This window comes from Amblyomma maculatum, chromosome 10 (genome assembly GCF_055883805.1).
Source record: "Amblyomma maculatum isolate TAMU_Amacu chromosome 10, ASM5588380v1, whole genome shotgun sequence".
In the NCBI taxonomy this organism is placed as follows: Eukaryota; Metazoa; Arthropoda; class Arachnida; order Ixodida; family Ixodidae; genus Amblyomma; species Amblyomma maculatum.
In genome coordinates, this window is record NC_139353.1 from 157,688,863 (window position 1) to 157,965,192 (window position 276,330).

Here is a 276,330-nt window from a genome sequence, read left to right on the forward strand (position 1 = left end):
GGTCAATAATGTCCAACCAACTTTGGCGGCTTCCTAACATTGTAATATCTTGGTTTCTAGTGGTCGATATTGTCTAATGAACCTTGATGGCTGACCAGCATTGCACATATCATGGCATAGCTTGGCTAATATTGTCCGGCCATTATGGTTGCCTCGTCAACTTTGAATATATCTTGGCATACATCGGTCAATATTGCCCCACCAGCTTTGGTGGCATCCTAACATTGTATATATCTTGGATTATAACGGTCAATATTGCCCAATGAGGTCTGATGGCTGGCCAGCATTGCACATATAATGGCATAAATAGGTTAATATTGTCCGGCCATTATGGTTGTCTTGTCAGCAATAAATAAATCATGGCATATATTGGTCAATAGTGACCCGCCTGTCATGGCGGCCTGCCAACAATGTATACATATGCATTATATTGTTCAATATTGTTCGATGGACTGTGATGGCTAGCCAGCATTGTACCCTAATTGCATAGGTTGGGCAATAATGTTCAGCCAATATGGATGGCTTGTCAACATTGCATATATCTTGACATAGATTGGACAATATTGTCCCATCAGCTTTGATGGCATCCCAACATTGTATATATCATGGTTTCTAGTGGTCGATATTGTCTAACGAGCTTTGATGGCTGGCCACTTTTGCACATTTCAGGCTGCGGCAGCGCTAAAAAAACAGTAGAAGCAGCTCTGACCGACAGAGACATTTCTAATGTTTGCATCTCAATATGACAGTGTGTTGGGGCTAATTTCGTCGCAACTAAATTTTTCGCTGGCCCGGACGTCAGTTTACGTTCAAGTGTTGAAGATATTCATACGCCATACGTAATTAGGGCCACCATATATATAATGTTTATTGGGATTAATGTATAGATTGTGCTAAAATTGTTTGACTGAGCTGACCAGACAAAATGAACAGAAGTGCCCATCACGGAAAATGTAGAATATATTTTTCTGAATACATTTCTCGTGATTCGCTAATTGTTGTGGATGACCTGCGATTATACTTGACAATTTTGGTAGAGAACTCTTTTATTTACGACTTTAGGCACTAATAATTGTTATGTGAAATTCTGCATATCATATCTTCGAGACAATTCTTGCAGACTAGAGGCCCGGATGTCGATCACGCGTGGACGTAGCTAACACAGATAGTGTTCCAAACTTTAGCCAAGTGTTGAAAAAATTGTGACAGCACGTGGAATCTACACTGCAAAAATTAGCGAAGGCGAGATTAATGCTACTGCATACGGTGCATTACGTATCATTATCGTTATCAACTAAACACAGCGTCATTACCATTGATTCTGTCATCATTGTCATTATCACTAATTGCAGCGTCATTCTCGTCGCTATCCTCACGGTAGACAATGAGAATTACGTATGGTGCTAGTTTCGCGATCCAGGGTTTAGCGCAGTTGGTAAAAGCGTTAACTAGGCTAGGAATTCGATTCCCGGTGGAGACGATTTCTTTTTCTGATCTCGTCAAATCGGGATGATTGAAAGTGATTGACACATCAATGCACAGATCCGATGCACAGATATATGCATGCACAGATACCGAACACATCTCGCGCACAACTTTCGCGCACGGGATTTCGTTCCATGGGCCTATTTATACGCATACGAGTACAAGCATACGCGCACGCTCGAGCACACATCTGATTTGACAAGCAAATGTTTAATAGATGCGTGTCCGCGAAAAAAATCCTGCGCAGTCAAGAAACGCAAGGTACTCAAATGCAAAGAACGCAACAGAACGTGTGTGTCGCTTGAACAAACACCAGGGGTTACGTTTGGATAGTAAACGCAGAAACGATCGAATATATCCGGTGAATCCACATCCTGTAAAGGTTTGTTCATGATTGGAAACACGCACGCGTAGCATCATTATTTCCGCCTTTTTTTTACGTGATGGAAAGAAACCCAACATATTCAAGCTAATCAGAGGTGGGAGAGATCGATCGCGCTAGCCAATCAAACACTCACTGCATGCTTCGCCATTACGCTAGCTGTTTCCAGCATTCAGCATCAGCACCGACTATAGCACGCCTCAGTACTAGCTGTTCTTATAGACAGGGCTGCTTTCAGGGCCTTCGAGTTCTAATATCTACTAAACACAAATTTGTACTGTACTCTTTTGCGCTCTGCTGTGGGCTTCAGCAACAGACAAAGACTGAACGACTTTGGCCATCGGTGCAGCAGCGCATAAAATATTTCAGCTCAAAGAAAAAATACAAGCAACATATATTCTACGTTATGTCTAGCTAATTCACTTGACAAGAAAACAAATCTGAACTGTCCTGGAATGGTTCGTATTCTAATGCGACGTAAATCGCACACTGCCAAAAAGTAGTGTACATGTAAAAGATAATAAAAAAAAATCAACAGCACTGCATGGGGCAAGGCAAACGAAAAAAAAAATAAAAATTTAAAACAATTACCTACAGTGTAATGAATGCGCGCACATGTGTCGCCAGCATATATGGTAACAAAATTGAAATTGCATAATAACGATGTTCTTTACGGAAGTTATTTTTGTTCGAAAGCTGTATGTAATATATGGCTCATAATGACGCATTTGACCACAGCGTTTGACAGCGCTCTCCTAAGCATTGTTCAGAAACTATTCTTCAAACATTCATTGCCTTATTATCCAACCATATAATCACCGCACCGAAGGCATTTCCCTTCAGAAAACTAAATAATTCTATCCCATCGTGTCAACCAGGCAGCTAATTGCAATTCATATATATTAAAAGTAATGCGAGTGCGTTACTTTAGCAGTTTTGAAGCATTTTTAGAGAACACCACTCTCGAAGAATTTAACACATGATTGAGAATTAGGGTTCCTTTGTGAAATATTTTGCCGCTTTCACAAGCGCTGCTTCCGCGGGCTGAAAGATGATTATACCGCGCTTCTTTCTGAGGACAACCTTGTCCCAAGTTCGTAGATATAGTTTCAATGTTGACCCTTGCTTTCTTTCTATTTTTTCTTTACTGCAAATTTAGTTCTTCAGATCTTAGCTCGTCGAGTATTTTGTATTTCTTGATATGCCCACGCTTAGTTCTACGCGGATTTTTTCTTGCTCTAAATGTCCACCTGATTTGAAAAAATAAAAATAAAAATGAATAACATGGGAATTTTTAACCTTGAAGGACACGTAGTTATGGTCGTTTTCGCTTTTCTTTTCATTAATAGGAATACAGCAAGTATACGGGCTGTTGCATCGCTCAGTTGCGCGTGATGACGTTTCACGAGCACTCCGTCATGAACAGCGACCTGTGTGCCAGCTTTAATAAAAAAAAAATATGTCCATTTGTTCGAACCGAGGACGATTCCGTGAAAACTCAAGATTGTTTTACGTATGTGATTATTATTTGAAACTATAAGGCAAAACGTATTTTGCATTAAAAAAAATATATAGCGAAATTATCATTCCACTGAAAATGTTACCGAGCCAACAGTCGAGGCGACCAAAGAGCTCCGAACGCACTCCTCGTTGTTTTAGCGAAAGCAAGGGCAAAACTCTGCGCATTCCTCCTCACACGCTTGGCGCAAAGAACATATGGTTTCCATTCTCTCGTCCTTTTGTCGCCTCTCCGCCCGAGGGCCTTGACTAAAGCAATTCTCCAAACCGCTTTCAACTTCCGATCTTGTAGCCTTTTCTCCCCGTAAAGCAGTCATCGCGGAAGGGCAGCGACCTTCACTGCCCTCTCTTTCCTCCCGGCTACCCGGCTAGGCAGGCGTTGCTCACAATGCCCCCCACTCTACTCCCCCTCGCCCTTTCCTTCCTTCCCCCCAACTTTCCTGGCCGGCAGCCTTCTGGGCTCACGTGGTCCTGCGGGACCTCTTTCATTTCTCTCACCCCCTTTCGAGCTTTATGCCTACTCTTTCGACAGATCTCAAGCAAAAAAAAAAAAGAAGAGGGAGAGAAAACACAACCATCCTTCTGCCCCCTTCCAACCGTGCCTCAAAACTCGACACAAGCCGCTGATTCAGAGGCATCTGGTCGGCCACACAATCCCCACCCGCTCGAGCTGCTCGAGCTCCCGCAGCTTTGGACAGCAGAACCGAAAAACCAAGCCTTGTGAAAGTTCCGATTCGTTTTAATGGCCATGCCTGAAAGAGGATATTTGTGAGTACCACCAGCATTTTAAGTTGTTAGTTCATAACTGAGCTCTCTGAGATTATTTCTTGCTTTGTCTCCTTGTAAGATCGCTACTTTTTCTTACCAGGTGTATAAAGCATCAGATCCCTGGGATGTACTTTGCGTGACAGCATTCATTTTAAATTGTTGCAACTGAGGTCTGTAAGTCTGCGCTAGCCGTATGGTAAGATACTTTTTTTGCATTATTTGGTGCAGTATGTTGTCAGCCTTGATCATCATGTCAATAACCGATATGCTTGCGAGAACGCAAAGTGATTTATTTCGACCGCACCACGCCAGTCAGTTCTGAACTGTATTTTCAGCGCACTATTTTGTATGCATAAATTCTGGTCATAATGACAAAATTTACGGCGCAGAGGTGGCCAATTTGTATTGCAAAAGAAAAAAGTGGTCCTGTAAAACAAGACGCGTGCTTTGTGTGATTTTCAGGTTACAACTTCATCGCGCGTGTGTTGTGTGTCTGAAGTGGTCTGTTTCTTTTACAAACTATATTCAAAACTCAGAGTTAAGTCTAGCTTTCCGGGACATGATTTTTAGTTGCGAGCGAATATTTAATATTGTAATTTGCCGTTACGAATGCGCTATTGGAATGGTCTAAACGTCGCGTAGCTTATTCACGTGTTTGATCTTTCTCTTGCGCTAATTTCGAGTAGTAGAAGTGTCATAAAATAGCCGCTTAAAATAGGTTATTTACAGTTGCTACCATAGTTCTTATACTTTACCACACGTACAAACTTGTTCCCACAACAAACGTGATGCTAAGTTACGGATATTTTTATTTTTTCAGTTCGAGCGTATCATACAAACCCCAAAGCATCTGTGTCGTACGTTGTTTTGGCTGCAGCTTTGACAACTTTTAAAACGTTCTGTTTGCGGTAATGATGCGGTGCACACTAAATTTAGCAGCCGCGGTCGGAGTGCGACTGCCATTTTTTGTGTCTGTTTTTTCCTTTGTAGTTTCTTTTTAGTTCTTGCGGCAATCTATTCAAAGGAAAGCTATTGATTTGAAGCTTCCAGTTATGACGACGTCTTTCTTCTACAGGTGTTCGATCACAAAGGCACTACAAGTATAAGGGGGCAAGCACTGACTACCGTTTAACGAATAGATAACGGCAAATATCATTTTGTTTTATGTTTCCAGCGTCAACAACACATCCACATGGGAAGCCGTGCACTGCCAGATGTCGCAACCAATGTAACCAAGTTAATACGGCCGGCCTCACTGAGCATGCAGCTTATTTCAACCTGAGTAAATCAGACAAGAAAGTTGCCTGAGGGCCAGCAGGTAGTGCTTTATTCTGCATTTTTACTCCATGGTCTAGCTGCACTTCCACTTTCCAAAAGTTTTCTTTCTTAATGGGATTTATGAATGCTGCTTTTATTTCCAGGTGCTATCTGCGAAAGGAAATACATTGTTATGCACGCTGCTCAAGTCCATATCTTTAAAGGCTGCATGGAGCTGCTGCCCCTACAACAGACCACAAAAGAAGCTGCGATGAGCGCAGCGCCTTCCTCCAACCTGGGACCTGAGAACACCTTGCCAAGGGACGCAAAGACAGGAGGAGCACTGAAGTCTAAGAGTTCAGCCTAAATGTTTCCATGCCCTGTAACACGTGCACACCTAATAAATCACCATGCAGTGAACCTTTCAGCTGTATTATTTTCTGTGCATGGATATCCTCAGCATGCTTTATTTAAATAAAAAGCTGCATGAAAAATATCTGCACTGCATAAGTAGGGGATGGCTTTGCAGGTGCCTATTAGTCATAGCACGAAAAAGCAACTAGCCGGATTGCCAATTGCTCTGGCTGGATGCCAATAATGCAAAACCACTGGGCACGATTGGATTGGAAATATTGGGTAGTCGATAAATCTGGCTGGATGCCAGTTGTGAATATTCAGTGAATAAGCATGGATACAAGATATTGGATGGCCAGTGAGCTTGGCGGGATGGCCGTGATATAACAACCAGTGAGTGAGCTTGGGTGGAAGATATTGAGTAGCCATTGAGTGCCGTTGAATGCCAGTAAACAAGGTAGTATGCCAATACTGGTTTTGATAGGAGAGCCGATCAAATTGGTTGGCATATATCTTGGCTCTTTGTGCGCCCCAATCAGACGCCAATATTAACCAATATTGGGACCAATATATCCCAATATTGGACCATTGGCGGTCCATTGACGGCGTGCTGCTTGGGAGAAGGGCATGAGCTCTTTATTTTCGGACAGAACTTGCAAAGGCCATCAAAAACTCTGCTTTGAATGTCTCCCAATCGTTTAAAGAAGTCTCGTGATTTTCGAGCCAAACTGGGGCATGTCCTTGAAGAACAAAGTAGACTTGCCTGAGTTTCGCATCATCGTTCCAGCCGTTGAATTCTGCTGCACGGTTGAAAAGGTCCACCCAGTCTTCCGCATCTTCACTTGGCACTCCTTAAAGATGGGGGGCTCCCGAGGCTGCACCAAAACGACTGGTGCTGTTGACTGGGCCATTTCCAAAGTTGATGCCTTCCAACGTCGAACGGGGCCAGGCAGCAGACCGTTGTCTGGTTGTAGGCCTTGGAGTCGGCGGCTGGCTCGGTATCCTGTAGGTTTGTCCTCCAGGGTGACAGGAACAAGGCTGAGGTCCGCACTTGAAGGATCAAGGGCAGCACCTCCACCAGATGTCAAATAGTGGTGACAAGGCCGTAGACACCAAAAGAAGACACCGGCTTGATGGATATGAAATTCACTCTTTATTGGGCTAACTTGCGCCCAATAAACAACTAAGCAACTCGACGGCGGCGATAGTAACAAACGTGCTCGTCGATCGCCGAACAAAGATTGCCCGTTGCATTCGTCAGCGCTCAATTTAAAGGCTGCTCAGAACAATTTAGATTACGTCGCAAACTGCCACTAGCGCAGCCTGAACATTGTAGAAACATACGCGAGTGATCGGAATCTTCGAGACAGATCTCGGTGCATCGTTCGCGACAACGAGCATCAACAAACACAGGATACAGAGTTGATAAGCGCGCCAGAATCACAATGATAAGGCCGCATGCCAGCGGCTGTCGAACAGGAACAGATAAAGATTTAAACAGTTCGCGGCAATATTTCTATTGCCAAAGTTGCAATCTGTAAACAAATATCGGGCATTCAGTTTTGAGTCACAGTCGGGAAATTCATTTCGCACTTATATGCGTTAGCAAGAGGAGGCAATGCGGCGTTGGCAGATATCGCTTCAGCATATAGGCACGAAGAGCTGCACGTTAACGAAAAGTATTGCATCGGGTTGCTTTCTTTTGTTCTCTAGCCCGACGTGGCGTTACAATCGAAGACTACGAATGGCGGAGTAAACAACTCGAGTTTTTGATATCCATACCCTATCTCACTGTGCTAACATCACAAACTAGAGATAAGCAACTATATTTAAATCGTTCAAAATCAGGAGCTATGTACTGATATTAAATGCGCAACGCATTCTAACGAAGAGTGCAGCTTCACGGCACAAAATTAAGCTAAATATGAGCGTTGAAAGATATTTGCTGTGCACAGCACCCTCCCTGACTTGCAGAGCACTTGAAAAGCATAACATTGGACGTCGAACATGATACCCGCTTATATTTTATCATCCCAAGAAAGATAGCGAGGGAGCAGCCTTGCGTCAGCAAGCTTACACTCGCAGCAGGCGAGCAGCGGCCATCGACGGCGACCGCCTCTATAGCCACTCCACAGTTTGGACCAGCGCGTGCTCAGCTGGCCGGCTGGGCTGCTTGGTTACTTTTGGCAAAAGCGGTACATAACTCACAGTGGTAATGCAAGGCGGACCTATTATGCTTTATAAATTTCTAACAATGATAAAGAAAAAATAATGACATTCCCAGTTATTAAACGCACCCAAGTTCGGTCCTGCTGGAATGCGTTAAATTTAATTACCTAACACATTTATTTTTGGTATGTACCTTCTGTTGCAGAAGTTTGCAGCCCAACGCGCAGGGCAGAGAAGCAGTATCGCTCCCGAGGGGCGGCGCTGCCTGGTGACGCAGCTATAAAGAGTGAGGAAGCTTGTTCTCTTTCCCTTGTCCCGCTGCTGAGAGCAAAGATGTGCGATATCAACCGCGAGATAAAGGGAAGAGAACAAGCCTCCTCACTCTTTATAGCTGCGTCACCAGGCAGCGCCGGCAGGCGCAGCGCCGCCTCTCGGGAGCGATACTGCTACTCCGCCCGGCGCGTTGGGCTGCAAACTTCTGCAACAGACGGTACCTTATACTGATATACGTGTATGTCTCTCACGCCGTGTCAAGTAATCCGGAAAACGTGGCTACGGCTCTGCTGCATGAATCTGCGTCACTCACTGAGGCTTTGAAGAGTAGTAGCCAACGTCACCGAGAATTCCATTTGTCTAAATAAAGTTTTTCTTTCATCCATTCGGGTACTGTGAAGGCTAACTACACTCGTTCTTGAACCTTAACACTTTTGAGTGTGCTTTGGCTTACTCGCTACAATATAATAGAGCCAAATGCACTGAAATGCCCTTCCAGCTTTAAACGAAGCACTCTGTCCTAGTCTCGCAAATTAAGGCAGCATTGTGCCACTAGCAAACTGCTCGAAGCCCGAGCACAGTAAATAGCAATAGCCTCATCTGGACTATTATTCCGTTGTCTCACACTTGTTTCATCTTGCAGTAGCTATTTTACGCTTCCTCTCGTGGTGCAGTGGAGGCTTCCACAGATTGAAAGACAGGATTGCGGCGCCTCTCCATCAAGTGAAAACTGATTTTCAACCTGTACTCTGCATTGTAGACGAAACGCAAAGGCGTCCGCGTAGCGTACGATGTGAGTGCACTTAAGATACCGAGGTGGGTCGAAATTATTGTGTAGCCCTCGATTACCCTACCTCCTTCTCTCTGTCTGCATTTACTCTCAACTTGGGCCAATCCTTGCGGTGTGGTTTGTGTGTACGCCGAGAAGTATGACTGATTCTGCGTCTTTAGGTTGCTATGAACTAATTTACATTTTGCAGGAAACATTCAGCAAGGAATTTTTGGGGCAATAAAAAAGGAGGCATAATTGAAGGCGTTAGCTGAGAGCGCACACGGCGATTTGAAAGCTGTGAAGGAAAAAAGTCTAGGAGGCACCTAAGAGCCCTTAATAAGATAAAACCTTTGGTGCTATATGTACTTTATTGTATACTTCCCTGAACGCCCGCCGGTGACAAAGAGAGGGACAGCGGCTGTTTCGATGCTGGAGTCGAGGTCAGCAGCTCTACTCGGCGCTATGGCACTCGCAAGTGGCGCTGCTTGGTCTTTAGAGCTGCCGGCAGATGACGTGTGGCGGTGTTTAATGCTAGGGAATCTACATGTTGCGCTGCTGGGAGCCACGGCGCAACATGTAGGCCCCTATTTAACTCTAGGGTCGAATGACTATACTCGACGCATGGTTGTGGCAGAGTACGCTCCCTTTAGTACACGGGGATCATTTCTTGCAGGATCGTACTGGTTAAACAGCTCATGAGCGTAGAAAAATGTCTTGTGCTATATTGGCTTTAAATTTGTCTAAGCGGACATGAGCGGAAAAATGCTTTTACCTTAATAGTATCCGTCAAAACTTCCCCACCGCCCCAAACGCCCGCCCTTAAGAAAAGTTTTCGCGAAGGCATGCGGAGGCACACACTGTTCCTTGGTTGATGACTGCCGTAAAAGTGCCTTCGGCTATAATCTTAGCAGCTGCACTTGGGCCTCCTGAGTCCAGTATGGGAACTTGATGTCTCATTAACACAAACCATCTGTACAAGAAATCAACGTTGTAAGCGGCCCGCAACTAGACTACGGACCATCCACAGATGCGCAATTGGACACCTGCATAGGAGCTAAAACCAACGTTAATATTTCCACTAAGATGTATTCGGGCATCAACGTCAACAGATATATAAAAATTGCAAGTTCGGTTTGTTTCTCGACTAACGTTGACAGAACTTCCGCCAGCGTCCGCTAGAACCGAAGGAACTATTTCATCAATATTCATCTGCCAGTTGCTGTTACAAAAGCTGCAAACGTACAGCAACTAGAGACAAGATTTTCGAGAAACTCCATGAACTCGTTCTGAAAATGGGCGTAGGTGCCTTTGAAGGAGACCGTGGTATCTGGAAAGAGGACTTATACTACTATGGAAACGCAAAGAGGATATGCAGAATAAAATAACAATGATGGCAACTTAAACGGGAGCTTACTGCCTAAAAAGCGCGAAATCTGACGTACTTCAATACGCAATAAAGTCGCCACCTGTGAAAGCAGAGCCCATATTTCAAGTGAATAATGATGTAGCTTAGAAGCCGACATCGGCAGGCTTATGCTTACTGAATATTCGGCAGGGAAGTAGGTTACGGCGTCATCTGAAGATCCTTCTCCATTCTACTCTAAAACTTAATATCGGACTGCGTTCTCCTAAAACTCGCATTCAAATTCGGTAATTCGTCCCACTGAACAATTCTTCACTTCTAGATTAACGACGAATGAGTGCACTTTTTCGGCCGCATTCTTATCCCACAAGCTTTATTGGTGCAAAACAATTCTGGGGATGAAATTTCCAGAGCAAGATCACGGCTAAGGACTTCCAGGCTGAATTAGGCTGTTTTAGGTGGTCGATACATTTAACCGCAATAAAGATATTATATTGGTACTGTATTATTATACTGCTACTGGGTTGGCAACCTTCGGCCCAAAATAGGACCAATGCATTGGCAATATAGTAGCGATATTGGCACAACGGTGTGTGCCGCCTAGGAGTATTTAGACGTGTACTGCAGCCAATTCGTTTTAAAGGCCATGCAAGAAAAGTTCGAAGGCGCTTTGAATAGTAACATCATATGTCTTGTAGGCAGAAGAAGCGGATATTCCTAAATCTTGCATCCTGCAAAAATATGGAGAGTTCAATGCAGGGGATTGGAATTTTATGTGACGAAATCAAGCCAATGCAACTGTATTCGCGCCAATAACAGGCCGATATTCAAGACACGTTTTCATTTGCTACTACTGGGAGAAATCCCAAATACCCAATTTTAAGCATCTGCATTTCACATGCTCCGATCCCGATAGCATCGAAGGCGAATCGAGCTCTGCGCACCTCACCGACAATAAAGCGGTGCTTTTTTCTTCTATCGGATTTTCAGAACGTATATGCTGAACATATTGAGTCATTCAAGGATATGCGATGGCAGTGAATTTGTGCAATGAGTTTGTAGAAAACTATGGATGCGCAAATGAGCAAAAAATATTTTGGTCTGCAAAGAAATGTTGGTCAAAGGAAACAGCATTGCGAAACTCTTCAAAAACCCAATAGATTAATCACTGTAGATTCCCAACTGAACGAGAAATTATTAACCACAAAAAAAGATCAAGAGAGTAATTCTTTGGCGTTTCAGATCAACTTTACTTCCCGTTTTCTAGTGAATGGCTGCTTCTTCACTTTATAGGCAACCTGCCATAAAGTTTGCTGTTCCGATCGTCGCGCCGTAACGCATATCCTAGCGAGAAGAGCAAACACTTCTGAGGCGGCTTTTTAGGGCGTTTACACGCCACCTGCATGAGCTTGCAGGGATCAGATTGCACGCTGTGTTGAAGCTTTGCATGGCATATGTCAGATAAACGGCCTTCATCGAGAGCGCCTGGGCAAGGACGTTATCTGTCACTCGCGTATCTATAATGCTGCTGAGTGTGCTCGGTCATTTATCACGAACAAGCGCCTAACAGCAGCATTTTTGAGTCACGCTGCGGTACAATTCCAGCCCCACCTATGCACTGCAGATTCCCTATAGCATCACCATTACTGATCACACGGATTTCTGTTTACCTATTGGCAGTACGACAAACAATCCTGCCTCAATTTATTTGTAGAAGCTTAACAAGAAAGCATTTATAAAAATTGCTTCAGTACAGTTCAGTCGTTCAGTCGTGTCCGCCTCTTCGTGACCCTATGGACCATATCACGCCATGCTTTCCGGTCTCTCGCTTTCTTCCTAACATCACATAACTTCATCTGCAGCGCCTCGAGGATGCCATCTAACCATCACATTCGCTGCCTACCCTTTCACCAGTGACCCTCAAACTTTTCCAACATCAAATATTTCTCCAGCGACTCCTGTCTTCTCGTCAGATGACCAAAAAAGCTGAGCTTTAACTTTAGAATTTGACACTCCAATGAGCAGTCAGGGTTTATGGTCGACAATATCGACTCATTTGATCTTCTGGCTGTCCACAGAACTCTCAAAAGTCTCCGCCAGCACCACAATTCAAACGCGTCAATTCTTCGGTGATCAGCCTTCTTCACAGTCCAACTTTCGCATTCATACATCACAACTGGAAAGACTATAGCACGAGTTATACGGATCTTGGTTGGCAGAGTAATATCTCTGCTCTTTACTAGGCGGTCAAGGCTAGCCATGGCTCTCTTTCCCAGAAGCAGGCATCCCCTAATTTCATGGCTGCAATCTCCTTCCGGGATAATCTTGGAGCCCAAGAATAAAAATCTGACACCGCTTCCACTTCTTGTCCCTTGATACTCTAGGACTTGATAGCGCAAGACGCCATGATCTTGCTTTTTTTAATGTTCAGTTTAAGCCCAAACTTCTCACTCTCTTCTTGTACGCGCATCAGAGGTCTCTTGAGTTCCACTTCACTTTCTGCCATTAAAGTGGTATCATCTGCATATTTAAGGCTGTTGATAAGTTTTCCAGCAATCTTCACTCCAGCTGAAGACTCGTCCAGACCGGCCTTCCTCATGATGCACTCAGCATATAGGTTAAATAGGCAGGGCGACAGTATGCAGCCTTGTCTCACTCCTTTCTCAATCAGAAACCAATCAGTAAGACCGTGCCCAGTTCTGACTGTGAGCCTCTTGCCCTTCATACAGGTTCCTGCGGAGACAGATGAAGTTAAGTGGAACTCCCATCTCTTGGAAAGCTTGCCACAATCTGCTGTGATCTACGCAGTCAAAAGATTTCGCATAATCAATAAAGCAGATGTAGATGGGTTTCTGGAACTGTCTTGCTTTTTCCATGATCCAGCAAAAGTTGGCAATTTGGTCTATAGTTCCTGTGCTCTTGCGAAACCCAGCTTGCACGTCCGGAAGCTCCCGATCCACATACTACTCCAGCCTACCTTGGAGGATTTTCAACATCACCTTGCTAGCATGCGAAATAAGCGCGATCATGCGGTAGTTGGAACAATCTTTGGCACTGTCGCCTTTCTTTGGAATGGGGATGTAAACTGACCTCCTCCAATCCTGTGGCCACTGCAGGGTTGTCCAAATTTGCTGACGTAATGTATACAGAACGTTAACAGCGTCATGGTTGAGGTTTTGAAGCAACTCAGCTGGAATGCCATAAATTCCGCTAGCTTTGTGCTTAGCAAGGCTGGCTAAAGCTCATTCAACTTTGCTCTTCAGGATGCCTGGCTCGAGATCAGTAATCACAACCATCTTATGTCGGGTTTCCACATTCGGGTCCTTCTTGTACAGTTTTCTGTATTCCTGCCACCTCTCCTTTATCTCTTAGGCTTCAGTGAGGTCCCTGCCTCGTTTGTCCTTTATCACGCCCGGTGCTAAGCTTCCTTGGATATTTTTGATTGTCTTATACAAAGGTTTTGTGCTCCTCCGTTGGCTGTTGTCTTCGACGGCTTGGCGCTGTATGTTCAGGAAGGCATTCTTATCTCTCCTTGCTGTTTTCTAAAAATCCGCATTGAGAACCTTGTATCTTTCTCTTTCCCCCATAACTTTTTCCATCCTCCTTTCTTCAGCTATTTGCAAAGCCTCTTCGGATAACCAGTTTGCTTTCTTGCATTTCTTTTGCTTTGGAACTACCTTAGTAGCAACTTCTTGTATTATATCACGAGAAAGAGAGAGAGAGAAATAACATTTATTGCACCCGTCAAAAGGTTGGTGAGGATCCGAGGCGAAGCTCTGTCCCAACCATGTCCTCCCCTTCAGCCGTCGACCTGGATCCCTTGGATCTGAGCAGCGGCCAGAGCAAGACGGATGACTTCTTGTTGCCCTTTTTCGTCCTGCTTGAGAAGTAGTGCCTCTCAGGACTCATCATTTCTGTCAGGTTCTCCAAATCTAGGACACGTCCACCATATCATATGGATCATGTCCGCTATGCCATCGCAGCGTTGCACCTGGGGCTAAAAATTTCCGAGTGCCACTTGCTGTAAAACTGGGGGTTCGGGAATACTCCAGCCTGCAGCTTACGCCACATAACCTCCTCGCTTTTGGTGAGTTGCTTACACGCTGTTGATAGTACTGATCTGCCTAATTTGTAATAATTTAGGATATCTTAGTAGGTGTTAAGGTCATCGTCGAACTGTAGGGGCTCCTCATCGCGCAAGGGGTACGGGGTTGCGCATAAGTCCCCACTGGGATCCCGGAATGTAGCTAATCCTCGGGCCAGTACGTGCGCTTTCTCGTTCTCCTCAACCCCTGGGGCGCCGGTGTCCAAATGAGCGCGACCTGCTCTGCCGGTGGCGGACCACTAGCCAACACTCTTGCTGCTATGGGTGCTGTAGCAAACTACCTGGGCCCCCGTCTTCTCTAGTTGCTACTGAAACACGTCCCCTACCGTTCGCGCATTGTGCGGCCTCTGTATATAAGACGTCCTGTCTTTCCTCAAAACGGGCTTGCAGCGCTGTTGCTCTATCACTCCTCCGGCTCTCATGGTAAACGGGGTGCATGTTTTTGGGGAGCGGAGGTATTTTTAATTTGTCCCTAACCTGTCTAGGTACTTTTTCTATACGTCTGGAGCATGCTTTCGGCTCATACCCCAGTTTTTCCAATATGCTCCGACCAGTACGACTGCGCAACAGTCTCTGGTATTGTGAAGTCCTTGCAGCTTCAATGAGCTCTTCGAGGGTATTGGAAACCCCTAGTCTCATAATCTTGTTTGTCAATGTATTGGGTGGTAAACCTAGTGCCGTTTTTATCCCTTTACGAATGAGAACGTCAAGGTTCTCCTTTTCTGCCTTGTGAAGCCGTAAATACGGTGCCACGTAGACTATCCTACTGATTATAAAAGACTGGACTAGCCTAAGGAGGTTAGCTTCTTTCATGCCCGCATGTTTGTTTGCGATCCGCTTCAGGAGTCTACAGGTTTGACTGGTGCTAGCGTCTAGCCTCTGTATCGTTTCCGAGTTCCTGCCGTTGGCCTGAATTCGTAATCCCAGAACTCTGATGGCATGCCACCGTTGGTATAACGTTACCGTTGACCCTGAGTGTTATTTCTGGGTTATTCTGCTTTATACGCCGACGATGGGGCGATCGCATTGACGTGAGAACGAGCGCTTCCGATTTCTCGGCCGAACATCTGAGCCCGATCGGTTCTAAGTATCTTTCTATAACTTCGATTGCCCGCTGGAGTGTCTGTTCAATTTCACCGTCACTGCCCCTGCACATTCACAGAGTCAGGTCATCTGCATATAATATACGGTGTAGCCCTTGGATTTCCTCTAGTTTTGCGCGGAGACCAATCATGGCGATATTAAACAGCGTCGGGGACAACACCGCTCCCTGTGGTGTGGCTTTGTTTCCCAGTCGAATACCTTCTACTGTGTGTTCCCCCATACTGATAGTTGCCGTTCTATCGCTGAGGAAGTCGCGTATGTAGTTGTACGGGCGAACTCCAACATCTAATGCACTGAGATTCTGCACAACAGCCGAGTGCTTCACGTTGTCAAAAGCTTTTGATACGTCTAGACCAACGATCACCCTCGTGTCTACTGTTGAATTGTGTATGATCTGTTCTTTTAGCTGCAGCATGACATCGCATACGGCCAAATGCGGTCTAAATCCTATCATGGTGTTCGGATAGATATCGTTGTCCTCCAAAAACCGGTTCAGCCGGGCCTGAACAACATGCTCCATTAGTTTCCCCATGCATGGCGTGAGCGAGATCGGACGCAAGTGTTCGAAACCCGGCCGCTTCTCTGGCTTCGGGAGGAATACGAGGTTTGAGGCCTTCCATGTCGCTGGCAGCCGACCGGCCTCCAAACACTCCTTTATGAATTCTGCGAGGTGTCGTCGGATCGACGCGTCGTCCAACTTTCTTAGCATTCGATTGTTGACTCTTTCCGGACCTGATGCAGTTTTTATTTTCAGTCTATTTATTTCTGCCCGGACTTCGGCAACCGTTATCGGGCTATCTAGCTCCGGGTTTTCCTGGCCCTTGTAATCAGGCATTTGTTGGCCTATACCCTCTGCACAGTTCATATACCGGTCTCGGACTTGGGCTATGAGAGTAGCCGCGGTCCCGTCAAAGGTATGTATTAGCCTGTGAATTTGCTGCCTGGCCTCCAGTTTAGATTTGTCGGGATCTAGAAGATGCCGAAGTGCCACGTACTTGCCTTCCCGATATTCCTGTTTAGTTTTTCACAAATGCTGCCTCAGTTTTGCCTCGTTAAAACGAGCGCTTATTCTTCAATTTCTTTGTTAAGCACTGCCAATTCTCTGCGCAAGTTCCTAGTCCCTCTTTTCTGTGTGAGTCTCGTTTCTAGATCCTTCTTCTTACGCCAGAGACTGACCATGTGACGGTCTACTCCTTCAATGTCTTCGTCAACCTCCACCTCCTCCGTTGCTTCGTTGACCGACTGAATGAACTTTTTATTCCAATCGTCAATGTTACTTATGCCTTCCTCGTCACCTGTGCGGCCAATTCGGAAAGCCTACCAGTTCACCAACGTTGCCTTTTTGGTGCGGACGACCAGTGGGCCGTTATCTACTACGATTTCTATAATTTTATGGTCGCTGCCTAAATTTTCACCTGTGTTGCACCACATGGCATAAATGCTGCCTCCGGTTAGAGTTAAGTCCGGAGATGTGTCTATCGAAACGCTGTTACCCTGGCGGGTTGGTTTCAGGGGATCCGTCAGAAGCAATAAGCCATTCTGCTGAATGCTGTTCCATAGTTCGCGTCCTTTTACCTGCGTGTATCTATACCCCCATGCCGTGGGATGAGCGTTAAAGTCCCCTACTATCAATAGGGGTCCTCCTTTCGCGATCATTCGCGCTTTGGCTAATAGCTCATTGAAGTTGCATTGACGTTTTTGTCGAGGCGGACTATATGCATTGATAATGAATAGACTTTTGAATTTTCTTTTTTGTGGGATTATCCGTTGTTGTCCCGGTATTGTGCTGCAGCACCGTTATATTCCTCTTGACAAGGGTGACCACTCGCGTGTTGTCATCTCGTCCCGCGTATAATTTGTAACTCGCTAGCTTAGCGTGCTTACTGCACTCCTGCAATGTGATTACTTCGGGTTTGTCAATGTTGGTGAAAAAAGTTTCCAGTACCGCGCGTTTGCGACTGAAGCCCCTACAGTTCCACTGCCAAATGGTATTTCTACGGTGATGCAGATCCATTTTTAATGTTATGAATCTCTTGGTAAACCAGCTGAATTCTCTCATCTCTCTTAGCCATTTCGACCCGCATCTCTGCCACAGCACTGTTCAGGCGTTCTAACGCGGTCATAACTTGTTGTTGGAAAATTGTGTCGTCGTCTTCTTTTTTAGCGAATCGTTTTTCCAATCCTTGGACGCGGGTTTTGAGATCCGGCTCGGGACCTCTTTTCTTTTTTGATGCACGAGGATTGTCCCTAGGGGTCTTTTCCTGTTCCTTCTGCGGTGCCTCCGCTACCGGCATTTGTGTCTCCATTGGCTGTGAAATTTTGCCTATCGCAATTAACATCAGTCCACATCTCTTCAGGCTCTCTGTCTTCTAGATGCAATCTTGAAATCGATTTCTCACTTCCACAGCTTATTCTGATGGAATTTTATCCAGATCATACCTGAAAGGCCTTGTAGTTGTCTGCATTTTCTTCAATCGAAGCTTAAACTTGCAACAAGAAGCTGATGCAATGCCTTTTAGACCGCACTCCATCATCAGACGTCCTTTTTCTAATAGGAGACTGGAATGCTAAGGGCTAAGAGGTGCCCAATCGGCCCCAGGCCTTGTTTTTACTGCTTGTATAGCGCTTCTCCATATCTGCCGGCAAAGAATATAATCAATCTGATTCCTGTAAAGACCGTCCGGTGAAGTCCATGTGTACAGACGCCTCTTGTGCTGTAGAAAATGAGTATTCGCTATGATCAGGTTGTTTTCTTGACAAACCTCTATTAGCCTCTGCCCAGCATTATTTGGCTCACCAAGAAAGAACTTGCTTGTAATTCCGGCTATATCTTCACTCCCCACCTTAGCATTCCAGTCTCCTATTAGAAAAAGGACGTCTGATGATGGAGTGCGGTCTAAAAGGCATTGCAGTCAGCATAAAATCTCTCAACGTCAGCTTCTTCAGCAGTAGTGGTTGGTGCATAGACTTGGATAACTTTTATGTTTCAAGGGTGACCTTGGATCCGAAGTGGAATCATTCGGTCATTTTTGGGGTTGTACCCTAGCACTGCTTTGCTCATTCTTCTGTTTACTACGAGAGCGACCCCATTCCTTCTCCTGGATTCGTGTCCACAAAAAAAAAACGTAATGGTAGCCGGAATTACTCTCCCTTTCCGGTCCACATAAGCTCGCTGATACCCAAGATATCAATGTTCAATCTGACCATTTCTCGCTTGACGACATCCACTTTACCTTGCGTCATAGATCTTGCATTCCATGTTGCTTTGTGATATATCTCCTTGCAACATCGGACTCTCTGGTCGCTTCCCGGCACATCCACAACTGAGCGTCCTTTTGGCTTTAGCCCAGCCGCTTCATTCATCCTGGAGCTAGTAGGAATCGCCCTTTCATGCCCAGTAACATGTGGGACGCCTTCCAACCTGGGTGGCTCATCTTCCGGCGCGATATCATTAATGCTGCTGTGACTGGCCATAGGGGTTTCTTGGCAGGAAATACTGGAGTGGGTTGCCATTACATTTACCAGTGAATCAAATTTTGCCCGAACTCTCTGCCGCGACCTGTCTATCTTTAGTTGCCCTACACAGCAGAGCTCACGACTTCATCGAGTTTCGCAAGCCCCTCCGCCACGAAAAGGCAGTGATCCATGAAGCGTTGTTAAAAATTGCTTACCGCATATATTAAATATAGCCTGGAGTTTTGCAGTTTTAAATTGTTGTTTACTGGCGCGCAGAATTTAGGGTGCGTTGCCACTCATATCCTCATTGCAAATTCCTTGAAACCTTGCCACCGGCAACGAACTGCTGGAGAACAGCGGCTGTCAAAAGGATTGAACAAATTCGTACACCTTAAGCACTGGCTTTTAATGTGAACGCATTGATTTTCTCATGAATCGAAAAAGTCCCGTCATCATAACGTGTCCCCACAAGCTTAGAATTGAGTGTGTGGACAGAAGGAGGGCACATTTTGCTGTCATTGATTAAAAAAAATCGTGTCCGCGCCAGGTTAGGAGTCACCATGCTTCCATGTCACTGCGGAGCGCGCTAACCGCTTCTCAGTGCCTAATTTCTCTGTTTATGCACTCAAGTATATATTATTTATACAAGAACCGTCACACGCATTCAACAGATAGTACATACGTGAAATTATTTTTATGCTTTTGAGCATTTAATGTGCGGGAGCCAGTCGGATGTTGGACAGAAAAAGTTGAGAACTTCGCAATGCTTTGGATTCCTTTAAATATATTCCCACAGACAGTGCTTCTAACTCTCCATGATGCACGGCCATATACTACGCAGGCCAGCGCCAATGAAACCTCATAAGGAATGCCGTACTCTTTTCTAACCGAAAGACACACGGTGTCGGCACAGTCAAGCCGAAAATCTTTCTCATGAGTCGATTGGAGGACGTTCCGGAAGAAACCTGCATCCCTGGAGTCCTAGAAAGCATATTGACAAGTCTCGATAGAAAGTCAAGGAGGGCCTAACGATACGAAGGTTTGAATGGTCATACAGAACGTGTTTTGCGTGTCCATTAGCCTCTGAATTGTTGCTGATGCCGAGCATAAACCCACCGGAAGACCTTAAACTCATACAATCTGTCGGGAGTGACGAATGCTGTTTATCCTGTTCCCTCTCATCTACTTCAACTTGCCAGTATCACCGTTTCAAGTCCATCGATGAGTAGTAGCCTGCATTTCGTAGGCGATCAAAGGAATCGTCGATGCGAGGTAGAGGGCACATGACTTCTTGGTCACTTGTTTGAGCTTTCCGTAGTCTGTACAAAATCGGAAGCTGCCGTCTTTCTTTTTCAACAATACCACGAGGGGGGGGGGGGGGGGGGCTCAGACTGTGATGGCTGGATAACGTCGTCTCTAAGCATGTAGGCCACCTGGCGCTGAATGGCTTCACGTCTTTTCGGAGCCACACGGTAAGGATTTTGTCGAATCGAGACAATCGAGTCATCTGGGATAATTCAATGTTTTGTCAAAGGCGTTTGACCGATCCGAGATTCTGAAGTAATATAGTCTCGAAATTTATTAGTGACATCCAAAAGGCGGTCCCGTTCTCAAGAAGACAAATTTAGACTAACATCGACAATGGTTACGGGCGTCTTGCACACTGATCTTTCCTGCTGCAGTACGAAGCAGTCCAGGCTGGCAATAGAAGTGTTGTTTGCACCAAGCCAAAAAAAACAATTTATGCCAGTGGTGCGAAGACGCTCACACATCCTTTGAACCAGCTACTTGTGCGGCGAAATGCATGCTCTGCAACGGCCCCATTTCACAAGATCTAAGGATTGCAAAGAATGCTACAACCGCCCGGACAACAAGAGACAACAGCCGCCCTTGCCGAAGGCGCAGCGGACCAGTCGACTGCCCGGAAGTGCCGGACTAGCCACCGGTCCAACTCTGCTAATCGCAGCCGCTCCCACAACCGCTCTGAATCGACGGCGAGGACAGAATCTAAACCACCCAAGTACCGGAACCGGTCGCCATCCTTCCCGCCTCTGACAGACCAGCCCGTTCTAGACAAACAGGTGAGCAGGGACCCGCGATCTTCCTGCCTCGTCCGTGAGAACGCCCTTCTTAAGGCCCGGTTAGAGAAACAGGACCAACAAATTCAACAACAGAGCGCGCAAATAGCCACGCTTAGCAATCAGCTACAGAGTGTACTGGAAACATTGTCCCCCACAGAGCGAATGGAAGTCCAACCCCTCACCCCTCATCCAGCACAGAACCTTCCACCCCCTTCCCCATCTCCTGTCCCCGCAGCAAGCCCTGCATCTTCCGCCTCCCACAATGCCCCAAAGGCTACGGAATAGACCCCACAGCAAACGACAAACCAAAATCAATCAGACCGCCTCACTTCTCTGGCTCTCCTCGAACAAAAGCTAGCCGAAAAGTTCGAAGCAATGCCCCAAAGCACAAATTCATGGGCCACTGACCACAGCACTCAGTTGACAGCGATCGAGCAGTAGCAATCTTCACAAGCGAAAATCGTACCCCAACTCCAGTCCAAGTTCAATCACATCATAGTCTCTCACCCCAAAACATCAACTATCCCAACTTGCATCCTACCTAACGATGGCAGGAAACCGCAAAGAAATTAGTGTGGGAGTGGAATTCCAGGAGTTTTCGCTCCAAGCGCAGCAACCTGCACCTCCACATTCAATCTTTGCCCGAAGCAGAAATACCTACAGTCATTGCACTACAAGAAACGTATGCTTCTGTTAAACTCCTCAACTACACCCTCCACGTACCAACAAACACAACCGTGCCTAAAGTAGCTGCGTGGGTGCACCGCAACTACACCGCTAAAGATCACCCGATGGAGTTAGGAGACATCGACTGTCACCTCATTGAACTCCTGCACCGAACAAGAATGAGTCCCAGTCTCTTTATCCTAAATATTTTGTCACCTTGAGGGTAAAGCAGCTCCTCTCATGGCAGCACTACGAATAACATTGCATATCAGCGCACGCCACCCGCTGGTTGTGGTAGGTGACTTCAACGCTCGACACGTCAGTTGGGGCTACACATTAATTTGCCACAAGGGATCCCAACTCTGGGCTCTCCTACAAAACGAGGGCTTTACACTGATGAACGAACTGCACCAGCATATGCGTATTGGCGACAGTGTGCAGCGAAACACTACACCTGATCTTACACTTACAAAAAAATCTCACACAATGCCAGTGGTCGAACACGCAGACATCATTAGGCAGCGACCACTACATTATCCAAACTTCCTTCTCTCTAAGCTCTATCACCACATATGTCAAAAAGCGCCTGAAAATAACACACTTGGGCAAGTTCCGAAATATCCAAAAAGATGCTCCCAATCAAATAGATCACCTCGTAAATTGGGTCAATGACCTAACCCGCGACATAGCCGCGGCCACGTCTCAGGTCCAGAACACCAGAATCGGACGTCACAGGTAGCCGCCTTCTACATATGTGGGAGGCACACAAGAGCTTGTAAAAACGATGGCTCAAAAACAGGCATAACCGATCCCTGAAAAGAAGGATCTCAGCCTTGATTAAGGACATAGAGTCACATGCAGCGCAACTAACCCGACAACAGTGGGGACAGGTGTGCGACCGCATGGAAGGCAACCTCGGACTTCGAGACTCACGAAAGCTACTGAGGTGCCTTCTAGAACCTAATCACACAAAAAGCTCTCAACAACGTAAAGTAACTCAGCTCATCCACAACTTCAATATTGATGATGACATTTTATTAAAAACCCTAAAAGCCAAGTACCTCACAACTACGCCACAAACTATGCTCCCTTCATACACGGGCAATTTATCAAGTTGACTAACCTTCAAGCTATAGAAATACTCCGTCTGACTAACAGGGTGATTGCCCGTTCGGCAATGCCATCGCCGGTATGCGCCACATCGCACTTCACTTCAACAAGGGAGCATGATCGCGGAGGTAATGTCACCGTCTTATTGGCGACGTCTAAGGGCATCAGTGGTAATTCCACATAACCAAGGTCTTCGCGATTTTTGTTGAAGGACGACGCTGTACGGAATGCTTATTATAGCCCCATGAAGACGCAGAAAGTCTATGCCCAAGACTAGGTTTTTTTAACAGTCAGGGAGAATAACCAAGCTGTTAAAGAACAGCGCGCTTCTTATTCCTATCCGGGCAGTGCACTTTGGTGCCAGTACTTGACCCCCCGCACTTATTACTGGCCCTGCCCATTCGGTTTTTACTCTACGCAGCGTATCAGCCTGTTTGTAGCTAATTGAAAAATTCTGCCCCGGTATTCACCAGAGCATTACCTCCAGCCCGTCAACAGAAACGGCGAGGCGAGTGCTAACAACGTTATTTGGGCTACTCGTCTCTTTCGGCATTTGCGGTGGAAGTGCAGCAATGTCGGCGCCGTCAGCTTCGCCGTCGGGGCTGCTCATTTGGTGCGCCATTTTTGGTGGTAATTTAGGGAGCATTTTTGGCAGTTGTGCAGCAATGTCAGTGTGAATGGCGGCGTTAGAAGCCCAGGTTGTTGGCAATTGCGGCAGTGGTGAGGGTTTTGAAACTTTTCGACTGGCTGCAACCTCCCCTCGCGAGGTTGCGGCTGCTAGTTTTCCTGATGAGGGCTCGGGGTTCGCCGTCCGCTAACGTCAGCAATGCTATGCCGCATCGGCGAAGAATAAAGATGTGGCGATGTGGAGGAGCGGCGGCGGAAGCCTGGGCATTCGATTCCCCTGCTTACCGGAGGGTCGCCCTCGATTTGGGCAGAGTCAGCGTTGAAGTGGTAGCGAGCAGAAGTAGGCGGAAAGGCCGGCCCCTCTTCGCGGTAGCCGCAGTACCGATACACATTGCCAGGTTGTCCGCAGCAGAAATAGAGTGGTCGGCTGTGATAAGAGTGCCACCTGTCAGTTCGGCGTGGTTTAGTGTGTCTCAAGGCACCCACTGAGGCCCCTGGAAGAATCGTGTCTGCTAACGGCTCGGTGAGCTGGACGGGACGTGGCATGGAGGCGGACGACTAAAGCACTGCGGCGTAGCTCGCGGGTTGCGGCTCGTCTTAAGGTGCAGGAATGTCGGCCGTGTAGCTGACTGGTTGTGGAGCGTGGTATGCGGACACTGCATGCATTGAACACCGAGAAGGCTACCGAACTCTAGACAGCATTCTATGGGCATCGCTGGAGCACCCGAAGCAGGCACACTCGATGCGACAACGGGGAAAACACCAAAACACCGTAACATCGCGCAAACCGCGGATCAGTAGCTCCCACAGCCAGCGAAAATGATCAAGGATAGGGGAATACTGCGCATGTGAGATCACGCGCACTGTTTCTCTTTGGGCATCACTACAACTCCATCAGCTAGCGAGACCACTGAAAGAAGGGAGAGGGCTTCGAATCTGGGATCACACACACAGCAGAGGGGGCGGCTTCGACTGCCTATGCAGCTCGAGCTGACGAACTAGAAATGGCTGACGTGTGCGTTCGCGGGAAGCCTGTTTTTTTGTTTGAAGTCCTTAGTAACCAGAGGCATAATATCTGAAATCGCCTAGCTTGTCGAATGTCAACACTGCCAACCCCACCGGATAGTGCGAGAGGCCTCGTGCTAAAGAACCCGGCCCTTGTAGTACTGAGGCAGGCGCGGTTCCTCTACACGGCGCTCTCTAAGACACCTGCTACATGAAGGGACGGGGCCTGCTTCGCTGATTTACGAGTCACAGGGCGCCGGCGCGGTCATAAGACAGCAGCGCACTGCGAACGTACCGGATGACCGTAACCAGGTGGCGGGCCAGCGGACGTCACCACATCATTCCCGTGACAGCAGCGGCGGGGATTTCAGAAGCACGAACATTTTGCGGTCGGCACGCAGCGTCGGGGCTGGACGTTGGGGCGACCGTCCTAGCTTTGGCCGCAGCGCCAGAAGTCAAGCCAACGAGCCCCGGGTCCCGACCCCTGTCCTGTGGCATGGGTCTGCTCAGCTACTAGCCGAGCTTCTTCAATGTTGAAAACGACCCAATGCAGAGGTCACTATTTAAGGAAGGGAGGGTGTCGGGGTTCGACAACTATTACTACTACGTTTTTTGGGATATTATTAGGGCAGGGATACTGGGCGCGGGTTATGCCGGCCTGTCTTGGCGGCACTCTTGGCGTCCAGGGGAAGGGGAGATGGGATGTGGGGAAGGGATGGGGGTGGTCATCATCATGGAGCCGCTCTGGCCGTCGTCTACTTCTAATATGTAATGGCAACCCACTCCAGTACTTCCTACCAAGAAAACCGTATGGCCAACTCGTGCTATGGTCTTTCCAGTTGTGATGTATGGATGCGAGAGTTGGACTGTGAAGAAGGCTGACTGCCGAGGAATTGACGGATTTGAATTGTGGTGCTGGCGAAGACTCTTGAGAGTTCCTTGAACTGCCAGAAGATCAAATCAGTCGATATTGTCGGCGATAAACCCTGACTGCTCATTGGAGGGTCAAATTTATAAGTTAAAGCTCAGCTACTTTGGTCATCTGATGAGAAGAGAGGAGTCGCCGGAGAAAGCTTTGATGTTCGGAAAGGTTGAGGGCCACCGGAGAAGGGGTAGGCAGCGAACGTGATGGTTAGACCTTAGATGGCATCCTCTTGGCACTACAGGTGAAGTTATGTGATGTTAGGAAGATAGTGAGAGACCGGAAAGCATGGCGTGATATCGTCCATAGAGTCACGAAGAGTCGGACACGAATTAACGACTAAACTGAACTGAACTTCTCTGCCAGCGCCATAGTCCGCAGGTCCGGTGGGAAAGTGGAGATGAGCAGCCAGGCTGGTCTCCTCCAGGAAGGCCAGCGGAAGCCGTTGGGCTGCCAGGGGGTTCCTGGCCGGGAAGAGCACCTGGTCCTCCGTGGCAGTAGGGAGTTCAAGAGCCCGGTAGCCTGCCTCTATCTTTCGACGGTGGTGGGCGTGTGCTGGGCACACACACAGGTGACCCAGCGTTCCCGCGTCGCCACAGGAGGGGCATGCAGGAGAGGGAGCCTGGCCACGGGCGCACATCTCCATGGGAGTCCAGGAACCTCCGGTACGGAGGCGTAGGAGGAGAGCTTGCTCCCTGCGGGCAAGCTTGTCGGAGAGGCGGTAGAAGGTCCTCCCTTCGGCGGTGCGCCTATTAGGGTGCAGGGCCTTCACTGCCTTCTTGAGGGGTTCGACATTCCCTTTTCCCGCACAACGTGGTGAACATCCTCCTCGTCCCCCTCCTAGGAGAGCTTCATTCTTTCCCTCCTGGACTGTTTCCGTTGCAGCTACCGCGTGCGGCCCCTCCTTTCTCTTCCCTTCTCGTTCTCGACAGGCATCTCTAGATCACGTCGGAGAGGACGCCGCGCCTTCGGAGTGTGCGGACATGCTGCCAAGACTAAAGAATAACATTGGGTACTCCCAATAGATAGCTTGACCCACTGGCTGTGCCTCGTTTGTCGTAGTTCCCTGACACGAACCTGGCCGAGCTAGCGGCGAGGGGTTTGGCTATGAGAGCTGAGCATCAGCCCCGTTAGGAAACTATACATTACTATTAAAGTGCGTGTACTATAAGTCTCCGAAGAAGGACCCGCAGACATGAGGCTGAAGAATATGCAAGCTATGGCGTCATAGGCTTCAGGACGGAGCTGAGGTGTTTCCGTTCCCCCCCCCCCCCTCCCAACATTTGACCTGTTTGTACCATGTTTTGTTTACAGTTGTATTGTATAATACATAAGATTACAATTTCGCATGAACGTTGATTATGACCAATAGCATTTTAGCACATCAATTTTACGACGGCGGTAAGCATTAACAAGATAGAGAAGCGGTCTATATCTCAAATCCGTCACTATCTTCCGGAGACATGGTAGGAATCGCATCGCTTCTCTCTAAACCCGATTCATAATTCTCACAACCTCTGTGAAATGACGATGGCAAGCTACTACAGCCTACTCAAACAACGGGCATACATTTTATGTGTAGGCTACAAGTTTTACTTTACTGGGCAAAAGTTTTAGCTTTGACATTATGTACCTAAACTGAAGGCTTAAAGTCAGATTATACCTAATCATTGTACCCAAATTGTCTATTGAGTTGATTGCGCTAATAATATTGTAAGAACAAAAGGAGTTTCATTTTATTAATGTTAAAACATTTCTAGCCACATTGATAAAAAATCCATCCTCGACGCTGCCACTCTTCTGATCCTAAAACGTAAGTGTCGTTGGCAGCAGTACACAACGAAAGGCATGCGATGCGACCAGTGTCGATGGGCCCCTCATCTGGTGTTCACGCCAACGATACGATCTGTTTGCATGAGCCTGCCTTCCTACTCTAATGCACCGTCTTTGCCAAAAGTAACCAGGCTGCTCCGAAGGCTGCCGGAGCAAGCCTGCGGCCGTGTGGCGGCGCTGCGCTCGCTGTGGGTTATCGGTGCTCGTCAGCTCCGAGGGTACAACAGCTGACGTAACTTCGCACCCTCGCCCTCACCCGTCGTATGATAAAAACTAGGCGCGTATGATGTGCGGGCTGCAGTTTTACGTGTGCGAAGCGCGGTTGTGCCCAGCGAGGGCGCTCAGTATAGCGACCGGGCTATTCGATCTTTTCGGCAACTGCCCTGAAGCAGATATTACGAGTCGTGTTTCTCGCTACATAATTATACGTGCTTGTGTTCTGTAATCCGCTGCTGAAATGCACCAGCACAATTGCACTTTCTTGCATGTGAGATGCGCCTGTACATTAAAGAATGATAACGCACTTCAAAATTTTAATATGCTTTCTCCGAGGTGCGTTGCGTACTGCCACTTTACGGGCCGCGACTCCGGTACAAAGATATGGGAAAGCTTGTGAACCCTTTCAAGCCACCTTATCTCTCTTTTAGGCCTGGAAAATTATGTTAGCCCCTTGGGGCCGGTGGCTGAGTATAAATAACTGCACTGATTGATTAACAAGTTCTTGCATTTGCTTGTAGGTAAGTTTTGGTATAAGTAACGAACTATAATGAAACCTTCCTCACGCTTAGCCATTAGATGCACATGATTACTTTCTCGTTCGCGGAATCCTTGTTTCAGGGCAACACTGTCTGGCAAACCTAGTACATATTCGTCCTAGAAACGAACAACCAGAGCTCACTGTTTCTACTATCCCCTGTTTTTCTATTTTCCGCAGTTGCCGAGAAAAACGAATAGCCCGGTCGCTATACTGAGCGCCCTCGCTGGGCACAACGAGGCTTCCCACATGTGCAACCGCAGCCTGCACATCATACGCGCCTAGTGTTTATCATCCGACGGGTGAGAGTGAGGGTGCGAAGTTACGTCAGCGATTGTACCCTCGGAGCTGACGAGCACCGATAAGCCACAGCAGGCGCAACGCCGCCACACGGCCGCGCGGTTGCTCCGACAGCCTTCGGAGCAGCCTGGTTACTTTTGGCAAAGACGGTACTGGTCAATGCACACATCAAAAGCTGCCGGGCGTGTTCGCGAGTACACAGAAAATGCCCAGGAGCGCGGAAGGAAGAATGAGGCTCGGCATGCGAAAAGAGCTTCGCTGGGTGGGACGAAGAACGCGCGAGTAGGACACAAAGACGTGCAAGGACAGGCAGAGGAGAGCACTGTCACAAAGTAAAGGATAAAGATTTGGGACAATGAGACGCAGATGTAATATTTTATCACTATCATAAATACGCAGTTTTAAGAGTCACAGCAATTCTATCTTTTTTTTTTGGTTCAGTGTTTTCACTTGTATGTATGTCATGACATATATTTGCATTATCCAGTTTTGACGTACAACTTCTCGCTCTATATATTCGCCATTGATAATTTTTGTTTACATCTTGCTAGCACTGCATGCAACAGAAATATAAACCACTGCATGCATTTCTCGGTACAGGCAAATCAATCACATATACATTGATGCTTTGGAAACCTGCTGTCAAATGTTTTGTCCTTACTTTTACAAACGAAATAGGTAAGGCATGTTTTCCTGCTACTTTTAGCTAACCAAGTTGTCTATTGGAGAAGGATAAAACCTCCAAACTAGCCGTTTGCGAATTGAATTTTTCGTTCTAGGAATACTTCATCATGGCAATTTAAAGTAATTCGTAGTCTCAAATAGAGGTGTGTATTGGAGAAGAGAGGCCGTCCGAGAAAAAACAAGTTACTGCGATTCTGTATCGGCCCGACACATACGCACTCCAAGCCTATTCCTTACGTGCCACTTCATGATGAGCGGCCCTGTATATGATGCGGGTGGTCAGTTAGTTGTTGGGCTACTGCTTTTTGTTTTGACCAAGCACTTATCTGGTTGTACGTTTCATGCCGGCAACAATGCTAAGAGATGACACACAAAAATATCCATGTACTTTTAAGATGTTTGGCGTGGTGTAGCGGTTAATTGGCTGCAATGCTTTTAGAGATTAGTGCTGTTCTTCATACTCAGCCGCCTATCCGCGTGTAGCCATCACCACTGAGGGTTTAAGAAGATATCGTGGCGAGGGCCTAGCGTCAGTGTAGTGTCTACGTCACTATCTGGTTCTTCGCCTTCCTCCTCCACAGCGCTGCCCAATACCACCGAGCGGTTATCCCGATTGTGGACGCGGAGTCTCCCCGCACTGGAGTAGCCGGAAATTTTGTTCGGGGGTTGGCTCATGTTGCAGCGCGGCATCCTCCATATAGAATGGGCCGAGGGATCAAATATATGTATAATACTAGCGCTGTAATTGCCTATAGCCATTGTGTATTAGGTGCTGCCAACGAATTCTTGAACGCTACGCACTGTCAAGAAAAGTAAAATATTTATTTTATGTAAAACCAAATATATGTAGTGCCACAATGTGTGGCAGAAATAACCGAAATCAATGCTTCCGTGAATCTGCATGTTTAATAAGTACAGAAAATAGTAAAACGAACTTTAGAAATATCAGTTCGAAACCAGCAAAGCAATGCATGTCGCGGATATGAAACCGTAATTCGCCGTTCATTTTTCGAATTTATTAAACAAGAACAGCGGTCACCGGTCAGCAGTGTAATATCACCGAAAGTATAGTCGCAACAGAGAGCGCAGATCAAAACCAGGAGTTGCGAAGCATATAAATATAGAAATGCGAAAATACAAATGAATATTACAAATGTGAAGATACAGTTGATAAGGGCGAAAAATAACCACTGGAAACAAACATAACTACATGTATGCACAAAACCTCGCAACACGATATTTAAATATACGTATAAGCCTCCAATAAATCTATGCAACTGAGTAAAGTCACTGCATATAATGCGTCAAACAAGGCAACTAAGCATGTTGCGCAATCACAGATAGTAAACTGTACGCAAAGACAGAAGATCTGACGAGTACTAAGCGCGACAGAGGGCTTACTCACGCATTCATCTCCTGCCTGTTTTATATAGAGGGCCTCAAGGAGTTCCCTACTCTCCCTGGTAATCATCATCTCCATGGCGGCGGTCTCCTCCCATTTTGGAGAACAGTCCGGTTGGTGAAGGCACTTTTTGCAATGTTCGGCTCAATCAATCTCTTCTCAGGTTCTCTCTGCTCATTCAATGTTTGGGTATGAGGTGTGAATGCAATAGGTAAATGAAAAGCTACGTTTATAAAATTTCTCATTCATTCAATCATTTCTTAATTTATTATCACATATCCCACTGATGCCCTGAGACAATGAATTTCGTTACAAAAAAAAAATGTCCGTCTACTCCCGCGAAATTCAAAGTTGTGCGCGTGGGGGTTCCGTCTCGAGCGGCGCGCACTTCGCGGTGACGTCGACACCGTTCACGTTTTAAGCATGACCATTCTTGAACAGGCGGTATCCTTTTGCCAGTATTGGTTTTCGGAAGTAGCTCTGAAGACATTCGATTTCCTTAAAACCGCATAAAATTAGAGCCGAGATGCTTCCCACTGTACAACGCGAACGCAACCCGACCGCGTCGGCTGCCTCAGATTACTCTGCGCCGCCGTTGGCGGCTTGTTGGCGGCGCTGAACGCTGCACTCCACTAGAGTCACTGGAAAATTCCAGTGACTCTACACTCCACTAGCGCCACCTGGCCACTTCAGGTAGCCTATTCCCCATGGCGGCGGCGGCGGCGGCGGTGCGCACGTGCGTGGTTTGGAGTCGAGGCTTGTGTTCGTCCTTGGTTCTGTGCAAGCGAAAACGCAAGCCACATCTTCTGACACCTTACGACAGCTGTTGAGTAGTTCAGAAGCCGGTCAACAACGTCCTATTTATGAGTACCACACTTTGTTTACTTTCAGACAATTTCGGAAATGAATAATGATCTGGGCGGCTTGTTTATTTCTCGATGTGATGTTTCATTTCAAAATTTTTGAGAGGATGAAAAGCGATGCGGATACCGATTTTTAGGACAACTGTCAATGGAGAAATATATAAGTTACGTAGCTCAGGAAGTAATCCTTCTGGAATAGTAAGAACATTATTATTATTTGTTTTCTTTTAAGATGCATTTAGGGGACGTTGTCAACTTTGTCAATTAGCGGGATTAGGTGCAACGTGGTATCGCATTTTATGCGATGGTAGAAATATAGGTCATCTATCATTTGTGCAAGACAAGAATCTTACACTCTCACTTTTGCAGTTCAGCGGGGCACTAAAGGCTTGTTCACATGCAAGCGATTGAGCGAATGCAGCCAGAAGGAGATGACGATGCAACTAAAATTTTAATTTTGCAGGGTAAGCGTTTCGAATACCCGATCGTACCTACAGTTGCGTGTGCCTACCCGTAGCGATATAGGCATACTATTTGAGTTCGTTTTTTTATAAAAGTGGCTTCCGATTCCTGTATTCAGTGTATTTCACTTCATTATGCTGGCATACCGGATAGACAATTGTTATCTCATGTAAAAATAAAGCATCGTTCAAAATTGACATACAGCTTTTACATATGGGGAGTAGGTGCAGGAATTGAAGGAGATTGAAATGAATGAGCGGGGGAGGGGGGGGGGATGGCTTCACCGTGTCTACGGGAGAATATGAAATAAGGCCTTGAAGCTGTGCAAGGCACAGCAGGCAAATTTCAATCTAAACATAATATTCGATTTAAGTACTTCTAAACACGTAACATAGGCACAATTTCGTCTGGTGTACTTACACTCCGACTGCCAGTATTGCCAGACTAAAGAGCACCTTTTGCCAGACAAGACTCGGTACAGTCCGCTGCTGATCAGTGTGGCCAGACAACGTCTCTTTCTTTCATGCTCTCTTATTTTTTTTTTATTTCTCCTTCTTTATATTGCACGGCCCGCCACACCTCTGTCACCAGCGGATACGCGTTGTTCAGAGCGGCGCCTCCTAGCCAGGGAAGCGGCATCGCCTCTTTCTCCCTCTCTTACTTCTTTTCACTTCTCCTTCCAGCGCGCGGTGTGCTCTCGCCAGCGGAGATGCACGCTGCTTGGAGCGACCGTCGCCTTTTAAGCGGTGCATGTCGCCAGAGTGCGCGCGTGGAGTGTTCAAATGCTCTAGCAGTGAGCGCTCGCGTGTTTCGTCCCAGTGTGTCCTGCCGCAAATACATGACTGATATTTTGACCATACATTTTCTCGATCACTTATGTCGAATGCGGTGCCTACGCGCTCTACCATGCAGTATTCGTGAAAAAAAAAAGGACAGCGACAGCGTGGTTGTTTCGAGCCAGCGCGGCCTTCTGTTCACGGATTAAAAGCTGCAGCTATTTCGACCGCCACATAAACGTGTTCCTACGTCTTCCCAGCGTCTTCCACGTCTAAAAATGTGAAACGACCAGCACTGTGTTGTGTACATTAAGCCCCGGAACACGTGGGTACGGCTGCCGTAATACGAAGCCAACAGCGACAAAGGCGGCCCACTACAGCAAACACAAGTGTGCAGAATTACGACCGGACACTTTTCTTGCTCACATATGTTGAATGCAATGTCTACGCGCTGTACCGTGCAGTATTCGTGAAAAAATAAAAAATGACTGCGACAGCGCGCTTGTTTCGCGGCCTTCTGTTCACAGATTAAAAGCTACATCTATTCAACCGCCACATAAACGTGTTCCTTCGTCTTCCCAGCGTTTTCCACGTCTAAAAAAGTGAAACGAACAGCGCTATATAGCGTATATTAAGCCCCGGAGCACGTCGGTATGCCTGTCGTCATATGAGGCGAACGCCGACATGGGGCTGCAACTATTTTCAAATTGGAACTAATGGGGTACCAGACACGTGCACATGCGCATTTGTTTTGACTGCAACACGGAGCAGCCGGCGAAACAACTATAGCGCTTGTATATTGCTCCGGAACCTTTCCATGTAAAACGTCCCAAGCGTGGCGCGTCGACCAGCTCAGCTTTCAGTAAACACAAATTCATGGTTTTGGGTAGAGAATAGTCTTCGCATTACCTATCTCACTTCTAGGTGGACACATGCACCTACAATTAATGGCACACAGTTGCAGGTACAATGTGGCGAAACTTTGTCGACGAAGAAACACCCTCTGATTCACCGTACAAATATCGCATGTGTCTTTATTTTTGAGTTGATGCATGGTCCCCGTTCTTTCTTGCCGCTTTAAACTCTGAGCGGAACCAATATTCGCATTGGAAAAACTGTGACTAAAGCTAGGACAGTTTCCAGACCGTAGTTTTGCTGTGAGAAGCCTGACTGATGTAAGTTGCGAACCATCCGTGCTGGCAGTACTTCACAGCATGCACGTTATTAGAAATGAAGGACGTTTGTTTCCTGTCCGAATAAATTAATGCAGTGCTTGCAGTCAGCAGCTGCCAGATGAACTCTAAATTGGGAGCTTGTACTGAACTTTGTGGAGAATACAGGAACAGTCCACGGAGCGTTTGGAAAACTCTAGACGTCAGCTTCTCTGCATCGGAAAAACCCCTTCACCATGGCGGCCAAGGTTGTTTTGGGGCAGAAATCGGGTGCAGTGCAGGAGACGCCTATAGTGACAATTGATAATGGACGCGTAAATTTCAAGATGGCCTCTTTCTGCCTTGTGTTGCTGTTGGCTCTGGGAAGCCAGGTCCTCACAGGTGTCATTCTTACTCCTGTGTCCGGTCTGGTCGTAAGTGTCCGGTCGTAATTCTGCACACTTCTGTTTGCTGTATTGGACCACCAATGTCGCTGTTGGCTTCGTATTACGGCAGGCGTACCTACGTGTTCAGGGGCTTAATGTACGCAACACAGCCCTGGTCGTTTCACTTTTTTAGACGGGGAAGACGCTGCGAAGACGTAGGAACACGTTTATGTGGCGGTCGAAATAGCTGCAGCTTTTAATCCGTGAACAGAAGGCCGCGCTGGCTCGAAACAACCACGCTGTCGCTGTCCTTTTTTTTTTCACGAATACTGCATGGTAGAGCGCGTAGGCACCGCATTCGACATAAGTGATCGAGAAAATGTATGGTCAAAATATCAGTCATGTATTTGCGGCAGGACACACTGGGACGAAACACGCGAGCGCTCACTGCTAGAGCATTTGAACACTCCACGCGCGCACTCTGGCGACATGCACCGCTTAAAAGGCGACGGTCGCTCCAAGCAGCGTGCATCTCCGCTGGCGAGAGCACACCGCGCGCTGGAAGGAGAAGTGAAAAGAAGTAAGAGAGGGAGAAAGAGGCGATGCCGCTTCCCTGGCTAGGAGGCGCCGCTCTGAACAACGCGTATCCGCTGGTGACAGAGGTGTGGCGGGCCGTGCAATATAAAGAAGGAGAAATAAAAAAAAAATAAGAGAGCATGAAAGAAAGAGACGTTGTCTGGCCACACTGATCAGCAGCGGACTGTACTGAGCTTGGCCTGGCAACAGGTGCTGTTTAGTCTGGTAACACTGGCAGTCGGAGTGTATTTACACCAGACAAAATTGTGCCCACAAAATACTTTTCTACACTGCTTTGTGCATTGCTTGTCAAAGAGTGCACATACGATGAATATGCTATGTAGTTGTTTATGAGCTTAGTTTAATGTATTCCAGTCTGATAAACTCAAGAAAGCGCACATCCACGGAAGAAGCCTCGCATCAATGGTTGCCGCTTCTCGATAATAGTTACTTGTAGTAGATGTCAATCACCAATAAAATAGTAGGTGACCTTTCATAAAGTATAGTTTGCTGTAACATCTTGGCAATATGTCAGGAGCGTTTCAGAACGCTAGGTACATAAATGGGTAAATATTGTATACAATATTTGACTACGTGACATCCTCTGTTTATTAACCTGCGCTCCTTCTTTTTTCTTTTTGTCCAATAAGGAACTCAATTTTTTCTGCCTGCAGAGTGTGCTGTTGTGAAATTTATCTTTGCCTTAAGAGCACAATTACTTTGTGCATATGCTATATGCGAAAAGCCAGCTGTGGACATGGCGATAACGAGTTATGCAAGGGTGGTTGCCAGGAGCCTGCTATCCTGGGCCCGCTGAGGACGATACGTTCTTCCAGCCAGCCGGTCTCTCGCTTCTCGGCGCTAACAGCGAATGCTTGTGATGGGTCAGCCGCTGCGTAGAGCCTCGCATCCATGGCTCGCACCCCCTTCCTACAGTCCCACCCATCTGCTGTCTGTGCTACCCATTGAGCCTGCAAAGAGCGGTGGTGGTGGTGGTGGTTTGTGGGGTTTAACATCCCAAAGCAACTCAGGCTGAGAGACGCCGTAGTAGAGGACTCGAGAGTTTTCGACCACCTGGGGTTCTTTAACGTGCGCTGACATCGCACAGCACAGAAGCGCCTTGCTTTTCGCCTCCATCGAAAAGTGGCCGCCGAGGCCGGGATTCGATCCCGCATACTTGGGAACAGTATAGTCGAGCGCCGTAACCTCTGCGCCACCCCGGCGGAGCGCCTATGTTCATCCCAACCACCTTCCGCAAGCCTGCCTTGTACGTCCCTAGCTGTTTCTTGACTTGCCACGTGTTCTCGGGACACTTGAAATAACATAAAGTTTGTTTCTTCGATCATTTGGCTTTCTTTTTTATGACCGGTGGACACTCATATGCAAAAGGTTTCATTGAAGCCCCGTTAAGTAGGAGAACCAGCAGTGTAAGTCCGAATTCTTGAAAGTCATCATTGTGTATTGAACTATTGCCTACAGCTTTTCTTGTCTATTAGACAAAAAAAAACAGATTGCAAAATATACGAGAGGATATGGTAAACATCTAGGGTGGAGGGGGGGGGGGGAACGCCAATCGTTGGATTTCCCACTGGCCCACAATTCAACGGTCCTCTTGAAATTGCAGCATTCTGAGCCAGCTGCACATATGTCTTGCCTTGACACGAATGTCGGGTTATCAGTATTCCGACTGAATGTGGGTGCAGTCACGGGCAAATGCGGGAAAAGAATGGATGGATATGGGATGTGGGATTCCAGTGGAAATTGAGAAGAAGAAATGGGCATGGGCAGGACGTGTAGTTCGAAGGGAGAATAACCGATGGTCGCTTAAGGTAACAAACTAGATTCCAAGGGAAGGAAAGCGTAGCAGAGGTTGGCAGAAAGTTAGGGGTGCGGATGAGGTTAAGAAGTTCGCAGAGGTCAAGTGGATGCAGCTAGCACAGAACCGGATTAAGTGGAGAAATATGGGAGAGGCCTTCGCCCTGCAGTGGGTATAGTCCGGCTAATGATGATGGTGATGATGATGATGATGATGTGGACGCAATCATGGCGCAAAGGGAGGGGGAAGGGGGTAGGATGGCTGGATATAGGCATAGTCGTAGCACTAAAGTTGGGGTTATAATGGCTGCATCTGGGCAAAGTCTCAGGAGGAGCGTGGCGACAGGTAGGTTCTACGTAGGTGTACTCTTGGTGCTAGCGAGGGGGGGAGGGACGGGAGGGCTGGTTGGCAGCACGCGCGCATACTTGGCGCGAATGTTGCGACAGCTTGGCTTTACGCTCGCATACCGTTGGCGACGGACTGACTGTATGCAGGCGTACTCAGGCGTTATAATGGGCACGGGTTGGCATACTACTGGCATGAATGGTATGGCTATTTTCCAGAAAAAGTCACAAATTGCCCAATTGCGAATGAAAAACCTAGATTCATGTGAACTTTTGCCACCAGAATGCCAATGAAGGACCATTGCTTTTGTGCTACATAGGTGGTGAGCACCAGAAATAAATTTAGCATGATTTCCTTTTTTTGTGTGTGTCTGTTATGTTCTCTGACATGTATATTATATGCCAGTGCCTGCTTTCCTACCATTGTTTTCTTCTTATTTCACAGACTCGGATGCAGCAGTTCTCATGTCTTAGGTGACACAAAACATGCACACAGCACCTCTTTTCACCGTTCTGTCACGCCACATGACGTCGCAGATAATGGGGGTTCTATGTTCGTTGCTATGTAAAGATAAACACTTGTTAATATGCTCAGCAATAGATTCAATCCAAGATAAAAAGACCAAAACTTTAATTTTGCACAGTTAACTCCTTTGCTCAATTGCTAGGCCACTGAACGCGACATCTGCAGGTGGCGCGCTCAATGTCACGCGGCTCTGCATTATAGCCCAAGTGAAAATAACCGTATGAGTCACATTAACCTCATACAGATTTCTCATACTAAACTCATACAAATCTCATTAATCCTCATATATTTCTCATATGATGAACGAGCTTAGTAGGATATTATATGAGATTTGTATGGGTTTAATGCGAGTTTAATATGACAATTTGTATGAGCGATTTTTTTTTAATAGGGAGGCAACATTTGGATAGTTTTCTGGGTTTCGGGCATCGGCATTCTTAGAGAAAAATTACAATCATGTACAGCAGTTTGTAGACGACGGCTTACATGGACAGCCCTGATTGGCGGCAGGTGTAGTCAACTAGACGCCGCATGTGAGAGCACATAACGCAATCCCAGGAAATTGTTGAGGTCAAAAAACTTACCAGGAGTAGTATGTAGCTAAGCGTGAGTGCAAAGTGAGCCGGGCCGCTGTGGTGGCGTTTTTATGTATGCGGAACACGAGGAACCCCAGTTTTAAGCTTTGCAAGCGGCTTCCTCGGCTTATGCTTCCGACGAGTTTCGTTTTTTATCGTTTCCATCGCTGAATTTAGCCCAGTCTATTCTACCCAGCACACCATCTTCATGTTGCACCGTGATTCACGCATGCTATCTTGAATAGCGTGTTACCGTCACTTTTACGTGTGAGGTATCCTGGAGCGCCACAATACGGCATCAAGAATGAGGAGCCATGTTAGAATCAGCACGAAGGAGATGTGGAACCAAGCGAAAATTGAACTTAATACGCGCCCCACGCGCTGTTGGCATAGAAGAAGGGGGCCGGAGGAAAGAACCCAATATGCAAGAAAGAAGCACGTGAAAAGACATGACGGCCTTCGGCCAATGGGAGTATCGATGGTGCAGGGGAGGAAGCAGGCGGCATACTTCACGGGATGGCCTAATGTTTATTTTACTGAGGGGTGTTAGCCATACCGTAGCGCCGGCGACGCCGTCTGCTCGTAGCTGATGTATTTCTAGAGATATTCTCTTCTTTATCTTTTTTTTTTGTTGATTATGCTGCCCAATTATTACTTTGAGCAAAACATTTGTATTTATTTATTTATGCATTTATTCATTACAAATATACACAGCGACCGTTAGGCATTACTGGATAATAATTAAATCACAAATGGTCAAGGTGAAAACAGTCAAACAGCGGCAGCCATACCACTGAAACACAATTAACGCCTTTTTAGATTAAAAGGGTGACAACAAATTTAGTACACAGGGCGAAATACCTAATTAGAAGAAACATGTTACACATGTACTGAGCAGTACATCGGAAGTATTGTGCAAAAAGAGCTTATGTAAAGTCCTGTATGGCAAATGGAAAATCGGGTGCACACACAATCAGTGTTATTCAGTTTTATAACACTCATAATCCTTCATTAAACTTGCAAGGAAGTTTTACAAATTGACATTGTAGAGATATAAATCAATTTCTGGTAATCCTATAACATTGTTCGGAAATATCAGAGGCTTCCCGCACATGTGGCAGACTTCATGCGTTACTTGAGACAGAGTGAGGTAGGCGGCAAGAGAAATGCATTTCCAGAAAAGGTGAATACCTGGGCATTAGGGAGTAATGATGTACAACAAATTAAGCTCCTGTGGTAGTGGCCACCAAGAATGCCTGAAAACGCGCATTGTTTTATGGTTTCACGGCACACACAGCCCATACAAAAATTGTCTATGTACTTCAATGGAAAAGTTTATGGTCAGCTATGTCTATCTATGGACTTTTATAGTCGGCTATAAAGTACCTTTGAAATATTTATAGGCGGCTATAGAAAATTCTATACCACTTTGTCTATAGCTTCTGGTCCATACAAAATCTCTTTAGCTAACTATAGAAAACCATATGTCCATGAAGCTATAGACTATTAGTCATACAGTAATCTTTAGCTGTCTATAGAAATTTGAATGGCTCAATAGCTACAGACTGCAACCCATAGAGTCAGTTTTAGCAAGCTATAGAAAAGTTTATGCTCCTGGAGCTATAGAGTATTAGTCATTCAGTTATCTTTAGCTGTCTATAGAAATTTGAATGCCTCTAAAGCTACAGACTGCAAGCCATAGAATCAGTTTTAGCAAGCTATAGAAAATGTTATGCTCCTGGGGCTATAGAATATTAGTAATACCGAAATCTTTAGCTGTCTATAGCAATTTGAATGCCTCTAAAGCTACAGACTGCAAGCCATAGAATCAGTTTTAGCAAGCTATAGAAAAGTTTATGCTCCTGAAGCTATAGAATATTAGTAATACCAATATCTTTATTTGTCTATAGAAATTTAAGTGCCTCTAAAGCTACAGACTGCAAGTCATATAAGCTTATTTAGCTGGTTATACAAAAGTGTATGTTCCTGAAGCTATAGACTACGAGTCATACAGTTACCTTTAGCTGTCTATAGAAATGTGAATGTCTCTAAAGCTAAAGACTGCAAGCCATATAAGCTGCTTATCTGGCTATGGAACAGCGTATGCTCCTAAAGCTATATACTATTAGTCATACAGTTATCTTTAGCTGTCTATAGAAATTTAAATGGCTCTAAAGCTACAGACTGATAGCCATATAAGCTGCTTTAGCTGGCTATAGAAAAGTGCATGCTCTTGAAGCTATAGACTAGTAGCCATACAGTTATCTTTAGCCGTCTATAGAAATGTCAATGCCTCTAAAGCTACAGACTGCAAGTCATATAACCTGTTTTAGCTGGCTATAGAATATTGTATATACCAAACGCTATAGACCAGTAGGCGTACATCCTCATATGAAAGCACATAAATCGTCGGTTCGAATCCCACGTGCGACTTGTACTCTAGCGTGATTAAGAGTTGTGTGCTGTATGCAACGAGAAACCGTATGTCATCAACTACAACGCTGTACGACAAATGAATTACGTCACAATCTTGGTATAACTGGTGGGAGCACTGTCGCCGCATTGAAGTACGCCTGCAGCGAGTACCTCCGACCAATGACGGTTTTAGTCGTGGGGACTGCTGGCCAATTTTCAGTTATTTATTCATCGAATTAAAAATAAACGTCCGAAGATATAGAGCATGACACACATGCACATACACAATTGCGAATGCACAAACACGCACGCACATACACACACGTGCGCGCGCTCGCTCGCGCCAATATTCTATAGCTGACCATAGAAAATGCTAAAGACTGCAAATACTTATATTAGGGCATCCAGAATTAGTCCATAGGTTATAGACTTCTATAGCAGCCTATAGCTTTTTGGGCCAATTATCTATAGTCGACGATACACGAGATTTTCTATAGCTGGCCATAAACGTTTGTATGCGACCATAGAAAATGCTAAAGACTGCAATACATAGGGAGCCATAAGTCTATAGAACAGGTTAAAGACTTCTATAGACTATAGAAAAACCTAAAGACTACCATAGGAACGGCTATAGCCTTTGGGCCAAATATCTGTAGCCGACCATACAAAGGATTTTCTATAGCTGACCATAAAAGTTTATACCTGGCCATGAAAAATGCTAAAGACTGCAGTAAATAGGCAGCCATAAGTCCATAGAACAGGTTAAAGACTTCTATAGAACAGACTATAGAAAAACCTAAAGACAGCCATAGAGGCGGCTACAGATATTTGGGCCAAATTTCTATAGCCGACCATACAAAGGATTTTCTATAGCTGACCATAGGAAATTTTTGTATGGGAATAATAATAATAATAATAATAATAATAATAATAATAATAATAATAATAATAATAATAATAATAATAATAATAATAATAATAATAATAATAATAATAATAATAACAATAATATTAATAGGCCGTTCATGTTACCCAGACTAGCCTCTGAACTAGACCATAACTATTACCAAAGATATTTATCAAAGTCTGACCGCTTTTGTATTTCCGCGTGCGATTGATACAGCACCGTAGAACACGTGTTTAAAAAGGACATTTCTAATAAAATTAAAAGGGGGCACTATTGGTTCAATTACTTACGCACTGTATCAGACCTGACTAATGTTGAGCATCTCTTAGAGTCTCTCAGCCGTTTTAGTGGTATGACTCACAAGTTTGCCCTAATGCAGCAGCAGGATTCAGCAAAATGGAGTAAATAATACATGCGTAATACGTATGCGTTTGCTATTGCGATACACGCGAAATATGTCTACAGCGTGCTGTACTAGAAGGGCGGCCGCGGAAAAATTGGCCACCTTGGCTGTTGTGTGGCTTTGCTTCTACGCCAGGCAAGCTTAGGCGACAGGCAAGCTTAGGCGACAGGCAAGCTTAGGCGACAGGCAAGCTTAGGCGACAGGCAAGCTTAGGCGACAGGCAAGCTTAGGCGACAGGCAGATGTCAATGAACAAGTAGCGATTTTTAAATGCACAAACGCTGCAGCAGCAGGTGCTAGAAGCTTCCCAGTACGGTTGCTAAGGCGTAGGAAAGTTGATGTTCTTAAGTATTGACAGTGCCACAATAAAAGGTCTGGATTAGCTGTTGTGCAAATCTGGAGCAACTATAATAATAACAATAATTTGTTCACAGGAAAGGAAAGACGAAATATCGGTCACACTTGCTCTGTGGACACCTGAACCGCGCCGTAAGAGAAGGGAGGAAGGTGGGAGTGAAAGTGGAAAGGGAGAAAGGGGAGCCGTAGTGGAGAGCTGCAGGTAATTTCAACCACCTGGGGATCTTTAACGTGCGCTGACATCGCCCAGTACACGGACGCCACTTCGTTTCGCCTCCATCGAAACGCAGCCGCCGTAGTCGGGTTCGTACCCGGGAACTCCGGCACAGTAGTCGGGTGTCTTACCACTGCACCACCCCGGCGGGGCAATGTCGAATAACTTTTGGTTTAGTTTGGTTTATGGGGCTTAACGTCCTAAGCGACTTAGGCTATGGGAGACTCCGTAGTGTAGAGTTCTTAAAATTTCCACCGCTTCGGATTCTTTAACGTGCACTGACATCGTACAGCACACGGTCGTTTTGCGTTTCGCCTCCATCGAGAAGCGGCCGCCGCGGCCGGGATTCGATCCCGCATCCTTGGGCACAGTAGTCGAGCGCCCTAACCACTGCACCACCAAGGCAAAACACCGACTTTTGTGAAACACGTTTTGAGTCAAATTTCCGCAATATGCACAGCCACAGGTATGATCTGGCCCAAGAAATTATTTTGTGGTCAGTGATCAGTTTGTACTGTTCAGTAGGTTTATTAATATACCTACTATGTGAACTTGCAAACAGCGTTAGCATCCGTTGCCTTTTTGAGACGATCTAGTTAGGTTATGAATGGCAGTAACAAAGTCAGTCCCAGCTTATAACTCAAAAGTGCCTTCTCTTTCCAGGCCAAACAAGATGTGAATTGCACCAATGGGCGGAAAAAGCTCGTAAAAGGCGTAAACATGCTGAGACGGAAAATCGCTATCATCCATGTGAAAAACAGTTCCACCATTATTGCAAGAGCCAGTATCCCCCGCCAGTACTTGTATATCATCGTAGGGTGTGTAAAAATAAATTTCCACCCCCCTCTTAAGTTAACGGACCTTGGAAGTATTACAGAAGTGGTTTGTTTAGTCATACATAAGTTAAAGAATGCAATTAGTGTAGGGGAAAGCTGGATACGAGATTGGTCAACAATGTTCTCTATTTGCAGAAGGGAACTAATGCGGCAGGCAAACAAGGTGACAAACTGTGGATTCAGAGAAACAGATTTTCATCGAAGCCATACATAAAAATTGGCTGTGATTTAGCTCTGGTTAAACCTAGTCGAATAGTGATAGCTACAGACCCCCGGCCAAGCGTAGGCTTCGCTTGAGTCTCTTTAGCGCACTTTCTCCTCTTCAATTCTACGGCGATCCCAGGGCTAATTGAGGCTGGTCGACTTCTCAACATCCATACTGCAGCCTCAACTATGGCTACGGTGACGCAAGCCCTCCCGTTCTGTGCTCCCGATTATCACAGTTGTGGAGCTCCGGGTGTGACGTCATACAAAGGGTGCAGTGAGCGCCCAACGGCAGGAGCAACACTACTAGAACAAACTCAGTTTAACAGTTCCGCCCGGAGAAGTGTACCGGTGGCTTTCACGTGAACTAACGGCGCTGCAGTCGACTCTTGCTCAGTGCCGGGCGCGTCGTCTGCTACACGACGCGGAAGCAAGGAGAGAGAGAGATACCCTTTATTGAAGAACAGAGATTTTAGCCACAGTTTAAATTCCGCTGCTATGCCACTCTGTGTAGGAAGGGGGATTGGGGAGGGAAAGATTGAAAAATAATAGTGAGGATATTAAAAGAAATTAAAAGGGAGATAAAATGCGGCCATTAAATGCGTTGTAAGGTGCATCGTGGAGTAATAGTATTAAATGAAAGTATGAAATGCATAGGCCGATAAATGTGCTTGTAGAGTTCACAGCGTTATAAAATGCCTGAGTGTAGCATTCAAGGGGAAATTAAAGTTTGTCTAAAAGTACAATTTCTTTTAGATACGTAAATAAAAATTTTAAAAAGTCAATTGCGAGTCTCTGTTGCTAGGGCAGGCTAAGGGACATAAAGCAATATCCATTGTTAAAAGCACTGGCGAACCATGGAGCGGCCGGCACACACGTAACTTCTACGTGCTGCCGTTGGACTCTACATGGCTGCAGTGCAGTTATTACTACATTACGACAGTTTCGGCTTCAAAGGCATGCATTAGCTCAGAGAACGCGTTTGTGTGATGCAAAAGTTATGCCGTGAAGCAAGTGTGACAGCGCTGTCGACTTGCTCGCCAGAGCCAAAGTTCTAGTAAAGTTTTCTGCTCTTCGGTGTCATTGCTTTTACGCGATATCGTACGTAGCTCGAACAGACGAAAGGGCTTCACGATTGCCGTGACCAAAAATTGAGAAAAACGTATCCGAAGAATACGCACGTCATTTAGTATCAAATTGTGCCGTAGCCTTTCACTGCGCAACGCTCAGTGTGGTGCCATGCAATTTCGCTTCTTTTTAGCACCCACATTCTTGGGATTTTTTGTCAACCGCTTCGGCGTTAATTTCTTGTGGCGACCGTGTTATCCATATGACAGACAGCGATTTCTCATCTGAAGTTTCTGAACGACATCATCCCCTCGTTGCCGCCGCTGATACTGTTTTGCCTTCTCAGTGTGAAAAACTGCTTACCGTTGTTTCTGACCACATCACTGACGGGGACGTACTCATCGCACCATCTTATCGTCATCTTGCACGCGGTATCGCCTTCCCGTCTAGTCTTGTGAGGTTCTGCAACGGCTCAGCGACAGTAGCGGCCGCTAACACTTCACGTGAATCCCTCGTGCTCCCAAAAGGAACTTCTCTCCCCTGCATGGTGGATGTTCAACGTTTGTCCTTGATGGTGCTCACCGCCCCTCTGCCTCAGCGCCGTGTTTCGCCAGACGTCTCTCTTTGTGTTCTCACAAAGACTAATAATCCTAACCTCACGCCGAACCAACGCCAAGAACTGCTGACATTGCTTCGACACCACCAAGCCATTTTTGATGCCACTTCCCCACCACTGGGACGGACTAGTGTTGCGCACCATCGCATCATTACTGAAGGTAACTCTATCGTTCGCCGACGGCCTTATCGGGTTTCCCTCTCTGAACGAAAAGTAATTGAAGAAAATGTAAATGACATGCTCCATCGCAATATTATTCGTCCCTCGACAAGCCCATGGTCCTCCCGAGTAGTGTTAGTTAAAAAAAGGGCGGCTCGGTCCGCTTTTGTGTTGATTACCGGGCACTCAACAAAATTACCCGCAAAGATGTATACCCAATGCCAAGAATTGATGACACCCTTGACTCTCTCCAAGGCGCCGAATATTTCTCGACTTTGGACCTCCGCTCAGGTTATTGGCAAATACCTGTGCCCGAGGACGATAAAGAAAAAACCGCTTTCTCAACTCCCGATGGCCTTTACGAATTTAATGTTATGCCTTTCGGACTTTGTAACGCACCCGCGACATTTGAAATAATGATCGATACTGTGCTTCGTGGCCTAAAATGGAGAACCTGTTTATGTTATGCCTTTCGGACTTTGTAACGCACCCGCGACATTTGAAATAATGATCGACCATCTCACGCGCCTGAATGAGGTCCTCACGCGTCTCGCTTCAGCGGGCCTTCAGCTCAACACCAAGAAGTGCCACTTTGCACAGAAGGAAATTAAAATATTGGGACATCTAGTCAGCCATGACGGCATTCGTCCAGACACTTAAAAAATCATCGCGGTCTTGAACTTTGCTCGTCCACAACGGATTACAGAATTGCGCAGTTTTCTCGGCCTGGCGTCTTATTTTCGGCGTTTTACAAGACATTTTGCAAGTATTGCTGCTCCACTTCATGAACTACTTAAAACACGCAGCCCTTTCGTGTGGACTGAACAGTGCGAAGCCGCTTTTAATAATCTGAAGCACGCCCTCACAGCAGAACCTGTTCTTGGCCACTTCAGTGATAGCGCTCCAACCATCCTGCACACTGATACCAGTGGTCTCGGTCTTGAAGCTTGTGGTTTCTTACGTGGTCATAGGCCAGCAACCACCGCGGGTTCGAGCGTAGCGCGAGCCGAAGCCCCGATCAGCCGTCACCACGCGCAAACTGAAACACCGCAGCACGCACTCAACCTCCACCGGGAGGAGAGCACTTCGCTGCAAGGACACAAGCCTCCAAGTTCACAAAGGAGACGTTTATTGAAACGCCATCATCCAGCGGCACACACACATACACACACGCACGCACACATACACATATATACAAACGCACATACACACACATACTCAGTCACCGTGTCCCGGGAGCGAGCGAGGAGCAAGGCTCCCCTGCGCGCACGAAGTGACACAGAGTGCGCGCCGCAAGCACGCAAGGGCGTGCTGTGATCTCTCTCTCTCGCAGTGACCAAAGGGTTCCTTTGAGAGAGAGTGGGCAACCACCGCAAGATACGCCTGTCGCGGATCGTTGGATCACGATCGACAGGCTCGAGCTCCGCTCTCAGGTACGACCCGGAGCAGACGAACTCGAGTACACACTGGTCTGCGCGGACAAAGGCCGACAGACAAGAACAGTTGCGTACGCACCTTGCGATGTCTCGGAGGGGTCTCTCTCTGAGCTCCGCTCAGACAGTCGCGCGAGCGCGGCCGTCGAAGCGGTGCCATGTTCCCGCCAAAAGGCGCCAATGGGAACAGCCAATGGGACACCAGGGTGGAGCTGTGGCCCGAACGACAGTGACAAGTCGTCCGAGCCTCTCTCCGCCGCCTCAGGCGGGAGAAAGGGAACGAGGAGAACAACTGGGAAGCGGGCGGCGGCCGCGCAAAGGGCAGCCGCAGCAAGCCCGAATCCCACATCCTCCTCTCCTTAATTGCCCTCCTACCCATCAGCGAAAGCACGCGGCAGGTCCCCAGCATGAAGAAAAGAATGCTATCCTCACGCAACAAGTCAACTACGCTTCAGCTCCAGCCATAAAGACGTCGAAAAGACAGACACTCCTTAAAGACAAACACCAGCAAGGCGCGCAAACAAAAAAAAACAAAAAGAACGAGATGGCATGAAGAATAATGTACAAAGTTCCGGAGGCTAAGTAACAACGACTATGTACAAAACACAATCATGTACAGAACACAACTATGTACAGAAGTTCCCAAGTTCGTCGGTGCACCTCAGGGAGCCTGCGGTGACTCACCGCTCGTTGACTTCTGGGTGGCCAACGTTCATCGTTGGCTGCAAATGATTTCCGTCGGTAGTGGCGCAGGTGAAGTGCAGGAACAGCGAACACGCCGAAGGGGCCGCAGGCGTGGAAAGTCCGTGACTCCGTGGCGATCCAAGGCGCACATGGAAAGACCGCGCGGGGCTTCCTTTCCACCGCGCTCCGCACACGCCGGCAAACACACATGGCGCGACGTCGTCGCCTCCTCGCCCAGGCACGCACACGCACAGCCACTCACACACCAAACAAAGGGTGATGCCGACCTTCAGCGGCGAACCTGTCCCGAGCACCTTCGCAACCGCGGCGGCCTTGTGTGAAAATTAGCATCGTCCATGCTCCCCGTCCCCAAACGGCCCCAACTTCCTTTCCACACATACCGGAAAAGCCGCGAGTCGGGCTGCCTCATGAGCAACCCTCACAATTTCAAGGAGAAAGAGGAGAGAAGACGCGCTGTACAAAAGAAGGCACTGACTGTACAATATTTACAAGATAGGAAGCAAGAACGAAAAAAGAACAAAACGAAAAATGGAAAAAGAGACACAAAAACAAAATAAAATATAAAGGCTGGAACTGAGTGAGCTAGAAAAGGAAGAGACCAACCTTGCTTCCGGGTAGGGTTCGACGAGCAAGCTCGCTCGGTGAGGCGGTATGCCTTCGGTTGCGGAAAAGGCCCGTCGTCCGGCATCAATCACACAGGTGAACGTCGCCTCACCTTGTACCGGTGCGGTGCACGGCTGCGTTCCACCGCATCGGTTGTGCCTTGGCACTTGCCTGTGGTGACAATGGGCACCACCGCAAGCTTTCAGACCGTTACGCATGGGCCTTCAGGTCTGCGATGTAGGCACGGCTGGCTTTCCCCATAGGGGGATTCTCCAGGAATGAGCCCCTGCTTGTTACTGGGGAAATGCCCCATGAAATCGCAGGTGGCCATCTGCCACGGACGCACGCTGTCAGTTGGTTTCGTCATGCCCGGTGGCTTCCCACCCCTCGACATCCCCATTTGACAGACATGGCAGGAACGGCAACAGCGGAAAATGTCGCGCTTCATGCCGGGCTGCAGTCCCCCATTGACTCAGTTTCTTAAAACCTTGGAGCCACTCAGATGACCAGCCAATGGTTTGTCGTGAGAGAAACGCAACAGAGCGCAGCTCAGACATTGAGGAATAGCCACTTTAAATGATTCATGGACTCATCATCCGTGACTATGTATTTCAGCGCGAGCCCGTCATGGCCCAGCAAACATGAATCCCCTAGGCACGCCGCGACGCACGCTGGCTCGTGCCCCCCTGCGCCCGCTCAATACAAGTAGCGTAACGGCGCTGCGAACGCTGCAATACAAGCAGCGTAACGGCGCTTCGTCTCCCAGAGACCGTCGCTGACATCGCGACAAAACGGGTCATTCTGCTGGACCGTCGTAGCTCTTCACGGCTGAAAACGATCCCAGTCATCCCAAAGGAGATCCTGCTTTCGTCCCCCCGCAGGTTCGCAGCAAAACTTCCGCTGGCATCGGCGTCTCAGATGTGCTCACAAAGAGCTTTCACCCTCGCCTGCTTTGCGAAGCGCTGCTTACCTGGATAGCGGAATGGGGAACCCGTCTGCGGGCGTCCCCTTCGTGCCGATCTGCGGCTCGTCCGCTGTTTCGCCCCCTTCGCCTGCCGGCGTAAAGATGCCGCCGCGGGCGAGTGGGGCACGGGATAGCGCGTCAGCTATCACGTTCGTTCTCCCCTTAAGATACTGCACAGAAAAGTCGAAATGCTGTACCAGGAGAGAATGGCGCGCCAGCCGGCTCGCAAGTTCACGGAGCCGCATCAGCCAACTGAGCGCCCTGTCGACGCGGTTTCCGGAGGGAGCCCGGCCGACACCTCGCCGTTCCCCAAACAGAAATGACTGCTAGCGGGGTACGGGTGCTGTTGTGCGGAGATGCCAGCAGCGGCGGCGTCGCGCACATTGCTTCCGCAACGGCGTAAAGCTGAAACAACGGAGGCATATGGCCAACAGTCGCACCGCAGGGCGGTCCGAAGAACCATGTAGCGTGTTTCAGTACCTTTGCCGAGTGCCGCGCGGGGGGCGGCAGGCATGGTGCATGAGCTTGATCGTCAAGGCGACCGGCTCGGCCGATGTGCTGTCCAACGACTCATGGAGCCAAGGACAATTCACGTTGGGCGCCAGTTGTGGTTTATTACGTGGTCATAGGCCAGCAACCACCGCGGGTTGGAGCGTCGCGCGAGCCGAAGCCCCGATCAGCCGTCACTACGCGCACACTGAAACACCACAGCGCGCACTCAACCTCCACCGGGAGGAGAGCAGTTCGCTGCAAGGACACAAGCCTCCAAGTTCACAAAGGAGACGTTTATTGAAACGCAATCCTCCAGCGGCACACACACATACACACACACACGCACACATACACATATATACAAACGCACATACACACACATACTCAGTCACCGTGTCCCGGGAGCGCGCGAGGAGCAAGGCTCCCCTGCGCGCACGAAGTGATACGGAGTGCGCGCCGCAAGCACGCAAGGGCGTGCTGTGATCTCTCTCTCTCGCAGTGACCAAAGGGTTCCTTTGAGAGAGAGTGGGCAACCACCGCAAGGTACGCCTGTCGCGGATCGTTGGATCACGATCGAAAGGCTCGAGCTTCGCTCTCAGGTACGACCCGGAGCAGACGAACTCGCGTACACACTGGTCTGCGCGGACAAAGGCCGACAGACAAGAACAGTTGCGTACGCACCTTGCGATGTCTCGGAGGGGTCTCTCTCTGAGCTCCGCTCGGACGGTCGCGCGAGCGCGGCCGTCGAAGCGGTGCCATGTTGCCGCCAAAAGGCGCCAATGGGAACAGCCACTGGGACACCAGGACGGAGCTGTGGCCCGAACGACACTGACAAGTCGTGCGAGCCTCTCTCCGCCGCCTCAGGCGGGAGAAAGGGAACGAGGAGAACAACTGGGATGCGGGCGGCGGCCGCGCAAAGGGCAGCGGCAGCAAGCCCGAATCCCACAAGCTGTACTTCTGCAGCGCGATGCAACTTCGCGTGAGAAAGTGATTGCCTTCGCCAGTCGGACTATGACTCCAGCTGAGAAAAACTACACCATTACCGAGCAGGAGTGCCTTGCCGTCGTCTGGGCTGTCCAAAAATTTCGCCCTTACCTATATGGTCGGCATTTCACAGTTGTGACCGATCACCATGCTCTTTGCTGGTTGTCTTCGCTCAAAAATGACAGGCCGACTTGGCCGTTGGATTCTACGCCTGCAAGAATACAATTTCGACGTCACTTATAAATTGGGTCTCCAGCACCAAGACGCCGACGGTCTTTCTCGCTGTCCACTTTCGGAATCGGCTTGCTGTTTTTCTCCCCAACGCATTTCCACCTATGACCACAGCCGACCATCTCTTTCCCCGACGTATATCACAACAGTTTCATTTGACGACTCTGAGAACAAACACGCTCTCCGCTCACAGCAATTAGCCGATGCCTACTGCCGACATATCATCGACCGCCTTATTGGCGCTTCGGACCCATCCAATGCTCGGCTTCCCCGACAACTTCGCAAATTTAAGCTCGAAGATGGCATCCTACTCCGCTTCGTATATTGCCCTGATGGAACTCGCTGGATCCCAGTCGTGCCGCGTGTGCTTCGCCCACGTATACTGGCCGCTCTCCACGATTACGCTACTGCAGGTCACCTTGGTGTCGACAAAAGCTACGACCGCGTGAAAAAACGATTCTTTTGGCCTGGCCTATCTTCCTGCGTTGCCAAATACGTCGCATCCTGCCCTCTGTGCCAACGTCGCAAACGGCCGACGTCTTCGCCCGCTGGCCTTCTACAACCTGTTCCCGATCCCGCCACGCCATTCGACGTAGTCGGCATCGACTTATATGGTCCCCTACCTTTCTCCGATGGGGGTAACCATTGGGTTATAACAGCTGTCGACCACCTTACACGCTACGCTGAGACAGCACCTGTACCGACCGGTTCCGCTCAAGAAGTAGCAAATTTCTTTTTGCGATCAATTGCATTGCGTCATGGCGCTCCTCGGGTGCTCTTAAGTGACCGCGGGACGGCCTTCTTATCGGCAGTCGTTGCCGAAGTTCTTCACGCGTCATCCACCCTTCATAAGACAACCTCAAGCTACCATCCCCAAACTAACGGGCTGACTGAGCGATTTCACCGCACCTTATCGGATATGATCTCCATGTACATCACACCGGATCATCGAAATTGGGACACTATTCTACCATTCGTCACTTTCGCCTTTAATACAGCAGTACAGCGAACTACCGGTTACTCTCGATTTTTCCTTGTTTATGGCCGTCCTCCCTCTACAATTCTCAACGCTTCCTTCTTCTCTACGCCCGACTACTCCACATCAGTACCTACCCAGTTCTTATCTCGTGTGGCCAGATGCCGTCATCTTGCCCGCCTAAACACAGCAGCGTGCCAGGAAGACCGCAAGTGTCGCTACGATTCTACGCATCGCGTGGTCTCTTATCGTCCCGGTGACGAAGTACTGCTTTATACACCACTGCGCACCCCTGGCCTTAGTGACAAATTCCACCACCGCTACCTTGGTCCCTACGAGACCATCTGCCAAACTTCTCCAGTTAACTACAAAGTCACGCCTGTTGATCCCCCAGCCGATCGGCGCCACCGTGGAACTGAAATTGTTCATGTTTCTCGCTTGAAACCGTTTGTGCGCCGCGGTACATCGGTTAATTAGGAGCGGCCAGGCAGGCCGCTTCCGACCCCCCGGGCAGATTGTGTGAGCCTTCTGTAGACCTTTCATTTGTACATGCCATGATCTTCTTTCATTTGTACATACCATCATCATCGTTCCGCGGCGCCGGCTCCGGCGCGCGCATGGGTTCGTGATCGGATTAAAACGCTAGACAAGGCTTCGCTGTCCTTGCCGTCACGACCTCGCCGTCTCGACCTAGCCTTCTTTTACAATATATATATATTGTAAAACAATACATATATATATATATATGTATATATATTTTACAATATATATATATATATATATATATATATATATATATATATATATATATATATATATATATATATATATATATATATATATATATATATATATGTATATATATATACTCGGGCACGGCACCGTGAACGCCATGGAAATCTTACCACTGCGGATTTTGCAGGCCGCATTCCTATGTGGTTCCTGCTGTTTCCCGGATCCCGCTGCTTCATCGCCATCCGCTGCCGCTGAGCGACCTTCGCTCTCGCCTGCTTTTTGGCCATACGTAGTTGGCGACCGATTTTTCATCTGGCAACATGGATCTTCAGCTACTATCTCCGACATCGACGACGCATATAAGAGCAAGCCCGGAAACACCCACCTCGGGCACGGCACCGTGAACGCCATGGAAATCTTACCGCTGCGGATTTTGCAGGCCGCGTTCCTATGTGGTTCCTGCTGTTTCCCGGATCCCGCTGCTTCATCGCAATCCGCTGCCGCTGAGCGACCTTCGCTCTCGCCTGCTTTTTGGCCATACGTAGTTGGCGACCGATTTTTCATCTGGCAACATGGATCTTCGGCTACTATCTCCGACATCGACGACGCATATAAGAGCAAGCCCGGAAACACCCACCTCGGGCACGGCACCGTGAACGCCATGGAAATCTTACCGCTGCGGATTTTGCAGGTTAGTTATTTGGAAGGCGCTGCCTGTGTGAAGAGCAGTGATTACTGTCTATTTACGGTGTCGTGCCCTGGAGAGTGTATTGATGTACTGAAGCGTGTATTGTCTTTGCCTTCTCACCTTTACCTATTTTTTTATGGTATGCTGCTCTCACTGTCGGGTGACATCGAAAGCAATCCTGGGCCTATGAGTGCAACTGAAAAAGAAACATTGGAAGCCCTCTTGCTGACTATCCAAAGAATTGAAGCTGGCCAAGCTGTAATACTTAATGAAATCAAAGGTGTTAAAGAAAGGCAGGATGCTACCGATAAAGAAGTCAAGCAGCTGACGTTGAGAGTGGCAGCTCTCGAGGCAACGGCAACCTCACTTGATAGGCCTGATTCTCTTGAAACTGACAATGCCATACAAGCCATTTCTTCCCAGCTTTCTAGTATTTACTCAAGGTGTGATGATGCTGAAAATAAATTGCGCCGAAATAACTTGCTTTTCTTTGGCATCGACGATGTGGAAGACGAAAGCTGGGCAGATTCTGAAGGGAAAGCCATTGCATTTTGTTCAGAGCACCTAGATTTATCTATGACTGCTTTACAGTTTGAAAGGGTTCATAGTATAGGCAAATTCAAAACTGATAGGCACAGACCAATCATTGGCAAGATGACCTTCTTTAAAGACAAGCAGAACATTCTTTCAAATGGCCACAAATTGAAGGACTCCAGTTTTGCAATCCGTGAGGATTTTTCCGCTACAACTCGTGAGGCTAGAAGCAAGTTGACCAAATTTGCAAAGTCACAATCCAAGTCTTATAAACTGGCATTTGATAAACTTAGAATGGACAAACAAACATATGCGTATGACCGAGCCACTTATTCGGTCATATTAGTATCACCATAGCTAGGCAATGCACCTAGATTGCGTGATTGTCCTCAGTCCACGTCATGCCCCCAGGCTCCGACGCTGTCCCTTTCATTTTCTAATATCCGAAGCTTGATGCCTAAACGTGATCATCTCTGCTCTTTTTTGCAAGACAGTGAATCTGATATAGTTGCTTTAACTGAAACTTGGTTGCACACCGGTATCAAAGACAATGAAATCTTTCCAGACGCCCATGCTTACAATATCTACAGACATGACCGTGCAGATAAAAGAGGGGCTGGGGTGCTTCTTGGTATAAAAAAAACGTTACCATCCACTGCTATCAATTCTAACTCAGACCTCGAAATAGTTTGGGTTGCCTGCAAAACTTTACCTTCGAATTTACTTTTTGGAGTGTGTTACCGTCCGCCCGATTGTGTGACTTCTTTCATCCATGATCTTCGGTCTAGCATTGCTGCCGCTGTCGAACACAGTTCACCTAGCAACATCTACTTGTTGGGTGATTTTAATTTTCCTGAAATAGATTGGCCTTCTTTGTCTTCAACTAGTCATGCTGTAACCGAATTCATCAACCTAACACTAGATTTCAATTTATTTCAAGTGATTAGCCAGAATACGCGTGGTTCTAACATTCTTGATTTAGCTCTATCCACTGCTCCCGATACCATAGGGCCGGTTATGTATCTTGACGGATTTAGCGATCATAAGATGTTGCAGTTTGATATTCTAGTTCCGAGCTTGTTTGCAGGTATTACAACTAAAAAAAGTTAGAGATTATAGTAAAGCACGATATGATGAAATTAACACGGAACTTGCCTCATTTTTCAATGAGGTGTTTTTCCTGCTAAGGAACGAACGATCTACCGAAGAAAACTGGTTGCTCTTCAAACACAAACTATCTGCACTGATAGAGAAACATGTTCTTCTGATTACAATAGCTAATGACATAAAAAATCCATGGTTCAACAAGACCCTCCGTCGATTACGGAATAAAAAGACGCGCCTATACAGAATAGCTAGATCTGCTCCTTCTTCAACCTCGTTGGAAAGATATAAACTGTGTTTGAAGGCGTACTGTTCTGCTGTTACCGCTGCCAAAAACAAATACTTCACTCATGATCTGCCGTCACTTTTGCAGACTAATCCTAAGAAGTTTTGGCAGACTATATCTCCCGAATGTAAACATGACCTCATACAACTACACAATACTGATGGCTTGCCGCTAGTTGACACTGAATGTCCAACCGCGTTCAACAGATTTTTTGCATCAGTGTTTACTAAGGAAGATTATTCCAGTATGCCAATTGTTCTCGAGTCTGACTACCCATTCATGGAGCCCATCACCATTAGTGCTGAGGGTATCGCATCACTAATTAAAAATCTAAAGTTATCGTCATCTGCCGGAGTGGACAACATTAACTCGAAGATACTTAAAAACACCATTTCAATTTCCAGCCAGCTTTTGTGTCATATATTTCAGCAATCACTATCCTCCGGAGAACTGCCCACTGACTGGAAAAAAGCCAAAGTCATCCCTGTCTTCAAAACGGGTAACAAAACTTCTCCTGATAACTATCGGCCTATTTCGTTAACATGCAAATGCTGTAAATTACTTGAGCATATTATCGCTTCTCACATTTACAACCATCTTGAACGAAATGACTTCTTCTTTTCAAATCAGCATGGTTTTAGGAAAGGCTACTCATGTGATACCCAGATATTTGAATTTACTACTGACCTGCATTTCAACATGGATGATAACCAGCAAACAGATTGCATTTTTTTAGATTTCTCAAAAGCATTTGACAGAGTTGCACATGGCCGGCTTTTTACAAAATTATCTACCCTTTCCCTTGATTCCCTCACATTATCTTGGCTTCGAAACTTTCTTTCATTACGTCAGCAATTCACAGTTGTCAACGGCTCTTCCTCATCCCTATGTGACGTAACCTCAGGCGTACCACAGGGAAGCGTACTTGGACCCTTACTTTTTCTAATCTACATTAACGACCTTCCCACTAACATTTCATCCCGTTTACGCCTTTTCGCAGACGACTGCGTTGTTTACCGTAAGATCGCTTCTGAGACTGATCACCTGACCCTTCAAAATGACCTTGACACTATTGTTGATTGGTGTCAAAACTGGCAAATGATTCTTAACCCTAATAAATGTAAATCAATGACTTTTAGCCGCAAGCATGTTGTTTCTAACTTCATATACTCTATAAATAATACCTCTCTATCAAGGGTTACGTCGTACAAATACCTTGGAATTCAGTGCACACCAAATCTTTCATGGTCTTCTCATATTTCTGCAGTCTGCAACAAAGCGTCGAGGACATTGGGTTTCATACGCCGGAACCTTCGAAACTCACCTAGCTCCGTTCGAAAACTTGCATATTTTACATTTGTTCGCCCCCAGCTGGAATTTATCTCACCTATATGGTCTCCCCATCAGAAATATCTCATAGATATGCTCGAGTCCATTCAAAGCAGAGCTGCCCGGTACATTTTTAGCAATTATAGTCCCCTCGCAAGTGTATCCCAGCTTAAAAACCTTAATGACATACAGATACTTGAAATTCGTCGCTCCATTTCACTTCTGTGTTTATTCCATAAATATGTTCACACCCGTCCTTCGTTGTTACCTCTGGCATCACCTTTCCGCTCTTCACAACGCTTACACAATCAACTCAGCTTCAACCGGATATATGGGAAGACCCTGTCGTTTAATTCCTCTGCATTACCTAGAGCAATAAAACTCTGGAATGATCTTCCTGACAACATAATCTCTTTCATTGATCCTGGTGAGTTTAAAAAACATCTATGTATACATCTATTGCCATAGTGATGTTCGAAATGTACAACAGTTTCATTTGTTCTTAACGTTGTTTTTCGTGTCTCGTGTCTGATGCTATTTTAACTCGGTTTTGTATAAATTTCTTGTTCCTTTCTTGTATTTGACTTGTACCGCGTTCTTGTACGATATTCTTGTACCGATTTGCCCCCCTCACCCAATGCTCTTCGGGGCCTGTGAGGTACTAATAAATAAAATAATATCAAGCTTCTTCATGCTGACCAGCATGTTTTTGTACCGGGGGCAACGAAGCCTTCTTATTTTCTGAAGCATGTCAATGAAGCTAAATTGTGCACGGTGCTTCCAAATCAAAGCCCATGCGAAGAGAGGAGACATCATAATAAGCTAACAAATTGAACAAGTCACAAAAATTAAAATATCTTCTAAATACTAACTGAGCATGCGACGTAGGAAATCATTCTGTGAGCTTTGGCAGCTGAGAAGAAAAAGAAGAAAGACAATGAATGAATAAAATTTTTATTTGATTGAAGGTATGACTCTCGGCCGCTGTTTGGATAATAAGGGAGTCAGGATGGATGGCTAGTGTAGCTTCTCACTTTTCCACTGTTTTTCAAGCTGTTTCTCGTTGTTAAAAAATATGCAACAAAAAGCTCAGAAGAGGATATAGATCGCCATCTACAAGGTAGGCTGGCAAGAACAAGAAAGCGTATAAGCTTCTGAATGAGCTCAAGATATGCTACCGACAAAGCTTATGAGCTCCTTAATTCACTCATTGCAGTGCGTTCACTGCAATTATGGTTTTTGCTGTGAAAGCAAAACAAAAGCACATGCAAATAAAATATGACAAGGGGAAGTTAATAACGGTTGTTGCAGATTGGGCAAGAATCTGCAAGCGGAACGACGAGGAAGATGAAGAGGTTTTGGACTGAGAGCGCGAGAGAGACTGAGCGCCATGTTGGTAGATCGAGAATCGTAGGGACAGTCGGGTATTAAAAGCAGTGTTAGAGGCGTCCTAGTTTCTTGCCCTGCTTGTATAATTTTTGGGCTGAAACCCGGGCCCGCTTGCACAAACGATATTAAGACTGTCTTAGCTAAGTCCAGACTTAACTGGAGTCTTAAGGATAGGCCGCTAGCATGGCTGCTTAATACTGGAGCCAAGACTCGGCTTCAGTCTTGACTTGAATAAGTCGCTTGCAAGATTACGACTCTAGTGCCGTCTTAGTTAAGACACAAGGACGGAGGGTACCTAAGTAGCGAAATAGGGGAAAGCAGGGACGTGCTAGCCCTGTCCCAGCTTTGAGATGTAAACATTGTCATTCTTGCGCTGTGCTAGATCCGTGCCGTTGCTTTTTTGCGGCTAAAGATTGTGTCATGAGGTAAAATGACTAACGTGGTTGCTGAGGGTGTTCATGGAAGCCACTCTGGTGAACACGGGCCGAGCCGAAGTGAGCAACGAAGATTGCAGTCGGGTGTTTTGCTGTTTGGCCTGTGCGCTCAATAGTTCGTTTTTTCCTCTGTCAGCATTCGTTCTCCAGCAGTCTATTTCTCTGCAACTGTTGAAATCACTGGTTCTGCGTTTCGGCACCCGGCTGCTGGCGTACGAAGCATTTGGGCCCCTTTCGCGGCGCAGTAAGGCAGCCAAGCACATCGTGAATCAGTGAGCGTTCAGTGAAAAGAAAAAAAAAATAGAACGTGCGATAAAATCGTCCTTGTGACTAAATGCGTCTCCGGTGATGGCCGAAGAGCTTCCGCGTCCAACGCGTATGCTGTCATGTATAATTTTATTCGACGAATGTGTGTGTGTGCGTGTGTGTGTGTGTGTGCGCGCGCTTATGTGTGCGCGCTGTGCACCGTGTGCATACGTCTCGTGGCGAAGTTATGAGTTGTGCGCGCGATCACGCCTGTGTCACGTCTGTGGTCGTCGGTGGCTTTAATGCAATGCTGTGCTCTCTACATGCCTCCATTTTACTGTCTCCGTACTGTAAATGACCCGTGATCAGCACAAACTTTCGTCCTTGGGTCGTGTTTGTGTTCACAAAGCATTTGGGCTGCGATTGGCGTGAATTGCAGTAACATTCGCGCTGCAATTAACGCACAAATGGCAAGAAAGGTTTTATGAAGTTGGATGCGAGGAAAAATCGGAAAGAGACACGCACAGACCACGTTTTCAGTAGTTGCTGCTATTGCAGCATTTTATTTTATTCCTTTATTTTTGCAATGTGCGCCACAGATGTGCTACCATTTTTTCCCCCGCTTTAGTACAGATATGTTCTTTGTATGAAGATTGGGAAAGACTCAACCTTGCTATTATCTTTGTTTTTGCTGGCCGTATTTTTACCTTTTGACATTAGGAATTGCGGTATGGTGTGTTGCACTGCAGAAAACAGTCTAGTTTGATAGCTAACAAGGGGTATATTCATTACCTGTGTTGCTTGATGTTGATTAAATATAGTAAGCTTGACGGACAGGACCTTTTGTGCGGCACATGTCTTCAAAAATCGGAACAGCTGTCAGACGATTTGGTGGTGCTCCCCATTTGTGAACAGGGCATACACATGCGTACACATAACAGCGCATACACATAAAACATCAAGTGCTTAAGCAACTCTTACTGAGCGGTGTCAATGACAGGACTTGTTGCCGCTTGGCTGGAATACCAAGCACTCATGGATCAATTGTAGTCGTAACAAGTCATTGCTAGACATTTGGTCATTACAAATCATTTTATTCATTTCTAATCAATTGCAATTACAGGTCGTCGGTACACATGTGGGTCATCACAAGTCATAACCTCTAATAATCAATACCACTATCATTTTTCCTTTCACCTGTTCTCATATGACAGACACTTCCCGGTGACCGGTCCGCCGCTCACCTACTGAAAATTAACAAATCGACTATGTCTTCATTCAAGCACCCATTTAGTGCTCTCTGTACATCCTCTGCACATACGTTTTGAGAACCTGATTTTTTTTGTTTACAGGATTTAGCATGTCAATTTTTAAGCAATGTCATAGTCGGGATGTGCACAAGCTTACTGCGCCTTTTTTTTAACATACACTGAGATTGCCCAGTGCACGGCCAGCTTTGTGTTTAGTCACCATCTAAACGCAGATAGCAAGGCAGAATCGAAGTAGGGTTCTCCAAATCTAAGTCAAGTTTCATTAACTGGGCCACTGTATTGTGCTCAGACAACATGAGTACCCATAGGCCGCCGAGCTGCAAGCTGTGATGTGAATTATGTAATTTAGGGCCTAGGAACAACACAAAGGCTTGGTAATGAGAAATTATTGAGGCTGAAAACAAGGCAACTAACGAAGGAAACAGTTTATTTTGCAAGAGGAAATTAATGGGGAAATTTATTCTTGAAAAAAAAAACACAAGCAACAGGCATGCAAATGCTTGCTGGGCACTGGCCTTATTAGTGACCAACTAGCATGAGCCCCTTGCTGCTGGCTTAAAACATTTTGCATGCACTTGCACAATGACATGGGCAAAGATGTTTATAGAATGGCTGAAAAAAGGAAACATGCAGTAGACTGAAATCAGGGAACCCCTCCCAAAGAGTCTTAATAATAACTATCAGCATTTCCAAACAAGGACCACTGAATAGGAATGTTGCATGTTTATGTAATTTTATTTAATATTTATTGTATTTAATAAAAATTGCATTGTAATATTCTAAATGTTACACAGGTACCTCTTGAAAGATTCAGTGCACTATGCATCACATTGTGAAATACAAAACAGCAATTTAATAATAATAATAATAATAATATAATATACTTTATTTTTCCTTTAATACAGGAAAAGGAGCAGCCGCTAAAAAGCTGCTTCGAAGAGCAGCTTGACGGGGCGGCTGCCCCTGTATGTGATGGCATTTAACAGTAGAGAAGTCATGGTTACACAATGAATAAATAATGAATGGAGAAATAATTAAATTACAAAAAAGCACAAGGTAAATTAGGAAAAATACATGAAAATAATACAGAGACATGCTGCAAGATAGAACACTTATTTAAAAATATGTATTCATAGAAACATTTTACGGATTAATTTAATGGGAGGAAAAGAGAAATCTGGACCATTATAAGGAAATTATTGATTTAATATGGTAGGAAGCCTGAAGCGAAGCATCTGCTTGACATAGTTTGTCCGGCATGCTGTAACGTGCCAATGATCCGGGTTACGGGTGTCGTATGTGTTTGTTGTCTTGAAGCGCTGCTATGAGTGTTAGTGTGTTGTCCTTTTTATTGATGTCTTGTTCATAATCACAAAAGCCTGTAGGTATACAAAGATGTTACTTTACCCATTTTTAGCTGCTTAAATATTGGTCCTGTATGTTCGAGGTAAGACGCTTTAGCAATATTTCTTTTTGTACATTTTTCTGCTGTTGTTGTTGCCCATACTAGCAAGGAGTAGTTCAGAACTGACGAAAAGAGTGAATTATAAAGCATAATGTTAATGGTAAGTGGAAATACTGGGAAATGTCGGCGTAGAGAACCTATTGTGTGTGTTAGTTTGTTGACTAAATATTCTATATGTGCCCTGAGAAGTACACGCCTAACGTTTTCACAGAGTGAGAAATTTCTATTTTAGTGCCACTGAGTGTATTGATAAAGCTCGATTGCTTTATTTCTGGGATGGAAGAGAATGCTTTTGTTTTATTGTCAGTGAGTTTTAGATTGTTTTGACACGCCCAGTGTTCAGTTTTTTTCATAGGTTATGTTAGCCCGACTGGATAGCTCTATGCCCGAGTGACAGAGAAAAACAGACGTATTATCAGCGTAAATAATGTGTTCTGCAGATGAATCTATGGAAACAAGATCATTAATGTAGAGAATAAAAAGAAGGGGGCCTAAAAGACTGCTTTACGGTATTTCTCTGTATACCATATTGGTGGGCATGTTTCCCCCCCCCCCCCCCTTTTTTCCCTGAAGTTTCGTTTAAACCCAGCCAAACACCCCATTAAAATTGTAGCATCCCATCTACTTTCAAATAATAGGTTAACCATTGTCAATATGAGCTGCTAGTGCACATGCAGTTAAAGAATCACAGTGTTCGGATATTAGCAAGGACAAAGAACATACTTTCATTAACGGTATTTAACGTCCCTAATGAAATCAGGTACGAAGGAGAGTGCATAAATACGTCAACAACCATTTATTGGTGCTGGGTGTTGTGACCGTGACCTACTTTGTCTGCTGTAATCATTAAAGGTATTGAAAACCTCTGCCTGGAGGCTGAAAACTACTGAAAACCTCATGCCTGGAGGCTTTGTTGTAGGCTTTCATTTAACAGCAAAAGCAAAGATTAAGATGCTAGACAAGTGACGATACTGCACTTATAGAGCTGACGTGACGAACAGTATGCAATTTTGTTCTGCTGTACCACAATCGAGCTATTTCTCTGCTGAAATATTTAAATGTTTGTAAGCAGGAATGTGCTGGAACAAAATGCTGTCAAACTTGGCATATTGCAATCATTACACTCAATTGTTGGCCTTTTGTGATTCACACAAAGATTTCAATGATGACCATTTGGAAGTGAAGTGCGGCATAGCACAACCAGAAGGAAATGTGTACAACTAATTAATATATCATGATACAGAATCTTAGCAAAATAGCCTGCTGTGCACATTGTTTCCATGCACTTAGCCTGCTCAATAACCTAAAGAAAAACTAAGCAATTTAAAAAGATGATGAGCCTTAAAGGGTTGAATGTTGAAGGATTGTAGTTTGTCATGTAAAATATTGTGATGCTACTATCTGAAAAAGCCTGAGCCAACGGCAAATAAAGATGAGACTGTTTTCAGCGTTCTGTACGTCGTCGTGCAACCATGTTTCTGTGCCAGCAATAAAGTGCGGTTCGTGCAGCACTGACAAAAATTTGAATAGTTCAGGCTTATTAACAATACTGCGGGCATTCACATTTAGCAGATTGAGTTCGTTATTGAATATTTGTCAATGGTCTTTATCGCATGAGCTGCCGCGAGTGCTGCTCTGCTTAACACGACTGTTAGTTTCCATGTTCCAGGTATAGGCTACACCATTTACTGTTAGTTTGTCACGGATAAGTTTAACTTTTGTGCCTGCATCTTCAGTGTCGTTTGCTGATTGCCACAGTAGCTTTCACAGTAACATAATACATAAATAAATAATGCATAAAGGACAAGCCATGGTTCAGGGCTGGATTTTGCTACAGCACATTTTTATCGTGGTAATGCTGCCTGCGAAAAAGGTCTTCGAGACAGGGGACAGAATATTCAAGGGAGTTAGGAACATCTCTCACATTCTTGGCAAACACATAACGTACCTGCTTGCAGCAACAGGTAGTATCAGTATTCAAAACACATTGCTCACATTGGATACAAGAGTATGAGTATGTGAACTCTGTGGGATAATGAAAGGGTTCCAAAAGTTGCAAATGCAGTAATACATTTTAAACAGTGTATTGATACTTTGCTATAAATGAATGCAATTGCCTTTTTAATTGCATAAACAATTTGCATTGTGAATCACACTTTAAAAGCAGGCCGGTCAGGACTCCACCAATTGATACAGCAACCTTTAAGGTTTGCTAGATGTGTTAGAAGTCCAACATTGGCAGCTGCAGCTTCACAAGTGTTGACACTGATTATTTCGGCAGCACACAAAGCTGACAAGGCTGACACCAACAGCACAGGTGCAACGGGTCTCACTTCTCTAGCGGCACTGTGAACATCCAAGTTGCACACACTGAACACATAGTGCTGACACCAAGCACACATGAGCAATCAAAACAATCTGCAGCTAGTCTCACTTCTGGTGACGCTGTGAAGGTCTCCACACAATAAGCACACAGCGTTGACACCAAAAGCAGCGGGGACGTATAAACATCCAACCACCAACGGGCTACTTGCGAGCTGCTACCTGAGATGGCAGAACAAGCGCTGTTTGAACAGCGCAAAATCACTGAAGCACTAATGCGAAGACGATCAGTTGGTTTGTGCACGCTCTCGGATGCAGCCCAGCACTAGGATCTTGAAGAGAGTGCAATGGATGGCGCCCACGACGCGTTGGAAGCCTCCCAAAGCTTTGATGTATTCACGCCAGGCCCATCCTCCGGAGAATGACGGCTGGAAACAAGACGTACGTGTTTCACTTCTGACACACGTTTCAATTGCTCTTGATTTGGAACCTACATGTAGTGGTACGAACGTATGTTTGAGCTGCACGCCCCATTTTACACACTGAGCGGAAAGAAAGAGGCGATTAGCAAGCGAGACTCATGCGAGGTTTGAAACCGGCAGCTCGTGCCGCGTTTAGCCGTAGTCACACCACCAAAGGCCCCCGTGGGATTTACGGTGCCAGTACACACAACAGGGAAAACGAAAAAAAAAATATGTGTCGCAACAACTGCGACGACAAATACGGCAACAAATACGACAAATGGCTTCGTAAACGCACCATCAATTATTCTGCATCGCCCGGTACCATAGCACAAACAAAACGGTGATGAAGAGCATCACTACGTTCCGCGTACTATTATTATTTTTTTACTGCATTCACCGTTTAATACACGAGAGACATATCATAGCAAAGCACCCGCGCAAAAGAATGGCGAAAATGTTCAAGCTCACCTCAAGCCGACGAAGCCAGCGCGGCTCGCATGGCAGTCCAAAGAGCAACGGAAGAACGACGACACAAGTTTCCAGTCACTAAACAACTCCGAGAGGACACGTGTCACCTCTGCATCAACACGAAGGGGTACAGAAAAACTTAGTTGCACGTTTTCCACGCTCGAAGGGGTCTATCATGTGTATCCAGCCGTAGCAGCCGCACTGCAGCCATTTTGAATCTTAATAAAGTTCGCAATTAAGACTGCCTGAACGCTGTCTTTAAGTTCCGTCTTAACCGCAGTCTTAAACGCGCACTGAAAGTTTTGTGCAAGCGACTTAAACCGTAGGGAAAACTAAGCTAAGAACCTGGCCATAGGGACATACAGAGCCAACCGAGATAGACTTGATGCCTGCACAAAGCTTATGAACGAGCTGGACAGTCACGACGTTTGCCGCAATATTTCACCGAGAGGTGGCAACGCCATAGAAGTAGCGGCTTGGCTTGACGCTCGTATACGCGTTTTTGTTTTTGTTTTAACCCCTTGCCTTTCTTGCGTTGTTTTGTCAAATAAGGATGTGCGCGCCGCTTCTCGGCAGCTTTACAAAATAACTGAAACTGCACTAAATCCCGTCGTCATGTTTTGGGAGGCCGTAAAACTAAACAGATGGTCACTCGTTGTGTGTTGACCGGCATGGTGTGCGTTCGCTCACGTTTTCTCGTTCGTCGAATGCCTGCGGAGCGTAAGTATCGCGTGCTGCCCGTTGCAGATCTCCACTTGTGTTGTGAACGTGCTTTCAGGGACAGGAAATATCCCTGCGAGTTTGAGCTGCAGCTGCGATCTCGCTTCGGCAGGGTCAGCATCCCGTTAACCGAGCCCGACTCATCGCAGTCATGCGTTAACTTCACACTGCCTGGTGCTGCTGGCGTTGTTTTTGCTACCGGCGGTTTTCTCATAAAGGCTAGTGAACCGGTCGGCGTGGACGAGTCGAGGGCAAGCCGGGCAGTAAGAAGAGTCGTTGTCGCACTGAAACGGAACGCCGCCGCCTGGACACGGTAAGAGCCGCAGTTGTCATTTCACCCATTTTGCCTATTGTGATGTTTCTTGACCAGTAGGGTCAAGGTAGGAAGAAATAGAAGAAAGTGCTTAAATCGTATACCTTTATTTAGCGGTTGTTGTGATGTACAGGGCCCATAGCGGACGTTAGCGACAGCGAAGCAATATTTTCAGGAACGTTTATTTTTTTCACCTATTACGGTCATAAGCGTTTATTGCCTTAATCGAGCACAACGGTACCGATTGAGCACCTTGACGGGGTTTGCATCATACAGGGTCTACGGCAAGTTTTTTTTTTTTTTTTTTGAAGGCTTGCCATGTGGTATAGAATGAGGCTGTCTTTTAACTTAAATGGAATCATGCAGTCTATTTTCTTCAAGGAATCGGAGCAAGCTCCGGCTCCTAATTTGTCCATTAGCCACAAGTGTAAATGTTCCTCCTTTGTAGCCGACAGTCGATCCAGCTTCTTGTAGTCGTCTTATTCTTGACGGCTGCATTCCTGGGCATGTCCATAAAATGTGGCAAAGATCCATCTCGGCAGCTGGCCTTGGACACTTAGGGCATGTGCTCTGCACTGCATCCTCTTCAGAGCCCCATCGGCACGTCACCGATGGAGTAAGGGATGACAATTAAAAAAAAAAGAGTCTTGCTACGCAATAGCATCAGCGTGGAATTTAATCTCTGTTTTGTGCCGCCACATGATTACCTGCAACTGTAACCGATGAATATGCGCACCAGAAGTTATATAGGCTTCCTGCTTTGCAGCTGGCCATCCCAGGATGAGCTGCCGGGCTGCATGAGCGACTTCTGTGCTGCTGAGGTTTCCCCGGCAACGTGGGTGCCATCGATGCCACTCATGTCAAGATCCAGGCCCATGAGCTGTATGAGGGAGCGTACATATAAATAGGAATTTCTACCACTCCATCTTCGTGCACCTTGTGGTGGACAGCAAGTGCCAGATCCTCGATGTGGTCGCAAAGCGGCCCAGTGGCACATATGACACACGAGTGCTCACACACAGCGCCCTCGCTCAGCTCTTCAAACCGGGCACTTACACCGGCATCCTGCTGCAGTGGCTATCCATGCAGACTTTGGCTCCAGAATGCAGACATGTGCGGCTAAAAGCGATACAGCGCAGCTCACGGCACCACCAGAGCAGTAATTGAAAGGTAGGTGCACAGCACATTATAAATATTGGATTGCATGGTATCCCGGACACTGACCAGTTGTGGATGTCCGTGTTGTTCGAACAGCTTGGTACAGTTGTAAGTGTTGTTGAGCGAACAATGTATGCTGAAAGAAATTAACTTTGATGTCGCATTTGTTTACTAGTTAAATAACACTGCAGTCAAATAACTTTGGCCAAGCCTGGGGGGGGGGAGCTTTTCAGCAAACAAACAAATTATGGTTGGGTGTCAATCAAGTTACATTTGTTGAATGACATATATCAATATTTACTTAGCAATTAGATTTGTTCAAAAATCAGTGCATTATTTTGTCATTTAAGCATGATATATATTTCCTTAAATGGAGGTATCTAAATATTTCCATTCATTAATGGTGCAAGGGTATTTACTGCATTACGTTGCACCGGACACATTTACAGGTTGTGTGGTAGCCTGGAAGAACAAATGCTCAAAGCATGCATTTCATGTACAGCATATTACGAAGCTGTCAGTTCCATAAACCACAGGTTACTCAGAGCAGATGTGGCGTTATTTGAAATGCATCATGATGGAGAGAAAATTTTTTTTATTCTGCATATGCATTCACTTTTACTGCAGCAACTTGCGTTACGCACGTCACCAACTTTATAGTGGCATTGCATAGCCCACTCACGATGGTTTTTCTTTTTGTAGGACAATAGGGCAGCTGGAACGCTGCTTCCATTCCCTCCATGATCAGCAGCACATGTCACTGGACCATGTGTGGACCAGCATCATGACGAGGTGCTAACTCCACGTGTCCCAGGAGTATGCGTGCAGCATAGGCAAGCACATGGAAGTGCAAGATGAAGTGTTTGTACATGCTTATCCTCACTGGGGTTATAGATTTATGCTGCGCAAAGGCATGGTGCAGCAAGATTTCTCCTGCTTTAAGTACAGTTATTTGAAATAAATTATGCCTGTGCTAGTCACTGAGTTCAATGTTTTCACTGGGTGACTTTTCATGACCGGATAACTATACAAATGTGCTTATTTCATTATGTGCTGCGTCATTCTTGTATTGACATCCTGAAGCCTATGCAAGAGTGTGCATTGAAGTATTTGCTGTTGAGCTGTTTAACATTGCAGTACATATAGAGAATAACAGATGGAGCATAAACGTCTCCTTTTTACTTCATTTTGGCTGTAACATCCAATTCGAGACATGTAAACAGGAGATTATATTTGAGCACTAAGTTTAATGTCTACCTGCAGTGGAGTTACAGTGGTCAGGGTGCTCGACTACTGCACCCGAAGATGAAGGATTGAATCCTGGCCATGGTGGCCACATTTCGATGGAGGCAAAAACATGGGCGCCCGTCTGCTGTGCAATGTCAGTGATTGTTAAAAGATCCGAGGTGGTCGAAATTTCCCTACCTCTCCACTACTGCATCTCTCATAGCTTGAGTCACTGTGGGATGTTAAGCCCAATAAATGAAACCAAGCGTAACCTTAACATCGGTTACATCAAGAGTAGGTTCAATGTGGTAAAGTATGGTACTTAACAGATTACAGATATGTTTTTAAGCTGTGAATTTGTTATTTTAATACCTACAATATATATTTTGTTACAGTCTGTGCAGTAAATTGTTAAACATGCAATATGTTTTTCCATCACTCAACGATTGCCATTTTGTCAAATACTTGCATGGCATCAGAGTGCAATTGTAGACTCTGGGAGACTTGGTGAATGTATGCAAAAGTAGAAGCGCGGGCTACCATATTGTGGTAGGTGTTCACAGCCCCAGGTTTTGTATAAATTGTCTCGTATGGCATTCATGGCAGCAATGCTCGGACGAGCCATGTGGCATAAAAATGCGAACTACCTGCTCAAAGTGTAACGAGTAATTTTGCCATCAACTTTCAATGATCACACTTGTATCATTGACAGTGCTTACATTGCAATTACAGTTGCGACAACTGAAGAGTATATATAGGGCCACAGAAAACTGTCTTATTATTTGCAGGCACAATATTCAACAACATTTTGGTTAACCTTGTATTAGAATGTTTATAGCCTTTTGTAGCACTCCTCACCCTCCGTGATTCAAATCATGTGCATGTTTTGTTGTGTCAAGTTTTTATGTCAATTAAGCTTTTCTGCATTATATTCTTGCAAGTGCTTCAAAAGTATTAATTCCATCCTTTGAGACCAGTACCTGTAACCCTTACAAACTGTTGTTTGTTATTTATTCTCTGCTGCTCACTATGTAGCGTGACCTGCAGAACAAATATCAGCATGTCTGGTGTGTGTAAGGCATCTACAACTGTCATTTTGTACTTTTCTCAAGTATATGTTGTTTTGCTTGTATGATAATATTTCTTGCCAATGTGGGCCACCATTTCCTCAACTGTATGCTGCGAGAACAGTATGTGCAAATGATTTTGCTCAATGTCGTGCTGGTGCTGGTTACATGCTTGCATTAAATCACCTCGAGGGCTACTGATCTTGCATATCTGTATATGGTTGCAATACCACTCGTAACCTGTGCACATCCAACACCCAGAACAGCCAGAATTATATGACTGGAAGAAAAGTACCTGGTCGTTTTTGTTTATCTGCAGGAAAAAATGGTGAGAGCAAATGCTGTGGTTGCACAAGAATACCACATTACTGTCATGGTGGTAACTGCTGTAGTCATATGAACAGCTGTATTTTGTCAACAATACTGTAACATATTTGTGTTCATTTGTGTTTCAGAAATTGGGGTGTGGAGTACTGACATTTTGATATACAAATAGAGTAAATTTGTGGGTAATAATGCATTAGAATAAATATTCTACAAACTGGTGCAGAAATAATAAAAATTAATAAAAATAAAATTTTGTCATTTCTGCCTAACATTTGCACATGACTGATATTGTGCATAGGCATACACCAGAACTAAAAGTACATTACAAATGTTACACAGCTTTGGACATACAATTTTTTTTCAACAAGGCCCTGCATAAAACTAGTGGGAGCTGTCATATCGTGGCAGAATGCAGTAAACTTCCATATACCTATATCAGCCTTTAAGGATCCAGAAAAATCTGCGCTTTATAAGAAAGCATTGTTTATTTAAGGGGCCTGAATAAATTGACAGAAAGCATTTGTACCTGACGTGCACTTGCGCGATTTTGTCTGCTTTTTAAATGAAAGCGTATTGAGAACGACGTTATTATCGGTTTTCGTAAAGCGCTTTATTGGGCACACCGTCGCAAAGGCCCTCATTACGAAACGGCCCCGTCGCGTTTTGAGAATACTTCACTGCATGGTCCACGCGATCACGGTGAAGCGTGGAAGCATTCAAAGTAAGGTGATTGAGAAATTAACGGTATATTTGGTATTTTTACACTAGTCCCAAATTCAAATCAACTTTTCGGAAGACGGATAGATTAACAAGCATATTTCAATCGTATAGATTTTTTCGCGAAGCCCCTCTAAAACGAAAACCGCATATCTTGAAGTTCGTCAATACGTCCCCGTTTTCTATTCAGGGGTGTTGCAGGCATGTGTTCCAACCTGTGCCGCTGCTAAGCGCAAGTTATTCTTTTAGTGCTATTGCGGTCCGTTTCGTATACCGCTGGTAAATAGGTTTACAGGCAACGTTCCGAGCGACGAGCCTGTACCAGCAGTGGGTAAGGAAACCGTGTCGAAGAAAAGATGTGGTGACGGCTCCAAAAATTGGAATGCGTGAGCGTGGCAGCTAGTGAGGCGTTTTCTAAAAACGGAATGATATTGGATTGATATTGGTGAATGAGCGACCCGACAGTCTCGCGTCAAGATAAAATGCATGATTGGTGAATCTTGCGTCGAGATAAAACGCACGATCCGTGAATGAGCGACCTTTAGAGAAGAGGTCGAAATTTTGTGAGCCTTCCAATACGGCATCTTTTGTCACCACCTGATTTTAGGTCACATTTGCGGCGCACATAACCTCAATTGTAGCTGCAGTGCGTAGAGTGCTCTAAAATTGTGGGGGACAACTCTCAGCTTTTGATAGCTGTTAGGACAGCGTCTAAATGTAACTGGTCGATTCGTATAATATGCCTCAGTAGCGATTCAACCGGCACTGACATCAGCACAAGGACTGCAGTTAATAAAGCTCCCTAAAAGCACTGCTACGTACAAGTCTGATATCCGCGGCCTGTCTGCCCCCCTCCCCCCCTCCCCTCACACACCAGCACCAGTACGCGCACGTACTTACGCTGCTTACCCAAATGCATATAACCGCTGCCCTAGGAGGCTTTTTGAAGTCATCCGAAAACGTGTTGTGGAAGGACGTGGCGCGTTCCTGTAGGCATTTTATGAGAGGAAAAAAAATTGCCCAAGCAAAGACGTGGTAATTCAACAAATTGAGGCAAATGCTTGAGAAAAACTAGCGGCTTAACATATTAATTGTCATTGCTAGAATGAACATTCTGATTGCCAATGAAGCACGCACGACGGCTACGGTTTCTGCTGCTTAAGACGTGAACGTCGCGTCATATGCGTGCGAAGTTGAGCTCTGTTTTAGGCAGCAACGACTGCAGCACGCTTTAACGTGCGCTCGCATCATGCCCCCTAAGAAATTAGACATGCATGAAAATTCGACTTTGGAGGCGGCCTTGCTTAGCTGCTCATCGCTAGAGTCCCAACTGGCCCTGGCCAACGGGCAATGGTGATAGCTTTGTCCAGTGGCCTCCCATACTAGGCATTCCACTCATGCAAAGGACCCTTGACCTGCACTCTTTCTTTTTTTTTTTTCTTCAATAAAGTTTTTCACCCTCACCACCCCGTGATAGAATGAAAGCACCGTCAGGTGCCATGGCGCGTTCCCTAAGCAGGGGCCAAGATTTCCCGCGTATAGGTACCCGCTGTCCTCAAACTAGGTATCCACTGTCTCTATGGGTATGTTATGACAGCCCTGAATAACTCCGGTCTTGAAAAAGTCTGGTCTTACTAAAGACACTGTTTAAGTCTCGACTTAGCTCGGACTTTATCGTGCAAGCGGGCATAGCTTTTTCTGGCCAGGCTTAGAAGGGGACGTAACGCGACACCAGGACATGTCACAGCTATCAAGTCCGCTTTGACAGGCGAATTAAAGATAGGGTTCCCATCAACCTCTCACCAGACCCGACCATCCGTTTCAGGTCGTAAATGTCGATATAATCGGGCCGCTCGATGTTCCTTCGAGCAGGGGTCATAGGTACGCTCTCTGCCTCGTTGACTTGTGCACGCTGTAGCCGGAGGTAGTCTGTTTGCTATCCCTAACCGAAAGGGCAACATGCGACGCCTTGCTTACGATTTTCAGCCGCACGGGCATACCTGAGGTAGTCTGTTCAGATTAGGGAACGAACTTCACGGCGCAGCTGACGCGTGAGATGTTAGCAAGACTGGGATGCGCACCGCGTTTTTCGACTCCTGAGCATCCGGAGAGCAACGGGACAGTGGAAAGGTGGAACCGCGTTTTGAAGAACATGTTGTTCCATGTTACTGAGAAAGATCCCAAGAACTGGGATAGACTGGTCCCGTTCGTTCTCTGGGCGTACAGGGAAGTCCCCCATGACACTGCAGGCGTGGCGCCGTTCCGGCTCTTATTCGGTATAAACCCTATCGGACCGCTAGCAATTCTGCAGCGAACATGGACAGGCCAGCAACTCCTCCCGAACAAACTCAGGGAAGAACCCGCGAAGTATTTGCGACAGCTACGCGCGCAGCTAGAAGTAGCAGCAGAAGTAGATGGTTTGACGGCGAGCGCACGCCAGGGAAGTTACGCGTAGGCGCGCACGGAGCAAGACGTTTGTCGTCGGAGACCAGGTATTGCTCTTTGACACAGACCCTGGCAGTAAAATGGCCCCCAAATGGCTCGGTCCATTCGTCGTAACCGCGCAAGAGAGGCAGAACTCGTACAGAATCGACAAGGGAAAAAAAAAGGCTACAGCGATAGTGCATGCTAACAGGCTGCGACCCTACTACGCACGTGTCAGCCATGTTGGAGTAGTTTTCGGGGAAGACGAGGAGTTTGGTGAAATCGAGTACACCCCTCGGTCTGTGACTGAGAGATGTGGTGGCTGTCTGATAGATGCGGAGAAATTCGCACACCTACCTATTCAGGACCGCCTCGAGATCTCGGAGGTATTTGCCGCTTACGCCGATTTGTTCAGCGAAACGCCGGGAGTCGCACGAGTTGGGGCACATAAGATAGAGCTTCACGAAGGCCACAAGCTCAAACGCACTTTCCCATATCGCGTGCCGGAGTTATTAAGGAGTGAGGTGAGCCGCCAGGTAAACGAGTTGCTAGACCTCGGGCTGGTGTATCTGGTGGAAAGCGAGTGCGCCCATTCCGTTGTATGCGTGGGTAAGAAGGATGGATCGGTGCGCATGTGTGTTGACTATCGCGCTTTAAACGCAGCGACACGCACGGATGCCTTTCCAATGTCACCCCGTAAAGAGCTCATCATGAGGGTGGGCCGCGCTAGGTACATCACTCTTATCGACTTGTGACGCGGATACTGGCAAGTGCCGGTAGCTCCGGAGAGCCAACATCTGACCGCCTTCGTAACTCACGAGGGACAATATGCTTGGCGCGTCATGCCGTTCGGGCTAAAGAACGCCGCGGCCACCTTTCAGCGGATAATGAACACCCTCCTCTCGAAACATCAGGCTTATGCGGCCGCATACCTCGATGACATGGCCATTTTCTCTTCCTCGTGGACTGAACACTTGCGGCACTTAGAAATAATTTTTGATTTGTTGCGCGACGCCAAGCTTAAAGTGAGCCGGGAAAAGTGTCAGGTCGCCCAGGCCCACATTAAGTACCTAGGACACATAGTGGGAGGCGGAACCCATGGGCCCGACCCAGAAAAGATATCGTCCATTCGTGGGCTCGTGCCCCCCGCAACAAAGAGACAGCTACGGAGTCTGCTTAGGCTTATGTGGTTACTACCGCGATTATGTTGAAGGTTTCGCCGAGGTGGCCGCACCACTCACGTCATTGACGAGGCGAGGTGTACATAACACGATTCCGTGGAGCTAGAAAGCGCAAAACGCGCTCGACAGGCTCAAGTCAGCTTTGTGCGAAGCTGCATCGCTGAACACCCCCGACATTAAAAGGCCATATTGGCTGTTCACCGACGCGTCCGACGTTGCAGCGGGGGCTTGTTTGGCGCAGATGGGAGACGAGGGACGGGAAAGGCCGATAGCGTTTGCCAGCCACCGATTCACGCCAACGCAGACCCGCTGGTCTACGATCGAGCGGGAAGCATTCGCCATTATCCGGACACTAAAAAAATTTGATCATTGGGTGTATGGGGCAGAAATCCCTCTCCTATCTCACTACTAGTACGCCTCATGGGGCAAAGCTCGCGCGATGGGCGCTGGCCCTACAGCGCTACAATGTGACGGTGACCCACAGGAAAGGGTCAAGCAATGGTAACGCCGACGCGTTAACCCGTGTCCCCAATGTGACTTGGGGCGTAGAACAAGCACACGCTTGAGCCATGGCCTTTCGGCGACGCGTGAATGTTCTTGCGTACCCGGTGCAATGTGTGATGTGAACGGTGGAGTGCGCGTGAACTTGGCGTGAGGACATCCAATTGCTCGCGCGCGGGACTTTCACGAACACTGTCCGGTCCGCCGATGCGAATGTGTGATTTGTTTTGTGTTATACCCATCTTGTGTCGCGAGATTCGTTTGGTGTTCCATTCACGTGCGAAGTGTCTTACATGTTTTGTTTTCTTCGCGGGTTGTTGCGGCCTTCGTTGTATTAGGCTGAAATGACCGTATTCCAAGCTCATTTACCCTCTTAGGAAGGACGTGTAAGGCCGCAGTGAAAAGCGACTCGCACGTGGAGTCGAGCTGGCGGTCGAACCCCCCACGCGCCGAGGCCAAGGAGCGAGCGCTGTTGGTTTTTTTTCTCCTTTTCTCCCCTTTTCATGGGCGCGGGCGCGCGGGCGCGCGGGAGGCTTGGTTTGTTTCGCCCCTTCGCCCCGAGGCGTCGCCAAGAAGCGAACGGCAGACGCATCCTTATCAGCCGGGAACAACAGCAGCACGCTTCTGCGAACCACTTTACAGCGATGTCCCGTACAGCTCGTACAGCGATGTCCCGCCGTGGCGCTAAGCATGGGGGCAGGGAGACGCCGGTAATGAAGCTTTTTGCACTGCCACAAGCGCTCACTAAATGTCCTGCAGAAGGCGACAATAGGCGCGACCCTCGGCCCTCCCAAGTAGGCAATCAGTCCAGCGGCCTCCCGCTGTGTCGCGAGACAGTGGGTCCGAGCAACGGCGACTGTACACAGCTCTGGGACAGTGCCCCCCCCCCCCTTTTCCTCGAACGGGACGGCTGGGTGGCCTAGTCTCCAGATCCCCCGCGGCGTTTCTTTCACAAAGGCGCCAGGTGCAAGGTCGCGTCGCAAACACGCTGAGGAGGGGAGGCAAAGACAGGTGCCGTGTGAGAGGGTTTGGGGACCAGCGAGTGGAGAGAGCGTGTGTTTTCAATGTTGTATTTTTATTTGGCGTAATTAAGGACCTGGGTCCAAGATTATTCCCAACCCACGGGGGTTGTGGCATGTTTTTAAATAATTTGATTGGCTGCTTCATTTTCGGGGCGGATCCCCTAAGGTGACCGCCCTTGGATCTTTGTTGATGTCTGGTATCAAAAAGCGGTCCTCGGACCATGTTCGACAGTCAAGATTGAGGCTCCGTGATAAGCACGTATTTACACCCCCTAGGCTTTAACCGAAACGCTCGGTAGGAAAGTAAGGGCCTTGTCGTGGGGCTGGGGCTACGTCGACCCGGCCTTCACTTGGTAGCGTGCAGAGACTCGGGGTTGAAGTAGGATTGAATCTTCGAAGTTGGTGAAATATGTACAAGCAGGTTTAATGGCACTTTGAGAAACTTATTTACAAGATTATTTACACGAAAAAGAAGGGTACATCAGCAAAATGGCAAGCGTTAAGAGTTCATAGCGAGAAGCGACTGGATGAGCCGTTTACCCAGGGCTCAGAGCGACATTTCGTGCTCTGCAGCGTCCTTAAAACCCCCTATGTCCAGCCCCTCTCTGAAGATGCTGACCAACCAAATCCAGGGCACGCCCCTCAGGTATCGGCATCCAATCGAACACATCACTGCACTGATGGTCTGAAGCACTGACTGGTCCGGCATTCATTCGTTGGGCGTGATCACTTGTTGGCGGGAAAAGCTTGGGAACGGCGAGGAGAGGAGGTACTTTTCTATTCTTCAGCAAAGAAACCACAGGCTGGTTCTGACAAGTGGTTTTACTTCTCAGAAACCCGAGTGCACGTGGCGCCGCATCCGCTCCCAGCATTGTCCGTTTTCGACAATTGCAAATCTTTCCTGCATTCCTGGGAAATCACTTAATGGCTGTATGCGTCATGTTCCTTTCTTGTCCTGCACGTCAGCGGACATGTCACTCTGTCGTCTCCTTTGGATAGGAGGCATTCATCACTGGAGGATAGCACTTCTCGACTGGAAGGGTGAACAAAAGAAAGAAAGCACTTCCTGCTATTTCCCGCAGGGGGACGTTTCTTTGTGTTTTTCCAGACGTTCTCTTGACAGGGTCAATTTGGCATTTGCAGGGTGTCCACAAAGCAAAACAGGCTTACAAAACAGGATTCCTGGAAACAGGCTCACTTAGAGCCATTGGACCATCACCACATATCCACAACACTTATCCATGCCCACAGGCGAACAATAGAGCGCGCAAGTGCGGATAATGCACGGTCGTAACAGCCTCCTCCCCCGCCAGAAGAGTCTCGGAGGGCAGCAGTCGCAGCTGCTGCATGAAGAGACGACTTCATGGCCTGCACGTGAACGCTTGAAGCTCGCTGTTGCTTGTCGCGTTGTCTTGATTGTTGTAGGCCAAATTGCTTGAGCTGTCTCTGAAACTCAACCACATGTCTAAACAAGCACTCGGCCCCCGTCTGAAGAGACCAGGTTAAAAGAAAACTGCCATTGTTGTTCGAGAAAAGCCCACTCTCAAGACGTTCAGGACCCACGTATTCCTAGAAAACCAAACGTGCTGCTTTACATAGTCACACATATACAAGCGCACGGAAAAAAAAAAAACCTGATTATCAATTTGGATACATGGTGAGGAACATCTCGGACTGCTTAGAAACAGCGGCTAAGCGCGTCCGCATTCCCATTTAACTTCCCCTTTTTGTATCTTATTTCAAAATTGTATTGCTGTAAAATCAAGCTCCACCTAAGAAGGCGACTGTTCTTCGATGTCGCAGTTTGCAGCCAAGCCAGGGGACAATGGTCCGTCTCTACGGTGAATTTGGCCCCTCCAAGATAGCACTGCAATTTTTGAATGGCCCATACAATGCAAGCGCACTCTTTCTCTGACGCGCAATAAGCCCTCTCTCTAGAACTCAGTTTTCTGCTCAGGTAGAGCACCGGGTGCTCATTACCGTCGTCATCTCTCTGGCAGAGAACAGCACCTAGCCCTCGATCACTGGCATCACACTGGACCGTGAATTCTCGGTCATAGTCTGGAGCTCGCAATACCGGACGGCTAATCAGCACAGCCTTCAGGTTTACGAAGGAGGCTTCCTTTTGTTCGTCCCAGACTACATTTGTCGGTTCTGTCTTGCGGAGAGCGTCGGTCAGAGGGCTAGCCAAAGCTGAATAGTTAGGGATGTAGTGATTGTAGTACCCAGTCAGACCCAGGAATGCTCGAATTTCCGTCTTCGTGCTCGGCCGCGGGTAGTCTGCTACCGCAGAAATCTTAATCTCGCTGGGTTTCCTGAAACCTTGACCTACATTGTGACCCAAGTAGTCCACGGTCGCCCTTGCCAGGCAACATTTCTCGGCCTTTACGGTTAGTCCAGCTTGACGCAAAAGGCTCAGTACAGCTCTTAGATGTACCATATGGTCCGCCCATGAGTCGGAAAAAACCGCAATGTCATCTAAGTAAGGCACTGCGAATGTTTCACACCCCTTTAAAACCCTATCCATGAGTCGGGAAAAACAAAATGGAGCATTTTTGAGCCCGAAACTCATCATTGTTGGCTGGTAGCTGCCCGTCGGAGTGACGAAAGCCGCGTATCTGCTGGCGCGTTCAGTGAGCGGTACTTGCCAGTATCCTCGAGTAAGGTCCAGCGTAGTCACATATGCCGCTCTACTGACCTGTTCTACTCTCTCCTCAATATTCGGAATAGGATACACTTGATCCCTGGTGAGAGAATTTAGCTTTCGGTAGTCTACCACAGGCCTAGGGTCTTTACCTGGAGCTTCTACTAAGATCATAGGCGAAGCATAATCGCTTTCCGAGGGTTTTATTACTCCTAATTCCAGCATGCGAGTTACTTCCCTATCCAGAATTTCTCTTTGCCTTGGAGAAAATCGGTAGCACCTTGATCGCACTGGCACGTCTGAAGTCAGCTCAATATCGTGCTCAGTCAAATCAGTTCTGCCTGGCCTGTCCACGAAGCAGGCCTCAAACTCTGTTATTATCTCGCCCAGATCGGACAGCTGGGATTTCTTTAGTTCTCCTCTCTGCTCTGTCTTTTTGAGAAGCTCCTGAGCGTTGCTTCCTTTTCCGCTGAGGCAAATCAAGTCATCCCCCATCTCCTCGGGAAGGTTTAACGTTAGATTTACCACGGCTTCCCTCTGCACATAAGGCTTCATAAGATTGCAATGATAAATGCGCACTGCTTTACGCCTATCGGGGATTTTCGCTGCGTAGTTAGTGTCAGAAAGCTCTGCAACGACTTTAGCAGGTCCTTCCCACTGTACTTCGAGCTTATTCTTGGGATCATTGGCTTGCTCCATAGCTAAGTCCTCTCGGGTTACACTTAGAAGTCTCGTGAGATTACTAGACACCGGCGGCAAGAGGTTACTCTCTAGAACGTCCTCATTCCGTGTCTTATCAAGCTCACTTTCTAGTTGACTTATCTGAGATGCCTCGCTCTCAAAGTTTTCTGACCTGCTATCTTCCACATCGACCACTGTTTTAACTGCCGTTTCTTCCGCTGTGGAATTTTCTGGTATGAGCAGTGTAGCTAGTTCTCGCGCCCTTGAACGTGTTAAGGCTTGCACAACTCTGTCTCCGAACAGGATGCCCCTCTTTCGCAGTAGCATGTCCGATTTGTTGGAGAACAAATACGGATAGCACTTAGGAAGCTTTCCTGAAACGGCAGCCTCGGTTGTTAATTCGCCGAAAGGGCCCTCGATGACCACGTTCGCGATCGGCAAGCACACACTCTGTTCCTCAACTACCTGTCGGATCCATGCACACTGTCCTGTATAGTCGGAAGGCGATACATACGCCGGATGGACAACATCCATCGTTGCGGCCGAATCGCGCAGTACCTTGCAAGGCTTCCCGTTGACTACTAGGTCATGCAGGTAGGGTTCTAAAAGCTGCATATTTTCATCGCAGTCCCTGACATACGAGAAAGCAATCTTTTCTTTCCGGCAGTTGACGGCAATGTGACCCTGCTCATTACACCTAAAGCATGTGAGCGGCTTCCTAGCCTCAAGCTTATTCTTTGTGTTCTGCACGTTGGTCACTTCCCCACTTTTCTCACTGCCGTCCTTTCTAGGGAATTTGCCTGAAGAAACCTTCATTTCTTCGTTTCCAACTCTAGCAAAGTGCCTTTCCTGACGGTTTTTCACACTGAACTTGGGATTGCGGGGCCTATCCACTGCTGGGTTGCTGAATTGTCGGCGCGAAGCATACTCCTCAATAAGTTCGGCAGCTTCAGTTGCCGACTTAATTTCGCCTCTGTCCTGTAACCAATTTCTTTCTTTTTCTGGAAGGCAGTTATAAAACTGCTCCAAAAGAATTCGCTCGACTACAGCGTCCCTATCACTGTAGGAATCTGTGCTCTTTAGCCACTCGCCCAAATTTACTCTTAAATTGTACAGGAATTCAGGGTAACTCTCGTCCCTGGACTTAGTAGCGTTCCGAAAACGTTGTCTGAACGCCTCGGCGCTAAGCCTATACTTTCTCAGAAGGCAAGCTTTGACCTTCTCGTAGTTGTCCGCGTCCTCCTTGCTTAGCCGCGCGACAACCTCCGCTGCCTCGCAGGGCAGAACCGTCAATAATCTCTGAGACCACGTGTCTCGCTGGAAGGACAGTTCTTCGCAAGTTCGCTCAAAGTTACCCAGATACAGACCGATATCCCCTGATATCACATATGGCTGCATGTACTTTGACATCTTGAAATCTGCCTCCTTGTTGAGAAGAGGTACCGCTAGCTGGGGACAATTGCCCGACCTCTTGCTCAACTCTACTTCTAATTTCCGGAGCTCAATTTCTAGCTCCCGCTTTTTTGCTTCTCTCTCAATTTCACGCTCCCGCCTCTTTTCCTCTTTTTCTCGCTCTTTCTGCTGTATGAGCTGCTCCTCCTTTTTTTGTTCGATGAGGTTCCATGCTTCACTGAGCTCCTCATCATCGGCTCCCAAATCTGTGATTGCCTTTATAATCAAAGGTTTTCGTGCCAAACCACTTGTATCAATTCCCAATTCCTCACACAATTGCAACAGTTCCGGTTTCTGCAGCTTTTGTAGGTCCATGATCGCTCCGAGTGTCGGCTACTTCCAAAACAACAGTGCAAACTACCAAACCTAAAGGCGTTTCAACACTTTTTACCAGTTCTAAAATCTAACCCTGTTCTAGAACCTGGTCCACATCAGAAGAAAAGCCAAGCACTCACCCACACATGCGATCGATGTTCCGAGCTGCTCTCTTGTTGGCCGATTGTTGCGCCTGCTTGTTGCTTGAGATGCCACCTCCAATCACCAGATGTTGTGGCTTGTAGATTCAGATCCCACCGCTGGTCACCAGTTGTCGTGACGCTGGGGCTACGTCGACCCGGCCTTCACTTGGTAGCGTGCAGAGACTCGGGGTTGAAGTAGGATTGAATCTTCGAAGTTGGTGAAATATGTACAAGCAGGTTTAATGGCACTTTGAGAAACTTATTTACAAGATTATTTACACGAAAAAGAAGGGTACATCAGCAAAATGGCAAGCGTTAAGAGTTCATAGCGAGAAGCGACTGGATGAGCCGTTTACCCAGGGCTCAGAGCGACATTTCGTGCTCTGCAGCGTCCTTAAAACCCCCTATGTCCAGCCCCTCTCTGAAGATGCTGACCAACCAAATCCAGGGCACGCCCCTCAGGTATCGGCATCCAATCGAACACATCACTGCACTGATGGTCTGAAGCACTGACTGGTCCGGCATTCATTCGTTGGGCGTGATCACTTGTTGGCGGGAAAAGCTTGGGAACGGCGAGGAGAGGAGGTACTTTTCTATTCTTCAGCAAAGAAACCACAGGCTGGTTCTGACAAGTGGTTTTACTTCTCAGAAACCCGAGTGCACGTGGCGCCGCATCCGCTCCCAGCATTGTCCGTTTTCGACAATTGCAAATCTTTCCTGCATTCCTGGGAAATCACTTAATGGCTGTATGCGTCATGTTCCTTTCTTGTCCTGCACGTCAGCGGACATGTCACTCTGTCGTCTCCTTTGGATAGGAGGCATTCATCACTGGAGGATAGCACTTCTCGACTGGAAGGGTGAACAAAAGAAAGAAAGCACTTCCTGCTATTTCCCGCAGGGGGACGTTTCTTTGTGTTTTTCCAGACGTTCTCTTGACAGGGTCAATTTGGCATTTGCAGGGTGTCCACAAAGCAAAACAGGCTTACAAAACAGGATTCCTGGAAACAGGCTCACTTAGAGCCATTGGACCATCACCACATATCCACAACACTTATCCATGCCCACAGGCGAACAATAGAGCGCGCAAGTGCGGATAATGCACGGTCGTAACAGCCTGTAAAGTGACTTCTCTGTGTGAGAGTCTTCATTTTCTTTTAAGTTACAGTTGTCTGTGTGACTTGTTGCTGTAACTTTGCCTATGTATACTATTTTGCTTCTGTAAATATATATCTCCTCCTGACCATCATCAGATCATCGTCTTCTGCTTCTTCACTGCCGAATATATATACGTTTGGAGAGGCTTCAGCCCCTCCGAAGATTGGCAACGAACGATATAAACATCACTGTGAGTAACTAAGAAGAAGTAGAGATTAATGAGTGGTGTCAATCGATAAAGAGTGACGTAATCTTGTGTCGGAAATATGAGGCCAATAGGTTAATTAGGTAATTATTTGAGGCAGAACACGCAGAATCGTGTCCACAGCAGTTGTGAGCAATTCAGGAATGGTAAAGGTTAATGTGTGGTGTCAATCGATAGAAGGTGACGTAATGTTATATCCGAAACATAATTAAGCATATAAGTTAATTAGGTATTTAATTACAGGCTGAAAATATAGAGGTAAACGAGTAAAGGCCAAAATGGTGTGATTAGCCAACGGCTTGGCGCCACATTTGAATGTATTCAATACTAAAATAGTTAATTAAATCTGTTAATTAAGGATGTGAAGTCACGCAACCGGTAGTCGAGCCAAAAAGGGCATAGGAATGGATTGGCGCGCGATTTGAAGGTACCAAACACTAGAGTAGTTAATTAAGGCAGTCAATTAGGTTGACGTCAATGGTGTGACGTCACGCAGCCGAAAGTAAAGCAAAAAATAGGCATAAGAAAAGATTGATGCGTAATTTGAAATTACCAGACTAAAATGTGTAAACAAGAAGTGAATTAATGTGACGTATAGGATGCGACGTCACGCAACCGAAAGTAGAGCCGAAAAAGGGCATAGCAAGAGATTTGCGCGCAATTGGAAAGTACCAAAGACTAAAATGGGTAAACAAAAAGTGAAGTAAGCAACCAGAAGCAACCAACAGCAGCATCCGTGCTTTCGCATTACTCCAATGCAGATTATACTGTGCTCTTGAATTTTTCTGCCATTTGTTTATCTCTTTCTGCCCTTTCTGCTTTCGTGTGTAGGTTAGCAATGTGTATTGGTGGTTAGTTGGTATCTATGCTGTTCGTCTTTATTTTCTCTATTTCGGTATGTGTGGGAGACAAGTCATGATTGCTGTCGGAAACGTGGCCGCTCCTCAAACTTGGAAGCAGATAACATGAAACATATTTACGAAAAATAACGGCGATTCACATGTACCCAATTGTCTTGTGCGGCACAATCCTTCGGGAGTTACCAGGTAACGACAGCGTCCTGTTGCTACGATCATTATGTTCCATTGCACACTGTTTTGCAGTTGTCTGCCATTTCAAACAGCTTTCTGTTGGGTGTCGTCACATTGTTATGAGTTTGAAATATCTTAGTATTTTGACTGATATGCATGGGGCCGCATATAATGTAAAAGTGTACCCTCCAAAATCATGATAAAAAGGGGGTTTTCGTGAAGTGTTTCCTTCGTGCGAATAGTCATGAGAGTAACTGAAGAGTGGAAGCGAAACAAGGTATTAATAAGCTCTTTCTTTGGATTGCGGATAATTGTCCACTGCGTTTTTGTGGTAGGGGTTTCGTCAGGTGTAGGCATATCAAAAGGAGCATAAAAACATCCACTCATTGGGTGACTTGGTGAAGGAGGCTAGAAAGGGGTATCTTTGCTTAAAGTTTTTAGGCTCCACTGCTCCCATTTGTGAAAGCCATTTGATGCCGCAATTTGACCTTGGACTTCAGGTGTTACTAGGCGCGTGCACCGTGCCACATGCCAGCTGCTATAGGGAGCAAGAGAGGGGAGGTAGCCCAGGGAGCCTCCATACGGACAGCATTCTCAGGATGGAGCAAAGGAAAGACGCAGTATCTCTGACACTTTCTGGTGGAAACCTGAATCACATCAAAACGGAAGGAAGGAAGGAGCGAAAGAAAAAGAGATGAAGACCTGCCATAGTGGAAGGCGTCGGAATAATTTCGACCACCTTCGGATCCTTAACATGCAACGATATCACATCATCAGCACCTGCGTTCGAACTAGGGAGCCTCATAGGAATACCATTCATAGGGCGGCGCCAACTCAAATAAGAGTGGCGCGAGCGGATACCATATCTAAGTAAAGTGGATATTATTTGGTCACAGGGCATCTAAACGAGTATAAATGCAAAGGTTGCACAAAACCTGCACCTTTGTCTTTTCTCTCGTTTATGTGAGCTACTTCAAAATGCGCAAGATTAGTTTGCCAGACTGACTGTGAGGGCCGTGCTTGTTACATTGGCTGGCAGCTACCATTTTCCCGGGCCCTTGTTCTTTTTTGTAGCAATCGGATTTGTAACGAAGTTTAAGATATTGCCATTATCAACGGAAATATAAATAGTCTGTGGAAAAGTAAATCATTTTCATTCGCCTCTTACAGGGGGCACGACAATCTATTTGTAAAACGTTCTGTCCAGTGAATGTGTGCTGAGCAAAGGGAGAAGTGAGGTGTCTTGCATAAAAGTACCAGTGGGCTCTGCATACATCGATTGCCACCATTGCAGAGGACAAGTAAGCATTTATTGTGCTTTGCTAAATTTTTTTATTATTGAGTTAGCTTCGTCTGTACAACCCTACCTGTATCTGGAATCCCATTCGACTATAACGACCGTAACTAGCAGCAGGTAACCCCAGTGCGAGCATAGCTCCACGTTAACAAATCAGTAAATAAAAATAAAAATCAGAAACGATGTCCACTGAATGTTCTTTATAATAATATCAGAAGTGCAGTGTACTAGAATACTTTGGGTAGTGGAAAGAGCGGCGTTCAGTGCGTGAGGAACTTCATGATAACTCTACCAGGTGGCACTAGCGGCGCCTAACCAAAAGTGGAAACTGCAGATCAGGAAGGAAGATTTCTTTGATAACTCAAGAGGCAGTGCCCTACTTTTTGAAGCTAGATCAGGGTGCCTTAGAACGCGCAGCTACAAAAAGAAATTTACCAATGGAGATGACGCATGTGCTGTATGTGGTAACTCCAGTGAAACAATTGACCATATACTCGCATGTAATGGTATCCATCCGGAAGTTGATGCAGGCGCGATCACTGTTCCTGAAGCTCTGGGGTTTAGAGATACCAGTGGCCGGGTGAATAAACCGGCGGTGGAAACTAGCAAAAAACGACTGGAAGATTGGTGGCTTAAAAGCAGAGAAGTGACATAATGTTAGTAATGTAGGAACAAAATTTAATAAATAGAATGATGGTTTAGGTAACCATTCTAAATCATAATTAAGATATAGGGAGACAAATGAGCATGATAGCTACTGCTAGCCCCCCGTTTCAAAGGAGACGCTCCTATATTCCATCCATCCACTCATCCATCCACTCATCAATCTATCCATTAATCCATCCACTCATCCATCCATCCATCCATCATCCATCCGTCCGTCCGTCCGTCCGTCAACCCACCCACCCACTTACCCATCCATCCATCCATCCATCCATCCATCCATCCATCCATCCATCCATCCATCCATCCATCCAACCACCCACCCACCCACCCATCCACCCCCCACTCCAGCCCCACTGCTGTAGATGTTGACAGGAAGCCCCCTTGTCCCCCAGCATGAATCTCCCGCTCTGTGAGGTAGGCCAGGAAAGACAGCAACTAGTCCTCAGCAACAGATCCAGGCCGCAGGGCGTTAGCAGGGAACCGGGACGTCATAATGTCTATCAAGTCTCGAATCATTCTGCAGTACAGATTTATGACAAAAACATGTTTGATGGTTGGTTGGTGTGTGGGGTTTAACATCCCAAAGCGACTAAGGCTATGAAATACTAAAGATAATAAGTGGTTGTTACACTAAACAGCACTGTATCCTTTTTCGTTGCAGTCGACCAAAAAATAGCTGTCAAGCTTAGAAAACAAGTTCATTGAGAAAAGACTTGCCCAAATGTGAGCACTGGATCTAGGCTTCCCCAGTTTGCTTCAAGCACGGTCTTGTAGAGGCGGAGGTGATTGAGGAAAGTGTCGCCAAACAGCTGAAATGCATCAGTTGAGTCGTTCAGTCGTGTCCGACTCTTCGTGACCCTATGGACCATGTCACGCCACGCTTTACGGTCTCTCACTATCTTCCTAACATCACATAACTTCATCTGCAGTGCCTCGAGGATGCCATCTAACCATCGCGTTCGCTGCCTACCCCTTCTCCGGTGACCCGTCAACCTTTCCCAACATCAAATCTTTCTCCAGCGACTCCTCTCTTCTCATCAGATGACCAAAGTAGCTGAGCTTTACCTTTAGAATTTGACCATCCAATGAGCAGTCAGGGTTTATGGTCGACAATATCGACTGATTTGATCTTCTGGCAGTCCAAGGAACTCTCAAGAGCCTTCGCCAGCACCACAATTAAAACGCGTCAATTATTCGGCGGTCAGCCTTTTTCACAGTCCAACTCTCGCATCCATACATCACAACTGGAAAGACCACAGCACGAGTTATACGGATCTTGATTGGTTGACTAATGTCTCTGCTCTTTACTAGGCGGTCAAGGCTAACCATTGCTCTCTTTCCCAGAGGCAGGCATCTCCTAATTTCATGGCTGCAGTCTACTTCCGAGGTCTTGGAGCCCAAGAAGAGAAAATCTGTCACATCTTCCACTTCTTGTCCATTGATGCTCCAGGACTTGATAGGGCAAGACGCCATGATCTTTGTCTTTTTAATGTTCAGTTTAAGCCCAAACTTCTCACTCTCTTCTTGTACGCGCATCAGAAGTCTCTTGAGTTCCACTTCACTTTCTGCCATTAAAGTGGTATCATCCGCATATCTAAGGTTGTTGATACGTTTTCCAGCAATCTTCACTCCAGCTGAAGACTTGCCCCAAAAATGTGAGCACTGGATCTAGGCTTCTGACCCTCATTTCTTCAAGATAATTCGGGCTGAGTGGCAGCTTCTGATCCCGGAAATAGCTTGAAGTGTAACATTAGATTCATCGAGTTTCAGGGCCTCACGCACAGGCTGTAGTGACACCTGTAATACAGATAAAATATATATTGTAATAGGGCGTTTATTGACGCTCAGACGGAGAGCTGTGAGGAGAGGACCTTGCAATGGCGAGCCCAGCGTACTTCTTCTTTGTCTTCGTCGCACAACGCACTGGTGCATGTCGAAGGCTGAAGTGCTGACTATCACAGAACATTTTCCCCCCGGGTAAAAAAAAAGGAGCCATCCTGGCGACTTACGGCGCGGAAAGCACAGCGGGGTCATAGAATGACTTCAATCGGTTCACGTGAACTGTTTCACGACCACGGCGACGCAAGTCCGCAGAGGGCGTGACGGGCTCAACTACGTAGTTGACTGCAGATGTTTGCTGGAGGACCCTATATGGCCCGTGGTAGCGAGCAAGAAACTTCTTTGAAAGGCCAGGGGTTGTGAAGGGCACCCAGAGCCACACCAGAGTTCGGGAGATATGACGAAGCTTCGCCGGTATCACGGAGGTATTTTTGTTGGCACTGATTTTCTGTTGTGAGAGAGCGGGCGAGCTGACGGCATTCTTCTGCGTACGTGACGGCATCGGATAGCGGGGAAGATTTGGAAACGTCAGGGCGGTAGGGAAAAAGTGTGTCCATAGTACAGGGTGGCTCGCGCCCGTAAAGGAGAAAGAATGGAGAGAATCCAGTAGTGGTCTGTGTCGCGGTGTTATATGCGTAAGTTACAAACGGTAGAACTTGGTCCCAATTGGAGTGGTCGGTGTTCACGTACATAGCCAGCATGTCACCGAGAGTGCGGTTGAAACGTTCTGTCAGTCCATTCGTCTGAGGGTGGTACGAGGTAGCGGTGCGGTGTATGATGCGGCATTCTTTGTGGAGAGCCTCAAGAACGTCTGATAAGAAAACGCGTCCGCAGTCACTGAGCAGTTCGCGAGGGGCACCATTGCGAAGAAACAGGTTTTTCAGAATAAAGGCAGCCACGTCGTGTGCGGAAGCAGAGGGCAATGGTGATGTCTCAGTGTAGCGGGTCCGATGATCCACTGCCACGATAATCCAGCGGTTGCCACCTGAAGTTGTAAGAAGGGGACTGTATAGATCTATGCCGACACGATCAAACGGACGGGCAGGACAGGGCAACGGCTGCAACGAAGCAGGAGACTTGAGAGGAGTTCTTCGGCGTTGGCAAGACTGGCAAGAGCGGACAAAATGGCGGACAAAGCGGTACATTCCACGCCAGAAGAAGCGTAGACGCAAGCGCGTGTAGGTTTTCAACACTCCGCCGTGGGCGCACTCGGGATCAGTATGGAAAGCAGCACAAATTTCGGCGCGGAGATGACGGGGAATGACTAAAAGCCACTTCCTTCCGTCGTGAAGATAATTGCGGCGATAGAGCAGCCCGTCACGAATTTAAAAATGGTGAGCTTGGCGGGCAAGCGCCCTAGACAAACGACCTGGAGAGTGACTTGAAAGAAAGTCCAGAAGTGTAAATACCCATGGGTCGCGCCGCTGTTCCGTGGCCATGTCGATAGTGGCAAGCGAAGACAAATCGTAGGCGCACATCTCATCAGACAACAAAGAGGGAGCCAGCGGTGAGCGCGAAAGAGCGTCCGCGTCAGTATGCTTGAGGCCTGAGCGATATATGACACGAATGTCATACTCTTGGATGCGAAGAGCCCAGCGAGCAAGGCGGCCGGACGGGTCCTTGAGGGACGCCAGCCCGTACAGAGCGTGATGATCAGTGACCACATAAAATGGTAGGCCACATACATTCGGACGGAATTTGCCGATGGCCCAAATAATGGCCAAGCATTCTCTTTCCGTAACAGAATAATTGGACTTTGCCTTGGTCAAGGTGCGGCTTGCGTACGCCACCACATAGTCTCGGATACCAGGTTTGCGTTGGGTGAGAACGGCGCCTATCCCAATACCACTAGCGTCAGTGTGAATCTCAGTTGGCGCATTCGGGTCGAAGTGGCGGAGGATGGGAGGCGAAACCAAAAGACGGCGTAAAGTGTTGAAGGCGTCATCACAAGCAGGTGCCCATGCGGAGAGGTCGGAGCTGCCGGAGAGGAGCTGGATGAGAGGATCAATAATAGAGGCGAAATTTAAGATGAAGCGGCGAAAGTATGAGCGCAGGCCGATGAAACTTCGTAGCTGCTTCAGGTATTTTGGGCCTGGGAATTCGGCAACTGCACGAAGTTTGGTGGGATCGGGAAGAATGCCATCCTTAGAAACGATATGACCTAGAATAGTTAGTCGGCGAGCAGCAAAGCGGCACTTCTTCAGATTCATTTGGAGGCCGGCGGTAGCGAGACAAGTGAGAACGTCCTTCAGTCGGAGCAGGTGGGATTGAAAATCGGTAGAAAAGACTACGATATCATCGAGATAGCAAAGACAGGTTCGCCACTTGAATCCACGAAGCACAGTGTCCATGAGGCGTTCAAATGTGGCCGGGGCGTTGCAAAGCTCAAAGGGCATGACGTTAAATTCATATAATCGATCTGTTGTGATGAAGGCAGTTTTAGAGCGGTCAGCGTCATCTATTGGCACCTGCCAGTAGCCAGATCGTAAATCCAACGAGGAGAAAAACTCGGCGCCCTGCAAGCAGTCCAGTGCGTCATCGATGCGTGGCAGAGGATAGACGTCCTTGCGCGTGATCTTGTTGAGCCGGCGGTAGTCGACACAAAACCGGAAGGAGCCATCTGTCTTAGGTACAAACAAAACTGGAGACACCCAGGGACTGTGGGATGGCCGAATGACACCACGACGGAGCATGTCGTCCACATGATCAGCAATTACTTGGCACTCCGAAGCCGACACGCGATAGGGGCGCTGGCGCAAAGGTGCGGTTTTACCGGTGTCGATGGTGTGCTCTACGACAGACGTGCGGCCCAAGTCAGTTTGAGGAAGGTCGAATGAAGAAGCGAAGTTCTGCAAGAGGGCGACAAGTTGATCACGTTGCGCAAGTCGAAGATCAGCATCAATAGCATGTTCGAAAACGTCGGAGGGCGTCGAAACGGTCGCAACATCGCAAGAGTACAGACTAACGTCGAAGGAGGGGGTTGAGTCAGGAAGAGTGGTGATATGACCAGGATCAAGCTCTTCAAGACGTCCAATGCATTCGCCACGGAGCAGGACTGCTGGGCAAGAAAATGGGTTCGAGGCGTAAAGTGCACTCTTGCCGTCTTGAATTTCGAGAACTGCGAACGGAAAAACGAGGCAGGAATGACGGGAGGCGGCTTCGGAAGGTGTAAAAATCCCAGTCAAAGAAGTTACACACTCACAAGACAGTGGTACGAGGGCAGCAGAAAACGGAGGAATGTCGGTGTCATGGGCGACGAGAAGTTTTGCAGTGCGGGGAGGGGTATCACAGAAGGGGGCATCACAGAGGGAGGCGAGGCAATTTGCGCGCGAGCACTGTCAATAACGGCCTGATGAGTCGATAGAAAATCGTATCCGAGGATGACATCATGCGAGCACTTCGGCAGAACAATAAACTCGATGGGGTACAAGACGTCTTGAATGAGCACACGGGCTGTGCAAGATGCGGAGGGGTGAATGTGCTGTGCTGAAGCGGTGCGGAGCGAAAAGTCGGAAATCGGAGTGGTCACTTTGCGAATCCGACGGCAGAGCGCTTCACTGATGACGGAGACGGCTGCACCGGTATCGACGAGAGCGAGAACTGTGGCGCCTTCTACAGAAACTTTGATAACATTAGCGGGACGACACGGAGGACTTGAGGAATCCGAAACAAGCGCAGTTCTTGCCCCCGGAACTGCGACTGTTATTTTCCCTCAACGGTGCTGGTAGGACGTCGTAGCATTGGAGAAAGCGATCGGCGCCGAGGAGAATGTGATCGACGAGTGGCATAGGTTTGGCGATCTTGTGAGACAAATTGAGAACCAGGCGGAATCATTTGCTAGCGTGAGTCGGTATTGTACGGGTAAAGTCGAATGTCAGGCTGTGACGGTTGGAGGCGCTGGCGACAAATGCGTGCAACATGGCCCGGCCGACCGCAGGCATAGCAAATAGGAAGGTTGTCCGTAGTACGCCAAGGTTTCACAGGATGTGGGCGGAACCTTGAGGGTGGGGCTTGGAACGAAGGCTCAGCATGCGGCGGTGAACGGTAGGCAGGGACCTGCACATAGGAGCCAGACGTGGACGAAGTTGGTGGCCTAGCCGTTACTTGGGCATACGTGAGAGGTGCCGTCACAGGCGGCAGCACGGGGTTGGACGGCAAGACATCAGCGACGTGTTCCTGCACGACACGGCGTATAGTAGGGGCCAAAGATGGAGCCAGTTCAGGAATGAGGCAGCCCGAGTCTTGAAAATGAGGTAGGAGTGAGAGTTGACGTGCGACCTCTTCACGAATAAAATCTTTGATCTGTTGATTCAGCGGGCTCCTTTCAGAAGTTGGCGAACCACCCAGGACTAATGCGGATACGCCTTCGTCGCACACACTGGAGCGGCGCCTAGAAGCGCGCCGCTTGCGGAGCTCGTCATAGCTCTGGCAAAGCTTCACGATTTCACTAACGGTGATGGGATTTTTCGCTACCAGCATCTGGAAGGCGTCCTCAGTAGTGCCCTCGAGGATGTAGCGGATTTTGTTCGCTTCCGGCATGGCCGGGTCGACTCGTTTGTGGAGATCAACGATGTCTTCTATGTAGCTGGTAAAGGTCTCATCAGCGCGCTGAACACGATCGTGTAAACGTTGTTCGGCACGAAGCTTACGCATTGCCGGGCGGCCGAACACTTCCGCGAAATTCTTTTTAAATTCTGACCAAGATGACAGGTCAGCCTTATGGTTGCGAAACCAGAGGTTCGCCACGTCCGTCGGATAGAATATGACGTTACTGAGCTTGTATGAGTCATCCCACTTGTTGTAGCTGCTTACTCTTTCATACGATGACAGCCAGTCATCGACATCTTGATCGGCCGTGCCACTGAAGATGCAAGGGTCACGCTGGCGCACGACGCCAGAACACATGATCGTGGATGGAACGGCCGGCAGCGTCGAAGTGGACTCGTTTCGCATGGTGGTCGTAGAGGGCAGTGTACGGCTTCGCAGTTCCAGTTTGGATGGGATCGTTTCCGGCACCTCCACCAATTGTAATAGGGCGTTTATTGACGCTCAAACGGAGAGCTGTGAGGAGAGGACCTTGCAACGGCGAGCCCAGCGTACTTCTTTGTCTTCGTCGCACAAGGCACTGGTGCATGTCGATGGCTGAAGTGCTGACTATCCCAGTACAATATGTTTTCATAAGAAATTGCCCAAGACTGCACATATGGCTCAATGCTGCTTACTCCGAGTCCTTAGGAAAAGAACAAAATGGAAAGGTGCTATTACCTCGCCTGCTGGGGTGCTGAAGCTCGACTTCAGGAGTCCATTCCTAAGGCATTTTACCAGATGAGGGAAATTGGATACAAAAAGAAGTGAGCGGCTGGGATCCACTGGATGCTGCACCTTGTTCCTAGTGAAAGTTGGAGTTGCCCGAATACCCATGAGAAATGCTCCACTCTAATCACGAAAAATTTTGGAAATTGTTAACCCAAAATATTCGAAACCTTTGTCCCTGAATTGTAAACAGAACTGTCAAGTTCCTGACGAAAATGCTGCCGATTCATTACACAATACTTTTTCCGCCGTATTTACAAATAAGCCGGATAACGACGCACCTGAAGTTTGTTATCCCAGCCACCCCACGACGCCTGACATTACGTTTGACCCTCATGGTGTTATGAAACTCATTGAATCGCTCAAGCCCGCGTCATCTGCTGGCGTCCATAAATAAATTACAAAATGCTGCAGAACACTAAAAACGTCACGAGTGTGATTTTATCTCACATATTTCAGCAGTTCCTTTCATCTGTTTCTCGCCTGGACCCGACAACAACGGCGTCATTTACAGGAAAGCGCCCCACAGGGATTCCGGATCGGCCGAGGAATGTATACTGACGCACGAGAAAGTAGTAGCAGTGTGTGGTACTGTACTGCAGATATAATCCCTTTTTCTCCTGCAGTGCCCCGAATACGTTCATCCACCCTTAATTTCGGTTGTTGCGGCTAATCCCACTATGATCTACTCATGATCCCAGTTATTTAAAACACAAGGTACTTGAAACAAACCGATAGATATCCTTCGGAAAAGTTTAATGAAAGCAATTAGGAAATCAGGTGAAAATTTGAGACTCAAATTTGAGACTCATGGCGGATTAATCATGAACTGTTTATTGCCATACTGGAAATAGAAACAGCTTGCCGGTCTATTGTATTTCTTTGTGACATATTGTCACGACTCAAGCCATAGGGAGCCGTGAAGGTGCACGTAGACGAGGACCCGAGAATAAGGTCGGCTTCTAGTTCCGATGACAGAGTCCAGCACCAGCGCGCTTCTCGAGCCAACAACCGCTTAGTCGTCGTCGGCACCAAGCACGGCAGTCGCGCGGCGCTAGGCACGTGGCATTACTCCCGCCCCCCCCCCTCCGTAAAAGAAAAACATCGTTCAGATGACAAGGTGAGAGGATAAAAAAATTAGGTGTGAGGTGAACTGTACAGTAACTCAAGATCTCACTTGCAGGAAGCGTCAATGTTACGAAACGCGACGTTGACGCAGCACTCAGTCACGCGAAAATTACGGCTTTAAGCGCATCACATGTACAATTTCAGGCCGCTGACGCCGAACACTGACGGTCACAGTTCCATCTGGGATAACTTCGTAATTACCGCTGTTTAAGCGGCGCAGGACTTTATAGGGTCCGAAATACCGGTGGAGCAGTTTCTCGCACAAGCATTTGTGGCGCACGGGGGTCCACACACACACTTGATCCCCTGGTTGGTGGTGGACTTCCCTGTGCCGAAGGTTATAGTGTCAAGCGTCGGTGGCATGCTGCTCCTTGATGTGCAAGCGGGCCAGCTGACGGGCTTTCTCGGCCTGTTCCGTGAAACGGCCGCATCGGGTTCGACCGCTTCATCCCCGCACGGGGACATCGTGTCCAATATCGTGCGGGCCTTCCTGCCATAGACGGAAAGGCGTAAACTACGTGGTTTCCTGCGGCGCCGTATTGTAGGCGAAGGTGACATATGGCAGGATTTCGTCCCACATTTTATGCTCAACGTCGATGTACATTGAGATCATGTCCGCCAAAGTTTTGTTTAGTCGTTCCGTTAATTCATTTGTCTGAGAGTGATACGCTGTTGTTGTGCGATGCTCGGTATGGCTGAGAGTTAAGGTGTCCCGCATTAGCCGAGCTGTAAACGCCTTTCCTCGGTCAGTAATGATGGTCGACGGTGCATCGTGTCTGAGCACAATGTCGTTCATAAAGAATCGCGCAACTTCGCCGGCAGTACCTCGGGCAAGGGCCTTGGTTTCAGCGTAGCGTGTCTGTGGCCACTACGATCTACTTGTGTCCCTTCGAGGATAAAGGAAATAGCCTAAAAGGTCCATGCCCACTTGCTCGAAGGGTGTAAGGGGTGGTGCTATAGATTGTAAGCGGGTTTTTTTTCGCCGCTGGCATTGTCGACAAGTTAGTACATAACGTTTACCGCTCGGAGAAATATGTGGCCAGTAATAGTTTTGCCGCACTCGGTTTATGGTGCGTGCAAAGCCAAGATGACCGGAAGTTGGTTCGTCGTGGCAGACCAGGAGGATTTCGTGCCTTAGATCAGCTTGTATGACTGGCAGGTATGTTTTAGCACTCGAAGTAGAATTCTTCTTATAAAGCACCCCATTGCGGAGGCAATACGACGACAGCCCCCGAGCAAGATACCGGGGTATTGTAGGGTGCGCACCTTCAAGCTGGTCGATGATCAGTCGTAGCTCGGCGTCGGCACGCTGTTTGGAAACGAGGTCGGACGTAGTGACTGCTCCAAGGAAGCTATCGTCGTCGGTGGCATCTGACGAAGGAGGGCCGACGGGCGCGCGGGACAGGCTATCAGCATCGGTGTGTTTTCGGCCGGACTTATAAATAACATCGAAATCCAACTCCTGCAGGCGCAATGCCCTGCGTGCTAAGCAGCCACAAGGATCCTTTAGTTTTTCAGCCAACACAACGAGTGATGGTCACTAAGGACACAAAACAGTCGGCCATAAAGGTACGGGCGGAACTTGGCAGCGGCCAATACTACCGCCAAACATTCTTTTTTCTGTGCTGGAATAGTTGCACTCAGCACGGGAAAGTGCACGGCTGGCGTAGGCAATTAATTTCTCGACCCCGTCTTGGTGCTGAACTAGAACGGCACCAAGGCCGACGTTGCTCGCATCCGTGTGTAACTCTGTGTCGGCATCATCGTCGAAATGTGCCAGGATGGGGGTGACTGGAGCCGGCGTCGTAACTCGTCGAAAGCCATCTGCTGCTCGGCGCCCCAGGAAAATGATGCGTCATCTCGAGTCAGGAGTGTCACAGGGCTAGACACGTGGCAATATAATATCAATTATTTTGTATGTTTTCAGTGCGGAGAACAACTAAATATCGTAGCTACAAAATTTTCCACGTAACTCTTCAGTTATTCCTCTTATTTCATTAAAACGCAGTGTATACGTTTATCAAGAAACAAGTATTAATCTCTACTGCCTGCCCCCATCAAATGTTTTTGTTCAGGTCAGTCTGTTTGGAACTGATCATAATTATTTACATTTTGGTTTGGCAGGCCCATGATGACCTATTAGTTGCAGCAAGAATTTCCGGCTGGATATTTTTCCTATTTGGCCATTTCGGTGTAATAATGGGCAAATTGAATATTTCTCAATTGTGGGCGAAATCCAATTGGAACATTCAAATGCTTCCAATTCAACAATTTTCTAGTTTATTCAATTGCATTTTTGATGGGTTCGCATTGTTGTCAGCACTATGCAGCTTGATACCTGACTCATTTCTAGTATATAGCTTAGGCAAGAATAGTTTTTGATTGGCTGCGCCTGCGAGATACACTTTAGAAGTAGAAAAGGTATCATGAGCCAGAAAAGGTTACGCCAAGAATACGAAGCAATTTTTTTTTGCTTCAGGCAAGAGTAAGGTATTTATGCACGAGTGTTTCTTTTGTGGAGTGTCATGCATATCTCGGCTAGAAAAATGTATACTCTAGACAAAAACTTTAATGGCTAGCTGCGTTAATAATCTGGTCGTTCTTTAGAAGGTAATTTTATCTGCTTAATATACTCTTGTGTGGTTGGTTGTTGTGTGTGCTTAACACTTATCTCGGTAAAAGGTAAAGTGTTGAACGATATACAATATCTATGCGTACTTGTGGCTTCAAAATTTCGGTCGGCTTTGCTTTACCCATTATATCGGCATATGCTCTAGATGTATGGGCAGTGTAACGACCAGCGCCAGAGGGCTGGCCACTTCCAAAAGAGGGCGTGACGTTGAAAATAGGGGTGCCACTTTCGCCGCTATGCGCGGTGTAATTGCCAGATTGGTTATAGAAGGGGCTAGCTATTGCATGTGCTTAAATTTACCACTTCATTTCTTTGTCTCTGCAGACGCGGTGTACGCATGTGAATAAATCGCTATTTTGACGCTGGTTGAATGATTCGTCTTCCTGCAAGCAGCCAGAAAACGACCAGACGGGGTATTTGCGTGCATTGTCTTCAACAAGGCATGGTGTACTGCATTTCTTGTTGCATTAAAGAAATACAGGCAGTTTTAGAGAAGTGCAAATTTAATGGTATTCAAAGAATGACAAGCTAATGAAAGCCGTGTGCAGGTGAATAAAGACTTCAACAACACCTTATTCTTTTTACAGCTGGTGCCTATGAATGCATGAATGTATCTAAAACCTTTAGTATTCCATGATAAAACTAATATCCGATGTTCTTTCTATATCCAATCACTGTAAAGCTGAGTAAACCAATTTGTTAAACGAAATGCATTTATTTATGAGCGTACTGTTTTAAATCATTGCGGCAGCTAGCGAAAGAAAAAAAAAAATGAATTTCGTGAGTCAAGGACTTATTCCTGATAGGTGAGTATTAAATGCAGAAATCCCGGACAAATATTTTTATGCCGCACCCCCGAAGGGGCAACAAGCTGTAAAAATTGAAAAGGAAAGTGAAGTACACGGCAATCCTTCAATAAAATATGAAAAATAAACCAGTCACACAGACTTGCGGTTGAACACATTATGAAGTCAATTTCTTTTTTAGTCTCCCCGTTAGGACTTTTCAATCTCCATTCCCGGTTCTTACGTTTACTGAAGAAGATATTCATGATCCTCAAGTTATTGCGCACTGCAAACTCAACTAGTAACTCCCCCTGCTATTCCTAGAACCAATGCCATAGTCACCTACTGCCTGGTCTCCTGCCTGCTTTTTCCCTACCTTGGCATTGAAGTCGCCCATTAGTGCAGTATACTGAATCTTTACTTTGCGCATATATACTTCCCGCATATATAAGCCATATATACTGGGAGGAAAATATTTACTAATGTATGCCATGATTCGCGAAAAAAAGGCAGGACATTGCCGATGGCTGGATAATATTGGCTATAATATATCACGGAGGCGCACTTGGGTGCGGCCCGTCGCGTCGCCCAGAAGAGCCGTATTGCGCCTAGTTCTCATCGCCACCGCTGCGGCGCCACCGCTCCGGGACGAGTCCGGGCGGAGAGCTGCGCGCAGCGACCGTGTCTGTGCTTTCGTTTCGGCGTCCGCGTGGTCGGCGCTTGCTCAATTTAGGATTATGAGCGGCGTTTCACACAGTATGTGATGCTATGTGCAAGTTTGCTATTGATTAGGTGATAGCGGCAAGTCATCATCACTAGGCTTTTCGAAGTCATTCGTAGTCTTCCGTTTACTTACGAGAACGAGGCAGTCGTGTGCTTCGCTGAGTGCGCACCAATTTAGTTACGTCTCAACCACTGTAATTACGTATTAGATATTGCAATCTTGAAATCGGGACATGGGTTGGGGCCATTTATTCAGCGTGCACTTTTCTGGAAACAATTCAGGACGTCGCGTTCAACATTATTGTTCAGCCTGTTCCTCCGCTTTCACTGGAAATAATATTCAAGCGGGTACCACCACCAAAACATACTAGCGAACACAAACTGTTGCAAAAGAAACAACACAAGACAGCCAGTTCAACGACACGCCCGCAGGCTCAGGCAACTTGTTTCTCGTTTGATTATGAAGCCGCGTGATGCACAGAAGACACGCAAGCTTATTTTACAAGCGAAGAACTTTTCTCGAAATAGGTTTATGGGCAAGCGTGATTTTTTCCCCTGTCTGATTGATGTTGCCTGTCCAGTTGGTCAGCAGTGGTCGCCTTAGTTCGGTTAGGTTCTTAGTGCGACGGCGGTCTTTTCTCTCGCGAATCAACTCCGGAAATTGCACAAAATAGGGAAGAAGGGATGAAACTAACATGTTGCATAGCTTGCTGCTTCTTATGACCTGCGGGCACTTCATCACCTTGCTAACAAAGGTGCATGGTGATTTTCAAGTACCTTTGGCGTTCATCATCAAGAATTTTGATAAGTCCAGGGTTTTTCAGGCATCACAAGGCACAAAGTTAATAAATGGATGGGGACTAATAAAATAAAATTATTGACACTCTAAAGTAAGCACTAGAACATATTTAAACTTTGGTAATATATAAATAATGAAAACACGGGCAGGCACTGAAAACAGAATAAATAAAAATGTTTCATGAGATTCTGTAAAACAATTCACACTTTCTCTTCAAATGGACGTGCAAGATAACCAACCAAGAATGCAATCGGCGCTAACTCTATGTCAGCTGCTGGTTCACTCTCTCGCAGCAGACGTGATATGGCAGTTGGCAAGGTACGACTTTCATAATCACGGATTCTAAGTTTTATAGCTGCCTATTGTTGATAGGTGCATTTGCAGACTGATGCTTGCAAGATGCCAACCTGCACAAAGCATGGCAAAATGTGTATGATCTCAGTCGATATTTTTTTTTTTGCTAGTGGTACCTTTAGTATTTTCTCCGAGGTGAAAACTGCAGCCCTTGAGTCAACTCTGTCGCTCCCGCCTTTGAATTGCCTTAGGCTGCTAAAAAGCGATACTACAGGCCGCTGTTGAGGGCCTGTTTTAGGGTGTATCGGAAGCTGAAAATAAGATTCGGTTAAATGCAATGCACTAGTAAGGCACACAGAAGACATTTTTGTAAGATACTTGAAGGTACCTAATTTGCGCCACTGTGGATCTGGTTGTCATGATTGTTGCTTCGCACGTTTGTTTGGTTAGCCTTTGATTCGACGTGCCTCCTTGGACCTGAATGTCTTCGATATGGCAAAGTCCAACTCTAACCAAGAGAGTCGCTCGTCATCTGACAAATAGAGCGGCTCCTCTTGGTGTCTCCATGGCTTCACTTATTCGATATTGGGCAAAGCATACCATTTTGATATCATCGTCATAAAAGTGATCGTGGCGCAGCTATCTTGAAACACACATGCTTCAGGATGACACGGGGGGTTGTCCAGGAGAAAATGAAGTGTAGCTATAACAAGTGCGGAAAATAAAGCTATTGACCTACGCACATTAATTTTTTCAAGGTTGTTTGGCTCAACATGAGCCCGCGTGAGTAACTTAACTTGTAATGTGGGCAGTTCTCACATCGTCATCTCTGAAGTGCAGTGAGTATACCAGTGACTTGTCACTCGGCTCCCACCGGCTTCCTTTTCCGTTCTAGACCTCCCGAGATATGTTTTTCAGCCATGCTGCTCGACGTTGTGAATCGCACGGGAACTCATGGTAACCGATCTTTTCTTGCTTTCGTGGTGCACAGCGGCACAGAGCAGTTGCCTGGCATGGTGCTGCATACGCTTAGGACGCTGTTGACCCAGGCACTGATGACACGCATGCAGATCTATCAGAACCATGCGGTTATGATGTGTAGTCTAAACGATAACACGCGCCAACCCCGCCAGCGCTCCTTCCGCGTCGTCTGCTCGTCCGTGCCGGCGGCGCCTTGTCCTGGAGTGGTGGCGCCCCCGCGGAGAATGACGGCGGAAACTGTAACTTCTCCCAATACGCGCTTCCCCAGCCATTCAGGCGCGACGCGACGGGCCTAGGGTGCCTCGATGTAGCGCGCCGCTGGTATCGGGGCACCCTAGACGGGCCGCACCAAGTGCGCCTCCATTGAGCGGCCGCGATCTATCATTGCGTATACAATGTTGGCAAGCAATTCTATACGAAAGATCATTTATTACCCGTTGATAGCCCATGAATGCAAATCATGGGGGAACATGTAAATCACTGGTCCAAGAGTGGTCAATTTTATCTCATGGCTGTACCATTATTGGTAGCGCATTGGCTATACCGGGCCACTGGTGGTCCAGACGTCGCCAATCAATTTTCAATATCGGGCCGGTCGCATGTGCTACCTGGGCGGTATCCATTATTTCCTCGCGCACTGTAGTAGCTCCCATACCTCTAAAAACTTTCATTAATACATCGACCTTGCGAGTTAGCTCCTTACACTTCGCTCGCATAACTTCAAGCTCCCGCCTAAGACCTGCACTGTCATTGCACTTATATTGCCCAGTCTCCGTGTTTTTTGTGTTTGCAGGAGCAGAAGCCTTTACTGATATTGCTGGCCGGCTCACATTGCCGGCCTTCGTTTTGTTGTTTTCGCAGAGCTCCGGTGCTTGCCCTTCGGCTGGCGCCTCGATGCCGACACAGAACGGGACCGGCGACGGTTCACCGAGGTCGCCCCCTATGAGCTGAACCACTGTCTCCTGGCTCCTCCTATGCTGTTCCCCTAGTTGATCGCTTGGTTCTATTGGGCATGCTGGTTTTTTGTGTCGACTTGGAGGACCATATAGAAGGCTTGATGCCGTCTGTCTGAAGCTGAAGCTGGAGGTGTTTCATATCCCCGAAGGAAAGAGGGGCGGGAAGGGCTGTGACTGGTACCGCAAGAAGCTTCGCGATGTCTCTCCCTCGGAGCTGAGTGACTTGTTGTGCCGGCCTTGGGGCCGTTCGCGTTGGGCGCTCCTGCTCCTTCCTCGCACTCTAGCAGAAGCTCCGGCATTACTTCGTGCTGGATGTTGGCGAAGCTTCTTGACGCGGTTCTGGCACTCCTGTGCGCCAGTAAGGTGCGCCTCACCGCAGAGCACGCATTTAAGCAAGCAGATTTGTTCTTTGGGTGGGTGCAGGTTCCCGCACTGACAAGCAACACCCAGACATTCGGCATGGGGCACACATCCAATCGATGTCCTAGTTCTAGGCAGGCGTGGCAAATTAGCCTAGTGGGTCGGTAGGGGTAGCAGGCTACCCCACCACAATAGTAGTGAACGTGTCTCGTAACGACGAGCCCCTCGAAGAGCATGACAGCAATCTTAGGTTTGCCCAGCATTTTGTACTGCAGAATAGCGACCTCTTGGGATCGTACGCGCAGGTTGTTCTTCATTTGCTCGGGTGACGTGCCTGGGTCTATGCCATGTATGACCCCACGTAGGATGCCTTCCGGGACTGTCACGTAAGTGTTCAAGAAGTAGGACTGGCCTCGAAGGCTTATGCGCTGATATGCCGAATGAACTGTGCCGCATGTTCATGCTGCGAGCTCACGATAGTTGTGGTTGATCCGGTGCGGAGCCGCAGGATGAAATCTTCTCCCCGGCACTGTTGGTGGTCGCCGCATACCTCTACAATGGCGCGCGACACCTGGTGGATGGTAAGTGTCCGCACTGCCAGGCCTTTCTTTGATCGCATGATGATTTTGAAATCTTTTTTGGGGAGTGGCTGCGTGGCTTGGGGAGTGGCCTTTTTGTTTCCGAGAGGGCCGGACCCGGGGCCGGCGGTCGGTGGTGTCCTATTGATTTTGCAAGGTAGAGTCGCACCCGTATTTCCGCTAACCTTTTCAGCTCGCAATCTTGTCCTTTGAATCTTCCGCTGGTGTTCAGAAACAGCCAGCTCCAAGTTGTGCTCGTTGTGGGGTCGAACCGGTCCCTCGGACTACAATGATGGGGATGGATTGTCATCTAAGGTGTCATTCTTGTTGGCCTTTGCCTCTTCGATGTAGTTGTGGAGTACCCCGTCAGGGATAAAGAAATTATCGACGCCCGAAGCATCCTTCTCCATTTGATGTTGGTCTCTGCACGTGTCGAGTTTTATCCCCAAGTGCTCCGCTTCCGATTGAATTCTGCTGGCGACGGTGGACGATGTCTTACCACGAACACCTTCCGCCCCGTCACTGTCACCTTCATACATCACTTCATATTTCATCCACTTTCTTGTCACAGGGTGTTCCGAAATACATTAGCTTTTTGACTTCAATATGCGTCGTTTCGTTGTTCGCAGTTAAGTTAGCGAGCTTCGCCCAGAAACGAAGTGTTCATCGCGGGTATACTGTCGCGGGGGAGATTCTGAAGTGGCGACCAAGGTCAAGGGGCAGCTTGACAGTGGCTGATTTATGACGGTCGCGCAGGCGGCCGCTTTTCGGAAGGGGTGCCAGGAGCACATGGGAGTGGACGACGCCGCCGGGTCTGTCCGTTCTGATACTAGGAAAAGTCGCGCTTCAACCGTGCCGCCAGGGAGGCAAAACAGAGCAGTTAGAATGCACAGCGTACGCGCAGTGGTTGTGGGTTTGGCGCTAACTTCTCTGTCTCTCGGTTTGAGTGGAGAGGGCGCGGAGACCATAAATCTCGAAACGCGACGAAACACGGGCCTGGGAGAATTCGCTGCAGAGTGAGCCGCTGTTGACATGTCTTCTCGGGAAGACGCGTGGACGTCCCTTTGAATCAACCGCCCACGTACAACCGACCAAGGGCCGCGATCGGAATGTTAGGGCCTGAGGTTGGCGCTAGTGTGTTTATATGTGTGTGTTTTCGCAAGTGTAACCGTCGACGTCGTTTGTCTTTGTGACTGCTGGGAACCCCTTGCGTGGGAAGCTTTTGGAGAGGGCGTAAGTCGCAGATGTATGTGTTTGCGTGCGCAACTACTCGCTGCTGAGTGCGTGCTTTGTGTTTGTTTTACTTGACATGCGTAGGAGAGGGGTATATGTGGCACAGTGATTGGCCAGCTCATTTTGAAACACTGCTTGTTATTGGCCACAGAGCGACTAGTCGTTGATTGGTCAACGAACTAGACTCGAATTTTGGTAAGGCTAAGGAAAAGAGCATTGAACAGTGGGGCCCGGAGGAGAGTTGGGTCCTGACGGGAGTCACGGGCAGACGGGTTGTTCGAGGAGGGAGGCTAGGCTGACGGAGGTATCAAGGGACTCCGGCCTAAAGTGTAGCAGAAGGCCAAGGCTTGATTCTGCTAGCCTCTGACCTCCGATCGCTCACCCATTTGCAGTTAGCCCTCTAAGTTTTGATGTTCCATATGACGAAGTTGATGTAAACAAGTCGTAAAAAGTGCAAATAAATGTATACACTCTGAGAAGGGAGGTCCTCATCTCCGCACCACAATGTGACGCTGAGCCACGGACACAGTAGTGGTCACTAACACCACTCTGTACGAGCGAAGGCAGAAGAAGAAAACAGCAAGAAATATCGCCGTATAGGGAAGCCCATCCATTGCCACGCCTTTTTGTACCTTTGAAAAAAAAAAAAACTTTCACCCATGTATCTCAATTTTTAACGTGGTAGTCCACATGAAACTCGAGCTGAATGCCGACTTTTATTACGGATATAGGTTATGCAGTGTGGAAGCAATATTTTCTTGCGAAAAAACATTGTACCTATTGTCGTGTAGGGAAGATGGGGTATTGATGACCAGCTTTTGTCAACGCTTGAACGCACTTGTAGTATGAATGCTTTCACATCCTGTCTCCGCACTTCTCTCTTTTCAAAACGCCTCAAAATCTAAAAGTTGGGTTCTGGGAATTCGAAAGCAAGCTCTACATATAAAAATCGGCAAATGAAGCGTGCTGTGTGAGTCTGAATTTTTGCACTTCTCCAAGCTGTTTCTTTGGAGCCCACCTCCTCTCATGTTGATTTTCCCAGGTTCAGTGGCTTTTTGGGCGCGTTGGTTGAACATTTGTTTAAAACAGCGCTAGAATACGGACATATAGAAAGAGACAGCCCAATGTGTGTTTTTCTCTTTCTATCGTTCCGTGTTCTAGCGCTGCTTTAAAAAATACAATTTTGAGGGGTTGTCGACGGGACGGAATGAAAATTAAGTAATTGATTGGAAACAGAAATAAATCCTGTTAAGCGATATATTTATCCAACATTTATCAAAAGTTGTAGCTAACAACTAAAGACGAGGAACACGCCATATACCTCGTACGCACCAGAGAGAACGCGCATCACGCGCGGTATGCGCCGCACCGCACAGCGAGCATACGCCAACGTCCGTTCGGCTGGCACCCCAGTCGCTGGTAGCGCCCTCTGCAGTGTGCCTCCGTCATTGCAAAAGCGGCCCCCGCTTCCATGTATTCTCGCCGCGATGGTCATATAGCCCAATTTTCTAAAGAAGTATAACATCGGTGGCAGCATCCTAAGCAGCTTCATTTCTTCCTTTTGTTAGCCAATAAAAAGTAGCAGGTTGCATATTCTCAACTTTTCAGTCGACGTCTCTGACTTTCAATTGAATGAACACATCTATCTGTTTTGTTAGCCAAGATGACGCAAAAGCTTGCGGTACACGTGTGCGTACACTGAAAAACATCTCGATCATTGTACGAAGGAAGATAGTATGGCCGAAGAGATTATTGAAGCTGTCCTCATCCAGAGGAATGGACTGCTCCTGCAACCTATCTGTTGCACTGTCTACGAAAAAATATGTCAGGGGTTTAATCAAGGTTACGAGCAAAGGTCGAGTGACAGATGTGATTGTGCTGTATACCCGCTTATCAAGGTAGCCGAAGAACAGAACCGGCAAAAAGATTAAAGATTAACGTCTGTACTTAGAAAAGCCACCGATCTAGAAGATGAAGCTGGCAGACAGCTGGACAAGCGTGATAAAATATCGTCTTGAACTAGGGCTTATCTGACCAGATACAGTACGAAAAACGGTCAAGTTTATTGTGCAGCGATGAGAACGACAAAGGCGTTGCCTTATCAAAACACCGAAAGGTGGAGTAATATATAGTGATTCTCTTGGTATGCGGGCGTAGTAAAGTCACACAATTTTCAAGATTGCGGAGACACGGAAATCTACTTTTGCATCGAATAGACCTGTAGACATAAAGGAATTTCTGATGGTTCCTCCCTTACCAGTGCAGCCGCCTTCTTTTCGGCCTGTTTGTGATGTTTGTGATTTACCGTTGCCTGTCTTTAGCTTTGGTTTGTCGTGTTTCCATCGAACACATCGTTTACTTTATGACTCATTGACTTCTCTCTCATTTCAAGCCTTGGGATGAGGGATTCTTTTTTTTTTAAATTCTCTCTTGAGAAGTTGCTTTAATCTTTCATTTCAATTAGTTTTCTCTTATCCTTAATTTCTGTTGTCTGCCTTCGTTACATTTCATCTTTTGACGCGATTTCCTCCTCCTTCAGCCATGGGGCTTCATTTGGCCTCGGTGTAGTTTTTTTTTCTCTTCGACATTGAAAGATTTGGTTTTGATCATTGGTTGGTTTTTACCAGTAAGGTAGAAAGTTGGGCCAGTTGGTAACTAGACATGGTTGAAAAAATGCACTGCGCTAAAAAAGACGACGGCCAAACACTTAAAGAACAGGAGAAGCACAGACTTACAGCTAGGTTTACTCGAACAAACAGACGAGATTTATACAGAGAAACAAACAGGTGCAGCGGCGCGTATGCACCTGCGCGTATGTATGAAGATAGACAGAGCTGCTACCGGCTGTTTTCACAAACTAGAATTCTTTTCCGTCATAGAGATAAACTAACGCGAGAAGTTAAGGAGGCCTACTGTATCATGAAATAAAGTGATAGGTGCATCAGCCAGCCTTCTGTCTCCCTTGCAGAGTTTCAATATCAATACCTTGACAAAACTTGAAACCTAATGGGTTTTTTGACAATATAGCTGTTCCGCGCAGGGGCATCTGTTTGTTTCTCTGTATATATATTACGTCTGTTTGTTCGAATAAACTTAGTTGTGAGTCCGCGCTTGTCGAGTTCTTTAAGTGTTTTGGCGTCGTATTTCTTAGCGCAATGCCTTTTTCCAATCACTGTTTTTATCAGCTCGTGCGCCTTGATACCCGAGAAAGCCTTTGATGGATATTTTTTTTTTTCTGACTTTTCATGCTTGCTTTGACGCTTCTCTATTTTTCCAAGTTGTTTAATTACCCACATTTTCACTGCTCCCCCTGTCAAGCGTATAGTCCTCTCTTCCTTCTTACTCGTTGTTGATTTTGATTTATTGATTTATTGCAGTTTGTAGCACAATACAGTTTTTGCCAAAGGACCGAGGCTAAAGGTGACGTAGTATACACGTCACCTGACTGGGCCTTCGGCACCACAATTGACATGTGCAACACAACGCAGCAGGCGCAGAGCAGCACAAAATATTCAATCATATTTCAGAATGCAATACAAACACAAATTAGGAGCAAAACACATAAAATGCAATCTTTAACATGCATCAAGGTAACAGTGTCAACAGTAATTGGTATTACACAACGGAAATAGGAAACAAATAGTCACGTATGTTCCAAAAAGTACATCTAATTTTTATTTTTTTATGTTATCAACGAGGATGATTGTTCAAATATATAAAATATGTCACGATAACAGTTCAAGAGGTTAGGGATTTGCTAGTGAATTAACTGCATTCTATACCCGATTCTTATGCGAGGTTTTAGAAAGTTCACATTTCTAAAGACGCACATTTCTCTGTGCGCTTTATATTTATGCACCATTTAGTTCCGTTCAATAAATGTTTGTCAGACATGTGACTCGCTTTGCTCCGAAGGTGGCCCCCATATATTGATTCATGCTAAAAAGCAGAAAACTACATTCTGAGAAATAGTGATGTGTTCTGGATGCATTGTGTATGGATGTATATTCACCAAAACAACGGTACACAAGGCACACTTCAGGTGTAGAATTCCTCCCCTTAATTACAAGCTTTATAGACTTGACTGCTCGCCCTCAGCCATGTGTTCATTCTGCAATTACTCTAAGAAATTGAATAATTTCTTCCTGCCCTGTTGTCATCTCGATTCTTCCGAAAACGTTTCATCGAAATTGCAAGCCACAAATTGTCATGTCTTTGAACATTCTAATTTAACCTCGTTTGGCGCTACTCAGCGGGGGTCTGCAGCGGTACAGTTCGCTCCGCGGCTAGCAACTTTTGTAACGCCTCTGGAAGGATTCCCTCATAGGAGCACCGATTTTGTCCCTTTTATTCTATACTTGTGTCGAAATCTATTGGTATGACTTTCTTAATATCTCTGTAGTATTTATTAATTTTAATGATCCCCCTTTTCATGATTGCAATGTCGAAATTGAGGACGGTACTTAGATCCCAAAAATATAAAATACCCCTCCCCCCCCCCCCAATATTTTTTCCGAATTTCGCGTCGATATCTTTATGCAATGGGCGTGAAAGATGAATCAAACTCTTCGGAGTGAACGGCTCTGCTATTGCGGATACTGAGTGCCCTAAAGTACTAAATGAAACATTTTGCAGCAATCTTGTTTTTTCTTCATGCATCACGTTGCTCACAGGGGATCATTGCAAGTTTTCCAGTGATGGACTTAGTAACCATCGAGCCCGAAAGTATTGAACAATATTAGACAACCTTAAATTGTCTACAAGCCCTGATCCTGATTTGATTAACGCCAAGTTCTTGAAGAGCACAAAACTTTATTCTTCATTATTCACTATAAAATATTTCAGCAATCGATCGAGACGACTATACTTCCGCCTGACTGGACGGTCGGGAAGGCGGTTGCACTGCACAGGTCAGGTAGTAGAAACTCCCCTCTTAATTACCACCCGATATCTCTAACTGGCATTCCGTGCAAACTTTTAGAGCATATCTTGTATACTAATATAGTCAATTTTCTGGAAACCAATTCCTTCTTCACAGACGCCCAACATGGCTTTCGTAAATCATTCTGACGCGAGACACAACTGCTTACTTTCACGCAAAACTTTGATCGTCGCTCATACGCGGACTGCATCTTTTTAGACTTTGCTAAGGCGCTCGATAAAGTTTGTCAAAAGCTAGTCTTCTTTGAAGTCAGCAAGCGGAATATTAACTCAAGCATATTAACACGGCTGGAACATTTTCTTTGCAATCGCACAAAATTTATAGTAGCAAATAACCTTCATTCGCCACTGTCAGTTGCTCATTCCTGGGTTCCTCGGGGATCCGTCTTAGGCTCTCTTTTGTTCCTCATATATATAAATAATCTTCCTCTCTGCGTCACTTTTAAAATTCATTTATTTGCAGATCACTACGTAATTTGCCCTTACATTAACGACTTTAACGACGCTCAAGTCTTGAAAAAAAGATAATGAAATTTGTGACTGGTGTGCCCCATGGTATCTGAAACTAAACATCGCTAAATGTAAAGCGTTAAGTATTACGGGCGGTTCGACCCATCCCATCAATTACTACCTTGACGACATGGCACTGGAACAGGCGACATCATACCACTATCTAGGAATTCACATACCAAGTGATCTAACATGGTTTGTTCAAATCAATGCCATAATTAACAATGCCAATCGCGAGCTTGGTGATCTTCGTCGTAATTTCTCTGATTCCGTCTCACTGAAACTTCTTTATAAATCGTTAGTTCGCAGTAAACTAGAATATGCTCCGTCATGGATAACCTCATCACCGCCCTCAAATGCGTACAAAATAAATAAGCTCGCTTCATCCTTCATAATTATAACCGCACTGCTAGCTTAATATCTTTGAAAGGCACATTGCAATTAAAGTTGCTCGTTTCCCGTCGTAAGTACGCTCGCCTTGGCTTATTTCACAAAATTATGTACAATAACCCCATGCTACGTAGCGATCTTGTGCCCCTTTAATCCTATGTCTCATCCCGAAATGATCATTCCCATAAGGTTGGTATTCTTTCTTTAAACCAAAATGTGCAGCATGCTTTTTCATTTCACGAACAGCAGAGGACTGGAATCACCTTCCCGGGCTTACGGCCTCCATCACCGATAATCAAGACTTTTTTACTGCTAAAGCTACAATTGTGAGTAGCAATATCAGCACTCTGTAAAAAAGCTCCCTGTTTGTATCTGCTCCCCTCTTCAATGCCCTCGGCCTTGAGGGTGAAAATAAATCAATAAATAAACATTTTGTTTCCTAATGACACTTGGCGAACATCTAAACCCTTTTGGCAAACTCCATTACAATTGGCTTGAAGTTCAAGTCAGGGTAGCACTCTTAAACGTATTCCGACTTCCGTTACGGCGGCCGAACTGCTGGCACCAAACCAGGCAAAGCCCATACAAGATGCCTGCGAAGCCTATCAAGGTCCACCGTATGGCCACAAATTCTAGTTCTACGTAAAAACACGCTGATAGAGTTATCAGGGTCGCTTTTCGCCTGCTTTTGGCAACATGTACCGCCAGATATTGTGTTGTGTCGGGACGCAGCATTACAAGCTGGAGATCGGGCCACGGACGCCGTACCCCCTGAGGACTCCGACGGCTGGACGACTGAGTGAGCAAGCGCATCGGTCTCTAAGTGCTAGTCTTGTAGAATGTGTTTGCTTGGAATCGCATGCAAATTTCTTCGAGAATCTGTTCTCCGAAATTAGGGGCGAGGTGCTTGGCTGGCATATATATATATATATATATATATATATATATATATATATATATATATATATATATATATATATATGTATATATATATATATATATATATATATATATATATATATATATATATATATATATATATATATATATATATATATATATATATATATATATATATATGAAGGAAAGAAGCCAACAGTCGGCGAGGCCAAGGAAAGCGTTGGGGATAGTACTTTATGTCTTTTTTTTTTAATGTTTACTTGGATAATCACAGAAATTAGTAATGTAATCTGTTTAGGGGAGAGATAATTAGACACAAAGTAGAAGAAGAAACAACGTGCCGATGGTGGGATCCGAACCCACGACCTCCGAATAACGCGTCTGGTGCTCTTCTAACTGAGCTACATCGGCCGCTGTCCCCCCTGCTACTTTCTTGGGTATTTGTTGTCTGTATACGAACCTTGAGAGTGTATGTATATATATATATATATATATATATATATATATATATATATATATATGGAAAGAAGGCCAGGTCGATCGACGGCAAGGTCGCGAGGGCAAGGCAAAGTCTGCCGTGTCAGCGTTTAACCCGATGGAGAAAAACCCGAGCGCGTGCCAGCCGCGGGACGATGATGATGGTACGTACAAAACCAAGAAGATCATGGTATGTAGAAATGAAAGAAGATCCGTGGAGGGCTCCTACAATCTGACGGGGTGTCGGAAGCGGCCAGCCTGGCAGCTCCTAACCAACTAATGCACCGCGGCGCACAAACGGCTTCAAGCGAGATACATGAACAATTTCAGTTCCACGGTGGCGTCGGTCGGCTGGGGGATCAACAGGCATGACTTGGTAGTTCACAGGGGAAGTTTGGTTGATGACCTTGTAGGGACCAAGATATCGGCGCTGAAATTTATCACTAAGGCCAGGGGTGCGCAGTGGTGTATAGAGCTGAACTTCGTCACCAGGATGAAAAGAGACAGCACGATGCGTCGAATCGTTGCGACTCTTGCGGCCTTGCTGGCACGCTTCTGTGTTGAGGCGGGCAAGATGACGGCATCTGGCCACACGGGATAAGACCTCGGCTGGTAATGATGAGGAGTAGTCGGGCGTACAGAAGAAGGTAGTGTCGAGGATTATAGTGGGAGGACGGCCGAAAATAAGGAAAAATAGAGTGTAACCGGTAGTCCGCTGTACTGCAGTATTATAGCCGAATGTGACGAATGGTAGATTAGTATCCCAATTTTGATGATCCGGTGTGATATACAGGACATCATATCCGATAGGATGCGATGAAATCGCTCAGTCAGACCGTTAGTCTGGGGATGGTAGCTTGAGGTTGTCTTATGGAGGATGGATGACGCATGAAGAACTTCGGATGCGACTGCCGATAAGAATGCTGTCCCGCGGTCACTTAGGAGCACCCGAGGAGCGCCATTACGCAATACAATTGATTGCAAAAAGAAATTAGCTACCTCTTCAGCGGAACCAGTCGGTACAGGGGCTGTCTCAGCATAGCGTGTAAGGTGGTCGGCAGCTGTTATAATCCAATGGTTACCCCATCGGAGAGAGGTAGGGGCCATATAAGGGGCCTTATAAATCGCCGGAAATAGGACGCCAGGCCGAGGAAACTGCGCAAATCTGTAGTCCGCTGCGGACGAGGAAAGTTCAAGACCGCGATTATTTTCTCAGGGTCTGCATGAATGCCGTCATGGCTAACCAGATGTCCCAGTATTTTAATTTCCTTCTCTGCAAAGTGGCACTTCTTGGTGTTGATCTGAAAGCCCGCGGAAGCAAGACAAGTGAGGACTTCATTGAGGCGCGTGAGATAGTCGGTAAAAGTTGACGAAAAGATAAAAATGTCATCCCATTTGAGGCCACGAAGAACAGTATCGGTCATTCTTTCAAATGTTGCCGGTGCGCTACAAAGGCCGAAGGGCGTAACAATAAACTCGTAAAGCCCATCGGGAATTGGGAAAGCTGTTTTTTTCTTTGTCGTCTTCGTGCACAGGTATTTGCCAATAACCTGAGCGGAGGTCCAAGGTTGACAAATATTCATCGTCTTGAAGAGAGTCAAGGGCGTCATCAATACGCGGCATCGGGTAGACATCTTTGCGGGCAATTTGGTTGAGTGCGCGATAAACAACACAAAATCGTACCGATCCGTCCTATTTTTAAATAATACTACTGGGGAGGACCATGGGCTTGTTGATGGACGAATAATATCGGGACGGAGCATGTCATTTACATTTTCTTCAATTACATTTACAGAGATAAACCCGATAAGGTCGTCGGCCTACGATCGAGTTACCTTCAGTAATGATGCGGTGGTGTGCAACACTAGTCCGTCTCAGTCGTGGGGAAGTGGCATCAAAAATGGCTTGGTGGGCTTGAAGCAATTCCAGCAATTCTTGGCGTTGGTGCGGCATGAGGCCGGACTGATTATCTTCGACAGCGTGGGAAGAGAGACGTGCGATGAATCCGTTGATGAGGTATCGGGGCGGTGAGCACCATCATGGACATAGGGTGAGCATCCACTATGCATGGCAGGGAATATCCTTTAGTCAGCACGAGGGAGTCACGGGATGTGTTAGTGGCAGCTACTATCACTGAGCCGCTGCGGAATCGTACAAGACTTGATGGGAAGGCGATTCCACGTGCAAGATGACGACGAGGTGGTGCGATAAGTACATCCCCGTCAGTGATGTGTTCGGAAACAACGGTAAAACGTTTTTCGCACTGTGGAGGCACTACAGTATCAACTGCGGCAATGAGGGGTTGACGTCCATCAGAAATGTCAGATTAAAAATCACAGTCAGTCTCTCAAATAGATGACACGGTCGCCACAAAAATTAACGCTGGAGCGGTCGACAAAAAATCCCATCCAAAAATCATCTGATGCGAACACGGTGAAAGCACAGCAAACTGCACATGGCGGCGGACGCCGTCTATAACAATTCGAACTGTACATTTTGCTGAAGGATGTAGAGGGACGTCATTTGTTCCACTAAGTTCAGGTCCATCATATGGTGTCGCTACTTTCTGCAAACGGCGGCACAAATCAGCGCGAATGACAGAAATTGCAGCCCCTGTGTCAATCAAAGCTTCGCCCGGTAATCCTTCAGCTAAAACGGAAATCATATTGTACGGGCGATGAGGAGGACTTTTGTTAAGTTCGCAAAGTGCAGTTTCACCTCTGGAAACTGCATCGCTTAGTTTTCCGAATGACGGACAGGAACAGTTGAGTTGTTGCTGGTCGTAGTGGAGAAACAGAGCGGCGGTATGGGGAAAGGGATCGGCGTCGGGATACATGGGCCCCACTTGGTTCAGGCGAGGATACCGGCGGTGGAGAGGATCGACGAGGTGCGCTGGGAATTGGTCGTCGCTGATAATATGAGGGTATGTCACTTTCGAAGGCGTCGTAACCACGCCGCTCGTTCTGAATGCGTCGACGATAGAAGCGGGATATATGTCCTTGGATTCCACAGTAGTAGCACACTGGCGAGAGGGGCGCCAAGGTGCGTAATAGGGTGGCGTAGGATGAGCCGTCTTCACGGCATTGATGTGATTGTAGATCGGTGCTTGTCGGGGGGGGGGGGGGACAAAAGGAGCAGTGGATGCAGCAACGTGAGCATAGGTCGGCGCTGGGTGCGGTGCAGGAGGGTCAGGTGCGACAGGGTGGGTGATAGTTGCTAACTCTTTATTAATGATGGTGCGGAGGCTGGCGTCATTAGAAGAAGAGTGATCACACCCGTGCCGGCAGAAAGGGCTGAGGGCTTGAAGCTCCTCGCGGATTATCGCTCGAATTAGGGCTCGTAGATCGAGGTCAGTAGAGGGCGGGCCAGTAGAGAAGCCGGGCTGCAATCGGGAGGACTGCAGCTGTTCGAGACGTTGGCAGGTCGTAATAATGGAATCAACACTTGATGGATTCTGTGCAAGTAGGGTGTTATAAGCCACAGAATTGATTCCTTTCATGACATGGTGCACGCGTTCAGGTTCAGGCATGGTGGGACTAATACGCCGGCAAAGTGCAAGTATGGCCTCTATGTAAGACGCATACAACTCATCGGGACCTTGAAGACGGGAAGCGAGCTTGTTCTTCGCGATCTTTGTCCGAACTGCCGGGTCGGCGAAGTATTGGCGGAACTACTGTTTGAAGGTGGGCCAGTTAGTGGTGTGCGGCTCGCGGTTGATAAACCAATTCCTGGCGACCTCAATAAGGTAGAAGGAAATGTTGAGGAATTTTAAAGCATCATCCCACCGGTTGTAGGCACTGCAGCGTTCATAAGTGTCAAGCCAGTCATCCACGTCTTCGTCGCGATGACCGGCGAACAGCGGCGGGTCGCGTTGTCGTGTGTGGGCACAGTGGGAGGCGGTGGTGTTGACATAACGATGGTGGCTGTTGCCGAACGGCAACCGGAACGTAGCTCCAGTGAGAGGCAGGGCACAATGCAGCAAGGGGATCAAATTTCACCTCCACCACTTATGAAAGGAGGCCAGGTCGAGACGCCGAACTCGTGACGGCAAGGCAAGGTACGTCGTGTCAGCGTTTTAATCTGATGATGAACCCAGGCGCATGCTGGAGCCGGCGCCCCGCGACGATGACGATGGACAAAAGAAGAAGGTTATGGTATGTACAAATGAAAGAAGATCTGTGGAAGGCTCACAATATGTATGATGGGGCAGCGCAAAAGCTTAGCGCTTGCCGGATTCTCGTTTTCTTCATTGTTGGCGAATACGGGCACTTTCCTTTTTAAATAGGGTGATCACTTATGCCATACTATCACGCCTGCTCTTGAGGCGGCACGTCAGCGCCTTCCTGACGTTTGTTGCTATTGTTGGACTCCATATCGGACAAACAAACACCGAGTTGCGTGATGTGTTACTACGGGCAAGTGGAACTTGAAGAGCAGTGGGAAAGATTCTGAAGAAATATGAAAGGAATGCGTGGTAGCAATACAATCTTAAATACGACTTCAGGACAGAAATGGACCACCAACTCACACAAGCATCCACATTAAGAAGAAAGTGTTTCATTCCGCAGCGATGTTTGCATATATGTAAAAACACACGGTATGGAATGTGCAAAAAATTGCAAGGAATGCTAATAATGAACTGAGAACTAAAGACAGAAGACGATCGCATAGGCCGTATTTGAATTCTTTTGTCAGTATTCAAGATTAAAAACCTAGAGACAAAATGTGATTACTCCGGGGCCTATCCTTCAATGTAGTAAAAAAAAAAAAGAAAAGCAAATTTGTTCGCGAAAAGGTCGATGCTGCTGATATCCGTGCATGCCTCTGGGTTCGTATGCAGAAGTCAGATGTGCAAGCCATTACACTCTGACCAACCCACCTTTCCCGCGGTACCTCAGTGATTAGTGCGCTCGACTACTGTACCTAGGAACATGGCCTCAAATCCCACGAGTGGCTGCCGCTTGTCGATGGGGGCGAAAAACGAATCGCCCATGTACAGTGCGATGTCAATACCAAATTGTGTTGCCTGAGATGGCTGTTCTAATCACTAGTCACGTATGCTTACTCTAGAACACTACCATAACTAACAGCAGAGACATCAGGAGCCGTACCAGCCGACGTCATCCTAAGATGTTTAATAAGATAAGTACAGCGCCCAATAATGCAACAAACTGAACATATAAACATAGCATCTACTGCAGTATTCATGTGAACACAAAAGTACTGAACAGCGGGGCGACGTTTGGAGCAGTTTAATAGAAACCTCCAAATACAGGCATAACACCTAGGCCTTTTTCCCACCGTGGACTGCTGCTACTGAATGCGCACGTGTTTCTCCGGCTACGTTTCTCTCCACATGTTGCGTGAACAGAAGGGAAGAACATGAATTTCAGTGCATTTTAAGAAAACATTGATGCAGCATATTGCCAGTTGTGTAGCTTTTAAAATAGAAGCTGTCAGTATTGTTGCTTGCTTTTTCCATCTTAGGAAGGCTCTTCAGTCCATTGACATTGCAGTCATGCATAGTGCTAGACAAAAAGGCATTGTTTAGGGCCTACGTTTAAAGCAGTCTTTGGTAACTCCTCTCTGCCTGTCGCGTAAATTTCCTGAACAGCCACCGCACCATATGACCCCTAAGGTTGTACTCACGAACCGTCCAAACAGATAATTAGACAGCATCACGGTGCTCTGTGAAATGCCTCGTCTCGCGCAGATCAACCGCTTGAGTTGGCAGGCCGCCATTGCTGCGCTTGGCAACAACGTCGTGGATCTATGGTTTCTCTATGAGGGCAAAGTGTTTGCCACGAGAATAATAATGAAGACAGCCATACGAGGGTCCTAGCTGCTAGCAGCTAGGACCGTCGTACGGCTGTCTTCATTATTAATCGTCTAAAAGGTGGTACAGCTGAAAATTAATTTTATAACGTCTTTTCAGTGCTTTCTGCAAGTACAACAAGATGTCTCAGCTAACTTCACCACCCACCAAACTTTCTACCAAACTGCGGTGAGCCGCCTATATACCATATCGCATTCGCCATGTTTTTTAGGCGGCCGACTCAAATGGTACCAAATGTGGCCCCCAAAGTTGGTGATTTACAGCGATGGCAGCACATCCTTTAGGTAATGAAACGTCAATTTGACGTCATCCTATAATGTTTATGCATGACGTATTTCCCCCCACACAGCATCAACCAATCAGATTTCAGGAGGCGGCTCTTGACAGGGGGCAGTTCATTTCAGCCCACTTGTGATATAAGCGTGATTTCCTCTATATCATCTATACCTCCGTTTTTCCCCCACACAGTCACTTATAAATACCACCCATGCATCATGAATAGTGCTACTAAAAATCCGTGTTCACGCTCACGTAATTTTTACGTCACCGCAGAAAAGCCATTTCGACCGACTGCAATTTCGCGCTACCAAATTGACACACGTGGCTTTTTTACAACCAATCAGAGAAACAACACAGCACCGAATGGCGGCCATAATAGGGCCCTTGATTCTTTCTTTGTCATGTCCCAAAGAATACTATTGCATATTTTTTGGATAGCAACATTGAGGTATTTGAAAGAATTACGCAATCATTGCAATCGTCATCACCATTAACTGACCGTTAGGCCTATGGGCAGAATATTTCATAAGGGGAGGGGGGGGGGGTAAGCAGGAAATAATAATCATGGTCATATATTTTATACAGGGGAAAACAAACAAAAAGGCATGCTAAAGTCGGAGATTTCTGAGCAACCGCAACCATGGAACCATGCACAATGCAGAAGAGCACCAATGTATTCGGGTCGGTGTATGCTTATGCAATATTTAATGTGGTTTATCAAACACAATACGAGCAAAGCAGTATAAAGACACAGAACAAAAGGCAGTATGCTAGTAAATTTAGAGTACTAACAAAGCGAAAGTTCCGTTTAAGGCTGAAGCGAAATAGTGAATAAAAATTGAAAGCCAAGGCAGTTTACTTACATTTACCAAAATGAACCGATATTAACTGTACAAATTTTCAGCTGTCACGTGCGTGACAAAAGATTCGGTAATCGCATTCCATTCGTCAATAGCGAATGGCAAGAATGATCGATTGAAGGCGTTACTGGAGCCAGTTATACGGTCCAGACGAAGAAAATTAAAAAACCGACGTGATCGCGCGGGTGTAAAAGGTTGGCTCGGCGGTCGTGTGTTTATAATAGAGGTTATAAAACAAGCCCTGTAGTGTCACACCAACGCTCGGTGACTGTCGGCGGTGACAAAGACGACGAGCATATGTCGAAAGGCGCGTGCTACGAAGAAGACGGCAGACGAAGAAGACGCAAGAGACTGACGCTCTAGTTAAACGGGCGACCGCTACACCGACTTGAGCTTAAACGTACCCTTAGATTTGGTGGAGGCTGCTCTTCGTTCCCTACTCTCACGCTGCAGCTTCGCAGCCGCACACTCGCTCCGGCTCCGCTAGCCGTCATGCCTGAGGCAACAAGCCAGACCGCCACTCCATGCTCGACTGATCCCACTGATTCCCCTACCATCCTGTGCTCTGGTGGGCTTCGCCAGCGTGACCCCAGCTTCTTCAATGGTGCAGATGACCAGGATGTGCATGATTGGCTATCCTCATATGAACGTGTAAGCGCCTACAAGTGGGACGATACCACCAAGTTAGCCAACGTCCTCTTTTACCTGACCGATATAGCAAATTTATGGTTCCGCAACCAAGAACCCGACCGACCCATCTGGTCGGCCTTCAAAACGAGCTTTTCCGAGGTGTTCGGTCGCCCCGCTGTGCGCAGACTGCGCGCCGAACAACGCCTCGAAGCCCGCGCTCAGAATCCTGATGAAACGTTCACCAGCTGCATAGAGGACATTGTGACTGAAAAGTAATCTTATGACGTCTTTTCAGTGCTTTCTGCAAGTACAACAAGTTGTCTCAGCTAACTTCACCACCCACCAAACTGTCTACCAAACTGCGGTGAGCTAACAGCCGCCTAAACACCATATCGAATTCGCCATGTTTTTTAGGCGGCCGACTCAAATGGTTCGTCCAGATCCTGCGAAAATCCGTGCAGTAGCTGAGTTTCCACGCCCAACTTTTGTAAAGGAGCTGCGAGGTTTTATCGGGCTGTGCTTGTATTTTTGTCGCAGACGTTATACCGCCAAGCTCTTAAATTACGCCCGCGACAGCCCTGCTAACATACGCCGCTGTCGCCGCCAGACCACTACCCTGCCCTGTCGCGTATGCTGCGCCGTTACCACCGCCATCACCTCCGCCCCTCCCTTATCTGCCTCCTCGACGTCCGGTCAACAACCCATGACGGACCTCCGACAACTGCGCATTCATGTGGCGTTACTGGCCACGTAGCCCAGCTTTGTCGCAAGCGCGCAGTCGTACCGCAATGGACCCCGCCTGTACATTTACAACTACAGTTCGCACTATGAGCCTCTATGAGCCTTCCCCTCCCCCTGTCCCTGCTGGCACTTCTACGGACTCATATAATCCTGACCACGCTCCTCCCACTGCTCCCGCCGATCGTCGTCTCACCGCCGTCGTTCCCTTTCGCCGCTGCGCTGTCGCTCTCCTGCTGGCCCGGAGGAAAACTAACAGCCGCAGTTCCGGAGGCAAGGACTGCGTTTTCTTCTTGTGGAAGTCCTCTGTCTTCCCCGGCTAAAGTTATCGAAATGTTTGTTGATGGCGTCGCAGTTTTCGCGCTTGTGGACACTGGCGCCGCTGTGTCTGTTATAAGTGCCAACCTTTGCTGCCGACTTCGTAAAGTTACGACGCCTGTTTCGAAATTTTTTCTGCGAACTGCCAGCTCACATCGCATTGAACCGCTTGCAGCGTGCACAGCTCGAATTGTCATTCAGGGTGTTTAGTACGTCGCCGAATTTCTTGTGCTGTCTCACTGCTCTCACGAACTGACTGTGGGTTTTGACTTTCTCACCAGTCATCATGCGATTATTGATTGTGCCCGAGCCAGCATCGAATTATCTCCGCTTACACCTGCCGCCTCGTCTGACACACCGCTTCACGTCGATAAGATAACCGTGGCCGAAGATACTGACATCCTCGCCTGCTCTACCGTCCTCGTGCCCGTTTCCTGTGCCTGCTTTTCTGATTCGACAGTTCTTCTCACTCCGACTCATGCCGCTAATCGTCGCCATTGCTTAGTCTTGCCTTTCGCCCTTCTGACTTTCTGTGGCGGCTACAGCGCCATGTGCGTCTCTAACCCGTTGCCTTGTCCGTCAACGCTTCTTCGTGGAGAACGTCTTGATCATGTCGAGTCCTTTGATGACGCCATGGCATATGCCGTCTCAGAAGACCCACCCCCCTTTAGCTCGACACTATTGACTGGCCTGCTCCTGTACAGAACGACAACTCAACTGCAGCTTTTTCTGGCTGTCTTGATGCCAGCGTTTCCGCAGATCAACGCGACCAGCTCGTCAGCTTGCTTCGGCGCTTCCGTTCCTCATTCGATCTTTCTCGGACATCTTTGGGGCGCACATCCGTAGTCACTCACTGCATCGACACCGGTACGCACGCCCCGGTACGCCAGCGCCCTTATCAGGTATCGGCTGCAGAACGTCAAGTTATCACCGAGCACGTAAATGACATGCTTCAGCGTGGCGTCACCCCGCCTTCTCACAGCCATTTGGCTTTTCCAGTTGTTCTCGTGTGGAAAAACAATGGCTCTATACGGTTCTGCGTTTATTACAGGCGTTTGAACAAAATAACGCGAAAAGACGTATACCCGCGTCCACGTATTGATGACGCTCTCGATTGCCTTCAAGGCGCCGAATTCTTTTCATCTCTGGATCTTCGCTCGGGCTACTGGCAGGTACCCATGGCAGCTGACGATCGACCAAAACCCGCTTTTGTGACACCTGACGGTCTCTATGAATTTAACGTCATGCCATTTGATTATGCAACGCGCCGGCCACCTTCGAGCGCATGATGGACACAAATCTGTGCGGACTCAAGTGGCATGACTGTCTTCGTTACCTGGACGATGTTGTCGTGTTTGCAAAAGATTGTACGTCACATTTGGACCGTCTCGAGCGTGTTTGACTGATGCCGGCCTGCAACTAAATTTGAAAAAGTGCTGCTTCGGGGCTCGCCAGCTTCCTATATTGGGACACATAGTTTCGAAAGACGGTGTTCGTCCAGATCCTGCGAAACTCCGTGCAGTAGCTGAGTTTCCTCGGCCAACTTCTGTAAAGGAGCTGCGTAGTGTTATCGGGCTGTGCTCGTATTTTTGTCGCTTCGTCCGCAATTTCGCTTCGATCATCTCGCCGCTGACTGAGCTCTTTGCCGGTGACGCCATTCTTTGGTCTTGGACATCCTACTGTGATGAGACCTTTTCGATGCTTCGGCGCCTTCTAGCGTCGCCTTCGATTCTCCACCATTTTGTCCCTGCGGCGCCTACCGAAGTTCACACTGATGCCAGCGGTGCAGGTCTCGACGCTGTCCTCGCCCAAAGAAAGCCCGGCAACCCAGAGTACGTTGTTGCTTAGGTCAACCGCACCTTGAGTGAAATGCTGGCCATGTATGTCCGTCCGACCACTCAAACTAGGACCGGCTTCTCCCATTCGTCACGTACGCTTATAACACTGCCATAAAAAGCACGACCGGCTTCTCTTCTTTTTTCCTTCTATACGGCCGTGAACCCACCTCAACTATGGACACGATACTTCCTTATCGCCCTGACACCTCCGGAGCGACCACCGTCTCTCAAGCGGTAGCATATAAGAATGTCGCCAGTTGGCCCGATCATTTACAACCCAGAACCAAAGTCACCAGCAGTTCCTTCGCGCACCGTCTTGTCCAGCTCCTTCATACAGCACAGACTCCCTCGTGTGGCTTTGGGTTCCTGCCACCCCCTCCGGCCTCTCTACCAAACTTGCTTCAAAATACCATGGTCCATATCGGGTTATTTGCCAGACCTCTTCGGTGATCTACGTTATGGAACCGCTTGTACCGACACCGGATATGCGTCGCCGCGGGCGTGAAACGCCGCTTCGAGCTCTGTTACGACCCGCCTGTTTTGTCGATGCCATGAGTGGGCAGGATGCCTCCTTTTTCTCCCGGCGATAATTGTAGTGTCACACCAACGTTCGGTGACTGTCGACGGTGAATAAGACGACGAGCGTATGTCGAAAGGCGCGTGCTACAAAGAAGGCGACAGACAAAGAAGACGCAAGAGACTGACGCGCTAGTTAAACGGTCGACCGGAACACCGACCTGAGCTTCAACGTACCCTTACAGCCCAAAGAAGACGTTTTTTTTTCGTAGAGTTAATGAGTCGAGATCAATGGAAGATTTTATTGCACATGCGATGACTCGTGCATTATATATTATAAATTGAGCAAATGTAGGGAGCTTTTCCAATTCTGGATGATTTCAAGTAAATCAATTATTGGTAATGCTGATGAGGACACTATATTGCGCGGCCAAATTCTAGCTTAGGTCGAATGTACTCCTCACAGGCGAGTTTTAGGACGTAAATGGGAGATGAAGAAAGAAAACGTCTTATGATGCCATGTGTTTTGAAAGTGAAAGTTTCACCCACAACTTTCGTGATATGTCCAGACCAGTTCAGTGCGTTCGTGATAACACTTAAATATCGGTATGACTGAACACGCGAAACTGCCATGGAGGTTCACGTGACTGGCACGTGAATGGTGCTAATGTGCGTCACATGATATTTTATTTATTTATTTAACAATACTGCCGCTCTCAACCGAGAGCCTATCAGACGGGCAAAACCGTACATGTTATGTTACAAGCATACAATATAAAAGAAATGAAAGAATTCTAAACAGTTCCAATAAATGCGGACAACAAAGTACACAATTTTTGGGAAAAACAACTGAACAATAGTCGCAACAGTATAGCAGCATTTCATAAAAAAACAAACAAACAAAATAAAAAGATAACAATAGTCGGTGTACCCCATATTAATCCTATGAATTGTTAGTAACGTGTAGAGGGAACCGGGAATAAAAGTAAGAAGCATTAATGGTCTCTTGTGATTAAGTCTAGTTGGCTTACGAACTGCAGCAATGAATTTGTGTTTTTTAGAGATGAGCTTAGCTGATTCCATTCTCTTATCGCGCGAGGAAAGAAAGAGTACCTGAATGCATCGTTAGAAAAAGAGTATTCCGGTAGCGCATGCTCCTGGTGGTGCCGTGTTATTCTAGACAGTGAATGCGATATGTACGTAGTTGTATCAATTTTGTACTGGCTGTGTAGTAGTTGATAAAAAAATTTTAGTCGGGCTTGTTTTGCTCTAGTCGATAATGTGTTTAAATCTGAACGAGCTAAGAGAAGGGAGGGTCAGTCTGTACGCCTGTATTTGCTGTGAATAAACCTTGCTGGTTTTCTTTGCACGCGTTCGAGTTTAGCTATGTTAGTTGCTGTATAAGGAAACCAAATTGTGTTAGCGTATTATAAAATTGGTCTGACAAATGTTTTATAGGCCAGAAGCTCAATATTCATTGGTGTGGTCTTTAGGCGTCTTATTAAATACAATAATTTTTGTAGTACTCTAGTCGCAATAATATTTATGTGTGCCTCCCAATTAATATTTGATGTCAGTGTTATTCCCAAGTATTTATATTCATCAACCTTTAAAAGTGGTGTATCATTAACGCTGTAGGTGAAGAGAGAGGATTGCTTTTTTCTTGTAATTGTCATGGCTGCTGATTTTAAACATTAATAGACATTTGCCAGAGGGAGTACCACTCGGATACCCTGTTGAGTGATTCGGAAAGGATGAGATGGCCATTGTGGCTTTTAATTTCTTTGTATATAACGCAATCATCCACGAAGAGTTTAAATGTGTACCTTATATTATTCGTTATGTCATTGATATAGATCAAAAATAGAAGTGGGCCGAGAACTGAGCCTTGTGGAACCCCAGATGTGACAGAGACGTTATTAGATGGCGTATGATCGACTATAACGAATTGTGAACGATTTGTTAAAAAATTTGTTATCCAAGCAGAAACTTCTCCCTTTCCAATAATGTTCTCTAATTTTTCAGTTAACTTGTTATGACTCATGCAGTCAAAAGCTTTAGATAATTCAAGTAGAATCATGTCGACTTGTGAACGGTTGTTAATGCAAAGGGTAAGGTCATGAACTACTTCTGTTAGTTGTGTGATGCTTGATAACCCAGCCCGAAAACCATGTTGGTGAGGAGATAATATATTTTCACGTTCTAGAAATGTGGTTATATGTTTGAAAATGATATGCTCTAGTATTTTGCATGAAGTACTTGTCAATGATATTGGTCTGAAGTTATAACTATAGCAACATTCATTTTGTGTCCTGTCTTGTGAATCGGTATTATTTTAGCCATTTTCCAGTCATGCGGTACGTTACCAGTTGACAGCGACTTACGAAAGATCTGTCCCAGATATTTGCTACACCATTCATCATATCTTTTAAGGAATTCGTTCGAAATTCTATCAGGGCCGTTGGATTTTTTGGGGTTAATGTTGAGTAGAAGATTGAGGATTCCGGCATCTGTTATTATTAATGGATCAAGTACCGAGGTATGAAGCAGTGGGAGAGGAGGAAGTGTACCATTGTCTTTCGTAGAGACTGAAAAAATGTATTGTAGCTATTAGCCATTGTAGCTCTCTCTTCTTTTGTTAAGTTTGTTATAGGCTGGGTATTGCGTAGATGTTTCCAAAATCTTTGTGGGCTATTTTTAAGGAAGTTGGGAAATTTTACACTGTAGTAATGTTGTTTTGAGTGTTTTAGTTTTTCCTTGAATTCTTGTAATGCAGATTTCAACTTGGAAGTCGTAGAGGGTGTCGGGTTGTTTTTGTTGGCCTTGCAAAGCCGTTTTACACGTCGCTTAGCATGGATAACTTCGCGCGTGATCCAGGGATTTTTCAGGTGTTGTTTATTCTGTTTCATTGGAATGTAATTATTTGCACAGTTTAGCACAATGTTCTTAAAATGAAGCCACAATGAATTCACATCACTAAATACATGAGTGGCTTTTTCTTGGAAGGATGGAAATTCATGAGCTAGATAGTTTAGTTTCCTTACGTCATCTGCTTTATTAAAATTAATGAAACTTTTAACTGTAGGAGGGCTAGTAATGGAGTCACTGAGTGGGAATGTGCACATAGGTATACTGTGGTCAGATATGCCTTCGAGAATGTCCAATTCTGTTTGGTTGATTTGGAAATGGTTGCTGAGAAGTATGAGGTCGAGGATGTTTTTCGTTGTACCTTGAGTGCGAGTGGGATGAGAAACCACTTGATGTAGGTTAAAATTTGGCATCGTCTATTAGCGCATCTGAAGCTTCTGATGCGTGATGCATTGTGTCCCAGTCAATGTCGGCAAGGTTAAAGTCACCCGCAAGAATAACCCTGGGTTGATGGACGTGACTCTGCATGTACTCTTGAATGGCTGAAACGCATGTGCTGTCAGAAGATGGACTGCGATAAACGCAACCGGTAACAATGGTCATCCCGTCACATAATATTTTACAGAAAACGGCTTCAGCGTTAGCCACATCGGGAAGAAGGAAAAAGAGAAGGCATTTTTTTATCAGTAACGCTACTCCGCCACCCCGTGAAGGCCGGTCTTTCATTCGATTGCGTAGTTTGGTGGGGCAATTTCGTGATCGAATACAGAAGGTGATAACCATGTTTCCGTGATGGCCACTATATCTGGGTTATAGTCAACTAGTAGGTTTTCCAATTCCTCGGTTTTATTTAGAACACTGCGGGCGTTTATGTTTATCAAGGTTAGTCTTTTGATTGTGCGGCTCGGCGGGTTGTTCGACGGATTGTTGTGCTTTCTGCGTCGTTTTTCTGCATCGGCACTTTGTCGTTATTCTCTTCGTCCCAAATATATGCGCGTTTGTTAATGTATAATTTGTCGTAGGAAAGTGATACCTTTTCTTTTCTGTCGCGGTTTGGTTTCGCACTCTCCCAAAGTTTTTTCCGTATATCTCGCACTCTTTTTGGAGAAATCTTCCCCAACTGAGTAGTCGGTTCCTTTAAGTTTGTATCCTCTTCCTAATATTGCTACCTTTTGTCTGTAGTCCAATAATTTCATGATTACTGGCCTAACCTTACCGGTCGCGGGCTTCCCTAGCCTATGTATTCTTTCTATTGACATTTTTTCGAGGTGTAATGTGTTAACAATAATATCATTATTAACAGTTTCTTCGAGCGACTCGCTTGTTTCTTCGTCATTTTCTGGAAGACCATAATGATTAGGTTAGACCGCCTACTGCAATTTTCTAAATCGTCAATTTTCTTTTCAAGTGCTTCTATGACTTGATTCATGTCAGTCATTTGTTGCTGACAAGCCTCAACGTTACTTTCAACGGCAACAAGTTTGTCTAGTTTGGTTTCTATGTCGGTCAAACGTTTTTCTTTTATATCTTTTATGTCAGCTGCAATGTCCTTCAGTTATTTAGCAATTTGGTTTAGGTCGGGGCCAGGGTTAGTTTCAACATCTCCACTCAGCAGCAACAATTTTTTCAAGGCAAGGGCGACATCAACAACCTCTAACAAATAAGATGGGCACGGCAGCACTACCAGAAAAGGGTCACTTGAGCGGATGCAATATCCGAAATCTTTTCTTACCTGCACAATGAATGCATACGGGTTGTCAGCGTGCCGCATGCTATCAGTGCCACCGTGCCCAGTGGCCGAGTACGCCCACGGTTGGCTGTATATAGCTGCGGAGAGCGGTGGCGTTGATGGTTGACCACGTGCCAAGAGTTCCGAGCTTGTTGTCGCCCGGCGGTGAGGGTGCGGTTTCCATGATCCAGCACTTGGCTTGTGCTGGCGTAGAATGTATTTTGCGCACATTTTTTGGAGGTCGAAAAAAAGATACACGCGAGGTTTTCGTTATTGCAAATAAATGAAACATGTTCCTGAAGTTGATATCCTATTTTTCAAATCATATTTATTGTAAGAGTGGAGGCGTGGGCGAGTTGGTGATGGATAACGCTGTTTGATTGCTTCCTATATTTTAACGCTTTTATGTCTCCCCCTCTTCTTTGTCAAGAAATATTTATTGTCTCAATTCAATATTTAGAAATTTAGAATGAAACGCTTATTTAATTACTAATTATTTTGCGAAATAAAAAATTGCCTCTGGTGCGCAAGACGACTGGCAGCTCTATGCAACTGGTTTCCCTGGCCAATATCAAAGGATTTATGTTTAACCCTTAGCTAAACTTAGCTTGAAGAAACGCCAAAGTCTGAAAACTTGCAGCCCAACAGATGGGATAAAACTGGCAGAGATATCAAAGTTAAGTAACAAAAGTAAAGTGGCCGACATAAGGAAGCATAACATGGGCAAAATTAAGCATGCTCTAAAGAACGCGGACAGTCTTAAACCGTTAAAGAGAAAATTGGGCATATGCAAAAATCAGATGTATGCGTTGAGGGACACGGCGGGCAATGTCATCACAAATATGGGCAGAATTGTCATAGCAGCCAAGGAGTTCTATACTGATTTATGTAGTAGCCGTATTAGTCAGGACAATAATGAGATAGACAGTAGTGAAAAGCGGTTAGATTTTCCGCCAGTGACGAGGTACGAGGTTAAGAACGCTTTAGAAACTATGCAAAGTTTGAAAGCTCCTGGAGATGATCAAGTCAGTACAGATTGTGTGAGGGCCGTGCAAATAATATTGTGCTAGAATAACTGGCCACCCTTAATATGCAATAGCTGGTGTCATCGACGGTACTGGAGTCATTGAAGAACGCTAACATTATCCTAATGCATAATAAAGGAGACGCTAAGGACTTGAAAAACTACAGGTGAATCAGGTGACTATCAGTTACATATAAGGTGCGTACTAAGGTAATCGCTAACAAAAGAGAGGATAACCGATGGTCGCTTAGGGTAACAAACTGGATTCCAAGAGAAGGAAAGCGTAGCAGGGGCGGCAGAAAGTGAGGTGGGCGGATGAAGTTAAGAAGTTCGTAGGGGTCAAGTGGATGGAGTTAGCGCAGGACCGGGTTAATAAGAGGAGTATGGGAGAGGCCTTCGCCCTTCAGTGGGTGTAGCCCGGCTGATGATGATGATGATGATGCCATGAAACAATGCGCTGCATTTTTGCATTTTTTATAACATCACACCCTAGACAATGCTTCTTCAGATGAGACCGGTACTTTCCGTTATATAAATAATCCCTGTGTTCGTGTAAGTGCCTGTTCAGGCACCGGTCATCTGATCAATATAGCCGCAAGAAAGGGGGACACAATACCTGAGCTCCACTCCGCAAGCTTATCTCTCTGCGCGACACGACAGCCTTTTCTTTGTTTTCCTCCTTTTTTATATGAATAGCCGCACATATCTGTTTGAGCTTGGAAAGCGCTGAAAAAACATGGTGATACGGTATCGTTTTAAAACGTTCTTTTTTTAAGCATTGGGGAGGTAATGAGCACATGTTAAAACAGTGATATTTTTCATTTCAGCCTGACCACTCTTGCCCTGCTGAGTGGCCTGGCGCTTTAGATTGTTTATTACCCCAGAGAACTCATAGTTATCCCTTCGTTCTGATATCCAGCGTTCTTGACACTACAGAGTTTTACCAGAAATCTACATCGAATAGAGATACAGAATTTCGGAGGAAAGGACTGAAGATGCTGTTTCTTACAGTTTATGAATGGTCTCATTAAGGCTTCCTTTTAGGCGAGTTGGTAGTTCATTTTTATGTAGGAATTTATTACACACGAGCAAAAAATTAGTTGTTGCTGTATGACTCGGCGCACTCCAAGATCGTCAAAACAGGGATAGCGTTAATGTGCTTGGAATCTGCTCTCCGAAAGCCGTGCCCACATCAGATGTTTTGACCATCAGATAAGCCGACTTCTGGCTGCAGGGTTCTCCTGGTCGATTCTGACAGCTGTTGCCGAGGCCATGCTTCGCAAGTTCAAACGTGGAACGGAACAAACAACGGCTAGCGCCTAACAAAAGCGCCCTAGACCTGAGGGTATGCCCTACATTGAAAAACTCGCAAAACCTCAAAAAAGTCGCTTGCAGGCATGGTGTACGTGTTATGTTCTCGACACTCAAAAAGTTGGGAAAGCTCTATCCACGCATTTATAATGCGAAAACGTGTGATGGCGTGAAAAACCATGATAAGCCGTTCGTAAAATTTTTCATTGGAGGAGTTCACTCCATTCCCATGATCTGTGGAAAGTATTACATCGGCTAAAGCGGCCGTTGTGTCAATGACCGTCTGAGGGAGCACCCCCCCCCCCCCCCCCCCACAAAAAAAAAAATGACAATTACAAGCCCATAGCTCTTCACGTAAGTAAATGTCATGCATTCGTGGCTCGGGTTGACCAGACGGCACGGATTGGCGTAGAACCCTATCATAAGAAACTTAGCAACGAGTGCATCAGCGAACACTCTTTATCTCTGTTCGCGGCTGAGATTGATTTTTTCAACGCAACGTCCCGCTGATTGTCTGTCCGTGTGTTACACACGCCCACCCACGCATGTGCCTTGCTTTCTTGGCTTTTTACCTTTGATGCCTTTTTTGTTATCATTATTATTCCCTTTGGTTTCATTCCCTGCCACCCTTCGGCCTTTATTGCCAAAATATTGATTTGGAATGCGGAAATGTGTTTTTGCCTTCTGCCATTAAATTCATTTGATAGTTACGCATGTGTTTATGTGTTGCCTCTCTTGTCCTTGTCTTTGTTAGCGCTTAAAACCCTACATCAATATGCAAGGCCTCATTGTAAATTCAAAAGTGTGTCGATCTGCGGTTGTAGCTCCAACATACATGGATTTCCTCGAAGGGCAGCAGCAGATCCAAAAACTGCTACCTTAAAAACTGTTATCTTGAAACTCTGTACAACATAAAAGAAGAGCACAATACGTTGCGATTTCATATCTGCTTTACTAATGTATTTGGTTCCCTATATGAAGTGAAAAGAGGTTTTTTTCGTCGGTTGAAAGTTCGCACACTTCCACATATTCTTACATATTCTTGCTATATCAAGGAAACCTACTACATAATTTCATAATTTGAGGATGAATTGTCTGTTTAGCATAATTAGTCCGAGGTTTATCAACAACAATGAAAGTCTCCATCAAATTGTGACCAATATTTTTATTTAAATAATGACTAGAAAACCTTTTGTAATTACTCGACACTTCAGAAAATACATACATAGATAATTTCTGATTGTATATATCAGGGAAAGGTAGGCTAATATGTTTTGCCATGAATGTTACGGTGCCTAACTTTTCCTTATATAATGCTCTAATGACCTTCGCTGCAGTACGTATAGTCTATCATTATCAGTCTTAATTCCGGTTCCCTCTACTAAGGCGCTGTATTTAAAGTAAAAAAAAAAAGCTGCTTTTTGAGCCTGACAGGGATAAGATTTCGAAGGCGGCTTAAAATTCCAATACATCCCGCTAGTTTCATTCCTACATTTCCCACATGGTGGGACCATGTTAGGTTTGAGTGGAAAGTGACACCTAAGAATGTATGAAAATCTACATGCTCAGGCAATGCATCATTACAGCACAGGTTCATATTGTTGAGAATGGGCTTGTTTTTTGCAGAAAATATTCTATATTTTGTTTTGCTTCTATTTATTCAAAGCTTGTTTGTATGCACTGATAAAACGAGCTCATTCAGCCATGCGTTTGACGTGGCCTCAGGTTCTTCAAGGCTGCCCCAGAAAAAAAAAAGACTTGTGTCGTCAGTGTACAGCAACCCTTTACACAATGTTGAAATCTTAATGAGGTCATTTATATACAGTAGGAATAACAATAGGCCGAGGATAGGGCCCTGAGGAACGCCGTATATAATCTTATCTTTCCCTTATGTAATGACATGCATGGGAATTAACTGAGACCTCAACAGAAAATAACTGTGTATAAGTCTTTGTGCTGTGCCTCTAAAACCATATGCTTCAAATTTACTGAACAATATATAGTGTTCTTCAGAATCAAACTCCTTGCGAAAGTCTAGATAAATTTCAACTGTAAATAACTTGGCTTCGATGTTACGAATGATTTTATGTTTAATATGCAGCAGGGCTGTTTTGGTGAATTTCCCCTTTTGAAAACCGTACTGCTGTTCAACTGTCACTTTCCTTGACAATAAAGAGTAGCAAATCGTTTATATAAGATACGCTCTGCAACTCTGGAGTAATGTGACAACGCTGAGATTGACCTGTAATTGTTTAACTCATTGTATTTACCCGCTGTGTATTTGAGTAACACGACAAATTTTCAGTCGTTGTGGGAAAGTACCAAAGGCTAGTGTTGATTGAAAATATGAGGTAGGAATCTCGCTAAGTTATCTGCAACTGCCTTAATCAGTAGGGAAAAATATCATCTTTTAATTTCATAATTTATCACAATAATATATCATAATAATTTATTATCTTCTCCAGCAGCCGATTTGTTGTCAAGGGAATTCAAAAGAGAAATACCTTCATGCTCAGATGTAGGAGTAAGAAATATACTGTCCTTTATGACATCATTAATATAACATTAAGGATTGCACTCTGGTTGGTTATCTGGCACTGCCATTGGAGCTGCGATATTAATTAAATATTTTGTGAACAAACTAGCTAATCATTCGCGGAATATGTTCTTCCATTATTTCTAATTCTAAAGGCAAGAGAGTCGTGGGGGCGTCGGTGAACTTACTAAAAACCCTTCACATTCTGCTGCTATATTGGGTTGAGTTCTCAAACTTACGTTAGAAAAAAGCGAATTTGATTTATTAAGGTCTGAAGTTAACGTACTCCTGAAGCGTTGTAATTCGTGAAACAGTTCAACTTCACCTGTTTTTAAAATCAGACTGAACATTTTTTTAATTTCCCTTTTTTTTATTGAGCTTGTAAAGATCCTTAGTTATCCATGGTTTTCGGCTTTTTTGTGCTGCAGCATCGTTGATAAGAGAAAGGCAACATTATAGTGTTGTTGTAGTGTAGAAATGAATGATTTGTTGGGTTTAACGTCCCGAAGCGGCTCAGGCTATGAGAGACGCCGTAGTGTAGGCCTCCGGAAATTTCGACCACCTGGGGTTCTTTAACGTGCACTGACATCGCACAGCACACGGGCGCCTTGCTTTCCGCCTCCACCGAAAAGCAGCCGCCGAGGCCGGGATTCGATCCCGCATCCTTGGGCACACTAGTCGAGCGCCGTAATCACTGCACCACCCTGGCGGGGTGTAGAAATGAATGCATCATATGACTTAGCGAGATCACTTTCAGTGTACACGTTTGTCCATTTGGAGCTAGCTACCAAAGACGTGAGCAAAATAACACTATGGTGATTCATGTGTCTTTTAGTGTATTCTATACTTTGAGAATTGCTGTCTATGGGAAGTGCTGTAATATGAATAAATGATCGCTTATATCCGAACACAGGACACCGTAGAAAGTTGTCTCCTTAAGAATGTTTGTGAAAAAAAAAAATAAATGCGCGTGATTGAATGCATTGTTACCCTAGTGGCTTCGGTGATTATATTTTCACAATTTGAAAGCATGACTTCTAAAAGTTAGTATTTTGGTTGTTCAGATGAAAAAAATTAACATTGAAATCACCAATAACAAGAATATGCCATTTTTGGCATTAGAAACCTTCTACGAAGATGTAGAATCGGCAATGCGAAAAGCAAAGACGCAGTATACTGTACTAATGGGTGACTTAAATGCTAAGGAAAGGAAAAAGCAGACAGGAGACCAGCAAGTAGGTGACTACGGCATTGCCTTTAGGAATAGCAGGGGGGAGTTACTAGTTGAGTTTTCTGAGCGCAATAACTTAAGAAACATGAATACCTTCTTCAGCAAAGGGAAGAACCGGAAATGGAAATGGAAACGTCCTAACAGGGAGACTAAAAATGAAATTGACTTCATACTGTGTTCAACCCCCACCATTATGCAAAATGTAGAGGTAATCGGGAAAGTGCCATGCGGTGACCACAGTATGGTGAGGTCCCGAACTAGCCTAAATCTGAAGAAGGAACGCAACAGATTAGTAACAGTCCACCAATGAATTAGCTGTGTGAGGGAGGGCAGAAGAGTTAAGGATCTCGCTACAGAATAAATATTAGGCTCTAACCGACGATGGCGACATTACGCTAGAAGCAATAAACAATAATTTCCGAGATGTCATTACTGCGTTCGCTGTAGAAGTGGGCGGTAGGATAGTGAGAGAGGATACCGGTAAGCGGTGTGAGACGAAATATTTGATTAATAAACCCCAGAGTATGAAAGCTTCGAATCCAACAGACCAGATAAAACTGGCAGAGATACCAAAGCCAATCAATAAGAGCAAAGTGGCTGATATAAGGTAGTATAACGTAGAGAAAATTGATCGTGCTGTGAAGAACGAAGGGAGCCTAAAAGCGGTGAAGATGAAATTGGGCGTAGGCAAAAATTAGAAGCATGCGCTAAGGGACAAGGCGGGTAACGTCATCACGAATATGGACAAGATAGTCAAAGTGCCCGAGGTGTTCTATAGAGATCTGTGCAGTAGCCAATGTAGTCAGGACCGTAATGAGATTGGTGGAAGGTAAAAACAGTCAGGCGTTCCAACAGTGACGAAGGACGAGGTTAAGGAAGCAATAGAAACTATGAAAAGGGGAAAAGCAACTGGATACGATCAGATAACTATAGATTTGTTGAAGGACGGGGGGGGGGGGGAGAGGGGCGGGACTATCGTGGTAGAGAAACTGGACACCCTGTATACGCAGTGCCTGGTGTCATCGACGATACCAGAACAATAGAGGACTGCAAAACAGTATCCTCATTTATAAGAAAGGGGACGCTAAAGACCTTAAATATTACAGACTAATCAGCTTACTGCTGTTACGTATAAGTTATTTACTACGGTAATCACTAATAGAATTAGAACAACCTTAGTCTGCAATCAAGCAATTGATCATGCAGGTTTTCGGAAACGCTACTCTATTATCGATTATATCCATACTATCAACCAGGTAATAGAAAAATGCTCGGAATATAACCAGTCCTTATACATAGCTTTCATTGATTACGAAACAGGATTTCACTCAGTAGAAACCTCCGTAGTGGTGCAGGCATTCCCAAATCAGGGAGTAGACAAGCCGCACGTGAAAGTGCTGGAAGATATATATAGTGGCTGCACTACAACTATAGTTCTGCATAAAGAAAGTAACAACATTTCCATAAAGAAAGGTGTTAGGCAAGGAGACCCAATCTCCCCAATACTATTCACAGCTTGCTTAGAGGAAGTATTCAGAGACTTTGAGTGGGAGCAGTTAGAGATAAGGGTCGATGGAGAATACCTCTGTAATCTGCGAGTTGCTGATGACATTGCTTTGATATGTAACTTAGGAGGAGGAGGAGGAGGAAAAATTTAAAAAAAAAATATGTAAACACTCCCAGGAGGACCTCTCAGTCCAGGAGCCCTCTGGCTGTTCCTTCTTGCTTAGCCCGCTCGACCAGCTGCAACTGAGGAGATGAACAGCAGATAATGATTGGTGGCCTAGACTGGAAAAGTAGAAGGGTAGAATTGAAAGTCAATATGCAGAAGACTGAGGTAATGTTCAACAGCCTCGGGAAGGAACAGCCGTTTACGCTAGGTAGCGAAGCACTGGAAGTAGTAGGAGAATAAGTCTACTTAAGACAGGTAGTAACCGCAGATCCGCACCATGAACACGAAATAACACAAGAAGAATTAGATTATAATTGAGCACATGACTAGAAGCTTACCGGAAGAAAGTATACAACAGTTGCATCTTACCTGTACTCACCTATGGGGCTGAAACGTGGAGGCTAACCAAGAGAGTTCTACTTAAATTGAGGACAACCCAGAGGGCTATGGAACGAAAAATGGTAGGGGTAACATTAAGAGATAGAAAGCGTGCAGAGTGGGTCAGAGATATAATTCAAGTTACTGACATTCTAATGGAAATCAAGAAGAAGAAATGGGCATGGGCAGGACATATAGTGCGAAGAGAGGATAACCGATGGTCGCTTAGGGTAACAAACTGGATTCCAAGGGAAGGAAAGCGCAGCAGGGGGCGGGAGAAAGTTAAGTGGGCGGATGAGGTTAAGACGTTCGCCGGAGCCAAGTGGATGCAGCTAGCACAGAACCGGGTTAATTAGAGAAATATGAGAGTGGCCTTCACCCTGCAGTGGGTATATGCAGGCTCATGACGATGATGATGAGCTTTCTATAGTCTCTACCCGTCGATGCAAGTCAGTTATTGCCTGTTCTTACTATATTCTATGTGTTTCGTAGGTCATCATAGGTATTCGACAGGTACTGAACGGTTTTCGCAGCATTTGTTACCGTTTCTTGCAAGCTCATCAATTTATGTAAAATTTCTTCGAGTACCGAAATTTCTGCCAGCTCTGGCTGCATTTTCCCAGTCTGATGTTGTATTTCAGGCTCGCTAGCAGAAGGCTTACAAGATGAACATTCTTGCTTTTTTTCTAGCTTTTTGCTTTCATCGGTGGAAATGACTGTACAGATGTGCCACTGCATTTACGAAGGTGAAACTGCAGCTGACATTCAGCACATACCATTATCAAATCATTTGTATCGAATTTATATTGGTAAGAAGATCACCAATCTTTATCGAGTGGCACAATACACTACTAGCTAGTGGCGGCCTTATCAAAAAGAGGAAATCCGTACAAGCAAAGTCGGTAAGTGCAGCGGGAGAAGCAGTGATGTAGTTGGGTAATAGCACATGAAATGTGGCGAAGTTTTTCTCTCAAACCTGCAATGAATGCAAGATGCGTTTTAGACACGAGCTCTTGACCATGCTACCGCTGCCGCCCAAGAATTGAAGATATTGGGATCCGGGTGGTTGCATTTGTAGAAGGGGCCGTATGATGATTTGTTATAGGGGTCTGATGCGATGGTGACGACAGCGGAGATCACGATATACAGCGTTTTGCGTTCCGTTATTCTTAAACGGCGGTCGCTATCTGCAAGAATTTCGGGATCTGTTTTAGGCACTAGAGCGCTGGATCATACGACGGCTATCGTTGCCGCCCAAAAAGATTAATACTTCTAAGAAGTCTAAAACTAATGAATTGTCTAGGTAGTTGGTATATATTGCCTACCTTTAACAGACCAATTGTGTTTGCATTTGCATCTTAAGTTTGCACCTTCACACTGCTGCTGTGTCACGGGCCCTAGTCAAGCTACCTCGAGCAACCTTTTTGCCCAACAGTTCCTACCATGCGTACGGTGGAATAAACGAATTTTAATATTGATTGTTAATAAGCTTCGGAAATGGGTAATGACGCACTCTGTAAATACATTAGCGGCATGGGAGGTTATGTTGAGGTTTGTCACAGCGCCTTTTAGCAGTGACCTCTAGAGTGCCTGTAAACAGGTCGGCAGTTCCGAGATCCCAGAACCAAAAGAAGCTTACGCGTAATTTAAAACTCAAGAAAGAATGCTATAAAATATGTGATTTTAGCCGCCAGCACTTCCACAAGAATTCATTATTGCGTACAATTTATGCCTAGGGCACATTTTTTCATAACGGCCGCTTCTTCAGGGGCCCAATTTTCTTCCGATGTCGCCTTTTCCAGGACCATATCTTCTGGTGACATTTCTTTCGGGGAAGTTTTTACCTACACAATTTTATGATACCCTTGTAATATAAACCACAAAGATCAGAACACAAGGGCTTACCATATCGCACTGAACTGATTAAGCCAACTATCTGTTCTCCTTTGTGTTAAGGAGGTTGCTTTCATCGATAGTGCTTGAGGGGAATATAAAATAATTTTTTTTTATTAATTACCTTGTCGCAAAGATTTTAAATTAGACTCGAATCCTCACAAAGACCACTTGAATGAATTTTTTCAACTAGTATATTACCGCAAGGGCGGTTTCAGGGGCCGTCTAACATACATATGTTGATGACAGTGTGGTACATTGAGGGAAAACGACTTCCATAAATCTAAACCGCTGGTATTACTGAGCTACCAATCCTACTGCGCGCCAGTAGTGGCCTTCTTATTCTGCAATTTTTCGAGCCTTGGTGCTTCGGTGTAGGTAAAAATGTCCCCTGAAAATACGACCGCAGAGGAAACCTGCCTGGAAGAAACATCCCCTTAGGAAGCAGCCTGAAAGAAAGGATAACGCAAAGGCAAAAATCATCTCTACAAATAAATACTTTCGGACGCCACATCAATAATTGCACATTTAATGCATTCTTTCCTGACTAAGAATAGATGTAACTATCATTTGGTTCCTGGGATCTCGAACGCTTGGCGTGTTTAAAGGGACTGCAGAAGGAACTGCTTAAAATCGTGGTGAACGAGCTCACCACAACATGCCACACCGCTAGATTCATTTCGTAGATTTCGTCATTCCTAGTTCTGCAGCTCGTTAAGCAATCATTAAGGCAAGTTTAAACAGCTGGGTAATATTAACCACTGATGTACAAGCGGCTAGGCACGTAGCAGTATTGCGGAAGCTCCCAATACCGAAGGGGTCAGTATAACAACATCACATACATTCCGGTAACGAGATTAAACGCTTCCATTGACGAGGATGCGGAATTCTTCCTACACTTCCAGGGCAATGGAGATGTTGTATTGAGGACAGCCGAACCTTTACTGGTCGTTGACTATGGTAACCCTAAAGCCGCGCTTCAAGCATACCTACCGAAGCCGATGGTCGGCACGGTTTTTCCTCCGCAAACAAAAACATAAGGCGCTCTCACTCTCTTAGTGCTGCCATCATTTTTTTTTATTAACGACCCGCATCAGCTTTATCTTCAGTCACTAACGAGCTCACAGGTGAAAACTATGTAAACATACTTGCAGCTCGCCTCGGGGAAACGTGGTGTACTTTTTAAAGCGGGAATACTACAGAAAGAGGAGATAAAGAACGGTGCAAGAAAAATATACATCTAACGTCCAAGCTAAAACGAAATTATCTGATAGCGGTGCGAGCGACGCGTCTTTGCAGATTTATGACGCTGAATGTGCTTTTCTTGATTCTTTTGCCATAATCAATTTGCAGTTGCATGAAGTGTGTGCCTGTACCATCTGCGCATGCTCCGATGTTCCTTTATATACCTCGTGTACACACCATAATAAACAGTTGGTAGCAGCGCTTGTCAATCGTCGTGTGTGTTTCTTTCCTTTTGTCCCCGTCCATGTATTTGGATTTATTTCTTCTTTAATACGCAACGTAAAATCACTGAAAGTCAGACACGAAATTCAACCCTTTTAAGGCGGCGGCATCAGGCTTGGCGAAGGGTTGTGGTTTCGTTAGGTTTGAACCTGTTCGAGGACATTTTTTCTTATTTCTCAAGTAGGGATTTCTTTTCAGAGGACGTTTTTACCGTAACGCTTGGCGCTCCACAGGATTATCGGTCACGTACGATTGCGTTTTCCTTCTACTTACTTTGTCATTTCAGCCGGGTTTAGGCCAATGAAATTGTTGCATTGCCTAGGCTAAGTTTCTGCGCCTTTCATATAATAAATGCGCCTCCAATTTCCGTGCCATGTCCACACCTGTAACGTGATTTTTTTCTGATTGGCGCTGTGTCTCTTTGGTTAGCTTTCAACCATTTTTTCAGCCTTCAAGATTAGCGACCGTTGTTTGCAGCAGACAGTAAAGCTGTGTAAAAGTACTCCCACGCGTGACCCATTCAGAAATCGCACATAAATGGCATGGAATCTCAGACCAGACATCAAACGCTGCCAGAATACCACACAAATATACACAACAGTTCCGCAGCAGCAGAAAATAGTAAATAGTAACTTTTTCTAAAATTATATCTGTCGTGCTCGAGTATATTTATCTTAAGTCAAATACAGAGCCGAACAAAGCAAAGGTTGAGAGGGAGCTTAACTTCCAAGCGTGGCTGCATGAATATCACAGGCGAGAAGAGCGAGGGAGGGAAGAGGACGAGGGGATCTTGCACCCTATGCTCCTTTGAAGTGAAAAATGAAATAAAAAGGCGGCAACATTAGGGCAGAGAACAGTTGTCAGCACGGCTGTCTAAAGCGCTGGAGTTGTGTGCTGAGGAGCAAACAAAGTGAAATATTAGCTGAGCTGCTCTCTAAGTGGTACAGTGCAACTGTCAGTCCAAAGAGTATGCATAAGGGTCTCCCTTGTAGCGCCATCACTGTCCTTAGAAGCCGACCCCTACTCTAAAATTTCATTTTCTTTTTGCGTTTTTGCGACAGGTCGCTGTTTCAACTTTCTAGACAGAGGTGCTGACGGCTGTATAGTGAAGAACACGTGATTTGACAGCCTAAAAGCAGGTTCGATAATAACAAGTGTTTTTAGGAAGGGATCGTGGATTCCAGGGACCTAATAAGCGGTACAGCTGCAGCAGAATACTCGTCAATGCCTTTTCGGATGGGGTAAATTACTAACAGAGGCCAAATATGTTACAGTAAAAGAAGAAGGCGTGGGAGGGAGGGGGGGGGGGAGAAAAGAATGAGAAGATAAGTACAATTAAAAATATACTAAACATTAAACAGCTCAATTTAGGCCTGCAAAGCGGAAAGTTACCATAAGAAAAGGTTCAAAAAGGGAATAAAATTAATAGTGAAAGTAGGGAAGAATTTTCGTCAAACGCGCAGGTTTCATGCTACAAAGGGGAGGACAAATGCTGTGAATAAATTATTTCATTAACGCTGTATTTCATATGAGAAGAGCTAGGACACAAAGGGAATAATGTAAGGCAGCACTTCAACGAACGTCTGTTCTTTTCAGAACCAGCTGGCACACAGCACGCGACACTCCGAGCAGCAGTGAGCGATGATGATGATGATGATGGATCTATACAGATGAAAGGGGTGAAAGTTCGCGCACTGCGCTAGCACAAATCCCCCCGGCAAGAGAGCGGCCACCCTGGTCGCTGATTACATGGATGAGGGACGACGGGCATAAGGTTTCATGCGGGAGACGTGGACGATCTCTTCAGAGCGACGACGTCGATCTGTGACGGTGTGCGAGGGAATAACGCGATAATTCACCAGAGACGTTTGTTGGAGTACTGTATAAGGGCCAATGTAACGATGGAGGAGCTTCTCACACAGGCCAGGAATGCGGAGTGGTGCCCAAAGGAGAACTTCATCACCGGGGTAAAAGGAGGGAGTTCGATGGCGTTGATCATACAGGGCTTTGCGTTCTTGTTGAGCATCTTCAGTGTTCAAACGGGCAAGTTGGCGACACTGGGCCATACGAGTGGCAAACTCCTTGCCCAGAGATTCAGACGTAGAGGGAGCAGAGAAGAAAGTAGTGTCGAATACTGTCGATGGTTGACGGCCATAAACTAAAAAGAAAGGGTTATAACCTGTAGTGCGCTGAACAGCGGAATTGTAGGCGTAGGTGACGAAAGGTAAAACGTTGTCCCAGTTTCGGTGATCAGGAGCGATATACATGGATATCATGTCGGACAAAGAGCGATGAAAACGCTCTATGAGTTCGTTGGTCTGAGGGTGGTAGATAGAAGAAGCCTTATGGACGGTGTTGGCTGCGCGCAGTACTTCCTCAAGGACTTCAGAAAGAAATGTCTTTCTACAGTAACTAATGAGAATACGGTGAGCTCCATGACGCAAAACTATCGCACGCAGGAAAAAATCGCCGACTTCAGAGACGGCACCGGAGCGAAAAGGGGTGGTTTCTGCGTACTACGTCAGCGGGTCGATGGCAGTGACAACCCAAAGGTTGTCGTCTGACGTCAAAGGAAGAGGATCAAGCAAGTCAATGGCGACCGTGTCAAAAGGCACAGATGGGCAAGGTAGAGGTTGGAGTAGGCCAGCAGGAAGAAATGTTGAACGCTTGCAATGCTGGCAAGACGCACATGATGAAATGTATTTGGCGGCGCTCCAGTCCAGGCCTGAGGTAGCCGCTCTTGATAGAGTCGTAAGTTTTAAAGTGCCCTAAATGTCCTGCAGTGTGGTCGTCGTGGTAAGCCTCCATAATTAAAAACGAAAGGAGCGAGGGACAACTGATACCCAGAGTTGACACGTATGGTGATAAACGTCACGATAAAGTGTTCCGTGGTGAAATCGGAACCGACGAAGCTGACGGCGCAAGCGACGATTTGGGACAACTGATTCTCCACAGAGGCGATCGATGATTGTGGGGCAGTAAGGATCAGTCAGCTGCAGGGACGATAAATCAGCGTTGATCTCGAGTGAATCAATTGTTATGGGTGCAGTATGCAGGTGGACAGCAGAAGGCTGACTCGGATGGCACGAGGGAGTGGAGGCCGTAGGTGGAGCCATGTCAGTAGGAAGCATTGGGCAGCGAGAGAGGGCGTCAGCGTCGAGGTGTTTTTGCCCACATTTATGGCGAAGGTATACTCTTGAAGATGTAGCACCCAGCGACCCAGTCGACCCGATAAGTTCTTCAGCTATGACAGCCAACAGAGTGCGTGATGGTCTGCTACAATGGTGGACTGGTGGCCATACAAATAAGGTCGACATTTTTTAATCGACCAAACAACGGCGAGGCACTCTTGCTCCCTAATAGTATAGTTACGCTCAACTGCACTAAGAGTACGACTGGCGTATGTGACGACTTGTTCTTGAGACACTGCGTTGCGTTGCAAGAAAACCGCGCCGATACCAGGGCCGCTGGCGTCTGTGTGAAGTATGGTGGGCGCGTCCGCGTCAAAATGGCGAAGCTCAGGACTGGAAGTGACTGCCTGCTTGAGAGCTTTGAAGGCGTCTTCGCATTCAGTGGGCCAGGGGTAAAGCAGTTGGGAAGACACGAGCTTGTGTAACGGGGCCGCAATGGTGGCAAAGTTCAGAACAAAACGGCGGAAATAGGAGGCTACCAAGGAAGCTGCGAAGATCTTTCTGACGTTGGGGCCGAGGAAAATTAACTACAGCCGCAATGTTTTCGAGATAAGGCTGGATTCCTGCCTTACTGACGACATGGCCGAATACTTTGATGGTCTTACAGGTAAAGTGGTATTTCTTGGTATTCAGCTGAAGCCCCGCCTGGGCAAGGGATGTGAGAACTACAGTGAGACGCTGTAAGTGCTGAGCGAAGTTCGAGGGGAAGATAATGATGTCGTCAAAATAACATAGGCATGTTTTCTATTTCATGCCGCGAAGGACGGTATCAATCATGCGCTCAAAGGTAGCCGGCGCATTGCAGAGTCCGAAAGGCATCACCGTAAATTCAATACCGTAGCAGTCTGGGCGTGTTGGTTATTCATGATGGAAAAATACAGCGCAGAGAAGGACGAGGACAAAATGAAGACACATAGGACACACGAGCGCTACGTGTCCTATGTGTCATGTGTAATGTGTAATGACGAAAATGTAAACCAACACGATCCAGATGAAATGTCCGTGTGCCATCCTGACTACCAACAATGCCATGTTATCGCAAAAAACCGATGTCAACTGACTCGTGAGATTATTTATTTATTTTATTTATTTATTTATTTGAAAATACTGCAGCCCCTCAAGGGGCTATAGCAGGAGTGGGTACAAAAATGTGGAACAATTCCACGCATACAAAAGTACATACAAGCATTACAAATATAAACGCTAGAAAAACAACATACAATGCTACGACTCAATTGCCGACGCAAAATCAGAGATTGATAGTGCACGAATGTAGCCATCCAAAGAATTCCAACACTCCACAGTGCGCGGAAAAAAACTGTATTTGAAAACGTTAGTGCGGGCAAAAAAAGGTTGGATATTAAGATCGTGATGGCTCCTGGTTGCAGATGGTTTTGAAAACGAGATATGCTTACCCTCTGAAAGGCAATTAGCAGAATGAACTATGGAGTGAAGAAGTTTTAAGGACTCAGTTTTTCGGCGGGATGCAAGCGGGCTTATGTTTAGGGAAGACATCGCAGATGAGGGTGAAAAATGAAAGTCGTAGCGGCGAAAAATAAATCTTACAGCTTTACGTTGCACAGATTCTATTTGATCGATTTCACATTGCTTGTATGGATTCCAGACATTAGAAGCGTATTCAAGAATAGGGCGAATTAGAGTTTTGTACATGAGCAATTTTGCTTCTTTAGGAGCATCCCGTACTGTGCGTCGTAAGTAACCTACCTTTTTAAGAGCTTTATCTGTGATGTAATCGGTGTGTTTTTACCATTGCATATTGTGAGAAAAAACGACGCCAAGATATTTATATTCATGAACCCTTTGCAGTGATGCATAGTCGTAAATAGAAGGTGATAGGCGGTTGGTGAAAGACATGACAACTGTTTTGCTGAAATTGATGTTCATCTGCCACGTATTGCACCAGTCACGGAACATACCAAAAGACTCATTCAGAAGGAGGTGATCATTAACAGAGTTGATAGTGCGGTACAGTACGCAATCATCGGCGTATAGACGGATCTTGGAGGTTATACTGTCAGGTAAATCATTAATATAGAGCAAAAATAGCAAAGGGCCAAGGACAGAGCCTTGGGGAACACCTGAGGTAACATCGGCTAAAGAAGAATCGACGGAATTGAAGCGAACAGACTGGGAGCGGTGTGAGAGGAAATCGGCAATCCAATCAGCGAGTTGAGAGTTATTGAGAATTACTTTTAGTTTGCATAACAATTTAGAGTGAAGGACCGTGTCGAAAGCTTTTGAGAAATCGATGAATATAGCATCGATTTGGTTACCGGCGTCTATGCTGAGAAGAATGTCATGTGCAAATTCGGTTAACTTAGTCACTGTACTAAACCCCTTACGAAACCCGTGTTGAGCTCTGGACAGAAGATTATTTGCTTCAAGAAATTCCATAATGTGTTTATAAAGCTGAAATGATAGATCGGTTGGGTGGGTCTTGCGTAGCCAAGCCTTCCATCGCTCTTACTCGTAAGGAGTTGATATACTTAAGACAAGATATGAATGTATCGCCTACTGCGCATGTATGATGTTGGGGGTTTCATCTGTATAATAAGGCTCTGAGGCTCGAAATAAACTGTTGCAGGTCAGCGCTCGTGTGTCCTATGTGTCTTCATTTTGTGCTCGTCCTTCTCTGCGCTGTATTTTTCCACCGTAAATTCGTAGAGGCTGTCGGGGTTAGAAAAGGCAGTCTTGTCTTTGTATGCATCGTGCATAGGAATTTGCCAGTATCCCGAGCGAAGGTCGAGACTGGAGAAATTACTCAGCGCATTGGAGGCAGTCTAATGCGTCATCAATATGAGGCAAAGGGTAAACATCCTTGCGCGTGATCTTGTTAAGTACCCGGTAATCAACGCCGAAGCGGACTAAGCCATCTTTTTTTCTAACGAGAACCACAGGCGAGGAGCAAGTGCTCGTGGAAGGCCGGATTACATTTCGAGCAAGCATGTCGGCAACTTGCTCCTCAATGACTGCGTTCTGCTACCGAAACACGATACGGCCGTCGTCGAACAATAACAGAGCCGTCCGTCTCTATGCGATGAGAGGGGACGGAGGTGTTTTCTAATGCTGAGGTGATGACATCAAAAGATTATCGGTGCCACAAGAGGACGTCTAGCAGAGCTGTTGACTGCTCGGACATGAGGTCAGGGCTGATGGCGGCTGCGAGCGCAGAGGATGTCGGAAATGGAGGCTTGGCAGCAAGCGGTGGTGCACAGGAAAGTGTGTTGAGGGGAACATGATTGTCGTGAAAAATAAACCCAACAATGGCGCCTCTGGGCAGTGAGAATGGCTGGAAAGTTGTAATTAGGGCCACAACCATCGCGCAACCGCGGGTGAAGGAGGTGAGGCACGAGGCAAGAGCTAGGCCGTCGGAGGTCCACCGAGGAGCGGGCATAACGAAGGCCTCGCCACCGTCCTGGGGGCAGAACGAAGTCAACTGCTGCGAACACGTGTAGTGGTGAACAATCAGAAGTCGGTAATTAATCGGGGCACGCAAGATGAATGAGGCGCTCACGGCAAGAGATGAGGGCGGACGCCAACGACAAGAAATCCCACCCCAAATTCATGAGATGAACGCACTTGGGGAGCAGAATAAATTCGATATGACGCCGCTGGCTATCGATGAGGACACGTGCTGTGCATTGGCCGGTGGGTTTGATAAAAGTGCCATTAGCTCCACGAAGTGGCCGACCGATGTATGGCGTTAGAACTTTGCGCAGGTGAGAACAGAGAGAGAAATGCAAGACGGAATAAACGGCGCCCGTGTCGATAATGGCTTCAACATAAACTGCTTCAACAATTACTGTTAACATAGTCGACGGTCGCCCGGGAGGAATTGTAGAGTTCGAGCTCGAAGCAGCTTTCCATTCAAAAACTGCTTCAGTTAGTTTTCTGCTCTAGGTGCGAAGGGTTGCGAGGCAGGACGAAGCGGTGACGTTCGGCGAAAAGGCGAAGGGGATTTTCGTCGGGAAGGATGTGAGGGTCGGGAAACATCGGTGAAATCTGGAGGAGAGGAAGGACACCGGGAAAAGTCTAAGCAGGGAGAGTAGAATCATTAGACGGCGCTCGCGGGCACATTCAAAGGGAGTATAACCCCGTTGCTCGTCTTGTCGGCGGCGGCGACAGACACGGGGTGGTGGTGGTGGTGACTATGGTTTATTTTTTGGGGAGGGGATACTGGTCACGTCTTATGTTGGCCATCTTTGTGGCATCACTCTTGGTGACCAGGGGGAAGGGGAAGTTGGAATTAGGGGAAGGTTGGGGAGGGGAAGGTTGCTGACGCCGTATATGTCGCCGCCATTTTCGCACGAAGCACTATAGGCCCATGCAGGCCTACAGAACAGAGCTGAGGCCAGACTCCTCCAGATAAATCAGGAGGAGCCGGTGAGCAGAAAGTTGGTTCCGAGCTGGGAAGAGCAATTGCCCTTCCGTATCAGCAGGGAGACCAAGATTCCGATAGCCATTCAGAAGTTTCTGGCGATGGCCATCGGAGGCTGGACACACGAGGAGCAAGTGTCCCAGTGTGCCAATATTGCCGCAAGAGGGACAGGCTGGGCTGGGAGCTCGGCCACAGGCATACATGCGGGACGGAGTCCACGTGCAGCCTATTCGAAGTCGCAGGAGGAGGGATTTGTCCTTCCGTGGAAGTTTGTCAGAGAGCCGTTGGAGATGTTCACCAGCGGCAATACGACGGTCAGGATGGAAAGACCTTATCGACCTTCTCAAGAGGGGTCTTGAAAAGTCAAAAGGTGTGACAGCCTCAGTGACTGGGGCGCCGTTGTCGTGCGCCGCTTTGGCCAGGGCATCCGCCTCTTCATTGCCCTGTACTCCAGTATGTCCTGGAACCCAATGTAAGGCCAGTTGATACCCCGAGTCCTGAAGGGCTAGGAGACGGGCTCGGAGAATGTTCACCGAGAGGTTGGTGCCGTGGTAGATAGTCAGGATCTGCAGAGCAGACCTGGAGTCGCACAGAACATTCACAGGTCCAGGAGGGACACTGGAAGCGATGAACTGTGCAGCTAGATGTAGACCGGCCAGCTCAGCAGCTGTTGAACTGGCAGGGAATGACAGGCGACAGGACCTAGACTGGTCTAGCTGCGGTGCTGTCATAGCAGCAGCTGCTTGCAAGGTAGCTGGTCGAACCGAGCCATCCGTAAAGAGCAGTGTAGATCCTCTACACTCCTCCAGGAGGGCTGCAGTTGTCTGCTGGAAGGCAGCTGCAGGGGTGTGACGTTTGGTGTGACCATCCGTATCCAAAAAGACAGGAATTGGGGGTCGATTGGGTGGAGGGGGTAGGACTGAGAAACCTGGGACAGGACCGATGATTTCTCTGTACACTGTATACAGCTTACCCATACGAGAATGGGATTTCCTGTGCAGCCGTGCTAGGAGTGAGGCACCATCTGGAGCATGGCTGAGACGATCAATGTGGGTCAGTCCTCTCTGGGCGAGTAGAAGATCCAGATGATAGATACCAGCTTCCGCAAGGGTAGCGGGAATCTGTGAGGATTGAGGGACTCCGAGGAATCTTCTAATCCAGCGCCTTCGAATCGTGTCGAGACGAATGACTCGAGTCGACCGAAGGGAGACGAAGGGAAGGGCATATAGGATGACCGATGTCGCCGCTGCCTCGAAGAGCTTGATTGCCCAAGTGGAAGAACAACCATTGCCATTTGCAAGGAGACGCTGGACTGCTCTTCCCACACGATCAAGATGAGGAATGAGGGCTTTGTCAGCTGGGATCCAGGTGAGACGGTCATGTGGCCACGTATCCCACAATAGTAGCACACAGGGCGGGAAGGGCGCCAGGCTAGAATAGGACGGGGCACTGTAGAATATGGTGCCATGGCCGCGGCGTGACCACACATGGGTGCCGAACAAGTCGGAGAAGGCTGGGTGGGTGGGCGTGAAGTAATCAGGCATAGGCTGGCGAGGGAGGTTGGGAGGTGATGGGAGGCGGAGCAGGGGCCACTGTGCAGCGAGAACTGGGCAGTTCATCTTTTATAATGCTGCACAAATTAACGGTTGCTGGCCGAAGAATTGGAGATACAGCATTTGGGGTTGGTGAAGCCGTTGAGCTCCTCTCGGATTATGGTGCGTATTAGAGAGCGTAAATTTCCATCTATGAGGGAGCCGCCATCAATATATTGCAGACATTCTAGTTCTGCCTTCTGCTTGCAGTGTGCTAAATTTTCAGGTTAGAAATGCCTACCTGCATTTTGTGTCCCTTGAATATCTAAAGCCTCAGTAAAGAGAAAATAACCTAATATTGTTATGTGGTGTACCACGCTGGCACTCAGCAAGTGAAGAAAGAAGTGTCTGGGTGTGTGAACAAAGACGACGCTCAGTGCTGAGTTGTGCGGCTAAGCAGTGCCAATTGATTTCCGAGTGGTGTTACCCATCGGTGCGTGAATTCCACTCGTAACATCTTTGGCGGAGGTGCTAGGCTCAGCTGGAATGCAGCTCCCGAAGGTGATGCTGCATTCGCGACCCGGACTGAAAAACCTCTGTTCACCTTTGCTCCACAATTTAACCTTATCCAAGTCTTTGTGGATGGTGTTCCTGTCTGGTGCCAACTTTCTGTCCTAAATTCCTCTTTTTGTTGTCGCCTGAAGAAAGTCGTGACGCCAGCAGTTTCGCCCACCATTGGAGTCGCCAATGGCAGCCCTGCTGCCGTGCTTGATACGTGTACCGCTCGTGTACCCATTGCTGGTCGTCACACACCAGTCTTATTCACCGTGCTCCAGGAATGCCCCCATGACCTGATCCTTGGTCTTGACTTCTTCACCGTTCACTCAGCCCTTATTGACTGCTCAACCGGTATTCCACGCCTGAACCTCCCCTCTGCTCTGAAGACCTCTCCACGCCACCTCACTTCCGCTCAGCAAAATATTCCAGCCTCCCTCCGGAAGCTGTTGTTTATATTCTGATGTGCTCTTTCCCGCCCGTGCCCGATCGAGACTACCTGGTGAGCCCAAATACCGACCTAATCCTGCAGCGTCACGTCATCCTCCCACACCTCATCGTACCCGTATCTGAGAATCGCACCATTCTCTCAGTCCTAAACTTCAGTTTGTCAACCCAAGTCCTTCCCGACGGAATTTCATTAGCTGAGCTTTCCCCGCTGACCGACGGTGAAGTTTCAGCCCTACTACCGGCCCTCCTGCTGCACCTGGCACAGCCCCTACCGCTCCTATGTAGTCTCCTTTACAACGGGCTCCTGTTTCCAGCATGATTGCGGCTGACCTGCAACCCGATTCTGTCGACACGCTCTACAAGCTGGAACTATCATATAGCGACATTTTTTATTTTGGGGCCTGACCTCTTGGCCAAACGTCTATTGTATATATAGCCCACCGCACCGACACCGGCGATGCTGCTCCTGTTCACAAGCAACCGTACCGTGTCTCTCTTTCCGACCGCCAGGTGTTTCAACGTGAAGTCGACAAGATGCTGGCCGACGACATCATTGAGCCTTCAAACAGTCCCTCGGTTGTGTTAGTCCCGGCGTCACCGGTTGTGTTATTCCAGACAAAAGGTGGGAGCGTCGACTATCGCCACCTCAACAAGCTGACCAGAAAAGACGTCTACCCTCTTCCGCGCATCGACGATGCACATGATTGCATACATGGAGCCAGCTACTCTTCCTCCATCGACCTTCGCTCTGGTTAGTGGCAAATCTCCGTCGATGAACGGGGCCGCGAAAAAACAGCATTTATCACTCCTGACGGCCTCTACCAATTTAAAGTCATGCTTGGCCTATGTAACGCCCCTGCAACCTTCGAACGGATGATGGACTCGTTGCTGCGCGGCTTCAAGTGGACGACTTGTCCTTGTTATATAGACGACGCCATTGTTTTCTCATTCACTTCTGACAGCCACCTCTCTCGCCTTTCTACCAATCTTGAGCTATTCCGCCGCGCCGGCCTTCAACTCAACTCCAAGAAATGCAGTTTTGGCCATCGGGAAATCAAAGTTCTTGGCCACTTAGTGAATGCTGCTGGTGTTCAGCCTGACCCCGACAAGAATCGCGCCGTTTGTACTTTTCCCACACCACATTTGTCTAGTGATGTTCGAAGTTTTCTTGGCTTGTGTTCGTATTTTCAGCGTTTTGTCCATAACTTCGCAGCCCTTGCTCGCCCTCTCACCGCCCTACTGAAAAAGATGCACCTTTCTCTTGGGGCCCTGGCCAAGCTGCAGCTTTCTCCGAACTTATCGCAGCTCTCACCAATCCACTCGTCTTGGCCCATTTCAACCCTTCACTGCCCCTACCGAACTGCGTACTGACGCCAGTGGTCACGGCAGTGGAGCTATTCTCGCTCAACGACACCACGACCGCACCAGAGTGATTGCGTGTGCCAGCCGCCTACCATCTAGGGCAGAACAAAAAATTACTCTATCAGAGAGAGGGAGTGCCTAGCTCTTGTTTGGGTTATTGCGAAATTCTTCCCTTATTTGTTTTGAGGACCCTTTACTGATATCACGAACCACCATGCCCTGTGCTGGCTATCTACACTCAAAGACCCTACTGGACGTTTGGGACGCTGGGCGTTAAGGTTGCAAGAATGCACCTTTTCCGTGGTTTATAAGTCTTTGTGTAGAACAGCGCGCTGTTCTACACAATGAATTACCAACATGCCCAAGCTTCTGTTTTAACGTCGTTTATAAGTCTGATCGGCTTCACCAAGGTGCAGACTGCTTATCCCGCCACCCTGTAGATCCTCCAAGCTCTGCGGCCTGTGACATTGACGCATGTGTCCTCGTTTTATCGGCCTTTCCCCACATAGCCGACGAACAGCGCTTAGACTCCGCACTCCTGTCTATCATCGACCGTCTGACTACCGGCCAGTCTCATCACGCCCTCGCCATGTTCGTACTCCAAGAGGACGCACTATACCGCCCCAATGTGCGACCTGATGGCGCTGAGCTCTTGCTTGTTGTTCCAAAACATCTGCGCTCCACCATCTTGGGACAGTTTCATGATGCTCCCAGCGCTGGACATCTTGGCGTGCCCCGCACGTATGACAGCGTGCGCCGACGTTTTTACTGGTCAGGTCTCTATCGCTCAGTTCAGCATTATGTGGCAACATGTGAGCTGTGCCAGCATCGAAAAAAACCATCCGTATTACCATCAGGACACCTGCAGCCAATATCCATCCTGACTGACCCGTTTTTCCGTGTTAATGTTGGTTTGCTTGGACCCTTCTCTGTCTCTGCGTCGGGCAACAAATGGATCGCCGTAGCGACCGACTATGCTACGCGTTACGCCAATTACCCGCGCGATCTCGACTAGCTGCGCTACAGACGTCGCTGATCTCTTCCTCCACGACGTGATACTACAACACGGTGCCCCTCGTGAACTACTCACGGATCGTGGTCGCTGCTTCCTCTCCAGAGTGGTAGACGAGCTACTTCGTGTGTGCACCGTCCGCCACTAATTCACCACCGCCCATCATCCTCAGACCAACGGCCTCACAGCACGCCTCAACCGTACACTCACAGATATGTTATCAATGTATGTCTCCGGCGACCATCGGGATTGGGACATTAATCTACCCTTTGTAACATTTGCCTATAACTCTTCTCGTCATGATACCGCTAGCTGGCTACTCTCCCTTTTACTTGCTCTTTGGCCGACGCCCATTACTCCCCTTTGACGCATCGCTACCCACTACTGATGCCGCCACTAGTACTTATGCTCTTGATGCCATATCCCGCGCTAATGATGCTCGCCACATTGCACGCGACAGGCTCTTTGTCTCCCAAGGCTCCCACGTTATAAAAGTCGCTATCGCGATGTGCACTACGCCAAAGGCCCTCTCGTTCTGCTTTGGCTCCCGTCACGCCCGGGGGGCTTGTATGAAAAACTTCTACCACGCTACACAGGCCCCTACCGTATCTTGCGCCGAGTCACCGACGTCACATACGACATCGAGCCTTTGAACCCGAAGTCTTCAGCACCACAAGCTTCCGACATTGAGCACGTGACACGACTCAAGCCGTATTATTCACGCCCTGCTTCGTTTACCTAGAACGCACCGGGACTGTGCTTCTGCGGCGAGGGTAATGTTATGTGGTGTATCACGCTGACATTCAGCAAGTGAAGAAAGAAATGTCTGTGTGTGAACGATGACGCTCAGTGTTGAGTTGTGCGGCTAAGCGGTGCCCATTGATTTTAGTGAGGTGTTACCCGTCGGTGCGTGAATTTCACTCGTAACAATATAATCAGACTTATGGCCATTTTCGTTGAAATTCCTGCAAAATCATTTCGAGAGTTTTTTGCCTCTATCTGGATGATGGCCATCAAACAATATGCTAAGTGAGAACTGTATCTCTCTGATGTATTGTTTGTGGAACAAGCATTGATGTGGAAGGTAGATAAATTTAATGTGCAATTAATGTCTGACCTTTTATGAAACTTAAAGTAGCTTGATTTTTTTTTGACCACGCTGTCACTTTATAAACTTTTGCGCGCCCCCTCAACCTCCGTTTTGTCAGAAGCATTTTGATACTTGACAGCAATCTTCACCAGCTCGTTTTATCTTGTTAATTATGTCGAAGGAAGGAACGTTTGCTGGTCGTTTTAAGTCGCAAGTACTACTGAGTTTATGCTAGCGTTCCTATCTGTATCATTTATGTCAACTTGCGCTGCTGTAAAGAGAAATCAAAACCGCTAATAGGAATTAGATATTTTCTTAACAGCGTATACGCAGCAACCTTTGAACCCAGCTTAGCCGAAACTTCCGAGCAATTTCTTTCCTCCACGTCTAACCGTTTCGTTTTGCATTCTTACATGAAGCATAAATTTAATGCATCTAAATTGCAATCTTTAAATATATGGTCTGGTGTGTCCAAACCACATGCCGGCCATGAGAGACACTGCAAGTGTGCGCTCGGGATCAATTAGCGCCGTCTGATGTCCTATGAGTTGCAATATAGCGTCTTGCATCGAATGGCAGTTTGTGCATTTGGGCTCCATTAAAAGCGATCAGCTTTCCTGGGATGAAGCCAGATGAGAAGCCGAAAGCTAAATCCACACGACGACCACGAAGCGTTGAATTCAATAAAACAGTAGGGGCATTTGTAAATGTAAGATTTGGAAGTGGCGTTAATGTATTTATATTTAAAAATCATTTCACAGGACCAGTGCTCCGCTTTTAAAAGGCTGAATATATGGTTCCAAAATATTTTTGAGGAATCAAATTTAAAGAAATACCCAAATACATGGGAATATTGCCGCTATTAGAATTTCCCGTTAAAGGAAAGCTGAAACGGTTTTCGCAAAAATTGAGTTATGTGGGGCATTTTATATTTTTTGTCCGCTGTAGAAGACTGTCATAATTAAAAAGGCAGCAAGGAGCACAAACGGCAGTTTTAGAAGAAAACGAGGACCAGCGGGACCGCCCTTTAAGCAAACGCCGCTGTTGTTCGTAATTGGCCGGGCGCATCACAACGTCAAGTTTGGGTATGTCAGACCGGCGCCGGTGGTCTTGCTGCGTGCGCGTCGCTTCAGGGGACTTTAGAGCTCGATTTAAAATATTATTGGTTATTCAAACAATGTAAAACACCTCGAACACTTACCGTACTCGTTCGAGCAACCAGCAGCTCAAAAAAAGAAAAAAAAATGGCCCTACGAAATACTGTCGAGTACGTCGACTGCGAAAGCAGTCAGCACATTTGCGCTAGTCGAAAAGTGGAAGAATTGGCCCGCTTTAACAGCTGCCCTTTATACGCGAAAGCTCGTTTCAGTAACAACAAAAGGAATACGCACTGTATAGGATGCAATCCTAGTCGACAGTGGGTTGTAGAACCTTCGAGTATCGCTGAACGGCGCAACGACAAACGCACGCGCACTGCCCGTCATGTATCTTTTGCAGCTAGTTAGCGCGGTGCGCTGTTCAACGCAACGCCGAAAATGGTCCGGCTTCAGCTGCATCATGAAATCAGACATGTTCGCAACACCTGCAGTGCCGGATACAGCTAGCTTACCGGAACGGTGCCGGCAGCGACCGCGGTGGACGGATGCTCTGGACGAGCGCAGTTCCTGGTCGTCGCTAGGCCTATATTGTTTCGCATCGGAGCCACAGCAGGCGACGCATGGCAATTGAGCAGCGCTGTAGTAAACAGGCTACTCGTAGAACTGCCTACTGTAAATTACTTTGTCTCAGAGTGAAATGATATCAATTTTCACGGCGCCTCCTTAGAAGATGAGCTAATGCATACATGCATACATACATACATACATACATACATACATACATACATACATACATACATACATACATACATACATACATACATACATACATACATACGTACGTACGTACATACATACATACATACATACATACATACATACATACATACATACATACATACATACATACATACATACATACATACATACATACATACATACATGCGTCCGTGTGCTGTGCGATGTCAGTGCACGGTAAAGATCCCCAGGTGGTCGGAATTTCCGGAGTCCTCCACTACGGCGTCTCTCATAGCCTGAGTTGCTTTGGGACGTTAAACCCCACAAACCAACCAACCAACATACATACATACATACATACATACATACATACATACATACATACATACATACATACATACATACATACATACATACATACATACATACATACATACATACATACATACATACATACATACATACATACATACATACATACATACATACATACATACATACATACATACATACATACATACATACATACATACATACATACATACATACATACATACATACATACATACATACATACATACATACATACATACATACATACGAGAAAATCGGATGACCCGCGGCGGCACCGGCGGCTGCCGATGCACAGCCGTTAAAACTTGCTTGTATTGCAGTTATCCTACTAGCATCTCGGTAGGGTCAGCGAGCCTCAATAAGGGTTAATTTTTGACATTTCGTTATTCCTGGGCTTTTATTTACGACAGCAATAAATCTGAGCACTCTTTCTTGACGCGAGCGCCAGGGTGGCACGGACAGCTTGCGGAAGGTGCGGGCGGCGCGGCATGTGGAGGCAGTGCTGCATTCGGATGATGCTTGAGCGCGCTGTTGCAGCGCGACACTCCAGACAGTGCGTTATAAATGGCTATTGTAAATGCGGTTCGTTCTACCGATTATATGTAGTTCGTTTGCTGTACCTAATTGATAATCGTTGACGTAGCCGAGAACGGCGGCAAGCTGTGTAACAACAGCGAGCCATTAATCGTGTTTTAAGTTCGGTGTCCTCGATTAAGTGCAACGCCGGTGAAGCCAGCCGTGCAACAGCGGTATTAACCTAATTAGGGGCGGGAATAATTACAGAACAGCCATGGACTTCAGTTGTCCGGATTTAATTGGAATCCAAAATGGCCGCAATCGCTGCCAAGATTCGATTATCGTCATCGGCTGGCAATCCATACAAAAATGGTCTATGTGCTTCAATGGAAAAGTGTATGTCAGCTATGTCTATCTATGAACTTTTATCGTCAGCTATAAAGTGCCATTAGAATATCTATAGGCATTTATAAAAAATTCTATACCACTTAGTCTATATCTTCTGAACCACAAAAAATCTCTTTAGCTAACTATAGAAAACCATGTTTCCGTGAAGCTAATAATTGTCAGTCATACACTTACCTTTAGCTGCCTATAGAAATTTTAATTGCTCTAAAGGTACAAGCTGCAAACCATAGAATCAGTTTTAGCAAGCTATAGAAATGTTTATGTGCCTGAAGCTATAGGCTATGAGACATACAGTTATCTTTAGCTGTCTATAAAAATTCGAATGGCTTTAAAGCTACATACTGCAAGCCATATAATCAGTTTTAGCAAGCTATAGAAAAGTTTATGTGCCTGAAGCTATAGGCTATGAGTCATACAGTTATCTTTAGCTGTCTATACAAATTTGAATGGCTCTAATGCTATAGACTGCAAGCCGTAGCTGTCTATAGAAAAGTGTATGCTCCCTAAGCTATATACTAGTAGTCATAGTTATCTTTAATTGTCTATAGAAATGTCAATGCATCTAAAGCTGCAGACTGCAAGCCATATAAGCTGCTTTAGCTGGCTATAGAAAAGTGTATGCTCTTGAGGCTATAGTCCAGTAGTAATACACCCTTATATGAAGGTACCGTCTGTTGCAGAAGTTTGCAGCCCAACGTGCCGGGCGGAGGAGCAGTATCGCTCCCGAGAGGCGGCGCTGCGCCCGCCGGCGCTGCCTGGTGACGCAGCTATAAAGAGAGAGGAGGCTTGTTCTCTTCCCCTCACCCTGCGGCTGAGAGCAAAGATGTGCGATATCAACCGCTGGATGAGGGAAAGAGAACAAGTCTCCTCACTCTTTAAAGCTACGTCACCAGACAGCGCCGGCGGGCGCAGCGCCGCCTCTCGGGAGCGATACTGCTCCTCCGCCCGGCGCGTTGGGCTGCAAACTTAATTCTGCAGCAGACGGTACATATATCGTCGGTTCGAATCTCTCCTGCGACTTGTCCTCTAACTTGATTAAGACTTGTGTGCTGTATGTAAGAAACCACATGACATCAACCGCAATGCTGTAAGACAAATGGAGTCCGTCACTACCCTGGTATAAGTGGTGGGAGCACTGTCGCCGCATGGATGTCCGCCTGCGGTGAGTACCTCCGACCCACGATGGATTTGGTCGTGGGGACTGGGCCAATGTTCAGTTATTTAGGCATCGAATTGAAAAAAAAACGTCCGAAGATGTACAGCATGACACACATGCAGATACACCTATGCGCACACGCACACACACGCGCTCCCGAATTATATATAGCTGACCATAGAAAATGCTAAAGACTGTTATAGATTGGGACACCAGAATTAGTCCATAGGTTATAGACTTCTATAGCAGATTATAGCTTTTTGGGCCAAATATCTATAGCCGGCCGGAAAATAGCTGACCATAAAAGTTTGCACGCGACCATGCCAAAGACTAGCGTACATAGACAACTATAGATCTATAGAAACGGTTAAAAACTTCTATAGCGCAACCCATAGCAAAACCGAAAGACTACCATAGGAACGGCTATAGTTTTTTGGCGCAAATATCTATAGCCGACAAAAAAAAAAAGGTTTTTCAGTAGCTGACCACAAACGTTTATACCTGACCATAGAAAATGCTAAAGACTGCAGCGCTTAGGGAACCATAAGTCTATAGAACAGATTAAAGACATCGATAGAACAGACTATATAAAAACCTAAAGACAGCCATAGAAGCGGCTACAGAGATTTGGGCTCAATATCTATAAACAACCATACAAAGGTTTTTCTATAGCTGGCCATAGGAAAATTTTGTATGGGAAATCATCAGTGCAAAACACAGCTGATTCCAAAGGCAAAATTTATTTTTTCTTTTCATGACAGAGGCCCCACAGCGCCAAAACTTTATTATCCTCTGAGAGACTATAAAAGCACCATGTCGCCTGGACCACCGATGTTCGCACAATGGAACGCCGGGCTGATGGCCACCACTTGCTTCACGCACTCACAATAATGTTTGTTTTCTAATTACACAAGAAAACAATTTTCGAACATCGAACGAGGTTTATTTTACGACTGAGCAAAAGAGGCGTCCAACCGCGCGGAGCGCCACTCCGCGACAGCTGCGTATCTGATGGTCGACCTCACGGGATCTTTGAACACCCGGAACCTTCAGCACAGAACGATAGAACTGGAGAAAACAAACGGCACCAGCAGCAGATTGCGCTGATCCGTAGATTCCCAAAGCGCGCGACGGAGCGAAGCAAGCGTGTAAAGCGCGCGGCCGGCATTCCGAAACTGATGTCACCTGTTCCCCAGTTTCGACGCCCCGCCTCCGCCGCTCCCGGCAGCGACGAGGGCGTGACCGCGGCGTGTTTTTAACAAGCGATTTCTGTTTTTCTTATCGACAGAACTGAAAAAAAAAAATTACACACATGAATAACAAAACCCCTTATTTCCAACTTCCGAATGTCATGCAATTTGAAAATCATTTCAGCTTCCTTTTAGGTAATTCCATATAATTTATATTGGAACTATTATTATAGGCGGTAAAGCCATCAAGAGACGTCTACTTGGGAACAGGTGGTATCTAAGAGACGAGCTTCGATCAGGATTTAATGCAGTGCCCTTTCACAGCCTTCGTGCCTGTGCTTCATGCAATACAGAAAGGCGACGAGTCGACAGGGTTTTTCTACAGGCGTGTCAGTTCGTTCGCTTCGATCCGTGCGTCTGTAGATCGGTCAGCGCACTGACGTGCGTCTCAAAAGGAGCGAGTAATGGACAAGCAGTCAGCACACAAAATTGTTGAGTTCCCGACAATATTTTACAATAATAGGATAAGAGCCTAATTATTTCCCTCATGTTCATTTATCCTGCAAATAACGACAGCAACATTCACTAGAAGTGCGACTGAAAAGGGGGTCCAAATACTTTGTGTGAAAATTAATATCTTCTTTAGCGGTCAAGCCAATGATTGTTCTTCCATAGACTTGTAATAGTGGGTAATGTGCAGTTGGCTTCCACAAATTGTGGCGAGTGCATTTTACGTGGCATGGAAATAGCTCTTCACTCGGAAAAAGAGAACAATGCAGGCATGGAATAGCGAGTCAGCAGTGCTAGCGCGATTGTGCTCACTTAAGGGCTTCTCAGTGCGGATTCCATTGTGCCTGACATGTGATTTTCTGAAGTCAAAAGGACGCGCAGTACACGTACCCCGTTTTGTAGATAGTACATCCTGCTGATTCGTAGCTTGCAGTGCAGTCACCAAACTAAGCGGGTTCCCTACGCCACTATACAAACGAAAACTACTTGAGCGCTTTCCGCCGAGTTTTCACTTTTTATACGATATATATTTTCGCTTCGCCTTCAGCGCATGTGGCGCCTATTTTTTTCATTTCCGTTGGCGTCACGCGCCATTTGTTCGGTACCCAATGATGATCAATGTGAAGCAAGCCAGCTCACCTCAGCGGTATGCCGTGCGCACCCACGTCAACTCCACACGCCCTGTCACAATAGAGTCCCACCCTGATGCCGTTGAACTTCTTCACGCAACTTTATCATCAGATAAACGCTGACACTGAGTGCAACTTGCTGCAACAAATGACTTCCTGATATCAAGGCTGTAGAGGAGTGCGTACACAGGGCCCCTTGAGGGTTGCTGCATTGAAATTTGCCACGAACACCTCGGCTGAAATCTAGCAGAGGTAAAGTTCATTGGTCAACATAGAAGGATCTCAAGCGCGTCTTCAGGTCAGTCGTTTTGTATTTGTTGCTGCCTGCCCTATCTAGATGCTATTGTGCGTATCATTATATTTGCGTTGCAGGATGGTACTGACAACGATGTCTGCTGAATTAGACGCTTTCGCTGCATGCGTGTGCCAGTGGTTCTAACACAGTGTGGATATCCTCTGAAACATACTATTCTTCTATTTAGGCTTCCAGATAGGCTGCAATGGCATCACTTAAGGCCATTGATCAGGCGGAATATACCCACTTCAGGCGAAAGCCTCTCCCACATTACTTCAACTAACAAGTCCTTTGCTAGCTGCGTCCACTTGATCCATGCGAATTTCTTAACCTCATCCGCCTCGTGCTGTGCTTTCTTTCTCTTGGAATCCTACAGCTGATCATGAAGATCGCCGGATAGTGACTGCTACAGCAAACGAGAAAAAGCGAAAATGCAAAAAAAAAAACGGAAATTGAATGGAACCATCAAAGTATCCCACCCCACAAGACATTTCAGGAAGAAGAACGTAAAAGAAAGGAAAATAGAAAACAAAGTAACGATAAACATCGTATGTAGTGAAGAAAAGCTGCTGAAAACACGCATCATGGACTTCAAACTGCCGCGAATCATTCTCCCCCCTCTCTCTGCATCAATTATCCTTAGCGATCATCGGTTATTTTCTCTTCGCACTATATGCCCCTATGCCCACTTCGTCTTCTTGATTTCCACAAGAATGCCATAACTCAAGTTTTTCTCGGACCCACTCTACACGTTTCGTATAGCTTAACGTTACACCTACTATTTTCCGCTCAATAGCTACTTGCGTTGTCACCAGCTTAAGTAGAACCCGTTTTGTTACCCTCCATGATTCACACCCCCCAAGTGAGTAAAGGCAAGACGCAACTGTTATATGCTTTCCTGTTGAGAAATACCGGTAAGCTGCTAGTCATAACCTGCGAGTACTTGCCAAATGCTCTGCATCCTAACCTTATTCGTCTGGTTATTTCCCTTTTATGGTCTCGATCTGCGGTTACTACCTGTCAAAAATATACGTATTCCCCTACTGCTTTCAGTGTTCCTATTGTAACCCTTTCGGCTCTGGTGTCGTCAGTTGACAACGCAAAACAAATATTCCACTAGCGCACGAGGAACAGTCAAAAACTTCTTTAAATTACTTGGATAATTCCTTCAGCATTCCCGTTTTTATTGGTGTTACTATTGTTGCATTGGTGCTAACGTTTGTGGCGTGAGCAGGAAGAAGCAGCAGCGGGGTATGCCATTAACAATGAAGCAACAGGATAGCATATTGGCAACCTTATATCGTGTTCACCATTACTTAGTTTGCACTCATAGTTTTCATTCTTTTGCTAAATACATTTCTAAGCTTGTATCCAAATTTTAAATACAATTGAAATTGTTTAGGCCCATTTAGACAATTTTTTGTACTTGCCCGATGATTTTAATACCACCAGGGCTCAATGGTTATCAGTGGGAGCCATTAGGTGATGCTAGGGATTATTCCTTGATGGGCTTCCTCTGTTTTTTTTAATATTTATATATATATATATATATATATATATATATATATATATATATATATGTGTGTGTGTATATATGTATATATTGTAATCAGGTGGTTTGACTGCTGACATCAATTATTATTTGCGGCAGTGAGGTTAATTTGTATAGTTGCTTTTCAAAAAATGATAAAATGAAATTTTTGTTACCGGAGAGCATCCCAGGTAGCACAAAGTGGGCTATGAAGGGTGGGCCCCGGTGGGCCCAATGTAGGCAATGCAGGACAGCCCCGGTGGGCTCAATGTGGGTGCTGCAAGAGGGGCCGACGTAGGCCCGAAGGGGGCTGTCGGCAAAGCCCCAATGGGCCCCACTAGGGGCCGATGCAGGCAGCCCTTGCTGGGCAGCCCACATTTTTCCGGCGTTGTTAAAAGGGCACATCCCGCCAACTCCCCGCGATGGTCCTACTTTGGACCGATTTGGGCAGCCGCTTTGGAGGAACATTTTTTTTATTTCAGTTAGCCCCTCAGGTAATGACATAGGACCAATGCGGGTTCTATAGCGCTAGCCGCACTTGGGCTTGTCCATATTATTCTCATAGGGGTCCGACGTAGGAAATTGATGGAAAGCCCTAGTCCAAGTTTTCCCAATCAATATTTATGCACATAATTAAGTAATTATTCTATACATGTCAGCACTTTCTAAACAGCCACAATATTAAATTTTACAATAATTCATAACATTCATCTAGCCGAAATGACTTCATGTACATCTTGTTCAGGCTATGGAGATGTGTGTTCGAACAGTAATATTGTGCTGGGAGTTGCAGGCTGTCCAAAGCAACCACATAAGAGGCAACAGTTAGCAATCAGTTTGTTTTAGTATTTGTAGCTCAATTTGCATGAGCGCGAGAACTAAAGCCATGTAAATTTCTAATCGACTAAACATGGCAACAACTGTTATACAAATCATCTATAACAGTAATTTAGGGCAACATCTAATGCAAATAAAGGTTGGAAACAATGATTATGCAATTGCACGCACGCCTTCTAGCCCCATTACGGCCGATGTGGGACCTACAGCGATTTTGTGTTGGCAGCCCCAATTGGGCTGGGTGTTGGTTTTGAACCTAAAGCCCACTTGCTGTTGCACGTGCCTTCAAATTCCGCACAAGGGACCAATTTTGGTATCATGCGGGCCCTCCTGCCTTCCACCCCATTACGGCCCATGTGGGATATAAAGCAGTCTTATGTGGGCAGCCCCAATTGGGCTGGACGTTGTTTTTGAACCTAGAGCCCACCTGCTGTTGCACGGGCCTTCAAAGCACCCACAAAGGACCGATTTTGGTACCATGCGGGCACGCCCGCCTTTCAGCCCCATTACAGCCTATGTGGGACCTAAAGCGGTTTAGCTAAGTCTGCCTCATTTGTTTTTCACAAGGGCTTGCCGAAATTTTGCCCTTATTCATATTTCACCTGCCCTCAAGTAACCTACAAGGGGCCGATTGGGGCAGCATGTGGGTATGTCCGTTTTCTTGCCCCACTACGGCCGATGTTGGTCCCACAAAGATTTGATGGGGGCGGCCTCACTTCGGATCTATGAGAGCTTTCCCATAAAAAGCCCACATTTAGGTTGGATTGCCCTCAAATATCCGGCAAGGGACCCTTGTGGTCTGGATGCAGGAATGTGCTCTGCATTAGCCCAAGAAACGCCTCTATGGGACCCATGCAGTAGGAACAGGGGCAGCCCAAATGGGGCTTGCCCACTTTTGCCCCATCGGGGACCGATGCAGGTTTTATGATGGTTGCCCCAGCCCCACTTGCCTACATCGGACCTACTGGGGCCCCACATTCTGTGCTACCTGGGATGAGTTTTGGAATCGAGCCATGTACTGACAGTAGGGGTCAACAGCACCATGATAAATAACAGTGATAAGAGATTCACCCTTGAAGTAAAGCTTTTACTGAACATTTTTGCCGTTCCTTTCTTTCTGTGCACATCGCTAGGGAGCGTGGGGAAGCTAATGTAGCACGTGCACAACCACTTGTTGCATCACCGCAAATGCAGAACGCATGCGCGCCCTCTATGCTGTAAACAACACAGTGTGTGTTGCTATTTTTCTCAACACGAATACAATGCGCTTGCATATACGTTGTTTCTTGCATATACGTTGCGCTTGCATATACGTTGTTGCATATACCAACAGACAGCCGTGCTTCCTTGGGCTATAGATGAAACGGAATTTTTTGGTAGCCTGTGTAACACTGCAAATTTGTTCCAAATATCAAGAAACGGAAACTAATGTATATGAATCGCTTTATGACTGCTCCAAACTTCAAAAATCAACATAATTTCATTCTCTTCTTCGTTTTCACTCGCCGTAACCAAAACGACTCCTTCCACATTTTACACCCTTTGAGCCCTGATGTCCCATTTTTACATCATGTCTAAAATCCAGAAATAATTGCACCTTGAGAAATAACTTTTTACTGTCTAGGTATTGAATCATATAGATAAAAATAACACCCAGAAAAAAATCTAACGTCCAATTAAAAATTCAGGGATGAAAGGGGTAAAGAACTGTTTCTTCCCGAGTCTTCGGCATACTAACTTTAGGCCTAGATTTAATGTTCTTGTTCAAGCCATCAATCATTCTTTGCAATTCATCCCCTCATTTAATTAGCAAGGCAATGTCATGCAGATTTAATGAGCCGGATTCTAGGAAGCTGAGTACAAAATTATCATCAATATACATATAATTCTTATTTTAGCGCAAATAATGAACTGAAGGTAATATCATTTTTCAATATTGTTCACTTGTTTTTCAACATACTTGGTATACTATTGCACGAGCTTCTTGATTTCTTCAGAAAATAATGTTTTCGACTGAGCATCAAGCCGCGCATGCACCGCGTCGTTCACATTGAGGTAATTCTATACATTCCTTTAATGCTTCTCTGAGTGGACCAAACAAGTCAGAAGGGGCAATATCAAGAATATGCAGAAGATCAGTAATCACTTCAAACTTCACTTTCGGATCGTTTCAGCAGTGTGGACAGAAGTATATGGACGGCCATTGCCGATCAACAATACAACCGCTTTCCACAGCTTACAGAAAAGTCCACTCCCTTTGACGTAGCAGTAAATTCAGCCATGCATGAGTTCGTGGTTACCTTATTTTCGTTTTTGGCAATGTGTTATCCCCTGTCTCATGGTGTGGCAGATTTGTTGCAGTGGGCTTGTGCATAGAGCGTCTGTGGTCAACGTACCGAGAGAAATTGTCTTTCATCGGACTCAGCCCAAGAAACTGGGCCTTGCCGTACGAGTATGTCGAATGCTCGAAGTACGACACTCAGCCCTGGTTACGCCCATCGCTCTTCAGTCGTCGCTGGTAGCTTTTCCCTAACTGCACAGGCGACTGCTGCTTCGACGCGTACAGAGTGTTGCTTGTTGCAATAATTTCAGGATATAATTTCGAGCAGTCGTCAAAGCGCCGATGATCGTCACAGGAAGGCGTGTTTCCAAACTTTGGATGACGAAGATAATGCGAAGTGGTCGGCTTCGGCAGTGTGTAGTGGTGGTACTTTATTGCAGACGTTTTCGCGGACTAATCCGTCAAATGATAGCAGGCCTTTGAAGAGATCATTGACCTCACCAGGGGCACGCAGGCACACGAACAAATAAAAGTGGGTAGTTTGCGTCTTTGCTACACTTGCTGAAATTGATTATAACATGAGGTGAATCACGCTGGGCGTCGAATTCGGAGACCAACTTTTCATTTTCAAATTTCATTAAACGACTCGCCATTTTCGCTTATATGAAGAGCATGTAGTATTTGATTTTAATACCTGGAAATCGATCGTTTCGGAAAAGTACTAAATCAAGAGCTTAGTGAGATTTTACGGGTGAATGTAGCGTAAGCACTGAAGAGAAACTAGCATCTCGAACTCAGATTTTTGTACTCCAAATACCGCGCCCAGGATTCAAACCGTGTCGGTTTAAGTGGACCCACTTGTACTCAATGCATTCTAAAAAAAAAAACAATTTCTAAACGTAACCTGCCATCAATAGTAAGTTCAAGCATGAAATTAAGCTTTGGAACGGGCGCATCCCGTTGCAGGATGGCACACCGTGTTAGCCAGGCTCTGATATAGGCGAGACTTATGTTGGCTGCAACATGTCATGCGTGATCGTCCGTCTCTGCGCACCGATCTAGACAGAGCACCACGGAGGAGACCAAAGGTGCGCAACTTCAATTGTCAAGCGCTTGGAACACTGTTCCTCTACGGTGGAGCGCAAAGCGAAAGGCCCACTCTCAACTGCTTGCTGTTGAACTAAATCTAAGAAAGTTGAAATGTAAACTTCAATCTCTAAATTGTATTTATTTCATGCCTAGAATTTTATGGTTTATGCCACAATGCGCAACCTTCTGTTTTTAGGCAACTTATAAATATATCTCATTATTGTAATTTTATCTTACAGACTACTGCATTGAATTCTCCTCTTTCATCCGTATAACTAATGCTAGAAAGGACGCGTACAATCGTTACCCAGGAATTTGCGGATGATGTAAGTTCATCTGCAGACTAGGGAAGTAATATGAAACAATGAAATTCACCGTTTTTCTAGTAGAGACGACATCATTTTTATGGCGAGTATCTTCATTCGAATGTCACATCATGCAGGCTTAAAAGCCACCGGGATAGAAAGACAGGACATGCCACGCTCAGGAAGCTGAACAAGAGTTTTAATTTCCGGCACCAGAAGCCTAGACAGCCTAGATTTGATGTCAGCTCCTGGATTAAATTTATCTGGAAGAAACGCTTATCGTAAACTGGCCCCGCAAAAAATAAACAACTCTCGGTAAAAGTTTGGCATTTGCAAAGTCATAAATAATGCCCCCGATTATAATCTTAAACAAACCCTAAGTAAAATACAGTCAAATCGCAACATCTACATAACACTAATGATCAACGAACCGTAATGGACAATATGTAGGCGCATATTAGGGTTCTTTTAGTAAGACAACCCGTGCATTTAGCAGAAAAGGCGACTTCTATACGATACCAAAAGCACAACAATGCATCTGGAAGTTGGCAGAAGACATGGCCGGTGATTTGTCTGACCCGGGCTCTGAAATACTACCAGTTTAACATGCGCTGACATCGCACAGCACAGGGAAGAGGCGTCCGTGTGCTGTGCGATTTCAGCGCACGTTAAAGATCCCCAGGTGGTGGAAATTACTCCGTAGCCCTCCACTACAGCTCCTCTTTCTCTCTCTTTCCACTTTAACTCCCACCTTTCTCCCTTCCCTTACGGCTCAGTTCGGGTGTCCACAGACACACGTGTGACAGATACTGCGCCTTTCCCTTCCTGTGAACCAATTATTATTATTATTATTATTATTAATATTATTATTATTATTACTATTATTATTATTATTATTATTATTATTATTATTATTATTATTATTATTATTATTATTATTATTATTATTATTATTATTATTATTATTATTATTATTATTATTGTACTGTGATAGTCAGCACTTCGGCCATCGACATGCACCAGTGCGTTGTGCGACGAAGACAAAGAAGTAGTACGCTGGGCTCACCGTTGCAAGGTCCTCTCCTCACAGCTCTCCATCTGAGCGCCAATAAACGCCTTATTACAATTGGTGGAGGTGGACTCGGGCCGCCTCGTTCCTGAACTGGCTCCATCTTTGGCTCCTACTATACGCCGTGTCGTGCAAGAACACGTCGCTGATGTCTTGCCGCCTGTGACGGCACCTCTCACGTATGCCCAAATAACGGCTAGGCCACCACCTTCGCCCACGTCTGGCTCCTATGTGCAGGTCCCTGCCTACCGTTCACCGCCGCATGCTGAGTCTTCGTTCCAAGCCCCACCCTCAAGGTTCCGCCCACATCCTATGAAACCTTGGCGTACTACGAACAACTTTCCGATTTGCTATGCCTGCGGTCGGCCGGGCCATGTTGCACGCCTTTGTCGCCAGCGCCTCCAACCTTCACAGCCTGACATTCGACTTTACCCGTACGATACCGACTCACGCTCGCAAATGATTCCGCCCGGTTCTCAATTTGTCTCACAAGATCGCCAAACCTATGCCACTCGTCGATCACATTCTCCTCGGCGCCGATCGCTTTCTCCAATGCTGCGACGTTCTACCAACACCGTTGAGGGAAACTAACAGTCGCAGTTCCGGGGGCAAGAACTGCGCTTGTTTCGAATTCCTCAAGTCCTCCGTGTCGTCCCGCTAATGTTATCAAAGTTTCTGTAGAAGGCGCCACAGTTCTCGCTCTCGTCGATACCGGTGCAGCCGTCTCCGTCATCAGTGAAGCGCTCTGACGTCGAATTCGCAAAGTGACCACTCCGATTTCCGACTTTTCGCTCCGCACCACCTCATCACAGCACATTCACCCCTCCGGATCTTGCACAGCCCGTGTGCTCATTCAAGACGTCTTGTACCCCATCGAGTTTATTGTTCTGCCGAACTGCTCGCATGATATCATCCTCGGATACGATTTTCTATCGACTCATCAGGCCGTTATCGACTGTGCTCGTGCGCAAATTGCCTTCGCCCCCCTCTGTGATGCCCCCTTCTGGGATACCCCTCCCCGCACTGCAAAACTTCTCGTCGCCCATGACACCGACATTCCTCCGTTCTCTGCTGCCCTCGTACCACTGTCTTGTGAGTGGGTAACTCCTTTGACTGCGATTTTTACACCTTCCGAAGCCGCCTCCCGTCATCCCTGCCTCCTTTTTCCGTTCGCAGTTGTTGAAATTCAAGACGGCAAGAGCGCACTTTACGCCTCGAACCATTTTCTTGCCCAGCAGTCCTGCTCCGTGGCGAATGCATTGGACGTCTTGAAGAGCTTGATCCCGGTCATATCACCACTCTTGCTGACTCAGCCCCTTCCTTCGACGTTAGTCTGTGCTCTTACGATGTTGCGACGGCTTCGACGCCATCCGACGTTTTCCAACATGCTATTGATGCTGATCTTCCACTTGCGCAACGTGATCAACTTGTCGCCCTCTTGCAGAACTTCGCTTCTTCATTCGACCTTCTTCAAACTGACTTGGGCCGCACGTCTGTCGTAGAGCACACCATTGACACCGGTAAAACCGCACCTTTGCGCCAGCGCCCCTATCGCGTGTCGGCTTCGGAGCGCCAGGTAATTGCTGATCATGTGGACGACATGCTCCGTCGTGGTGTCATTCGGCCATCCCACAGCCCCTGGGCGTCTCCAGTTGTGTTGGCACCTAAGAAAGATGGCTCCTTCCGGTTTTGTGTCGACTACCGCCGGCTCAATAAGATCACGCGCAAGAACGTCTATCCTCTGCCACGCATCGATGACGCACTGGACTGCTTGCAGGGCGCCGAGTTTTTCTCCTCGTTGGATTAACGATCTGGCTACTGGCAGGTGCCAATGGATGACGCTGACCGCTCTAAAACTACCTTCATCACACCAGATGGATTATATGAATTCAACTTCATGCCCTTTGGGCTTTGCAACGCCCCGGCCACATTTGAACGCCTCATTGACACTGTGCTTCGTGGATTCAAGTGGCGAACCTGTCTTTGCTATCTCGATGATATCGTAGTCTTTTCTACCGATTTTCAATCCCACCTGCTCCGACTGAAGGACGTTCTCACTTGTCTCGCATCTGCCGGCCTCCAACTGAATCTGAAGCAGTGCCGCTTTGCTGCTCGCCGACTAACTATTCTAGGTCATGTCATTTCTAAGGATGGCATTCTTCCCGATCCCACCAAACTTCGTGCAGTTGCCTAATTCCCACGCCAAAAATCACTGAAGCAGCTACGAAGTTTGATCGGCCTGTGCTCCTACTTTCGCCGCTTCATCTTAAATTTCGCATCTATTATTGCTCCTCTCATCCAGCTCCTCTCCGGCAGCTTCGACCTCTCCGCATGGACACCTGCTTGTGATGACGCCTTCAACACTTTACGCCGTCTCTTGGTTTCGGCTCCCATCCTCCGCCACTTCGACCCGAATGCGCCAACTGAGATTCACACTGACGCTAGCGGTATTGGGATAGGCGCCGTTCTCACCCAACGCAAACCTGGTATCCGAGACTATGTGGTGGCGTACGCAAGCCGCACCTTGATCAAGGCAGAGTCCAATTATTCTGTTACGGAAAGAGAATGCTTGGCAATTATTTGGGCCATCGGCAAATTCCGTCCGTATGTCTATGGCCGACCATTTTATGTGGTCACTGATCATCACGCTCTGTGCTGGCTGGCGTCCCTCAAGGACCCGTCCGGCCGCCTTGCTCGCTGGGCTCTTCGCCTCCAAGAGTATGACATTCGTGTCATATATCGCTCAGGCCTCAAGCATACTGACGCGGACGCTCTTTCGCGCTCACCGCTGCCTCCCTCTTCGTTGTCTGATGAGATCTGCGCCTACGATTTGTCTTCGCTTGCCACTATCGACATGGCCACGGAACAGCGGCGCGACCCGTGGATATCTACACTTCTGGACTTTCTTTCAAGTCACTCTCCAGGTCGTTTGTCTAGGGCGCTTGCCCGCCAAGCTCACCATTTTTCAATTCGTGACGGGCTGCTCTATCGCCGCAATTATCTTCACGACGGAAGGAAGTGGCTTTTAGTCATCCCCCGTCATCTCCGCCCCGAAATTTGTGCTGCTTTCCATACTGATCCCCAGTGCGCCCACGGCGGAGTGTTGAAAACCTACACGCGCTCGCGTCTACGCTTCTTCTGGCGTGGAATGTACCGCTTTGTCCGCTATTTTGTCCGTTCTTGCCAGTCTTGCCAACGCCGAAAAACTCCTCTCAAGTCTCCTGCTTCGTTGCAGCCGTTGCCCTGTCCTGCCCGTCCGTTTGATCGCGTCGGAATAGATCTATACGGTCCCCTTCCTACAACTTCAGCTGGGAACCGCTGGATTATCGTGGTAGTGGATCATCTGACCCGCTACACTGAGACATCATCATTGCCCTCTGCTTCCGCACGCGACGTGGCTGCCTTTATTCTGAAAAACCTGGTTCTTCGCCATGGTGCCCCTCGCGAACTGCTCAGTGACCGCGGACGCGTTTTCTTATCAGACGCTCTTGAGGCTCTCCTGAAAGAATGCTGCACCATACACCGCACCGCTACCTCGTACCACCCTCAGACGAATGGACTGACAGAACGTTTGAACCGCACTCTCGGTGACATGCTGGCTATGTACGTGAACACCGACCATTCCAATTGGGACCAAGTTCTACAGTTTGTTACTTACGCATATAACACCGCGGCACAGACCACTACTGGATTCTCTCCATTCTTTCTCCTTTACGGGCGCGAGCCACCCTGTACTATGGACACACTTTTTCCCTACCGCCCTGACGTTTCCGAATCTTCCCCGCTATCCGATGCCGTCACGTACGCAGAAGAATGCCGTCAGCTCGCCCGCTCTCTCACAACAGAAAATCAGTGGTAACAAAAATACCTCCGTGATACCGGCGAAGCTTCGTCATATCTCCCGAACTCTCTGGTGTGGCTCTCGGTGCCCTCCACAACCCCTGGCCTTTCAAATAAATTTCTTGCTCGCTACCACGGGCCATATAGGGTCCTCCAGCAAACATCTGCAGTCAACTACGTAGTTGAGCCCGTCACGCCCTCTGCGGACTTGCGTCGCCGTGGTCGTGAAACAGTTCACGTGAACCGATTGAAGACATTCTATTACCCCGCTGTGCTTTCCGCGCCATAAGTCGCCAGGATGGCTCCTTTTTTTTTTTACCCGGGGGGAAAATGTACTGTGATAGTCAGCACTTCGGCCATCGACATGCACCAGTGCGTTGTGCGACGAAGACAAAGAAGTACGCTGGGCTCACCGTTGCAAAGGTCCTCTCCTCACAGCTCTCCATCTGAGCGTCAGTAAACGCCCTATTACACTATTATTATTATTATGCACAACTTTCCATATGCCCCTTCCATCAAAAAAGGGCGTTTTTTTTAGTGTTGACGGATAAAGTGTTTGATGGATAGATTACAGTGCGCCTAAGTTGCAAACCTCCACATTTTTGAGCAGAACGTTAGGTTGGGCTAGGTGATAAATACGCATATTTGTAAAACAGTGCGAGAAACGAGCCTGTGTTTCTGGTTCTTGTCCAACGTTGTTCGCGCTGTTTCCCCATTTTTCAGGAATGCACCACTGCCTGACTAATAAAATTATATGAGGGGATGCAGGAGCAAAAATTATTTAATGTAACCAAATAAATGAGATAATTAAGAGGAACAAATAAAAAGAAAAGATTCGATTTTTCAGATGCCAATGACGGCAATAACATAGCTTGTACTGGCCTCTTCTAGATGGGGAAACAATTCATAAGCACCCGAAAAATACATACTAATACCATTTTGTAGCTGCCTTTCCTAGCTGATCTGATTAAAAATCTCTGTGGCGTCACGAGACGCTAGAGGTGTCATCTTGGGCAGCACATTTGAGATGCGAGTCGAATCCACTGAAACCTTTCCGTCCCAACTAAGACATGCTATATTTAGACCATGCAGCTTGTTCATTTGGCTGAGTTAAAGGGAACGGGGAGGACTTGTATCGGGGTCGCTCCTGCCATTTTGGGGCAGCATACATCACAGTTCTTTTCTGCAACATGCCTCTGAGAGGTGGTAGTTGGTAGGAGACGTGAGCAGACACTGATTGTCGGCCGTAGCAAGGCAAAACGTTACTATAAAAAGTCACACAATGTAATGTGTAAATTCCGTACAAACATCACGCATATTCATGGCTAGTAATTATTGTGGCCCCGCACTTTACTAAGTAAATATCGCAAAGCTACGTAATTGTTTCGCATTTTACCACGTGATCAGGCTGAATAGCCACAGCTTATATTTTGTTATCTAAAGAGTTCTGGGCAAAGTCCACTTGTCTAAACGTTGTCTCGACCTGCGAACTGAGGCGTACCCCATTTACCCTTGATCAGTGCCCTTCATACCGTGCAAACCATCTTCTTCTCGTTCTACTTGGATTCTCATTTAGGACTAGTACTGCGATGTGTATTGTGGTCGTTATGAACGACTTTGAAGGGTGATCAAGAATGCGGCCGTGGAAGGCTTCGGGAATGTTTTATGATAAATGCAATCCTCTTTCGTGCCCCATGAACCCTTTTGCATCTTGATAGTGTAGAAATAAGGCTTAGTGTACTCTAAAGCATAATGCGCTAGCATAATGATAAATACTATACTTTTTAATTGTACACATTCCTCTGGTACTTGGTGCTAGGAAACAATGCTAACACCTTGGTGACATGCGGCGGATACTTTCTACTTATACTTCGGCTATGTGGACCATCCAGACCTAAAAAAGAGCTCAACATCTATAGCAATACAAAAACGTGTAACTGAAGGTTGGTAAGCACGCTGAACCACAATCGCTCACCCCTCTCAAACTCTAATTAATGCCTCGAGTTCTCAAGAAGGTTATTTTTTCACCGTCCTATCAAAGCGCATAGTCCGCTCGCCGTGCTGAGCTGCGGCGTTCTATGTCCCAGCAATACACTATTTCACATGAAAGTAACTAAATAACAACATGCGGGACGTGCCTGAAAAAAAAAATATGGTGGACGCATTAGTTTCGTTTTTAAGGTTATGACGCGGCAGGATAGTCAATAGCCCATATATAGAACATTGCTTTAATCAAGCCGTATGAAACACGTGCGCGGCACAGGCGTAACGACAATGCTAGGCTCCTGACAGGCTGACTCTGATGTCACCCTACGATGTGAAAGATGATGTCCGAGTTGGCAGCTGCTGCCAAACCTACTTAAGTCAGCCCTACGTCCAGTCAGTGCGTGGCCACGTTTCGACAAGTGGACTTGTCTTCGTCTGGGCCCAGACGAAGACAGGTCCATTTGTCGAAACGTTGGCTCATCTGCGACCTGAGGCGTACCCTATTTACACTTGTTCAGTTCTTTTTTATACCGTGTAAACCATCTTCTTCCTTTCGTTCTACCTGCATCATCAAAAGTAAAAAGGTAGGCTTGAAAATCAATATGCAGAAGGCTAAGGTAATGTTCAAGAGCCTTGGGAAGGAACACCAGTTTACATTAGGTAGCGAAGTACTGGAAGTAGTAGGCAAATATGTTTACTTAGGACAGGTAGTAATCGCAGATCCGGACCACGAAAACGAAATAAAAAAAGAATAAGATTAGGATAGAGCGCATTAGTCAAGCATTCGCAGAATATGACGAGTAGCAGTTGCATCGTACCTGTACTCACCTATGGGGCTGAAACGTTGAGGCTAACCAAGAGAGTTCTACTTAAGTTGAGGACAACGCAGAGGGCTATGGAACGAAAAATGGTAGGGGTAACATTAAGAGATAGGAAGCGTGCAGAGTGGGTGAGAAAAATAACTCGTTACCAACATTCTAGTAAAAATTAGGAAGAAGAAATTGGCATTGGCAGGACATGTAGTGCGAAGGGAGGATAACCGATGGTCGCTTAGGGTAACAACCTGGATTCCAAGGGAAGGAAAGCGTAGCAGGGGGCGGCAGAAAGTTAGGTGGGCGGATGAGGTTAAGACGTTCGCAGAGGTCAAGTGGATGCACCTAGCACAGAACCGGATTAATTGAAGAAATATGGGAGAGGCCCTCGCCCTGCGGTGGGTATAGGCAGGCTGATGATGATGATGAGGATGACACACCAAAACCTCGAAGCTCACACCGATGATCTTAGTTCCAGCTGCCTGTACAGCCGGCTCAAGGACAGAGGAGAATGCGCCCTGCGAAGTCATGAGATGCTGCCTACTATGCCTACTATGCCTACGACTGCTAGAGCACTATGCCTACGACTGCTGATTTCGCAACATACTTGGACGACTGATACAAAGAGGTGGCATAACGGGCTGCTTGGTACACAATATTACATCATTATTCGAAGCAACAAACAGCGAGATGATCAACTGGAAGGCATGCGCTTGGCCAACAGGTGAAGCCGTGCGAGTTCCCAACTTGATATCCTTCTTAAGGGACGCTAGTATGTGCATGCAGTCGCACAAAACGACTGCAGACATCATGTTTGCGCCCATAAATGTCCCCCCTCTTTCGCGACACCATATTGGAACGTGTGAGGAACATCTGTTTAATTCTCATTGGGCTGTTATGATAGCTGCGATAATTCAAGTGGTTGCATCTTGAAATGATAAATATGCTTTGTATTGTTTTAAATCAAGTCTTGAAAGGCGGAGTTTACTTTGTGCGCTATTTGCATTTCTCATTGCCGCCAATTGATTTTAAGGCTGTGTTATTGACATTTACTGTATTTCGTATTTGTCGACGAACGCGCATTTCTATAAACGTTTCTATGCAAGTAGTAAGGTTGAAAGTTGGGCGAATGGAATCTCATTCGTATTAAAGGTAGCGAAAAAAACGAGGACCAAGAAGTAGAAGGACAAAACATGAGCGCTTTTTCGCAACTGAAACCTTCATGAAAACCACGGAATAAATACCCATCTCATGAAACTAAAAACAGAAGGAAACAAACGTGATAACACCAAGAAAAGTGTAGGGCTCGATACTGCTGGTGGGGATGCTTATTAACTAAGATAATATGCACAAGCAAGGAAGTTCAGTCACAATAGCGAATAACAATTACCAAAAAAGAAGAAATCGACGGAAGGGATTAGTTCCATGTGTGGTCTAGATATGACAGCTCTTTTGTCTTAAAGAAATTGACGGTGCGCTTATGCATGTATTCCCTTGTCTGAAATGTAAAAATCCTCCTTAATTTCGCGCTGAAGACGTTCATTTCGGGTTGATATTGTTTCCGCTGCTCAAAAGGAGATTACGTTGTTTCTTGCAAGCCGGTTTACATTCCGGCTTAGAGTCTTTACATCCCCAACAGTGGTCACCAAATATGAGAACTTGGACCCTGATAGCGATTTTTCATTTTCCTTTAGCCGTACATTTACACAACATCGCGTCTGACTGGTGCAGGTCGTCCCACAGGAAATTGGCAGCTCATATACCACCCACTTTTGTAAGGGATGAACCCGGAAATATGGCGCTCCTTAGATCTATTCTTGTTTTTATTTTGTCCCTTCCGATCTGCTATTATTCTGCTTACGAAGCCACACACTTTCTTGAGTTTGTTTGGAGCCGAAAAGATAGCCTGTACGCCATAGCGCTTGGCCACGTTGCTGAGATTGTTGGAAAGGTCTGTGCTTGTATGGCATCACCACCTTTTTCTTTTTTGCCTTATCGTCAAATGCCTTCTTTTGTGCGTTACCTTTTACCCAACGGATAAGCTTATCACATCCAAACCTTATTGCACTGACCTGATAGATTGCTGCCTTTATTCTATTTACCTGTTCATGAAAGCATTTACCCTATGTGGTGCGTGCAAGGTTTTACCAGGACTGAACCTGTACATGAAAGAACAATTCCATTTTTTACAACTTTGTAACGGCCTGAGGCGGTATGTAGTAAGGATTTGACTCAACTGAGATCTTAGCTCCAACAAACATGATGTGGTTGAAGGATAGCAGAACATCTAAAAAGAGTTTTTTTTTATCGCCGGATGGCAACTCAAACGTGAAACGAGACCATTCCCACGTTCTCGGAAGACCTTTAAAATGTTCACAAGGCTGTCTGTGAAGCGTGCACCGTCCAAAAACAGCGGGTAGTCGTCTACGTATCTAGATACACGGGAACAAAGGCGTTTAGACTACCTTCAAGACATCTGTCTACGCTACTGAGAAAGATGTCGGCGACAACAGGTGCCACGCATGAGCCAATATATACACCGGACTTCTGTATATATATTTACCTTCCCAGGCAGACTCGAGGTAGAAAGAAAGTGTTCTTTTTCTACACCTAAGTCCATGTTTTTTGCGCTACCTTCAATATGAATAAGTTTCCATGCAATACAAATGTTCAGTGGTCTTTCAATCGATGCTGCATCCTTTCTCCTGCTGTAAACACTGTGCCGCACGTAGTTGTTATCAGATTCCGATATCGAGTGAGCTATGTTTAAGCGCCCCTAAGCCAGTTAGGCTTGGAAATGTTACGTTCACTCAAACCCTTTTGCGGATTGGAACTGTGAGTTGTTGCACTGTGAAAGAAATAGAATGTTTCGTCTTACAAGGCTTACCGTCCCAAGTGAATCAAAGTACGAAGGATGTCACAGTGGAGGGGCCCACCCATTTCGACAATGGATTTCTCTGACGTGTACTGACTTTGGACAGCACACGAGCCCCTTGATTTTAGCCTCCATCGAAAAGCGACCGCGTAGCCGGGAGTCGAACTCGCATCCTCGGTTTCGCTGATCGAGTTTTTTATTCATTAAACAAGCGCGGTAGGTAGAAATAAATTTAAATGGGCAATTATTTCGTCCAGACTTGGAATTTTATGAGTTTCTCATGCGTAAAATTTAATGGATAGTAGAATTTAAAAGTCTTTCCGAATTAATACTAAAACAATACTAGGCCTGTTAGGCGAATATCCTGCGCCGGCTGCGTCTGTTGGGTCTGTGACGTGGTACCAAAAAGGGTACTCATTTACTGATTACGTCATCTCCGAGCGAGGCACATACATGTCGGGTAAGGAGACGGAAAGCTCTGGCGAAAACTTCCCCAAAGTAAACGTCCACAGAAAAAAGGCCCTATTTGTGGAGAAGAAAAAGAAAATGCCTCTAAAGGTGAGCTATCAAATGTTTCAAAAAATCGATCTTTGTTTTGGCCTGATGCTCGGCTTATTGAAAGGGAGGGATGTAAGGAGACTATCGGCGGAGAAAGAGAGAGAGAGCGCCGTCCACTTGTAGATCTTCTGCTTCATGCAAAGGAATCCCCACGATGATATTGTTAACGCCGACTTCTGAGAAGGTTTCTTGTGTGTATTCCGTCTGGTGAGTGTTTATTGCTCTGAGTAGCTCAAACGCGCGCCATTACAAACACAACTGGCTTTTCCGGGCAGAATTCCCAGACGGTGTTTGCTGTAATAATTGTTACGTAATTAATCCATTGTAACAAATATACTCCACATGGGTGGAATCTCACGACGTTTCAGACATCACCATTCACAGTTCGTGTTGTCAGCGGAATTGCTTTTGCAATACCATCCAACCCGGTAGCTCAACATGATTAGCTCAATTTGTAGAGCGGCTGCTCCAGATAGGGGGGAGTCGTGTGTAGAAAGGTCGAATCAAGAAATTTTTTCCTTTTAACTAAACGTTTCTATGAACATGTATACCTTTCTTTTGTAGTTGTATGAATGGGATGGTGTGGACGCTAATGAATGATCCTCCCTATAGACTAAAGCATTTGATGCTTCCGAGAGGCTTCAAAAAATAGCTTGCCGTAAATAGCAATAGAAACTAATTGCTTGGGCATCTTTATAGGAACTGTGAACCATTTTTCGTATCACCTGCAATAACCACGCACGCAGCAATTAGCCGGACTCCACTGAATAGCAGTGGATGATTTGCAGGGGTTATTTCCGATTCATTGAAGGCGCCTGTGTTATCACACTGCTTTCAGCAGCAGCAATGGTGAGCAGGTATTTCCTCTCGCAGTGCTTTCCTTTTCTCTAGGGCACTTGATGCTAGTGGGATATTCTTAACATTCCGGCGCGCGGCAAACTGTAATCATACTGTGAAAAGAGGCCGATGCATTATATACACTAATACATGCAATATAGGAGTATTAGTGACCAGCTATCTGACCTGTCTTAATGAACAATATTCCCCATAACGTTTGACCCCACAAAGTGTAAAACTAGCTTAACGGCATGTTCTCAAGACCTCTTCAACCATGTTTTGCGGCTATGCATTTACATACCCTTGAGGCAGCCAGACGACAGTTTCAAAGAACATGGGTTACAGCTATCCTTAAAACCAATAGAGATTCAATAAAGGTGCAATTTATTGCCAAATATGTCCGTGAATGGCTCTTTCTCAAGCCAAGCAGTGCTATGATAGCGGCCAGTTGGTTTATATGTTGACGCACAGCGCTCTACGACACACTAACTTAACGTAAAAATATACTCAACGAACAGAGCTAGAACTCACAACTGTTTAATGAAAATGCACCATATGTTTTTATACATTTTACGCATGCTTTGTCATGGGTAACACTCCAGAAATTGTGGGCTCATTTCACACTCAGGGAACCTGGCTACGCATTGCGCTCGGCATGGTTGCATTCCGGATTTTGCTGGAACGAGCATAATCGGGCACGCTGGGGAGAGGATTTAAAGGGAGTCATAGATGCATATGCAATTTTGTAGGCAGATACAGAGAAGTGTTTTAGTGACCTTTCCATCACATTGAAGAAAGCCGAAACATATTTTGTCAAGAACGGGTAGAGGTGCGGTGATATGTGCATTATATGTGATAATACAACGACAAAGCATGCGTGAAAAATGTGTAAAAAGCAATTGTTGCATTTTCAGTAAACAATTGTGAGTTCGCGCTCGGTTCGTACTATCTGTTTTGTATTTCTTAAGAAAATTAATTTTGCTTTCGAGACATTTTTACCCAGGCACCTCTTCCTCAGGGGCATTTTATTAAAAATCGTTGATTTATAAATTATGTTTATTGAGTAGGACATGAGGGAGTAATAATGAATGATGAAGAAATCATCAAAGTAGGTAATCGAAAAATGTTCGCAGATTATATGAAGTACAGGAGTGAGCATTGAGATATATCAATCAAGATTTCTCAGTAAAAGACCTGCTACCGGCTGGTTTCGGACAGTTTTAAGTTTCATTGCTGGGCAGTCCCACAGCAAGTGGTGAAATGTTTCCACATTTGACTATCGAACACCATACATAAATATCGATCATGAGGACACATCCGAGCGCCAACAGGAGTGTGGGCACCCCTGAGCCTGAATCCCGGAAGTGCAACCACTTCTGTGCGGGTGAGACCACCTGCAGGAGGGGTCTACCACACACAGAGGGGTAAGACATGGTTACTGGGAGGCTTTGCGCGGAACAGACGAGGAGGAGAGGCACAAAGGACGAGCGCTTGTCCTCGTCTGTTCCGCGCTAAGCCTCCCAGTAACCATGTCTTACCAACTAGCCAAGAAGTCTACTTTGCTCAAGAGGGATTACAGCATGTGTGCGACACCGGAGATTTTCCTCTCTTGATCAGAGGCGAGTAAGGGAGCCGATGCAATGATGAGCCTAGAGACACGAGGTCGGTTGCTAAATGTGCGCAGATATTAGAAGGCAGTATCGTGGAAACGATTCGTATAGATTTCGGGATGCGAGCCTCCAGCTGGTGGATGTACTGATATATTTCTGGGCAGCGGCTACAGCGTCGTAGCAACAGTACTGCTTAAAATGCATTTGTCGAGATGAGAACGTGGGCCACAGGAGGCATAGTTTTGATGCTCACGAAATAGAGTGCCCCTTGAAAAAAATGTTTTAGATAATCCGCAAGTTGAAAGGTGGAAAAGTGATCAAGGCTAAATCTGCGCGGATAATAAACTGCTGTTCTTGCTTCGCAGCCATTGGATGCTTTGCAACCACGTATACAACAATGTACACTTTAGGCAGAGGAGCCTCCTGCTCCTCAAATCTCTGCCGAAGCGATTTTGCCAAATCAATTTGGCAGACATTGGTTTGAGATTATCTATTCACTTCTTTGCGCTTCCGAAAATGCAGAACTGGCGTTAGCGGCTGAAGCCACATAAGCCCACTGTGCTTGCGTCATGGACGTTATAACAACACCATCTAGAATACTACAAGGCCTGTGCAAGCTTATGTGACGTCATCGTAGGGAGATCATACTGAAAGTCGGCTTAACCCTACGCAGTGGCTTTTTTTTTATTCAACGCTGCTCTGCAGTTACCTCTTGAAATTTTCAGTGCTAGCGATGAGGAGGGTTATACCAGTGTTACCTGTGTTAGCTAATATTGCCAGTCTTTTGAAGTATATGAGAAGTTTGACACAATACACCTGGCATTTATTTCAATGAAAGAAATGAAGTTGCGAGGAAATTTTCACCTCCATTCAGAGTTACTTGAATAAACATGAAGACAGGCACAAAATTCACCTAGAGCATATTTATTGTCGGATGGATTATGGATAGATAAAGCTAAGAATGGTAGGCAGAAATATTACTCAGAACGGTGACCTTGACGACACTCGGTGTAGCCCGTGAATATTGTAGCGTGTGCAACAGCAGCCGCTAGGCGACAGCTCATCGAGAGTCTCGTGCGCGGACTGGAAGAAGTGGTCTCGTGGCGTTTTTGAGAAGAAGCTGAAGTCGGCTGCTGTCTCTCAGTGCTCTCTGGACCTACTCTTCTGTGCCTTCTAGGTCAACCCCCCTATTAAAACCAACCTTCTGGTTACGGGCCTAAACGGCTACGTGACATTGGTGGAGGTGAGGCCTTTAATTACATGTCTCGGGCCTCTCGCAGCCGCTCATCGAGTCCCAACCGGCTTCCGCTCGTGTCGACACCCGTTCATCGCTGCAGCCGTCGCCTCCGAGGTCTGGCGCCGGAGTTCGCTCCTCTACCTGAACCGACGTCAGCTGATCAGCAGTTCGAGACTTCTGTAATGGCACAGGCAAGTCAGCACCAGTTGCTGCTTCAGCAGCCTCGTACGCCCCCCAGTTTCCATGGCGCTACTGGGGAAGATGTCGACGACTGGATCGACCGGTTCGAGCGAGTGGCGCAATTCAATCAGTGGAGCCCTGCTCAGAAGCTGCACAATGTGTATTTCGCCCTTGAGGACTGCGCAAAAACATGGTATGAGAATAGGGAAGCCAGTCTTCAAAGCTGGGATATCTTTCGCCAGCAGCTGCGGGACACTTTTTCCAGCCATGACCGTCGTGATCGCGCACGCCGCCTCCTAGAAGCTCGTGTGCAACTACCAAACGAGAGCATGGCCATGTTCGCTGAGGACGTGACGCGTCTTTGCCGACGGGCTGATCCCGACATGACGGAATCAGCGAAGTTGCGCCACCTGATGCAGGGCGTAAAAGAACCCCTCTTCGCTGGTCTGGTTCGGAGTCCACCTCAAACCGTCGCGGACTTCATCAATGAAGCTACCCTCATTGAGCGAGCCCTGCAGCAAAGATACCGGCGCACGGAGTCTGCCTGTGGTCAGCCCTTCAGCAGTGTGGCCACATTGAACGGATCCACTGACGATCACTCTCTGCGTGAGCTGATCCGCGAGGTAGTTTGCGAGGAGCTCCTCAAGTTCAACCTTGGATCACCTAACCCGACTGCCGTGGCTGTCACCGAAGCCGTGCGGGAAGAAATACATCAGACATTGTCCCCGCCTGAGTCACCGTCGGAGCCACGTTCTGTGAACTACGCAGCGGCTCTTCGTCGGCCTGCAGTGCCTCCTGCGCAACAGCTTCGATTCGAAGCACAACCGCCACCCACTTTGCAGCCACAGTTCTACCAACCGTCCTTCCAGCCGCCATACCAGCAGAGCCTCGTCATACAGCCGTCCGCTCCTCAGCCACTATACTACCAGCCTTCCTACCAGCCACCGCCCCAGCAGAGCCCCGTCATGCAGCCACCGCTTCGGAAGGCAGACGTCTGGCGCACTCCTCGCCAACGGCCGCTGTGCTACCACTGTGGAGAACCCGGCCACTTGTACCGTCGTTGTCCATACCGTGAGCTCGGCCTTCGGGGTTTTTCTCGGGATTCCCCGCGTCCCCGGGTCGGCGAACGCCCTCCAGAAATCGAGGAATACCTCGCAACCCGTGCAACCTCTTCAAGCAGCCGTACACAGTCTTCTCCCGCGCGCTACTCGTCACCTAGCCGCCGTGATTTTAATGATGCGCCGAGGCGCCGGTCGCCAAGCCCACACCGGGGAAACTGAAGGCGGCGACCTCAGGGGGGCAGGTTGCTGACGAACGGAACCGATATTCCGAAGACCCCCCCGTGACGACTCAGTCCGATGCTGTGACCAGGATGCCGCCGCCGCCACATGAATCCGAAACTCCCAATCAACCTCAAGCCGATCAAGTTGTTAGCGCCGACCTTTCCGTTCTCGTCGACGGACACCCAGTAACAGCTTTGGTAGACACCGGAGCAGACTTCTCAATAATAAGCAAAAATTTCGCAGATCGGCTCTCTAAGGTGAAAACTGAATGGCTGGGGCCGCAAATTCGTACTGCTGGCGGTCACCTTATGATGCCGATCGGACGATGCACTGCCCGAGTAACCATCGCCGATTCAGCCTTTGTAGCCGTTTTTGTTATCCTGCCACACTGCTGCAAGGATCTCATACTCGGCATGGACTTTTTACGTGAGCATGGGGCGATTATTAATGTTCCTCGCCGTACGGTAACGTTTTCGACGCCTGAAACGATGACCGCTGACTCAAAAAGACGCCACGCACCTTTACGCATCGTTGACGCGGATGTATTCATGTCGCCGCGTTCGTCTGCTCTCGTCGCAGTCAGGTGCGACGATCAGTCCTGTGCTGCCGGTGTTGCCGAACAGAACATAGAGCTTCTGTTACATCATGGAGTCTGTGTTGCACGCGGTATAGTTCATCTGACTAATGGTCTAGCTCACGTACTGATTACGAACTTCGGGAACGAACGGCAACGCATCGCTAAAGGCACCACGGTAGCTTACTTTGAAGGTGTCGCAGAAGCAGCCCACGGCTGCTTTGTTCTTGAGACCAACACGTCTGCCAGCCAAACGCCCAACTTCAACCCTGATGTGAATCCCGCTCTATCACCGGCAGAGAAGGACACACTCGTTGGGCTGCTCTTTCAGTTTCAAGACTGCTTCTCATCCGCCTCCGCGGTTAAACAGACGCCCTTGACCAAGCACCGCATAATAACCGACGACCGCACCCAACCAGTCAGACAGAACCCCTACCGAGTGTCACCGCGGAAACGCGAAGTCATTGCTCAACAGGTCGACGAGATGTTAAATGACGGTGTCATCCAGCCATCGAGGAGTTCCTGGGCTTCGCCTGTTGTCCTCGTTAAGAAGAAAGACGGAAGTTTAAGGTTCTGTGTGGACTACCGTAAGCTCAATCAGGTCACAAAAAAAGACGTCTACCCGCTGCCACGCATTGATGACTCATTAGACCGGTTGCGCCACGCGCGCTACTTTTCATCGCTTGATCTCAAGAGCGGTTACTGGCAGATCGAAGTCGATGAACGTGATCGCGAGAAGACAGCGTTTGTCACGCCCGATGGACTTTATGAATTCAAAGTCCTACCTTTCGGATTGTGCTCCGCTCCAGCGACATTTCAGCGAATGATGGACGCAGTTCTATCTGGTCTTAAATGGCAGATGTGTCTAGTCTACCTGGACGACGTTGTTGTGTTTTCACCAACGTTCGAGGAACACCTCCAACGTCTCTCCGCTGTGCTACGGGCTATCAGATCTGCCGGCCTCACGTTAAAACCACAAAAGTGTCACTTTGGCTATGAAGAGCTCATGTTCTTGGGCCACGTCGTCAGCCATCGAGGAGTTCGTCCCGATCCCGCTAAAACAGCTGCCGTCACCAAATTCCCTACTCCATGTAACAAGAAGACAGTTCGCCGTTTCTTGGGCCTCTGCGCCTATTACCGCAGATTTATTGAAAACTTTTCACGCATTGCCGCTCCGTTGACACGTCTCACCCGGGATGATGTCACCTTCACCTGGACGGACGAACAGCAAAAGGCATTCGACGAGTTACGGCACCGCTTGCAGACAACACCTGTACTTGCCCATTTCGATGCGAATTCCGAGACTCTGGTCCACACAGATGCCAGCAACGTGGGTCTAGGCGCTGTACTCGTCCAGTGGCAAGACGGTGCCGAGCGAGTTATCGCATACGCAAGCCGGACTTTGTCCCGTGCCGAATCAAACTATTCAACCACCGAAAAAGAATGTCTGGCCGTTGTATGGGCGGTGATGAAATTTCGACCCTATCTTTATGGTCGGCACTTTCGGGTTGTGAGTGACCACCACTCTCTGTGCTGGTTAACAAACTTGCGAGACCCCTCCGGACGCCTTGCACGATGGAGCTTACGGCTACAGGAGTTCGACATGACCATCGTGTATAAGTCTGGACGTCAGCACAACGACGCTGACTGCTTGTCCCGTTCACCTGTCGAGGCTGCGCGGGAAGACGAAGAACCAGACTTTCCCCTTATCGCAGCCGTCGACGCGCTCACTGTTTCGCAGCAGCAACGTAATGATCCGGTTCTCGCACCACTTATTGATTTTCTAGAAGAGTGCACTACAGAAATTCCCCGTCTCTTCGCCAGAACGCATTCGTCGTTTTGCATGCGAAACAATGTTTTATACAAGATCAACTTCGCTCCGACGGGAAGAGATTATCTCCTCGTCCTACCAGAGTCTCTTCGCGAAGAAATCTTACAGGCATGTCATGACGAGCCCACCGCGGGTCACCTGGGGTATGCTCGAACTCTGGCCCGAATTAAGAAGAGTTATTATTGGCCAAACCTTGCGGCCGCAGTACGCCATTACGTGAGAACATGCCATGATTGCCAGCGACGAAAAACACCGCCTGTGAAACCGGCCGGTTTACTACATCCTGTTCAAGTGCCAAGATACCCATTCGAACAAGTCGGCATGGATTTGTTGGGTCCTTTTCCAATTTCTGATTCCGGCAACAGGTGGATAATTGTCGCTACAGATTACCTTACGCGTTACGCTGAAACGAAGGCCCTCCAGCGTGGTACGGCAATCGAGGCAGCGAAATTTTTCATCGAACGCATAGTCCTCAGGCACGGCGCCCCGAGAGTTATAATAACGGACCGAGGCACTGCTTTCACTGCCAAGCTACTGGAATCTGTCATGCAGCTAAGCGGCACTACCCATCGCAGGTCAACAGCATACCATCCACAAACTAATAGCTTGACAGAACGTCTGAACAAAACTCTCGCCGACATGATGTCCATGTACGTGGATGTTGAACATCGGTCTTGGGATGACGTCCTCCCGTACGTCACGTTCGCGTACAACACGGCGCAGCAGGAAACAACGCAAATGACGCCTTTCTCCTTATTGTATGGCCGTGAAGTTTCGACAATGCTCGAAGCCATGTTGCCCCACGACGGCCGTGACCTCGAAGTTGGCGCCGAGGAGTTCACTCAACGAGCAGAACAAGCGCGACAGCTGGCGAGGGCACGCATCCGGAACCAGCAAGGTCGAGACGCCCAGCGGTACGATCACCGCCACCGTGTAGTGACTTTCGAACCGGGCGACAGGGTGTGCCTCTGGACTCCGATTCGACGTCGGGGACTATCCGAAAAACTTCTGAAACAGTATTTTGGCCCATACAAAGTGCTCCGTCAGCTGAGCGACGTGACTTACGAAGCGCTTCCGGACGGCTTTTCTTGTACTCGTCGTCAGCAGAAATCCGAGGTTGCTCATGTCGTGCGCATGAAACCGTACTTTTCGCGAGAAAATTAGCGCACCGCCTACCGCATGTTTCTTGCTTTATTTTTTTTTCTTTCTGCTTTTGAATTCATCAAACTCGCATTTATTTTTTTAGAGAGGGGGGTAATGTAGCGTGTGCAACAGCAGCCGCTAGGCGGCAGCTCATCGAGAGTCTCGTGCGCGGACTGGAAGAAGTGGTCTCGTGGCGTTTTTGAGAAGAAGCTGAAGTCGGCTGCTGTCTCTCAGTGCTCTCTGGACCTACTCTTCTGTGCCTTCTAGGTCAACCCCCCTATTAAAACCAACCTTCTGGTTACGGGCCTAAACGGCTACGTGACAATATGAGGTCGCTTTTACAGAAGTGCTGGTCAAAAAGCTGTAACATAAATATAAAAAAATCTGCTTAAGCTTGGAGCAGTGATTGCCGTGAGTATATCAACGCAGTGAGCAGCTAACTCGGGTTTAAACCAGTCATTTACTACTGCAACTACGATCACGTGACCACAAGCGAAATAAAATTGTTTCCACAAGCAAATAATTTAGGCTGCAAATAATTTTGTTCCGCGCTCATAACTGGGTAAATGCTACTCGATTTTAGTAGCTGTGCTGTCCAAATTGTGTGCTCGATATGGGCACGCCTACGCTTTAATACACTGTGCTAACGCAAATAGTGGTGAATAGTCGCACGAGTATTAGGAAGCAAACAAGAACGCTTTCTGACCACAGTGCACTTCATCGGTAATAAGTTTTTCCGCCGCACAGCCTTTGTCCACGCTGCATTTTGAGTCGAGTCCGAGTGAAATTAGTACACTTGTTCTGTGGATCCATTGGCATAGTTAGAGCGACAGTTTAGCACACAACAACACCCAGGCATTGCAGATACCTTGCTCGGAAATGACTATGCAGCACGGATTAGGAACACAGCAAACACAGACTGAAAACACGCACACTCAGGCCGAGTCGTTCGAGATCGCCTTGTTTGCGTACGCTTGCGCTCGGTGCCACCGATATATCCCCAGATCTCTGTGTCGTGACGTAGGACTTGTGGAAAGGGGGACTTGCACTGGCGTTCTCTTAGTCTAGGTGGTGTTGGTTATACTAGCGTTAGGTCCGCCAGCATCACATCGCTGCTGCACCAGCTCGTCGATGGTGAGTGCGAATTCTCTTGTAAAGCGACTAGAGGTGCGATGCGTGGAAGACGCTTAGTAATCCCTACAGACTCTCCATTCACAGCTTTAAGACGATCTTTTTGTGCTTTTATAATACGTTGAAGCAGGGCTTGATAAACAATACGTGGTACAGCACCGCCCTTAACAAATGGAGTGCAACAGATGAGCAGGCGCCGCCCATTTTACGAGCAAATCTTATGAAACGCAGAGTGTAAATATCTTGTTTTTCCCAGAGAAAGCGAAGCAGTCGTTAACCGCGATTGTTGAATTGTCAAGCCCCCAATTTTTACACTCGGAATTTTACCTGACTCACAGGGGTGAATAGATTCACTACACGTTGGTGGTATCTCCAGTGGCTGGCGGCCGGCGTGTATGTTGTTTTGTTCAGAGAAAAGTGAACACCAATTGATGAAGCCTAATTAGAGGTAATATGCAAGGCTGATCGATGGCCACCCTGTTAGGGCTTGACTGTATCATACAACGTAACTTCAGGGATGTCTTGTAAGCACCATGCCGGCAGGATGAAAGCAATAATAAATAACGCCGGTGACAATTCTGAACCTTGGGGCACGCCACGTAGTGAAATAAAGGATCAGACTCCTTCCCCATTGCGTCATATTACAAATCATCATCATCATCATCATCAGCCTGATTATACCCACTGCAGGGCGAAGGCCTCTCCCATATTTCTCCACTTAACCCGGTTCTGTGCCAGCTGCATCCACTTGACCACTGCGAACTTCTTAATCTCATCCGCCCACCTAACTTTCTGCCGCCCCCTGCTACGCTTTCCTTCCCGTGGAATCCAGTTTGTTACCCTAAGCGACCATCGGTTATCCTCTCTTCGCACTACATGTCCTGCCCATGTCCATTTATTCTTCTTAATTTCTACTAGAATGTCGGTAACTTGAGTTATTTCTCTGACCCACTCTGCACGCTTTCTATCTCTTAATGTTACCCCTACCATTTTTCGTTCCATAGCCCTCTGGGTTGTCCTCAACTTAAGTAAAACACTTTTGGTTAGCCTCCACGTTCCAGCCCCATAGGTGAGTACAGGCAAGGTGCAACTGTTGTATACTTTCCTCTTGAGCGATACCGGTAAGCTGCTAGTCACAAATTGCGAGTGCTTGCCAAATGCGCTCCATCCCAATCTTATTCTTCTTGTTATTTCATTTTCATGGTCCGGATCTGCGGTTACTACCTGTCCTAAGTAGACATATTCGTCCACTACTTCCAGTATTTCGCTACCTAATGCAAACTGCTGTTCCTTCCCGAGGCTGTTGAACATTACCTTTGTCTTCTGCATATTGATTTTCAAGCCTACCTTTCTACTTTTCCTGTCTAGGTCATAAATCATTATTTGCAGTTCATCCCCCGAGTTGCTTAGCAAGGCAATGTCATCAGCAAATCGCAGATTACTGAGGTATTCTCCATCTACCCTTATCCCTAACTGCTCCCATTCCAAGTCTCTGAATACTTCCTCTAAACAAGCCGTGAATAGTACTGGAGAGATTGTGTCTCCTTGCCTAACACCTTTATTTATGGGAATTTTGTTACTTTCTTTATGTAGAACTATGGTTGCTGTGCAGCCACTATATATATCTTCCAGCACTTTCACGTACGGCTCGTCTACCCCCTGATTTCGCAATGCCTGCATCACCGCCGAGGTTTCAACTGAGTCAAATGCTTTTTCATAATCAATGAATGCTATGTATAAGGGCTGGTTATATTCCGAGCATTTTTCTATCACCTGATTGATGGTATGGATATGATCGATAGTAGAGTACCGTTTCCGAAACCCTGCTTGATCCTTTGCTTGATTGCAGTCTAAGGTTGATTGTAGTTGACCTGATTCTATTAGCGATTACCTTAGTAAATACCTTATACGTAACAGACAGTAAGCTGATTAGTCTGTAATTTTTAAGGTCCTTAAAGTCCCCTTTCTTGTGAATGAGGATAATGTTTGAATTCTTCCATGGTTCCGGTACCGTCGATGACACCAGGCACTGCGTATACATATTAGAAATGCTCTTCCTTAAAACAATAATTCGACAAAACTGAGCTCTGTTGGAGGAAGATGAAGCTTATAAGTCTACTTCAGGATTGCCGTATGAGTGATGTTGCCTTTTCAATTTCCATTGCTAAAGTGGCACGTACATTGCGGTTGCTAATAGATGACGGAACAGCTGACGTCAAGACGGCCAACTGGTCATCTGTGTATCAATTTGCAAGGGGGAATAGAAACCGTGCTGCTCAATCCACAAAAACAGTCGTGTTGCAAGCATTTGCTCTGCCTGCTTGCACAGCGTTGGTGTTAACGAAATAGGTCGTTAGTTAACAAGGTATGTTGGATGCTTCCCTTGTTTCTGGAATCACGGCAGTGGATTTCCAGCTCTCGGGAAAGGAATCTTCAGCAATATTTTATGGTGTGTGTACTAATTGAGGTAGTGTAAGGGGATACACAGGTTCTCGTAAACTTCATACTAAATATTTTCCAGGCAGGAAACCCTTTCTTTTCACATCGTCTGCTACAGCCAGCAACTCAGACATTGAGAATCGACTGGCAGTTCAGTCGGCGCCGGCAGCAGAAATAAATTTAACCCACCGAGAAAAGGAAATACAACATCGTGTTTGGAAGAGATTTTTGTGCAGCTGCTTTGGCGAAATCTTCCGGCGACAGGTTAAACGTAAAGCATGCGTATGCGGTTGCGTCGACAAAACGGCGGCTGTGTTCCTTTGCATGTAATGTTCGCCAGACTGAGGAATTCGAGTATTTAACTGAAAATGGTTCACACCACGCTTTCCACTGGTGCCGTGACTGGTCGCGCGCATATGTGCGATCCTTTACAGTAAGATATTTCAGTCATGTGCAGTTGCGGACAGGAGTAAACCAAGCGCCAAGCCTAAGAAAAATTGCCCACGTTTACGTCACTTTCGAATGCAAAATTTGAGCTGTTTCACCGTTTCGATAAATTGAGGCAAGGATTTCGAGCAAGACACGTATGTACAATTACCGACTACTTTTTTTTTTAATTCTTCACACGCAATCCTGCAAGAAAGACTCCACTAACAGTTCTTGGCCGTCATGCACAAAAGCAATTGAGTTATCGGGAGGTTGCGGGAGGCAGCGCTTGGGTCCATAGGAACCTTGCGCGACGAACAGATAGCAGCGACTGACTTATGCTGACGCCGCTAGCCAGTGAAGCGAGTTAGAGCGGGATGCACGCACTGTGATCCGCTGATAGCGAACCGCGGCGTTTCGGCTCGGTTCGCCGGCTCGAATTGGGGGGCTGAAAGGGGGGCGGAACTGGTTACGAGGCCGACGAAGCCGCGAAAGCCAGGAACGGGCGCCAAAGAGCTGCGCTGTAAAACTCAGGGCCGCCTAGACGGATTAGTCGAAAGCAGAAACTCGTCACCCGCATCTCCACGCTCCCTGCCGTTGCGACCCTCCCTTGCTCCGCACGCCCTGTTACTGTCCCAGCGTCACTCTCGCGAAAATGATGATCATGATCGGATGGTTGCGTTCTTCAATGCAAGCGGGCATATTAGATGCCCGGACCGCTGACTTGATACAGCATTGTCCGCGGGGGTGGCGCAACAGTTCACCCCTTTCGGTGAGGAAGCGGTAGATGCATTTGCGCTGAAGGTGGCCCGCGTGTTTCGGACTTTTGTTGGCGCCGGGACTGAATTGTATCTCGCTTTCAACCTGCTCGAAATACTCGACGTACCACCGCAAATGGGGCTCGTTCAATACAGTTGCCGGTAATGCTCGGTCATTAGTACGGTAATTGGGAGAAAAGTACCTGTCTACAGGTTATTTTCTCTGAAGGTGTCCGCTTACCCATAACACTGATAGGGAGTCAATCCACAACTACTAACTGGAATATTAGCAATTAGGTATGGCCGAAACAGTGACGTGATGACTCCCAAATTGAAGTGACCGCTCCGAAATTTTGGCAAACTGGAGCCACAAAATTCGACTTGGTCCGAACTTCACCAAATTAGGTGTCACTCCTGATTTGACAATTACCAAATAAGTGTTGCCCTCGAAGTTTACCCGCATATATGGCCCAATGATCCCCAAGATTTTTACTTCATAAAAAGTTGACGAAATTTGGATGCAACATAATGTGACTTCATGTGAAATTCCTTGAAAAGAGAGATGGATGATCTCGTGAAATAGTCGTGAAAAGCTTCAATCTGTTCGAACTGAACTTTTGAATCAGAATGGTATATTGCCTGGAAACATTGCGCACCTGATCACGCACTTAGCACCCTTTGTGCTGCCGAGGCATATAACGATGTAATAAGGAGAATCCCCGGCAACTACGCGCGCCGAGACTGCCTTGTTTCTGGAAGGGCACCGGTAGAATCCTTTAACGTATCACATTGGAAAGACGTTGCTGGCCACAGTTCGTAAATTTGCCATACCGTTCGAAAAGCAGCAAGTCCTTGGCTGGCGTGTCGAGTTATCAGAAGCTGGATTGATTAGCTTGCGCTTTCTTTCAGTTTTTATTGATTTATTTACAATACCTTACAGGCATCCAGGGAGGAATAGAAGCTTTACAAAAGTTAGCGCCATCAAGTGAAAGAAACAGAAACGGTGCGCGGCGGCCATGTTTTGTTCAGTCCGCCCGCGCGTTCCATCGAGTACGCTGTCAACGTCCGCCTTCGTAGAACCCGTGCATGCACCGAAAGGTGCATTGGAATGCTCATAAGCGATTGTTTCATTTTTTAACATCACAGCAGTCGCTGTTAGCTCCAAGCTCTATTCGGAATGATGCCAGCATGTTGTTGCGTGCCCTTCTGCAGCCAGCGCACCGTCGTAGACGCGCACGGAATCAAGGTATACGCGTGTATGCGACCGTTCGTTTGCAGTCCTAATCGGCTTTACATGGGTCACTTGCATAATGTAAAGCATTACTGCACGTCCCTCTGACTGGGAGCTAGCTCACAGAATGTGCTATCACCTTAAACAGCAAGGTTGTTTTGCGCGCTATGGAGCCTTGTGAACTTGAAGGATAAGCTTATGCTGCGATGGAGGACACGGGAGAAGGAGCAATGCATGTATAACGAACGCTATTGTGCAAATACGTTCTTTGAAACATTTTGTACGTAGGTTGCATTTATCATTGTGTATTGGATTTAAGACAAGGGCATGATTACCGAAACTACTTTTCATAGTCGTACGAAATGGTAGTGCTTGGTGCAGAGAGCAATACGGTTGTCTAGTGCGCCCGAGGTGCGTGTTTCATGGTGCAAAAGCAAGCGGCTGCCAAACCCGCGGCGTCTAGAAAAGCAGGAAAAGATGACATCCCACTAGTGTGTTGTAACATGCTCACGTGCAGCCAGTTTCGACCGGTCCACGTCCAGAGCGCGCAGCTCAGGTTTTATACCTGCCAGCGCGGCCGATAAAATAACGAAGCGTGCGCTTCACTTTTGTGTTTTTCGAGTCACCCGATGGTTCGCTAATTCACAGATACCTGAAATTCACTGGAATTTTTAAATATGTCGACTTCTTGATTATTCCCTCTGTCAGAAATTAAACATTGAAGCCGTAATCTCAGATGAAAGCGCTGACATTGGAAGCTTCGAGGAACTCCGAGGAGGAGGAACTCGGCTGAAACGAAAAGAAATTTGAAAAGTCAACTCACATTACTGTGAAGTGTTTGTGCTTTGCGCAACTGGCTGTGTTCATAAACTCAGATTTATATTATAACATATCGTTATAGAAAAATTAGGGTGTCACTTAAGATCCGCCGTTAAAGGTATAACACGATAGTGTCTCTCATACACACACACGCACGATGTTTTCTTTCTTCGCGTGTTATATTTTAGCTCTTTTATTTATTTATCTGTTTTATTTACCAAATACTACAGGCCCTTACTGGGCCCTAGCAGGGGGGGCGAAAAGAATACAAGGCAGTTAAATATGAATTCATCAAAAATAACATCCTACACACAAGTGTAGTATGTTATATGTTGTTATGTATGTTATATTTCTATGTTATGTATGTTATATTATATTTCTATCATTTCTATCATTTCTCTATTTATCTTTATTTTATTTGACGTTTTATATTTTTATGCACCAATACGCATGCGTCAGCAACAATCGCCTTTCCATTCTGAGTAATTTGATACTTTTGAACACATTTTTCAATTATTTCAATTAATCAATTACACATTCTAAATTTTCTTTCTTAGCATCACCAAGCACTAGTTTTTCATTATGACATCTTTAAACCCTTATTGTCCAATTTTTCCTTTTTTTCGTTTCTTTATTTCATCAATTGATCAATTAATTACAAAGTTTTTCAACTCGCCATCGCCTATCACACACCAATCAGTCTTCAATCACTGGAAGCACAAATTACCATGACACTTTTCTTTTACGCAGCCCACGATTATTTCCCAAACTCGCGCCAACTACTTTGTCGATGGCATGGGAAGGAAAGTGCTAATCGCCACTCCAACTTACGTCAAATTATGTACGATTCTTTTATCATAAAATGAAATGCATTCTCGCTCATTTCACCGACCAAGTATATTCCAGTGGGATGAGCGACGGTGATTGCGCAAACCAAGCAAACAAACTCGCGATGATCTCTCATAGGCGTTTAAGTAAACAGCAAAGGCGCACAGACAAACAAAAATCCACATTACAGAACTCTGGGTACTGTACCTGGATAGGGATGACGCTGCGGATTGCCGAGGGGCCCATGCACGACTTGTAGATCAATTTGTAACTGCGCTCGGCAGCGCGGCCGTTGGGCACCGCCACGTCTCTGCCGTCAAAATACGCTTCTAGGCGTCGCTAACAGAAGCCGCCAGGGACCGAAGAAAGGTCCAAGCACAGCACACTAGGTTAAAACGTGCAAAGCGCGAACAGAACGTTGAGCGCTGACGGACGGACACGAAGCGAACGGATGGTGCAAACAAAATATGGCGGCCAGCGCGGGATCAGCGTGCCGCTCACGGTTGCCAGACGTAGTTTTGTTAACCATCTATTGTGTAAGGGGGTTCAGAACAGATATACATACATATAACAGTGCCTAAAAAATATAAAAATCGGTAAAACGATCAGTGGAAAATCCAAAAATATATTAGGTAATCTTTGCAAACATAACACCCAAGCAAAAGAAACAACACTACACGAAATAAAACATTTAAAATAATGAAACATACATAAAAAGTATCTCGGCAGAAATACATCTGCATATCTTACAGATATGGACATAGTAACAGACAGCAACCGAATATGCCACGACAGGGCAGCATTATCGCATATAAGGTGAATGATGCGAGCTGCCAGTCACAGAAATCGCAATATAGCGGGCCCTGTGTCGGCGATATCATCGGCACTTGCCATACGCACAGATAATACTGCTTTCTGTGTCACAAAGCCAATTTTAAGAGGCGGTCGGTGGTGTGTGAATGGTCGGGTCGCTTCTTGCAGACGTTGCAGTATTCCACGACCACATAACAATAACAACATACACATCAAGCACAAAACCCATGTCACGCATTTTTTCCCACTTCACATCCACACATCTTCTATCGTCTACCTGGCCGACTCAACATATTTGCCTTGGGGTAATCTGTTTCTTTTCTACGCAACACCACAGAAGGACCGCTGACTCAGTTCTCTACATTAATTATGCTAAAGGCTTTAAACATTTCTCGGCTCTTTGGAGTCTTGAACGTGCGCTAGGCACGAGTCCAATTCAAAAACGCCTTGCATGCAGGCTTGTGTAAGGAACGGCGAACATGGTCAGCTAAGTGATCTGCGCCTGTTAACGAATGAGCTGTCCTGCAGTGTTCGAGCATACGTTCGTTAATGCAGCGTCCCAACTGTCCAACATTCCATCTGCCACAGGCGCGAGGAATGCTGTACACCACTCCAATCTCATATTTAACTATTGCTTTTGTATTCTTAAGTTTGCCCATTGGCCTCTTTTTTTTTGTTCTTTGTTTTTACATGCGTCCCAAACACATGCGCATGCGTCCCAGCTTTTGAGTGGCTGAAAACACAACACACACGCCGCACTTGTCGCCAACCTTCTTGAGGTGGTGTTACACCTGGAAGGTAGAAAAATAATAGACGGGTACATAAGAAACAGCGTTGTGAGACTTTTTAAGAGTACTCGCAATTGTTCACCCTACAAACGCTGTGGTAGTATTAGTTGTGGGCATCTTAAATAATATCAGAACAGCCACTATTCAAGAACAGAGCATAAAATTCCGCTGGGTCAACAGTCGCATCATAGTACCAGGCAACTAAATTGCAGACGTGTGCGCTGCTGATGCTTATGCCAACTGAGTCAACAGCATAAATAGGTCGCAAGACCTATATGTCCACCATTTGCATGTCTTTGAAAGTGAGCGACTGCATGATGCTAGTACGTTGTAAACAATGAAAGAAAAACGGCAATCGTCATAGAATAGTATATTAAGTAACAAACTGCAGGTATAACAAACATCAAATTGACAAGGAACATTACAAAGATTTAATTTTATGCAGTGTCCGCCTTGGACACACAACTGGCATATAGGGTTTGCTGGGAAAAGAAGGTGAATTATTTTTTGGATGGCACAGAGAGGTGAACCTAGATTAAACCTCATGCACTAGATTTGAGACCGACAGAAAAAAAATATTTTACTTCGAGTTTGCTACTAACACATTCATTTTCATCTAGCATTGATTTTAAGCGAAAAGGGCTTGTTTGCTTATCGGATGTTTCTGTATTCCTAAAGGAAGCAGATGGCTTAAGAGACTTTGTAATCCACTCCACTAATCGCAACGCATCTTAGCCTTACTCTTGGCGCATTCTAGCCCTATACGATATCTCGGTGATGAACTTCACAACAAATCTCCTTCATGGCTCCCCCTGTAATATATTAGCGCTGTGCATTATCAAGGGCTTTATAATTTGCTTAGCATGTGGCACCAATAAAAAAGTTTCCGCTAGATATTCTGTGGCTTTTTGTGTAATGTCCTCAATACATTCAAGCACAGATACTAATGAAACCTACACTTCCTGATGCATCCTTACGTCTGATAGTCACACATAGCTATTTTTAAAAACCGCTGGAAAATGGTTGAAGGCGAACCTGAGTTCCCGAGTCAAGCATAAATTTAAACTAGTTGACGAAGGCAAGTCCGCTTGTTGAAATGTTGATACGGCTTGCAAACTGATGCTCCCCTTCAACCCTTGTTGAGTGCCTCTATCATAGCGTGTAATCATCTTCTTTCTCTCGCTCTACCCTGGATACAATTTTAATCAGCTAGCACTGAAACCCTTTTTGTAAGATTTCGGCGATGTGTGTTGATTATAAACACCTCTCATTTTTATGTCCTCTAGTGGGTTTCACTACCGCGTTGACGAGAATCAACAAGCTTCGCTGACCTTTGAACTGGACTCCTTTGTCATCACCGCGTCCGATCATACCACGTGCTTAACTACACGTATGTCTCGCTGTTCTTTGCATGCCGTCGCGTTCATCAACCCCACATGAATGGCAGCGAACGTTTAGAGTTCGCTTAGAGTGCGGTTGATGAAACCGACGGCTTAGAGTCTGCTGCCATTCAGACCTTCTGAACTTGCTTTAAGCTATCTTTGTATGTAGCTTGCCTGACCATGAAAACAGAGACATACCATGGAAAAACAGAAAAAAAATTGCAAATACCGTTACAGAACGTATGAGTACTTACACCGCCAAAAGAACGGTTGATAATGTCTGTGCAGTTCACGTGTCGGGTTTTGTAACGAACAGTAAGGTTTTCGCGGAACGTCGCCCTATAGGAAACATTGATAGCAGACACACATCACAGGGCAGCCTCATTTTAGCCGACGAAAAACGTTTTGAAACTGCTACGAGGCGTTTATTAACATCAAAATTCTGTATATATACGCTGACTTTCCCAGTTGTCTTAGGTAAAAGTGACTAAGCCTTTAGAATGACTGTGCATGCTAGTCTTAATTAAACTCAATATAAGGCGGCTTAGATTCACGTGGCCGTAACAGCGCTATTCGTTGTTAAAGTTATTTAGCAAAGCTATTTAGGTAACTCTTTAAAACATTGACAATAAAAATTAATTCCGAAGTTGAAGGCCTTCTGTCATAACAGGCGATTAAACGTTTATACCAAGCTACTGTTTACGTAAATTAGACTTTCAACGTGTGTAACTGAATATCAGAAGACTAGAAGCGCTTCCAATGATAACGGACCCACTTCAGCGTTCCAAGACATGTCTGAGAAAACAGAACGCGTTCTCTCTGAACTGCGTTTACAGACTAGGCCACTTTTTAAATGCATCGCGCGATCGTCAATTGCTTGGCGCTGCTACGCCAGGAGGCAAATGAGAGAGAGAAAAAACGCGAGAGAAAGGGCCCGAAAACAATTCCTTCTGCTGCACTGAGCGTCGCCTGTTAGGCTGTTCTGATCAGTGCGAGACTATCTTTGGTATGAATCGGCAATTATATATCAGTGCCCGAGAAGCTGCTACCACGTTTTTTTTTTTTTTTTCTTATCAGTTGCATACAGTGTGGGTTTTCGCTCGAGGTCCATAACCCCAACAAATGTGAAGCGATAAAAGCTGCTCTCCCTGCGGTATCAGTGCACTCAAACCTGATAAAACGAGGTATAGAGAAATACTGAATCAGCAAGAATGTGCTAAGTCTTGTGTACATATGCTGTGTGGAGCCCTGGCGCTACATATTATGTGGCTTTATGACGCTGTCTACCCTGAAACCCTAGTTTGCGGTGTGGCTGAATGTATACTTGGAAAGAAAAGCAAAGCGTAGGACACGAGAAGGATGAACGCAGAAAAGTAGCAGTAATCTCATATGTACATCAGTAATCCCATCAGTAATCCGATCTGTAATGTACATATGTACATACATAATTTGAAAACCAAAAAATTGGGAATCGAATGGGCGTTCAAGTTGTTTTCCTTGCGTCGTTGAATATGTCAGTGTTATGCAGGAAAACAAACCGATTCGCAACTAAGGAGAACCCTTGCGGTGTTAATCATCAAAACCACTTCGTCATTTGTCAAGAGGGTGTAGTTTTTTGCGTGCTTTTATTGGTGTGACAGCGAATATATCGGACATACAGGCAGATGTGTTAACACAAGGTTCAGATAACACAATAACAATGTAAATGAAGGAACCAGGGTCAACTTAGCCTGCACTGCCGTAACTGCGGACGTCAGCATCGAAAAGAGCTATGCGTACCAGCATTTAATCAATGCACAATTGAAAGCAATCATAAGGATCAGAGTTTCAGAGAAATAATCGAGGCGGTGAAAAGTGTGAGCATGTCATCGATCGTTCTGACTCAGAAGGAACTTGGATTTTTAGATGCTCGGAATTAGGCTCTAGGTGCTATGCTGTGGCATTCCCCTTTGCTCTCTCCCTATTTCCTGATTTCCATCTTGCTGATGGTATGCTTGCTGAAATAAATAGTTGAAAGTCAACGCTCTTTTCTCTTGTGTTCTATTTCTTCCCTTCTTTCTGCCTGCGCTGTTACTGAAGTCATGTTTAACAAACTAGATCAACAAGCATCAATCTGTATACTAACTTTAGTCTGGACGAGCGTGGTCGAGTTCGTAGGCTTAGTTTCGGCCGAATACGCCATGTTGCATGACAAAACAAGTAGCTACTAAGAAGTCGAGAAAGAAGGAAGAAGTAAGGAAAAATGGAAACTCCAAGAGACAAAGACACAGATAACACAAACCAGGAGCCAACAGTTGGGAGGGAGAGAGAGAAGGGTCAGGTGCCTATCGCCGCGGATTCCAACATGATTTGGCTTGGTTTGTGGGTTTTAATGCCCCAAAGCGACTCAGGCTGTGAGAGACGCATTAGTGGAGGACTCAGGAAATTTCGACCACCTGGGGTTCCTTAACGTGCTCTGACATCGCACAGCAGACGGGCGCCTTGCCTTCCAACATGAGCAGGTGCAGTTGAGATATCATGGAATGGGTAAAGTGTGATAGGCGAGTGTTAGTTGGAACCTTCCCAGGGATGACAATGAACGCAGTGCTGAAAGAGACCAAAAAAAGGGCTGTCAAAAAATTCCGCAGAGCGCAATATGGTGATAGCAGCCGCGGGGCTGAACGATATTCTAAAGGGTGACGCTGCGGGACTGGTGGAAAGTTGAGCTCATGGAGTTGACGATATCATGGCGATAGCACAGCAACCACAGATTGTTGTGTGCACAGTACCGGAGGGGGTAGGAATGAACGGCAAGCTTGAAAAGGATGTGGTGACAGTTAATCACCACATAAGGAAGTTAAGCTTAGAGAAGCGTATCGAAGTGGTTGAGGTAAACAGGGAGGTGCATAGAGCAGGTTTTGGCAGGTCTTTTCAGCGATATGGCAACCATTTTAACAGAAGGGCGGGAGCAGAGATCGGCTGGCGCCTGGCAGGCAGGACTGTAGCTTTTTTAAGGTGTCCGCGAGAGCTCCGTGCACAGGGGCAGTTGGAAGTGAAGCAGAAGGAAGCGAAATAACGGAGGCGAAGCCCAGCAAAATGGCAAAGAGGAGCTCCAGAAAGAAAACTACAAAAAAGAGATTTAACACTACGATCAGCTACATAAACATGCAAGGGGGTAGAAATGGAGCGAAAAGGCTAGAGATAGAACAGCAGTTGAAGGACGATGAAATAGGTGTGTACGGGTTATGCGAGACTCATCTCAGAGATCTAGAAGATCTGCCGTCTATAGAAGGCTACGTCTGGGAAGGGTGCAACAGAACGAGAGCGGAAAAAAAGGATGGAGGGTTAGGTATGTTGATATACCAGGGAACAAATTGGCAAAGAATAAAATCATCTTGCAAAGGAAATATCTCGGTATCAGGAACATTTGCTGGCATAAGGACATGACTAGGGGTAGTTTATTTAGGAACAGGACATCAATGCAGGCGAGAAAACAGGGATCTTGTTGAATGTCTCAGTGACGATATAAGCCAGTTTGGAAACGGGGCCAATATAATTCTACTGGGGGACATGAACGACCGCATCGACGATCTGGATGGATACACGGATTGTAACGGGAAGCTAATGCTAGATTTCTGTGAGCGACACGATCTAGTTGCAGTAAATAGAGAAACAAAATGTTAGGGACAAATAACGTTGAATTCCGGAATAGGCAGACGACAATTTACTGCTGTTTAATCTCGCAGGCAATATATAGCAAGCTCGCAAAAATGGAAAAAGACGAAGAAGGGGAGTGTAGTCTGGGAAGTGATCATAAACGTATTAGTCTGCAGATGGGGCCCTTGATGAAAAGAAAAATTGAACTTAGACAAAACGTAAACGGAAAATTAAATGACGATCAAATAGCGCAGATAACAGCAGACATAGAGGAAGCAATAAAGAAAAGCCCCATGGAAGACTGGGAATATGAACAGGTAGTACTACTGATAAGGAGGAAAATTCAGGAGGTTAAAGTAGCAAACCGCTGGAATGGAAAGAGGAAGCCACGGAGCTGGTGGAATAAGGAAATCAGGGAAGCTATAGAAAAACGGTGGGTAGCTTTAAGGGAACACCGAAAGGCAAAGAAAGCACAGGTATCTCAGGAGGAAATAGACCAAAAATGAGAATCGTATCGACAAAGGTACTTGATTTACAGGCGCTCGTCCAAAGTAAATAAAGAAGTGCACTGACCGCTGGATGGCAGAAATACACGATGCCTCTAGAGGTGGAGCAAGAAAATTCTGGAACCATACAAGCTCCCTAGGGAAGAAGAATCAAAGAAAGCAGGATCGGATTCAAGATAACGAGGGAAATTGTTTAAAGGGAGGCAACGCTATGAGCTAAATTACTTCAGTTATAGTCGAGGCATTTTAGAGTAAGATAGTGTAATCTCCACAAATCAGGAAGCAACACAAAGAGCCGAATACAAAGTAGCTTAGAACTGACCAATCTCAACTACAAGGCGGAAAAAATATTCTTAAAAGCACATCTACAGGAATAGATAAAATTTCGATCAAGCTGGTTAATGAACTTCGTCCAAGAAGTAAGAAAACGTTAAAATATTTGGAAACAGTAATAACGAATAAGCAAATTCCGGACAGCTGGTGACAGAGTAAATTGAATTTGATTTATAAAGACAAAGGAGATAGGATGCACATGAAACCCAAGATGCCGGTTATTATTACATCATATACAGGTTGGCCATGCAGGAGATGAAATTAAAGATGCAATCATGACTAGAATATACGAAGATACTTGGAGACTACAGAACGGCTATAGAAATGGTAAGCGTTTAGATGATAGCCTGTTCGTGCTTACCCAATGCATCGAAATATCTAATTTGGAATATAGACCTTTGCATTTGGCCTTCCTGGATAAACGGGGCGTAAGACAATGTAAATAGAGAACTCATGTGGAACACTTTAAAAGATGAATGTATCGGTCATGAGATAAAAGATTTCCTACATGAAATATACCGGGATTATAAAGTAGAAATTACATGGGAAGGGATAGGAAGTATACGGAAGTTGTCAAGGTATGCAAACGATTAAGACAAGGTTGTCCTATATCACCGCTGCTGTTCATGCTTTATATAATAAATATGGAACGGAAGACATAAGAAAGTAGCCTGGGTTTTAACCTGTCATACAGATTAGGCGGGAAGGTGATAGAGCAGTGCCTCCCCGGTTTATTGTATGCAGACGATATTGGGCTGTTAGCAGACAGCCAGGAATACTTGCGAACTCTAGTTAAGTATTGCGGAGACGATGGGGACGCTTTAGGCTTCAGGTTTAGCGCAGCTAAATCGGGTCTGATGATTTTCAACGGCTCAACTGATCAGGGTCTTAAAATACAAGGCTATGAAATATCCAAAGTGGCAGAATATAAATATTCTGTGGTATGGATAAACGAAGGATTGGCATACATTGAAAATTATGATCAATCACTTAGGGCAAAAAGGGCGAAGAAATGCCGGGATAATAATGCATGGGGCATTGTGTGGATACAACAGTTATCAGGTGTTTAGAAGTATTTGGAAAGAAATTGGGGTGTCCTGGCTTACTTTTGGAAATGCAGTTTTGTGCCTAAAAGCAGAGGTACAGTCGGCATTTAAAATAAATCAGTGAGCCGTCGGACGATTAGCACTAGGTGCCCACGGGAAAACCACAAATAAGGCGGTACAGGGAGATATGGGTTGAGCATCTTCTGAAGAGCGGGAAGCTCAGAGTAAAATACTATAGGAAGAACGCCTGAGGAAATTGGACAGTAACAGGTGGGCAGCTAAAGTATTTAAATGCGTATACCTAAAACGCATTTACTCAAAAGAAGGAAAAGAACTAGGAAACTAACTAGTAATTATGCTAGTCACAAGTACGAAGAAATAAAGAGCGTTAATAAAGAGGTGAAAAACACATAAGGTACAGATTGGATAAATTCTATAGAAAAGAAACAGAGTGTAGAACTATATCAAAAGTGGAAAAGGCAGATCAGGTAGGAAGCTTTCTTTGATAACTCAAGAGGCAGTGCCTTACTTTTTGAAACTAGATCAGGGTGCTTTAAAACGCGCAGCTAGAAAAAGAAATTTAACCATGAAGATGACACATGTGCAGTATGTGGTAAATCCACAGAAATAATTAACCATCTTATACTCGAGTGGGATGGTATCCACCCGGAAGTCGATGCAGGCGCAGTCACTCTTCCTGGGGCCCTGGGGTTTAGAGATACCAGTGGCCGGGTGAATGAACCTGCGGTGGAAGATAGGAAAAAATTATTTGAAGATTGGTGCCTTAAATGTTGAAAAGCGACATAATGTTACTAATGTAGAAACAAAAAATTATTAAATAGAATGATGATATAGTTAACTGATCTAAAACAATAATTAAGATATAGGGAAGAAAACGAGCATGATGGCAACTGCTACCACTCCATTTTAAAGGGGACGCTCCTATATTCCATCCACCCCATCTATCCAAGGCGTAGAGGAAACCACTGTCGCTAAAGACAGACGCAGAGATCGTCGCTCTTTCAGACAGGCTGCTGAGACCATTGAACAAAGAGAATCCAGACTAGCTCGTTGCCGAAAAGCTCACTAAGCGCGGAATCTAGCAGAGATCCATAAACCGCAGCAGCAAATGCAGCGCCGGGGCATGGCTAAAGTTCTTGACTTAGTTCAAGGATAGTTGACCCTTTAAATGTTTTTGTAGCGGGTGATTATACTTAAGCCTAGCGGTATGCGCAGGAAGCTGTTCACCGACGTGATTTTCTAAAGACCTGCGAATAAACTACGTCAACGGTTTCATTGGTGAAAATGTTTCAATCAGAATTGGTTTTCGGGACAGCCCACATCTTCAAACCCGCCTTGGTGGTACAGTTGTTAGAGCGCTTGACTACTTTTCTATGGACGCGGCAGCTCCTTTTAATGGAGGCGAAAAGCTAGGCGCCCTTACGCTGTCGTATGTCAGTCGCATGTTAAATTACACCAGGTGGTAAAAATTTCCAAACCCCTTCACTACGGCGTCTCTGATAACCTGAGTCAAGTTGGTACGCAAACCCCACAAACCAAACCTACCCTACATCTTCAGAATTCACACTTTATTTCCGAGACGAATAGTGTGAAAGATGCGTAATTAGTACCTACTCAAAAATGAATTTCGAGTACAAAAATACTCTAATTAAGGCGTCGCTACCATTTCCAGTCCTCAGATAGTTTCAATAGATTAGAAAACTCTAACTCTTTGACTGCATTGTTATATTAACAAGTAAATCCGGTGTATGGCTAATTATGTGACGTCGGTTTCTGGGATACAAAGTTTTCATTACCGTGGAGGGTGTGCGTTCTCATGAATAGCAGTATGAATAAAGCTCTGAAATGTATGTGTTTCTTCTGATTATGTTTTCGGTTTTCTTTTTTAGGTCACTGAACTATACGGCTGCATTCTTGTGTCTTACTCTCTTCGTACACGTCAGTGCAAAGTTGCATTTATCTCTACTGTCAAAAGCTGTTTTATGGGCTAGCTTGAAAATATGGAAGGGAAGCTTTGCTCTGTTTGTTTATGCTGAAAGCTGCCAGCACGGGGCTACGTTGTTAAGAGCCTTACTGGAGCCAGTTTAGCGGATCAGGTGAGTGTTATCGCTTTACGACTGTATATGCTACCAGGTTTATCTCGAATGCTCGTAGCCACTCGTATCGGCTTTTATTCGTTCTAGATTGTTTCAGTTGCTTTATGGTGCGTTACATAGAATGTTCCTTGCCAGTTATATGTTGAGTGCGGCCAGGAAGCGTAGTCATTTTCTTCATCGATGAACACACAGCACGTCTGTTTCTATCACCACTGCAGAACTGTGCAGTTGTTTGCGAAATAATATAAACCCAATGAAAACTTTTTAGAAGCCCCTTCATGCATTCCTAAATACAGGACTGTCCACCTCACAATGAAAATACTCTGAATTTTGAAACATTTGGTTTAAAAAAGTTTAATAGAAACGTCTGGGGATATAAGGGATGTCGCTAATATAAGCTTGCTTAAGAGTTCTCGTTTCTAGGGTAGCCGTAAGAGATTGCTTGACAAGGATAATGCTGTAATCCTTAGCGCGGCCAAACAAAATGCCACGGTCGTCATTTACAGACGCGACTGTCGGAGCAAGAATTGGACTTGTTGGATCCATATTGATATAGAAAATCGAAACAGCAAAGAGCTTTCGAAAAATATTGTTACAGACTAGATGGATAAAGAAGTAATGCCGCTCAAGGCTCCTTTTGAGAAAGTCGGAGGTGACCTATTGGGTCCTTTCCCAAAGTCGCAAAAAGGCAATAGTTGGATTGCTGTATGTGTGGATCATCTTACTGCTACTGTGAGACGGCCGCTTCTCCTGCCATTACAGCTCACCAAGGGTCTCGTTTTATGCTGCATTCAGTCATCTTGCCGCATGGTCCCCCGAGAGTTCTGATAAGTGACAGAGGCCGTCAGTTTACTGCTGATGTATTAGAAGAACTCCGTTTAAACTCAACCGATTTCAGGAATTCGGCCCCTTATCACCCTCAGACAAATGATTTAACAAAACGCATCAACAGAACTAACCAATATGCTTCCAATGAACGTTGCTTCGGGCCGTAAAAACTGGGACTGTGTTCTTCCCCTCATTACATACGCATTCAACACTGCCATACCTGAGACCACAGGATACAGTCCGTTCTTCTTCCTGTACGCTCGCTCTCCGCGACAAACCCTCGATACTATCCTCTCATTTTCCACTGACGACGACCCGTGTTTAACGGAAACTCTCTGCCTGGCTGAAGAAGCGCGGCGGATAGCCCAATTGCGGAATTTGTCATCGTAGGACAGATCAAAAGCTCGCCATGACGACCACCATTGCCAGATCACCTACCTCCCCGGTGACCTAGTCGTGTTTTGGAAACCTATGAGGGAGCGCGGCTTACACCAGAAAACGCTGGCATGCTACGCCGTCCCATATGTAATTTTAGAGCGACTCGGCTAACTAAACTACCGGATTACACGCCTTATGGCCAGTAGACGACGTCGGCGAACACTGACATTACGCATGTCGCCCGCCTAAAGAATTGTCATTCTCGTGACAACACCTGACTCGCCCGGAGGGCTTTGTTTGCGAAATGGGGGTAAATGTTACAGACTAGATGGATGAAGAAGAGGAGCCGAGAGTGTAGGACAAAGAAAACGTGTGTGGTAGCGGAGGTGCTGTCTAGTTCGGGTGTACTGTTCTTTTGGTTGCCGTAGAGTTGCCCTGCGTCGTGACATCAAGAGCGCTACAATATAGACCGACGCCTTCCGGCGTCAAAACTATAGTGGCTCGTCTGCAAAAGCGGCTTTCGTCCACTTTGTACAGATTTCCTAAGGTGCGAAAGCACAGGAGCCCCGCGGAGCCCCGTAGAAGGTTCACTTGAGTATAAGCTTTGCGACTGATGACATCGTGGTATCAATGATATTAAAATAAGATGTTTAGCAGGACTACCACAACGAAATCGGCCCAGTTTGCCCTGAAGATAGCATTTTGCATCCATTGTAGTGTAAAGGACTTTGAATGAACGCACTAACGAGTCTACGAACTGAACATTCCTAAAAGGCAGGCTTTCCTGCAATAAGGGAACAGCTAAGCGGGAGGAGGAAAACTACCTCGGTCCTTAACGTTTTATTCGATTAAGCACGTCGATATGGCACCTCTCGGGCCATACATCCATGGTCCTACACAAAAATCACTGCGAGTCAAGAAGAAAGTCGTAGAAGAGGCAGTAAAGTTGTGCCGAGGTGGTAAAGACGATATTACTTGATCCTTATATGAGGCTGTTTACATAACTCTTCAGGAAACAGGGTGAAAAAATACCACACTGCAAAGAAAAATTAGGTTTGTGTAACATTTCAGGCTGTGCGTATAACACAGTGCACTCGTGGAAGGCTAACACAATTGGCAAGTAGAAGGAAAGGCAGGGCTTATCCTTAACTGTATATTCAGGTGATGGTTAAGGCGCTGAATAAAAACGATGCCTGGTACAACTGATATGGCATCTGAACTGACGTCACAGCACCAAGCGTAATAATCCTTAGCATAGAAAACTGCCTCTCCTTTGTTCCTGTTCCACGATGCATACAATCAGCATTCACATCCATGTGTTCGCTGTGACTTAGGCTTCCGTAATGGTCTTTGAAAGACTGTTTCTCTTCTGATCAGCGATGAAAACTTGATGCACTTCGGTCTGGCCGGCGGCCCACTACAAGGTTCGATGCTGTACACTCGGAGACATTGTTCCACTGAAGAACACGCACACCCACGAGAAGCGCTGCCTATCGTTTTCTATGCTCTGCCATCAGAGTGCGGCTGTGGCGCAAATTACCCAGCAATAATTTCGCAACGCATTCGTCAATCATACAATTTTGTGGGTTCGTGGACCTGATCTTGAGGCATGGAAGGGTAATATTCCTAATATACCGCCCCTTTGCCAATCTGCTGGCTGAAGTCTTGGTGTCTGAAGTCTTGTCAATATTGAAGATGTTATCAGGTACTTGTTCAGTTTAATACTGGAGAGCATTTTCCCTCTAATAGTGTGACAAAAATAAAAACATTTCTCGCCGCTTGATTGAAACGCTTTTAAACGCGAAGAGGCAATAGGATTTGAAGAAAATTGATCCTGAGTGGCGGACACTTCGTGGTGAGATAATAAGATTTGATTTCCTTTGTCTTATGCGACTAACACTGGCTGTGAGCGACGCCGTATTAGATGACTGCATACAACTTCGACTGCCTGAAGTTTTATAACGTCCACTGAAATCGCATAGTACACAGAAGGTCTTTTGCATGATCGGAGTTAACACATGTTCCTGGCTGATTAGTTGAGCTCAGTAACGACTGAGTTTCCGAGGTTATTTCGTGTTCTTCAACGTAATAGAAAGTGAGCGATCAACAAGGAGTATTCATTATGCAACCCTATGTTTTATTTCCGTTTCAGCCCACCTGAGAAAGAAGCGCTCCAAGAATGGTATGGATGCTGTACGCTACAACTGGTGCCTACGCAGCAGCCCTCCTTTTATGCGCTGTGCTTTTAGTATTGCTGCGCTTCATGAGCCGCAAACAGCAGACACAGGATGGACATCGGTTTCCTCCAGGGCCCACTGGTGTACCCTTCCTAGGATGCTTGGATATCCTTATTAAAGGACTAGATTCCCGTCGGGCATACGATTGGTCCTGCTCTTATGGCCCTGTTATCAGGTACGACGTGTAGCTATTAGCAAGGTCAGGGTGTGTGCTTTTCCTGTCTGGGGTTACTGTAGATCGAAGTGTTTGCTAATGCCTAAGTGTTTTTTGAATTGATTGTAATCATCATCATCATAATCATCAGCCTGACTATACCCCCTGCTGGGCGAAGGCCTCTCCCATATTTTTCCATATAACCCGGTTCTGTGCTAGCTATATATAGTGGCTGCACAGATATTTATAGATATAAGATAGATATAGTGGCTGCACAGCCACCATAGTAATGCATAAAGAGAATAACAAAATTTCCATAAAGAAAGGTATTAGACAAGGAGACACGATCTCCTCAGTATTATTCACAGCTTGCTTAGAGAAAGGATTCAGAGACTTGGAATGGGAGCAGTTAAGGATAAGGTTAGATGGAGAATACCTCAGTAATCTGCGATTTGCCGATGACATACCCTTGCTAAGTAACTTGGGGATGAACTGCAAATAATGACTGATGACCTAGACAGGAAAAGTAGAATGGTAGACTTAAAAATCGATAAGCTGAAGACTAAGGCAATATTCAACCGCCTCGGGAAGGAACAGCAGTTTACGTTAGGTAGCGAAGAACTGCAACTAGTAGGCGAATATGTCTACTTAAGACAGGTATTAAGCGCAGATCCAGACCATGAAAAGGAAATAACAAGGAGAATAAGACTGGGATGGAGCGCATTTGCCAAGTACTCACTGATTTTGACTAGCAGCTTACCGGTATCGCTCAAGAGGAAAGTATACAACAGTTGCATCTTACCAGTACTCATCTATGGGGCTGAAACGTGGAGGCTAACCAAGAGAGTTCTACTTAAGTTGAGGACAACGCAGAGGGCTATGGAACGAAAAATGGTAGGGGTGCCATTAAGAGATAGGAAGCGTGCACAGCGGGTCAGAGAAATAACTCAAGTTACTGACATTCTAGTGGAAATCAAGATGAAGAAATAGGCATGGGCAGGACATGTAGTGAGAAGAGAGGATAACCGATGGTCGCTTAGGGTAACAAACTGGATTCCAAGGAAGGAAAGCGTAGCAGGGGCCGGCAGAAAGTTAGGTGGGCGGATGAGGTTAAGAAGTTCGCAGGGGTCAAGTGGAGGCAACTAGCACAAAATTTATGGGAATAGTTAACGTTTAACCTTGTGAAGCGAGACATGAGCTTTAAGCGACACCGTAGGGCAGAGATGTGCATTAGCTTTGATAAACCCGCAACTGAGCTGTTATGGCACAACAACGGGCGTTTCTCCTAGTTTTTATGCACTTTATCAGATTGCGGTCGTAACGGTCGAAGTCCAGACCGCATCTTCGTGGTTTGCAGTCAAGCGTACAAATCGTAGAGCGGCCACTGTGGGAATGCTACTGTTACTGACGCAAAGGGACGGGATCTTTCACTTCGTAGCCAGTTCCACGCACAATAGTTGGTTTTCAGCTGCCTATTCTAGTCTATTGTTGTTCACGGTTTACCTTCGCTCCCTACTTGCGATTAGTTGCAAGTTGTTAAGATTGGTATCTTTGTTTGTGGATGTTCAGACAAACGAACAACATTTGACAACATACATTTTTGAAGACTAGCTCACGCGATAGCCATGTAAGTAAAAATAAGAAACTGATATAACGTAAAATGGAGAGAGAGAGAGAGAGAGAGATAAATCTTTGGCATGCCATTTATTTTAAGCATTCGGTTTTGGTTACTTTACTTTCTTGTAAAGTGCCTTACCATAGGAGGCGCTAAGTTAGGAAGTTAATGTCACGAAATACCGCCAGAAAGTCAGCAATACATACGGTTCCAAATGTTTATTTTACTTGTATATCAAGGCAATAAAGAGAGAAAGTTACGAATATTGAAAATGCAGAGTACGCCACATCAAAATTTGTGCCGACATATGCACTAATCTTTGATTTATTTGGCCTCGCTTTGGTGATTCTGACCTAAACGCAGGCAAATTTCACATTATGAATATAAAAAGTGCACATCTAAGCGCGCACTTACACAAAGGCGGATGAAATATAGGTGTGAAAGAAATACATATGATGTTCTAGGCCTAGCCGGATTTACGGAATGGCTCCAGTGGCAAGGCTTTCCATCTGCTCCAGTGTATCCTAAGTGAGTGTGCGCAACACGCGTGGGACTTACTGATCATCGGAGTTTGATATGCATAGGAGGCGTAAGAAAGGCTCGTTCATGTGTATCAGCTGTACTTTTCGGTGTTAGGTTAGATGGGGAATATGTTTAGAGAGCACCACAGGCACCGATAATGTCAGATGATGGTCATTATTCATAGACTGCTTTGTTTCCTTACGCGCAGAGTAAAAGCTGCATTTTCCGACACGATCATCTTGAACAATCTAGACTCCATAAAGGCGTTTTTAACTCACAAGGACATGCTTTACCGATCGCCGAACTGGGTCCAAGGTGCAAGCGTAGACGTTGGTAAGTTGCTGCGCTTTTTGCTGGCTTTCGATTCTGCAGCAGTATCGGAGAAGTCAAGCACAGTGTATACGCTAAAGAGGACAAAACGCACTATACAGGACACATACACATTGTTTCCTTGAAGCCGTCTCACGAGATGCAGAAATTGCAGGGTATGTGAGATACAGTGTCCATCAACTGCAAGCGACTTTGAGAGACGCTACAGTGGTAGGTTCTTCGCAAAGTGTCAAATAGAACTTCTGCCACATCGCTGCATTTGCGAGGCGACTGCAGAATGAACATTATGATGATCATATGAACGTATTGAATATACTGTGAACATATTGATGAGAACATTTTAACCGTCTTTTACAGAGAAAAATATAGCATTGAAGTTTTGTCCAGTGGTCTTGCCGAGTACTTATATATATATTAACATTATTGGATTGAAATTTTCCCATTCGAAAACATTATTGGGGATACTAAGGCGTGGCCTCTAAGAGCATGCCGCGATTGCTAGATAAACAACCGACCTAAAAATCTCCGTTGTAACAAAACCGTGTAGTGTGCTTCTGTAGCCTAAGAATAGCGCACGCCTCACTCGGCGTCTAAGAGCACTACAGCACTGATGTTTATTCTAATTTCGGACCTCACATGAGCGACCCTGTTGACAGCTCCTACTAATTTTATATCATGTGCCCTCCATAAGTTGTACAAACCATCGAGAAATTAGTGCGCGGCCATGTGAGCTTCTAGCTCCTATTTGCCAGCGCCATGAGCGTGATTTGTAGAACACAACTCTGACGTCGATTTTTCTGGGAAACGAGAGCTTTATATAAAATTTATTCCATTCGCCCTGCCCAGTGATGCTCAACAATAATTTTTGTTTTGACGAGCGTGCTCTCGATAAAACATGCGTTTGTTCTAGAAAGCACCTTTGCATGACTTTTTAGCACAAATGACTAAATATGTGGACTCGCTGTTGATGGAAACGCGAATGAAATTTCGTATCGTAATACACAGCTCGTAAATAAACGCTCAAGGATCATAAACACGCAACAACAAATTTGCGTCACGAAATATGCGTAGGATTTATGCCCGAAAGATGCTGACTGAACGTAAGTGAAGAGTTTAACGTACGTCCAACTAGATCATATACCGGTCTTGCTGCTAGGCAAACGTCCGTATACGGAAAATAATCAGAGAATAAAACTTCCCCGTACTATAGAATGGTTCGTCCTCTTAGAGTTTTACGGCACCGGCTTCATACGTCGGGGATTGTTGCTGCTGATAACACTTGTTTGGCAGAGGTTTAACGTTCGCATTCGAGACACTTGCTTTGCTCGAGCTCTGGTGAAACGACCTTTGCATCTCTATCGTTGGGATAAAATTACCTGAAGTGTGATCTCTTGCATTTTGATAGTAGAGTTCCAACATGTGGATGCTGGGAATGGCCTTGCCAGAGCAAAGCCAGTAATGTGTTACCAACTACGCGGACACAGATTTCTGACGCGGTTGAGCTAAAATACGCATACCAGGCTTGATGAGCTAATAGTTCTGTTTGTCCAGGGGCCTAATCTTGTAGTATTTGCATAAGTATCTATTCATTAGGTACAACAGTGCTACTATTTGTTTAGGAAAGGAAATAATTCATCAATGCGACATATTATTTTATCGTGCTTTTGGCGCCACGAGTCATGAATTGTTGGTTATACCACCAAAGCCAGTAGGTCGAACGTAACTTCAGTTTGCAAATCACGCTCGCGACGCAGTTGCCGTTCGTAGGACAAGAACGTTCATCACAAGCTTTCGGCTTTCAACGTTTTTGAAATGGGCAGATTTTTTAAAGTAGAATTTAGTGCAGCGGGACTCGTATTTTGTGGTCTACGTTCATTCGCGGCAGGTCAAATATAGCAGCAGTGGTAAGGAAACCTTGCACATTGCTTGTGCGACCGCAACTCACAGTCGCCATTTCATCGCAAAGACCGAGTGAAGTGAGAAGAACTTAATTGTTTCATCAACGGTGCCTTAATCAGTGCTCCATGTAGACCTTGTTCTAAATCATGTCGGTCCTAAATTGTCTTATAGCTCCCATTCTGTCGAGGAAGGAAGTGACGTTCAAACACGGTGATGCGACAAGCTCAATCCAGATCAACAGATTCGGCGCCGTGAAACAGTAAACCACCCTTCTTCACATGAATGATCACGTCGAATATATCTGAGTAACTTCGCTTCTAGTAAAATAAGATAGCAAAACATAATTTATTATGCTCTAACGTTCGTCAGTGTGCGCTTACATTACCTTTCAGCGCTTACAAAGGCTACATGCTGCTAAATCATGCTTGCAGGGTTTTCCGGTTACGGAGGTAAAAAGTGGGATGAGAACCGACATTTCTCACTCAAGCTTCTGCGCGAACTGGGATATGGCAAACACGAAATGCAAGCGATAATTACTGTGAGTACACCCTCGTTATTTCACGTATCCGTTCCTCAAATATTAGTATGGCATCAGTGATCTATTCCATTGATCAGCAGACTGGGGATTGATCGGTTCGTGCGTTCACATTTATGTTTTAGTTACCTAAGACTAAATCTTTCTCTGAGCCTTAAAGCGGTTGTCTGTATTTGCAGCCGCCCTGACATTGAAAGAAATAAAACAAATTTAATGACGACTGATTGCAATCTCGTGTTGGCGAACTCATCAGCTTTGTAGACCACTGCACGAGAGTACTACGTTGTTATTTGTTTTTTTATTCAATTATTACCCCGCTTACTCCAAGTGCGCAAAGCAGGGGGTTCCAAAGTTGAAAGCAAGAACACGTCTTCATTACACAACACACCCTGCTAACGTAAAAACTGATTTCATTTGCGGATAAAGAGCTAATATGGCATGCGTGTATGATTTTTAAAGGTGTTTCAAATATTGAAACCGATATCTGCGAGAAGAGATATAGTATGGCCTATATAAGTACATTTCCTTTCGAATACCTGCTTTGTTGATATATCTAGTACATGAGCTTAAGATGTAATTTTCTTAGTGAAGTAAAAAGAGTTTTCCAAAGTAACTCATTTGCAATATCGGTGCTTTTTTAACTGCTTCAACCTGGAGTACAATTTAAAACCCCAAATATATAGGTTGGTATAACAGAACTGCGATAATTTCATTTTTGCGAGCAGATAAAGCTATTTATTGTGTTGTTTGTATCCACCTCAAAATATCATTAATGATATGGCGCCTGAAGATGAGCACCCCAGGCTGGAAGGCGTCCCACATGCTACTGGGGATCAACAAAGGGCGATTCCTAGAAGCTCCAGGACGAATGATGCGGCTGGGCTAAAGCCAAAAGGACGCTCAGTTGTGGACGTGTCGGAAAGCGACCGGAAAGTCCGATGTTGCAAGGAGATATATCACATAGCAACATGGAATGTAACATCTATAACGCAAGGTAAACTGGACGTCGTCAAGCGAGAAATGGACAGATTGAACATTGGTATCTTGGGTATCAGCGAGCTCAAGTGGACCGGAATGGGAGAATTTAATTCCGGCGACCATTATGTCTTCTGTTGTGGGCACGAATCCAGGAGAAGGAATGGGGTCGCTCTAATAGTAAACAGAAGAATGGGCAAAGCAGTGCTAGGGTACAACCCCAAAAACGACCAAATGATCTCACTTCGGATCCAAGGTCACCCTTTCAACATAACAGTTATCCAAGTCTATGCACCGACCACTACTGCTGAAGAAGCCGACGTTGAGAGATTTTATGCTAACCTGCAATGCCTTTTAGACCGCACTCCATCATCAGACATCCTTTTTCTCATAGGAGACTGGAATGCTAAGGTGGGTAGTGAAGAAATATCCGGAATTACAGGCAAGTTTGGTCTTAGTGAGCCAAATGAAGCTGGGCACAGGCTAGTAGAGGTTTGTCAAGAAAACAACCTGACCATAGCGAATACTCATTTTCAACAGCACAAGAGGCGCCTGTACACGTGGAATTCACCGGACGGTCTGTACAAAAATCATATTAATTATATTCTTTGCCGGCAGAGATAGAGAAGCGCTATACAAACAGTAAAAACAAGGCCTGGGGCCGATTGTGGCACCGTTTATCAGCTTCTTGTTGCCAAATTTAAGCTTCGATTCAGGAAAACGCAGAAAACTAGAACGCCTTCCAGGTATGATCTGGATCAAATTCCATCAGAATATGCTGTGGAATTGACGAATGGATTTCAAGAATTAGATCTGGAAGACAGAGAGCCTGAAAAGATGTGGACTGATGTTCGTGATATAATACAAGAAGTAGCTACGAAGTTAGTTCCAAAGCAAAAGAAATGCAAGAAAGCAAACTGGTTATCTGAAGAGGCTTTGCAAATAGCTGAGGAAAGAAGGATGGCAAAAGTTATGGGGGAAAGAGAAAGATACAAGGTTCTCAATGCCGATTTTCAGAAAATAGCAAGAAGACATAAGAATGCCTTCCTGAACACACAGCGCCAACCAGTTGAGGACAACAGCCAATTGAGGAACACAAGAGCTCTGTATAAGACAATCAAAGATATCAAAGGAAGCTTCAGTGCCAAGCTGGGCGTGATAAAGGAAAAACGAGGAAGAAACCTCGCTGAAGGTTCAGAGATAAAATAGAGGTGGCAGGAATACGCAGAAGAACTGTACAAGAACAACCCGGATGTGCAAACCCAACATAAGACGGTTGTGATTATTGATCTCGAGCCGGGCATCCTGAAGAGTGAAGTTGAATGGGCTGTAGCCAGCCTTGCTAAGAACAAAGCTAGCGGCATTGATGGCATTCCAGCTGAGTTGCTTCAAAACCTCGACCATGACGACGCTGTTAACGTTCTGTTTATATTATGTCAGCAAATTCGGACAACCCTGCAGAGGCCACAGGATTGGAGGAGGTCAGTTTATATTCCCACTCCAAAGAAAGGCAGTGCCAAAGATTGTTCCAACTACCGCACGATCGCGCTTATTTCGCATGCTAGCAAGGTGATGCTGAAAATCCTCCAAGGTAGACTGCAGCAGTATGCGGATCGGGAGCTTCCGGACGTGCAAGCTGGGTTTCGCAAGGGCAGATGAACTTGGGGCCTAGATTGCCAACCTTTGCGGGATGGTGGAAAAAGCAAGAGAGTTCCAGAAACCCATCTACATCTGCTTTATTGATTATGCGAAAGCGGTTGACTGCGTAGATCACCGCAGGTGGTGGCAAGCTCTCCGAGAGATGGGAGTTCCAATTCACCTCAACTGTCTGCTAAGGAACCTGTATGAAGGGCAAGAGGCCACAGTCAGAACTGGGCTTGGTCCTACTGATTGGTTTCCGATTGAGAAAGGAGTGAGACAAGGCTGCATACTGTCGCCCTGCCTATTTAACCTATATGCTGAGTGCATCATTAGGAAGGCCGGTCTGGACGAGTCTTCAGCAGGAGTGAAGATTGCTGGGAAACGTATCAACAACCTTATATATGCGGATGATACCTCTTTAATGGCAGAAAGTGAAGTGGAACTCAAGAGGCTTCTGATGCGCGTACAAGAAGAGAGTGAGAAGTTAGGGCTTAAACTGAACATCAAAAAGACAAAGATCATGGCGTCTTGCCCTATGAAATCCTGGAGCATCAAGCGAAAAGAAGTAGAAGCTGTGACATATTTCCCTTCTTGGGCTCCAAGATTACCCCGGAAGGAGACTGCAGCCATGAAATCAGAAGACGCTTGATTCTGGGAAAGAGAGCCATGGCTAGCCTTGACCGCCTAGCAGAGAGCAGAGACATTACACTGGCAACCAAGATCCGTTTAACTCGTGCTATGGTCTTTCCAGTTGTGATGTATGGATGCGATAGTTGGACTGTGAAGAAGGCTGACCGCCGAAGAATTGATGCGTTTGAATTGTGGCGCTGGCAGAGATTCTTGAGAGTTCCTTGGACGGCCAGAAGATCAAATCAGTCAATATTGTCGACCATAAACCCTCACTGCTCATTAGAGGATGAAATATATAAAGTTGAAGCTCTACTACTTTGGTCATCTGATGAGAAGAGAGGAGTCGCTGGATAAAGATTTGATGTTGGGAAAGGTTGAGGGTCACCGGAGAAGGGGTAGACAGCGAACGCGATGGTTAGATGGCATCCTCGAGGCGCTGCAGATGAAGTAATGTGATGTTGGGAAGATAGTGAGAGACCGGAAAGCGTGGTGTGATATGGTTCATAAGGTCACTAAAAGTCGGACACGACTGAACGACTGAACAGAACTGAACTGAACTTATATCCACCTTGGTCCATGAGCACTTGACAAGCTCGCATTCATTTCCGATTTAATATTAACAAGCAGGGCAGACGTCCATATTTTCACCCTGACCTCAGTGAGACTTCGCCGTATTGCATGCACACATAAAAAATATTCTGCACATTCGTCTCACCGTTAGCATTGAAACTCGCTGTAACACGTCCCTTGTTTTATCACCACTGGCTGCAGCTGTGCATAGCGTGTCGTCGTCATACACTTCCACCAGTGCGGAGTGAATCTAGAAATAATAGCTGTTAACGTCTCCGAACTTTACATTCAGGCAAAAGCCATCGGAGGCTCATGGCAAAAATCTTGCGTTTGCAAGATTCAGCGAGATGCCATGATAGATTCTGACATTGACCTAATTTTCCCGGTCAGGTCGTCGCAATAGGTTGCGATGTTGACACAAATTCGACTTCCGTGTAGTTAGGCTTTTATTCTTGCCGGTCGATGAGAGGAGTCCTGAGACGACGGTATCACCGAGGGCGAAGCCAAATAAAATAAAATAATGAAATTACAAGTAAACAAACAGGCAAGAGAGAATTAGAAGAGAAGATGCAGACAGAACAGGTAGAAGGAAGAGGTAGAAGAGCAGGAGGAGGAAAATATCTCGTTAGTAAGCTCTTAGGCGAAGTAAAGCGCAATTAGATAATTTATTACCGTCCCACTGATGTCCTCAGTCACCTATTTCGACCATCCCTGCCTGAATCTCGACCTTTCAAACATTGCATTCACTTGAAAGCCAAGCGAAATGCAATGAGATTTCGTAAATCGCACTTATCCAAAAAATTGAAAGCAGCATTTATTTTATAAATGTGCTTACAATCCATGACTATGCGCCAAAATATATCCTTGGGTTATACACGCAAAAGTGAGCGGCGCTTCTCGTATCTACGGATTTTCTTTGCGATTCTCCTTGCCTACGCTGCGCTTAGGACTTCGCCTAAAGCATCCCTGAGAGTGCCGCTTAGCAAACTTAATTTGTTTGAACCAAAAGTCATACTTCCTGGTCACTGATTCTTCCTCTCAGAAGAGTGGAATAAATTTGCTCTTTTGAATGATTTAAAAGTCATTACCAGTTTCTACAAAACGAATAATGCCACGTTTCTCATCGTGCATCTGGCCCCGCCGTGGTGGCGCAGTTTTTAGGGCACTCGACTGCTGTACCCAAGGATGTTTGAACGAGTGCATCAGAGATATAACCTGGCCAGGCGCAATTTTTCCGGCCTGTTGTAGGCAATCGCAAGCCCTGCTTGTTGATGAAACGATTGAGCACCTGCTTTGTGATTGCCCTGTTTTTGCAACTGAACGACATACGCTGTGTACTGCATTGGATCGTCTGGACGCTCACCCCTTAACAGAAGAAAAGACCCTTCGGACCATGGCTACAAAAGTCATCTGCGCTCAAAGTCTACAAGGCACTTCTTTTTAGTAGAGACTATGCTGGTTTACAGACTGTGACTTCTTCATCTCCTACCCTCTTCTACCCTCCCCCTTCAATCCACCATTCCCCTCCCCAGTGCAGAGTAGCCAACCGGAATTTATTCTTTCTGGTTAACGTCTCCAAACTTTATATTCAGGCAAAAGCCATCCCTGCCTTCCGCCCTCCTTTTCTCCTCCTCCTTATCGATGGGGTCACAGATGCTGACTGCTTCCAGAGACGACTGGCGTCTCTACCTCAACGCTAACAATTCGGCACTTGCCCTGGTAAGGTTTAGAGCCTCCAGAGCCTAAGCCAGCCACTGCAAAGCTTTTAAACTGCGACCTTTAAATGCAAAAAAAAAAAACAAATCTGGCGTCAGACATGTGGTACGTGAGACATATATTGATTAACTATGATTACGGAAGTGAGGTGTGTGTTGTGTTCTTGCAGCTACACTCGCTTGACAGTCACAAGGCCGACCTAACGAATTTTTATTACAATAAAGGAGGATAGGGTTAACGCGAGAGATATGGCAGCGACCGTTCTCTTCAAGTTGACGTAGTTGAAGTGACAGACACGGTACTGAAAAAGTCTATTATTATGGGTGTACATGTCTTGAGGAAGCGGCGCAGCTTGCGCGTATGCACCCGGCTCCTGATCCTTTCCAGTGTGTCACTCACAGCTACAGCTGTGAAACTCTAAACGGAGCCGCCAGTAGGAAAATGAAGTAAAAATAGCAATGTTTTTAACGTTGTTAAACCGATTAGGACGTGGAGAGCCTTTGCACCCAGATGGAAGTTCATAGAGCCAATGACATGCAGTGCTTGGTGAGAGAGTGTGTTGCAGTTTAAACGCGTAGCAATGGGCTGCGACGATACCTAATGCGAACTATACTGGCTTCCCGCGAGAAATTCTTGGGTTGCAATCTGCGCCAATCCCGCTTTGTTTTTCGTGCGAGTTGGGTATATGCGACCTGCAACATTCTTGGTTGTGCTTGATTGTTTGGAACAGACCTTTCGCACTAAATTAATCGATGTGTAAATTGATTGCACCAATCATACAGAGCGACATCTCTGTTTCAATTACCCGCTGCAGAGCGTATTACTGTGATGTAGAGGTTTTGCGGGCAAATCAGGAGTACTGAACACAATATCAGATATCGTTACTGACGTCCGTATGAGTACTAAAAGGGGCCGCTTCGGTAGCATGAGCGACTAGAGCGCATGGGCACCCGGTCGCTTGCACATGGCTTGAGTGGGCTGGCCTTAGCTCTTAGGCACTCATATGTTTAGGCATCATTTCTATAAGCGGCAATCATCTTATAAAATGTAGTTGGCGGGGCGCTCATTAGGAGACAGAAAAGCTAGGCTTTGACGTTGTGGCCCAGGCACTTCAAAATAAGATTTAGGTATTCGGGCATAAACTCCCAACTTAAGCAGAATGCAATCGGTTACATGGGGAATGTAGCGCTCATTATGACATTTCGCTCAATAATTGTTATAAAGTTAGAAGAAACATCTTTATGAAAACAAACAAAAATCATGACACCGAGTTTTAAGGTTTGATCGACGCAGCGACTTTCATTTCCAGGCGGGATGCGATCAATTCGTGAATCACGTGGCCGAGGCTCGGGGGCAGCCCTTGGACCTTTTCCAACTACTGCTGGCCAGTGTGTGCAACAACATAGGTGTGCTTCTCTTCGGCTGCCGCTTTCCATTCGAACACCCCAAGCACAAGGATCTGGTAAAGTCCATAAGAGAGGAGTTTATGGCCAGCCGAAAGAAGAGCATGGTATGGCTCTTGCCCTCGTCTTTCATAACACTCGCAAGATGTCTTCCGTTCACGGCAGCAGCAGCAGTGCACGGAGCCATGAAATCGATAGAAATGTTTGTGAGGTGAGACATGCACAAGCTTCGTTTGCTGAGAATAGTGGCGCAAGCCTAAGAAATGCAGCTAGGGGGGTTATAATCTGTTTTTAAGTTCAATGTGTAGGATAAAGGCGAGGCGCTGTAAAAATCAAGTGTGTTTTTTTTTAAATTGATGCCTATTTATGTGTGCACAGCATTTTTCGTACACATTTGAAGAGCAGCTATGTCATTAACTTCACTTGCTGTCACGAGCACTGGACCAGTATTGCCCTCGTGAACATCATGAATCCAGGCATGCATTATTCAGAGCCGCGATCTAACGGAAGTTGCTATCACCCAGTGACAGAACCGCAACCATTCAACTATTGATCAAGTGTTGACGTGAATTAGAAAAGAATGTGTCTACAAAGCATTGCTGAACGTTTTGGGACAGAAAGCAATGTATGGTCTTTAACGGTGCCGGCGGTGAACCTTTGATTCTCCTTGACGTGTACTGTGCTAAAGGTGTTAGAGATGGGTAAAGCGTTTCTGAAAAAAGAATATCACGTTCCTCCCTCGTTCTACACGTGCGGTAATCCTTGGCCTCAAATTTTTGCAACATTCTGGTACAGTATTCGAGTGCAGAACGGGAGATAAGTTCCTCCACACTACTTTTATGGCCGATCTTGTAACATTCTGGTATCTCGACCTAGGAACGTTTTCTGTGTCTGAACATGCAGCTGTTTCAGCGGTGTCAGTTGGATTTGTTTCGGTTATTTATTCCAGTACTTCATCCTACGATTTCTCCGATTTTCACCGATGGCTTGCGTCTCGCTTTTATCAGAAACCGCATTCCACAAATAAGATTTTATTCTGCGCCCTTGAGTTCAACTGATATTGCGCATGCACGGGGCTTTTAATTACTTTTCGGTAAAGCAGATATTGTAGATATAGGAGCTCGTTTCGCGGCAACATCTCGCACAGCCTGGGTGATTTTGTGACGCTAAATGCCATAAAAGAACCCATGCCACTTCTTTCACTCAGACATTCAAAAGCACACAAACCAGATTTATTTCATGGCGTCTGTGAAGAATAACAATACTCTTATACTATATGTTTTGACAGTACGAAATAACTACTGGAGTGCTTAACAAATTGAAATAAAATGAACGAAAGTAAAAGAAATTGACAAGACTACACCTAACCTCTGTGACCCTGGTGATTACGCTAATACTTTCTTACAGACAGGAGGTTGGTTGTACGTCGGCATATGCGAACGAAAACAGGGATTGCTTCATTGGAAAGTACTTGTCCCACAGCAAGATATGCAGCGTTCATGACAACTTGGCTTATAATAGTGAGTATTGCATAATATTTATCACATCTGTATGGGGAGGTGAACCTATATATGTAGTTATTCTTACGTCTGCTTTGCGATAAAGTTTTGAAATGATACCGTGCACAATAAGTTTATGACGGATAATACAGTAATGTATGTTTTTAACTTCGCAAAATGTCTATTTTGGCTAAAAGTCTATCTGCGGGATAAAAAAATAACAGCGGGTTAATGTAGGAAGGCACATATGCGAGATTTTGAAAATATTTTCGATGATGCAGCCGTAGAGGATAAAGTCAGTCTTTAAAGAGTAAGCTTTCTTCAGGTCATGACGCTGCTGGGAATATCTTCTAGCCACATAAATCATTTTTATTTAGGAATTCTGCCAGTCAGCTACACCAGAAAGAAAATAACATTGAATTTATGTTCAATATCTACGGAAGCGGTGGCCTTGTGGTAGAGCATCCACCTCTCATTCGGGAGGTACCAAGTACAATCCCTGGTGCCGCATGGTACCAACAAGTTTTCAATGGTTACCGTCGCAATCAATATGAAGGTGATCGCTCGAACCGCAACCGAGACAAGGAGCAGCGCCACATTACGTCATCACCGTTGATGGCAAGGGAAACATCTTGGTAGCCCCTCTCTTTTCGCTGTTCCTGTAACAGCTGACACTCCCCGCTAGCTAGTAACAATTTTTCATTTTTTCACGCGTATAATCAAGCAGGATCAGCAAAGTCATGTCCGCAGCAGTTGTGAGCAGAAAAAAAAACGCCAGCGAGTTAGTCAGGGGGCGACGCTTGTAGCTTAGGATAGCGTAGGAGGGCAAGAAGACAGCGCAATCATTATCTTCGCAGTCCGAAAATCGGACGCTATGCAGCTTCAAAGGCCCACCGGTGGAAGCTCCCGCGATCACCTTCATACTGATTGCGACTTTACAAACTTCCCCCGCTTGGTGCTCGGCTCTTTGGGTTGAAATTCTGGGAAAGTGCTCATAGGTTCAACAAAGTTGCGCCGATGGGACAGTGGTCCATTCCGCAATCGGACAACAATAAGTCCGCCTTGAGCGGCAACAGCCCTTTTCTTAACATCATTTTTGGTCCATGGCTCCTTTTTCCAAGCATGTCGCCCCACAAGAGCCGAGAACCAGGCCGGGAGAAATCTTGTACCCATTGTAAACAAGTGGGTAACTGGCGGCACTTGAGATCAAACGTAGTACCTCCCGAATGACCTTACCAGCAGCCTTTGTTCCTTAGGACCGCCACAAATCCCTGACACGAGTATAAAACAGGAAACAAATTACATTGTAAGCCCAATGTGCAAGCGCACTGGTCAGACAGCACATATGTTCTTTACGAGATCTACGAAATCTCAACGCAAGCAGTGAAATAACACATAAAAAATATTAGGAACCTGACAAATACCCATTGGGAATAACTATCTAAAGTAAACGAAAGCGAAAGCTGGTAAACGAAATGCTTTCATGCTGACACCAAAAAAGCCACAAAAACATTGACAGCTGCTACTCTGAGTGCGTTTTGGCTGATACAGTAATGTTAAGAACAGGGCACCATCTATTGCATTCTTGTAAACTTTTTGACCCCTACGCTCTTATTGACAGAATGTTCTTTCCTCTCTCTTTCTTTCCCTGCACTAGATGTCTTGCAAAACCGTTCAATGTTTCTGTTCAATGTAGGGGAAACGTTCTAAATTAATTATCAAACTATTGTGACTGCATTGCTATTTCCTGAAAACTGGCCCATGCTTTACAATTGGCACTGTGGTTGTTTCGTGCTGACTAGTGATTGCAGTTTCGTTCATAAATAGTTTCCTGGCATTCTTGACAGATGTGGGGCGCATAATAGTAAAACATTTTAAGCTTTAGCTGCATTGACCAAGTGTAGCCAAAAAGGCATAAGGCCCTTATGATTTACCCGAAAACTAGAAATGTAGCCGGGCATTTAAGCTCGGCCATTAAGGTTATGATGCGACAGCGTTTCGCACACACGGACGATGTTTAGTGACTTTTCAAAATGTGTAGTTTTATTTTGTTTGTTCTTTTTAATTTTTGCTACACCTATACTTAGCATCAACAAGCATTGGTTGTCCATTCTGAACAGCCTGGCATTTTGAAGACATTTTAATATTTCCAATTATTGAGTTTATTTATATTATAAGTTATAAGCTCTAAACTTCCTTAATTAGCGTACCAAGCATGCCTTTTAATTGTGAGCATTTTGAAATCTTTGAAAGTTTTTCAAATTTTTTATTTATAACTATTTAGGTGATCAATTATATACACTAAATTTTCTTGTTCAGCATCATCGAGAATTGGTTTTTCATTCTCGGAATTTTAACACCTTAAAATTATCTTTTCCCAATTTCTGTTGTTTATTTTATATTTTATAAACTATTCTATTATTTACAATGATTGCATTGACTCGTCATCGCCTACCACGTACCACTCGATCATAAATAGATCAATCAATCAACCAATAAATCAATAATTCAATCAATAAATGAATGATTCATTCAATTATATTATTTATAATTGTACATATATGACATGATGGATATTCAGTTAGAACCCCAGAATTCTAGAGGGTTGTGAGGGGGGCTCTTGTGAATAATATTTCCATAAATTAATGCAAGCCATCCGCAGTGAGCCGGGAGTAGAACTTATACAATGGAGAAAACAGAAGGTATGAAATCAGGTTTTCAGGAGTAGAAGTTATACTATAACAAAGTAGAATTTATACAATCAAGCTATCAAGAAATATTTTTACGGACCTTGGAACTCTTGATAGTTTTGAATAGTTTCACTGCTTTGCGGTGGAGTATTTCAATATTTAACAGCATCATATGTAAACAATATCGCACCGTAATTATTTCTAATATGTGGAAGTAGGTACGTCGCAGCAGATGATCGCATAGTGGGGGTAATGTATAATGCTGCGTTGCTGAATTGCTTTCAACTGACTGCTAAACAACTGACGATATTTCTCAGTATATTAAGCATTGAAAAGGTAACACGTTGATGAATGCTGTAATGAATGGGTAGGATATTTAGTAGTGGATAAGCAAAATGAACAGATCGGCGTTTATTCAAAAATATTAAAACCAAGGACCGCAAATTACCATGATGCTATTTTTGTACGTGGGCCGTATTTAATTTCTGAAACGCGGTGCTGACGCCGCCGCCGGCTTTTCGACCGAAAGAGCTGTAAAAGCCATCCCTGCGTTTCAAACATAAAAAACGCATTTCGCTCTCGCGCCCCGTTGTGCAAAAATAGGCCCGTGGAAGCTTTGGAAAATTACGGTACTGTTGTGTGCGTGGAGCCTGAAGAGGTGCGCTGCTCAGGGTTTGCAAACAGGCAGCCATAAAACCACGACATTTCGATCAAGCTTAAAGATCGGGTAGCATCTCCCATATGCGCTAAGTGTACATTGAATTCAGTACCTGGAAGTTGTATCGAACAGGCCTCCATTGCGTCTTCGGAGTTGCAGTGGTGACCGCCTCGTGCACGCACTTTGGTAGGTTTGGTCACACCCCCACCACTTTGGTCACCATCAAGCCACTGGTTGAAGGGTGTTGACAATGCAGTACCAGAGGAGATTAAGAACGATTAGAAAGTTGTTTTTTCTCATGAACAAGCGTCCTCTCGTGGCGTAAGCTGAACCACGGAACACATCTTAGTGCAGGCCGGTCTCTCATGGGCAACACCACTGGGTTCCTGATCACCGGCACAGTGACGATATCCGCGCTGCTGATGCGGATTCTGCTGCTTGTGGCCGCCAACGCGGATACTGTGCAAGAGCGCATCCAGAGGGAAATCGACGCTGTCGTGGGCACAGGCCGGCTGCCTACGTGGAATGACCGTTACACAACGCCCTACACCTTAGCAGTGATATGGGAGGCACAGCGGTGGCACACGCTGCTTCCCTTGGGACTCCCCAGGTGGTAAGTACAGGGAGAAATTCATTTACCTATTTATTCACAGTACTTGTTTCTCCTCTAGGAGTTGTGGCAGAGGAGAAATACATATTTTCAAGACTAAAGAAAAAATTGGGCATAATATATTCTCGTGTAAGACTTATCACACATCGATAGTGTTTGGGTTGCGTCGACTAAATTTAAGTGATTATACTTCGAGACGAGATTTCTATCTTTATATAATAACCAATTAATAACCGACATAGTTATAAAAACGTGGCACCAAAAATACCCAGTAGGTTCAATTTCCCTCTAACCCTCTCAGCACATAAAGCTGTCCGAAATGGTAGCTCCTGCTAACTCCATGTCATGTGACGTGGCATACACTCACCTGCCGAGCAAGCATTGCCGGCCGTGCCACTTGCTTACTACCTATTCCTGGTGACATGCTCTTTATCCTCCATGTGTAGGGTAGCCTACGTGTTATCGCCTAGTTAACTTCCCCTCAGTTCTACCCTCCTATTTCTCTCGCTCTCACTCATCCAACAGGGCATGCCGAGACATCGCGATAGGAAGGTATTTTGTACCCCAAGGAACAACCATCGTCCCCAACATCTGGGCAGTGCACAATGACCCCCTGCGCTGGAACGAACCGGAGAAGTTTGACCCAACGAGATTTTTGAACGAAAGCGGCTCATTCGCATCGAAGAGGCTGAAAAGCATCCTTCCCTTTTCAACTGGTGAGAAAACTTTGGAAAATGTTAGTTTATTTTACGGCTCATGTGGCAAGTTACGTTTGCAGTTTTAAGGTTTTGGCATTGCTGAAATATTTAAGTCTTTCAGGCCCTTGCGGTTATTTTGATTAAAACAACCTGCCTGACAATCCTGTGGGATTGAGCAAAATAATTCCGAAAACTTTTGAAACCAAGCCTTTAGCAAATAATTTCACGCAACAATATATAATAGTTCGTACCAGTTGCCAGAAACAGATAAAAGGTTTACATAATACTAGCAAGTTTTGCGAAATAAACATTATAAGTATCATAAATTAGTGTCTTGCGAAGATTCACGCAAAGCTAGAGCCTCAGCATGGTCCGAAACAGCATGAAGTGCATTGCACTGTAAGATGAACATATATCACAAACTGAATCTTGCTACAAGGCAAGCTATATTCTCGTCAAATGCAACCGTCCTGCGGCAGCTTCGCTCAGGCGCCACATAACCGTTCTTGACAACTACATTCTGCTACCCATAATGTTAACAACACGTTCCTTGCGGGGGCCCACAGTGCGCCTCTGGTAGTCGTGAACCAGTCAGCTGCATAATTGATTTCTGTAAGTGCCCTAACACTTGTCTATGTTCTCAACTCCTTACAACCCTCACGCATTACACGGGTGTAACAGCGCAAGGACACTCTTTTCTTCAGCCTCCCTCACCACGCGAATCTGGAGCTCGTGACTATGCTTTCATGGTTTGTTTTAAAACAAATTGATAGCCCATTTAAAACTGCTTTTTTGTTCCGTTGATTTCTAAAATATCTCTCTTCCTTATATTGTTTAAATACTAATATTGATATTCCTTTATCATCAATAAAAGTTCCAAACACACGTACGTAAGTAATACAATGCTTTCACTGTGTACTTAACACGCTTGCTACATAACGACACTTCATGGCCTATGCGTTGTGAGCCCACCTGGTATTTAGAGGGCCGGGGTATTTGTACGTCATTAGTGTCAGATTTAATAGATTGAGTGTCTTCTATATCTTCAAATACTTGGTAGAGGAACCGCCTCGCTAATGATGGCATCGCTTGCATTTTCCCCCAATTCGTTAACTTTATTTACATTTGTGGCGTTTGATATTCACGCGCAAGGTCGTAGTCTTAACTCTCGGCGTGGGGAAAACGTGCAATAAAAGACACACAGAAAGGGGGAAAAAAGAGACAGACAATATTTTTTCCTGTCTTTTTTCCGTGAGAGTCTTTTACTACAGTTTTTCCCGTACCAAAAGCTCTGTATTATTTGGTTCAAGCACAACTTTGTATTTAGTTTTGACCCTGTAAATCGATCCTCAACGTTTGTCGACCTGTCACGATTTTTCCGGCTTGCTATCTACAGCGGCGGCTATCAGCTTTGCGGCGGAATGAGAAATGTACGGGATTGAGTAAAAACAAATGCATCCGCCTAGACACTCACAAAAAGCGAGGAATTTCGTAGACATCGTACACGCTACATCATCACTCTTGCCATGTAGGGGCTTAAAGGGACGTAACGCAAGAATGCACACAGGAGTCTTCGAAGACAGCCTTCTTCATGAAGCTCCTTACAAAGCATATGAATGCAATGAAAATATTGAACAGTGTGCCTTTGTTTCTTGGGTATGGTGAACTTGTACCACGGAATAGTCCACACGGAATAGCCGAGAGCGAAAAGAAGCTCCCGGTTCCGCAACTCCTGTGGCCCTGAGTCCGTCCTAAATATTAATTTGAGACGGTTGAAATCATATAACCAAATTAGGGTAGGGTCTCGAGAAGTCAAACTTGGCAAACACGTTCCTTACCGAAGAGTTTAAAGGCAAAAGCGTTCGTGTGCTGTGCGATGACAGTACACGTTAACAATCCTCAGAAGGTCAAAATTATACCGAAACATTCCACTACGGCGCCTCTTTCTCTTTTTTTTTTTCACTTCCACCTTATCACCTTCCCTTACGGTGCAGTGCAAGTGCCCCTGAAGATTTTGAACTTATACTGCCTCTTACGTTTTCTATAGACAAATTTACATTTATTTTTAGTAGTGGGAGCTCCGTGAAAGGAAACCCGCAGAACCTGGCGTAGAAAAACCTATTGAAGCGTTGACAGCGTGATCTCTAAAGCTACAACTTTCAGCGCGGATTTCTTTTCGTGGTAAACAAAGCAAAAAAAAAATAATTCTAGTAACTTCTTGCCCATTCAGGCAGTCTAATATGTGCATTTTGCACATTCTCTTCGCGCTCCTTGCATAAATTACCATGATTTCGCGAGTATTAGTTGCGGATTAATGTGAACGCTCCCTTAATCGATAGCTGTTCTTATGTGGCTCAACTGGCACCAGTAATTACCAAAACTAGAAGGTAACAAAAAAGCGCCTTCTTTACTTTAAAACTTATAACTAATTTATTTTAACTTGATCCGCTGGTATTCTTTTTATATAAAACACAACGAAACCATTTTTGGAAGGAATATTCTGAAACCGCAGTGGAGTGATGGAGTCGGAAAATAAAAATGTTTTATGACTTTTCTGCAGGAAGGCGTGGTTGTCCAGGAGAAATACTCGCTCCACAGGAAATCTACCTGTACATCACGCGTACGCTCCAGAAATTTCGCATCGTTCCACACGCCAAAACTGTGATCGACGTATGTATCCCTGACGATGTCATCATGGAGCCAGGTCGCCATACGTTTTGCTGCATACCACGAGAATCTTTTTCATCCTCATCAAGTTGCTGACAGCAGAGGAGTGAATTAATAAACAAAACGTATATTTACATTTATCAAATGCATGAATGAGCATTTGACAGAGGATTCATTTATTAATACTGTGAGCTCTTTTTGAGCCGGTAAGGGTGGGGTTTAACATCGATAGCACCACAAATACTTTGTATTAATAAAAAATAAGTTCACATACAAGATAATACCGCACTTTTTTTTTTACGCAAGCTCTCATGTAAATTACTTTCGGTAAGGAACCGGAGCAGGCTCCCACTCTTGTTGGTTTCGGTGGGCCATTTAGAGAAGTCCTCTTCACTTGTTGTGGTTAGTCCCACTTCACGCAGAATCTGTGTCCTCGATGCCCTTGTCCCTGCACAAGCCCGCAGCAGGTTGCGAACCTTGACTTCTGTAGCTGGTGTGGAGCACGTCGGGCATGTGGTTGGTCCGATGTCTGCTTGAGATTCCCATCGGCATGTTACCGACGGGCTAAGGGCCGCCTCAGCTCTTATCTTTCTAAGGGTAACCTCCCCCAATCTTGTTAAGCTATTAGGGAGGGGGAATGTACACGGGGGAATGAGGACACGTTTACTTTTCCTTAAAGAGGATGCTAAGATGGGAATAGCGGAACGGGCATCAAAAGAGAGCCTGGGGTGCATTAGTGTTTCGAACTTCGTGTGTGAGGTGGTCAACTTTTCTCTGCTCAGCGTTCTCAGCATCGTCTTGTGTCCAATGCATCTGGATGCGTGTCTGGTTTTTTACTTATTGCGTGGATTTTCTGGTTTTACACATAGCGTCTTTGTCACTTCCTTCAGTTGTTTTATGGCGGCTAAGGAGTCTATAGATGTGGGCTTCTGTTATGGAATCTATTTTATTTATTGCCTCCATAGCATCGCGGATTGCATAGAGTTCCATCATAAGCGGGTCCGGTATTCTGAAACATATTCTTTATGTACCTTTAGTTCACTGTGTGTTAGACGAGTAGCTGCTGTTCTACCGCCATTTTCTATAATTGATGCGTCCGTATATGCAATGTAGGTACCTGGAGTGCATCAACCAGAGGTCGAGATGCCAACTTTTCTTTGCGACGAAGCCGAGTGGTCTTGTTTGTCGTAATAGTCGTGAATTCCTACGAAGGGGGGTCAGCCATTGGTGGTGTTTGAACTGCCACTTCGTTGTACAAGGATGCTATCATGCTATAATCCGCCGTAGAGTAGTGGTTAAGGTGCCCGCCTGAAGACCATAGGCACCGATGTTCAATTCCACATTCGGTAGTAAAATTTTTACAGCGCCTGTGTCTCGTCTGCCCTTCTCTGTCGGTTGTGAAGTTTGCGTTGTTTTGCTCTGCGATGCTATCAGCATAACGTACTTTCGCTTCATATCCCGTGTTGCCTCTCGTTGTTCAATTAACTCTGTCAACGTATTTATCTGTGCAAACGCTTAGAGAATAGGGATAGGGGTAAGTGTTGGTAAGACCGTTATTATACGCATTGCGTTTCTATTTATTGTTTTCAATTTCGCCCACTTCCGCCTCGTGAGTCTTTGGAATCGGGCCTGGTATAGTATTCTCGGCTGTAACACCGATTGTACAAGACGTCTTGCCATGTCCGCTCGAGTTCCTCCTTCCCTAGACGAAATGCGTTTTTTCAAGTTTAAGGAAGTCGCCGCTACTTTTTTCACCTTATGAAGCCATTGTGTTCCTTTGCCGGATTTGTGAATTTCTAGGCCAAGAGCTCTCAACTCATCCACCACTTCCAATGCCTGATTTCCAATCTTTAGAGTGAATCTTTGCGTTGCCAATTGTTTTCTTACATTCTTGTTTGCAAGATGAACGTAACCGGACTTTGGAGGGGACCATTCCAGGCTTGCATATTGAACGTACTCATATATGGTATTGAAAGCCTCTTGCAGATACCGATTCTCTCTTTCAAGTTGTTTATGAACAGATCAAATCGTGACATCATCTGCAAATATTATGAACCGCACATCTGGTATTTCAGCTAATTTCAACGCCAATGGGAAGAGTGCGATATTAAATAGTAAAGGGGCTAACACTGACCCTTGTGGCACTCCTCTGTTCGAGGTGTAATTGTCAATTTGTATTCCGTTTATCCGGATAGAAAACGTCCTGTACTTAAGCAGATTATATAGCCGCGAAACCTTCAAAACTGTGTTTGTTGCTTTTTAACAGCCACCGGCGTACAGGCTTATCGCTCTGATTCTGGACCGCGTATCAGTTCCGTAATCTTTGTTTGTTAATGCTCGATGTCGCGAGTCACACCTTTATCAGTTTTGTTGTAGCGCAAGATGCACCGAGATCTGTCTCGAAGGTTCCGGCCACTCGGGTGTCTTTCCACAATGTTCCAGCCCGTGCTGGTAGCTGTTTGCGACGTTATCTAGATTGTTCTGTGCAGCCTTTAAATTGAGCGTTTCCGAGTGTGACGAGCATTCTTTGTTCGACGATCGACCAGCACGTTTGTTGCTATCGCCGCCGCCGAGTTGCTTAGTTCTTTTGCGGGCGCAAGTCAGCCCAATAAAGACTTAATTTCAGTACCATCAAGCCTGTGTCTTCATTTGTGTCATCGACCCCGATCACCACCACGTGACATCTGGTGGACGTGCTGCCCTTGATCCTCCAAGCGAAGACATCAGCCTTGTTCCTGTCACCCTGGAAGACCAGCCTACAGGTCACCGAGCCAGCCGCCGACTCCAAGGCCTACAGCCCGAACGCGGTCTGCTGCCTGACCCCGTTCGACTCCGGAAGGCATTAACTTTGGAAATGGCCCAGTCAACAGCACCAGTCGTCTTCGTGCAGTCCAGGGAGCCCCCCATGTTTCAAAGACTGCCCAGTGAAGATGCGGAAGACTGGATGGACCTTTTCGACCGTGTGTAAGAATTCAACGGCTGGAACGACGCTGCGAAACTCAGGCAGGTCTACTTTGCTCTTCAAAGACATGCCCGAGTTTGGTTCGAAAATCATGAGGCAGCTATGAAGGATTGGGAGATTTTCAAAGAAGCGTTTTGGCTGCCTTTTCAAGCATCGTCCGAAAGGAAAGAGCCCACTCCGTCCTTCAGTTAAGACTTCAACTTACTGACGAGCCTGTTCTGTCATACATTGAGGAGATGAAGCGCCTCTTTCGCCGTGCCGATCCTAACATGACCGAAGGTGACACAGTCAAATTTTTAATGCGAGGCGTCAAAGAATTGCTTTTTGCAAGTCTTGTCCGAAATCCGCCAAAAACCGTGGCGGAATTTGAAACGGAAGCGTCTACTATCGAGAAGACGTTTGCCACTTGGATGCGCCACTACGAGCGACCACTTCAGCCGGACTGCTCAACCCACTACCCCAGCGCATCTGCAAGCGGAGACAACCTTCGGGACCTCGTTCGGGAGATCGTGCGAAAGGAGCTCTACCATGTCATGCCATCCTCGCAACAACCCCAGGTGGCGAGGCTTGCTGACATTGTCCGTGAAGGAGTCCAGCAGGCACTGGGCGTTCCTCAAGCGACGGCTGCGACTGTTCCAGCACAAGAGGCAACAGTGATGAACTACGCTGGTGAATTACGCATTACGTCGCCCTGCGCCCCGACGTGATGACTTTCCGAACCCTCGCCGCTACCGTCCTGTTCCTGAAAATCGTCCCTTGGCCCCCGCCCGCCAAGCCTACCAACGACCCCCAAGCTCCAGAAAGTGCGATGCCTGCAGGACAGCAAACAACCGACCGCTCTGCTTCCACTGTGGTGAGGCAGGACACATTCTCCGTCACTGCCCGTACAGGCGGATCGGCCTCCGTGGTTACGCCGTCGACGCCCCACGTACCCGTCCTGACGAGCGACCACAGGAAGTCAACGACTTCCTGCGCAGCGGAGAGCACTCGTCGCGGACGTGCCTGTCACGCTCCCCATCACCGTACAATGCCCGATTTGCGTCGTCGGGCCGCGGTTACGTGCAAGGACGGTCTCTTAGCCCCCGTATGGGAAACTAAAGGTAGCAGCCTTTTGTAGGTGAGGTTGCTCAACGGCGAAAAGACGAAGATCCTCTGCCGCCGACGACCACTAACGACGACGCAACCATTTCATCGCCGCTCCACACGACGACAACACGACCAGACTGCAAGCAGACACCGCCGCCCAGCGAAGTAACAACGGTATGCCCCGGTCATGACCTGAAGAAACGACGGAGCCGAGATCGGACACTAAGGCCCACGTGCAATGCGAGGACGCGAACAAGGGAACTGAAGTTGATATCGACGGTCGCAGAGTCACTGCCCTAGTAGACACCGGAGCTGACTATTCAGTCATTAGTGGACCGTTAGCCTCTCCGCTCAGAAAGGTTACCACCGCTTGGGATGGCCCGCTGATTCGCACCGCAGATGGCAACCTGATTACTCCATCGGGACGATGTACTGCAAGAATAACCGTAAATGGGCGTAATTACCCCACCAGCTTTGTGGTCTTGCAGCCTTGTTCCCGCGACGTGATTTTAGGCATGGACTTTCTAAATGAAAATAGGGCTATCATCGACCTCCGATCCAAGCTCATCAAGCTCTATGCAGACAAAGCCATTCCTGCTACGACGACGTCGATGCAACAGATCGCTCTAAACGTCCTCGATGAAGAATTGACCGCGCCGCCCCGATCAAGCATCGCAGTCTGCGTAGGTAGCGCAAACATCGAAACCGCTGAAGGCATCGTCGAAGGAAATATTCAATTGCTCTTGGAACGAGGTATCGGCATCGCAAGAGGCATCGCGAAATTCCTGAGAGGACAAGCCCAGGTGCTGGTAACAAACTTCACTGAAGAATACCGGCATCTCAACAAGGGCACGACCATCGCTTTTCTCAACTAATTAACGGACCTCAATGACGTATTCGCTCTCCACGACCAACCACTGGAAGACGCACCGGACCAATTCCGTCAGCCCACATTTGACATCAATCCAGTATTGACCCACAGCAGGAAAAACCAGATTCGCAGTCTTCTTTGAAACTACAGGGAGGGCTTCTCGTCATCATCGAAGGTACGACAAACACCACTGGCCAAGCACCGCATTATAACGGACGAACACGACCGACCTCTGCGCCAAAGCCCTTATCGTGTATCGCAGCGAGAACGGCAGGCCATTCGCGATCAAGTTGAAGAAATGCTGCGTGATGACGTAATCCAGCCATCGAACAGCCCCTGGGCGGCACCAGTCGTTTTGGTGAAGAAGATAGACAGCACACTTCGCTTCTGCGTTGATTACCGCCGCTTGAATAGCATAACGAAGAAGGATGTCTACCCGCTTCCCCGCATCGACGACACTCTCGACCGGCTCTGCAATGCAAGGTACTTCTCATCGATGGACCTCAAGAGCGGATATTGGCAAATTGAGGTCGATGAAAGATATCGCGAGAAGACCGCATTCATCACACCGGACGCCCTTTATGAGTTCAAGGTGATGCCAATTGGCCTCTGCTCCGCACCAGCCACGTTTCAGCGAGTAATGGACACAGTCCTGGCAGGCTTGAAGTGGCAAATTTGTTTGGTATATTTGGACGACGTTGTTGTCTTCTCGTCAAACTATGAAGACCACCTAAAACGACTACAGACAGTGCTGGAATCCATCAAGTCATCGGGTCTAACGCTAAAAGCAGAGAAGTGTCACTTCGCCTACGAAGAACTCCGCTTCCTAGGTCATGTCGTTAGCAAGGACGGTATCCGCCCAGACCCGGAGAAAACAGCCGCAATCGCACAATTCCCACCGCCTGCCGACAAGAAAGCTGTGCGCCGATTCCTTGGGCTGTGCGCTTATTATCGACGATTTGTCAGAAACTTTTCGCGGATCGCCGAACCGTTGACGCAGCTTACAAATGCTGACGTACCTTTAAAATGGGAAGCGCCGCAAGGAGAAGCCTTCGACGAACTTAAGCGCCGCCTGCAATTCCCTCCTGTACTTGGCCACTTTGATGAAAACGCCGAGACCGAAATTCACACCGACGCAGGCAGTGTGGGCCTAGGAGCCCTTCTCGTCCAGAAGAGTGCCGGACAGGAGAGAGTAGTCGCCTACGCTAGCAGGTCCCTCACAAAAGCCGAAGTCAATTGCTCGACGACCGAGAAGGAGTGCCTTGCAATCATCTGGGCCACTTCTAAGTTTCGTCCATACCTATACGGCCGACCATTCAAGGTGGTAAGCGACCATCACACGCTCTGCTGGCTGGCTAAATTGAAGGATCCTTCCGGCCGCCTTGCCAGATGGAGCCTAGGACTTCACGAATTTGACATGATTGTAGTCTATAAGTCGGGCCGGAAGTATTCCGACGCAGACTGCTTATCCCGCGCTCCCGTCGACGCTCCCCCGAAGGACGACGACGACGACACCTTTTTGGGACCGGTAAGCGCCAGCAGTTTCGCAGAACAACAGCGATCAGACCCTGAGCTGAAAGCGCTAGCCGATTACTTGGAAGGAAAGACCGCTTCCCCTCCTGGTGTGTTCAGGCGACACTTATCATCCTTCACGTTAAGCAATGGCCTCCTCGTGAAGAAGAACTGCGCACCCAACAAGACCGCGCAGCTTCTCGTAGTGCCTAAAACACTTCGGCAAGAAATTCTGCAGGCATTGCACGATGAGCCCACAGCAGGCCACTTCGGATTTGCGCGCACGTTGCGTCGAATCCAGGAGAAGTATTACTGGCCGCGACTGCCTGCCGAAGTTGCCCACTACTTGAAGACGTGTCGTGAGTGCCAACGACGCAAGACGCCGCCGCTCAGACCAGCAGGACTACTAAACCCGATTCCGCCCCCAATCCTGTCCTTTCAACAAATTGGGATGGATCTGCTCGGACCCTTTCCATCTTCGTCTATGGGTAACAAGTGGATCATCGTGGCCACTGACTACCTTACCCGTTACGCCGAAGCAAGTGCACTACCAAATGGTACCGCGGCAGAAGTCACCAAATTTTTTGTCGAACAAATTCTCTTGCGACACGGCGCCCTAGAAGTGCTCATCACGGACTGGGGAACGGCGTTTACGGCAGAGTTGACGCAAGCCATCCTGGAATACAGTCACACAAGCCATCGACGAACAACTGCGTACCATCCCCTGACCAATGGCCTTACGGAGCGCCTGAACAAAACGATCGCGGACATGATCGCTATGTACGCCGACGCTGAACACAAGACCTGGGACGCCATCTTGCCGTACGTGATCTTAGCGTATAACACGGCAGTCCAGGAGACGACCAGAGCGACCCCATTTAAGCTTGTGTACGGCAGGGAGCCCACGACGACGCTCGACGCAATGCTGCCGCACGTAACCAGCGAAGACCACCTTGACGTCGCCGCCTACCTGCAGCGTGCAGAGGAAGCCCGACGACTCGCACGGCTGCGTATTAAAGACCAACAGCACACCGACAGCCGACGATACAATTTACGACGACGCCACGCGGAGTACAATCCAGGAGACCAAGTGTAGGTTTGGACACCAATTCGCCGTCGCGGATTAAGTGAAAAGTTGTTGCGTCGATACTTTGGGCCGCACAAAATCATTCGCCGTGTCGGACCACTGGACTATGTAGTCATTCCCGACGGAACGTCAGCATCACAACGGCGAAGCGCACGGCCAGAAATTGTACATGTTGTACGACTGAAGCCATATTACGCGCGTTAAAGAATGGGTGGTGTTTAAACTTTGCAGTGTTTATGTTTAAGTTTCTTTGTTTTGGAACATTGAGGCGATGTTTTTTTTAAGGGGGGAGTAATGCCGCGAAACCTTCAAAACTGTGTTTGTTGTTTTTTTAACAGCCACCGGCATACAGGCTTATCGCTCTGATTCTGGACCGCGTATCAGTTCCGTAATCTTTGTTTGTTAATGCTCGATGTCGCGAGTCACACCTTTATCAGTTTTGTTGTAGCGCAAGATGCACCGAGATCTGTCTCGAAGGTTTCGGCCACTCGGGTGTCTTTCCACGATGTTCCAGCCCATGCTGGTAGCTGTTTGCGACGTTATCTAGATTGTTCTGTGCAGCCTTTAAATTGAGCGTTGCCGATTGGGACGAGCATTCTTTGTTCGACGATCGACCAGCCCGTTTGTTGCTATCGCCGCCGACGAGTTGCTTAGTTCTTTTGCGGGCGCAAGTCAGCCCAATAAAGAGTTAATTTCAGTACCATCAAGCCTGTGTCTTCATTTGTGTCATCGACCCTGGTCACCACCACGTGACAATATACTGCTTTTATGAGCTACAAGGGATTGCCCAGACATTCCATGTTGCTAAGAATCTTGACATGTGACACGTTGTCGTATGCCTTCGCCACGACGGTAGCCACTACAGTGCGCACTAGGTGGCTATAAGGCGACACGTGTATGACCTCTTCAGCGAGCATAGCCAGTCCATTTCCTGTACAAGGTTTAGTTCGGAACCCATTTTGTCGATCATGGTATTTTTTGTTACTTTCCAACCACCATGACAGACGGGTGGCCATGATCTTTTCACAGATCTTGTAAATTGTGGCCGTTAGCGAGATAGGCCGCAAAGATTCTAGGCTTGCTGGAGGTTTCCCAGCCTTTGGTATTGTTACCACCACCGAGTGTTTCCAGCCGAGTGGAATGTCTTCTCCTTGCCATACCTCATTTACCACATCCAACAAGCTGTCAACTGCGGCTCCTTCTAAATTCTTGAAGACTTCGTAAAGAATATCGTCATGGCCAGGCGCAGTTTTACCATTTGCTTCTTCTATAGCAGCCAATAACTCCAATTTGGTAAATGGTGATGTTATTCCTGTTTTATCAACCGCATTCACCACACTTACAAAAACAAAATTTTCTTCGCGAATAGTTCGTTCCAACGCACGTTCATACATGGATAAAAAAAAACAGTACAGAAGAATTCAAAACAGACCCGCACAAGACTTAAAATAAGAATAAGAAGAAGGAATCTCAGTCCTATCGACTATATATCGCAAATCAGTTTACCGCACACATTACAAACGAAGCAAATAACAAAAGAAATACATACCTGTCATGTTGCTGTATTGAATGTATATATTTATTAGCGACAAAGTGGAGGATAGACTGAACTGGTCTAGTGAATTAACTTCTCCTATGTCGCGCAGTGGGGAGCTCAGGTGTTCAATTTCATTGAAAAAAAAAAAAGAACTTAAACATATAAACCTTAAACGTCCTTACACGTAGAGGAAGGAACTGGGGAGGGTGGCTTCAGACTTACGGTCAGGTGGAAGTTGAAATTTCCGCTTCAAATACCAAAGTTTTCGCTCTCAAGTTTCCCGCTCGTTTGAAATAGAAAAGAACATGTGTACTGTTCTTAATAATCCTCGCAAAAACAGTTTTAGCATGATTTATTTTCATTTTTCATCTTGAACACCATTATTGTACAGTTTTATGTCCCCGTTCAACAAGAACTGATCTTCTAGAATTGAAATAGCTGAGCAAATGAGACAATCGTCTCCAAATACACGAAGCGTAATTTAGGGATTGAGACTTTGAGCAATGTCATTATTATAACGGTTAAGTGGATAAATATGGGAGAGGCCTTCGCCCTGCAGTGAGTATAATCAGGCTGATGATGATGCCAGTTCTCCTCAACAGTTATGCTCATCAGTCCATCGATATAACTACAATGTCTAAAAGACGTTTAAAACATTTGTTCTTGGTGTATAATAATCCAACAATGTGAAATATGAACTCAGCGTGATTTTCCTCTTGATCCGTCATTCCCATGTTCCCTTCTTGTGAAACACTATATGTTAGCTTGTATGACAGTATATTTGTAACTTGTAACGCTCCGTTATTCTGATAGTGAGATTTTTTTCCTTATTATTTTTCCTTTTTTTGTGTCACTGTATATATTGTCTCGTAATACAGTACATTTGTAACTCTGATTTTGTTATTTTGATAGTGGATTGTTCCATATTATGCCTCTGCTGCTGTCATGAGTGGGGGCAGTCGCCTCGTCAAGTTGCTGGTAGCAGTAGCTTTTTGCGGCTGCTCCATCCTTGTACTTTGTGCAAAGGAAAATAAAATTTGATTTGATTTGATTATTATTATGACTTATAAATAGTGCTACATCCTGTACAGATCTCCGGGGAACTTCAGACGTTACTGGCAACATTTTGCGTCTCGTACTTCAGCAAACAACATTCTACCTGTCAGGTAAGACTGTAATCAGAAAATAATTTTCTTTGCAATACCAAGACATGAGAGTTGCAATACCAAGACATGAGAGTTTTATGAGGAGCTCAGGATGCGCAACACGGTCAAATGCTTTTGACAAATCTGGAGATACAGAGTCGATTTGTCTTTTATTTTCAATAGCATATTTTCCTTCAGTTGTGTTAAGGTTGACAAGCTTTTTTTAAAGACATGCTGAATTGGATTGGAAGCGTCACAATTCTAAAAGTAACGAAACATGTTTTTTAATTTTGACAAGATGTGCTCCAGTATCGTACAGCACGTGCAAGTTATTAAAACTTGTCTCTAATTTCGAACGTCATGTTTGCTCCCAGATTTATAGATTAGAATCACTCTTGCACCTATCCAGTCGTCAGGTGAGCTGTGCTGTTCTAAAGACGCGTAAGAAATCTTCGCAACCCATTCAGCATAGCGCTTTAGAATTTCAGAGGATGCCCCTGGACCAGCCAAACTTTGGGTGTCTAAATTTAGTAAAAGAGAAACTCTTCGGACAGAGTAACGTCTTCCATACCTGAAAACGTTTTTGTCGAGGTCATTCAAGTTTACAGCCTGGGCAGGAGGTTGGTTGAATACAGAGTAAAAACACTGATTAAACTTCTGGGCTAATGACTAAGCACACATCCGTCATCAATACCAATTACTTCTTTTGAAGGAGCAATATGACGCCAAAACCGCTGCTCTAATGGCTTCATGAAATTGTGTTAAAATATTACCGTAGTAAATTTCTTTGGCGCTGTTAGTTCGTCCCTAAAAGCCCAGAAAAAAATATATAGGCCTGATTTTTTTTTTTTTTTCGCCTCCTACGTCTTAATCTGCGCATCAGCGGAATGGTTTCTCTATTTCCCGAAGGGTTCCTTTTCCTGTCTTAATTTTCATTGAGAGGCTTGGTACTCCACCCCTTGAGGGTGTTACTACACTTCTTGAGGCAAAACGAGTCGTAAATGCATCGAAAGTTTGACACCAATTTTCAACGCTGCAGCACAACACGCTGCTCATGCCCGCGTAGGAATAGACATGGGTAGGGAAAGTATTGCGAAGAGAAGAGAACTGATGGTCACTTACGGTAGCGAATGGGATTCCACGGGAAGGAAATAGCAGCAGGGAGGGGGGGGGGGGGGGCAGCAATTTATGTACGTGGATGAGGTTAGAAGTTCGCAGGGGTCACGTGGGCACAGCTAGCGCAGGACCATGTTAATTGAAGGAATATAGGAGAAGCCTTCGTCCTGCTGTACGTATAGTCCGGCTAACGATGATGATGATGCATAAAGATTACTCCGGGTTTCTAGATTTCCTGGCTTCATTGCCTTCGATTTCTATCACAATAGAATACTATTGTTGCTATCATAACCGTGATTCTTCATCCCGATTAGCCAAAGGTGGGTGCCCGAATTATTCAGCTCACCCCCCCCCCCCCCCCCTTTCAAGACAACATCGGTATTTCACGCCACAACACAGAAATTAAAACACAGCAACAACCGAAACTACCGCCACGGTGACTCAGTGGTTAGACGCTTTGCTACTGAAACGAATGTTTCTGGTGCGAACCAAACCACGGCGGCCGAAATTCTATGGAGGTGCAGCGCCAAGGCATTAATGCGCTTTGCAGTGTCGGTGCGCGTTAAAGATCCCTAGATGGACAAAATTATTCCAGAGCCCTCCATTAAGGCGCCACATTTAATGCGAAAGCCTTTTTAGACTCATGGGAATTGTGCGTCGCATATGTGCGCTGAATGTGCCCTCGCAAATAGCGTGCGCGTGAGGAGGGAGATTTAGAACGAAAACGATTCATGGTTATATGTAATGAATAAAAGTTAAAATAGACATCGATAGAGTTAATGACTAATGCTAATGATAAGCTCCATAAAACCCCGACCCTCAGTCACCAGCGGTTGCGGAACAACTGACCACGGTGGCGGTCAGACCTGTGACGCAGCAGGGGGTGCTAAGAAAGCCTGGCTCCGCTCGACAGGCCGCCATTGGAAGCTGACCCTGGCAACGTGTAATGCTAGAACCCTACCTAGTGAAGCTAGCTTAGCAGTGCTGTTAGAGGAACTAGAGGGCATGAAATGGGATGTCATAGGGCTTAGTGAGGTTAGGAGGCCGAATGAGGCATATACTGTACTGAAGGATGGGCATGTACTGTGTTATCGAGGCTTACCAGAGAGGCGACAACTAGGTGTAGGTTTCCTTGTGAATAAGTATATAGCGGGTAATATAGATGAATTCTATTGTATTAATGAGAGGGTTGCAGGCATCGTAATTAGGCTTAATAAGCGGTATAAACTGAAGGTTGTACAGGCCTATGCACCTACATGTAGTTATGATGACCAGGCAGTTGAAAGCTTCTATGAAGATGTAGAATCGGCAATCCAAAATGTAAAGACGCAGTATACTGTACTAATGTGCGACTTCAATGCCAAGGTAGGAAAAAAAGAGGCAGGAGACAAGGCAGTAGGTGACTACGGCATTGTTTTTAGGAATAGCAGGGGGGAGTTACCAGTTGAGTTTGCAGAGCGCAATAACTTACGAATCATGAATACCTTCTTCTGCAAACGGAAGAACCGGAAATGGACATGGAAAAGTCCTAACGCAGAGACTAAAAATGAAATCGACTTCATAATGTGTTCAACCCCCGCCATTGTGCAGGATGTAGAGGTAATCGGGAAAGTGCGATGCAGTGACCGCAGGATTGTGAGGTCCCGAATTAGCCTAAATCTGAAGAAGGAACGCAACAGACTAGTAAGAAAGAAACCCATCAACGAATTAGCCGTGAGGGGGAGGGCAGAAGAGTTCAGGATCTCGCCACAGAATAGGTATTCAGCTCTAACTGAGGATGGCGACATTACCCTAGAGGCAAGGAACAATAATTTCAGAGATATCATTACTGAGTGCGCGGTAGAAGTAGGCGGTAGGATAGTTAGAGAGGATACCGGTAAGCTGTCTAAGCAGACGAAAGATTTGATTAAGAAACGCCGCAGTATGAAAGCTTCCAATCCAACAGACCAGATCGAATTGGCCGAGATAAAAAGCTAATTAATAAGCGCAAGGTGGCCGATATAAGGAAGTATAACATGGAGAAAATTGAGCATGCTGTAAAGAACGGGGGAAGCCTTAAAGCGGTAAAGAAGAAATCGGGCATAGGCAAAAACCAGATGTATGCGATAAGGGACAAGGCGGGCAACGTCATCACTAATATGGACAAGATACTCAAAGTAGCCGAGGAGTTCTATACAGATCTCTACAGGAGCCAAAGTAGTCAGGACCGTAATGAGATTGGCGGTAGGGAAAAACAGTCAGACGTTCCACCAGTGACGAAGGACGAGGTCAAGAAAGCACTAGAAACTATGAAAAGGCGGAACTCAGCTGGAGAGGATCAGATAACTACAGATTTGCTGAAGGACGGGGGGGGGGGGGGGATATCGTGCTAGAAAAACTGGCCACCCTGTATACGCAGTGCCTGGTGTCATCGACGGTACCGGAACCATGGAAGAATGCAAACATTATCCTCATTCACAAGAAAGGGGACTCTAAGGACCTTAAAAATTACAGACCAATCAGCTTACGGTCTGTTACATATAAGGTATTTACTAAGGTAATCGCTAATAGAATCAGGACAACCTTAGACTGCAATCAAGCAAAGGATCAAGCAGGGTTTCGGAAACGGTACTGTACTATAGATCATATCCATACCATCAATCAGGTGATAGAAAAATGCTCGGAATATAACCAGCCCTTATACATAGCATTCATTGATTCCGAAAAAGCATTTGACTCAGTTGAAACCTCAGCGGTGATGCAGGAATTGCAAAATCAGGGGGTAGAAGAGCCGTACGTGAAAGTTCTGGAAGTGGCTGCACAGCAGCCATAGCTCTGCATAAAGAAAGTAACAAAATTCCCATAAAGAAAGGTGTTAGGCAAGGAGACTGTCGTGACGCTGGGGCTACGTCGACCCGGCCTTCACTTGGTAGCGTGCAGAGACTCGGGGTTGAAGTAGGATTGAATCTTCGAAGTTGGTGAAATATGTACAAGCAGGTTTAATGGCACTTTGAGAAACTTATTTACAAGATTATTTACACGAAAAAGAAGGGTACATCAGCAAAATGGCAAGCGTTAAGAGTTCATAGCGAGAAGCGACTGGATGAGCCGTTTACCCAGGGCTCAGAGCGACATTTCGTGCTCTGCAGCGTCCTTAAAACCCCCCTATGTCCAGCCCCTCTCTGAAGATGTTGACCAACCAAATCCAGGGCACGCCCCTCAGGTATCGGCATCCAATCGAACACATCACTGCACTGATGGTCTGAAGCACTGACTGGTCCGGCATTCATTCGTTGGGCGTGATCACTTGTTGGCGGGAAAAGCTTGGGAACGGCGAGGAGAGGAGGTACATTTCTATTCTTCAGCAAAGAAACCACAGGCTGGTTCCGACAAGGGGTTTTACTTCTCAGAAACCCGAGTGCACGTGGCGCCGCATAGGGCTCCCAACATGGTCCCTTTTCGACAATTGCAAATCTTTCCTGCATTCCCGGGAAATCACTTAATGGCCGTATGAGTCATGCTCCTTTCTTGTCCTGCACGTCAGCGGACATGTCACTCTGTCGTCTCCTTTGGATAGGAGGCATTCATCACTGGAGGATAGCACTTCTCGACTGGAAGGGTGAACAAAAGAAAGAAAGCACTTCCTGTTATTTCCCGCAGGGGGACGTTTCTTTGTGTTTTTCCAGACGTTCTCTTGACAGGGTCAATTTGGCATTTGCAGGTTGTCCACAAAGCAAAACATGCTTACAAAACAGGATTCCTGGAAACAGGCTCACTTAGAGCCATTGGACCATCACCACATATTCACAAAACTTATCCATGCCCACAGGCGAACAATAGAGCGCGCAATTGCGGATGCTTGGTCGTAACAGCCTCCTCCCCCGCCAGAAGAGTCTCGGAGGGCAGCAGTCCCAGCTGCTGCATGAAGAGACGACTTAATGGCCTGCACGTGAACGCTTGAAGCTCGCTGTTGCTTGTCGCGTTGTCTTGATTGTTGTAGGCCAAATTACTCGAGCTGTCTGAAACTCAACCACATGTCGAAGCAAGCACTCGGCTCCCGTCTGAAGAGACCAGGTCAAAAGAAAACTGCCATTGTCGTTCGAGAAAAGCCCACACTCAAGACGTTATGACCCACGTATTCCTAGAAAACCAAACGTGCTGCTTTACATAGTCACACATATACAAGCGCACGAAAAAAAAAAAAAAAACCTGATTATCAATTTGGATACATGGTGAGGAACATCTCGGACCGCTTAGAAAGAGCGGCTAAGCGCGTCCGCATTCCCATTTAACTTCCCTTTTTTGTATCTTATTTCAAAATTGTACTGCTGTAAAATCAAGCTCCACCTAAGAAGGCGACTGTTCTTCGATGTCGCAGTTTGCAGCCAAGCCAGGGGACAATGGTCCGTCTCTACGGTGAATTTGGCCCCTCCAAGATAGCACTGTAATTTTTGAATGGCCCATACAATGCAAGCGCATTCTTTCTCTGACGCGCAATAAGCCCTCTCTCTAGAACTCAGTTTTCTGCTCAAGTAGAGCACGGGGTGCTCATTACCGTCGTCATCTCTCTGGCAGAGAACAGCACCTAGCCCTCGATCACTGGCATCACACTGGACCGTGAATTCTCGGTCATAGTCTGGAGCTCGCAATACCGGACGGCTAATCAGCACAGCCTTCAGGTTTACGAAGGAGGCTTCCTTTTGTTCGTCCCAGACTACATTTGTCGGTTCTGTCTTGCGGAGAGCGTCGGTCAGAGGGCTAGCCAAAGCTGAATAGTTAGGGATGTAGTGATTGTAGTACCCAGTCAGACCCAGGAATGCTCGAATTTCCGTCTTCGTGCTCGGCCGCGGGTAGTCTGCTACCGCAGAAATCTTAATCTCGCTGGGTTTCCTGAAACCTTGACCTGCATTGTGACCCAAGTAGTCCACGGTCGCCCTTGCCAGGCAACATTTCTCGGCCTTTACGGTTAGTCCAGCTTGACGCAAAAGGCTCAGTACAGCTCTTAGATGTACCATATGGTCCGCCCATGAGTCGGAAAAAACCGCAATGTCATCTAAATAAGGCACCGCGAATGTTTCACACCCATTTAAAACCCTATCCATGAGTCGGGAAAAACAAAATGGAGCATTTTTGAGCCCGAAACTCATCATTGTTGGCTGGTAGCTGCCCGTCGGAGTGACGAAAGCCGCGTATCTGCTGGCGCGTTCAGTGAGCGGTACTTGCCAGTATCCTCGAGTAAGGTCCAGCGTAGTCACATATGCCGCTCTACTGACCTGTTCTACTCTTTCCTCAATATTCGGAATAGGATACACTTGATCCCTGGTGAGAGAATTTAGCTTTCGGTAGTCTACCACAGGCCTAGGGTCTTTACCTGGAGCTTCTACTAAGATCATAGGCGAAGCATAATCGCTTTCCGAGGGTTTTATTACTCCCAATTCCAGCATGCGAGTTACTTCCCTATCCAGAATTTCTCTTTGCCTTGGAGAGAATCGGTAGCACCTTGATCGCACTGGCACGTCTGAAGTCAGCTCAATATCGTGCTCAGTCAAATCAGTCCTGCCTGGCCTGTCCACGAAGCAGGACTCAAACTCTGTTATTATTTCGCCCAGATCGGACAGCTGGGATTTCTTTAGTTCTCCTCTCTGCTCCGTCTTTTTGAGAAGCTCCTGAGCGTTGCTTCCTTTTCCGCTGAGGCAAATCAAGTTGTCCCCCATCTCCTCGGGAAGGTTTAAGGTTAGATTTACCACGGCTTCCCTCTGCACATAAGGCTTCATAAGATTGCAATGATAAATGCGCACTTCTTTACGCCTACCGGGAATTTTCACTGCGTAGTTAGTGTTAGAAAGCTTTGCAACGACTTCAGCCGGTCCTTCCCACTGTACTTCGAGCTTATTCTGCCTTGAACTTCTCAGCAACATCACCTGGTCCCCGATACAAAACGTCCTTTGACGGGCTGTCTTATCATAGTACACCTTGGAACGAGCCTGGGCTGACTTCATGCTGGCCTCAACGAGTTCCTTAGTGTTATGTAAGCGATTCAAGAGGTTCAGAATGAATTCTACTACTGTTGGGTCTTCTCCGCGCCCCTCCCAGGCTTCGCGCACCATTCGCAAAGGTGAGCGCAGTGACCTTCCGTACACCAACTCGGCTGGGCTAAATCCAGTGGATTCGTGCGGCACTGACCGCAAAGCGAAAAGTGCTGCAGGCAGGCAGGTATCCCATTCGCGCTTGTTTTCATAGCACAGTCCCCTCAGGACTCGTTTGAGAACAGAGTGCCATCTTTCTACGCTGTTGCTCTGCGGATGATGGATCGAGCTATGCACTACCTTAATGCCGCATCGCTCGAGAAATGAGGTGGTGAGGACACTCGTGAAAACGCTACCCTGATCACTTTGGACCTCGGAAGGGAACCCAACTCGTGCAAACACTGACAGCAGCGAATCCACTACACTCTCGGACGTCACCTCGCGCAGCGGAACAGCCTCTGGAAATTTCGTGGCTGGGCATAACATAGTGAGGATATAACGGTACCCTGACTCTGTCACAGGAAGTGGCCCAACTACATCTATTACTAACCGGTGAAACGGCTCGGTAATGATTGGTACTAACACCATCGGAGCTTTCCACTTATCTTGCGCCTTTCCAACCCGCTGGCACGTGTCGCATGACCGTACAAAATTTTCCGTGTCCTTAAAACATCCAGGCCAATAGTATTCTTGCAACAGCCTCTGCTTTGTTTTCTTTATTCCAAGGTGACATGACCACGAGCTGCCATGGGAAAGTCGCAGTAAGTCTCCGCGATACTTTTGGGGAACGACTAATTGGTCCCGCTCTACTCCGCGCTTATCCTTGAATAAGCGATACAGCACTCCCTTTCTCATCTCGAAAGAAATATTGTTTGCTGTCTTAGTGGCGCGGTGGCGCTCCCTTATCTCCTGTATCTTGGGATCATTGGCTTGCTCTATAGCTAAGTCCTCTCGGGTTCCACTTAAAAGTCTCGTGAGATTACTAGACACTGGCGGCAAGAGGTTACTCTCAAGAACGTCCTCATTCCGCGTCTCATCAAGCTCCCTTTCAAGTTGACATATCTGAGATGCCTCGCTCTCAAAGTTTTCTGACCTGCTATCTTCCGCATTTACCACTGTTTTAACTGCCGTTTCCTCCGCTGTGGATTTTTCTGGAATGAGCAGTGTAGCTAGTTCTCGCGCCTTTGAACGTGTTAAGGCTTGCACAACTCTGTCTCCGAAAAGGATGCCCCTCTTTCGCAGCAGCATGTCCGATTTGTTGGAGAACAAATACGGATAGCACTTAGGAAGCTTTCCTGAAACGGCAGCCTCGGTTGTTAATTCGCCGAAAGGGCCCTCGATGACCACGTTCGCGATCGGCAAGCACACACTCTGTTCCTCAACTACCTGTCGGATCAATGCACACTGTCCTGTATAGTCGGAAGGCGATACATACGCCGGATGGACAACATCCATCGTTGCGGCCGAATCGCGCAGTACCTTACAAGGCTTCCCGTTGACTACTAGGTCATGCAGGTAGGGTTCTAAAAGCTGCATATTTTCATCGCAGTCCCTGACATACGAGAAAGCAATCTTTTCTTTCCGGCAGTTGACGGCAATGTGACCCTGCTCATTACACCTAAAGCATGTGAGCGGCTTCCTAGCCTCAAGCTTATTCTTTGTGTTCTGCACGTTGGTCACTTCCCCACTTTTCTCACTGCCGTCCTTTCTAGGGAATTTGCCTGAAGAAACCTTCATTTCTTCGTTTCCAACTCTAGCAAAGTGCCTTTACTGACGGTTTTTCACACTGAACTTGGGATTGCGGGGCCTATCCACTGCTGGGTTGCTGAATTGTCGGCGCGAAGCATACTCCTCAATAAGTTCGGCAGCTTCAGTTGCCGACTTAATTTCGCCTCGGTCCTGTAACCAATTTCTTTCTTTTTCTGGGAGGCAGTTATAAAACTGCTCCAAAAGAATTCGCTCGACTACAGCGTCCCTATCACTGTAGGAATCAGTGCTCTTTAGCCACTCGCCCAAATTAACTCTTAAATTGTACAGGAATTCAGGGTAACTCTCGTCCCTGGACTTAGTAGCGTTCCGAAAACGTTGTCTGAACGCCTCGGCGCTAAGCCTATACTTTCTCAGAAGGCAAGCTTTGACCTTCTCGTAGTTGTCCGCGTCCTCCTTGCTTAGCCGCGCGACAACCTCCGCTGCCTCGCAGGGCAGAACCGTCAATAATCTCTGAGACCAAGTGTCTCGCTGGAAGGACAGTTTTTCGCAGGTTCGCTCAAAGTTAGCCAGATACAGACCGATATCCCCTGATATCACATATGGCTGCATGTACTTTGACATCTTGAAATCTGCCTCCTTGTTGAGAAGAGGTACCGCTAGCTGGGGACAATTGCCCGACCTCTTGCTCAACTCTAGTTCTAATTTCCGGAGCTCAATTTCTTGGTCCAGCTTTTTTGCTTCTCTTTCACGCTTCTTTTCCTCTTTTTCCCACTCACGTTCGCGCTCACGCCTCTTTTCCTCTTTTTCCCGCTCTTTCTGCTGTCTGAGCTGCTCCTTTTTTTGACCGATGAGGTTCCATGCTTCACTGAGCTCCTCATCATCGGTTCCCAGATCAGTGATTGCCTTTATAATCAAGGGTTTTCGTGCCAAACCACTTGTATCAATTCCCAATTCCTCACACAATTGCAACAGTTCCGGTTTCTGCAGCTTTTGTAGGTCCATGATCGCTCCGAGTGTCGGCTACTTCCAAAACAACAGTGCAAACTACCAAACCTAAAGGCGTTTCAACACTTTTTTTACCAGTTCTAAAATCTAACCCTGTTCTAGAACCTGGTCCACATCAGAAGAAAAGCCAAGCACTCACCCACACATGCGATCGATGTTCCGAGCTGCTGTCTTGTTGGCCGATTGTTGCGCCTGCTTGTTGCTTGAGATGCCACCTCCGATCACAAGATGTTGTGGCTTGTAGCTTCAGATCCACCTCCAATCACCAGATGTTGTGGCTTGTAGATTCAGATCCCACCGCTGATCACCAGTTGTCGTGACGCTGGGGCTACGTCGACCCGGCCTTCACTTGGTAGCGTGCAGAGACTCGGGGTTGAAGTAGGATTGAATCTTCGAAGTTGGTGAAATATGTACAAGCAGGTTTAATGGCACTTTGAGAAACTTATTTACAAGATTATTTACACGAAAAAGAAGGGTACATCAGCAAAATGGCAAGCGTTAAGAGTTCATAGCGAGAAGCGACTGGATGAGCCGTTTACCCAGGGCTCAGAGCGACATTTCGTGCTCTGCAGCGTCCTTAAAACCCCCCTATGTCCAGCCCCTCTCTGAAGATGTTGACCAACCAAATCCAGGGCACGCCCCTCAGGTATCGGCATCCAATCGAACACATCACTGCACTGATGGTCTGAAGCACTGACTGGTCCGGCATTCATTCGTTGGGCGTGATCACTTGTTGGCGGGAAAAGCTTGGGAACGGCGAGGAGAGGAGGTACATTTCTATTCTTCAGCAAAGAAACCACAGGCTGGTTCCGACAAGGGGTTTTACTTCTCAGAAACCCGAGTGCACGTGGCGCCGCATAGGGCTCCCAACATGGTCCCTTTTCGACAATTGCAAATCTTTCCTGCATTCCCGGGAAATCACTTAATGGCCGTATGAGTCATGCTCCTTTCTTGTCCTGCACGTCAGCGGACATGTCACTCTGTCGTCTCCTTTGGATAGGAGGCATTCATCACTGGAGGATAGCACTTCTCGACTGGAAGGGTGAACAAAAGAAAGAAAGCACTTCCTGTTATTTCCCGCAGGGGGACGTTTCTTTGTGTTTTTCCAGACGTTCTCTTGACAGGGTCAATTTGGCATTTGCAGGTTGTCCACAAAGCAAAACATGCTTACAAAACAGGATTCCTGGAAACAGGCTCACTTAGAGCCATTGGACCATCACCACATATTCACAAAACTTATCCATGCCCACAGGCGAACAATAGAGCGCGCAATTGCGGATGCTTGGTCGTAACAAGACACAATCTCCCCAGTACTATTCACAGCTTGTTTAGAGGAAGTATTCAGAGACTTGGAATGGGAGCAGTTAGGGATAAGGGTAGATGGAGAATACCTCAGTAATCTGCGATTTGCTGATGACTTTGCCTTGCTAAGCAACTCGGAGGATGAACTGCAAATAATGATTGATGACCTAGACAGAAAAAGTAGAAGGGTAGGCTTGGAAATCAATATGCGAAAACTAAGGTAATGTTCAACAGCCTCGGGAAGCTACAGCAGTTTACATTAGGTAGCGAAATACTGGAAGTAGTAGGCGAATATGTCTACTTAGGACAGGTAGTAACCGCAGATCCGGACCATGAAAAGGAAATAACAAGAAGAATAAGATTGGGATGGAGCGCATTTGGCAAGCACTCGCAGATTATGACTAGCAGCTTACCGGTATCGCTCAAGAGGAAAGTATACATCAGTTGCATCTTGCCTGTACTCACTTATGGGGCTGAAACGTGGAGGCTAACCAAGAGAGTTCTACATAAGTTGAGAAAAACCCAGACGGCTATGGAACGAAAAATGGTAGGGGTAACATTAAGAGATAGAAAGCGTGCAGAGAGGGTCACAGAAATAACTCAAGTTACCGACATTCTAGTGGAAATTAAGAAGAAGAAATGGACATGGGCAGGACATGTAGTGCGAAGAGAGGATAACCGATGGTCGCTGAGGGTAACAAACTGGATTCCAAGGGAAGGAAAGCTTGGCAGGGGGCGCCAGAAAATTAGGTGGGCGGATGAGATTAAGAAGTTCGCAGGAGTCAAGTGGATGCAGCTAGCACAGAACCGGGTTAAGTGGAGAAATATGGGAAAGGCCTTCGCCCTGCAGTGGGTATAATCAGGCTGATGATGATGATGATGCTAATGACTAATAATGATAATTATTATTGACTTAATATGACGTAGAATGACCAAGCCTCGCCACCAAGGGGTGGCGAGGCTTGTCAAGCGGTCGTAACGACTGCTTTTATCTTGCCGCCCTCAGTTTTTTTGTAAAGAAAACTGGAAATAAACTGATTGATTGATTGAATATGTTAAACTACAACTTGTAATGACTGCAACTGCATTCTAAAGCATTCTACATGGTATGTACGTTACATAATAATGTTTACCTGTTTCAAGAAAAGCATGAGGGAGTTGTATGAGCTCACATGTACTGCCTCTGCAAACCAATTCATCGTCAGTTTCCGAGCCTTTATAGAGCAAAGCCCTATCAGGTGCTCCAGAGCGCAGAAATGTTATTCTAGTGACTAAAATGTCGAAGGAAAATAGTAATATACACAAGCACAGCCGTGTGAATGATACTTCAAACTTGACGGCCTGATCAGCCGTAAAAGTGTAGTTACAAAATAGATCCATGCTAACAATGCGATTATGCGATTTAAACCTGCGTTTACGAGGGAAGTTGATGCTTAATTGGGACGAGGAAGTGGACGTTTTTATTCATGCTCTGTCCCGTTTTCGTCATCCGCTTCTCTAGGTAAACGATGAAATCTCGTCATACGGTTTCTACTGCGGGAGGACACAAAAACCAGAAAAGGTGATATCTTTTTCCATCTCTCTCTTCTTTGTTTTCTTACATACAGGCGCGATATTACTAGAAATCAGAATGAGGGATGCCACTTCACTAAGCAGAGTAACATATACCTAAAGCGCGCTACTTCGCCGACCCTCTTACGGTAGTTTTTCACGGTGGCCGCTAGGTGCCGAGAAGTGATGTGGTGTAGCAAAACCGGCAGAGGGCACTACAACGTGCTCGGTAAGCCTAATCCGAGACCTCCCAATATCTGACCATATTGCAAGACCTAACTACAGATTATAAAGACAGCCACCGCTGTTTTTCGAAACCCTGTAGGAGTATCCCGAGAGAGGACGAAAGGCTCCTTATCAAACGTTTTACAATCTGTGCCCAGCTTTCTTGAAACACTGCAATGCATTCTTTGATGGAGGCTACAGCCTGTGTGAGGGCGACCTTCTTAGGCCTTCTCGGATGGTCTGAGCCTTCCCAGCCAATTCCCACCGTTCCCAATCCTTCATCACCCACCCTTCTGGGGAGGACTAGGAGGCAGCACTGCTCAGCTGCCATTATGTGCGGTCCCAGAGCACCTTGGTAGCCAGTGCAAGAGCGGCATTAGTTACCACTTGGGCTCTGGAATAGGAGCTTCACCTAATTTGTGAGGACCTGGGCTAATAAGGCCTGCGCCCAAACAGCTCCTTGTCGAAAACAAATAAATGTTTGTCACCACAACCACCGGTGGAGGCAGCACAACTCGCGCTGTTACGTCCTTCGGCGTCGATTTCCCGAGGCCGAAGCACTCGAAGAGCTGGCTTCTTTTTTAAAGCGCCCTCAACAATTAGTTGCGTGGTACAAATGAATTAATGGAACTTTAGGTTGTTTAAAGTAATGGCTTTTTCTTTCGGACCAACAGTAACACCCAGAAAAAGGAGCACGCAATAAGCCTAACCAAGACAAAACCTCTTCCGGCAAATCCCAACTTCCCATGTTCTGTGCGAGCGGCGACCAAACAAGCCCGCCAATTTAGCGGGCCTCATACGCCCACCTGATCCTGTATCGCCCGCAGCTACATGTTAAACATCCGTAAAAACAGCATGCAGCTCTGGGCTACTTTTTGCTTGCTCTAACCGTGGAAATAAACCATCAGAACTGGCGCAGCACTTTTAAAATATTTGTAAATAACCATCGTCTGTACATATAATTGCCAGGTACGGACTCTTCGTTAGCCTCTGAATAGTTCATTGATTTCGTAATGATGCGAGACAGAAGAAGAAGCGGAGCGTAGCGTAGTGGTTGTTTTTTAAGTTTTCCGCTGACCATTGACACAGGTGGAAAGTGCACAGCATATGGCCTGCGTTCAGAGCAATGTTTGCGATACCCTCCATGAGCGCAGATAGCACAACAGGTGCTATCTCCTCACCCCCCCCTCCCCCACCCTTCGTGTCTTACCGCAGATAATATAAAAATGCGCGCTTCCTTGCAGTTCCAGAACACCAGCTTTAACGCAGCAGTTTCGTATGCAGGTGTACGCCGCAGAGGTGTCAAGTTAGCACTTAGAGTGACGACTCTGTCTTAAGGTAAAAGCTTAGCACGTCGTAATTTTTATTCCAAATTAAAACTCCAACTATGGCGAGCTATGTGAGTGCGCGCCGTCGTAGAATGTTTTATGCTGTACGCTTTGAACCACTTAGCGACGTTACGACTTTGGGCCAAAAACTACCCAGGACCAAATTCAAATTTCATCACGCAGCATTCATCAAAGCATCCATGCTGTGCGCAAAAATATCTTCAGTCTCAAGGACACAGCTGTCCGTAATTCTATAGGCAGGATAAAAGTGAACAAGAAGAGCTCGGGATGGAGCAGATCACTAACCCGTAATAGGCTTTCATCCTTCATTATGCTGATTATTGTAGTACTTAGTATAGAACATATAGTAAGGTTTGTTGATACTTAATACATATAAACCGGTCAAAATATAATGCAGTACTATCCGTAACGGTGCAGGCCTATAGAGCAGCGTTTGGTCGGTTAATTTTGAACAAATAATTACGTAGTAACAATTATACATGTCCCATCAACCAGGTCTCTGCTCACAAGTGTAGTACAGTGCACAATTCGACACTATACAAATGTTGCAGGGAGCGAATATCTTGGCGGTGCTGTGAGACAAAAGCAACGCAGAGTGCTAGAGAATATTGTCATTCCCGGCGTACCAAATAAATTTTAGCTGCTTTCATCTCTAGTATAAAATGAACTGATTTGTGTGTGTACAAGGGTAAAATAAATGAAAATATTTGACATTTCCAGAGCCACTCTGAGTAATCCTAACCTTGCACTGCAACAATACTTTGATGAACGTCACAAAGGCACTGTATCATTAGGCTTAATTCCATAAAGAATCTGTCGCCCTTTCTAGAGGCGTCTTTCAGTTACAAGGTAAGGTTGAGTTCAGTGATGCTTGCTGTAAATATAAAAGTTCAAAGGTAATTGTCCCAGAACAAAAGAAACCTTAGCGTCGCCGCGCAACTCCACAGCCACGGACAACGAGGCACACTGACTTAAGAAACCCGCACACAACCGAAGACGTCGAAGAAGCCAACTATCTCAGCCGAAGAAGGTGCACTTCTGATCCGGGTTCATGTTGGATCCGAGGGGACACTCGAAGGTTCTGGCGAAGGGCGCAAAGTTTGCCATCACCTTGTTGCAGTCACCGCCGTAGAGGTTGTCGGAACTCGTCTTCGCGCAACTTGGAAGGCACGCGGTGATGAAGAACACCTTCTCCTCGGTTAGCTCCTGCGACGCAAGAGGTCCAAAAATGCTTCAAAAATGGCAACCGCCGCCATCACGTGTGCTGACTCCACAAAGGGAAAGTTATTCAAAGCAAGCAATAATTACAGAACCCTCTGCTTTCTTCATTAAGCCAAATCTTACTAAAATGGTTCATTCGAAAATCTGTCAGGGCCTTTATCATCGTTGTAGTAGTAATAGTGGTAGCAGTAGTAGTAGTAGTAGTAGTAGTAGTAGTAGTAGTAGTAGTGGTAGTAGTAGGGGTAGCCGACACCACGTGTCGGAAATAATCGGGGGCTGCATAAAAATTATCGTATCATGGTAATTTGTGGTTCTAGTGATTGACGACTGATTGGTGTGTGACGGGCGATAATGAGGGAATGAAATTGTTATAATTATTGAAAACTGAAAACAATTATAAACTCGGAAAAATGAGTTCTAGACGCAAAATATGCAGATTGAAAGACGAATGCTTGATGATACTAAATAAGAAAATTGAGAGTAAATTTTTGGTCAATAAATAGTTGGGATAAGTGAAAACAAAAAATAAAAAACGCGTACAAAGCTGTCAAATAGCAATAGATTGGGAAGCCAATGGTTCATGATACTAAATATCCGCCTATAAAAATAAAATTTAATACAATAAAGAGCAAGAAAATTAGGGGCTTAAGCTTCGCCTCAAGAGAAGACAGGAATCTCCTTTAAACGAATCTTTATTTATCGATTTTTATTTTTTTAATTCATGTAATTTATAATTTTTATTACTGTAATACCAGTACACATCCTAAGCATACGTTAATAAGTCATACCAACCACAACGTGTTAAGTTAGGGCCCCTCTAACACTCCTGGTACAAAACGGCCCTTCCTGGACAATGCGCTGTTTGCACGTCCGCCATGCTGAGGACCTCGGTTCGAACCTCAATGGCGGGAAGTTTACTTGATCGAATATATTTCATAGCTTTTTTTCGAATGTTGGGTGTTTGAATTTCTCGCAAAAGAGGTAATGTGGTTGTGACGTCATAGCCATGTCGAACAATTAGGATATGTCCACAGGAATAATTTCATCACGCTGGTGCCGACGACTACTACTAACTACTACGACGACACCGGCGACATCTGTACTGAACAAGCTGTGTACGCTTCGCGTAAGAAAACATCAATGTTTGTGAAACGCTGACGGGTGTGCAAAACTCAAGCCCTTTATGGCTGGTATTTAAATCTCCTCTAAATTATTTCACTCTTGCTAGCCGAGTAGCTGCCAAATGACGATATTCAGAGGCCCCAAAGGGAAGCTGAAATGCTTTTTTGAAAATTTTCCGAGATGCGCTCATTAAATTATATGGAAGTTGTAGAGTAAGCTCCGAAATAATTTCGCGCTTCCATATAAAGTTATGACGTAACTTATTATAAAATTTGTAACAATTTTCAGTCTTTTTCTCACAGAACTGTAGCAGTGTGGAGAAGCTAGACAATGACGTCAATATGGCTGACATTTAAAATTTCAACATCTTTTGTCCAATTCTTTCTGCGAGTCATCTGATGCCGTCAAACGACACCTCGCGACCTTTACCTTCGTTGGCGTTGGTCTTCTTCTTCAGAACGAACGTTTCCGCGTTGGAAATGCATAATCGCTAGAACTGAAGTCATCACTGGTGTGACCACTTGTCACACCGTGTACTGCGGAGAAGCCTGAACGAAGAAATAGCCTTATTAAGCGATTACGTCTTGAATTTAAATGCTAGCGCCAAACGGCTTGGTCTGAATTAACCTTAGCCATTACACATTCGACTCTTTTATATTAGTTGAATTCTGAAATCTCTTCAGTTTCCATTTAAGACCTTTGTAACTTTCGAGGTTCAATATACAGCACCGGCTGAAATATGGTGAAAAACTCCAGCAGTGATTGAGAATAGCAAAACTTGGATAATTAAACAATTGGTTGTAACAACTAAGCCTTTAATTTTCTTGTTTTATTCCCCTATTCCACCGTCGCACGAGTGGTGTCGAAAATCTGAAATTTATTTTTCCCCTCCGTTTGTGTAAATGTAGGAAATTCGCATGAAATGGAGACGCCTATCTACCAAACCTAGGTTATTATTATGCAGCCTTGATAGTTTTGTTTGTGTTAACAGCGCTGTTTTTTCTGCAGCTGCCATGTCCGCAGTGTGAAAATACGTTCTCATCTTTTCTAACCTTGAACCCATGAACTGGAAAGACGAAAATGGAGTGGTACAGTACCGTAAAAAAATGGGCAAATGCAGTACAGCCAAATTCGGCAGTCACTTTCTTTAATTCGGTTTTGTTGTCAGGACAGAACATGTCCGTATTTTCCCCGTAAAGAAACAAAATATATTGTGTAAAGAAGGCATGCATACCCTTGTCATTCATTGGCGCAAAGCCAAGCAGTTTCGCGGAAATTGCAATGAAATTTAAAATAGATCCGGATAATATACAACTGTATGCTGAATTTCATACGCTTTTAAATGCAGTTTTTGGTGCAGTACGTTTACGACGAGGACAAGAGGAGACACAGACACGGATGGGAACGGGCCGAGGAGATCCATCCCAATTTGTGTAAATGGCGGCACCGGGTTCAGTAGCCCAGTTGGTTAGATCGGCGGCATCTTGCGTCGCTTGCACTCACGGCACGTTTTCACGTAGTTGGGAACGTCGGCAGGCAGTCGCGGCCAGTATAACTTCTCCCGGATTCGATGCAACGTGCGCACAAACCCGAGATGTCCTGCTGTTGGCTTATCGTGCAACGTATTAAGAATTTCAAGCCTTACGCTTTTAGGCACAAGAAGCAGCAGCGCGGTCTTTTTGGGAGCAATGCTCTTCTTCACGAGGGCGTCATTGCTTCATGCGAGCGACAACTGACGCCTAGCATAATTCTTAGGTTGCGTTTGTTGGTTACTTTTTCGTTCTTGCGCTGTATTTTCGTGTATTAAGTTTCGATTTATGAAGTATATTTTTAGATTCTTGTTCAGCAGTTAATTTATCGTACTTTTTCTGCGCTTCGTTGGTTCTGAATTTTATATTTAATTCTAGTCTGCGTAGGTTTACAGTTGCTACCTCCCTCCATCTATGCTTTGGAATGGGGCCTATAAGGTATTCTGAAAAAATAAACAAACTCAGCGGTAACCTTCAAACTTGAATGATTGAAACTTGACAAAAATTTCACCTCGTCGTGAGTCTGACAAATATCGATTTCTAACCTTATTCGAAAAAGGCAACAATCACAGTTAATTTGGCCAGTTTTGCAAATTAGGTCTCCTTGGACTCCCAAAATTGTACTTCATCGGAATTTGCCCAGTATTGGCGTGTAACATAATTTGCGTGTGGCTGACGCAATGGTGCATTCCAGATATGGGCGGACCACTACGAAAATTTGGTTTCTTGACCACAAAGACTTTACTGCTTCCAAATTTGACCGCTACAAAGGGCAACTAAACAATTTTATTAAGCAACGAAACGCCGAACTCAGAAGAGAACAAGGGATGGAACTATCAACCTTTCACAATTATCCGCATTAGTGGAGAACTGTGCCTCTGTGCTAATTTATTTAACCCTGAACATTGTTGTGGCTTAAAGCTAGCCTCCTCTATATCGATTTCTCTAAGTAGACCTGCACCTCAAAGCGCCACTATATATATCCCAGAAACGACCAACGAGGAATTCATCCTGGCAGGTGCATAAAATATCATACAACCAGTTACCCCCATCATGCTTGCCAAGTTCTGAGGCCACGTACGTCTGACAGCTGGGAGTCGTTTTCGTGGAGCTCTCGCTGAAATGCAGCGAAGGCCACCTCTAGCGCCGGTACTTCGGGGAAGATGCTCGCATTCCTTCGCGGCAGGCAGCCAAGAACCCGCCCTTTGTAAACGGGCTTCACAGCCTCTGTCAGCCAAGAGGTGACGATGTTCCCGCTTGGGTCCACCTGAGGCGATGAGAAGTGAAATTTGTAACATAACGTCCTTCACAGCTCTTGCCAGACCGATGGCATGGATGAAAACGCTAGGCGGTTGTGTTGTGTTTTTTCAATACTCTTAATTCATGCACATTTCACTACTGAAACATTCAGGTCCAGCAGGCATCATCTGAAAGAAGTGCCACAACAGGCACAATTATCCGTCAGGGCAGGTTAGTGCACTTGAACATACTTCTCTGAGCTGCTCTAGTCATTTTAGCTGCATAGAGCAATGGACTAGATTGCCATATTCCTCATGACCACACACACACACACACACGCACGCACGCACGCACGCACACGCACACACACACGCACATACACACGCACACACACACATTTTTTTTGCTCATCTTCGTGCAGAGGCGACTAAATAAGGTAGTTCGGTATGTGTAACTATTACCTCGCAGCCTATTTTTTCGACCTCAACTCATGTTGCGAGAGCAACATGAATTGGTTATGCCAGCAAGAGGCTCCATTTCACTGTCGACTGACAGAGTCCGTCTATTACCGAACCCCGCATAGAGAACTTAGGAATACATTTTTGCCCGAAATCTTTTTCTAAATCTTGAAAGAAGGGCATACATTTGACCGTAGGCAAGCTCCTTCGACAAGTATATACGGCCGCTTCGAAGGATCCATTGAAAACACATTCAAAAGGAAAAAGGAACGGCCACATTGGCCTTTATTTTCGTAAGGCGCGTTTACGTGTTCAACCTAGCCTTCTTCAGGCTTATTTGCAGCAGAACATACTCTTAATAAGATGAAGCCATTAGGGCAACATAAATATCACTCGTGTTTTACCGTATTTACTCCATTCCAAGCGCCTCTTTTTTTCATGGTCACGTTCTACAAAGTGAGGGTGGGTGCTTAAATTTGAAACTATAAAATGCCCCACCCACTCCATGTTTTCGTTCCGATATCTTGACGTAACCTGTACGAGAAATAACCATTTATTTGGCAAACAAACTTGTCAAACATCGCGATTGCAGTACAATGGAAGCTCAAGCAGTGGCAGCCCTCTTCAAACTCACACTGTCTTCCGTTACGAATGCCAAACGATTGACATCAAACAAAGCAACGCGGGCTCACGGTGCGTGCGAAACCTGCCCACGTCCGGCGAACGGCCGCCGATTCCGGCTAAACGTAACAACATGCTGATAGAGTAATTGAGTTCGCTTTAGGTCGGCTTTTGGCTTCCTGCGCCGCCAGCCCGTGCAGTGTCAGAACGCTGCAACAAAAGTGCAGATCGCACCTCAGGTCTCCAACAGCTCCGTCTCTATTGAGTGAGCGAGAGCACGAGAGACCACCGAGTGTAGAGCGAGGCTTTTGCTGCACGCGACCGAGCGTTGCATCCTACACAATCAGCGTTCCGGCCCCGCCGGGGTGGCGCAGTAATTATGGCGCTCGTCTACTGTTCCCAAGGAAGTGAGATCGAATACCGGCCTCGGCGACCGCTTTTCGATAGAGGTGAAAAGCATGGCGCCCGTGTTCTGTGCGATGTCAGTGCAGGGGCTGCGTTTGCCTTCGAGCAATGCGGACGCATTTGACATGGGCTCCGTCAACGTTTGCTCGTCGCGGCGGAATATCAACCTGAACCGACCTGGACTCCATCGGACACAGTCAGTGAAGGTGTTGTGCACCTCTACGAACCATTTTTCGGACATTTCCATCCACTGGAAGCGAGTTTAAAAGCTTTGCCTGTCCGCCAGACGCGGCATCGCCGCCGCCGCCTGTTAGGCTTAATGCCGCTGGCTACTCATCGCCTCATTCCTCTTCGAGTCTACATCATCCAAGATTGAGTATCCCGTCGAAGGCGAAGACATTTCCCCACAAGAATTCGAAAATGATCCAGGGTGGTCCCATGTCGTCCGGGTCCGCAACAACAAAGCAGTCGTCGTCAAAAGACGCGTAGGAGATAGAGAGAGCAGAACTTTTTATTTATTCCAGCGGATGAAGACGCTCCGGCCCTCCATCGCTTGGGATGGATGGCGGGTGCCCCGCCTCAGACGCAGGCCGGCAGACGTTATTGGTCGGCGGCGTCCCAGGCCAGCTGGGTGGCGGCTAGCTGGAGCCCAGGGTCCGAGCAGCGCAGCATGGTCTCCCAGAGTTGCGGCGTCAGATTTAGACCCCTCCCGGGAGTAAAAGGGCAGTCCCAGAGGATGTGTTCGAAGGTCCCTCTTGAGTCACAGTTTACACAGAATTCAGATCTTTCTCCTGGGAGCATATGGCTCACCAGGAGCGGGTGTGGGAATGTCCCAGTCTGAAGGCGACGCCAGGCGACGGCCTACCTGCAATTTAGGGTAGGGGCTGGTGCAGCAGCCACCCGTCTACTGAGTCTATAATGCTGCAGAAAGGGGGGGACTTGAGCGGGGAGCATGGAGTGTGCCAAATCGTACACAGAAAGACGCGTAGGAAGAGTCCAGCTCCCGGGCAGGTCCAGGCAAGCCAGCCCAATCGCTGCAAGGCATATCTACTCCACTCAAAATCTAGAAGCATGCTCCACTTCCCCGTTTACCAACTTCAGATTTCAAAATCGTATACCGCCCGGATAGTCGCCTCGACCTGCGTCTCATGAACGACGGTGCTCTTCTCCCTTTCTCTGCACTGGCACAGAGATTGACTATGCAGAAGCTCGGGCCCAGGACAAGCTCCGACTGAACCCTTGCAATAACTCATTCACCTGAGTACACCTTCAGAAGCCCCAATGAAGCGCTATGTCCAGATTCAAGAACTTCGAATTCAGGACCAACAGTACCCTGTTAAAACATACGTCGCTGCCCCTGACAACGCCGTCAAAGGGATATTCTACAACGCAGTTTATAACCAGACCCGAGAAGAAATCTCCTACCTCGTGGCACTGAACTCTAGCCGACACTTCGATCGCCGAAGCCCGCCAACTAAGACACACCAAGTCCATATTGGTTACCTTCATCGACACCATGGAGGTTCCTAAACAGCTCGTTTTTTTACGGTACCCTCTACGCATATAACACTTTCAAGGCGAAAGCTGAAGCATGCACTAACTGCCGCAAGCCAGGCCATCATACTGATGTGTGTCCCAAAGAACGCACCGGCCTTCGCCCGCGTAGCGGTGCGTCTCATCCCATCAAAGAAACGCCGGATTGCACTCCCAAGTGTATCCTCTGCAGCGGAACGCACATCACAGTAACGCGCAAGTGCAAAGTGCGTTTCGAGCGCTCCGGCAACAAAACACCAGTCTCCAACACTGGAACAATGCCTCCGGCAGGTCTACTGCCATCTGCGCCATCCAAAACTTCCAGAGAGTCGCGAAGCCGCCGACGCTGTGTTCTGTCTCTTCTCCGCCACTTCCAGGCCAAAACGCCCAGGATCCTTCGAAAAACCAGGTGAGCTGGCGGCTGCAGCCTTCCTCGCTCGAGAAGGAAAACGCGGAGCTCTGAGCCCAATTAACCTCCCAGGGTTGCGAAATTACCGCTCTTAAAGAACAGCTCCAAATCCTCCTAAGGCGTGAACACTCCTCATTTCCATTGCCCCCAGTGGTGCAACCCCTAGAAATCCAAACATGCCCCGTCACTCCCCCCGACAAATCCAAACATGCCCCGTTACTCCCCAGTCTCTATCCCCTCCACCTCCTCCTGAGAAAGCCCGCTGATGACACCAGTTCTTCCTCCCAGCCAGTCACTGACAACCTTTTGCACCAGGTCACGTCATTCCAAGGTTTTGAGAAACGCATGATACGTTCCGCTCTGAAACTTAAACGTGGATGAAGAGCATATTATGACCGCGTGGCGGCGCTCGAAGCTCGCCAGAGCAATCAAGAGGCTTCTGTCGCGCAAATCCAAACACAATTTCTCGAGCCTCACCACAGAGGTCATATGCCACCGGCTACATCTTCCACACTCTCAGTCATTGCCCAAAATGGCGAAGACACCCCAAAGCATTAAGGTGTGGCAGTGGAACTGCAGAGGGTTTCGCTCAAAACGAGACAACCTGCAGCTTCACTTACACAACCTTTCCAACTGCGACACCCCCAGTATCATTGCGCTTCAGGAAACTCTGACGTCAGTCAAGCTCCGTAATTACACTACACATGAACTACCTAAACCACAGACCAGGGCCACACTCGTCCATCGCAATCTCACTGCGATAGAGCACCCGTTAGAGGTAGAAGACGTAGACGGTCTTTTGCTGGAGCTTCTCCCCCGCACACGCAAATCACATAGTATTTTTATTCTAAATCTCTATAGCCCTCCCAAAAGTCCTCCTGCCCCCATTCTTGCTGCTGTCCGCAAGACGCTATTGATAAGTTCGAACAGCTCACTGCTGATCGTGAGTGACTTCAACGCCAACCACATCAGCTGGGGGTACCGCAAGAACTGTCGTAAAGGCACCTCCCTATAGTCATTCATTCAGGAAGAAGGCCTCTTTCTCCTTAATGACACAGCGTTCCCCACGCGGATCGGATCCAGTGTTCAACACAACACGAGCCCAGACCTCATACTTGGCAAACACATCCGCGACAGCCGATGGATAAATACAAACCACTCGCTTGGTAGTGACCATTACATAATTTCTACAGAGCTCAATATCTCTTCCATGACCCCGCTAAAACGACGAGGAGTTGAGGTGGTGAACTGGGACAAATTACACCAGATTCGGAGCCTAGCCCCGGACACGAATCGCTAATAAACACCATGGCATGCGAGAACACGACCTCCGTCGCCTGATCAAGGCTTTCGTCCTGAATCAAGCAGTCTATTCATTACCCATATATCTCTTCCTTTCTCGAGTAGAGGAGAACAAGGTCAACTGCCTTATCTGTCAGGCGCACAAGACAGCCCTCAATCTTCCCCGTCACATGTCGAATGAGCGCCTTCTTAAAATGGGTGTACACAATACCCTCGCCAATCTCACAGATACTCATCGATCTGCCCGAATTGATCGGCTTTCCTCCAACCTAGCTGGCCGTCACATTCTTGATGCTATTGGCCTACATAGATATTACTCCCACACCTTCTCCCTCCCATGCCGAATACGAGATTTTCTCACCATTCACCCCCTCCTCAAGAACATGCAACCCGAACATCACGCGGCTCGTCGTGCTGCTAGGGCTGCAGCCCTACACAAACACTATGACACACAGCCGGAGAGCGTCTACATCGATGCTGCCTGTTAAACCTCTCCTTCCGCCTTTGCCTTGGCGGTAGTGTGAAACTCCCCCGCCTCTCATACAGCAGATATTGTCATCGCTTCCACTTCCGCGGAAGCGGCGGAGGCGGCAGTAGCCCTAGCAATCGCTTCTACATCGGCGACCCTCGTTTTCACCGATTCGAAGATAGCAGTACGAAACTTAGCAAAAGGCCGTATCTCCGAACACGCGTTCCGGCTTCTTAGCCGGTTTCCGTCGCGTGATTCCGTTCTCTGAACGGTATAGGTCCTCTGAGCAGCATCTGATCGCAACCTAAAGGTAACATACACTCACTAAAGACAAGAAATGATTACGTTGAAAATAATTAGTGTAAGCGTTGTCAATCTGTTGTCTCGTGGCTTTGTTCACTGCAGGTTTTGTGGCTATTAGGAATCCGCCTTTTGCGCGAGTTTTCTGCGCATGGGCGAAGCCCCAGCGGCGACTGATGAAAACACACTGAGCGGCGTCGACGGCGCTTCTCGTCGCCGCACTCATAGCCAACGCACGGGGGCTGGAGGCGCGGTCGCGTTCACAGCCTCGGTAAAACGATGCCAACCACCTGTGCCGCTTACGGCTGCCACTCTCCAGGCGTGCCGGGATGCAAGACGCGTTTTGTTAGGCTTCCTTCGGCGAGCCGCGACCTGCAACGGCGTGAAGCTTGGATTAGGGCAACCAAGTGTCAAGACGTGAATGGGCGACCTTGGCAGCCAACTACGTGCTCTCGACTGTGCGAAAAACACTTCGTTACAGGTATGTATGCATCTAAAGGAAATGTGCATGATGAAAAGTATCTACCGGAGTTTGCACCAAGCCTGTAACCCACCAGTGATAGCCGCAATGAGCATTTGTTCGGCGCGTCTGATGGCGATGTATTTTGTCGTTTGTTTTATTTATGTGCGAAGGGGCCGGGTAGCGCAGATATCACAGGTGGCTGTGTGCACTAGACCGTAATAATTAGCATGTTTTATCGCGGCTTCCGCCTGACTAAAAAGAAGAAAAAAAGGGTGTTTGTTGTGATTCACCGCCGTTAGCGAGCCGAGTGGTTGTGCTGGTCATGAGGCTCGCGAACTTCAGTGCATTAAAACGCCGTATTTTTTTTCTTGTCAGTGAGGTGGCAGTCACGATAAAACGTGCTAAATATTATGGCCTAGCGCACACAGCCGCCTGTGATATCTAAGCTACCTAGCCCTTTCGCACATAAAGATAAGAAGGGACAAAATACATCGCCTTCAGGCCCCGGTGCAACTGAAGCAATCACGCGCCGAAGAAATCCTCATTGCAGCTATCACTGGTGCGCTACAGCCTGGGGGAAAACTCCAGTAGGTACTTTTCATCATGCCTATTTCGCTTAGATGCATACATACCTGTAGTATCTGTGTTTTTGCCGCTCGGAGCATATGACGCACTTGACACTTGCACGACGCACAATATTTTTTTTTAATTAAAGGCTCGCCTTCGTGCACGCCAAAGCATCCGGACTTTGTTCCTTTAATGTACGCAATCAGATGCACTTCGGGAGCTTGATAATCGTCGTCTTTGTCCAACCGTTTGCAACGGCAAGGAAACCGCCCGGCACAATAAATGAGTCTCCTGGAGGGTTCATGCTCTTTCACTTGCAGAGTGTATCGCTCTGGACGTAGAACAGGGTTGGTTCCTGACCTAGATGCGCATCCGATATGTAGGAGATTCACATGTGTCACCAAGTTGTTGATTCCGCAGAAATCGCGGCGGAGGCAGAAATGAACGTTGGAGATCCTTTCACAACAGAATGACCATTCTCTGCGCACCGAGAACCTTTTCACCACTGCGACCACATTCGTTCTGACTCCTGAGGCCAGAAGCCGGCTACAGCTCTGAATCATCCATTGCCAGAAAAATGCAGCGCGTTTCCTGCAGGTGTGCATTCCGGCCGGGACAATGCCCTTTTCACGGGGTGTATATGTGACTCTCTGCCGATCTTCGTGGATGAAATCCTATAGCTGCACGGTTGTAGATGACGCGAGGAGGAAGCGACGCCCATGGCACCATGCCGGCGCCGCGGTGACCGCATTGTGCTCGGTAACTCAAGACACCCCGCGCATATGCGCCGCTCAAACTCACAGGAGACGATTCGACCTAGCTCTGCAGCATCAACAAACCCCTGGCTGCTTTGCCCTTTGAGATCCCTCTCTCTCTCTGCCCCCACGCTCTCCTGTCTGCCGAAAACCTGCACGCTGAGAGCGTCTCATTCTCTGTCACGTCGAACAGGGCCCGCGCTACACGCTCTTACAATACGAAGATAGTATATGCGTACGTGCGTTATGAGTGGATTGTGAAAACGCTCTACCTTCCCCCATACTGCGTGAACTTGATATGCTGCAATCACTGTCACTACGTTCCGCTCCGAGGCCAAAAAAGGGGGGAAGCTTTCGCTTTCTACCAGCGTTGGCGTGGCCATTTCGTATGGTGTGCTTTCGCGTCGTCTGCTACACTGCCGCTCAATGTGTTTCCCGCCCGCTCCCGCATGATGGCGTCATATCCTGGCGCAAAAGGCGGATTAAAAACATCACATGATGCAACGTAAAGGGGAACTCCCTCTAGGAAAGATATTACTAGTGTATTTTAATGTCGCAATTTAAAGAAAACAAATGTGGAAAAAAGTTACAAACACAGGATTCGAACATATATTTTATTCGCTAAGTGCTTAGGTACGTAATGTTAATCCATTGCGCCCCTGAGGCATTTTTTTTTCTGACATGGTATTTATTATACAGTAAGGGTTATGTACACAGATTATTTACAATTCCTTCAGCCATTGCTGAGATGCACAACAGAAGACACAACGTTTTAAAAGGCAGGCAAAAATAAGCACCATGTCATCAGCGGAAACCAACTAGGTTGAAAGTCATTTTCATCATAAGTGTCCTTCAATTGCAGCATCATTCTGCTAAAATGGAGTCTAGGTGGAACAACAGGTTCAGCGTTGCGATTCGACATGCGTGTCTTCCACAAGCTATGAAGTCCAATAAGGAAAAACATGTCATATGGTTCGTAATCAGATTGTGTAACAGCAAGATACCGCACACTGTACGAATTTAGAACAAAGTCTTTCTTTAGAGTTCTTTGCAGCACATCCCAAAAAAGAATTGCGTCTTTGCAATTAATGAGCCAGTGCTCAATTGTTTCGGGCACATCACACAGACGGCAGTTTAAAGAAGATACAAAAATATTTTTTGTATGGAGCCATGTGTTAACAGGTAGAGCTTCGGTGTGTAATTTAAAGAAAAATGTTTTCGTGCAAGGAGAAATCTGCATTTTGCGCACCCTTTTTAACACATCATGACCCTTAAAGCCAAAGTATAAAGAACGATACAGTGGTGGCGGAAAAAGCATTGCTACCAAATCCTTGTATAGTACCTTGCGCGAAACAGAATATAAGTACTCATTCGAGAATCGTACTGTCAAAAAACTCACCGAAGCATAAACTTCCTGCATAAATCCTAGTAACTGGGGGCGATCAGTAAAATCTGAAGAAACCACTAAGTCGGGAAGCATATTCATGAAATTAACTTGTAGGAATGCTCTAATAATCGGATGTGAACAGTCACGAAAAAAGAAGAAACGGGCAACTAACTGCCTTACATACAGATGCACTAAGCCGAGCCCCCCTACACAAACAGGTCTGAATAGGTTATCACGCCGAATCGGTTCAAACTTGGATGACCAAATAAACGTCGCAAATATTCGGTGAAAACGCTGGATGTAATGCCTAGCACAGGGGAGGACCTGAAGCACATAATAAAGTTTTGTCGCCAAAAACATGTTGCAGGCCTGAGCCCGACCGAATATTGAAAGCCGATAGGGGACATATGTATTAGCATAACGCTGGAATTACTGGAACGCGCTCTCTCCAGTAATTTGAACTTGACTTAAATGCATGCAGTGGAACGCCTAGATATTTAGGGGGCACACATGACCATTCAATTCCTGCATATAGGGGTGGTGTTGAGCCCCACGAACCAAACCAGAGGCCGGAACCTTTGGAGTGATTCGTCTGAGCACTAGAAACAACGCCAAATTCTTCTATGCTGGATATAACTTTTTCTATGCTTGGTTTGTCAGTGCAGAAAAACGCAAAATGATCCGCATATGCAAGCACTTTAACCTCATTTCCAAGGAGAGGGAAGCCATGGATACTACTGTTATGTAAAACACTCTGACAAAGTGGTTCCAAGTAAAGAGCAAAAAGCAGTGGAGACATCGGACAGCCTTGCTTCACAGAAGAGTTGATTGGTATGGGGCTTGATAGGTGGCCATTTACAATTAGGCGAGTCGAACAACTTCTATAGCAAAGTTGCACCCCCCTCAGTACTACAGAACCAACGTTCGCTCATTCCAGAAGAGAAAACAGGAAAGAATGACGAACTCGATCAAATGCTTTTGCAATGTCGACCTGAAGTAAAGCAACCTGATCATGAGACCAGGAGCACGATTCGAGGACTGTGCGCGCAATATGTACATTACTTTGTATGGCTCGGCCCCTCAAGCCGCACGTCTGGTGAGGGCCAATGAGAACCGACATTGCGAACTGTAGGCCACGGTGTTACTTCTAACACCGTGCTGTAGGCGATTTGATAAAATTTTGGCGAAAATCTTGTAATGCACATTTGCCAGTGTGATTGGTCTATAGCCTTCCACTGAGCGTAATTTTTCTTCATCAGTACTTTTTGGAATTAGGACTGTGTGGCATTTTGTAAAAGTCTCGGGAAGGGCTTCTAGATCAAAACTTATCGCGAAGACATCTAGCAGGACAGGAGCAAGAACAGATTTAAAAGCTTTGTAAAATTCAGACGAAATGCCATCAGGACCAGGCGTTTTTGAGAGAGGTAATTGATCAATTGCCACTTCTGCCTCTTGCTGCGTGAAAGAGTTACTAATTACAGAACAATCATCTTCTGATAAAGGGGTCACCAGGGATGTGAAACGCGAGATGTTAGAATTCCTTACAGGAGGAGTGGCACTAAACAACATCGAGTAATTATCCACGAATGCGGACGTAACCTCATTCGTACTCGTAACCAATGTGCCATTACGCATAATTCCCGGAATCAGCTTTGCAGTCGCATGATGACGTTCATCAAGCAAAGCTTGCCGCGTAGGCCGTTCGCAGTGCAAAGCACGCTTGACACGAGATAGAATTAAGGCACCCCTGTATCGTTCCGCATCATGCCTTTGTAACTCACTTTTGACACTAGCAATTTCGTCCGTATATGATCCAGGGGATTCACATTCTAGCTCATACAGGTTACACAAGTTTTTGTTAAGTGTCTCCTCCTGATGTTTCCTGTAGAAAGATTTAATTGAGCCAAGTTCAATTGTTATCGCACGTACTTCCTGCTTGAACATTTCCCAAGCGGCGAACAATGGCAGATTTCTGGAAAAACATGATTGGAGCTGTGAGCGCACACGAATGATAAATTCTTGGTCATTTACCAGCGATGAGTTTAACTTCCAAAGTTCCCACTGCGGCCTAAACTTTGAATGGTCATTGCCACCCAGCCGGGCTATTACCATGCTATGATCAGAAAACGAAACCGCTAAAGTTTCGCAAACAAGCCAGCGGGAAACTATTGTACAAGATGCATAGATTCTCTAGACGAGCGTGAGAATGCCCCTGAATGTGGGTGAATGATCTAAAAGCACGGCAGGACGCCCCTGTATCAACCAGTCCGGCATCTTCTGTAACACGGAAGAAAAGTTCACCACTCCTGTCACTGCGCGCGTCTGGACTAGAACGATCTATGGGGTTGCAAACACAGTTGAAGTCACCCATTAGCACAAGATGTCGGTCACAGTCAAGTAAGCTGGCTATGTGTTCGAAACAACTTATGCGCTGTGTCAGAGTATTAAAAGCATAAACATTAATTATCCGCCATGGCTTCCTAAAGAGTAGAAGATCGCAACATATCAACCGACCCTCGGCGTCGATATTATAAGTTTGGCCAGTACAAGGCAGCGTCTTTCGCAGAAACAGAAAACAACCTGCCGACAAGCCCACAGCATGCGCAACAATGACAGTAAAATCTGCCAAAAAGGGCTGCAGCGCCCTCTCAGTTTCCTCCTCTCTCTCTATCTTCGTCCCTTGGACTGCCACAATATCTAGACGCCTGCTGTGCAAAAGTCGGCGAAGTTGCATCTGTCTCTGGCGAGACCTAAGAGCCGTACATTGAAAGTTGCAAGCACTATCTCTTCAGAGACCGCCATGGTGACAGCACATAGTATTGCCTACAATTCCATTTGCCTTTCGGAAGACGGCGAAGCCACCTACGAACCACCGCCAGGCCTCCTCGACCACGAACGTCGGCACTTCCCTTTGTGCTTCGACATTCGACCGCGACGACGATGCTTGTAGCCAGCTTGATCGTCCTCCTCACTGGACTCGGAGGCACATGATGCACGGCGTATCAAGACTGGCTCGTCGGCAGCCGCGAGCCGGTCAGCCACAGGAACGTGGCCCTGGTCTGGACGTTGTTGCACAGCAACGACTACAAAGGTCACAATATCCGCGGTGACATTCGCTGGTGTTCGGGAACGATTGGTGGATCGTCTGCGGTTAGCTCCTTGTCCGAAGCTTGGCACGACATCTCGTCCAAGGCCTGAGACGCTGAGTTGTTCTCATTACCCTCGGACGCATGAGCAGTATTTTGTTCCTCAGTATCCTGTGGAGTAGCACTTGAGGACTCGGCCACAACGCCGACAGGAAGGTCGCCAGACGCATCAATTATCTCAGACGCGTCCATGATGTGCTCCCGTAATGCTTCGTCAGGAGGCCGGACTCGGTGCCGAAGCTTGTCCGCGTATGTAACCACACACTCCTCTGCTGTGTGGCCGAAACGCCAGAAATCTTCACAACGCGGCATACGGCAGTGCCGACGAATGTGTCCTACACGGTTGCAGCGGAGAAAGAGAGGCGGTCGGCCAGGTATCAAAACGAGGCCTTGCACTCCACACACAGCTGATCTGGAACGTCGCCAACGCTAACCCCTTCGACAAAAGTCAAATTCACATCTCGGCTGAGTGTCTTCATCTGTTCCATATCGGCAACTTTCCAGTTTTCCCTCGAAATCAAGGTGACTTTGCCATAAGCTTGTAGAGCTTCAGGAATAAAGGAGTCATCCAAGCGTTCAGGCAGCCAGAGAAGGTTCGCCTTTATCTCCTTCGGTTCTGGATCCACAACAACACAGCGACGGTTCTTAACCAATAAATCTCCATATGAGACTAGTTTTGCTTTAGAGTGCGCCGATTTACATGTAACCATCCAGACATGCGACGTTTGAAATTGTCCAATAGAGCTTATTTCTTCCAAATCCACCACGTTCCGAAGGGCGTCTCTGAAGTCTTGGGCACGGTAGGGGCGACCGGCGAGGTCAGCATGCAGAAAAACAGAATCGACGACAAGCTTACCAGTTGGGAAACGGGGAAGGACGACACGGTAATCATTACTGCTGGCATTAACCTGAGCAGTACCTCGGCCTGCGGCCGATTGAACCTTTGTCGCGGAGAGCATCGTGAAACGCTACCCGCGCCACTGAAGCAACACGCCCGGGACCGCGCCACTGAGGCAACGAGTACTGCAGGCTTTTAAATGCACTCTTATTCATTTTTACAATATTTCCGCTATCTATCGCCAGGTGACGCTGCTCAGAGGACCCTACCGTTGAGAGAACGGAATCGCGCATCCAAGAGCCATCCCATCACTAGGATGTTACAGCTAAGGCTCGCCTTAATAGTTTGTTACCACCACCATGTCAGTGCAGGTTAAAGAACCCCAGGTGGTCGAAATTTCCGGAGTCCTCCACTACAGCGTCTCACATAGCCTGAGTCATTTTGTGGCGCTAAACCCCACAAACGAAACCGCAATCATTGTTCCATTGAATGCATCAAAGGACACCAGCGTTCAAGGCAGAGTCCACTTGGACCTGCGCATTGACCCCCCCGCCGCGATGGCGCAGCGGTTAAGATGCCCGACTTTTATGCCGGAGTACACGGTTTCAATCCCGGCGCAGCCGCCGACGGTCGGAATTAGAGGCGGGGGAAACTTAGAGGCGACCATGCGCTGTCCTATGTCAGTACACGTTAATATCTATAGGTGGTCTAAATTATTTTGTAGCCCGCCGAGGTGGCGCAGTGGCAAGAGGTCCGACTACTGTGCCAGAGTTCCCGGGTTCGATCCCGACCGCGGCGGCTGCGTTTCGATGGAGGCGAAACGAAGAGGCGTTCGTGTGCTGTTCACCGGCGAAATTACTCCATAGCCCTACAATACGGCTCCTCTTCCTCTCATTCCACTTTAAAGCCCACCTTCCTCCCTTCCCTTAAGGTGCGGTTCAGGTGTCCACCAAAACAAGTGTGACCGTTGCTGCGCCTTTCTCTTCTTGTGAACCAGTTTATTATTATTAGCCTTCCTCTCGGCACCTCTCTCTCTTACCGCTTTACTTCTACCTTCTTCCTTCCTACGGAGTGGTTGCGATTTCAATGCGTGTTCAAGATTCCCTTGCTTTCGATTGGATTCGATTGCAAAACTTTATTTAGCCGCTCAAGCAGGTTTAAGGGAGACGTATTCGATGGCCGCTAATCCATGGCTGGCGGCGATCTCATTAGTACGCTCGATGGCCTGTAGTTGGATCATCGGGTCCGAGCTGACCGGCGTGGCTGCCCACGCATGGAAGGAGCCTTGCGCTGCCCAAGGGGCGCCGCGAAAACGGTGCTAAAAAGCGCCCCCTAGGCGTCTGCTGGGTAGTACAAATCCCCGGCGTCTGCATTCGAATGCATGGAGTCTGTATGGATTCACCGCTTTAATTTCTATTATGTATGAATTACAACGAATTTAAGATGTTGAAAATTCTTTTATGGCTGTCACAACGTAAACAAAGGCAATAAATAATCCAACGGTCGGGCATTGTACGGCATGCAGCAATCGGAGGGGACGTCTCAGCGCGCTGAGAGTAGATATAGGTAGCCAGGCGAGGGTCGCGCGAGTTCGTGGAGCTCTACGAAAGTTTTACACGCAGCTGAGCTTAAGCAAGTGAATTCGTGAAACCACAACACGGATAGGCAGCGTGAATAACCCCTCCGTGGCACAAAACGTATTTTCGATGGGCACCATGAGACGGCCGTGCACAGGCCGTTGGGGTTTGCGTTCAATGCATGCAATGTGAGCTTGTAAGTTGGCCCTAAGCTGGTTTTTGCTTTTTACGCACCGTTTAGTTGGTAAGTCACGCTCATAATGTTTGGAAGTATAGTCCACGTACTGGAAAGTCCCTCAGAAAGCTGAAGCTGGGACTGCAGATACGTTCGAATTACACCGCGGCAGGCGCTTCTGTTCATCATTAGGTGCAGATATCAGAAGGCACGCTGACCTCGTTTTACTGCTCAATTGATACATGATTTATGTGCTTGCAGCTCTCGAGCCAAAGTTTCTGCCTGTGCGGGACAATGGGGGCTTTGCATATTGGAATTAGCGCTCCAGATCAAGAACGCGCAGTGCATGACCGAAATGCATTTTTTGGCTGCATAGTAATTATAAATATGCCCCAAATGACGTCTATTACTGCTTCTCTTGAAAGTGAATGGCTGCTTTCATCGAGATAGCAAACGTTTTCAGTAAACTCTAGTTTATCGTCCTCATCTTTCGTTGCGTATACGTACGCACGTGCAGTTCTTACTCGCACAGCTGCCGAAAAAAGTAGCATAACGGACGGTTTCGCTCTCGATCACAAATAAACACGCGCATATAGCTGCACTCTATATATTTCAGCTCTGAGCCGGCGGAGAGGCCAGCTTAGAGCGAACGCGGTTTCTCTAACCACTGCATGCAGGCACATGACCGCCCGTACCAATCGCACCGTAGCCCCGTTTCGTGCGGCTTGAAAGAAGGCAGTAGAGTTGAACAATGAAATTGTTAACTTGCCCGTGGCACCCTACGACGTAAGCAAAAAAAGGAAAAAAGCAGCGGTGACGATGTTTCGGGACGGATGGTACACGTTAAGATCAATGCCGCATGCTTAGAACATTTCGCCGGAAGGCAGCCGCAGCGTTTCTTCTTCTTCCTTTTTTTTAATGTTAGGCTACTGCTGGTTCACAACGATGTCCATGATACATGACGACTCTTTTAACGCTCACGAAGCGGCAAAAAGACGCAAGAATCGACGTAGAAAACCTGCGAGATATGAGCTGCAGCATAGGCAGAGCCGCCGTTGTACTACCCAGTCAGGCTTTTCTTGGCTGCCACGAGGCGGCGCCACCCTACTCAAAACTCCAGCGCAAGGTCCCTGCGGGTCATTTGAGCATTTCCTTATGAATGCGCTCGTATGTCGCTCCTTCGGCGCAATTATTGCAGTTTGGGTTGCACTGGCCTTGGTACATCCGGGCAAGCACCGGCGGATTTAGGAGGGAGCATGTTTGTAGTCGGCGCCAGGTAACTTGCTGCGCCTTCGCTAAGGATTTGTGGGGAGGGGGATACGTGTGTGCATGAAAAGAAATTAACCCGTCTTTCGTGAAATTCGGGTCGGAGTGCGTACTCACGGCCCGGTCGATGAAACCTCGGGCTTGCGCGTGAGTCACCTGGTTCCCCGGATTAAACGAGTGAGCAGGGACCCAGATTAGCTCGAGTTTTCTCATTGTAACAGTTTTGGAGAATGCGGAGGAAGGTAGCTGCTATGCGGCCCCTTGCGAAATTGCGAATGGCTGTTTTAGAATCACTGAATATAATATCAGCGGACATGTTAGCTATAGGTAAGGAATTCATACGTAGCCTTCGCCTACGGTACCCCTTTCCTTCCCCCTGAATGCGCTGGCCAGGTGTCCGCCAGCAACTGAGATAATGCACCTTTCCTTTCCTCTGAACAAATATTATATTACCTGTCAATAAATTATTATGATTATTATTATTATTTATCAGATCCCTGCTCATGCGATGCCGGAAGACGCTTTCCTGCTCCACTAGGTTAGCTATCCGCGGTGGCGCGCGCATGCGCAGGGCGGAAACTAACCTTCGCCTCCCCGCGCTCGTGCGATGTCGCTCCATCCTCCTGTATGTAGCGAGCGCAGCGCCGGAACATCTGTGGAACGGCACAGCTGCCATAATAACGGTGCATGCTTAGTAGTGGCCACTGCACGGGTTAGCGAAATGAGCTTCTACTAGTCTAGTGTAGCTTTCGCTACAAAAAGGGAGCGCTTAGATTCGCGTGTAAACTTCTTTTTCCTAAATTTTTTTGCGAAGTTAGGGGGTAGCTAGAATCTCAATATTACGGTATGTAAGCGTAATGTAAGCATTAAAATCAGGCAAACATGCTGCTAGGGAACAACTGAGTTTTAAACAATGTCTCAAAAATGCAGTTATACAGTGTGAACTTGTGCAACTATATGGATCTACGTGGTGCAATCGCTCAGAAGATCTCAATGTTTGAAATGTCATTAACCAGAAACGGCACTTGTACCATGTTTCACCGGCTCAAGGACACTATCAGCTAGGGGCAACGTCTAACCCAGGCAGCACACCAACATCGCACCAACCCCGGCCCAACGACGACAAAAATTGGTACTAATATTGGCGTAACAATGGTTTTGAGAAATTACTATATTTTTATATATTGGTCCGGCTTATATGCCAACGTTGCACCTGTCTTGGCACTGCCAACATAGGCTATCAGCTGGCCGTGCCCCTACTGCCAGGTATTGGCATGCCACTAGTAGTATTCATTGGTACATGTGACATTGCCAATAAACCGGCCGTGCCGCTAGTATCACATATTGGTATTTATTGGCATGCAACAATTATTCATCGGCACACGTGGCATTGGCACTGCCACTGTTAAGCAACCTTTAGCCATGCAGTTATTTCATCCTTGCCCTTACTGCTGCCATTTGTTTAACTGTCAGGCTGACAATTGTGGCTTTCCTGTGCAATCATTTCCCAATTACACCTTGCATGTCATCTCCCTAAGGAGCCAAAAAACCATGCAACTAAATGAGGCAAGCAGAATATTTTTCCAAAACATTTTATTGAGAGCTCATATACATGTACATGCCACAAGGACATCAGAGGGCCAAAATGCAGTGCAGGAGGAATTGGGTACAGGGTTATTACAGGAGAGGCTAGTAGCTGTAATTGGAAACAGGGCACTAAGCAGCACATAACCAGGTAGTGCAGGGAGAGGTGATAGGGTGCAGTGTGCATTGGTCATGATGAAAGGGGCTGGACATGTTGAGCAGGGTTGATGCACTATAGCCTTCTAGTGCAAGACGTCTTGCAGAAATAGGAGGCTGAGCATGGGTGCATTTCAGGGCAGTGTCCATCATGCACGGAAAATGGCAGTCGAATGTGTTGAGCATGGTAGTTAGCAGTAAAGGGTTAATAGATCAAGTGATGAGGTTGAGGGAGCGGGGGAATCGCATGGCTCAGGTAGTAAGCTGAACACCCCACAGGAAACAACCATTCAGGAACAGTTTGTTGAGGAGATTGGTCCGTGTTTCTTACAAATGACATCTGCACATAAAACAAGCATATATCACCATAAGATCCAGACTCACCTTCTCAACACTTATCCAAACATATTTAAATTCTGGGTGCTCTATACGATTGAGTACAAAATACAGAACCCCGCTATAGTAAACTCGGATATAGTAAAAACTCTGATATCGTAAAGTGAAACTGAAGTCCGAGTTCATCTTCCATATGCAACTGTACACTTTCCTCCTTTATAGTAAAGATGTTTTGGTAGAAATCGGTTAGAGTGCTTCTGGCCATGGCGACGACTCCCGCGCACTACCTAGAATCGCGATGCTAATACATTTTGTATTTGAAAACAGAACAATCACCCCGAGTGTTCGTTTAGGTGGCTTTACTACTAGGATTAGCAGAAGTCAGGAGAAGCCTACTTTACAAAAACCTTGGGGCCGTGAGGGAAAGCGCGCAGCGCGAAGAAAAAAAGTAAAGCTGTCTACAAACATAGCAAGGAGGCGGCGTGTTCCATTCAGAAAGTAAAGGAGTAAAAGTGCAGCAAGAACTAGGGAAGGGAAATAAATGGGTTAACATTCACTGCAATGTGCAGCACAAATCATGAGGCAGTGGTGGCAGAAAGTGGAGGTGCAGCGAGCATGGTCTTACAGCACTGGAGTGCCATGCGAATTTATCATTTATTGCCTTTTAAAAGACAGAAAGAGCAAAAAGGGACACCATGTTCATGGAAGGCTTTACTTTTTACATGAAATCGAACTTGGTTGCATTCGTGATCACGTCTTCATGCTTCAGAGGTACTTCCGCAAGATGTAGAAAAATTTTATAATGAAAAAATCACACAAAGATGATAAAAGCGAGATGGAAGGTATTTAAGTTTTTTTTATTAAGCAACAAGACTTATTCAGTAAGTGCCTATTTATCTACTAGACAGCACTTTCTGGACCATGTCATCAAAGACCAATGATACAGTAAAGATCATGATATACCTAGTAAATACTTTTGCCGGCCCCAGTGGCTTTTCCAGGCAGCACACCAACATCGCACCAACCCTGGCCCAACGTCGACAAAAATTGTTACCAACATTGGCGTAACACTTGGTTTTTGAGAAATTACTACATTTTTATATATTGGTCCGGCTTATATGCCAACATTGCACCTCTCTTGGCACTTCCAACATAGGCTATCAGCTGGCCGTGCCCCTAGTGTCACGTACTGGCATGCCACTAGTATTCATTGGCACATTTTGCATTGGCAATAAACCGGCCGTGCCGCTAGTATCCCACATTGGTATTTATTGGCATGCAACAAGTATTCATCGGCACACGTGGCACTGGCACTTCCACTGTTAAGCCACCTTTAGCCATGCAGTTATTTCGCCCTTGCCCTTACTGCTGCCATTTTCTTAACTGTCATTCTGACAATTGTGGCTTTCTTATGCAGTCATTTCCCAATACCACCTTGCATGTCATCTCCCTAAGGAGCCATAAAAACCATGCAATTAAATGAGGCAAGCAAAATATTTTCCGAAAACATTTTATTGAGAGCTCATATACATGTACATGCCACAAGGACATCAGAGGGCCAAAATGCAGTGCAGGAGGTATTCGGTACAGGGCTAATATGGGAGAGGCTAGTAGGTGTAATTGGAAACAGGGCACTAAGCAGCACATGACCAGGTAGTGCAGGTAGAGGTGATGGTGTGCAGTGTGCATTGCTCATGATGGAAGGGGCTGGACATGTTGAGCAGGGTTGATGCACTATAGCCTTGTAGTGCAAGAGGTGTTGCAGGAATAGGAGGCTGAGCATGGGTGCATTCCAGGGCAGTGTCCACCATGGATGGAAAATGGCAGTGGAGTGTGTTGAGCATGATAGTTGGCAGTGAAGGGTCAATGGATCAAGTGATGAGGTTGAGGGTGCGGGGGAAGCGCATGGCCCAGGTAGTAAGCTGGGCACCCCGCAGGAAACAACCATTCAGGAACAGTTTGTTGAGGAGATTGGCCCGTGGGTGTTACAAATGACATCTGCACAGAAGACAAGCATATATCACCATAAGATTTAAACTCACCTTCTCAACACTTATTCAAACACATATTTGAAGTCTGGGTGCTCTATAAGATTGAGTACAAAATACAGAACCCCTCTATAGTAAAGCCTGATATAGTAAAGTGAAACTGAAGTCCCAGTTCATCTTGCATAGGTAACTGTACATTTTCCCCCTTTATAGTGAAGATGTTCTTGGTAAAAAACGATGAAAGTGCTTCTGGCCATGGCGACGACTCCCGCGCACTACCTAGAGTCGCGAGGCCAAGACTTTTTGTATTTGAAAACAGAACAATAACCCCAGAGTGTTCGTTTAGGTGGCTTTACTACTAGCCGTAGCAGCAGTTAGAAGAAGCCTACTTTACAGAAGCCTTGGAGCCGTGAGGGAAAGCGCGCAGCGCGAAGACGAAAAAAGTAAAGCTGTCTACAAACATAGCAAGGAGGCGGCTGGTTCCATTCAGAAAGTAAAGGAGTAAACGTGCAGCACGAAATAGGGAAGGGAAAGAAATGGGTCAACATTCACTGCGATCTGTAGTACAAATCATGAGGCAGTGGTGGCAGAAAGTGGAGGTGCAGCGAGTAAGGTCTTACAGCACTTGAGTGCCATGCGAATTTATCATTTATTGCCTTTTAAAAGACAGAAAGAGTAAAAAGAGACCCCATGTTCATGCAAGGCTTCAGTTTTTACATGAAATCGAACTTGGTTGCATCGTAATCACATCTTCATGCTTCAGAGGTACTTCCACAAAATGTAGAGAAATTTTATAATGAAAAAATCACACAAAGAGATGATAAAAGCGAGATGGAAGGTATTTAGGTTTTTTTTTTTCATTAAGCAACAAGACGTGTTAAGTAAGTGCCTATTTAACTACTAGACAGCACTTTCAGGACCATGTCATCACAGACTACTGATACAGTAAAGATCATAATATAGTAAATATTTTCGCTGGCCTCAGTGGCTTTACTATAAAGGGGTTCTACTGTATATATTGAAGGCCTATTGCCACACATTCTTCTTTTAGAGCACTTTGCGACAGGTTTCTGGGCCTGCAAGGGCATGCAGCATCTTATAGCGTAGGGATAATAAACATATATGCAAAATAATATCCGTTCCAGATACAAAAGAAAGATATTTGGAAGAAAAAACCAGCTTCCGGCAAACCGATAACTTCAGGTGGATGCTTATTGTTCATATAGAATTACAGTTCCTGAAAATATGACGGTTCAGGCTCCAGAACGTTCAATTTTTAAAAACTTCTTAAACATTCCTGCAATAGACAATATGGATTACTAAGCATGCAAAACTGGATATTAAAGAACACATTAAAGAATATCATTCTGGAGTACACCAGTTACAGGCACGCATACATTACTGCGGCCAGAATGAAGAAATAATTGCCCTGACAGAATCAATCAAGCTATCTTCAATCAGCTGAGAGAGATGTGTACATCGCAGATATTCTCTAGGCTGCGCACGCACATAATATTCTCAAGATAACCGTACCATTTCAAGTTCCAGCTTTTTAGTTTTCACAGCTTTATTGCTTTCTGCATTCTACCATAAACAATTGCCTTACTTGTAATGTACCAAGGAATAGTTTTCATACAGTGCTCATTATAAATTAACGACACCAGAACAACATGCACACAAACAAGAAAAGAAGAACGGGACAGAGCGCCATGCACAACTGATTTATTGTGCAGAATAAAGTACATATATATCTCACCGCCGGCATATGCGCAAGGA

The 276,330-nt window shown here is 46.3% G+C and overlaps 2 protein-coding genes across 2 annotated transcripts; one reads left to right on the plus strand and one right to left on the minus strand.

The window, feature by feature from the left end:
• Positions 1 to 20,856: 20,856 nt before the first annotated feature.
• On the plus strand, positions 20,857 to 225,341 carry LOC146177763 (cytochrome P450 2J4-like). Its single transcript, XM_084581632.1, has 9 exons — positions 20,857 to 21,121; positions 204,349 to 204,378; positions 204,446 to 204,608; positions 206,933 to 207,057; positions 209,385 to 209,491; positions 216,330 to 216,634; positions 221,620 to 221,883; positions 222,406 to 222,596; positions 225,139 to 225,341. The coding sequence occupies exons 1-9, from the start codon at positions 20,857 to 20,859 to the stop codon at positions 225,339 to 225,341; spliced, it is 1,653 nt and encodes a 550-aa protein (XP_084437758.1).
• Positions 225,342 to 250,725: 25,384 nt separating this feature from the next.
• Positions 250,726 to 257,348, minus strand: LOC146177764 (neprilysin-4-like). Its single transcript, XM_084581633.1, has 3 exons — positions 257,277 to 257,348; positions 254,662 to 254,847; positions 250,726 to 250,914 (listed from the first exon to the last, which is right to left on the minus strand). Exons 1-3 carry the CDS (start codon positions 257,346 to 257,348, stop codon positions 250,726 to 250,728), a joined length of 447 nt encoding a protein of 148 aa, XP_084437759.1.
• Positions 257,349 to 276,330: the final 18,982 nt, after the last annotated feature.

Excerpts from the sequence above, each read along its gene's own strand:
- LOC146177763 (XM_084581632.1), top strand. The coding sequence starts at position 20,857 with ATGCTACAACCGCCCGGACAACAAGAGACAACAGCCGCCCTTGCCGAA. Across the intron at positions 207,058-209,384 it reads AGGTGCAAGCGTAGACGTTG|GGTTTTCCGGTTACGGAGGT; the intron begins GTAAGTTGCTGC and ends TCATGCTTGCAG. Across the intron at positions 222,597-225,138 it reads CATCCTTCCCTTTTCAACTG|GAAGGCGTGGTTGTCCAGGA; the intron begins GTGAGAAAACTT and ends ACTTTTCTGCAG.
- LOC146177764 (XM_084581633.1), bottom strand. The coding sequence starts at position 257,348 with ATGCCTTGCAGCGATTGGGCTGGCTTGCCTGGACCTGCCCGGGAGCTG. Across the intron at positions 254,848-257,276 it reads CTTCCTACGCGTCTTTCTGT|GTGGACCCAAGCGGGAACAT; the intron begins GTACGATTTGGC and ends TCATCGCCTCAG. Across the intron at positions 250,915-254,661 it reads ACGACTCCCAGCTGTCAGAC|GAGCTAACCGAGGAGAAGGT; the intron begins GTACGTGGCCTC and ends CTTGCGTCGCAG.